The sequence below is a fragment of the Notolabrus celidotus genome, chromosome 8 (assembly GCF_009762535.1).
Source record: "Notolabrus celidotus isolate fNotCel1 chromosome 8, fNotCel1.pri, whole genome shotgun sequence".
Lineage (NCBI taxonomy): Eukaryota > Metazoa > Chordata > Actinopteri > Labriformes > Labridae > Notolabrus > Notolabrus celidotus.
Window position 1 is genome coordinate 23919705 of NC_048279.1, and position 288358 is coordinate 24208062.

The 288358-nt window shown below is 40.2% G+C and overlaps 13 protein-coding genes and 1 long non-coding RNA gene across 22 annotated transcripts in view; 6 read left to right on the plus strand and 8 right to left on the minus strand.

The window, feature by feature from the left end:
* Positions 1-4522: 4522 nt before the first annotated feature.
* On the minus strand, positions 4523-27909 carry xpnpep2 (X-prolyl aminopeptidase (aminopeptidase P) 2, membrane-bound). Its single transcript, XM_034690770.1, has 22 exons — positions 27847-27909; positions 24135-24186; positions 23439-23500; positions 22958-23068; positions 22685-22748; positions 21862-21966; positions 18900-18986; positions 18590-18733; positions 17144-17245; positions 16112-16193; positions 15732-15933; positions 13041-13130; positions 12179-12288; positions 11100-11177; positions 9346-9417; positions 9203-9263; positions 8913-8982; positions 8597-8701; positions 7907-7966; positions 7691-7767; positions 7481-7570; positions 4523-5398 (listed from the first exon to the last, which is right to left on the minus strand). The coding sequence occupies exons 2-22, from the start codon at positions 24184-24186 to the stop codon at positions 5198-5200; spliced, it is 2025 nt and encodes a 674-aa protein (XP_034546661.1). The 5' UTR covers positions 27847-27909; the 3' UTR covers positions 4523-5197.
* A 12355-nt stretch (positions 27910-40264) lies between these two features.
* On the minus strand, positions 40265-129759 carry LOC117817961. The gene is made up of 4 exons (XR_004632272.1): positions 129622-129759; positions 129446-129499; positions 121844-121928; positions 40265-40913 (listed from the first exon to the last, which is right to left on the minus strand). It is a non-coding gene; the product is annotated as an uncharacterized LOC117817961 (long non-coding RNA).
* apln (apelin) lies at positions 90207-113023 on the plus strand. Its single transcript, XM_034690771.1, has 3 exons — positions 90207-90360; positions 105077-105249; positions 108683-113023. Exons 1-2 carry the CDS (start codon positions 90294-90296, stop codon positions 105241-105243), a joined length of 234 nt encoding a protein of 77 aa, XP_034546662.1. The 5' UTR covers positions 90207-90293; the 3' UTR covers positions 105244-105249; positions 108683-113023.
* Positions 129760-139458: 9699 nt separating the features above from the next.
* vimr2 (vimentin-related 2) lies at positions 139459-160646 on the minus strand. The gene is made up of 10 exons (XM_034689782.1): positions 160529-160646; positions 160185-160329; positions 159879-160037; positions 159578-159697; positions 156029-156124; positions 151714-151845; positions 149464-149595; positions 144551-144661; positions 144319-144443; positions 139459-140421 (listed from the first exon to the last, which is right to left on the minus strand). Exons 1-10 carry the CDS (start codon positions 160630-160632, stop codon positions 140379-140381), a joined length of 1167 nt encoding a protein of 388 aa, XP_034545673.1. The 5' UTR covers positions 160633-160646; the 3' UTR covers positions 139459-140378.
* A 270-nt stretch (positions 160647-160916) lies between these two features.
* On the minus strand, positions 160917-183355 carry ocrl (OCRL inositol polyphosphate-5-phosphatase). Its single transcript, XM_034689781.1, has 23 exons — positions 182911-183355; positions 180952-181031; positions 178048-178139; positions 176874-176912; positions 176359-176472; positions 174489-174656; positions 174107-174353; positions 173677-173850; positions 173486-173587; positions 173287-173401; positions 173030-173146; positions 172684-172865; positions 172335-172446; positions 171029-171138; positions 170649-170784; positions 170388-170498; positions 170051-170216; positions 168854-169089; positions 165086-165205; positions 164859-164943; positions 164442-164569; positions 164206-164317; positions 160917-162959 (listed from the first exon to the last, which is right to left on the minus strand). Exons 1-23 carry the CDS (start codon positions 182950-182952, stop codon positions 162835-162837), a joined length of 2913 nt encoding a protein of 970 aa, XP_034545672.1. The 5' UTR covers positions 182953-183355; the 3' UTR covers positions 160917-162834.
* Positions 183356-186094: 2739 nt separating this feature from the next.
* si:ch73-335m24.2 (protein eva-1 homolog C) lies at positions 186095-190909 on the minus strand. The gene is made up of 7 exons (XM_034690398.1): positions 190801-190909; positions 189553-189758; positions 189333-189456; positions 188025-188177; positions 187673-187816; positions 187512-187586; positions 186095-187119 (listed from the first exon to the last, which is right to left on the minus strand). The coding sequence occupies exons 1-7, from the start codon at positions 190907-190909 to the stop codon at positions 186734-186736; spliced, it is 1197 nt and encodes a 398-aa protein (XP_034546289.1). The 3' UTR covers positions 186095-186733.
* A 7874-nt stretch (positions 190910-198783) lies between these two features.
* clic2 (chloride intracellular channel 2) lies at positions 198784-204615 on the plus strand. Its single transcript, XM_034689834.1, is given in 8 exon segments — positions 198784-199107; positions 200369-200392; positions 200394-200479; positions 201037-201098; positions 201101-201161; positions 201256-201356; positions 202497-202678; positions 203325-204615. Coding segments are annotated over 8 exon segments (732 nt in total). The 5' UTR covers positions 198784-199053; the 3' UTR covers positions 203487-204615.
* On the minus strand, positions 204127-207990 carry urp1 (urotensin-related peptide 1). Of its 2 annotated transcripts, XM_034689835.1 has the most exons (7): positions 207774-207990; positions 206787-206879; positions 206576-206647; positions 206253-206381; positions 206112-206152; positions 205549-205654; positions 204127-204347 (listed from the first exon to the last, which is right to left on the minus strand). In XM_034689835.1, exons 2-7 carry the CDS (start codon positions 206830-206832, stop codon positions 204316-204318), a joined length of 426 nt encoding a protein of 141 aa, XP_034545726.1. In that variant the 5' UTR covers positions 206833-206879; positions 207774-207990; the 3' UTR covers positions 204127-204315. The 2 variants fall into 2 exon arrangements, with proteins under 2 accessions (XP_034545726.1, XP_034545727.1); XM_034689836.1 differs by lacking the exon at positions 206787-206879 and having other exon boundaries at positions 207544-207990.
* Positions 207991-216575: 8585 nt separating this feature from the next.
* c1galt1c1 (C1GALT1-specific chaperone 1) lies at positions 216576-220024 on the plus strand. Its single transcript, XM_034689833.1, has 2 exons — positions 216576-216735; positions 218049-220024. The coding sequence occupies exon 2, from the start codon at positions 218063-218065 to the stop codon at positions 219014-219016; it is 954 nt and encodes a 317-aa protein (XP_034545724.1). The 5' UTR covers positions 216576-216735; positions 218049-218062; the 3' UTR covers positions 219017-220024.
* A 590-nt stretch (positions 220025-220614) lies between these two features.
* Positions 220615-223220, minus strand: mcts1 (MCTS1 re-initiation and release factor). The gene is made up of 6 exons (XM_034689837.1): positions 223014-223220; positions 221946-222098; positions 221763-221860; positions 221221-221354; positions 220998-221065; positions 220615-220899 (listed from the first exon to the last, which is right to left on the minus strand). Exons 1-6 carry the CDS (start codon positions 223022-223024, stop codon positions 220818-220820), a joined length of 546 nt encoding a protein of 181 aa, XP_034545728.1. The 5' UTR covers positions 223025-223220; the 3' UTR covers positions 220615-220817.
* Positions 223221-226827: 3607 nt separating this feature from the next.
* On the plus strand, positions 226828-242942 carry cul4b (cullin 4B). Of its 2 annotated transcripts, XM_034689839.1 has the most exons (21): positions 226828-227097; positions 227378-227824; positions 229979-230094; positions 230209-230312; positions 230434-230503; positions 231416-231489; positions 231571-231733; positions 231946-232035; positions 234698-234780; positions 235144-235211; positions 235364-235482; positions 235580-235772; positions 235874-235978; positions 236069-236179; positions 236964-237049; positions 237832-237939; positions 238050-238163; positions 238256-238361; positions 238482-238654; positions 238740-238892; positions 241732-242942. In XM_034689839.1, exons 2-21 carry the CDS (start codon positions 227653-227655, stop codon positions 241825-241827), a joined length of 2304 nt encoding a protein of 767 aa, XP_034545730.1. In that variant the 5' UTR covers positions 226828-227097; positions 227378-227652; the 3' UTR covers positions 241828-242942. The 2 variants fall into 2 exon arrangements, with proteins under 2 accessions (XP_034545730.1, XP_034545729.1); XM_034689838.1 differs by having other exon boundaries at positions 226842-227824.
* Positions 242943-243756: 814 nt separating this feature from the next.
* On the plus strand, positions 243757-258205 carry lamp2 (lysosomal-associated membrane protein 2). 2 transcript variants are annotated; one of them, XM_034690967.1, is made up of 9 exons: positions 243757-244001; positions 247126-247241; positions 247849-248056; positions 248147-248308; positions 248406-248797; positions 248911-249030; positions 250179-250233; positions 250334-250504; positions 255190-258205. In XM_034690967.1, exons 1-9 carry the CDS (start codon positions 243956-243958, stop codon positions 255330-255332), a joined length of 1413 nt encoding a protein of 470 aa, XP_034546858.1. In that variant the 5' UTR covers positions 243757-243955; the 3' UTR covers positions 255333-258205. The 2 variants fall into 2 exon arrangements, with proteins under 2 accessions (XP_034546858.1, XP_034546859.1); XM_034690968.1 differs by having other exon boundaries at positions 243767-244001; positions 251958-258198.
* A 2715-nt stretch (positions 258206-260920) lies between these two features.
* On the minus strand, positions 260921-266807 carry atp1b4 (ATPase Na+/K+ transporting subunit beta 4). Of its 2 annotated transcripts, XM_034690969.1 has the most exons (9): positions 266088-266807; positions 265803-265871; positions 264949-265165; positions 263340-263468; positions 263122-263226; positions 262606-262805; positions 262239-262295; positions 262026-262118; positions 260921-261939 (listed from the first exon to the last, which is right to left on the minus strand). In XM_034690969.1, the coding sequence occupies exons 2-9, from the start codon at positions 265866-265868 to the stop codon at positions 261778-261780; spliced, it is 1029 nt and encodes a 342-aa protein (XP_034546860.1). In that variant the 5' UTR covers positions 265869-265871; positions 266088-266807; the 3' UTR covers positions 260921-261777. The 2 variants fall into 2 exon arrangements, with proteins under 2 accessions (XP_034546860.1, XP_034546861.1); XM_034690970.1 differs by lacking the exon at positions 266088-266807 and having other exon boundaries at positions 265803-265980.
* A 4790-nt stretch (positions 266808-271597) lies between these two features.
* The window catches only part of tmem255a (transmembrane protein 255A), a 16797-nt gene continuing 36 nt past the window's right edge, over positions 271598-288358 (plus strand). The window contains exons 1-10 of one of the 5 annotated variants that reach the window (XM_034690776.1): positions 271598-272000; positions 275526-275668; positions 276395-276457; positions 280645-280734; positions 283062-283127; positions 283244-283332; positions 283505-283576; positions 283892-284060; positions 285643-285789; positions 286209-288358. The exon at positions 286209-288358 is cut by the window's right edge and continues 36 nt beyond it. In XM_034690776.1, the coding sequence (XP_034546667.1) occupies positions 271940-272000; positions 275526-275668; positions 276395-276457; positions 280645-280734; positions 283062-283127; positions 283244-283332; positions 283505-283576; positions 283892-284060; positions 285643-285789; positions 286209-286352 (1044 nt within the window). In that variant the 5' untranslated portion in view covers positions 271598-271939 and the 3' untranslated portion in view covers positions 286353-288358. The remainder of the gene's footprint in view (positions 272001-275525; positions 275669-276394; positions 276458-280644; positions 280735-283061; positions 283128-283243; positions 283333-283504; positions 283577-283891; positions 284061-285642; positions 285790-286208) is intronic. The other 4 variants (XM_034690777.1, XM_034690778.1, XM_034690780.1 and 1 more) reach the window with 4 other exon arrangements.

Sequence of the window (288358 nt, forward strand, 5' to 3'; positions counted from 1 at the left end):
CCATGTAGCAGGTTTTGAGTTGTCAACTGGCTCTGTGTATTTGCAAAGTTCAGTGCAATCCATTTTAGTGGATTGTTTAAACTAATTGTTTAGCTGTAGTTTTCAGATGATTGCTAAGTTCAATACAGCGGAAGTGTGGAACTGAAAGAAATCTAAAATTGACACAGATAGAAGCTCGGTCACAACTTTGTGGCTGCAGAGGCTGGCTGGAGCTATCAGAGGCCTTAATAGCATCACAAACATTCAACTTTAAGGGAAATTTATACAACGATAGAACTGATTTATGAGACAAATCAGCAAACACATGCTGACACTGTAGACAATAAAGACAGAAAGAACCAGAGTGAGTCACAGAGCTGTGCGTGTCTTTGACTGCAGGACGAGTCTAACACTGGCACTGAGGGAAGTACAACACAAAGTCAAGTTTAGCTTGTTATTTCAGTGGAGAAGCAAACCACATGATGAGAGGAGGATGCTCTATTTTAGTTTCCTGTCACACAAGTGAAGGCTGGCATCAACAAACTACGCTGTTTGCACATCTTGAAACAGAAGTAACACCTGATATGTAGGGCAGATGAAGAGACTTATTCAGAACTTAGTGCTATGACAGAGGCAATACTACACTGTAAAACATGTAGTGTGACAAAAAGTGATGCTTTTACAATGTTGCTTTAGTGGAAAAAAAAACTGAAAGGGTCAAAGGTAAAAAAAAAAATGCAATTATAATTTTAATTGCTTTGTTATAATAGATAAAAAATTAATGTTTTTGTGCAGGAAACTATTTGGTGTTAAACCTATTTACTGTTGAACAATTGCATCTACAAAAAATAGAAGAGTAATCCTTTTAGAAATGTAAAATCTTTATCAGCAAAGTGGTTAGATCTACAGCTACTATTCAAATATAAATGTGTGAAAAGTTTTTTGATACCAAACTGACCCCGATATGACGCCCCCTTCGAAATATGAAAGTATGTGATCTTCTGTAGTGTCTGTAGACAGGGCCACTGATCTGTTAAACTAGTGTACCTCTCATGGCTGAAGCCAGCCATCAGTCACAGCTACAGTGCCTAAGGGATAAATAAAGAAGAGACAGTGATCATCTAAAACAAAGTAACCCAAAACGAGGAAAAGCTATTCAACAGCTGCAGCAGACCCAGATAGCAGTCAGTTTTGGGCCGATTCTGGCTGCCTTCCGCCAGTCGGCTGACAGCCGGACAGGTTATCTATATGCGCCAGAATTGTCCCAGATATGGAAGCCTTATGCTAATTAGAGTTATGATGCCAACATTAAGATGTGAAATGAAATGAGGTGTCAGAAGATCTTAAAATCAAGGTGTGTTAAAATTGGAATATTTAGGGAAATCTAGCGCTCAGATTCTAGATTGAAATGTTTCCTTGCCCTCCACTTTTGTCTGTGAAGCGATGGTGGCCCTCGAGGACAAAAAGCTCCTGTCACGCAAAAAATAATCCTCCATTTGTCAGGTTTATACCATTAAAACCGTCTATCTCTATGAATTATTTTGTGCACAACAACATCTTTATCTTCCAATCGGTTCATTTCACACGGCCACTAAATACATGTTTTTCTCTCGTTTGTCTGTTCTGTGCAATGGTAGAAGCATAGCAGTGAAATGGTGGCCTCTAAGGCTCAAACTGAGTTAACAAAAAGAGAATTTTTTTTTATACCAAGGTGAGTGTACACTTATTTAAACATACTTATCAATAGTATATTCTAATTTGATCAAGTCTGTTCTGCTAAATTCTTCTAAATATTACATACCGGACCTTTAAAAATGCTAACAGCCAGTGAAAACCTTAGCATTATCCCTAAAGCAACCACCTCCAAGATATTGATGAGAGAGTGTCACTTTGTTTCTGAAATACTAATGGAGGGTATGATATGGTGGCCCCAAAGGACCACTGCAGAAACATTTCACTACCACAAAAAAACATTGACAGCGTAAGGCCCTAGAGGATGAACCTTTAGTCGCTCTGAAGAACAGATTTTAAAGGAACCCTGTGGAATTTTAGACCACTAGCTGTGTAGAGAGCAGTGTTTTGATGAGTGGACCCCATGGGTTTTGTTTTCACTTATACATGTGCTGACTGAGCATTTCACATCATCCCAGCTGTTTAATTGCTGACAGCTGGTGGAGTTAACAGGCACAGAAATGCCAGCAGATGCAGTGAAGAAGAGGAAGACGTTTTAACTTTTTACTAGCAAGAACAGATTCAAACTATACAGACTTGAATTTGCTGTTTAAAAAAATCTGCTCTTTAAATCCTTTATGTGAATGGAAACACATTGATAGATAATGACCTACATAATGTATGTAGGTCAGTAACACTTCATATAAAGATTACACATTTATTTTCAAGAAACACTCCTCAGGGTACCTTTAAGTGGGATGATTCTCATGTTATTCACGTTGGAAAAAGGACACTGACCAACAAAGATGACAACATGTGAAATGTTGAAATTGATCAGTAAGTACACAGCTTTAGACACAGCAGCAGCAGAGTCTTTCATGAGAACAATGATCTCACACTTGTTCCTCTTTTTCAGCGCCTCTAACCCCTACGCATAACGGATATGGATAAATTAGCCTTTTCTGAAGCAGCCCCTTTCTGAAATGTGTCTACACGTGCCTTCAGTGATGCACGTGTCTGATGAGAGTGTGCAGAGGCAGGGTGTGGGGCAACATTCACACCTTCAAGATGCACTGACGGAATAGTTACCGGGCAACCAGCCTTGTCTAGGCATTAGTTCTCCATGTGTTGTAGAACTGAAGTGTAAAAAGTATTGTTTATTGTTTTATTTCACAACCACAATGGAAAATGTATCAGCTTAGATTTGGCATGATGATCTACACCACCATACAACAAATATGAGGCTGCCCTCAGCCACCTACTAGCTTAGCAGCTTATTTAATGTTGTGGGTGTCGAATTGTATTCTTGGACCAATCATATTTAAAAAATATACTCATCTCAGCCTTGACTAACTACTCAGACTTTTAGACTACAGCTGGAAGTTTTAGTGTCTTCATCAAACTTTGCTTCTTACACATTAAGTCCAGGTTTTATTTACACAATGTTGTAATCAGTGGTGGACAAAGTACACAGCTTCATTACTTAAGTCAAAGTACAGATCCTCCAGGTCAAATATTATTCCAATACAAGTGAAAGTTGCTCTGTCAAATTATTACTTGAGTTAAAGTACTGAAGTATTTGCTTTTGCAAATACATAAGTATTCAAAGTACTTTTAAAAAATCTCAAAACATTGTATTTTCACAAAGCATGATGGCAGTCAAGACTACATAGAAGTACATTCTGTTACATTATGTTTATTTAGAAAACATTACTTGAAATCTCTAAAAACTAAACCATGGAATAAAAACAGCAACTAAGTTACTCCAAGCACAGACAACTTAGTTTGAAATGTTCATCTGGAATGAAACAAATGTTACGTAGCTCAACACGCTTTCTCAGGTTGGACATTGAATTTTTGTATGTTTGTGCAGAGTGGGAAACAGGGAGAACATTTCAAACGACACGTATCATTCTTCATTTCAAAAAACCTCTAACACAGGCTGAAGATATGGCCATGAGTGCTCAGGTGGAGAATTATAGACATCATTACCACCTCTACAGGAACTGCCTGATCTGAGTGAAATTTGCTCTGTGTCTCAGAAAAGAGAAGGAAATTCATGAGCTGACGTCAAAGCTAAAGTAGCGAGTAACTAGAGCACTGATAGAAATGTAGTGGAGTCAAAAGTACAATAATTATCTTCTGAATGCAGTGGAGTAAAAGTAATAAGTATCCCCCAAAAATAATACTCAAGTAAAGTACAGATACTTAAAAAATGTACTTAAGTACAATACTCAAGTAAATTTACTTTGTCACTGTCCACCACTGGTTGTAATTAATATCACATGAGTCTGTGTGTCCTCTGATGTAAGCTAGCTTTGCCTACTCCAGCTAGCACATGATATCCGGTTGATGTAAGACTGAAGATGTCAGTTAACTGCATATCTTGTTATAAAATCACTTTAAGTCTAAGCTTATTTTAGTGTTGCAAGTACATTTACAAAGAGTATGGTCTGGACCTGCTGTCTTTGTGTCCTGAGATAACAATTGTAATGAATTGGCATTAAGAAGATGTCCTACACTGTCCTATGAATTCCTCTACAGCTATACTATAGTGAGCGTTTATAGAAGGAGGGCCTTCTGAGTATAAACTAAACATCTACTGGGGGCCTTAGGGACACATCTGTCCACCAAAACAATTTACCATCTGGTGTATTGATTGATTGTTACATAAAATCAATTTTGATCAAAGCAAGATCAGTAGGTGGTTCTATGTCTGTCAGGTAAACAGTAGGCGTAAAGAGTAAATGATATCTGATGGCGATGGTGTGATCTGTAATCACACATTTTTAAGATATTCATATATTTCTCAATAGTTAGATTTTTTCTCTCTCTCTGAATGTCTAATTTCTTTCTTTCTTTTTTTGATTTTAAAATAGATTTCATATTTTCATATAAATGTTTGTTCAATGCAATATGTCTTTTAATGCTGTTATTAATTTGTTTTTAACTCTGTAAAGCACTATGAATTGATGTATCTATTAATGGTGCTATAAGTAAACTTGCCTTGCAGACTGTTGTAGACTATTTACACCAATGAGACATTTTTGCCTGACAAAAATTGTGCACCAGGGAACCTTGGGGACACTTTTCAATGCATAGAAATCTGACACCTGCTTGGCACCTAAGGGATACTTTTTCCCTTGAAAATTTTAAAGGTCCTGCTTATGTCAGCAGAAAATTTAACAACCATTGGTCAGCCTAGGAGCTGCTCACATCATGTTAAAATGATCAGCTTCATGACTCCTGCACAACTTTGTTTTAAAGAGTTTTACTTTAATAAAATAGAAATTATATCAGCAGGTTATACAAATATCCAATATAACCAAGAAGCGTAAACATCAAAATTCACACAAACAATCATTTGTAACTTTTTACACAACATCAGCCATTTCCCCTCAAAATTAAATCATTAAATAAATCAACAAATACACCCATTCATCTGAAAAAGCCTAAACTGCAGTGCATCTCTCAACCTGGTGTAGCTGCTCGTCAGAGACTGCATAGGGTAAACATTAGTGTGCAAGTGGTAGCAGAGAGCTGAAGTTCAGTTGATGTTGTGGAGCAGAGTGACGGCCAGAGCTATGAGAGTCAGAGAGGAGGAGCAGACAGAGGCAGAGGATCCAGATGCAGAGAAGGGCTCTGTGTTTTTGAGCATCCACTCCTTTTCCTCCTTCAGTTTCTGTTTGTCCAGCTCAGGCCCCACTATCTTACGGATGCTCTCGTAGTAATTATTCAGCCAAAGAAGCTGGAGAAAGACAAAAACACTTTTAGGAGCAGAAGGAGAAAAAACACCAAAAGAAGCTGAAGATATAAAATAATGTTTTATCTTTGTGGTCAAAGATCAAATACGGTGTTCCTCAGGGATTATTTCTTGGGCCACTTTCTCTGGTTATCATTGCTAATCCCACAACAGCAGGAACAGAGATATTGTTACTTTTTTCAGTAAAAGTTCAGCTAAAGAAACATAAAAACCTCATCATAAGTCAAACGCTTTTATACAAAGTCATACTCACACAATGTACTTCAGCATTATTAGCTGATTACACTTAACCACAGTCGTACTAATTAGAGCAAAAGCAGTCCACAGAGGTTTACAACAGGAGCTTAGTCTGTTTTCCATCACTCTGTCAATTAATCATAAATGTCTCAATATCTTAATTTTTTTCTTGAATTGTGCTGTATGAGAATGTAGAGGAGTCTTTTGGGACCTCAGTAAAAGCATTTTCAATAATTTATTCATGGAGCACCAAGGGACCTCCGCCCCAGTCAACAGTCCCTAAATGTTAAATATGACGGCATTCTGAAGAGTAATTTAGCAGAACTAAAATAATTAACCTCACAGAGAAAAATGGCTCCAACGGCTGATAAATTATTACAAATGACATAATGTAAATAAGAAATGAGCATTTTGTTGCAGCTAGTTGATGTGTAAGCTGATTTTAATTATACAGTGCATGCCAGTAAATGAGTCAATGGTATTGTCCCCGACAAAAAAAGGCTCATAAGAAAACTGATGAGACGAGCAAAAATTATATTTGATCATTTAAAGTATTTGGGTTCCAAACAGTTATTTAATGAGATGTTAGAGAATACATGTCTCTCTGGTTGAAAAGCTCAAGATATTACAAACATTACACAGGCCCTTAAAACTAAACACAAGCCAGAAAGACCAGAAATCAGTGGTTGGATATTTTAATACATAATATTTAAAATGTTAAATCTCGGGGCGCTGGTGGCCTAGCGGACTAAGCGCCCCACATACAGAGGCCACAGTCCTCGTCGCAGGGTTGCCGGTTCAATTCTTGGCCGGTCGACCATTTCCTGCATGTCTTCCCCCACTCTCTACTCCCCACATTTCCTGTCTCTCTTCATCTGTCCTATCAAATAAAGGTAAAGAGGCCAAAAAATATAACTTAAAAAAAACCCCCCAAAAAATTTAAATCTCAATCTGAAAAGTATCCAGTCATTCCACATGTGAAGGAAAATGTGTTGAACTAAACTACACACTCTGATAACACTGATTGTCACTGATTGTCTGGTTCTGCCTGAGGTTTCTGCCAGTTAAAAGGAAGTTTTTCCTTGCCACTGTAACTAGCTAAATATTGCATTGTGCAATGCTCATGATGGATTAAGGTGGGGTAAGGCTGAGTCTTATTTTGTCTTAAAGTTGGGTCTCTGTTAATAATTTAACCTACAGTACGGTGTAGACCTCCTATGTTTGTAAAAGCGTCTTGAGATAACGTTTGTTGTGATTTGGCGCTATGCAAACAAAGACTGATTGATTGATTGCGATTGGCTGATCTGGTTGTTATGTTAACTTTTCCCCCTCATGCCTGTTGTAACGTTGTGTTGTGTCTAACCCACAGACAAACTGGAGATGAACTGAGCCGGAGGTTATACAACCAAAGAAACATTTGGTGTGTCCTTCTCTGTGAAGTTATTTTCACTTTTAATTTAATGGAAAAAAACAGTATGAGTTCACACGTGGTTTTGTTTTCTTGAAGACTGTTCTGATCTCTGAACGGCAGAGATGCTTGCATCAGAAGTGTTAAAGGGGATTTTACAAAGACACTTAACACCGAGAATAAGAGACTCAGCCGAGGTCACACTTGATTAAACTCTACCGTGTTTTAAAATTTGAACGGGAAACTTTTTATATCTGTGAGGAAGTAAACTCTCATCAGAGTATGTTACTGAGTATTTGGTTAACATGTTGGGTAAGGACTTTTTAACACCTTCTATTTCCAAGAATACGACAAATGTTTGAGAACTGCTCAGTGTAAAGCATTCTTAAGGATATTGGCTGCAGTACAATCCAAACTGTTACCTGCTCTGAGCTGAGGAGAGAGGTGTCAATCAGCTTTCTGTCATATGGGACATATGACACAGTGTCAAAGGTCAGGTAGTTGTGACCATACTGAAGGAAGAAAAAGCACAAAAACAGTGAGATTGTTTTAAGCATGCATTAAAAGCAGGAAATCACTGAGATGTTTGTATAATATAAATACAGCTGTTTTGAGCAGCAGTCTGTACCTACCTTTGTTTGTACAGGCACGATTACAGCGACATCTTCAATCCGGATCCCAAAGTCATTCTCCTTATAGTACCCAGGTTCTTAAAGAGAGTCATCATCAGTTCGGTGATTTTTAGCCATGAAATGAATCTTTCCTTTAATGTATTCCTTAAAAAATCTGATTGTTTTTATATCTGAAGTTTGTGTCCAATGTTTGTAAGGAAAAAAAAAGTATCTTACCTATAGATGTGAACATGCCTGATCTGAAGGGAATGTTGTTGCCCTGAAAACCAACCGGCCCTGGAAAAAAAAGAAAAACATTTTACTTCATTCTGCAGCAGAACACCTACACTTTCTGTTTTATCTGACATTCACCAACCATTTTTACACATCCATAGCCAGGCGTGTAAAAACAAAACAAAACTTACTGTATTAAGTTTGTAAGATTACTATGCTCTGTTGATTTCTTCAGGCCTATAATGTTATCATACGTTTTGAGTTATCACCTTTAAGCAGTCAAAATCTGTTGTGAAGAAACTAACCTTTTACTTCATTAATTATTTTATCTAGTTATTATTGTTTGCAACTTAATACACATTTTCAGTATCAAACAGTGCTCTCAGCATCTCTTGTTAATGTGTATTTGTTCATGTTTTGAAGTTGTTCCAATGCAAAATAAAAATATGCATGTGCAAAGTAACAGACACATTACAAAGTGCATCATTCCCACTTGGTGTTATATCAACTTTCCTATCATACTTTGATGTCAACTGCTTCTTGTGCATCATGAAATGAATACTGTCTTAAAGTTGGGATGTGTTCAGGTTGAATCAGGATCAAAGATGTGTTTTAGTGATGAGGATGTAAGTATAGAGACCAAAAAGTTTCATTCTGAGTTGTCAACTTTGGGCACTAAAAAGAGGAACATACACTCATGAACTCCAAAGTAGTTCCCAACACCATGACCCGTGCCATGGCCGTAGTTCAGGCCCACCTCCCACAGTGCTCTGCGGCCCAGCATCTCCATATTTACACCTGTTGATTATAAAAACACACAACACAAAGAGTGCTTGGATCAAAGATGCTGCTACTGTGAAACGTTTGTAATTCGTGTGCTCAGAGAGTCCTCACAACACATCGATAAGTAGGAAATGGGGCTCTCTAGTGGTAAAAGTCTGAACTTCAGGGTTGAGGTACTTCAACACACATTTTACTGTTAACATGTGTGACTGTATTTTATTCACACCTCTTGTTCCTGAAGGGAATATGGTTCGAGATATCTCAATGTTTCCCATGAGCACTCGAGTGAAGGCGTCCTGTAAAGAGCAGAGTTTTTGGTTTTATGTTGGGTGAAGCAAAATTAATTTAGAGGCTAATATGAGTCAGAAAAACTCTAATGGGATCCAACTTTCTGCAAGATAGGACGGTAAAGTAATCTATTGTACTCTTGATGATTAGTCATGTCTTATTTTTAGACAGAGCATGCAGAAAAACCCTTAAACATGCACACATTCAATGTAACATGATAAGTGTTACCTTTTGCATAGCTGTCGGGGTTCCCCAGTGAACTGTTCGTGTGATGTCAGTGGTCCCATCTCTGATGGTAGTGAGAGACAGGATGACTCATTTCAAACTAAAGCGCTGTGATGTGAAACCAAGCAGAGTGTGTTTTTACTCACAGATACTGGCCGCCAGAGTCGACCAGGTACATCTCATCAACTGTCAACTTCCGGGTTGTTTCTTTTGCAGGGCTAAACACAGAAAACAGGAAGTGACCACAACTGTTATTTACTCTCTGATGTCTGTTTACTTCACTGCTGACCAATTCACAAAGCACACATCTGAGCTGGAGCATAGGATCTTTATATGGGCTGTAAACAAACACATGTTAAGTCCAGCCAAATTAACTCACTCAGTTCTGATTAAACTTCATCATCACCTGGTAAATCTCTATCTGTTGTCTGTGGTGATATGTTGTCCAGCTTGTAGCATGTGCTTAACATTAACCAGTAATGATTACAAACACAAAGGAAGAGCAGCTATAGCAAAGGAGTCTACAACAGCTGGAGGGATACAGATCCTATGATGGAAAGAACATCAGAAGCATCTAAATGAAACATATCTGATGCTCCAGATAAAAAAAGAGAGACTCTGTGTCCAGAGAAAGGTTACAGTGAAAAAAGGACATTACATGGTTGCAAATAAAAACAGTGATAATCATGGGAGTACTTCGTGGGACTTTCCAACATTTTTACCGTGTGTGTCATGAGCACTTGTGTTTTTGTATTTATGCTCATTGCCAGAAGGGGGAGACTGAAGAAGCTTAATGCCAGTTTAGTAAAGAGCACATGACAAATGAGTGGTGAGCTAGAGAGAGGATAAAGACACCTGATTTGAATAACAGTTAAGTGCAGTTACATGGAAAGGACTCTCACACTTCAAGCTCACTGGACGTTACCTCAACCTGTCTGTGGGCCTCAGACCATATTTCACCCATTTAATTGATGCTGAAAATATAATGAAATCACTCTCAGATAAAAAAAATAGAATTAAAAAAGAGTCATTTCAGCCCAGAGGAGTGATAATGAAAAGGGAAAAGTGTATTGGTTTGGGGACTATCATTACTATGGATTTTTTAAATTCAAATTGATAAGGAGTGGCCTTGTTCTTCATAACAACAGAACATGTTAATGCTTGGTGAAGAATGGAGGTTCATGGCACAGAGGAAGAAGCTGCAATTGTCTTTAAACAGCAATAAAATCTTGTTTGTGGGATCAATTCACTCCAATTCTCTTTAAACTTTCTAAATATAAAAGAATTGGAATGATGACAGCATCTGACTAACCTTTTTTTTTTCGTTTTCAGCAACTATATTTTTTCTTTTCTGTGCACATCAATATAATCACTGTCAGCAATCATCTCTCTCACACTGGATTTATTTGTACCACTGAACACACCAAGGCTATGTTTTTAGCAACATCCCACAACAGACCTGCCATAAAACTAGATCTTCAGAATGATGCTGGTACAGTGTCATAAGATGATTTTAACCTCTTCCACTCATAACCCTAAATGCCTTTTTTGCTCTGTATAACTTGGGTTGCATGTGTACGATCTCATGGGAGACCATAAAAGAGGTTTCTGGCAGGAAGTAAATGTCTGCTGTTGCTAGTTTTAGCCTGGTATTCTCAGGAGAAACATTGTGACAGAGATATCAGTCTAGGAGAACAAAAGACGGGCGGGAAAAGGAGAGTAAGAAATAAGAGATAGTGAGCTCTCTGAAAAACAACTCTCTATAAACGATCAGGAGTGATGTTTGTTATTTATTTGAAAAGAGAGCTGTTATCCTATAAGAACGCTATGTGCTCAGACAAACAGAACAACAGGAATAAGCCTGCATGATAGGATTTACAAAGAAGAGGAATAATCTTACCTGTAATGAGCCAGGGCAGCATTAGGTCCGCTTGCAGAGATCGTCTCAAAGCTTGGCCCTCTGTTATCCTTCTGTTTGCTGTAATGATGTTTCTATTAACTGTGAAAGCAACTTTGAATGGAGTCTGTTTATAATACAGTTTTTCTCAGTCGATTTGGTACATTTCTCAGATCAGAATTGAAATTCTCAAAACTACTTGTTCAATCTTCACATCATTGCGTCACTTGTGCACATCAAAAAAGCAGTTTCTCATTTTTTCTAACAGGTTGCAAATGCTTTGGTAGATCCATGAAAATGATTATGAACAATTCTCTGCTGTTTCCTACATTATCAAGTGCTTATGTCATGTTGATCCAAATGTATTATAATGGGTCTCTGTTGAATAGTCTCACCCTCCACAACATTTAGATATTAGTTCATCGCATAAGTCTTCACAAATGGTTGAACATGTTGTCAGAATATGTCAGTCATATTTCTGTACATTTCCATCAGACTTTTTTTCTAAATCTGTCCTGAATTGGTAAATTGCTCCCAGGTGAATCTTGACTTTCTCTAACGAAGGGAAATGTGTGAAGCATTAGATCAACAAACGATCAACCAGTTTTTACAACACAATGTTACAATGTCTGACAATGGAAGGACAAGGAATTGGACTGGGTAAACAGCCAGAGAGAAGAAGAAGCGGCAGAGGACATATGTGCGTTCCTGATGCGATAAGAGCCACAATACACTAAGGTGTAACTTACAATTTACAATAACTGTCATCAAATCTTTAGCCATAGTTTACATCAGAACGTCCCTCCAGATTACACTGTTATATTGACAACATGACAAAGCAATTTGACTGTCTTATCCGTACACAATGAAAAGGATTTGTCATTCTGATGGCACTGACATGTTCATTGACACAGGTATTTACTTTTTTACTTTTTACTGTTTTTCAAATGTCGAGGATGATTTGAGAAATGTACCATAGCGACTGAGAAAAACTGTAATTTCTTTTCTAAACTGGAGTCATTTTCTGGCTCATTGGCACAGACTTTCGCTCCATCAAATACTGCATCTCATTGAGCTCTCACCTGCGACACAGATTGACGTATTCTGCAGCTGTCAGCTCGGTCTCCTTCCCCTGTGGCACAGCCTTCTCCAGCCACATCAGCAGCTGGATGACTGCAACTGCATCCCTCACCTGCACACAGAACCACAAAGACACACTGACCCGGAGAGTCTCTGCATTGATCACCCAACAACACGAGAACTGCGGGGGCTGGTATCTTACATTGTAATATAGTGATGCTGCTCAGATGTGTGTAAACAGTGTAATAAATGTAACAGCGTGTGTTCACTGAGGTGTTCAAACTCTCATTGAAAACAATTCATAAATGCCCCCCACCCCAGTCTGACAGTGAGGACTGATGAATGAATTCCTGGAATCACATCAATAGTTTGATGATTAATAGATAGATAGATAGATAGATAGATAGATAGATAGATAGATAGATAGATAGATAGATAGATTGATTGATTGATTGATTGATTGATTGATTGATTGATTGATAGGTAGGTAGGTAGGTAGGTAGATAGATAGATAGATAGATAGATAGATAGATAGATAGATAGATAGATAGATAGATAGATAGATAGATAGATAGATAGATAGATTGATTGATTGATTGATTGATTGATTGATTGATAGATAGATAGATAGATAGATAGATAGATAGATAGATAGATAGATAGATAGATAGATAGATAGATAGATAGATTGATTGATTGATTGATTGATTGATTGATTGATTGATTGATTGATTGATTGATAGATTGACTGATTGATTGATCTTTATTGTCCTTAGCAAGGAAATGTGTTGTCACAGTCTGTACAAGAATAAATACATAAAACAATAATAATAGACATTATTCGTGTGCATGTCATGTACATACGTGAGCGTCCCTCAAGATACGCTGCTCAGTTTCATCTTTCACAGCTTTAGTCGTCAGCACAGGAGAGTAGGAGCTTGTCATTAGTTTTTCCTAAATGATGCAAATGCAGTGATAGTTAATACAATATAAGCTTTTTCAATCCAAGTATTCCTTGAGGGAGCACTGTCCTCTACTTTACCCCGAACAAAAAGGCAAGCCTTTTCCAATATCAAAACATTTTCTGTGAGTGCATGTGCTTCCAAACTCCACAAAGATTATTGACATACTGAGGAATATAGCTCCTGTGCAGTGCGGTGATGGTCCAATATAAAAATAGCCTTGTTTTAGAATCACTGAAACCTGTATAAGTTGAAATGTTCAGCACTTTTTCTCAAGCTACCTACACAAGCAAACCATCAAATGCGTTTTACATGATGGACAGCATGGCCCCGCAATTCAAAATGAGTCATCTGAACTTTTTTTTTTTCAGGAAGGGTGAAAAAATTTATATGAATATCAGAAAAGTACAACATTCAATATTTGTCACAGGTATCAGTAACTAAAGGGTCACAAAACAACACCAAACACAGAGACACAGGAACATTATATGAGGAGAAGAGTCTGTTTAAAAATCTGAGTCCTTCACTATGAGCTACCACTCTCACATTACACGAACCTCTTTGATCCATTGCTTATATAAAAATATTGATTATTGGAGCTGTGAAAACTTGGATTAAGCCCACAACATGTCCAAAATATTAAGCGCACCCAACTAGTCATGACTCACTGGCAACACAGTATGGCTGTGCTGTGCTGTGCTGTTCAGTGTAACTACAGCACAGCCATACTGACAGATTATCGCACTGTACGTGAGGAGAGCAAAATGAAGTCCCTGAAGTCCCATTAGAGCATATTTTTTATCTTCTGTTCACAAGGTAATTTTCTTGTGGGACCAAGATAACAACATGTCTGTGTAGTGGTTGTGTACCTCTCTCCTTTGTAATTTGTAATTGTAGTTTATTTATTATAGGATAGTCCCTTAAGATGCAGCATCTCGTTTTCAAGGGGGTCCCAACAAAACACAAATCAAATTAATACACACAAAACAGCAAATCACAAAAAACACAAATACACAAACACAGACAGCTCTCCCTCACCATTAATCACTCCTGGACCCACCCAGCAACCCCCCATTAAATAAAACCTTGACAATAGACGGCATCAACAAAGAAAAAGGTGTAAATAAAGCACATTAACATACGTCAAAAACAGGAACAGCTGTTATTCCAATCAGATGGGGCTTTGCATTTGAATGACCTGTGACTAATATCTTTATGGATTCTGGGGACAATGAAGAAGGGATGTTGCGTATGTCTGAGGGAATATGAAGATGAATATTGAACCAGGAACTCTTTTGGGTCCAACATGTTGTTTATTCTGACTGTAACAGAAACACATTAGGTCTCCAACAGCTACATTAGTCAGAATAAAAAGCTCCAGAACATGCAACAATAGAGGAAGGATACGCTTAACTAACTGTGGGTTAGTGAGCTACACCATGAAGATTGATGATGAAGCTGTGATCTAGCTACCAATCATAATGTGGTGAGCTGGAATTCCAAATCCATATTATCACATCAGTATTTATTATTAAATTCAGAGGTTCTCTCAAACACATTACATGGATGGACATGACTTTCATTGAGGTAAACTGACTTATTCCACTGTATTTGGCAGAGCTTATTACATATCAACTGGTTCAAAATTCAGCCGCCCGTATCATCACATGCAACGCCTTCATCCATCACATCACACCCATCCTACAACAGCTTCACTGGCTCCCCATCACAGACTGGATCAACTACAAAATACTTCTCCTCACCTTCAAATCCATACACAACCTTGCCCCTCCATATCTCTTTGACCTCCTCCATACTGCCACACCTGTCCGCACCATCAGATCCTCCTCCTCCATCCATCTCACTGTCCCCCCTGCTCGCCTTGTTACCATGGGGAGCAGAGCCTTGAGTAACTCTGCTCCCCAGCTCTGGAACTCTCTCCCACCTGACCTCCGTAATACTGACTCACTCCCACATCTTAAATCCAAACTCAAAACTCATCTGTTTAAACTGGCTTACTCCATCTGACCACAACTCCACTGTCCATTCTCTTAAAACTTTTTAAATTGTATTTTATTTACTGTTTGTTATTTAAACTCTGTTCGTTTTAATGTTGTAAGGTGACCTTGAGTGTCAATAAAGGCGCCTATAAATAAAATGCATTATTATTATTATTATTATTATTATTATCAACACAACATGGGGCGCACTCCTAAAATCTTCCAAACAGAGAACCCTGCCGTATGTTACTGACAAAATACCAGTCCTGGTGTAAAGCTTATACGCATACTTTATAATCAGTATTCACTCAATTAACTGCAGGCAAACACTAGCATTTAATGACAAGTGATGGCAAGTGGGATTTTAACCACTGCTACATTCAGACAAGTTGATATCTTGTGCTGACATGATCATTTTCTTGTGCTCACATAATAATTTTCTCGTGCACACAAGAAAATAACGTGTTCCCGCAAGATAATTGTCACCTAAAGGGACTTCAGGGGCATGTAGAGTGTTGCACTGTGAATGTAAAAATAGTCTGGGACAAAATGATACAGTGCTGTCAACTTAGCTAAATAAAATACCTTCATACCTCTGGTGTAATGAGCTCATACAGTGCATAGTTTGTGTACTCTGTGCCGATCCACACTTTGACATCAGGCTGGGCCACATAGTCCTTCAGAACATCTCTGACAGTGTCGTACTGTTTCAGCTGCACACAGAGCGGCCCTTCACAGGAAGCGTTCAGGTACTTCCTCAGTTCCTCGGAAACTCTGTCCGTGTGTAGAAAGAGCCTGAAGTTGATGTGGTGAAAGGGAAAGTACAAGATATGGGTCACCGAGGAATAGTTGGAGTGCTGTATTTGCTTATATCTCAGTGTTGTCTGTTTCAGCTGCTATGAAAGGGACAAAGAAATAACATTTGAAAGGGCTCTGTATACTAAAACATGTAATCCTTGAAAAATGGACTCACCATATCTGATCCATTGTGAGCAGTGTGTAGGAGTAGAAGAAGGGGTTGTATGGGATGTCGTTGCCACGCAGATTAAACAGCCCTGCAAATCAAAAACATAAACAACCCCTGACAGTAAGCATCATCGTGTACTTTTTTTCACATCATCTGCTTTGTACACCAGTGCCAAGAAATCTGTTAACATCTCAAGCATGTGACTTGTTCTGTGTCCCTGTCATTAAAAAGAAGCCCAATAATTTAGAAATCAGAAGTCTGGCGATGCCTGCAGCTCAGGAGTCCTTAATTTAGAAGAAAGCTACTTTTGAATACAGTATGAGAATCTGTGAAGGGCAAAACTGAAAACCTTGGATACAAAACACAAAATCAAATCAGTTAAAAGAATTGAACTCTGACAATAGCAAAGAATGATGTGTTTCAGAGGATAGAAAGTGTTTCCATAAAATATATTACATCAAAACAAGAATACACTTGCGTAATATTGCGTAAATTCTCATCTTATGCAAAGTTCAGATTTCTGTATTTTGGTCACACTCCTTTAAATCAAACTCAAACTCTTCCTCAGGCAAAATTTATCCTGAAAGCTTGAGATTTTGTTTTGCATAAATGCATTTTGAAGAGTAGTCAGTGCAAACATCTGAGGCACTACAAAATGTTTCATGGTTCAGGCTCTCTTTCCCACTACTTGTGGTAATTAAAGAATTTTAGAAAATGTTGTATCTCTTTCTATTTTTTCACCATCTTTGAGGTAAGTAAGTAAACTTTATTTAGTATAGCACCTTTCACAGAGCATATTCTCAAAGTGCTTCACAGAGTTTCAATATCAACAAGACAAATACAATGTGCAATAAATAAGACAATAATGCAAGCAGACAAAATAACAACAAATTGCATAAGATGTCCAAAAGCCATAACAAATAAGTGTGTCTTAAGGTCTCAGTGGAGACAGCACAGCGCACTTGGGGCAGAAGATTGTTTCACTTCAACACTGCCATTACCATGAATAACTTTATGGACAAAGTGTGTGTTACTTACAGGCTGTTTCGTCTAAAGCTGAAAGCAGAAGAGCTGTCGGTTCATATGGATTGTCCTTCATTTGATTCCTTATGTCCTCCACTTTCACTTGCCAGGACCTTTCTGCAAATACAAACACATTTGACTTTATATTGCATTTTGATCATAAGGTGGCTGATACATGGGAGATGAAAAAACACAACAACTTAGCTCCTTGTAAAGATAGAGCGGAAATGTGAGCTGTCACCAATGTATGCATCCAGCAGACATGGAACAATGTAAAAAATTAATTCTGAAAATGGGCTTGATAAAACATATTTCCAGAGAGTCAAGATTTTTATTAATGATCCACAAATAACTGAGTGAAAATAAGCCTTCGTAACTTAAAAAATATCCTGGTTCAAAAGGAGCATTTCCAAATAATTTTGGTGGCAGCATTTTGATTCACATTGCCTGGTGTCACAAACATCAATGGTGCACAATGCAAGTGACAATCAGGGAAGTGCTGAAGCCGACTTAGCAGAAGTATTAAACTCAAAAGTGTGTCAGAAACAAAACTCTGCTATCCATATCACCACATTATAAAGTGAACATCATTTACTGATATGCCCCTGTCTGCATGGCATTCAAGCATTGAGCCCCAGCTCAATGCTTGAATGCCATGCAGACTGCATTTTAGTTTAGCTAGTGTCCTATTATTACTGAACAAAACTTCCCCTGCTGACACACAACAATAGCAGTCGAAAAAAATAGTCCTTCTCTGAATTTCAGTGACTGAAATTAAACAACTTTTATCAAACCCAACAACCACTGCCTTCTATTATGTTCAACACACCGTGCTTATGTCGGGTGTAATTGACAGAATTGCTGCCATTATGATGTTTCTCTGAGCACCTGTTATCAGAAATGTTGAAAAAAACTCAAGTAACAGTACTTCAAGTTAAGATGTGAACTCATTTACAGTACCTTATAAATGCTAACTATTATGTGTATTTGACCTCTTATTATATAGTCCTTACACATCAGGTAATACAAAGTGTATAGTACTCAGTGGATTAGGTTTTCAGTGGTTGTAAAAAAACTGTACAAGACGGCCTTTTTCAGAGTGTAATGATATGTATACTGACACACAGAAACACTCACTCAGACCATGAGATTTATGATACGCTCCATTATTTCCATTAGTCTATTTTAGGGCCCATAAAGACTAATAATACAGCCCATGATCGTCCAGACAGCTTCCTCTTCTGGAGACTTTTCCATCTTCTAAACATGATCTGTATTTGATCTGTCATAAAAACATATACAGGCTGTTTATGGCTGTGTTTGTGGAGCTGCCTATCACCCTGTGTTTGCAGGTATTTATCAGCACACTGATAAAGAGTTAAAGGGCACTTAACAGGCAGACCAGCAGACTGCATGGTGTGTGTGTACAGTAGAGACATAAACAAATTTAAAGAAACCTACGTATGACTCTGTCAGGCAGGCGCGTGATGTCGTCAGGAGGGATGGACGGCCTACTCGTCCACACTTTGTCCACCAGATTGGCAGGAATGGACTTTAGGCTGCGATTGCTTGAGTCCAGATTCATGTTGTAGTTCTCCTGCGTCTCTAATGGAGGGAATTGCGGATGATTACACACACAGAAGCAGATCAATCTCATGCAAACAGTCTGTGTGGCGTCTGGAGACTCCATCAATAATTTTCCATCTAATTGAGCAAGTGTTTTATTGATGTTAACCCAGACTGACAGACGGGATAGAGAGGAGAGACTTACGGAGGGAGAAGAGGAAGGGGTCAAAGCCGATCTCGCCTCCTGATGGAACCTCAGAGATGAGCCACTCCGCTATACTCATGATGGACACTGGAGAACATCACACATGACAGACTAAAGTGAAGTTATTATTGACCTCAGAGCATCTGACAGAATAAATCCACCTGCTTAACTCTGAGTTATCTGTTTATAACACTACAATATTCAAAATGTTTGTTTCTTGACAATAAAATTAGTTTAAAATTAAATGAGACAAACAGATTCAAAGCAAAATGTGGAATTAGAAGATCCACTTTAATATAGTAAAACTGCTTCACCAAATGTAACTTTGAATGTAACAAAAATAACCACTGGTCAACTTGATCAAAATGTGAGTTTAAAGGGGCAGTTAGCAACATTTTATACTTCCAGGTGATAAAATTACAATGATATTAAACACTAAAGCTGTCAAAGATCACACTCTGGTCTCTATGATAGTTTACTTTGAACCTTTGTATGAGTGACCCAAGTTTCAAGTGAGTGTTTTTATTTTCAACCCCTCAAAATATTGTATAACTAAGCAATAGAAGCGGAATCTATTGAGTAGTCAGATATGTCATGTAATCACAGTTATGTTACAGTCTAATGCGCTGAAAGAGTAACCACTATTATTCGTGTACTGCTCCTGATATTCTAATCTGCTACCATGTCTCTGGCACTTTGTATGGAACACATATAATCCCATCTTCGACACTAACCTTTAAAGACTACTCGCAGATATTCACTCCAATATAGTTTTAATCTTTAAGAGCTGGTTGATAATTATCTAAAACAATAGGGCACTGCTTCTTTTTTTAGTTATGTTTTGGGCATATTTTATCTTTATGGATTGAACAGCTGAAGAGAGACAGGAAATGTGGGGAGTGGAGAGTGGGGCAGGACATGCAGCAAATAGTTTTGGCCAGGAGTCAAACCAATGACCGCTGCGACAAAGCCTCTGTTCATGGGACACACACCTACCCCCCTAGGCAAACTTCTTTTTAAGATAGGAGGCCATGAGTATACTTTCACAGAATGCTGTTCTTCCCTCTGAAATAAACCTAATTTGCATAACTTTATATGAGAGTCAATTTCGGAACCCATCAGCAGTCATTTTCTGTTATCTTCTGACCATGTTAGCAGATATATACCTCTGGCAACAGATGCCAACTGCTCAGTAATTGTGTTGCAAGCCAGCGGCTACGAAAAACAACTTCCAGCCAAGACTTTCTTTCCCGTGCTGCCTTCAGGTCTACAACGTAAATGCTGTCATTTCTTGGTTCATTAAATCCTCCAGGATAACAACCATTCATCTGTTTCAAGTTTATGACAGGCCACACATATGATTCACTCTTGCTTACTTTAGAGGTAGACCCCAGAGAGAGGCCTGTTTTCTTAGGAATTACTAAACATTTATGGGTCTTAAGTTTGCCGAAATAATGACGTCATGATTAAATAAGAACTTTGTCAGATCTGTGTTATAAATACTTGTTCTATGAACAGAGATGGGATCCAACGTTTCTGATGCATTTCAGGGAGTCGTGAATGCAGCTGATCGGCTTTTGCGACACAGTGTCAACCACATTTGTGTCTCGATGAAATGTTTTAACTTGGACAGATTGTTAGCTGCATAAAGATATCTGTTTATAGAGATAAAATAATCCTTTTCAGATTGAATGTCATCAAAGCTGTGTGAGCCATCTGCTTTGGCTCTCCACAGAGGTTTTTCTGCATACACAAATGCCTGCTGAAACATGATTGGTCAATGTTACTTATAGACGTACTCCAAACAAAAACCAGAACACAAGCAGTCAATCTTCTTGTTGATGGTCTTTTTGGCTTTTTGAGGTCTCTAAGAGACATCAATATTAATCTCAGTCTGTGTCATAACCAGCTTAAATCTCCTCACAGGGGCCTTAACACAGAAAATACAGAAAATAAAATCCAAACTAATTAGACAAACACAAAAATGTAAAAATGGAGTGTTTGGAAACCACTGTTAGTGAAATGAAACTCAATTAAGAGGAAAAAGCTCTCATGAACATTTCTGCACTCAGCAAGCTAACCTTGCTCTCCCTCATAAACTTGCAGCATCTGTCATCTTGCAATATCCTGCCGTTTAATCAGCACCTTGACATGATGCACCTGTCAGCTGGAGGAATAACTTGGCAGAGAAAACATGCCAACAAACACCTGTTTTACATGAGCCAAACTTCAGAAAAAACAGCCTGTGGTGTGCATAGAAAGAGTCTTGAATTTGAAGTAGATATACTGCTGTTGCCTCTATATTTTGTTATTTGTTATAGATACAGTTTTAAGCTACATACTACATATACTGATGTAATTTTATATATACATAGATATACAGTTAAAACAAGTAGAAGTTTAAAAGCTGATGAATTTGCCTCATTCCGCGACAGCAACAACTATGTTGTGACACCCAGCGTCTGTTTAATCTTTATTTTCTGTGTTTGCAGCAGGTTTCTTTTTGCATTGTTGAGTCGTACTTCAAGTTAAAGTGGGTTGAATTTTCTTTGACCTGCTGCAACCTTGACTGATGCAGCAATGAAAGATACCATGTTTTTTAATTTCATGCTTTGCAAACCAGCTTCCAAAGTGGGAGATTAGCATCAGCTAAGTGCTGCAAAAATGTGAAAGAAGCTGCCAAATTTCAGACAATCTTATTGTGCTTCTGGAGGATTTTTCACATTTTTCAATGTTGATTCAACATCCTGTCAGCGTCATGTGTTCAGTGTTTTCAAAAACACAGCATGGAGTGTTTTTACTTCTGTTGTTTGAGGACTATTTTTATCATGTAAATCCTGTAATTGTGGGTGCAGCATGTCAGGATATTTTTGCAATATGACCATCAAATCCACAAACATTTCCCTGGCATCTGTTTGTCCTGTGTTGTCAAAACATGTAGTCCCTATGTTATCCCCCCTACCATCTTTTTCCAGCTCCCAGTTGCAGTCCAGCTGTCTCTCAGCTTGGACCCAGTATCGGCTGTCTGTCCATAGAGCTGCCTTGGTCGGGGTAACTATGGCAGTTCCTAGGTAAAAGCAGGAGAGCAGCTGTGTTAGAGAGAAGGTAACAGTGTTTTACAAATGTCTATAAATGTCAGATCTGACTCAGAACAAAGCATGATGGGATGGATAATCTTGTGAAATATGTGTATGTGGAGAGAAACAGGAAGGTTGAGAAACACTGAGGACAAAGTGGTGACTATAATCAGGACTGACATTATCGTTCTACTGTTGCATCCTCACATAAGATTCTTATGAAGCCGCAGCTGAATCTAAATTTTGCATGGCTGATTTAAAAGGTGGCCCCAAACTGTGGCTCTCTGCATGGTGTAAATTGAGTCTGGTGTGAACAGCACTTCACTGAGTTATCATTCATTTACCTCCCTGTTTTTCAGGAATATAGGAACAGGAATATTATGAATTAATCTATTTATCGTAATTGGATAAATAATCGACATCCTCATTTACTGGTGAAGTCACCCGACAGAGGATAACGCTGATGGATGATAGGGTGCAATGATGCAGCGGGTGGAAGCAATGAAACTAAGTGAGCGAGGAGGAGAAGGCTGTATAGTGAGGATGTGGGATGAAAGTAAAAGGAGCTGCATGATCGCGGCACTCAGATGTAGGGAGTTGAGTCATGGGGAGGAGGAAGAGGAGGAGGAGGATGAGGAGGAAGATGATGAGGAGGAGAAGGAGGAGGGGGGAGTGTGAAGGAGATGAGGAGGAAGAAAAGGATTGTACCTGCGGAGCCTGTAAAGCCGGTCATGAAGGCCATCCTGGCATCACGCGGTGCGATATACTCACTCTGAGGGAGAAAAGAGAGGGTAAGCATCCCTTCCTGGCTCTTATACAGCCCCCCCCCCCCCCCCCCCCCCCCCCCCCCCACACACACACACACACACACACACACACACACACACACACACACACACAGACACGCACGCACGCACACACACACAAATCACACACGGTTTAAACCCAGAAGAAATAAAGTATAATGGACAGCAGATGTACCAGGTGGGCATCGGTGCCAGGGATAATGTAGGCAGAGATATTCAGGGGACGCATTCGCTCTCGTAACTCCTGCAGCTGGAGAGTAGTATTTACTGCTGTGGTGGGGAGGTACTGAAACACAAACACACACACACACACACACACACACACACACACACACACACACAAACGCACACCGAATACAGAAAAAAAGGAGAGAGAGAGAGAGACAGAGTGTTAAAAGTCTTGAGATTTAATTAAAACCTGAAGAACTGCTTATTCATCCCTTTCTTTATCTCCCTCTGTAATCATTAACCGCAGAGCATGGGCGGTAATCATTAACTGTAATTGTATATAACTTATGCGGCTTGTGTAAGTTTAGGATATTACCCCGTGAAGTCTTTGAGGTCAGCGATATGACTTCACCTTTTCTAAAATAAAAAATGAACCCTGTTGACGACCGTTAACATCAAAGCTCTTATAGTCTCATGTTTCCACTCACCGGTGGGGACAAGGAGCAGTTCCTCTCAGATTTCTCGTATACAACAGCAGCAACAGTGTCTCCTGAAATTAGAAGCACTCAGTGAAACACAGATATTGGAAAGTGACACCAGAGCTGAGGTATGCAAGCACATGTACAGATTAAAAGAAGAGACACTCTTTTGTTAGGAACATAACATGTGAATCACGTTTTGGATACTGACTCTGTGAGGATCAATGCAAATTACAGCTCAGGATTGTTAAGGGCAAACACGTCTGGCCAATCATAGTAAAGGGCAGCAGATAAGTTTAAAGAGAAAACAAGGTAGCAGTGCAAAAAGGAAATCAATGACTTTAAACACAGCTCCTCAAACAAGAGTAACACAATCAGTGAATACATTGCAAATGCTCAGGATGAATTGGAAGAAAATGAAGCATAAGAAAGAGATCAGCTGTCTGCTGTCTTGAGAAGAAAAAATTATGCAAAGAAAATACAAAAAAAGATGCAGAAAGAGCAGCTGGTAATTTCTCAAGAGTCCATCAAACTGACTGCAGCTATTCAAACACATCACCTGATTTTATATTTAGAACACTTCACAGCTGCTGTCATCGTAATCAAAAAGAAAGATCCATTAAGATCACAGCTCAATAAAGTCCTCTCATAGATCACACAGACTTCACTGAGTAGACAGATACAGGATAAAGAGGAACTTCTTACCTGTTAGAGCTGCTGCCACAGACAGAGCCAAGAGCCAGACACAGGACTGCATCTTGGCATGGAAAGATCCAAACACAGAGTGGCTACAAATCAGGTGCTCTGATGTGTGTGTGTGCAGCAAATGTAAGAAAGTGTGTGTGTGGGTGTCTAGTGAGAAATTGCGTGTGGGTGTCTGCTCGTAAATGCATGACTGTCCTCCCTCTCTCTCCTTCCCTCTCTCTCTCTCTCTCTCTCTCTCTCTCTCTCTCTCTTTTCTCCTCTGCCACTGCTCACTATCTCCTCTCCCTGCAGACCTTTGATAGGAATCATGTGCAGAGGCTTTCAGAGGAACTTTCGGTTCTAAGGAGCGTTTGTTATTTGCTTCTTGCCCTTAAACACAATGAGCCAAATCACAATGATAACTCATCATCCTGTGCATCTCACATTTGTTCAGTGTTTCTTTTTAAACTGTGTCAAGATGCAGCTTGAGAACTGAGGGTTAGGGTTTCCCACAAAGACGCAGGGTTATCTAGCATTTGTGAATTTAAATAAAAAGTCAGGTTTTATCTTCACTTGCACTAAGATGTAAATCCTGCATGAAAGCAGCAGTGTTATACTGAACACCAAGGATAGGTCTGTTTCTATACACTGAATGTACTAATGTAGATTTTTAGATTTTTGAATATTTATACTTGTGCACATGAATGTACTTTGAGTGTCTGCAGATCAACTGGTTGTGGGTAACCCTTGCAATCCTGCAAGTATCTCCATAATAAAGGTCTGTGCCTTCAGTATTTTTAAATCCCTGTATTCGAGCCAAATGAATAATCCCACTTTGCTAAAAGAAGGAGGAGAGAGGAGGGAAGAGAGTGCATAACCAGGAGATTTATTATAGCAGTGATGTATTAATAATTGTTGAGCTCTTGTCAGTGTGAAAGCCATGCAGTAAAAATTCAGTTTTTAAATCTGTTAGGCTTTAATGTCGAACATAACATACATCAGAGAAGCTCACGTTTAAGACATCATTACAGCTAACCACAAAAATACAAAAGATATTGAGTCTTATATCTGGCTCTACTTCTTGAGTGATTCCCTAAAACATTTGTAAAAAAAAGTGCAAAAGTTGCATTGTTTTACAGCGATAGTGTGCATGAGCATTTCTTGGCAATCTGTGGTGACTTCCTGAAGTCTTGCCATCACATTGAGGTTGCTGATATTCCAGGAGGTCACGTTGAACCGACGCATCGCAGGCCATCTGTTTCCTTTTGCTTCCAGTCTTTTTGCTAAGCTGCACTACCACAGAGAGCTGGCTGTACCTTCATATCTATCATACTGACGAAGGAGTAATAATTAATATAAATCAAAGTCAGTTGAATAGTGGGCTGATTCATTTCATTGTCTTTATCATTATTTGTCTTTCATTTGCATTCTTTGTTAGGACACATGAATAAGGACCCAGACACAGAGCATAGAGTCAGAGGTGCTGGAGTTGTAATGAGGTTTATTGCAGAGACAGGGGGATGGAGATCGATGGATGAATACCAGAGGTATGCAAAGGGCAGGGGAACATGGCTGACTGTCACGCACAGCCGGCTGCCTCGTGAACATAATTGCACACAGACTTGACTATGCAGTACGAGTCTTGCTGGAGGATACCCCTAGAGGGCACACCAGAGAGCTCAGGTTGTATGTAACTCAGGTTTGCAGGATGTAAACAAGAGACGTGGAAGAACTTTCAGAGGTCACTGTTATGTTAACTCTGGGTGACAAATTCCTGAACAAGCTCAGAGGACTGTTGACTGTTGGACAGATCACACCGTCTGCACCGATCCCACTCACGTTTTTCCAACATTTTCCTCAATGCTCGTGCGTAACAGTCACATACTTGTGTCCATTTAGTTTTGCAGGGTCCTAAGTCGACCCTTAAATCAAACTTATCTCACTCCAGCTATTTTGACAGTGTCAAAGACACATCCTACAGATGTGGATAATTGTGGAATTTGTCTGTCAGGTCGTCTTCTTCTGCCATTGTTGTCCCTGCTGCTGTGTTGACTGTCACATCCTCTCTACCTCTACACCGCCCCTACCTTACATATGCTTCCTACATCTTGCATCCACGTCACATCAATTTTTGTGGATGCACCAATCAGATGCAAGGAACACGTGGCAGCCATCACGCCCACATATATGCAGGTATCTAAAAGCTAAGTACATCTCCATTCTGAGGCACAAACAAAAACAGGATGAGAAATCACGGCCAAACAACATGGAGCAACATACTTCTTTAGAACCACCATCAATGAAAAAAAAGGGCTGAGACATGGTTTACACCAGTAGTTGAACAAAGATCTGACAATGGATGGATGGAGAGCTGAGGTAGATATAGTGTTGAGTTGAAAATAAGATGAAGTCATTGGGGATGCCATGACCACACAAACAGACACATTTTGTATTTCCTCTAAGTGGTCCGGTTTGGTTTTGTACAGTTTATTTTGATTTGATACTGTTAACCCTGATCTTACTTGTGTTTCAACAGCCTACTGTACCCATGGGAGCTTCACACAGGAAGCATCTTGGCTGGGTGTCGGCTCCGGAATGGCTTGATTATCATTTTGGCGTGCATGTTAAAGGATCAGACTGTTCACCCTGCTGGAGCGAGCAGCAAGTCTCACATGCTCACGCACCGAAAAATCTAGAGAACAGAAGGCTCGCCTATTTTTTCCACCAGCTGCTTGTGGATCACGGCCAAAGTACACCGTAAAATTACAAGCTGAGTGCTATATTGGCTCCATATCAGCTATATTTTTGTCAGCTGATTGAAATATTTAGTATGAAAGCACATCCGGAATGTTTTCCAAAGTAAATGCCAAATCTGTTTCCTGCGGAGAGAGTCCTCTTGTTATCACACAATGCCCATGTTTTGAAGTTGTGGCCAGGAAATTTAATTGGTAGTATAAGTAACTAGAATAGTGCTTTATTTAAGCTTACGGTGAACTTTAGTTTAAAACAATTTGGTCATGAAATACATGGCTGCAGGCAAGCCATGTTAATTATTAAATAATATTAGCTTACAGGACATTTTTCATCTTGTGCAATCTCCCTCTCCCTTTGCATCCATCTCTGTGCCCCTCTCTCTGCTCAGCTGGTGTCTCTGTTAAGAACCAGTTTTCTCAACAAGATTGTTTCCTGAAAAGATGCTGGATACCTGTAGAGCATCTGAAAGTATTCTTTGATACCAAATTAATAAAATGGAATCATACTCTGACAGATCATCAGGTTAGGAAATATATAATCCAGTACGATCTGTCCTCCCGCATCCTCTCACTCAATCAACAAACTGCTGTGAGTCTAGCTTCACCTTTAAGAGTCAGATAGGTACGCTTGGTGCCCCGACAGAAGAGTGCCAAAAAAGTAGAATGGTACTGATCAGTTATTTTGGTACCTTGGTGGCTAAACACAGACAGACAAGGGAAAGAGGGACAGAGAGATAAAGGGGAGCAGTTTATGAAACCTTCCGTTACGCTACTTTTAAAGATAAAGTCTTATTTTAATTTGTATTGTTATTATTATAATCATCATTATCATCAATTTAACTGTTATATCTTTAGTATGATCATTGGGTCAATAAGTGAAAATGCTAACTCTGAACTACCTCTCTGAGCGCACTGTTGTTGCTGGTTCATTAAGATTTATACCCATATATGCAGCTTGTAATAATTGGAATTGCACCTACCTGAAGTGAGTGAATCTTTATAAGGAAACACCTTGCTGCTGCTCTGGGATCCACCAGCTTTGATCATGACTTCAAAACCTGGCAGAGCTTCAGACTACAGCACAGTGGAGCTGCAAAAAGACATGAGTGATATAGTGATCACAGAGCTGTCCTCTTTCATTAGGTATGAATTGTAATATCTTAGTAAGTCATAAGGGGGTTTAATATTCAAGAACATCAAAGGAAAGTATAAAAAGGGAAAGGTTTCAGACTTCATCAGGGGTCTCTTGAGCTAAACCTTTTTAATTGAAAACCAGAAGTTACCGTTCCTGTGGTTATCTTTTGATTAGATCTATGGAGAAAATAACATCTCACCAGCAAGAACCACCACATCAACGGGTTAGCCATTTTACAGTTGCTTAATTAATACTGGAAATGATGATGTAAACCTAATTTGGGAAGCAGTGCAGGATGCAAAGGTGAAAAAGTAGGAAAAGTTTAGTTTCGGATTTATGGGAATGCCTGGAAAATGCTGGCAGCTCTTGACCATAGATTGTATAAAATATGGATGTAGTATCCGTGACGTCACCCATCTGTTTCTGAAGCGCTGTTTTGAGCATAGACTGTAAAAAATATGGACGTAGGATCCGTGACGTCACCCATCTGTTTCTGAAGAGCTGTTTTGAGACCAATCGGCTGCGGTAGCCATATTGCTTCTGTCGAGCCAGTGTGACATAAAGAGGCGGGCTTTGAGCCTCCTAGCCAACAGCTGCAGTGTTCCTGCAGGCAGCTGTGCCTCTCATTGGAAGACTAGTAATCTCAATATCTTCTAAATTACCGAATTAGAAAAAAATTCACCCCCCTCACAGTGAGAGGACATCGAGAAATTAGCTATTCAGACTACACTCATCTTTTGTACCAGGCTGTAAACATGTTTATTAATGCTGCAAAGATCGTCTTTTCCCCATTCATGTGTATGTGACTTCCGGTACTTCCGGAGCCAGCCTCAAGCGGATCCTCGATGAACTGCAGCTTCTAACACTTCCGCATTGGATTCATATTTTTAGACTGGAGGTTGCCGCTTGGTTTTGAGGCCAATCGTCAGCGGGAAGCATATTGCTGCTGTCGAGCGAGTGTGACGTAAAAAGGCGGGCTTTGAGCCTCCTAGCCAACAGCTACAGTGTTCCCGCAGTCAGCTGTGCCTCTGATTGGTAGAAGAAGACTGGTAATCTCAATATCTTCAAAATTGCCGTGTTAGAAAAAAAATCACCCCCCTCACAGTGTGTGCCGATCGAGAAATGAGCTACCCAGACTACACTCGTCTTTTGTACCAGGCTGTAAACATGTTTATTTCTGCTGTAAAGATCAGCTTTTTCCCATTCATGTGTATGTGACTTTCGGTACTTCCGGAGCCAGCCTCAAACAGATCCTCGATGAACTGAAGTTTTTCATTACTGTTGCTTATTCATAACCCTGAATTCATTTGTGCTTTTATTTTAATAAGATAATACTGCATGCATAATTCTGACATGAATCAATTCATGTGTGCCCTGAAAACAGAGCCTGCTTTGTTTCTGCTCACAACAGTATTTTTAGAAATGAAGTGACCCAGATATTAAGCAGGAAATGTTATTATCACATTAAGACAAGAGCCACTCTGCAAATGTCTGATTCTCTCTTATCAGTCTGAAAGCTGCAGAGTGAAAAATCATATATTTGAGATATGTGGAGCTTGTCAAATCAAATTAGACATGGCTCATGTAGAGGAAATCCTACCATCGTAACAGAAGTACAAAGAATTGACCCTTCATATTCAGATAACATATTAGGAAGAAATTTTGACATGCTGTTGACTACATATCAGATTTTGACACAAATGTGTGAATGACTGTATTTAGAAAATGTCTAATTGGCTTTGAACAGCTGCCTCGAAAATAGTCTTTCAAAGATGGGGAAAAGAAGATGAAAAGGGAAGGTCTGAGCAGCTTCTTTTTTGAGTGATGTTTTTGTCAGCACCTGCTGCCAGTTTGTAGCTTGATAAATGGTTTCTCCAGGACGGTGAAGAGCAGCTGCCTCACTGAATGATAGACTGAGCTGCTTACGTGAGAAAGAGGAGATGACGTGTTGACAGATTTGCATTGGGCTCATATCAATATGTTTGTCCAGTTTGTTCCTGTTCTCTTTAATCCAACACTGGCCATCACAGACAAAATTAGGACAGTGAAACACTCAATTTTATTATGTGGTATCTGCTAGGTGCTCACTACAAACCAGAGATAGGAGACTTTATATCTCCTTCACTTTTTACTCATCAGCCTGCCATGAACAGAGAGTAGATAGTCCAAGGGCAGGGTGGGAGATGGTTCATGGGATAAACATCAGCTTCAGGGCATATCTTATCCATACATGTTCCACCTAAAGGAGCAGTGCGTGAATTTAATGATAACAAGCAGTGAGGTTGCAGATTGCAACTAACTGATAACCACCCCCATCACCCTCCTCTTTTAAATGTTCTCTTTTAAGAAAACCTACAGTGACCATGAAACCTCAAAGACATTATCCCTGTGTAAATGGCTTACTCCAAAGGTAAGTAAACAATGACTCTAATTTCCAGTTTATTGTACTCCAATAAAACATTTTAATGAACATTTGGTTCAATATTTGCAAATACGTAACTGAGATGTAAACACACCAGTCCTTTAACAAGGCTGTTATCGCTTTGTATCACATAAAACAAAAACCTGAATATGAGCCTGTGATGTTTACAGGATTTAAGTAGGTTTTGACTGAAAGGCGGGAATACTGTTAGCAAGGAAGCTTAATGCCAGCTGCAACTCTACCACTTTGCCAATTGCTAGGTCAACCAATTGTTAGGTTGAGGCAACATTTCCAATACTCAACTTCTGTCGATAGGCTTCATAACTATTCATTAGAAACCAATGAGTGACGTCATAGAGACTACGTACATGTTTTTCTATAATTTCAACAATAGTCCTGCCTCTAACAAGGCCAAAGCCCAATCATAGTTTAGAATTTTGGGATGGCATCTGGGGTGACCTATCAGATTTCCATGGGGGGGGGGGGGGGGGGGGGGGGCTTCAAAAGCAAACAATAACATCTGGATTAGGATCCATTATTTCTATATTGTATTTCTAACGTCTGAAATTAATGCTGTGGGGTAGGTGTCAGATTAAGTAATGCACTGCATGCTACTGAATCATCTTTTATTCACATGTTTCACAGCACAGACTCCTGTCAAGTGATGTGTTTGACCATTTGAAGGAAAATTTTATTTTTTTGTTAAAAAACTTTACTGAAACATGCACGGGAAGAGCTCAGCAAAGAGATGTGATATGCTGCTTTTTCCAAAGGGGTTGCCAAAATCTACATAAAACAAAAGTTCCTCACCGGGGATTTAATAACCTTTCTGATCTTTGAACTGCAGGCCTTTATTTCTTTCCATGGATGTTTTTTTTTGGGAAAATGCTTTTATCAGTGTAGCCAGAGACCAATGGGAAAAAAAAGAAAACTTTTAGGCTATTTCTTGCAATTCGGGGGCAAAACTAAACCAAACTAATTACAAAACTTTCTTTCAGGAGGCGGAGAAGAGGTGAGGAACCTCACCCAGACACCTTTTCTTTGTTTGCAGCAGCCCAGGTCATATTGCATCACCTCTGCAATCTTTACACAGTCATAAATTGTGAGTCAACAGACTGTGAGGCACACAGGATCATTTCATGTAAAAGGATCTTAACAAACATGAATTGATGTTCCTTTAAATGTGGAACAGTTATCCTTCGCCACTACTTGATTATGAATGAATGATGACATAATCATCCTGCAGAGTATTGCTGAGACCTCCTGCACCTAGATCAAAACCATTTAAATCAAACTATCTACAAATAAAAATCTAATTAAAACATTAGGAGAGAAATTGAGAGTGGTAGACATGGTGTAAAAATTCTGAGTGTGAATAAACTTCAAACTAAAACAGGAGCAATGCAGAGCAGTGTAACTTCTTACTTAAATATGGGTGATATACTGAGTGTGTTAAACAGGGTATGCCATAAATAAAGGCTTGTCAGTTTTGTAAGCTGGTTTTAAATAACAGCCTGGTTCCCCCTACAGGCCTGGTAAATTATTGTGTTGGCCTGTGTTTAAATTTTCTGTGTTCACTGGCACTTTCACCTGGCTTCCCTCCCATTCTTACCCACACTTTAACACTTCAGCTAAAACAGAGCTATAATAAGCCTCAGCTATTGCATTACAATTACTCCCAATGGTCAGTTATTAGTAAACAGCACCAGCACCAGCACATATGCTTCAAATGATTGAACTGAAAAGTTACAGTTAAGTATTTGTGCTGAAGACTGAGAAGTGTAAGAAAAGTCTTACATACTTAGGTTTCAGTAAATTCTAGTGTTTTGCAACCACACACAGCTTAACAATGAGCTCAGTAAAAGTCTCAGTCGTTTCGACCTTGGATCAAAACGTGCATAACAGAGGGAACAGAGACACCATACACAGCTGTTAATGTTTGGCCACCATCTGTTATTGTGCATTGAAATGGCGAACTCTGTGTGGGTCAATTAAACCAAGTAATGGTCATAAAGCCTGTTTAGTCTGCATAATTCCTTGGAGTTTGAGGAAGTGAGGGACAACTTTATGAGTTCAAGGGATTAAGCAATTCAAACTCAAAGGTTGATGGGAAATGTTTGCTGGGGAGTGAAGAAGTCTCAATTGAATTTTACTTAAGGGGGTGAAGTATATGAGAATCTCAAGACAGGGTGACTTATTTATTTTTGTGTGGTTAAATTTTCACCTGACCTTGCAACATTTGTCCAATAAACTTCCTGCGCACATTGCTTAGGCATCCATAAAAATTATTTCTGAATCTGAAGTATTGCTTTGTTATGTCTCATTTTACAATAGATATTGTTAAAACTTCTACTGACATTTTTCTGCAGCATTAACCAACTTCTCTGACCACCAAAAGACCAGTAGGTGGAGGTAGAGCTCTACCTTTTCTTTTAATTTATTTGCCTTTTTTTCCCCATCAACAGAAAAAAAAATCATGTTAAAGGAAATGTGAAGCAAATGTGTGTCTGCTTGATTAGAGAATACCTCTGAAAGGAAATCACACAGGCACCCAGACAGGTGAAGATGTCAAAGGATTAACCATTATCAAACTAAACAGAATGGATTCAAAAAGCTGCTTAAGGTAAAAGAAAAACACAGTAAGTTCAACTTTGTAACTTCGTAGCTTTGTTACTGTTGTATTCCACCCTACATATTACATTGTAATCAGTAGATGGTATAAATGCCATTTGGTAACTGTTTCAGGTTAAAGATGGGGAGAACTTTGTCACACATTATGGGAGAAACTTGTCAACCTGTTGTGCTCACTTAAATCAATTAAATCCCCATTAGTTGCCTGGGATTTGGGACACTCTGAGGTGACTTATTTCCCAGTCGTTCACATGGAAATTTAGATTTTAACCTATTGACTAGTCTAAGGTAAGAAAACTCTAAAAAAAAAAAACAGACAAATTGAGCACAATTTCTTTGACATGGCTAATCACGGCATCACAGTCTGCAGGTAAACAATGTCAAATTGGTTTGATGAGTGTGGCTAACATTAGCAGAGCTCGCACCACCAGCCTTTGGCTCTTTGCAGGTTTACAAATGTCTCTGCTGGTTATACATTGCCCTGCTCGTGTGGTTATGTGCCAGTTTAACCAGACACAGCCTACTTCAACTTTATCTCCACTTTCCAGATCAACATACTGCCAAAACACGCTACGAGAAGCCATGATTGTTGACACCCAAGGAGAGCATTTTAGCATCATGCCAAGCCAGTAGCTCTGGCTAGTGGTGGCCTGGTGCGCTACAGCTTAGACACAACATATAACCTACATTTTGACCCCACAATTATAAATATATCGATAATTCATTTAACTAATGGGTCATTTTGGTGCCGGCTAGCACATCCCTACTTATCATATCGTGAAATAAGATTAATATCTGGTCTTGTAAAGTCAATAAGGCTTATACTAACTGTGATGAAATATTCCAACTAATGAGACAACTGCACCAAGCTTTTTGTGCTCTAATTACCTGCGCTATAAGGAGAAGGTATACACTAAAGGGCCCAATAAACACGTCAATCCACAAGTCAGCATAGAAATAGATAGATATTACACAGCAAAGGAAAAAGGTATTTGTTTTGAATTTCTCAGGTCAAACACAACAGTTATCTACTGGTTTTGGATGATGCCTCCACAAAGATAAATAAATAAATAAATAAATAAATAAATAAATAAATAAATAAATAGATAAATAAATAAATAAATAGATAAAGGTAAGGCAATCAAGACATGATAAGGCAGTGACTACTCAGCCAATACAAATTGAAGTAATTAACGTTTAAGTAGTGAGCATTTATTGACTTGTCCCTATAAATTAAAAGCAAATCAGTAACTTCTCGTGAAAAGCTTTTTTTGTGGTTCTGGGATATCTGTGGACAAATTATTGCTTACTGATTTATTACCACTCTTAAAGTCTGTTTTGGAACAATGAATCTGTCAACTTTACCGTCTCTGAATCAGTTATTCCATTGTTGCAATTACCTGATTGTTCTTGATATCTTCCTTGACTCGTGATTTTGTGAACATTATTGTAGTGTTACATTTATATTTTATTTTCAACGTACAGGAAAGGCTCAAAATTTCATCAGAGTTAGCGAGTGGTGTTGATTTAAAAAGAAAATATGATATACAAGGAGCTGAAACAGGACTTTTTTATTAAACATGCCCACAAGGGGTCGCTAGTGTCTAACATAATCCACTCTGATTCTCTCCTCAGTCTCACTGAACACCCTGTTCTTTAGTAACCTCGCTCCTTCATAGGTGCTCTCATTCACAGTCTACATCACCTGGACACAAAGTCGTGTGAGTGAGTGTGTTTGCTTACATGTGAGTCATGCTTTTGTCAAGGGAGTCGCTGCCTCTGTCATCCATCGGCCATGCTGTTTCCTGGTGATGAGGCTCAAAGTTATGGACCAGTATTAATAAATGGTAGCCCTGGCAACAGTGTTCAGTGTGTGAGTCAGAGGAGCTCAGGCAGAGGGGAAGGCAGGGCAAAGCGACCGAAGACGGATGCTCCCTGAAAAGCTAACCTCGGATGTGGACCTGTGTCACATCTGAGCAGAGCGAGGGGAAGAGGAATTATAATCACATCAACATCAAGTAAATGCATCAATGAGTGCTTACAGTGGAGGAGTGATTTTGGGGACATAGCAGTGAGGAACTCAGATTCTTTTTTTCTTGCTTTGTAAGTCAACAAATACAAAATCCACAGAGCTGTTAACTGGAGCAATTACATGAAATGATAGTGCAAAACATGTAGGATTCGAGTACAGTAAACAGCTAAGAGAATAAAGCATGGGTGGTTCCCCCTGCTGCTCTGGGATTGTTAGGATGCACATTTTCATGCTTCTCTGAGGAGAGGATGATATTTTTAAAGTGACCATAATAGTTGTTGTGGATTTGTTGGGTGTTTATGTGGATATAAATCAACTAAACTGCTGCAGACTTTGGACTCCAGCCTCCAGAGCCCAACCAGTCTTTCTAATGCGGTCTACAGAAGGCAAGAGGTTGTACAAAGTAAAATATAATGAGGGGACTTCAACTTAATTGCGAAAGATAAAGGTTAGTAATATCCATAATAACAAAACAGTGAATATTTTGCAGTCCTGTCTGGTTCTGCAGCAGTATTTGAGGGTTTTGTGCCTTCAGTCACGTATACACAGTGCAGTCCTGTATGCTGCCGTCAGTCTCTGTATAAAGTAAACAACAACTGACCGTGTTGGGGTCACTTACTTCCAATCTGCGAGCTGCCTTTGTTTGCTGTGCTACTGCAGAGGCCCAGAGAAGCTGATTACAAATCTCTCCACTTCCCCAGATTACAGCTTGGTAACACAGAGAGGCTTTCTGCAGACAGATTTTATAACTTCATATTTAATGAAAAAAAGCTATGCGTCGTCAATGTGATACTTCTGTGATTCTCTGTGTTACACAGCACTTAAGGAGCTGTTTGGACTAGAGACGGGGAAACAAATAGGATAAGAGATGGTTCTTCGCAGAATCATATAAGCTTTTAAAAGCTTTATCATTGCTCATTGATCAATTTAAATACATTTTAAAGATGCATTACAATCAGCTGACTCTTAAGACATTATTTATTCAAAGTTTATGTAAAATTTGGTGTACAAGACACTTTCATACATTTTAGGTGATCTAAAAATTAAGTGTGTACACCGGGGAGACCAATAAACTAGTATAACCAGCAGAGAGAGCAGTTCTACCCAGAAGATGGCGCTCATAGAAACAAGCAGCCGCTACACTGCACAAAGCCTGCTGGGATAGCGAGGCTGACCACTCTTGTGATTCTACTTTTTAAAAACATTTCTTCATCTTTACTTCATAATCACACATTTAAAGAGCTGTGTGGAGCTCAGGGTTTATTGACTCCTTAATTTTAAACAACAGCAGCCTATTTGCCCAGCTGTGCGTAAACTCAAACGTAGCCTAGTTTGAACGTAATTTCTCATTTAGGATGAAGTTTACACTGTACTAACGTTTTGGGTGTTACACCAGCTGAGATAGTTCCAACATCAGCCTAAGTTACAACGTAATTCTTACACTTAGCTCCTAGTAGGTGTAAAGTCCTCCGTGGAGTATATCGGCTGCGTCGTTTTGAAAGGTGGGATGATTTGAAGGATGAGGAGATACAGAGTGTTCTCCCAGCTATATTACGTCTGCAATGCGATATCCAAGAGAGAGATTACATCCTTTGGAAAAATATGATGACCAAGATTTGGGCTCCTGAGTATTAACATATGTTGTAGTGGATAATTTTACCACTCGAAGTCACTGTTATTATAGACACTGCAGATTAATGATTTAGGCTATAGTTATCACTTTACTTCAGTTTGATTCAGCTGTGGGACAGTTCCGAAAAGATTAGGCACAAAATATAACACATATAATCCCAAATCCAAAATTGGTGCTTTCCTCTGATTGGCTGCTGGAAGTGTCAACATCATATCTGCGACAATGTTTTGGTTAGTTTGGACGTTACAGCCTACTAGTTAAGATGAACCTTACGTTTCTGTGGTGCAACCAAACAATGACACAACTTACAAACTAACTAGTTTCAACGCATGGTTTAGTGATGACTTTACACTCTAATTTAGGACACAACTTGCGTACTGCTGGTGCAACAGGCTGCAAGTGATCACTGGAGGGGGTGTAAGTCTCAGCAAAATGGTCCTCAAACTATCAACACTACCATAGGCAGAGCTCAAGTACTGTACCAGTAGCTAGCAAGATGGCGAAACAGATGGTACGGGAAAGGACAAAATAGCTGAAAAAATGCAACGTTAATCTCCACCTATGAGGACAGTTTAAACCTTCCCCCTGAAACAGTGCAACATTTATTCCAGATAAAACAGTTACTATTCTTTACTTAAGCTACTGCATCCAAATCAAAAAGGCTGATTCCCTTATCATTTTACATATGAATATTTTTCCATCTCAAACAGCTATTTTGAGTGATATTTGCCATTGTCACTGCATCTTCTATAGCAAAGGGTGGCACTGCAGTGCAAAAAAAAACACAACAAATAAGAAACCGAGAAATCATAAAACACAACAACATAGGGGAGAAGACAACAAATCACAAAACATGTTTTGAAATGAACAGATGGAAGCAACGTTTCCTTCTGGTTAAAAAAAGACAGATCTGTTCGTTTGTCTGATTCATGTCGCCTGCAGGTATCTATCTACCTTTTCAGTTAGAAGTTAATGATGTTGTGTTTTCTTACCGGTTTTGTATTTCACACATCAGGGCCATATCTAGTTAAAACACAGATATGTGCATACATGCTGTGTTAGCAGAAAAAAAGTATCCCTTTCTTCACCATGCTGTTAAGAATCCCAACATCTTGAAGAAATTAGGGACGTTTCAGCACCAGCCATTTGAAATAGGTCTTCCAGTTTTCACTTAACGACACAATACATAATTTGACGTGCTTTGGCAGGGTGGAATATCTCCTCCTCTCATTGAGATGACAAAGTGCTCTTAAATAGAGCTGGGAGTCCAAGTGAAACCAGATTGTTCACAGAGATAGAGGAAGCAGCAGATAACAGGCGGTAAATCAGATGCAGAGGGGAGACAAAGGTTCACAGCCAGAGATTCACAGAGAGAACAGGAGTAACACCTTTCAGCGGTAGCAGAAACCATGAGTTATAGAATCTGTAAAAAGATGCTCAGTCTAATGTTGTGCTGACATTTTCATTGCACTGCATATATATGTGTATATATATATTTATGTATACACATATATATGTATATGAAAACTGACAAATCAAAGACATTTCACTGCATGTTAACTGTTCAGACAGTGGATTGTCAAAATTGGCATGCACAGTGAGCCGTATTTCAGCATAGTCTATAACCACTAGTTACAATGGACAACAGTTCAGTTAACGGTAGCATCCATCGAATGCTAGTGTTAGCAGGCGGAACCGTTGAATGGAATAAAAAAATGTTCAATGCTTTTTCACCACCTTCTGTTGTATGAACTGAAGCCAAATACCTTTTGTTATAGGTTCCTACATATTGCACTGGTGATGACTTTTCACATGGAGTCTGTACGGTAAGGATTGGCTCTCAAAGCTCCAGTGATGATGTCACGTTACTTACACTAGCCAAAACAATCATTTAACTTACCATTGATTTATTTACAAAAAATGTATGTGACATGTTCTTTTAATTTGAAAGTTTTCTCAATGTCAAATCTGTTAACATGGAGGAGAAAGGATTGATGACCTACATTGCAACCAGTCAGTAGGGGGAGCCCTACATGTTTTGGCTTCATTTTTGGGGATCAGTTATGACATCCATCTTCTCTTACAGTTTTTATTTGAGACCTTGCAGTTGGTACCTAAAGAGTCATCAGAGTGGGCAAACTAACATTTGGACTTAAATATGGCACTTAAGATGTAGATAAGAGATCACTAAACGTTTTACAAAACATCTGAGAGGAACATCAATGTCTGTAACATTGTTGTTTCACAATTCATCCATTAGTTGTCTAGGCATGATACTGGGAACAATGAAACAAAAAGGGTATGGTGTTGCTAAATCAAAAGCCAAGTAATTAAATTATATTGTCAAATGTTGACATATTCTAACAGAGTAGGTAAAAAGTTTGACCTGTAAGAGGCACTAGAATCAAACACTGGGGATATGAAAAAACCTTGGAGTTCTCCTTTAGCAACCATGAGTGCCTGTTAAGAAATATCATGGCATCCCCTCAAATAGTTATCAAGATATTTAGCCTGGAACAAAAATAGTGAACTAGCCAACAGAGAGCTCAATGCTGCATCCCCGGAGCTATGCAGCTGGCATGGCTTATAAATTGGAAATTCACTGTTGCAACAAAATGCATCACGTGGAGTCTCTTATATCTCCAGCTATAGAAGACCAATGAAATCACACACCACGAAGATCGGCATAGATGATATAACATGAGCTGGAAAACTTTAAAGCAGGAATGTGGATAGAATGACAGCAGATTTTGGCCAGTAGCTGATGATGGAGTCCTGGGTGTGATTGCCTGTCGATTCAGCTGCAGATGAATGAGCTGGCTAGCTTTGATGCTGCAGCAGGTCACATGCCTGCTGTCCCTGCGAATGTGTATGCATGTGTGAGGTAATGGGGAGTGAGATAGTGAGAAATACTGGGATTACTGGAAGGTCGGGGGCTGTCAGATGAGATGGATGCAAGACTTCTTTGGCGCTCAAATCACACACACTCAGAGGTGCAGGGGTAGGAGTCCCGAGGCACCACTGCTTTGCTTTCGTTCTCAGACATAGGTGTAAATGCACACGCAGACTTGCTTAGGATAAAACAGATGTGTGTGTAGAAGCATGCTCACCAATACACACCAACATCAGCCACATAGCCGGCTTAAAAAATGCACACATCCTATCGGGCTGTGCTCCGATCAGCAGGATTAATGAAGAGGTATCGCATTTTACAGTGAAGCAGCGTGTGGGGCTCTGGGGAACAAATGGACGGAGTCTGCAAATCCTCAAGTCTGTCTTCAATAATGTAATCGACTTTTAGGTTATGAGATAGCATGGTTAGGGCAATCTGTAGAACTTAGTGGCACGCTTGAGTTATGTTCCTTAACAAGACCATCACATGCAATCTGCTACTTTCTACAGACCAAAGACCCTCATGAATACCTTCTGTGTAAATACTGTACAGTTGAGAAGAAACATGGTGGTGTAATATGTCAGAGGATATTAGGGGAAGGAATCCATGATCCCTTTCAAGGTTTTGTGAAAGAATTAATACCTTCAAAGAGTTTCATTTGGTGAAACAGCTTTAAATTAGTGAGGCCTGATATAACCTTGAAAAAAATGCAACAATCCTAGGATAACCCCAAAACTGCATCCCTTTCACAGCCCAACTTCAGTGATGAAATATCAAAAGACCACCACAAACATCATTCAGCTCAAGGCTGTGGTGAAACTGATTGAAGATGAGGATGGAAACAGAATATTTCAGATTTTTTTGACAGTAATCATGCCCACATTCACCAACTCATTTGGGGAAATGAGATCAGCTTTGGTTTGAGGTCGGTGAACACTTACCAGCTCACTCAAACTTTTAGCCGCCTCTGTACCAAAGTTTGACTGAAGTTGTTCTTTTGGTGCTTGAATCCACTTTTTCTCTTAACAAGCCAGAGACTCTCTCCAGGCTGCTCTCATTTAGGAAGCTTAAAAAATGCTTGCTGATCCGAGCGCAGCTGGTGAGGTGGTGGCATGTTTGGCAGAGTGCAGGACGATATCAGTGTGTGCTTGGTGTTAGGTGACAGAGTCTTGTTCCAATCCTCCGGGGCTCTGGACCCTCACCAGAGAGACTTGTTACGCCTCCATTTGTTTATCAGAGTGTCAAATTCCAAACCGCTGAGGGAATAACCCGACCTGCTGCAGGCGAGAGGAGGATGATATCTGTGGAGGGTACAGTAGATGAGTGTTAGGGTAGCGGATTTCAAATGATAAAGGCCTGATAAAAGCTGGAGTGAGTGTATGACATGTTAAGAGTCAGCTGGGCAAGTCTGACTAATCCTTCGTTATCTTAGCTCGAGATGAAAGCAGAAAAGGTTTGGGGAGTGTATGTAAACAGGCAGAGTTTTGTGTATTTGTTTGGGAGCATGTGACTTGTGTAGTCTGGGGTTTTTTGGTGTGTCTAATAACAAAAAGGTCACATTATGGAGGCCCAATCAGTGACTCAGATTCAAAGTGTTAAAGATATAAATCTTGACGATAATACCACCTGATGGTCCAGAATATCATCAGTGATTTCAATACTTGGATAATTTAGTCTATTAGCAAATGCGACAGACTATTAAAAACAGTTAGTGGTAATTAGGAACATTAACAGCAAAGAAGCAAAGCCAAACGGGTAGGGGCTTGCTGCTTTTGGTTCTTGTTTTATATCAAACACAGTTCAGGAGGTCTGTTTTTAAAGCATCCCACAGTTTCAGTCCTTAACTTATGCCTGCCTGCCACCACATACAGATTTTTTGTTGTTGATGTGTTGGCAACATCCCTGCTCCTGGAGCTTGACCACATGTCTTAATGCAATATTTGCTGCTAAATGTATTGCCTGTACTTATTATTTGTAAGCCATGTCTATGTTAATGGATGGCCCTTTGCTATTCTATGACTAATTTTTGTCAATAATTGCCTGGTTTATTGTAAAATTATATAAACTGAAAAGTATATAGAAGATTAATTCATAAAACTCTGCAGTCTTGCTGAATTGGCTCTATTGAGACCGTGCTTGACTGTGCATTTTGTGAATTAGGAAGCTTTACTGTACAGTTTTGTGTTGGGTATTATCAGCAGCAAGGTTACATACAATGACAATGTTCATATGTTGATGATCAGCATGTGTAATGTTAATTATTCAACATCTTGTCATGATACATGGACGTAGTCTCTGTGGCGTCACCCATTGGTTTCTGAGGCAGAATTTTGAAGCCTATCGCCAGCAGTTGCCATATTGGAAATTCTGGCAATAGGCAAATTCTCCCTCCATACAGTGTGTGTGGATCAAGCGGCAACCTCCGGTCTCAAACTATGAAGCCCATGCGGAAGTGTTATAAACTGCAGTTCATCAAGAATCAGCTTGAGGCTGGCTGCAGAGGCACCAGAAACCACAAGACGATCTTTGCAGCATTAATAAACATGTTTACAGCCTGGTTCAAAAAACGGTTTGGCCCTATGTAGCTAATTTCTCTATCGGCACACATTGTATGGGGGGTGAATTTTATTCTAACGCCGCCGTTCAGAAGATATTAAGATTAAGAGTTTTTGCCCAAATAAGGACATGGCTGACTTGACTCCCAGTTGGGAACACATAGCTGTTGACTAGGAGGCTCAAACTCTGCCCCTTTACGTCACACTATGCCTGGTTGTGTTCCCCATTTCCAATACTGCTGTCGCCATCGATTTGCTTCAAACCAGCGCACAGGAACAGACGGGTGATGTCACGGACACTATACATTCATATTTTATACAGTCTATGATGTGGATAGAGAAATTAGATATTCACACCGAAATCATTTTTTGTAAACATGTTTATTTTTGCTGAGAATACTTTTGTTTCTGGATCCAGCCTCAAGAGGACGCTTGAGGAACTGAAGTTTTTGTTACTTCCGTATCGGCTTCACGTTTCATGACTGGCGGTTGCTGCTTGGTTACATTATGTCAAGCTGAGGGAAATGGGGGTGTCATTATTCAGAAGTAGTAAAGTATTAATGAAACATTTTATTTAGTTTAGTCAGACTAATCTCATTTATGGGCTGACCAATAGTGATGGCAGTGAATGTATGTGCTATAATTAATGCTGAGCCATCGAAGAGTTGCAGACACATTTTACGATTGTAATAGAGCAAAAGTAGGGGCATTTTAAATGTTGCTAAAAATTTTACATGCAATCCCCTTATGGTTCCTTTGAGATACTTAAGTCTGCAAAACAAGGAGTGACATGTTTCTTCCTTAAATGTTCTCTGTGAAACATTCAGCGTTGGTAAAAACAGGGAATAATGGCTATTCTTACAGAGGTTAAATCATTTATGGTTAGAGTTAAAGAAAATGTCAGTAAGGCTGTAAACATGTTATTTGGCCAAGTTTCAATCTAAGTATTTCACTCAACAGTATGAAAAACATTCCAAGGTATGATTCAGTGATAAATTAGTAAGTGCAGAAAGGAAGTACATTTATACCTAAAGGAAGTCCTTGAAAATGCCATTGTTTTATGTGGCTATTAAGGTGGAGGTGGAAAATAACGACTTTTTACAGTTGAAAACAGTTGATGTGCAGGAGGCCGCTCAGTGGCTCCAGAAATAGCTAAAGCCTAAACCAGTGTGGTTTCCAAACAATGCACAGCACACTGGACTCCATCAGACTTCCCCTGGCTGATATTCTGAGTCTGTTTAATGACCTCCGGTGGCCAGTAAAGAGCAGTGAAGTCAGGCAGGAGCTGCACGGTCCACAGGAAGATATTGACTTAAGGGACCAAAAGAAAACACCCAAACAAGCAGGCGACCGAGCCAGTAAACAGGAAAATACACAAAGGAAGGCACCTGGCTCGAGTGCTCGGTGCCTTCAGGGACACGGGACACACTCCGGCCCATGCTGTGTTGTTTCCTATTGACACACAGTGCTTCCTTATTTTCGGATATCCTGTGTGTGTGTATGTGTATGTGAGTCAGTGAATCTGTCATTGTGTCAGCTTGTTTGTTTTAAGATCTATAATTGGTATCATTAATTGCACTGTAGAATTTGCTCTATTTCAATTAGGTAGGATGTTACTGTATGTGGAGGAATGTTGTTGTGCTCACTGGTCTCAATGAATGGCCGATTGATCATACACAGAGGGGTACTCCTTAAGCCCTCACAGGCTTTATGTGACTCAATTCCTGCAGCTTGACTAGAAGTGGATATTCTTCTTTCTTCTAATCCTTAATCATGGATCAGTTTTAAGTAAATTAGGCACAGCAGGTAGAAGGCACATGAGGGAAAAACTAATGAGAAATCGTTGAAACATTTGTAGACTTTCAAGTTAATGAGCCGTGATCCTGTTTAGAGCAGCTACAATATTTTTATAGCAACAATGGATCAAATAACTGTACAATGATTAGAGAACCCGTCACAGTTTTGAATTGTTACCAGAGCACATTGAGGCAGTCAGAGAGTCCTTTCTTATTCTGGTGTTTTAATTAGTTGATGTTATGATCTGTACTCTTTAAGATACTCTGGTTGTACACTTTTAACATCTCAAACATTTTTCACTTCATCTTCAACCACTTTTGACTCCTTAAGTTTATGACTTCTCCAACAGCTGCATCCTGCCTGGTTGACTTGTTTTTAGCATCTCGGCTAACCTGGCCAGGTTTTCTTTTGGCTCTACTTACCTTGCTATCTGACTACGTAAACTGTAAATGACAGTCAAGAGGAAAGGATCTCCATTCTACTCCATGTCTGAGGGGGAAAGATGCTCATCAACTCACTTGTGACATTTGGCCCACCACCACCAAATGCCGCCAACATATCAACAATACCTGCTATAGCTCAGACATAACAGATGGATTCTGCTCCACTCCATGCAGTCTACTGGCTCCATCTGGGTTCCAGGCCTTCAGTCTATCTCACTTACACCTAACTACCAATGGTGCCTCAGATGGGACGCTTTTTGTTTTCATCAATGTCATTTTTGCTCCTGCATGCAGATGTTTGAGACCTAACACAGAGTATGTGAAGAGCTAGCAACTAAAAGCATCACTCTGCTTGTGTATTGCCCTTGTCTTTGTCATGGAGAAAAGGCTTGTTGATGAACATTTGTGATCACAGTTTTGGTAATCAAATCAACATTGTGTTTTTCCATCAGATAGATTTGTAGATCTTTGACTGAATAATTGAATATTTTGGCGGTGTCATTAAATTTATGTTTCAAGGACCACAATTGTACTGACATTGCCTTCCTGAGAGCTGCACTGCTAGCATGGGTGTTACAAAAGATCATTTGTTGCAGGATTAAAATGTGTTGTGTACACAAGTTAATGCAAAGCATTATATACAAAGTCTGCATAGCCGTACAGAAAACAAGGGGGCCTCATGTTTCCCATATGCTGCTGAAACAATGACAGTATATGAAGAGCTGACTACTTAAAGCATTGCCCTGCTCGTGTCCGCGGATTCAGGAGCTCATAATAAGCTTGTGAAAGGATTAGTGCGGTGCCTAACTTGACCTCATGACCTTTCAGAATAAGGCTTCAGCACTACTGCGAACAGACAGCAACTGAAGAAAGGGCCGCCACCTCTCTCATGCAGGGGGCTTTTGTCTTGTCCTCACAAATTCCTCTTCCTCCTTCCCCTTGTAAATTGCTCCACTAAAGCAGGGTCTGACCCCCGTTACAAAGAGAGGACTGCACAACAAACTCAGCCAGTCAAGTTGGCCCATTATGTGCACTGGTTGGGGGTTTAGCTGTGCACCAGCAAATAGTGAAACAGAGTTAGGCTGCTGTCACAGGGAGCTTTAAGCCCATGAGACACTTTTTTGTTGCAGATGTGGAAAATTTTGGGAGTGGGGGAAGTCTTGATGAGAAGAAACACTGTAAAGCCTTTTTTCTTTTTTATATTGTTCAAATGTAAAATCTCATTATAACCCATCATTGAAGCTGTCACAAAAAAATATAATGAGGGAACCTGGAGACAACTTAGTGGAGGAGCTAAAAAACTTCAGAGGGTAAAGTCGTAATAATAGTGATGAGTCATTGTTTTTGAATGGAAAAACAACCTCCTGTTATTCTTTATGAATAAAATGGAGACAGAAAAAGAACAAAAGGTTCATTTTTGGGATCTTTAATATGAATGTATATGCTATAAATCATTCTGACATCAAAGAGTCTGATACTGAATGGCATATACTGCACACTATTTAAAACTGCAATCAAAAAGAACACTTAAAGTTGGCTCAACTTGTCACTTCAGTCTGAGAAACAAAACAGTTTATGTGAAATTCAGCTGGAGGCGCTGATTTTAAAGCCTCTCTTGGAAGGAGAATAAAAACAAACCTCTGGGCGATAAGACCCCCGTTGCTGCGACCCTGTCATGTGCACGACTTTAATGGGTGTCAGCAGTGACCAACGGAAAAATGGAGGCGCTGCAGTCAGCACGCTGACCTCAAACCACCTATCATCCAGTCGCTCAAACACCTTCCTTCCCCGGCTCTGATGACAAATGCTATTTATAGCGCATTTCAGCTGTGTTATTACAGAGCAATACCTTTCAATGTACCCTTATCTACAAATCAAAGTGATTAAAACAGCCCCCATCGAGGCCTTATCACTGCGAACAAATGTTATTTTGGCCTTTAAAAACTGTCGACCCTTGACAGCCTGACAGTGGATAGCACATCATTAAATATATCAGAGGAAAGGAAAGAGCAGAGAAAACATTGTTGTCATGATGTATTTCATTGAAGGTGAGGTGAAAACTAACCACACATAGAGGTGCAATGAGTCACTGTTGTACAGGCAGTGATTGTTCTGTATTTTCAGAGTCAATGTGCTTTTGATTAAACACTCCTGTTTTTGTATGGTGGCCATAAGCAGTGCAGTTGACCAAATCCATCCAACACCTGGCTGGACAGGTGGTACATTTAGAACTATTTCACATATTAAGAAAGTGATAAGTACTGTTCTGTTAACTATTTTTGTGACTGATGCATTCTAGTTCGGGATATTATATTACTGGTCGACCGATATCATTTCAAAACGTCCAATGCTAATGAAGAATTTCCAATCCGGTGTCGATAATTACAGGCAGATGGGCGATGGATGATGTATAATGCCAATATCAGGTAGTGCTGTTGTTATTGTTTTTCCATTCCATTTGATAAATGCAATAATTTAAAGCTGGGGTTGGTAGTCAGATTTAGATGCACTTTTTGTTATACTGGTTAAAATGATCTTTATGTCCTGATGGCAATCAATACATAATGTGTTCTTAAAAAAGAGTGAAAAAAGACGCTATCTACACCCGGAGTAAACCTTTGGAAAACACCAACCAATCCCTGCCTTTAGGGTCCAATTTATGAAACCAATCAAATCCCGTCCTGCCATTCTGCCCGCCTCCTGCGCGTACATTCCTCCGGCGTGCACTCTCCGTCCCCTGCCTCTGCTTCCCTTACCTCTATTTACTGCCCCTCTTGCTTGACCTTGGACCTGTCCCCTCTGACCCAATGAAGTGCTTTGCTCAGGACTGTAGTCTGGATCAGAGTCAAAAAAGCTCTCAACAAGGGGGCTCTGACAAGCAAAATAATTAATGAAATTTAGTAAGTCCTACAGAAAATGTAGATGTATTATAGCTTTTCTCCTGATATTGTGTCACTGGTACAACTGGATAATGCTAGCATGACAGTTGTGAGTGCAAAGAATAGCCATGTTTGTTTGTGTTTTTAACTTTCACTATGGTAATGTTTTTGGTGTTTTCTTACCGCTGAGTGAGACATGAGTTGACGTAGTGCAAAATACAATCGATGTGCTGAGGACTGTTTTTGAATCAGTCACGATCAAATGGCGAAGCAGCTGTGCTAGTGCAGGTGAGCGGATGCGTCATTTTGGAGGAGCTCCGAGGGGAAGGGGGGGAGGGGTTAGACGGAGTCCTGAGGAAATGCTACATTCAAATTCATGCTAGTTTTCCGTGACTACCAACCCTAGCTTTAATGATAACAACATCCATTATTTCATGCACATTTGGATCTAAAATACATGGTTAACTAAGCCGCTAGCATGTTCCAGATGTTCTTTTTCATTAATAATGATACAGAAAGATACATTGTGTTATGCTATAGATCTCAGAACATGACTGATATTTATGTCAGAAGCAATACTAAACTGCACCATTCTATACATCATAACCAAATCTATAGCAAACACCAGCTATTACCCGTTTAAGATTTTATATCTAGGATGGGAAAATCGTGTTATCTTTAAGGGGCATTAAGCTTGCTCAACAGCAGCTACACTGACGAGGCTGTCTGCAGTGTCTGCAGACACTTTTTGTTTATTGTTTTTAATCGTCCCCTGAATCGGTGTGATTAATTGGCTAAACCAATTCAGTCTATCTTCAATAGTTACGCTATAATTAGGCCCATTGCTTACTTCACACTGAGAATTTTCCCCTCAAACTAAGCACTTAATGTTTTGCTGGTTTCATACAAAAGCTTTGGATATATAAGTCAAATTCTCGGGGGTTGTTTTAGTGTACAAAATAGCACATCAGTGTGGAATTGAGACACAATAGTTTACAGCTGCACTAGTGACTCTGTGAGGCTGTGAAGAGTGGCACTTTTAGCCTAATGCTAGCGTGCAAAATTTTCATAAAAAGCAAATACTAACACTGATATTTAACATTGTGATGATTATCATGTTTTCAGTTTAAAGAGCTAGCATGCTCTTTTTTTTTCTAACTGACACCTAACACTAAGTTCAACTGAGGAAGATGCAAACATCAATGGTTTATCCAGTTACAACGTCTCTAAGTTGAGTATAAAAACTGAGTGATGTTGACTTGGTGATGGGGCTACGTATAGAGACATAGAAAGAGGAGGAATCAGCAAAGTTACTCAAATTCAACCTGAGGGAAATTTGAATGTCTGATCAAAGTTTAAGAACATTTAATGTAGTAGTTGATACATTTCACTCAGTGTGAATATCTGGCTTCTATAAAAAGCCAGATACTCACTAAAACCAGTTATATTCAGCCTCTGAGGGTGGTTACCATAGGAACAGAAAGTCATGACAGTCCAATAAAAGTCAGAAAGACAGGCAGACCGACTGACATTAAGTCCTTAGAGGTCTTACACTTGCAAAACTAATAAAAGTGAGAATAACTGAAGTGTGATATCAAATTCATGTAGTTTATACAGCTGGTCTGCACTGGTTTCAAACTTTACTCCATCTAATTAAATAGGTTTGAACTGAATGTGTGAACTTGGATGAGTTAATCCAGATCAATTTGCAAAAACCAAACAAATTTTAGTTTTCCCATAAAAACAGTCTCTTTAGCTTCTTGAGTGTGTCTACACTTGAGTATTTGAGTTTTATCCATACATCTTCTTGAGAAAAAATACAGAGGTAAAAACCACTTTTGCTGGACTAAATAGTCAAACCAGGTGACCACCACAGACAGAGAGGAGCAGCTCTCTGTGGATCCATAACCTTAGTCCTTGATTCATTATCTCAACCTGGAGTCTCTAACAGAGAAACAAAAATAAGCAGGACTTCTTGGCAAAACAAAAGCATGGTGCTCATAAATCTCCCGGAGGCCCCTCAGAGATCCTCCAGGCCATCACTGCAGCGCAGCAGTGTGCAACCCTCTGGGTTTGGGGGTCATAGAGGAAAGGGAAAGGCATGACACACTGTAGCAGCAGGGGAGCCTGAACTCCTGCTGAGCAACTGCAACCCATCATGCAGAATTTCCTGATTGTATGTCTAACCTTTCAACGATTTTGGCGACGGCCTGCAGTGCGTAACATGGGGAGGGGATGTTTACCATGTTACAGACGGTGAAGTTCAAAGAAAAGGAAGATATGTTCTCACAGAAAGTGATACTGGTTTATTTTGAATAACTCGTACTTTTAAAAGACAATTTTGTCTGCTGTCTGAGGACACTGTTTTCAGAAAACAGCTCTGTCCTGAGCGTTGTAGAGTTGTCAAAGGCAGGGGTTATGTGTCTGCATGGACTCGTAACAGAAACCGGTTCAAACACAGAAACACACAGGTGTCTGTGGAGCTGTTACAGCCATTTATACCAACTGCAGATTTTACACATGGCTGTGGGGGCCTGCAGTTAAAGAGGAAGTGAGTGCTGTATATGTGTCACATTAAATAACTCCTTTGACAGATTTAAGGGCTGATGGCTCTTGATTTGATGCTCCACATCTCTTCAAAGGTCTTTATTCTGAGCCTGTTCCACTGAGACAAAGTCGATCAGTAACAGTGATGATCAGATGTACAGGAGAAGCTTTCACGGAGATAAAGTGCCAGCTGTGATTTAAGGCTAAAGAGAGATACCATAAAATATCAAAGTTAAATACAGTTGGGCATCATTGTCACTGATATTCAAAGCTACACAGACAGGGCCGAAGCTGAACAGCTCTGTTTGTGCACATTAGAACCAGACAGTTACAACCAATGCATGCAAACAGTTGTTGATGTGTTAAGTTGTGGTCTTATGGGGGATTGTGCACAATGTGCACGTGTTTTTGTGTGCATGTTGACAAATTTAACCAGCACATTATTTCTTGTATTCAATAAACTTCCCTACTCAATCACTCCTCTGGGATAACTCTCCTTGACCTTCTCCTCTAGAGCCCTGTCAAAAACAAGGGCAACAACAACACAATGGAGGTTTAAGTATATTAAGTCTACAGGTGCTCAATATCAGTGATGAAGAGCCTGTTTGCACTAAACAATAGCTGCATTCTTGGCTGTCCTGGTGGACATTGAAGCGATGTCCAGGTTGACATTCTTCACCGTTTCCTCGACGCATGCTGCGCTACCTTAAGAGCCTTCAGCAGCCCGCATATTTTCCAGGCTGTACATCCTCAGCAGCGATGGAGCAGAGATTCCAGCAGCTTATAGGCAGCAGGTGTGAGGGCAAGGCGGACTTTCCAAGGATGTTAAGTCAATGGAAGACTCATTAATGTCCTTCCCCTACCTCTGCAAACAAAGGGAGAGGAATGCAGGAGGATGCCTGTCGACATGCCGCAGATGGGGGAGATACGCTCGTCTGAATAGGATCCTGATCACTGGTCAAAGATAGCTTAAACACTGGGGGCTTGCTGGGACTTTTTCAGCTGGTCCCTTACACAAATAAAACCTGAAAACTGCAGCCCCTGTACAGGGCTTTAGGGATTCAGTGTTTATCCCAAACAGACAATACAATAAATTAAAGCCATCCGGTCGTGACTGTTTTCAATTTGCCTACGTGATGAAAAATGTTAATCGGCGAGAGGGATTAGAGGAAGGATGTATGTGTTTATAAATTGTTTAAACTTCAAGAGAACAAAGAGAGGACTTCAAAAAAGGGAACATATAACTACTTTCTGAGTCTGTCAACTAACTCTGACCATATTTTAACAATCTCCATGGAGATTGTTGGAGATGGGCTAGAGAGCTGAAATTGCACATAATTGCACTATCTCAGCATGAGTGAATTTTCAGAGGGATTAAAGAGAAGAGAACAAACAAGGAAGCTCTTAAAGAGCAACAAGACAAAGAAAGTAAAGCAATTGTGGTTGACCAAACAAGTAAAATCATTTCTTGTATGGTTTTATTTCTCTTTGTGATTTACTGCCTTTATGCTGAACCAATGTCTTTGCTTTTAGTGGATGGGAATCTTACAGCGTCACAAGTCTTCAACATAGGACTTTGTCAGGACTCATGGCTTAGACTGGTTCTTAATATTTTAGGCAGATGGTATGGTAAATGTCTGACCTTTAAACCAAGACCACAACCTTTTTAATAGTTCACCAAACCAGAGCTAAAATGAAACTGGATATCAGACTGAAATCTGGCAAGGACTCTAAAGTCAGCCCTCAGCCTAATTCCAGATACCAAAGATGAACATTGGTGATGTATTACATAGCTGAAGTGACATGCTGGATCAAAAGAGAGGGCTGCTTTCACCAGGTATCAAAAGTTTTAAAGTAAAAGCATACTCATGTACAGAAGTTTGTAATTTGAGTCACATGGGAATTACTTTCAGTACCAAAGGTTAAATTAGTGACAAAGTTGAGGTGAATCGTTAGCTCCATAGATCATGACTTCAGAATCTGAGATTGTAGTTTGTTCTCTGTATGTTATATTTTGTTATTTACCAGGGCAACAACAGTTATGGTAGTCATGTTAACATTTGCGCTTACCTAAATTTAAGCGAATTCAGTATCTACATCAACTTACTTAGAGTAAAACAGGCCCACTGCCAAGCAAGTGTTCGTCAAAAGTTGGAGTTATAAGTTGTGTGCAAGAGGCAACCTTTGGCATTTAAAATTAAAGCTCATGCTGCAGTGCAAAAAACTGCAGTTCCTCAAGTATCCACTTGTATCAAGTATCCCCATTAACAACTGTGGTGTCAATTTTCACAGCAAAATTAAACCTGTTTACAGCCTGGTACAAAAAAAGGTTATGGTCTGACTTATTTCTTTACTCATGCACACTTCACATGGAGTGTATTTTTTATTTTTTGAAATCATCTGTTTTGATTATATTAAAACCAAGGGTTATGCATAGTTTTGCTGAACTAGAGGCATGGTTGATTTGACTGACAGGCTGGGAGCATTGTAGCTGCGGGTCTGGGGGCTTAACGCCACACTCAGCCTCACCTCTTTGTCTGTGACTACGCTGACTGAAAGTTAGGTTGAGTCAGCATTTCCAAGGCAGCAACCGTTGGGCTTCATAACACCTCTTCAGAATAAACAAACATGTGACATAACATGAGAACATTGAACATGTGAGTTCAATGTTCAATACATCAGACATGTTTAGTACAGGGGACATGAGTGATGTCGACCATAACACTCCTCCAAAGCTCGGTTCATATTCCTTATGTCTGTCTGTTTTTAAAGTAACTGTAGAGACAGTTATGATAGTGCTAGAAAAGCCAACATAATCACATCTGAAACCAATATTGATGTGCAAACTTAGAGATTTGATAAAATGTGGTCGGATAAGTAACAAAGTAAGACTCAAAAGTTGAGCAACATATTCACAGTATGAGAACAACCCACAAACCTGAACTTGATAATTAGGCATTTTTTTGTAACACATAAAATAATCTACTTGCTTTCAAAGTAACTTCTGTCTTCTGGAGCTACATGAGCAGGCTACTCATGGAGCTTTTCAAACATCACAATAAACACTGCTAATAATGAGCCGCTCATTAAAGAGGTGCAGTCTTTACAGTGAGTATTTCTGCAGCCTCTGTTTAAGAACAAACATGAACCTTTAGACCCGTCACCATGGCCACTGGAGTGGCCTCAGCTGGCTTGTCAAGGTGTTTTAATGGGGCTTGTTGATGGATGACTCCATTACTGTACTACAGCATGCTGTGTCACCTCCAGCTGCATACAGCAGCTCCCTCACCTGATCCTGGAATGGTGTCTTCTTGTTTGTGATGGAAATGTTTTTAAAGCAATAAACAAAAACAAATATATACTGCAGATATAATTTCCTCCAAGTGTACACACAGGAGATGAGGAAAGTATTGTTGACCACACATGACAAGGACTACATCCTACATGGTGCTGTGAGGACCCAGGACTAAAGAAGGTCAGGAAGCTTTTTTTTGTTGGACTCGTCGTTAGGGAGTACAAAAAGGAGAGTGGAATTGTCTGAAGCAAAGACGCCACAACAAACAAGGTATGGCCCAGATCGAGGAGCTCCCCCACTGTCCTCCTGCACGCTATCTGAACCACATTAGTCAAGCTTGAAAAGCCTCCCCCTGCTCCCTACACACCCCTGAAGATGGACGAGCACCAGGGAAGCAGATGAAATGCAGGTAAAGAAGAATAAAAGGAAACAGATTGAAAGTAGCAACTTTTCTTCTCTCTTGGAGACTTTTTGTCTGCAGCCACATGGGCTCGATCGCTAATAAATCCCAGGTGTTGGTGTCTGTGAGGTGTTAAATCAGAGGGGTCCTGCCCTCTGTGGCCTGGGGGCAGCACCACGCTGTACAGGGGTGGAAAACCCCAGAGACCTGACCGCTCTGCCACGTAAGATCAGTTGTTGCATTTATTCTGTGTTGGGAGACTCATTTGTTTTTCTACAATATAAGTTTCACAAGTGCACAAGGTTGCTGGTTTTTGTAGTTCTTTGAATCAAGTGAATCTTGTATGTGAGCATGTGCGCTTCAGGGCATTCACTCCCAGATTGATACAGCTCCACGGCCAAGCTTCAGAGGTCTTCTGAAAAGGGCTGATAAAAAATTTACTGCTTTACAATACATTTTTCACCGACAAAAAAGTGGACCATGCTAGTTGGTCATGTCTAGAAATGGAGAAGACGTCAAGACAATTTTGACAAACCACAAAAACAACACATTGATGGTGAATCAAATATCGCCTGCTGCCGTACATGAACTTTAATCTTACCTTCATTGATTAAAGAACCAAAATAGAATGTGACCGGAGGGAGTGAATATCTTTCAACTTGCTGATTAGAACTGTAGTGAAGCAGGATATTTAGCTTGAAAAAATGTGGTCTTGAGACTTCTAAATTATCCCCTGTTCGACTCTGTGACATACAATAACACACTTTAATTTCAGCCCTTTGGGCAAATCCAACAATGCAAACATGTAAATTAAGATGAGACGCCAATTTCCTTTTCCAATTACGCCTTCCATTGAGTTTTTTTTCCCAGCTTGATACATTTGCCAAAAAGCTGCAGCTGCAATCCAAACGTAAATCAAAGAGAAATAAATTAAATTTCTCTTGGCAGGCTGCACACATTTGCTACAAACTGTTTGAATACCATGTCAAAGGAATGTGTCGCTTATATTTACAGTGTTTTAAAAGCTGATGTGAAATAAGGAAGTGGTAGCGCAGCAGTTTCAGGCGTGTGTAGGGTATCTGTTTCATGCAGGAACGTGAGAAACCGAGCCCGACTAAACCCAGCTGAACCCCACTGATCTGCCGGGCACCTGTTTTCTGCAAACGCCAGCAAGCTTTTGCACCTCACAATAACACCCTCCACTCGCAGTGTGTCCTTCCCCTCCCCCCAGCGCTTCAAAACCTTCTCTTCAGAAGGATTCGGACTCCTCTTATCACAATTCCTCTGTCTTGGATTATTCCCGTTCTGCGCAGTTACTGGTGGGTGCCAGCAGGCCACGACTGCCGACACAAATGGGAGTCCAGGCCTGTGATGGCTTCCATATGTCACATCATTCATCTGAGACGCTTTTTTTTAAGTGTTTTTCTTTCCATCACTCATCTCTTTCTCTGTTTTGCTCTTTAAAACGGGCTTGGGCAGGGAAGGAGAGGTGAGTGCCGTAGAGGTTGGAAAGGGTCAAACATGATGCCCATTAATATGTTTCAGGGCAAAGCGAGGATTCAGGCCCAGCTTGATGTCTACCTAGTGCTGAATGATTGTTGTGAGGTTAAAGACTACGAGGTTAAAAGCAGCACATTTTACTGCCAAAATGTCGACAGGAGATAATTTGTACGTTTTGGAGTGCCCTCAGTGTCCGTCGGGGACTTTGAATTGGACCCATGGTGAGATTTCCCACCATAACTCCTTCTTCCATTAACTGTCACAGGCTCAGAGCTCTTAAAGCCACCCTGGGGATGCTGTGACACGACTCTGTGTTGTTGTATGGTAAATATGAACCGATCGGAAGCTGGAAAGCTCACTTGACATCACTACACTGGGAGGTTTCCCTCGTCTTGACTGACACATGAGACGGCTAATATTCCCTGCCTGATTATAATCCCTGTAGTAGACCTCATTAGCCAGGCATCCGCATTGAACCCTGCCTGAGTCGGGTCCAGGAGCTCAGCTGTCAGTCAACACTTTTTTCTTCAAACAAAGAGCATCAGGGAGAAATAATCCAGCTCTCTCCCTCTCCTGAGCTTATGAGCAGACTGTTTGGGGATTTGTGCTGACTTATGCATGCAAGCATGAGCGCAGTTATGACTCGTCACCGTGGTGTCTAAATGTTTTGGGACAAAATTGAACAAAACAGCTTAACATGCAAAAGAAAAAAGAGAAACTTCAAGAGGTCTCTGGAGCAGAAAATCCTGTTTTACTCCCAGTGAGGTTATAATTCTCAGGTTCTTTATCATTCCACTTTGACACCTAGAATATTCTCAGATCTCTGCAGGAACGCTCCAAACCAAACCTCTATATGGATTTGTCTCTAAACCTCTCCCCTGAGCCTTCACACAAAGTGATTCATTGTATATAAAGCGCACATGTTAATGCAAGTTAACACTTCTACGTTCAGGTTCACATCCTCTAAGAATGCAATAAAGCCTCCACTTTCCATACTAAAAGAATTAGCTGAATTCCTTGAGGTTCAGTTTCTGGACAAAGGTTGGATTGAGGTTCCCCCTGTGTATTTGGGCCTTCTCTCTGTTGATGGACCTCTCCATTCATCCCGAGCAAACACATCAGCTTTTAAAGCAACATGGTTTTAAAACTCTACAACATGCAGTGAAGTAACAACCTATAAAATGACACTGGCTACAGGCAGTCTACCGCTCCAAAACACAGGGCTGCCAAGGTGATTTACGGTGCGCTCAGTTTTCTGGAGGGTGACAGCAGAGACAGAGAGGAAGAGTGATTCCGGCCCTTTGTGAGCTCTCTTCTCATAAAAGGTTGAGTGATGAGACCCCACCGCTCTCATAACATTCCTTTGTTGTTTGGGTAACATACCCAAACAGAAAATGATATGCCATTTATTGCATTTGCCGTGACACCAAACACTGACGCCGCTCACCGTCCGGGAGAAGTGGCTTTTCATGGGAAATTCACACGGACAGAGAGCTTTAAGCTGAAATGCACAGAGAAAACAAACAGTTGTACTTCCACTAATTCAATAATCTCTCTTTTCTGCATTCTCTGTGTACATTCAGTAACTTTATAGCTCAGAAATGTGGAGAAATCTGTGACTGTGCCAATCCTTGTACTCTGAGAGAGTGCCACAGACATGAAAAACAGACAGACGATAGACAGATGGGCAGTCTGAGTGTAAGAGAGCTTTTTTTGTGTATCTGCGTGTAGCCTGATCCGAACCCGTTCCACCCCAGCCACACTGCTATGTTAATACGAAATGCTGCAATGCCAATAGTGCGGCATGGTGGGCTGCTCCTTACTCCTTCACGCCTGTGCATTCAACGTAGCACTGCTGGACCGCCGCCTGGGAAACAGATGGCAGGGAATAACACTGTCACCCACCCTGAACACTGACATCCTGGGCCAGGCCTCTGCCGCGCACTTTGCTATCTATCCATTTGTATCAGCTCTGAAATCCCCCCCCCTATCCTCGCAGAGGAACCCCCAGATTAGCAGGTCTACATGAGTGAAACTGACTGAACAGCTGAGCCTCATTAGCCAAACATACGCTTACATATTACAATGGGCCACTTTGATAGAGGTGCTTTAAGTGGCCCAGGCGGATCTGGGCCACTGTTCTGGGTCTAGGAGTGCAGATGACCAGTGGGCCCCCAACATGAGCTCCTAAAGAGCTAGAGTAAGAGGACAGGTCTCCTGATTCACTGTCTGGATTAAACAATTAGTTAACTGACTCGTTAAGAGGGGTCAAGTGGTCCGTGGATTAAAACCAATTGGAAATGGTGAATTACTTTAGATTAGAAAAAGATTACAAAGGGAACATAATGTTCTAATACTGATTTAACACAATATAAGCTTCCTTACCCTCACGCACACTTAACATTTGATAAAGAAGCTACAACTTAGTGCTGAAGGTACAGTGTGCAATGTTAACCTTCGAGCTCCTGTGATGCATGATGAGTATGATCCTCCATTTCTCAAATTTTTAACAACAAAAACTCCTAATAAAACAAATTCCTATGTGCACAACAACTACCACTGTCTTTCCTCCTTTCATATTCCAACCTGTTTGTTCGATGAGGTTTACGGTCTGGCCCAAGGACACTTCATCATGTAGGCTGCCAAGGATTGTGCTTATGTACTTCCCACCTTTTAGTTGAAAAATGTCCTGCTCTGCCACAGATCCCCTCATATAAACTATCTTAGCCACATAACATTTAAATTACCAATTAAATCAAAACAGATGTTAAAATGTATAACAAGTCTTGTGTGGTTGACCCTTATTCATAGGCTAGTGTCAAGCATGACAATGACAAAAGTTGATTTGTTATTGTTCTGTTGGTCTGTTCTCCATAAGTATGTTTCAGCCAGTTACCCACAAGCAAATAAACAGTCATGGTTGACGCTGTGTTTGAATTTAAACGTATATTCAGTCATTGGTTACCAGGGATGTAACAACACACTCAATTTTTACAATGTTGGGTTCATGATACAATGTATTCACAATGTTTTTCAGGGTATAGGTAAGAGGTAATCATCACCCAACTCTTAGGTTAATGACGCATTTTGGCACCTTTCAGCTGATTGTTTTTAAACGTGTGAAAAATATTGATACAGCAATATATCGCGACACTTTGACCTCCGATATAATATTGATAATTCAACTCTTAAAGGTGACATATCATGCAAAATTGACTTTTTAATGGTTCTTTACCTGAAATATGTGTCCCTGGCATGTCTACAAACCCCCCAAGAATGAAAAAAATCCATTCTGCCCCTGTTTTGATTTCTACACCTTTCTGTAAATGTGTGTGAAACGAGCCGTTTCAGACTTCCGTGTTTTTGTTACGTAACAACAATATCCGGTCTGTCACGGAGTCAGAGCTCGGAGCTTGTTCAGCCCATAGACTGTATAAAATAATACTGAATCCCTCCCCCGTTTTTCATTACCTGCACAAATATGTGCCAACAAGGAGCTTAGGAGGGAGGCATGCTAGTTGTAGGCTTTCTTAATAAACGCAAAGGTCGGTTTTACTCCCCACGTCTGCAGATTTGAAGATATAGTGGATGATTTTTATTTGTCATGGATAAGTGCTAGCTTTAATTAGCATAGCCACATAGCTATATGTTCATAGCTGTAGCTGTAGCTGTGTACCAAGACACACGTCGACATACTGACAAATAAAACAACAAGAAACACTAAATCTGTGACCAATCCTTCATAAAAGGTCCCGCTGCCTTTCTGGCAGAGGTCGGGTTTACTCCCCACGTCTGCAGATTTGAAGATCTAGTGGATGATTTATCATGGATAAGTGCTAGCGCTAGTTAGCATAGCCACATAGCTACATGCTCGTAGCTGTGTACCAAGACACACGTCTACATACTGATAAATAAAACAACAAGAAACACTAAATCTATGACCAATCCTTCAGAAAGGTCCTGCTACAGGCGCCTCTCCGTCAGGATCAGATTCAGAGGGTTGAAGTAACGCGATCTCTGAGCAGCCGTGTATATTCAGCCAACATGTAAACATTAGATCAACGTGCTGGAGAGCCGAGGCACATCCACTTCCGGAGGGGGCGTGGTCAGAGGGAAAACAGAGTGTTCTGATGAGGAATGAAGAAAAGGACTTTTCAGGCATGCCAAAATCTGATTTCAAAGTGTTTTTTTGAGCATAAACTTTAAATACATGTTTTTGGGACCTCTTAGACCAATATATATTGATGAAAAAAGCATGATATGTCCCCTTTAAATATCGATTTTTTGTAAAAATAAAAATTCATATTTTAGCCGAGTTGGAACTTAAATACGATTTCTGTATTTCAAAAACAATAAAGTGGAACAATAAAGTTATTTTCAATCAAATAGTTTTGACTTAATTTGTCTTTTCAATTTTGAGTAATATTGTGTGATTTACATATACACCATCTCTTTTTTTTTTCTTAGTTAACTGTGTATCACAATATTGTGATATCGTGATACTATCATATCGTGACCCAAGTATCGTGATGCGTATCGTATTGTGAGGTTCTTGCTAATACTCACCCCGAATTGTTTTGGCCACAAGGTCCATTATTTTACTGTTTCGGCACATTGATAGCTCTCACCAGCATTATTTATGCACAATGGACTTTGCTTTTTGTGATAAAGCCCTGAGGACAACTACTGTAAACATGACCAATACATAGATTTACCAAATAGTGGATATGAATTGATCAGTCTTCAACAAACTAATGTTAAGTATACTCCATGTCTGCTAGATGATTAAGCAGCCAAATTTTTACAAACTACTTTGCCACATAAACTTTATTAGGTGAAAATTGTGTTTACTCATTTTTTCCTCGCACCTTAGCAGCCAAAAGTGAAAAACTGCAAGTTTAAAGAGAAAGACAGAAAATAAAACAAGATGGGGTTAGGGTTAGATGATTTAAAGTTGGGCTAAACACATTGCTGTACTTAAGTAGGACTTCTAATAAGGAAATAACAAATTTTAGACATATTTGTCACATTTTAAAGGCCTGTTTATTCTTGTTGTGTTTATGGTTGATGAAGTTGGTAGTCTTTCTTTCATGTGACTTTATAGTTCATTAATAAGTTCAGGAAAATAAAGGGTTAAATGATATCAGACATGCTAACAAACGCAACCATTAAACAAAAAGGAGAAAGAACACAGAATATTACAAAAGGACAATTTCTCAGTCCAATTCTTTTCAGAGGGAGTTAGGTGAACCTTTCCTGAAACTCGCTCATGTTTGAAGACATGTCAGCAGCGTGGATCCTTTTTAATATCAGCCTTCTAGCCCTCTCCTGCCCCCCACCAGCACTTCTAATCGGGTCAGCAGGAAGTGATTTGATCTCAGTGAAAAGCGAAGCATCTGAGAATCTACAAGATTGGGACATGGAGTGTGGCTGTTTGGCCTTGTGTGTTCACGCTGGTTCTGACACTGGGAGATGATGACAGCAGGTGTTTTAGCCTCCTAAACCTCTTGACGTCCTACAGAAGCACTTTCATCTGTCTGAGGCCAGGGATACAACACGTGAACACGAGGCGACCTGAAGGTGAAAGTGACAGGATGTTTTCCTGGAAGCCGGGTTTATGGGCAGGAAGGCTTCAAGCTAAAGAAAACATTCTCATCAAAGGATAATTCCATTTTATTAAAACTGGGGTTATATCATTAAGGCCATTATTTCTATTTGATACAATCGCACAGTTCACCAAAGTCATTCATAAGATTTAGGATCATCACAGAGAACGATATGAAAGTTGAAGAAAAGACAAAAGACTAGTTATATTTTGTTAAAAGTTACACAAACTGAGTTGAAGATTTTTTCCTGAACTGAATCATAGTTTTAAATGAGCAGCTCATTTAAATTATAGTAACACAAATAACTTATCACTTACCAGCACAGAAATGCAGCATTCGGTCAAAACTGGACATGGAATCCAGCTTGTACACTTTGATGAGTGTCTATAGATGACCACTTTCAAGAGATTTGTAATTCATTTCTAAATATTCTTTCACATCTGAATAGCTTGGAGAAGTTGTTCTAAAGCAGGGGTTGTTTTCCACCTTGTTTCGGATCATTTGGACAACACAGCAACCGCACTCTGATGTAGGACAAACAAGCAAGAAAAGGTGGTCTTGGCTTGCTTCCAATCAAACTTTGAGGCGGTTTGTTTGTTAGTAGCAACGCAACCAGAACAAATAGCTGCTTGGTTCATCACACTAGTAGTAATAGATGCAGTGATCACAACTGACAGTTAGCATTAATTAGTGATAGGTTTGTCTGTGAAGGTTCTCAGTCACCCAGATCATCATAGTTCAAGGCTCGATCTGAAAAGGCAACTGGACTTAGTAGAAATTCTTGAAGGTGTTTCACCGTTCCTCCGAAAAGCTTCTTCATTTCTGTTCAGTGTAACAATTCAGTGTTAGGCTTCCATTACTCACCTTCTCAATCCAATCATCAGCAGAAGAGTTGGTGAGCTACCAGTGTCCAACATCTGACAAATATGCTTGTCCATTAGGTAATGAGGTATAAAACCTCCTCACAGTTCCAAGTCAACCTACCACTCATTTATTTGTAGGTTAACTGGCTAATGTTAGCTAGCATCCAGTGCGACCAGCACACATGGCATTCGTGTATCCAGACCGTGGGAAAGGAGACTGTGACGTGACAAGGTAAGAATAGCCCTGTGATGGCGTGTGTTTTACAATATTGCAGAGTGAACACTAAATGACCTGTGGTAAAAAAATACAACAAACTATCATTTTCTCATCTGAATCAGAACAAAGCTAACAAGCACTCTAAGTCTCAACAATTTGCTGGACTCATTACAGATTAACACGTGACTGTCACAGCTGGGATTATAATACCCCAGCTGTGATAACACAGAATTAATCCCTCTATAAACCTGTTAGAAGTATATTATTTCGCTAGTTTGCCCCATTTGCAAAAAAGACAAAACACTGTCCTCATTGTTTCCAATGGACCCAGTTTCTATCAAATAAACAGGCTATAAAATGTAATCACACTGAGGTGTATTGTTCAGACACAACTCAAGTCAGATCGCTGGCCTTTCACATTAACATTCAACTGTATCACATGGTCTTCACTGCCGGATGGGATTTGATCAAGTGTAAAAGAGATTAGCCTGTTGACATGCAAGCTCTGAGGCTGAGACAATGTAGTCCACCAATATTGTTCAAGCCAAAAATTAGAGTTGAAACCTCCATAAATAACATCCTGTGGATTGATTAACCAACTACTACTGCTATGACCCGGGCTCATATATTTTGAGAATAGTTCCTGTTGTGCTGTGCAGCATTGTCTGCTCCCATGCAGAGTGTGGGTGTTTTTGTACGAGTGTGTGTGTGCATGCCAGTGAATCAGGTGCTGATGTAGGTGCTGCCTGTGATTGGTCAGTTCAAACAGAACTGCTGCTTCTGGACTGGAAGTGGACAGACATCACTGGTTTAAAACTTCAGCTGCTGCAGCCTACTCTACCCCTCTCCTGCCACTTCCACGGCCTGCTTTTGTGACAAAAAGTTAGAAATGACCTTTACATTTTGGTGGATTGTTTGATTGCTTGTAAATATATTGTAATTAAAAGCACTGTAAATATAGAACATATTTACCAGCATCTTACCAGAGTGACTAGCCTTTTTTGGTTGTCCCCCCCTGGTTATGTTGGTTTGGAGCTCAGGTTAGCTTTTTGTCATTTGTTGAAGTTTTTTCTTTTTTAATAGGGAAAATTGGAGTGTATGTAGAAAATGTACATTTTTTCTTTGTTTCTGCAATGTATTCATCTCCAAAGTTCATTCAAACTGCTGCTGTACTCTGATTTGACCTGTACTGCTGGCTTTCTGGGAGTGGGAAGAGTGGAGGTCACACATCGTGTTGTGTCTAGGTTTCCCCAAGGTGGAGGAAATAACACTACACTTTGCAGGAATGCTTTCTATCACTTTTATTTTTTGTGATGTCTTTTTTTTGGAGCCCTGAGCAGCAAAAATCAAAATGCTTTTCATCCGTTTCATGTAGTTGATAGCAAAAGACATCCATCCATTATCCATAATGCACAGCCTGTTTGGGGAGTGAGGGCTGGAGCAATGCCCTGAAAAGACAAGCTGAAAATCACCACTCAAGGCCGAGTCCTGGACAACCTTACTACAACACTGGATCACAGATAGATACTTGAGAATGCCGTCAAAATCCCTACTTATGAAATTAGGTATTTCCTTATCACGGTAAAACAAACACATTGTGCTTTTGATAATACTCAAACCTATTTTTTTGTATTTTTCTCAGTCCCCATCACTCGCCAAGACAGTTTCAATTCATCAGTTAAAGTTCAGAAGAGTATTTGTGGCAGCACTCAAAGTTGTAAAAAGCAAAAAACCTCTTAAATTAGTTTCGATGTGTATATCTACACCTCTGAACCAGAGGAGGTAAAAGGAGCTAACATGTTTTCTCATGCGGGTGGCACATATTCATGGCTGTCGCTTTCACTTCTCAGTTGGTGTTTGAACCTTTTCAGACTCACCAAGAGTGCAAAATGTCAGAATACCTCAATGACATTTTTCATGTTCCATTTTCCTCTGGACCTTGACTGGAGTCCCTTCAGCGTCTCATATTGCTCACCTCCATGGTTTCTTTATGAAGTATCATGCCACCATTGACGCCGACTTCACCTGAAAACCATCTCAACTTAGACCACCAAAAGTGACTCAAAAAATGGGTTTCCCTGTACAAAAGCATCAGGTAGTATGAAGTCAAGAGTGATTTTTATTTAAAAAAAAGGCTTGTCTGCTTCTGTGGCAGGAAACCAGTGTCCCCTTTTTTTCCACAGGTGGGTCCACATCTGGAAGCTACAGCTGCAGGAGAGCTTGGATCCGGAAGAGCAGATGGATGGACGTTCTGCGGCTGGTGGAAGTCCTTATTACCCATCCACATCCTTCTGGAGGAGCCTGACTATTGAAGCCATTAATCCTCTGCTGCTTCAGGGGTCATATGTCACCTCCAGTCCATCTCCTCCTTGGCTGACACGCCATCTCACACTTACACACACACACACACACACACACACACACACACACACACACACACGCACACACACGCAATGTCTAGAAAGCCCACAGAGACAGGTTTGTTGTGATGGGTCTGGGTTAGCCATGCATGAGGAGCCAATTGGATGTTTTCATCACAAGGAGAGATGCGCTGACAACCAACAGAGTGGTAACCTCAACAGACCAGTCAGACTCATCCACTATGTCTGCAATGTCTCCTCAAATCAGGCATTTAATATGATACTAACATGGAGATTTCCCCTTTCTGATTGCCTTTGGCATATTCACAACGCATCAGGACATTTTTTTCAAAGTTGCAGACAGCTAGGAAAATATCTCAGTCTTTGTCTTCCCATAAAAATCAAAGGGACTCTTCCAGATGACTGGTTTCCCCCTGAAGAAGAAAAAACAGGGGGATTGTACTCCACTCTGAAGCAGAGAGGGTAAAAATCAGTTTGAACCTTTTAAAAAGAGTGAAACATACTCGAGACAAAAAGATTTATCAAAGTGTCAACAAATCCCGTGGGAGTGAAAAACTGCAGCTCCTGTTTGGTGCAAAGTGCAAAGTTGGGAAAAGATAAGCAAGCAAAAATCGAGTCAGAACAGGAGACAAGTATGGCATCCTTCCTACAAAAAGCTCACACTATCATGTAACCTAACCTGGTGATTAATCAGACACACATGTCACTGATGCACAGAAAGGCTGATAATTCTTCGGACATAATGGGCTTTGCAGTACATTTATATCAACACAGAAAATATAGCAGTTATGGGGTCTTACTGTTGGTGTCTATTCATTTTATTTTATTTAAGCAGTAGTCATCTTGGTCTACATGTTGATAATCAACTACTTACAACAACTTGAAGACAAAACTCTCTCTTTCTCAAACAGTGATTAGCCGACCATAGCGCTTCAGCTTTAACTACAGTAAACAATGTAGGTCAATCAAACTATAGTTGTCGAAGTCAGTGATATTATTTACTTTGGATGAAAATGATACTAGACCAAAAATGTGCTAGATTAATTAAATAGCATGTTTGTCTGCTTTAAGCCCCTCCATGGGTTGCCACCTTAACGTGGTGGAGGGGTTTGAGTGCCTTAATGATCCTAGGAGCTATGTTGTTGGGGGCAATTGCCCCTGGTAGGGTCTCCCAAGGCAAACAAGTCCTAGGTGAGGGGACAGACAAAGTGCGGCCCCAACACACCTGATGAGAAAAAAGAACACGACCAAGTGTACCCTGTCCGGAGGGTCACCGGAGCCTCACCCTGGAGCCAGGCCTGGGGTTGGGGCCCGCAGGCGAGCGCCTGGTGGCCGGGCCTCCAGCCATGGGGCCCGGTTGGGCCCAGCTCGAATGGGTTACATGGATCCATCCTCCCGTGGACTCACCATCCGCACAGGGACTCACAGGGGTCCGGTGCTATGTGGATTGGGTGGCGGCCCAAGGCGGGGGCCTTGGCGGTCCGATCCTCGGTTACAGAAACTGGCTTTTGGGACATGGAACTTCACCTCTCTGGTGGGGAAGGAGCCTGAGTTGGTGCGGGAGGTTGAGAGATACCGGCTAGATATAGTGGGGCTCACCTCTACGCACCGCTCGGGTTCCGGAAACAACCTTCTCGAGAGGGGTTGGACCCTCTTCTTTGCTGGAGTTGCGCCGGGTGAGAGGCGGAGGGCGGATGTGGGCTTGCTCATAGCTCCCCAGCTCTCTGCCTGTGTGTTGGAGTTTTCCCCGGTGGACGAAAGGGTTGTTTCCCTGCACCTTCAGGTCGGGGAACGGGTCCTGACTGTTGTTTGTGCTTATGCACCGAACGGCAGTTCAGAGTACCCACCCTTTTTGGAGTCTTTGGGACGGGTGCTGGAAGGCTCCTGACTGGGGACTCCATTGTCCTGCTGGGGGACTTCAATGCTCACGTGGGCAATTACAGCGTGACCTGGGGGGGGGGCGTGATTGGGAGGAACGGCCTGCCTGATCTGAACTTGAGCGGTGTTCGGTTGTTGGATTTCTGTGCGAGTCACGGCTTGTCCATAACGAACACCATGTTCAAACATTAGGGTGTTCATAAGTGCACGTGGCACCAGGACACCCTAGGTCGCAGATCGCTGATCGACTTTGTAGTCGTATCGGCTGATCTGCGGCCGTATGTTCTGGACACTCGGGTGAATAGAGGAGCAGAGCTGTCAACTGATCACCACCTGGTGGTGAGTTGGATCAGGTTGCGGGGGAGGATGCCGGACAGACCTGGCAGACCTAAACGGACAGTAAGGGTCTGCTGGGAACGTCTAGTGGAGGACCCTGTCAGGCTGGTTTTCAACTCCCTACTCCGGCACAGCTTTGACCGCGTTCCGGGGGTGGCGGGGGACATGGAGTCGGAATGGGCCAGGTTCAACGTTGCCATTGCCGAGGCGGCTGTCCGGAGCTGCGGTCGCAAGGCTGCTGGTGCTGGTCGTGGCGGTAATCCCCGAACCTGCTGGTGGACACCGGAGGTGAAGGATGCCGTCAAGCTGAAGGAGTCCTACAGGTCTTGGCTGGCTTGTGGGACTCCCGAGGCAGCTGACAGGTACCGGCAGACCAGGCGATCTGCGGCCCGGGCGGTCGCCGAGGCAAAAACTCGGGCGTGGGAGAGGTTTGGTGTGGCCATGGTGGAAGACTTTCAGTCGGCCTCGAAGAGGTTCTGGCAAACTGTCCGACGGCTTAGGAAGGGGAAGCGGCCCTTTGTTTGCACTGTTTACAGTGTGGATGGGGAGCTGCTGACCTCGACTGAGAGTATAGTCGGGCGGTGGAAGGAATACTTCAAGGATCACCTCAATTCCACCAACATGCATTCCGAGGAGGAACCGGAGCCGGGGGATTTGATGCTGGGCTCGTTCATCACTGGGGCCGAGGTCGCGGAGGCAGTCAAACAGCTCCGAAGCGGCAGGGCCCCGGGGATGGTGAGATCCGCCACAAGTTCCTCAAGGCTCTGGATGTTGTAGGGCTGTGCTGGTTGACACGCCTCTGCAACGTTGCATGGACATCGGGGACGGTGCCTCTGGAGTGGCAGACTGGTGTGGTGGTCCCCCTTTTCAAGAAGGGGGACCAGAGGGTGTGTTCCAACTATAGGGGGATCACACTCAGCCTCCCTGGAAAAGTCTACTCTAGAGTGCTGGAGAGGAGAGTCCAGCTGTTGGTTGAACCTTGGATACAGGAGGAACAATGCGGTTTTCGTCCTGGCCGTTGAACACTGGACCAGCTCTATACCCTTGGGAGGGTGCTGGAGGGGGCATGGGAGTTTGCCCAACCAGTCCACATGTGCTTTGTGGACCTGGAGAAGGCTTATGACCGTGTCCCCTGAGGTATCCTTTAGGGGGTGCTCTGGGAATATGGGGTGCATGGCCTGTTGCTACGGGCCATTCAGTCTCTGTATTGTCGGAGCCAGAGTTTGGTTCGCATTGCCGGCAGTAAGTCGAATTCGTCCCCGGTGGGGGTTGGACTCCGCCAGGGCTGCCCTTTGTCACCGGTTCTGTTCATAACTTTTATGGACAGAATTTCTAGGCGCAGCCAAGTGGCGGAGGGTGTACGGTTCGGTGGCCTTGGGATTCCGTCTCTGCTCTTTGCAGATGATGTGGTCCTATTGGCTTCATCGAGCAGTGACCTCCAGCTTGCACTGGGGCGGTTTGCAGCTGAGTGTGAAGCGGCGGGGTTGGGGATCAGCCCCTCCATGTCTGAGGCCATGGTGCTCAGTCGGAAAAGGGTGGCTTGCGCTCTCTGGGTCGGGGGGGAGTCTTTGCCCCAGGCGGAGGAGTTTAAGTATCTCGGGGTCTTGTTCACGAGTGAGGGAAAAAGGGAGCATGAGATTGACAGACGGATCGGGGCGGCGGCTGCAGTGATGCGGGTGCTGTACCGGTCTGTCGTGGTGAAGAGAGAGCTGAGCCAGAAGGAAAAGCTCTCACCGGTCAATCTACGTTCCAACCCTCACCTATGGTCACAAGCTGTGGGTAGTGACCGAAAGAACAAGATCACGAATACAAGCAGCTGAAATTAGCTTTCTCCGCAGGGTGGCTGGGCTCAGCCTTAGAGATAGGGTCAGGAGCTTGGACATCCGTGAGAGGCTCAAAGTAGAGCCGCTGCTCCTCCGAATCGAGAGGAGCCAGATGAGGTGGTTCGGGCATCTGGTCAGGATGCCTCCCTGACGTCTCCCTGGGGAGGTGTTTCAGCCATGTCTGACTGGGAGGAGGCCACGGGGAAGGCCCAGGACACGCTGGCGAGACTATGTGTCTCAGCTGGCCTGGGAGGGCCTCGGTATCCTCCCAGAAGAGCTGGTGGAAGTGGCCGGGGAGAGGAGTGTCTGGGCTTCCCTGCTGAGACTGCTGCCCCCGCAACCCGGACCTGGATAAGCGGAATAAGATGGATGGATCTTCTTTAACAAAAGCTTAAAACATTAGCATGGCTAAGTAGCTTGCTAGCATACAGCAGTAGCCTAATCCAGGAGTTCCCAAACTTTACCATGCCAAGGCCCCCCAGTAGCATTAGCCTCTGGCAGGGGACCCCCTTTGCAAACCCACAGACAATGCTTCAAAATATGTAAAGAAACATCAACTTTTAGAATGTATTTTCTTACTTTTATTCACTTTTCAATAATTATTACATTTGTTTAGCATAGGAAATTATCAACAAACGTTTTGTTAAAAAAAAAAATATATATATATATAATTCGATTCTATTTTTTTCCCTTCCCTCCAATTTTCTGAGGCCCCCTGGTGGCCCCCAGGGGGCGCTAGGGGTTCACATCCTGGTTTGCTTCCAGGATGTGAACATTTCAGTAGAAGACAGCAGGTTTTTGGATGAACTACTTATGGCTAAAAAAAAACCTCTCTAAATGAGCTAATTCAATATTAAAAATCAGACCCTGGATGCTGTATTACAAGCTAATGCTTGTAGCTTTGACATGCCCTCAATGACCTTATAGTAAGCCCATACTAAAGCAATGTCAGCCAACATCCGACTAATAAGTCGATTTGCCTTTATCAATAAGTCCTTTATATTGTGATGTGGGACAGGAAAACAAAGCCCTCTGATTCAAACATACGAACAACCATGTGTGGTTTAAGATAAGAAGCCAAGCTTATACATAGGCTAATGGGCAACAAACTAAAATACAAGAACAATGCTTTTACTTTAATTCAATTACTTCCTCATGGATCCTAATCTCATGCTGACTTTTGTTCCTTTTTTCTAACGCAAGACCTTGAAAAGTCAGCTCATATGGGCATTTGTTACTGTTACAATCTGACAGCAATTTTCCAAATTTAAGCTAGCTGTTAACTTCAGTTGTAGGTTTTCTGTAGCTCGTAGTGTATCCAGTATGTGTCAGCTCTGTTACTTCCCCGGTTGCAATAGCACTTAATCTGTGAGAAAGATACTGTGCAGCTCTCTCTCTCTCCCTCTCTGGACCAATTTTTGAGGATTAAATCAGCAACCAGTGTCATTGTAAAAAAAATAGATAAACTGTGCCTACATGGAAAGCCAAACAGGAAAAAGTTGAGAATGAGAGAATGACAAGCACTTTACCGCAGCAGCAATGTCATACTTCATGTTTATATAACACAAAAAATAATAGCACAAATATATCAAAAAGGCTATCCCCACAAAAGTCCCCCCAAAATATATACATTGACGATTCCATTCTTAAGGGGAAAGTGTATTTTCAATTCTGTCATTGCTGTGGAACAACAATGGACCACAGGGTTTTTTGATGTCGCTCAAAACCCTGTGGTCCATTGTTAACCAGTCATTGTACAGGGACCATCAGTCTTACAGCAGAAACAATCCGTCTCTGGGGGTTTTGAAAGCCCAAGACACAGCAAAGTAGTGATGAGTGAACCAGCTGTCCTTTCTGCCTCCTAAGCCCCATGTGGAAGTGCACACATGCACGACTACCTCTCATCTGCCTTCCTGCTTCCCAGATCTCCCCTTGTTTAACGTGAGTCTGTTTATAGGGAACAGAGTAATCTTACTTCAATGTCAAACGCTGCACATCCACTCTTATCCACCTCCCCATCCCCAGAGTCCAAGCTCCTGTCTTGGGAAACACGATATCAAGTCATAACAGAGAGAACAGAGGTAAGTTATGGGCTGAAAGTGGACTGGGATTCCTTGGAAGTGTTCAGAGACACAAGAAAAGATGACAGTCCTCTGTTTTCTCTCACAACAGGCAGCTGCTCTTGGCCTCTAAACCTGCACGTAAGTGGTATGGTTTGCAGGAGTTGAATCTTTTTTTTTTCTCCACAGTTTTCAAAACACAAACAGGGTTTATTGCGTCACTATAACACTATGAGTCATACATGCTACAAAACAAGTGTTTCAAAGAGGAAAAGTATTATCTCACCAACTCCACAGTTTTGGCACAGCAGCAAACCATGCAGTCATCTGCACGTACTCAATGAACGAGATCTTACTCTGACCTCCTGACGGCAGCAGAAGTCATTTTAATCTTCTTAAAATTGTTCTTTTTGGTAAAATTAGAGCGAGACTAGTGGCCTTCTTGAACTTACTGGCTAGACAGCTGATATTGCATCATCCCACGAGGCTTGGATTAAAAGTCCTCCACTTTTCAGTGAAGAGGAAAGATTTAACAACACCGGATGGGTCTATCATAAGACTTTTCAAAGTATGGCAACACTTTTTTGTATGAATAGAGACATTTTTATTAAAGAGTGGATGCCAGTGAAGTTGTCTTTTGACTATTTTTTAAAACTTTTTTGCTACTTTGGTTTGTAGCACTCATAGTATACACTCTAATTCCTGAAATTACTGGAGTGACCACACTTTAAAGTAGGCAAACAACTTTCATATAGACTTAAAAATATGTTTTGATAATTTTAGTTTTGATCAGTGCAAGTATAAAATACCAAATGAATATATAAGTCTATTCTAAAGCTCCTGTGAAGGATTTTAAAGTTGTGTTGATTTGACGCCCCTGTGGACCATTCATCTTTTGCTTATCTTTTCCTCTACATGTGTAAGTTGTGCTTTCTGACAAAAAATTCATCCCTTTTTAATTTAAATTTCTACCGTGCAACTTTGGCAGCATCCTGCTACTCCCCATCTCTGACTCCTAACACACAGGTATGTTAAATAAATATAAAGAAATGATAAATCTTCTTCTCAATGGGCCCACGTGATTTTTCAGGACATAAAGATGCAGCAGAAATAATTGAAGTCTGCTAAAACTCCTCACAGGACCTTTAAACAATGACTTCTTGGCAAAAGTTTGACTCTAATTCCACTCACAAATCCTATTCATGTGCTCTAAAATCATCTATTTTCTTAGATATTATCCCCTCTCCCCTCCCTCTTCATGTGGTGTGGTTGTAGTTTAAGATTCTGTTCAGGAAGTTGAGTCCGAACATTAATGCAGGTCATAAATCAGCTGCTCACTGCTGGATTATCGAAGACCATTCTATGAAGCAGGCGTTTGGAGCGAGTCCAACCCTGTGAACAAAGAGCTGCCTATCTGTCCCTGGGCTCAGGCAATGCACTTGTTAAACCCTGCATGACATTTGTCTTTTTGGCTTCCTGTAGGCCGCTATCGCACTGCAACCAAAACTTTGGTCCTGCCTCTTAAATGCTTTTCTTCTGCTCCTTTCTCTCCTGCTCTCTCTCTTTATAGTTTGCTGGTCACAGTTTGAAGTCAGCCAGCTGGGACCTGGTCAGTAATTGGAGTCTCTGCAGTGACTGCCTACAGCATGGCACCAAATGATGCACTGGGGAGGCTGCCAAGGAAAACTCAATAAGCTCTTCACACTTAAGTGTAATCATCATTATTATTTTTCCACTGTAGTGAACAGTTCTCTGCTTATTGGTGACTATTAATAGGTAAAGGAAAAGCAAAAATAAACAAGCATTGTTTGCTTTGAAGCAGCTTTCTTTCATCTCATCTCTATTTTAAATGTCCTTCATTCATTTCCCACGATGCAGCTTTGTTGTTTCAAGTGGGTCAAGGTCTTTCCCATTCACAACATTGTCTTCTCTTAGTTTATCAGCCATTATTCAGAGCACATCAAAGAACTGAACACAATCATTTCAACACTACCATTTATTTCCATAGTTTGAACAAGAGAGTTAGGATTAAGATTAACCTGCTTTGTAGGGGGAAAATAGAGTATCTATTATGTTGGTGTAAATAAAGGATGTAATGTTGTACTGAAAACTGCAGGATTTGATGCATTGAGGAAAAGGTTGTGAGAATTCTACGCTGAATGGGATCGGTTTTCTGGTCTCGTGTTCTAATATGGCACGACTTGGGTCAGCTGTATAATGTTTGAAATAGTGAGGCTGTAGATAAATCAAGGTTTACTTTCTAGATGCCATTGTTCTCCTTGTTGCTTTGATGTGGTCCTCTGGTCAGATGATATTTTGAAGCACAAGAAAGTATTTCGGGGAGGCAATTGGCGCCACTGGATGGGTCAAGTGTAAATGAGCATAAAGGTGCATTAAATATGGATTTAGATGTTTTATGAGTTGACAGTACTATCTTTTCATTCAAGCAGGCAAAGCTGCTCACATGTGTTGTCAAGTGTAACATAAAAATGAAGTAATGTTCTTCACAACTAACATCTTTACTAACCGTGGATGTTCAGTTTAAAGTTCCTGTGTAAAAGAAATAGTCAGTGTTGAGCTTTCTTAGCAGATTACATTATTCCAAATTCTGCAAAGTTAATGAGTTAGTAATTTAAACTATCGGATGTTAACTCAGTAGGCTAATCAGTGTTCAACATACATCAGGACACAACATGTGAATTAGGTAACTAACCTCCATTTGTTGCTACTTCTTCATAAGAAATGTTGATGACTAGAGATGACGTAGAAAGAAAGAGCAATCACAAGATGATCAACGTCTGCAGCTAATACTACTTATAAATGGACCAATCTCCTCTTGTTGCTGAAGCCATGTGCCGTTTAATTTACAAGGGCATGGTTTAATACAGTGTAATGGATAAACCAAAATAAGATAGGGCGCTTACCATCTCCCAAATGTCTGGAAAATCAAAGGAGAGTGAAAGCTCTCTTTAGTTTTTCAAACAGCACAAAATCCTCTTCATCGAACAGTGCACATTGGTTAAAAATGACGTGTTTCATGGGTAGCAGTGTACATTTGATATGAAGTTAAGTCTCAAAGCTTTTAAGACTTATCTTGAACACGCTGACTGCATATTTGTCAGACATCCTCTGCTTTGACAGAGATATCGACTTAGCTGCACTTGAGTAATAAAAGGCATTAAACTGTGATGCCCCCAACCACTTTATAGATTATGTGCTTACTTCAGAGCCCACTGGGCACCAAAGTGAGAGCATAAACAAAGTGTTAATTGCAAAAAAATGGATTCACTGACAAGTCAGCGGTATGGCTGGACTGCTGTTACTTCACAAAAGGTCTAACCCCCTCTGGCTGACACAGAAAACAGTCTGCAGGTTTCATGCAAAGGAAAAAAGATGAAAGAGAATTGAGTCCAAACTGCTTTTCAAACATTTATATTGTTCAGCCTCTGGAGATCTGTCAAAACTCTGGAAAGTGAGCTCAGGCGTCCACTCTGCAGAGGAAACAGATCCCATCGGTGCAGGTATGGCTCTCAGGAGTGAGAGTATATGTTTCAACCTTAAGATGCTGCTCCTACAGCTCAACATATGACGCATGACAACCAGACCACACCATGAATCATGGCTGGTTGTGATCATTTCCTGATTAAGAGCGCTGAAAATTCAGGCGTCCCTCACACCTGGTAAAGCATGCTGAGAGTCCTGACACGCAGGCACTTGGGTGACACTGTGATGAATGAGGGAGTGATGAAACACAGAGGCTCTGTGACCCCCCCCCCCCCCCCCCCCCCAACAAGTAGTGCCGCTGCTCCTCTGGAGGATAGAACATATTACATTCACAGCCCCAGGCCTTTGAAAGAAGTCAACATGATGAAGCAAAACTGCAGAGAGTGCAGCACATTGTTCGATTAAGTCTCGCTTGCTTCACCGGTGCTGACAGTTTCATGTTCATTATTAAGCAAGAGAGGTTGAATTTGATATGGAAACCTCCTGCAAGGAGATGCATCTGAGCTGCTGAAATACAAGAAGCCTTTCCCGTCTGTGTCTGTGGTCTTTGGAGGAAAGGAAGCAGGTGATGTGATTGGCTGCTGAAGGGCCCATGTCGCGTAATTAAAAAGGAGGAGTGATGGCTCAGCTCATCCTCAGTGAATTATCGTTACTGGGCGTCTCACTATGCGGTGACTCAGCTCTCTGTGTCATCCTCGGGATAGTGGCTCAGGCTTCCTGACAGGACAGTTCCTGTGCCACCGCCCACCCTGCATCATCACAGAGACACCGTAGAGCACAACTTGTTATGAAACAGTCATGATGATGCAACACCGGGAGCAATGCTGGTTTAAAGGGTATAAACAAAACATTTGGCTGAGGAACGGCAGATATCTCCCCTTCAGCTGAAGATTTAGAGCTCTGTGATTGAATCCTAGCCTGCGCAGGAAGAGGTGGGCGATTTTTGAGATTTTTGAGGTGTAAAAAGAATGCTGCTTGTACAGCAAGTCAATAATTCACAGGCTATTTAGAGGCTGCAAAATGCTAAATGAGCTGAGGTGTGTTTAAACAAGAGGGTCAACACAGTCACATTAATGCAGTCCACTGCTGCAGCGCTGAACCGCAAAACCTGACATTAATCCTGAGGGTAATGTGGCCCTTCCTGTGCCTAATGAAATCTGAAGCTTTTAAATGGCTGCACTTAATGACACTCCCTGACAGTTTTTGAATTAAGCAGCCATGACTAGGGGGACTGGACTAAATAGCACACAGATGGCCGACACCAAACTTTTGTCCACCCACCCCCATCGTTGTTTGCCCTTGAGCTGTTGCATGCGATGCCTTACCTGCTTAAAAGGAACGGAGGCCTTTAAATAAGAAAACAAGAAGCTGCTGGGCAGTAGTAGATAAAAAGTTTAAATTTTAGGGATAACTTTAGTCTCATGGAAAGATTTATACTTAACCAAATCTTCAGAGTTTCAATATCAATCATTGAAAGAAAAACAGCTGACTGTATAAAGTCAAAGGCTGAATCAAGTTCTCTTACGTACATAGTAACAATAACTAATAGCTTATTCTGCAGGAGGAAGTTTTAAGTTGTACCAATCCATTTTTGTGAAATGCAGACTGCCATAAGTCCCATTTTTCAGTTTTTGGACACTCTGACTCACGGTCTGGTGGATTTCTGAAGATACATCACTATTGCTGGAGCTCAGTGAATGGTGCAGTCATTTTTCAAATGTTGCAATGCACTGCAAAGGATGTATGAGCAAGAGGGTCAAAGTTTAAGGAACAACTTTTGACGTGTATCATGTCCCAAAGACTGAATCACACATACAAAAAGCGCACATTATGAGTAGCTGCAATTTGTGTAGTAGTTAGAATAAATATATTTCCTTTGGAACGCAGAGATGATTTTTTTTCAGTCCCCTGTTTTCCTTTCTTCTTCGTGTAAGACTTCAATAAACTAGAAAATTGGATAACAATAGTGACACAACTGGTCAAAAATACCACATGTAACAATATGTTTAAACTCTGAGTGAATGAAATGGACCTCAGGAAAGAGGGATTCTATTTTATTTAGGGCTGTCTGCATTAACATGTTAATACTAATGCAATCAAGGTCCGAAATTGACATGTTGGTTTTTTTAATTGCTTGCTATTTTGTCCCTTTTAGCATACCATAGAAAAGCCACCACAGTGTCTTCCCGCTTCCCACTGCAGCTGTGATTGAAAATAATGACACCACTATACTTTGGAATGGCATAATCATTTAAAAAAAATCCTGGATGGCTCTGTTGAAGTCAAAAGTTCTTTGTGTCAAACGGAATTAAAAAATCATTTTGAGTTTGAGCAACCATCTACGATCTAAACATACACATGCAGATTACCAATCTCCACAGACCTGTGGATGAAACTCAAGTTAACTTTGCTTGCCTAATGGGTGACAACTGACTATAGGCCAGTCAACATTGTGGAAGACTCATCCTCAGCTTGACATGCTGTGACCAGTCATGTGCCTTACCATCGCTGGGAACAATCGTTACATTCATACAGAACCTGAATGAAATAGAGAAAGCAACCAAACTGGAACTCCTGAGGAATGCAAACACAGTTCCATTGAAATGCAATGGAATTTAAAACATGGAATTAAAATTAGATTCACAACTAAATAGCAACTAAATATTGAAATTCAGTGATTAATTGCAATCACAGAATGTATCATTTAACAGCCCTGATTTAATTTTCACATTTCTCAGCAAGTTTTAATGTGTCTCAGTGTTTGTGTAAAAAAAAAAAAAAAAAAAACTGACACTGTTATTGTATTTCAGAATATAGTGGATCTCCTGCTCTTTGGTTCATATTCTCCCCATTGCTGCCTGGATGTACCTTTAGCATATTCTCGACTTTATTTAAAGTGCTCAGCTAATAATGGAGTTAATGATGGAAGATAACACTCTTTATAATGGTATTCTGTATGTTAAAGATTTTAGTATGTTTGAAATACCAGTATTTGTCAACAAATTAATGTTTCCCATTGTCTTCAGTCATGATGCCAGGAAACCAGCCTTTTTCAAAAGACATAAAACCCAGCCAGACTTTACTGAGGACAGTCGAGCTTGTCACAGCTGGGCGCAGACATGAAATTTGAAACCACATAATTGCTGATTTGATTGCTCCGAATATGTGATGCTCGCAATCTTCACAAACCAAATAAATCAATTAATTCACACGCTGCCAAACTGCAGAGAGAGCGGTCTCTGTTGGACTTTTTCTGCAGCAGTGCCACGGTGAATAAACATCTGCAGAAAACAGCTCAGACCCGTTTCTTTCATGTGCAACAAACAAACCATTCCAGCAACCCACAGAGGCACAATGCAACTGCTGCCAAGGGAGGCAGAGTGTGAAAACCACTTTATATGGGTAGGGAAAGCGTCACAAAACAAGAAAATAGAGCTTATTTCACACACTTGAATGATACCGGATGGGGATATTTTTCCAGAAATTTAAAGATGATGCTTTTATCCCATTGCCTTCAAGGGTTTTCTTAATAATGATAATCCTCCATGATAAGAAATAACATAGAGATATGGAAACTTGCCAGGAGTTAAAAACCATATCCTCAAATTGTTCTCAGAGGTTTTCAAACAGCTGAAGCACCACTTTCATTGCACTATATGCTTTAAAGTGACACCAAACATTGAGCATACCAGCTTTATCTGCAGTGAAGAGCCTCCCACAGCGGAGAGCGGGCTCAGTGTCCAGATAATGAGCAACACTGAGGGGCCCGAACACTCATTTGATCACAAACACATCACAACAAGTGGGGCGAAATGCTTCAGCCGCGTGCTCTCATTTGGTATCTCTGTATCATTCAAAGCAGTTGGAGTGGTGAACAGAGAGGGGTATGTGATGCACGGAGCATCATGCGCTGTTTTCCCAGGGTAACCAATGTAAGCAGGGCTGTCAGGGAGCTCATGTGCTGGTGCTGAAATCCAGACATGCAAAAATACTGAAACACTTAACTACAGACAGTGCTCCAGAAGAAATGAGTTATAAAATGAGGGCAAGCATATTGATGGCGGCTAAATGATTTCAAGATTTTTTGCCAATGTTTGTTTTTCTAAAGAGAGTTGTGGCAACTGAAAATCTAAGTGTTTATAATACATGGCAAACATGAAAGTCAGTTCTGTTTTATTTGTGTGGCAGTTTCTTCTGAAGAGAGAACGATATTTAAAAGGAAACACACTGTTTGATATTTGAGTTAAAACATTTGGTACACAGGTGGTAGAACTAATGTTATATTGTAAATGCTGGTGTTGTGTGTGGTAGCTTGTCCTCAACTCTTGGGCTCTGGGTTTAATCCCTGCGCAAAAATATTTAAAGACATTCTGATGTGGGGGGAAGGTTTAATCTGCTCAAGTCCTGCACAAAGACTTTCCACAAATCTCAAATAAACTGTGGCTTACAAATTAAATGGAACCCAAAGTAAAATATTTGCTTTGAATATACAGAACATATGGAATAATGTATAAAACTGTTATCATCACTGTTATCATTTTCAAGTGTTTGACTCCATCTTAAATTATCAGCAAATATGAACATCAAAATTTAACCAGACATCTAATGCAAAGATCGAAAAAAAAAAAAAACATAACACTAATGTTGGAGGTTTAAATTTGTGCACTGTCACAGACTGTGCAAGGGCCTGTGTCCACAGATGGCAATACAAATACAACAGCAATACACCTCTAATGGGGTGTATTTTCTATGTAGAACCAATGGAGTTTAGCTTCTTCAGTGCTCAGTGTCCATAGTGCATAACTGCCCTTGAGGTCAGCTGTTTTTTTGTGGCCCCAATTGAAAATGGTTTAACTTTTTGAACACCCCTGCACTTATCTTGTTATTTTATGATTACAAACCGACTAAAATCAAGAAAGGGGGAAGGATTTCAGATACCAACTTTAGCAGGGGTCCATACGGAGGTGAACCCAAAGACTGTATAAAATATGGACGTAGTGTCCATGATGTCACCCATCTGTTCCTGAGCGCTGTTTTAAAGCCAATCGACGGTGGCAGCAATATTGGTAATGCGGAACTCAACCAGGCATAGTGTGACGTAAAGAGGCGGGGTTGTAGCCTCCTCGCCAACAGCTATGTGTTACTGTCCGGGAGTCAAGTCAGTCATGTCCTTATTTGGGCAAAAACTCTTATCTTCTGAACCGTTGCGTTAGAAAAAAATTCACTCCCCGTACAGTGTGTGCCGCTAGAGAAATTAGCTACATAGAGCCAAGCCGTTTTTTGAACTAGGCTATAAACATGTTTATTAATGCTGCAAATATCAGCTTTTTTGAATGGGCGTCTATGTGGTTTCCGGTGTTTCTGCAGCCAGCCTCAAACGGATTCTCAATAAATTGCAGTTTATAACACTTTCGCATGGGCTTCATATTTTGAGACCGGAGGTTGCCGCTTGGGTGAACGTAACAATACTTTCTTTTTCAAGGTTACAGTTTCCAGGTTGAAAGCTGCTGCTAATGCTACAACACTGTTTCCTTTACATTGTTTTAAAGTTGTCTTTGTAAAAGCAAATTTAAAGAATGCAGAACAATCTAAAAGCAGGCTTAATAATCACTACCAAGGGAAGCGGAAGTGCCAAAAGACAGCTTTCATAACCCAGTAACATTAAGTGTGGCTGAGAAGCGTTATGAAATTGAGGTTGTGGGTAATGCCAAGGCAAAAAAGGCTGTCAGTGGACACAGGCTCCAGTAATTACATTAATCGTAAGGATTATAGTGGAAACTAACTATTCCTTCTGTTCTTTCTTTATGAGATTAATTTCTAACATGCTTTTAATGCAAGCAATGATGGACAAAATCAAAAGAAAAAAACAATTTGTAATAATCTTAAATTAACAAGCCTTCATTTGAGAGGGAAGGGTAAAAAGTGTTAGCTTGAAAGCCACAAGAGGACCCTACCTGTTGAGTCAATCCATCATTATTGCTCACCTGAGTTTCTCCACTTGCATGTTTTGCATTGGCTGGAACATCTTTGCTAAACTAAATTACTTTGTTTTGCTTGACTTTATGCTGTAGTGGATACTGGTCATTTGTAGGCATAAGCAGCATTCGCCGAACCAAGCTTATATGTGGCAATGTTACACACTGTTGGCCCTGAAGAGGAGTTGAAAGGAAACAAGGCTCAGGAGCAAATACACATCAAAAGTATATTTGCTCACACATCAGCAATACAAGTTTTGTCAAGGTATTTACATGCATCAAGATCCATATCATACCTTTAACTCCAAATGAAATAGGATATATTTAACACAAAGAATCAAGGACTGTATTTTTCATATCTCACTACTGATATTGGAAATGCAGTAATCCACACAAACTTCTCTAAGGAAATCACTTCTCCCAGCAGGGCACAAACATGAAATTTGAAGTCAGACATGCTCCACACCCAACTCTCAAACATATATCAAACTCTCAACCTAGCATTGGACGTTAATTGTTAGCTAGAAGAACGTCAAGTTTGTAATTGCTAGGTGTATCTGCCGCTGAACCAGACTGCAGACACAAATGACTGTGATCACGATGCTGAGTAGGTGTATTTGGGTTCATCTGTCTTGCCAATAGTGAGCCTAGGAGGTTTAATAGTAATGTTAAATGTCCCTGACATCTGAAACCTGAAGCTGGCAAACAGATGCCATCAGACAGTACAGCCAGATCCATGACACACTGAATACCAGCCTGGTCATCAGAGTCAAACTCATAACTTGATGACATCAAAGAGCTGAATGACAAACTGATAAGTGGACTGCTTTTGTGCATGGGTTTATTGTACATCAAGATCTTTAAGCACAAAGCATGATTAAACAGCTTTAATGCTCTGTTTAAAAAGTATATTCCTTGTTCTTTTTAATGTCTACTTTTTCTTATCAACAATTTCTTTCAACTTTAGATTTCAGAAAAGAGAGCTTGTGATTGCTGTTTTACAAATGTCTGAACAGAATGAATTCAAAATGTTTGACTCCGCAGGGAGTCTGAAATGAGCTCCGAAACACCGAAAAAACATTTCTTCTCATAATTACTTTCCTTGCTCCCCTGAAGAGACTCAATCAAAGTCTGTTATTTGAAATCATTTGCAATTTATCTGGAGGCATTTGTGAACTAATTTTCAGATGTTTTCCCTTCCTTTTAGAATAAAGCATTAACAAGTGTCTTAGTGATTTGTTACAGTGGAAATGTGTTAATTGTATGTGGTGATGTGTTGACATCACAGCACTAAAAAGCTTGGCTCTGGTGTGAAAAACTCCATCCTCCAAGTGTTGATATGCTAGAGTGGTTGTGTGTGTGTGTGTACATGTGTTTTGGGGAGAGCTTTCGACTGAGGCCTTAGCCATTTGTTGGGCTCTGTCAGATCTCATGCCAGAAAAACAATGTGTGGCAGTCAGTGAAACCGAATAGCAGGAACTGTTCAATTGACCCCAAACACAAGCTTAAGAGTTAAAAGAGAAAGAGTTAAGAAAACGTTATCCCTCTTCTTTAATGGAACTCAAGTCTGTGTTAGATTAATGGCTGTGTGCATTCATAGATAAAAATGACGTGAAATACAATTCCCAACACCAAGTTGCTACGTAGCTGAGAGAGGTCAGGCGTTTCTTGTGAGGAGACGTGGCTCCTTCAGAGACGTCCATTCATCAAGTGCAGCCAACACGCCAAAAGTACAAAGGACAGCATATCCTCAACTGGCTCCTTTCCCCTTTTTGTTCGTCTTTTTTGTCTCTTTACTTCTTTTAAACTCCTTCCACAGTCGTATTTAACTTCTTTTAAATAGCCAAAGCACAAAGAAACGACTATATTTCTTTTTTTTCTGAATAGCAAGTTGCCTTTGTTGGCGGAGAGGCATAACTAACTCTTCCACTTTTCCAAGCTATGGTTCCATACCACCCATAAATATTGCTTCCTACTATTTGTCAACTAAGCAAACCGACTGGAGGAGAAAGAACTGAAGGAATATGAGCTTTCATTCAACTGTCAGGTGCTCTCCGTCTGCATTTCATTGAGGTGCATATAAAAGCCCGTTTAATGGGTCTCAAAGCTCATGTCGAGAAATGCCCTTCATCTACCCCAACTGAGGCAGGTGGGGACCGGGCTGGCTCACATAAAACAGAAACAAATTATGCTCAGGATACTTGAAGTTCCAAGTACACCATAAAACATAATGTGTCATTAATGAAGTTGCCTTTTCTTAACCTTTTTCTCTTTTGTTCATCGCTAAAGCAGCTGGGGATATAGTCACCAGATCTGCTAATACTTTGTAGTCTGTGCCACTATGAATAATTTACTTTGATTGCACGTATCGCAAAAAATAAAAAAGGGAAATTTTTGAAACGAAGGATTGTGGAGTTTTTTCTTCCCGGAAAGAGCAAAGAGAATTCATAATGGGGGAAGGTGACAACACATCAAAGAGAAATTTTACTGATAGAAAAGACAGTAAAAGAACAGTGACTTCAAAACATCTCCAGAGTTTCTCCACTTTGTTCTGTAACCTGCAGCTTTCAGTACTTGCTCACTTTATATGGAGGGAGTCAGTCGTAAAAGAAGTTGCTTTTCCATTTATTCAAAGTGGCATTTCAAAGCCTTGCAGCCTTAAGAAAGAGCACACCATTACCCTGTCTACAAGTATAAAAAAATCAATCACTGCAGGAACAAGAGGCATAGAGCTTCTTTATGTCCAAACATAATAACTATAATATATTAAACTGATCTACCAGTGATGCAGATAATTAAACGGGTCTATGCATTCGCCAGGTTCCCTCATCCTAATATGTAGTAATCATCTTCTAGGAGCATATGTGTGACATTATGATTAATTCTCTGACTTAATGATTGACATGTCAATCATCAGGGCTCCTTTACTACACAACTGATCCAAGGCTAACAGTCCAGTCTCCTCTCATGTGCATGTTTGCTGGCTTAATTACCAAAAGTCTGGATGTTTTCTAAAAGTTTAAGCCTGGTTGTACCTACATGAAGCATCTTCACCTTCACTTCTCAGGGAGGATAGGGTCCAACCCAAAACTGAAGGGTGCTTTCAGCATTAATAAATGCGTTTACAGCCTGGTTCAAAAAATGGCTTGGCTCTAAGTAGCTAATTTCTCTATCGGCACACACTGTACGGTGATGATTTTTTTTCTAACCCAACGGTTCAGAAGATATTAAGATTAATAGTTTTTGCCCAAATAAGGACATGACTGACTTGACTCCCGGACGGGAACACATAGCTGTTGGCTAGGAGGCTCAAACTCTGCTTCTTTACGTCACACTCTGCCTGATTGAGTTCCACATTTCCAATATGGCTGCTGCCGCCGATTGGCTTCAAAACACCGAACAGATGGGTGACGTCACGGATACTATGTCCATATTTTATACAGTCTATGTTTCAGACCTGTAGCTTGTTTGCTTTGTTCCCATTCAGACAATAAATAAAATGATATGTTGTTGTATTTTTGCTTTGTGTCTTTTTGTGTTTACACTGCACAATCATAAAGCAAGCCAAAGCATACGGCATTGCATGAGAGTCCTCGTGTCATTAAGTCAGCCTCTTTTTCCTACCGGGCAAATTAGCGTATTTTTCAAATGTTTGTCAAAACACCACCCACAAAAAAAAACTGAAGTATACAAACTTGTGAGTCATGAATGAGAGAGGCTTTCACTGCCTTGCCATGGCCGAGCAGTGTCATTGGAATGCCAAGAGACTCCGACAGCAGTATGTAGAGGTTTTTTGCGTAGACTAGTTCGGCAAAAGTGGAGGTTCCAATGATGAGAAGGATAACTTCCAATAGTTTAACGAGCAGGTTGGGATCCAGCTCTTCTGTTGATGTCACACTGGATGGAGACGGCAAGAGAGCATGATGAGTCAAGAGGCTATTTGTTCCAGTTGCTGGGTAAGTTTCGTTCTCACTGCAAACAAACCGTACCTAGGTTTGACTGGAAGCTAGCTGAGACAACCTCTTCTGGGCAATCTCATGTCACTTGTTTCGTTCTGCATCAAAGTGTGGTTGCTGTGTTCACATATCTCCATACAACCTGGGCCTAGGAGGGAAATGCCCTCTGTTATAGAGCAACTTATCGAAAGGATCCAGGTGTGTAAGCACCCTAGATGGCTATACTTCACCTTTTAATCGAATTTGATGAAGAACAGGTTTGTAGTTCTACGCAATTCAGCTAATAAACAGGTTTCAGAGGAAACTTAAACCCTTTGGCAGAAATATTTAAGGCCCAGCTCTTTACGTCAATCTACCAACAGCAGAGATTCCATTGGGACTGAACAACTTTATCACAAAAATATTATTTTTTGTTGCTTGTGGGACTGGATCTGACCCGTGAGTGTTATTCTATATTTTGGTAACAAAATTTTGGAACCAAATCTCATTAAAAGACTCAGTCCAACAATTAATCAATACCTCTAAATATCGTTTCCTATGAGGCAGAAGCAAAAAGTAAAGATCTTGACAGTTGTCCAAATACTTGAAAATGACACCAATCATCTACATCCCAGCCATCATAGTTTATTTAGAGACAATCCCACATAGATCAACTGATGCAGTCAATAGTGTACCAAATGTTTATTATTGCAGAAGTGAAAATGGGCTCCCATAAATGCACTACTTACTTAAATTTCAGTAATATTTGCTAAACACTACAGAGCGATGCTGCTTCATGAGTTAGCTGAGCATTTCGTCTTAAGTAAAAACAAATGATCTTACTGCTTAGAGCCACAGACAAGCTGGGGGAGTATGCTAACCTATACACTACTTGTTTAGGTCTACACCCAAGATTGTTGGGCATACCGTAAGTATAGCTTAATAGCTTGTGTTTGACTCAAGTTCAAATAGCTTGTCCCCAGCCTTACAAAGAGATCATATTTTTGTGCTTAATGGGCAAAACGGTGCAATATTGTAGTCCAACATGTAATCAGATCATTTCTTTCCAGGTAGCATTGGGAAACTTAATTTGGATTTATTACATTCTGGGAAATGTGTTGACATCTGAGCGTTAAATGGTAAGGTGGACTCATGAAAATATTCTTCCAAAGAAAAGGGCTTCAGGAGTTCAGATTCTTCTGTTACAGCTCAAAAATGTGGTATTATAACAACGGTGAACCTTCTATTCAAGGAGCACTTCTCCCTCCTTAAAACATCCCAAAACTTACACAAAGACAGGAGACATTGGTGCTTCTAGTAAAAGGTTCAGTGAGCTGCTTTCCGGCAGACGTTGATCTTCAGCTTCATCACTTCACAGTCAAGACTCAGGGCTTTGTGAGCTTTCAAAGACACCTTGTCTGTTTGCAGAGTTCGTCTTACCCCCTTGAAAACATTTCCTTATCTCTCATCTGTCAAGTCCCATTTCTCCGTCTCACTTTATGTCAGCAAGACCAAGCCACTGCACGCTCAGTCTCCAGCACTTAAAAAAGCCCACTGTCCATAAGAAACAAATCAGCCATTTCCAAACTGCGTGCCTCTGCTCAGACAGATTGGACTTAAGATAAGTGCAACAATATTAGAGGGGGAGATAGCAGTTATCCACTTTGGATGCAACACCTACGCCATTTAGCTTGTTTTGACTCTGTTTGATCCTCTGCTACAATAAAAGAAGGATGGATGATCATCATATCTTCTTCACACTGAGTTAAAATCACTACTGAAGAATAGTACACCCAGGGGACCAGAGGATTGGTATTTTGCAGTGCACAGAAGCTTATGAAAAGCTGGCATGCATCCACCAGCTCCTCTCTCTCTGCAGAAAAGTTAAAGGTGAGGAGTCAAACTTGAGAAAGTTTCCAAACACTGAGGAGACATTCAACACTCGCAGTGAAACATAAGAGCTCTGAGGGTGATGTCAGGGGCTGGGATGGTATCACCTGCCACCTGGAGAAAAAAAGCCTCAGTAGATTCTAATCTCTGATTGGAAGGCGGAGAGCTCAGACCAAATCAAAAGACTTCCCTTATTTGTTGTTGCACACAGTATCTTTGGAGAATCTGGGTTTGACAGGCTTATGAGGGTGTGGAGCATGTTTTGTGCACGCTATTTGAGTTTGATCCTGCTCCTTGCTGCAAACCAGAGTGACAAATGCTGGGTAAAACACCAATCTTACATGATTTGCAGTCTGATTCCGTGATGCGAATAGACTTTTTCCAAAATCATACGTCCTCCAGGTGCAACTTCACAGGATAAAAATCTGCCCTCTGTGCCTGCAAATCCACAGAGATGTAAGTCGCCTGACAGGGATATTATGATTAATAAAACTGCTGGTGAAAGAAAAGCTGCCTGGAAATAAAAAATAGCCTTTTATGTAAGCAGGTAGAGGGAATTTTCATCTAACAACGCATCTTTTCTCCAATCTGCAGGCTGCTGTGTTTCCAAAGAATGATAAACCATATTGCTCTGATTATAGGGACACTGTATGTGAGTCACGCAACTTTACAGCATGAAGTCCCTGAGGAGAATTCGTCTGGTGGATTCAGGAGAGGAGCAGCAGTGAAAACAATTTAGAAGCTCATGATGAAAAATGTCATAATTTCCATTTGTTGAACATGAATCTGTCAAAGTAGAAAGAAGAAGGGGAGAACGACGAGGAGTTGATTAGTATTTATACGAGTACTGTGTGTAAACAGCTCTTCTCTCTGAGCTGGTGGGACTCTGATGTCAAACGTTAGTGATTATTTAAGTCTGAGTTCAGAGCCTGTCCCACATTCGAGGAGATAAACCCAAGCTGGTGTTCAAATGAAGGAATAAACAGACCCCATGTCTGTCTTAATGTATCCCTGAAAAGGCAGGAACTTAATAACACACTTTGTTATCTGTAAGATAAAATGCATTTGCAGAAACAGTTTAAGGGAATTGTTAACTGCTGCATTTCAGGGAGGCAGCAGTTCTTTATGGTCTTTCAACGATTACCAGGAACTCTATTCAGGCTAGTATGAAATTGCAGAAAATGTGCGTGTGTGTGTGGCTGCTCTGAGGCAATTCAACAGAATGAGAACCGCAGACGGCTAGAAAATTGCCGCCCTATCTTCCAGAGGGCTTTGGCGAGCGTAGAACATTTCTCAGCTGAATTTGCAGAGCTGCTGATAATGTCACGATTAAAGGCAGATAAGTTAATCCACCCAGCCTCTGATTCTTGACATTTCATGATATGAAGCACAGGCCGCCTGAGGGCAGAATCGCATTTGTTTAAAGCCTCAGACGAGCAAAACACAGCTCGGATTCACAGGCTTTGAAACATCTTAATGAAGATGTCACACTTTCTACTCTCATTGCTGGGCTCTCCGGAGAAGCTAATTAGCAACCATGACCTGATCTCACATTGGCATTCTGCGTTCGCTCAAGCTGTTGACTGTGGCTCTTATCCTGACGAAGATTTGATTTGTTTACCATGTTAATAAAGGTGCGCTGTAGCTGATGGATGCACTGGAAACGGATGCAGACGCAGAAGTGTGGAGTTCACTTTGCACAATAACAACAACAACATGAGCCGCCCGCTGCTCATTCAATCATCAGAACAACAATGCAAGCAAACATCCGTGCACTTCATTAGCATTTCAGAAATCAGGAGCTCAATATAGAAGCAGATAATAAACAGGAAGCGGATTAATTGTGAATACAGTAAATAATGCAGCAAATCTGCACTGAGATCAGGGGATTCATTCAAGCATAGCTTAGAGGACACCTGTTGACAATTCCTGCTGTAATGGTCACTGTGATTTGAGGAGGAAACATTGCTCAGAGGAAATGCAAAGATACCTTTTCCATCATGTGTGTTACACTTATCTGAGGAATGTCTGTCTGTTTATTAAGAATATCAGGAAAAGTCGTCATCAGCGACAGAATCCAGACGTGCACCGCATTCCTTCATCAAACACTTCCTGTAAACAGCCAAGTGCTTCCTGCGTTGAGACACATGTGACTGTATTGCTGCCCTCTTGACTGTTGTTGCCCGTGTTAGGGTTGCCAGGTCTCGCTCCACATCCTCCACCGCCTTACACTCACCTCATGGCACTCAGTCCACTGATACGCTCAGATGAAACACCATCTGTTACATTTTCAATGCAGACTTCGCTTCAAGCTCAGACAATTAAAGCTAATAGAGTGCAAATGTTTGAGCCTGTGCTGCCAACTTTACAATGTCTCACACGTTCTTATCCATGTCCAAAGGACATTTTAATGACCGGTAAACTCTACAGTCATAAATTATCATGAGGAGCACCTGGATTCATTCTCAATATTGCCTCAGTTTCAGTTCTGATGCCCACATTAACGGTTAATTTAAAATAACTCTGCAGGCAGTTATCTCCACATTGCTTTAAAATTATTCCTGAATGTTGGACTAAATCGAATTTTGAATTACTCCTAACTACTAAGTGGGCTGGTAATGGCGCCATAATCCCCGCTATCTCCCATTATGTACAATTGGAAAGAATCGGTCATGCTTTCTGCGAGTGATCAGTAAGCACCTTTGAGAAAACGCTGTGAACAGATTCTTTTAAAGGCACTTGGGAGAATTATCTTTCGGCTAAAAAAAGGACAGGCTTGGATAAGCATCTTTAGCCGCGGGGGCTTGGCCACCCCTGAGGTGAGAGGATTGCTTCACATGAAGTGAAGGCTTCAAGTGCTGCGTGTAAAAATGGAAGCTGCTCTTGTTGTTGGATCTCAAGTGGGTGGCACAGACATGTTGCCCTCTGGGACCCGGGGCCTTTGGGAGACAATGGGCAGGCTGTGTGAAGCAGTATAGCTCTGGAGTCCAGGGTCACAGGGCCCCTCTTCTCAGGTCTGCACTGTTAAAGTGACTGTTTAGTGACAACACAGAGAAAAAGGGGTTGTGTGGAAGGCTGTGGAGAGGGGGGTTTGTATCTGGAGGTTGTGACCAAAGGCAGTCCATTCATCATGTGTCACTGCAGCCCTTTTGGGGATTGAGATCCTTGGGTCCACATTGAATCACGCCATATTACTAAAATTCTGTGATAACATCCAACTTTAGGATAACTTCAGGATTATTAAATCAATAGATTAAATTGTATACATTTCATGACTGTGTTGGATTTACTGGTTTTATTGAGGGATTACTGAACCAGACCTACAGACTCTTTGCACTGGAGTGGAGTATAACGTCGTAATAGGGTGGAGTTCAATATTTCCTCCTCATATTATGTATGCAAAGTTCAAACATACAAAATTTATGGTCCTGCTCCAACAACTTCTTCTCAAGTGGGGATGTAGAAACTTGTGGCATTGATGTTGTTCAATGGCTAAACACGATAAGAAAAATTGTTGTGCCTGCTTACTGTTCTCACAATTCACTGCGAGAAATGTAACCTTTCCTGTTTATTGTGCGATAAACAAATGAAATAAATAATTTGTCTTATTTTATAGCCTTGCAGGGTGGTGTTTTTTCATGCAGCTTTTGTTCATGGAAGAATATAATCTGTGTGCAACAAAATAAAACAAATGACCTCAGGGGCGTCGGAACAAATAGTTTGAGCGTTGTGATCGGGCAGAGCCTGATAAGTTTTTTCCTGCGGTTACTCCCGGAGTCACGGACTCAGACTTCAAACAGGAGGAATGATTCAAGCTATACCTTGAGCGAGACAGGGGCTGCCTGAGCCACAGTTGGGGAAGAATAGAGTGAGGAAGAAAGGTTTTGTACAGCTGGTGGAGATACAAAAGCAGGAAAGCATGAACCTCATCTCACACCTTCCCTTCTTTCATCTACTTCCCCTAATAAGCTGGTATTTTGATTCCTGGACTCCTGGCAGGCTGCCCTGTTTACGTTTCAAAGAGTTTTCAACAAGAGCATCTGTTTGGGTATTATCATAAACCTGCATGCACCCCCCCACCCCCCCACTACCCCCTTTTCCTCCCTCCTCCCTCTCTTTTCTACCTCTCTCTGCCTCCGTCCTCGGCCATGTGCACTTGCATGTTTCTGGAAAAGGGGTGGAGAAGGGGGGAGGGGGGGGGGGCTTTTCCGTGACCCACAGAGTCAATGATACATAAGCCACATGACCAACTGGACTCACACACACACAGGGACACACACGCAGACAGACAGGCAGACCTGCAAGCGGACTTCCAGCAGCACATTCACAGCTCCACTGAACTTGGCTCTCGCTGCTTTTTTCTCTGACAGAAGAAAAGAAGACACACACACACACACACACACACACACACACACACCTCCGTGGGAGAGCTTAGATAAAGACGTGCCTTCAGTCTTGGAGTGGCGCTGTCACACACTGATATACAAATACGCATTTAGACAAATACACAGGCACAGTCAGGGAGCCACCATACACACACACACACACACACACATTCCCACAAATTGACACACTCACTTCTAACACACACACGCACACACAGGGGAGCAAACAATCTCTCTCTCCTTCTTGCTCGCTCAGCTGCTCTCTCTCTCTTTCTCTCTCTCTCCCTCTCTCTCCCTCCCATCCACACACACACACACACATACACACACATACACACACACAAACACACACACACACAGCACTACAGTATATCAGCGAGTGACTAGCGGAGAGCCAGAGGGGAGTGCAGAAATGAATGTGAAGATCCTGACGCTGGTGATTGTGCTCTTGGTGTCTCTGCTGTGTTCTGCCAGTGCTGGTGAGTACAGGAGCGGCCAGCCTCGTCGCCGGTCCTCTCTCCCTCCTCTTTCCATTTCTCTCTCTGTTTGCCTGTTTGGCTCGTGCAGGCAGCTGTAGTTGATCAGTTACCCAGCATGGTTAGCCTTGTGTGGGCTCTAAAAGGCAGGAATATTAGCACCTGGCTGTATACAGTACTGCACTGCAGTGGTTATACTGTCTAGCTATTGTACTGGCTTTGCTATTATGCTGAACTTGAATGTGTTTCTAGGTTAGACTGATCATTTTCCTTACTGCCTCACCTTGATGTAAGCTTGTAAGACTTGGAGATGAAATATTAGCAGCGTTCTTTTTGTAGTGCTAGTGCTGAGTGATGGGTATGCTGGATGGATATGTGACTGTTGTGGCTGTTATGAAATGTAAGATATGCATGGCACATGTTCTGCAAGGTGGAGTGAATCTGATTAATTTATGGCTTCATGTATTCCATCTGACCTGAGAGCTATATGATTATAACATGAATGTGATTGTGCAGCAGGGCAACACAGCCCCTATATATGCATGCAAGCCTCCTGTGGTGATGATAATGAGGACTGTAATTGTTGTACGCATCGATGAGGGGAACACAGATCCCAGATGCAAGGATGGTCTCCTGTGGGGCTCAGTCTTGATGCCTTGTCACAGTAAATTTCCGTAAAGTGCTGCTGCGTCTCTGGAGCCATTGTTGGACTAGATATCAGATCCAGTTTGGACCTCAAATGTATAATACTTGGAACAAAAACAAAGACTTGGAACAATTATGAAGAGGCAAGGCATATTGTCTCTGGTGGCTCGTGGGAGTAGAGGGGTTCTGAGAAATGTGGCTTGGGGGTTTTAGTTTGGAGAGCAATGGGCAGTCTGCAGATGTGATGCAGGTAACACTGTGGTGTGAAAAAACAACAGTTAGGCCTGTGTAAATGTCTGGACCATTCTTTGGATTATCACCTACCCACCAACTACAAAAGCTTAGAAGACACAGACAGAAGCTGTGTTTAAGTGATACATGCTGAAGAGGCTAGCCTGGTTAACATAAAGACAATGTAAGATGTATCTTAGACAAGGATTTTGTAATGCTAATACACAACATCAAGGAAGATGGGGATAGAATCTGTGTGATGCTGTGAGGCTATATGTTGCTAGGTGCTGATCAGACTGTAGCTGTGAGATGCTGTGTAGACTTTCAGCTTGAAAGATGCTGTCCACTCTGTGTATCGATCCACAGCCACAGCACTCACAGTTCCCATGCTTCCCAGCAAATTCGCCTCAGCGACATGCTATTTTTGTCTATGGCTCTCAGCACATGAGTAAATGGGAAGCAATTATCTAGCATCATGGTCAGTGTCGTTTTTCACGCACTGCGTGTGGCTAAGCATGTTCCACGCCTGAGAGCCCACCGTGCTACACCAGCGACGGGGAACACAAGGCTGCCGTGCCTCTGGGCTTTTATGGAAGCTTATCCTTCTCAACGTTGTTCAAGTCACGCCGCTTATGCGCCTCTCTGTCCCCTGGCTGCTACTGTAGTATGAGCGCTCCATTGACAGAGAGGAAGGGAGGGAAAGGGAGTGAAAGGGAAGAGGAGATGCAAGTGTGTTGCGGCGTTGATGATGGGTGTGGGGAGGGATGCTAGCTGGAGTGTGTCTGCGTAGCCTCTGCTACAGTATGCGCTGTCGCGGGAAGGTGTCGGAAGAGGCTCTGCATGTAGGCAGTGGGTGTGAAGCCTTTCATCTTGAGACAAACGCTTTTCCAGTTCAGTGGGCTTCTTCTCTCTCGCTCAGGCATCTGTGTGTGTACATGTGTGTTTGAGAATGAAGAGAAGGATGCACAGAGAGTGAGACGGAGAGAGCATGTGCTTGTGCACTTGCAGGAAGCGATGAATATTAGACTGAATGTGACTGTATACAGTAGGGTGGGGAAGTGTGAGTGTTGATTGTATTTATGATGTATGGCTGCATTTGCATACTAGCAAGACCTCTTAGTGCAACAGGCAATTCACGTGAATGGCTGCTGATAATACTCGCTCAGTACACTAAAAGAGCTGCTGAGGCTTTCTCTGTGTAATATTAGCATCCTTTAGCAGCGCACTTCAATTACCCATCCTTGAAAAGCACTCTGGCTCAAGAGTGGGCTCCAGCTTTAGACATGTGGTATCCATAATTCATCCCAAGGCCGATCACTCTCCTTCCTCCCTGTGTAACTCTTCAGACTGGTATATAAACAGTCCTTATTCTCAAAACATTCTCGTGTCTGTCACAGACACTTAAGAGGACATCAAAGCTGCGTTTCTTTATTTTGCCACTGAAACATGCAGCCAATCCTCACCCGGGGATGTGCATGATGAAAACAAAAGTAGCTGGCTCATACACATACACTTACTTGGCCGCACGTACATGCAGGAGGTGTAATTGTGAGGCCTGCGTTGAACAGGTAAGGTGAGGTGTGTGTTAGCAGAGCACGAGGCCCGGATCGGAGACCTTATCTGGCAAAGAAATCGTCTGCTTGGGGAGGATTTTATGAGAGCTGTCAGCAGTGCTATTATTCCGTATTAAACTTTGATGTATTGTTGGGGCTGGCTGCTCTGTGGCACAATCATGCATACATACTGTAATGAGGCCCGACTCGCTCAGAAGCTCATCCAAGTGTTGCAACTCCAAGTACAGCCAAATAGAGGAGAGTTACAGCATATGTAGCTGCTTATTAAGACACCTAGGGGCATTAACTCCACCTAGCTGGGTTTGATTGTTTTGTTAAAAAACATCAAAAAGGTCTAAACCACCCATAACCAGGAAGCTTTAAATCATAATCCTGGGTTTTCTAATGTATGGAAGGTGTCTCTGCTTGTGGACGTGATTATGGTGGCTGTGGAGAGAACAAAAGTGGCTAAACTTTTCCAGATGTCCCAGCATAACATAATAACAGCAGGCAAACAGTCGTGTCAAAGGGGGAGCAGTAGAAAGGTTATTACGGGATTACGGAGGATTGCTGGGCCTTTTCCTTTTTCCTTTTTCTTTTTTCTTTAAGGCACAGGAGCTTGAGAGCACCAGCTGGGTTTATGTCACACACACACACCACAAAACACACAAACAGACAGGCGCGCACACACACACACACACGGGTCAGATGAAAACCTTTTCATGAAGAACCTGGATTTCCTCTTCATGCAGCATTACGAGGAAATAGAGCCAGCAGCCTACAGCAACAGTGTAGCTCTGCAGACAATAAACACACACACACACACACACACACACACACACACACACACACACACACACACACACACACACACACACACACACTGAAGAATCCAGAGTTGTGTTTGGGAATTAAGTAAAGAGGGATTTGTTGGCCCCCTGTTGGTGTGGCTCTTGTTAAGCTTGTTAAGCATAAATTGTAGCATTATAACTTCATTTAATGATCCACATAGACTTTTTAATGTTGCTTTGTTGTAGCTTTGCCATTGTATAATGAATGACTGTACCTTTAGACCTTCTTTTACTGATGTAGCTAACCCTTTGATAGTTACGGTCGTGTTGCGTCATATCAACAATATATTTGCTTTTGGGTTTTAATTACCAGAAGCTTGTGATAGCAGGATGAATGAAGCGTCATCAGGTGCTGGCTAAATGGCTGTGAGTGGCAACATTTCCAAACTAAATCCAATATGAGTGCTAATGGAATCAAGTTAGCTCTCGTAAGGGAGCACCGGACGGGTGTCAGTGTGCCAGACTTATAAGGCTGCAAAATGAGCTAATTTAGCTGTTGGTGGTGGTGTTGTTGTATTGCTTAAATCATAGTATATCTTATGTCCTGTTGGTCTCATTTCATGCTCTTTGATGCATTTTTTGCCTGGGTTTTTATGATGTGTTGGCTTGTTGTGTTGGTTGAGGTATCATGTCTGGGTTTTTTTTGGCTGATGTTTTTCTGGTTATTTGTTGTTTGGCTGTCTTTGGGCTTGGGCTCTGATGCTTTGTTCTCATGTATGCTCCTGCTTGTATGTCAAAGCACTTTTCAAAACCTTGTTTTTAAAGGTGCTACATATAAAGCTTTTGTTGAATGGCATGTCTGTGTAGTTTGTAGTAGGGGGAACCATAGTTGATGGTCCAGATGCATGTTCTTGCAGTTCAATGAGATTTGCATTGTCAGGTTTTCAAAAGGATGATTAGTCATGTTATTTTGGGGTTCTAAATTTGATTGGATGGTACTTTGGTCAACTTTTGCTGTTTTTCTGTGAGCTTTATGAACACATTTGGACTGGACTTGTAAAATTCAGACTTTTACATAAAGGTTATATTATCTTTGAAGAACATCTCAATTTAAATGTAACATTATTAAAACACATAATAAATATATATAAATGGCAGTAAAACATTTTGGCCATATTGCCAATCCTTACAGAATTCATCATCAGCGACTCAGTGTAGCGGTTACTTTCAATGCCGTTTCCTGTGATGAACCACTTCACATCTGTATAATATCACCCAACATTACCTCTTTGAATGGCACCCACAATTACTCTGAAGCGGGAGGGAGTTGCGGAAGAGATTTAGTGAAAAATCATAACTCATTTGGTAGGGATATAAGGCTAACCTTAGGGCTAACACTCCCTAGGGAGCTCGGCTGCTGGAAGACTTTGGCATATGTGACTGCTGGGCTGCTGTAATGTAATTCAGAACTCTTTGAATGAATAAATCTACTCACTTAGATCCTCCCATGAGAGCAAATGCAGTGAAGGGAGAGAAAAGGAAGCAAAGGGAGAGTAGAAGTCGGAGAGGACAGAAAAATGAAAGGGCGGACAGGAAGAGAGGCTATCTGGGAGCTGAAAGGTTGTGTAAGCTTTCCATGGTTTAAGAAGTCACAGCTGGTGATCTAGTCCTGCTTTATGAACTTCATGTGTGAAATAATGACATTTTCATGGCTTTTAAAGAAGTCTGTTTAACCAAATGTGCTAAATTACTTGTAAATTAAATTCTGACTCCATTCTGAATCTTTTTGTTGAAGATCAGAACCCCCCTTCAACTTTTGAGGGCATAACCTCAGGGTTTGGGGAGGGGGTCTTTGGCGGTTATAGAGTGGGGGTCCTGTGTTAACCAGACCTCATGTGATCACCAGACCCTATCCTCAGGCCCGGGGCGCTCCTTACAACTTAATTAGAGCCAGATATTTCCTAAACCTGCTCTGTTTTCCACCAGTGTCCAATATGAAAGTGATTTATGGCTCTCTTTTTGAACATTAAGTGTTACATTTATTGTGGCAGATCGGATTTCTGATCAAGATCTAAATGGACATTTTTATTAACAGGCTCTCAGACCGCAGAATAAGTACTGCAGCCTCTAAAAATGCAGGTGCTTTTATGACTTTCATGCCCAATTTGTAGCACGCAAGAATGAGAAAATATGACTTCTGTTTATTACTTAAGAGAGGTCATTTGTGGTGTAAGGCCATATTTCGGTGGCTATAATAATATGCAGGAGGAGTATAGTTTCCTGAGAATTAAATAAACATGGAGTAGAGAGTAGTCACTATTAACGCCAAGCCTCCATAGGCGCCATCATGGATCATAGATGTAATAAATGTGTGGCTGAGAGTGCTGCACATCTGGCTGATGTTAGGCTGCTCAGTCAGACGAGGGATTTCACTGTGAAGATGTCAGAATGGATTGGGGCTATCATGGATAGTGTGGAGGGACTTAGTAGATCTCAGGTTCATTTTCTGACACTCCCACTGGGATCTGCCTAAATCCCAAGCCTCAGGCAAAAGGATGCGTATGTCACTTTATTCTCACAGAAAAACAGGATGTTGCGGTGCACCTCATGTGGTGTAAAACTCTCATTCACCTCATGTTCTCGCCTTTAACGAAATGTATGAAATTGTGAAATCGCTTCCACTGGGGGCCTTCTGTGACAATACAGAAATCATTCATTTATGAAACCATGCATTATTCATCGCAATAGCTCTGTCTTTGATCACAAATGTTGTTTTCCCTCAGAGACGGTGTCACACATACAGGTCTGCACTTAAACGTGGATCAATTCAAGGATCTGCCGCTCACTGTATGTGTTGATCTCTGCCAGGTTGAGGGCAGGGCCCCTCACTGTTTCCCTCTGTCTCGCTTACTGACTGATCAGGAGAGGCTGGTCCGCTCTCAGGGCCCCTGAACATGAACAGATGTTTGTAGAAACGCAAGAGCAAAACAATATTTGGAATTCATAAACACGCATCCACATCAGGCAAATAGTTCATCTAAACAGCTGATGCAAACCTCATAAACACAGTAAACATTAGCTCACCTGCAGCACAGAGCAGCTAAACATGTCAGTAACAACCCTTAGGGTTTTTATTTCTTTACTAAATCAGTTGGTCAGAACTGCTTAAAATGTTTTATTGCTTAGCCTGTAGCTACACTCTGTTTAACCTGCACGCCATATGCTCAGTAAACATTTGTGGCAAGCACTTGTAGAATTTATTGTTATGTGTACAATCCATACTACAAGAAACACAGGCTAATTACGACAAATCATACTGTTATAAGAGAAAAGAAACCGTGATTAGCTCTTTGTATATGAGTTGTTATTATTGTTCATAATATTGAAACTTTTCATTTCCATGCTACAATTGCATTCGTGTTGTTAAGCATTTGAGCCTTCAGTTGGCAAGTGACTCACATTTGGGCAATAAAACATCTACTTAACTTTTAAATGTGGTTACTGAATTTCACTCTATTCATTCTCATAGTTTCGTATGAAGAAATTCAGAACTATGGGGACACAAATAACCGCAAATAAGGTGCCATATAGATTCATTAAGCATTATTTGATATGCATTTCAAAAAGGGGCTGCAGGTGATGACACCTCCTGCTATGTGTAGGAGCGTCAGAGCAATTGTTTTTACATCTTTTGTTGTGGTTGAGACCCAACACAGTCTGATGCAATGTTGCTGCTCTTTCCTTTAATAGCACTGTTTGTGCTACAGAAGAAGTGATGGTTCCCTTAGGCATTAAAAGCTGCAGTGAACCCTGCGCAGTGACGTTTCTTTCTCTCTCTCTCTTTCCGTCTCCCTCTTTCTCCCACACCTCAGATGGGAGGGAGCACGCAGGTTCACAGCAGGGGTGGGGTTGGGGGGGATGACACAGGAGAGGGAGGGGGCAGTATTTCACATCTGATTAGCGTGCCCATGGAAACGGATGGTTGGAGGATCCCTTTGCCCTTGACATGCAATCTCTAGAGATCAGGGCAATGGTTGGTAGCCTTACCTACCAAGTGTACCTGCCATGCGCAGAGATTTAGCCCGGTGCTGCTAGCGGAAACAGCCACACCAGCATCTCTCTCGGTCCTGCCCTCGGCTGTTTAGAGCGAAAAAAGAGCAGAAATGTCCCTTCAGAGTTATTTTATGTTTGTCTCACTGCTCATGCTCAGTAGGCTCGAACCTGCGGTAACCTTGTAGCCACAAATTCACCCCTTCAACTGGAGAGGGATTGTGAATTAAGTGACAGGCAGTCAAGTGGTGAGGGGAGTCAGTGGCTTCATTAGCTGCTGCCAGCCCTTTGAACTCACAGCGCTCTGATCATAGCAGAGAACGAAGTCTCACACCTCATCATTTCATACACTCTCTAATTCAGGAGCAGAGAAAGCACCAGGCGGCTGGCTGACTCAAAGGGACATCTGCAGAAAGCCAGAGACCAAAGGGGTGCTCAGTTTGTTTTTAATTTCTTCTGAGCCTTCAGTGAGAGAGGGGGGCTGTTTTTCGGACAAGGGGCTTTGTTTAAGAGCTGCAGTAATGGGCGCAACTTTTCATGCACTTTGGTTTCCTCACTGGAGTTTGTGTGGACAAAGACAGCCTTCAACGAAGCCACAAGCCTAGCATTATCACCCAAAAAAACAATGCTGCATATCAAACAGCCCCAGACAGAAATAAAAGATAGAGCTCATGACCAAAACAAACCCCCCCTGAGAGGAGCACTCAGAGGCCAAGAGCCCACAGAGGAGGTTAAAAACATCAGACACACTCTGATGGCTGAATTCAGCCTGTGCTGAGAAATTTGTAAATTGAGAACCTGCTCAATATCAGCTGACAATGTCATTCTTTTGAGCTAAACTGAGCGCCTTTCATGGTGGCTGCCATGGTAACGTGGTCTGAAAGTCGGCAAGCAATTGGTACCAGTTTCTGCCAAGGCCCAGACTTACTGGTAGGCATGCGATAAGCAGCATTTCCGACAATAAATGTTGGATTGTGTGAGCTGAACAACAAGGGACTGCCTCCTTGTTTCGGCACTGTTCCATATGTGCAGGATGAATGTGTGGGGAGGCTATCAGACAGCTAGCAAATCCCCTGAGTGATGCTGTAGCATTGCAGGGACTTATTCTAGGTTAAAAGAATGTTTGGCTCCTTTCTGCCACATTTAACATATCTCACTCTTAGGCTAAATATTCTTGATCCCCTAATGTGCTTATGCAGCAGGAAGCATCTCTCCCTGTGACATGTCTGTGTCTGGCTGTGTGGGTTAGCGTGTCTGTGGTAATGGCATGCTTTGGAGGGGTAGTTAGCCAAAGCTGCTTTAAGTGAATGAAGGAAAGAGGCACACGATGGAGACAGCAGGCCTGCTCCTACAACGTCATGGTTATAACCATGGCTACACACACCAGGGTATTTATTCTTCCTCTCTCTTACTTACACAAATATTTTTGTTTCCCTTACGGATTATACACACACGTATGAGCGAATCTGCCTCCAGTTGACATACAGAAATACTTTATTTTACTGAGCATGCAAAAACTAAATTGTAAGGGTTGTCTTAGGGGTAAGTTTTGCAGATTGATGTCAAATATCACAAATCAAATCAGAGTATCTTACTCAGGAAATGCTTTCATTACTAGGATTCATAATATAAAACTATGGCACATAATTATTGAGAATGGGCAAGCCTAATGTCTAGCTTGGCATCACCAGACCACTTCAACAATGCCACTGAGTCTATTTACGGGCAGTTACCAATACAGCACTTTAAATCCACCAAGCAAAGCAACTACATCTGTGAATGTACTGAAGTCTGCGTGGCTCGGTAGCTAGTACTAACATTCAAAAGATATTGCTTCTATTCCAACATAATTCACAGGTGTTTGACATAACCTGATTTAGTACTCAACACTAGTATACAGTATAGGGCAGTTTGTTCAATACTTATGTGACGGGGAATCTGGGAAAATTTTCATTGTGTATAAGCTGTAGAGCAGCCACTCGCCACAGGCTGCAGCTGTAGCCCCTGTTAATGGCTACTACCATACTGCATAGAGCTCTAATACCCGGATGTAAAAAAGCACGGATGACTTCTTGTAGTGCAGCAAGGTTTAACAGTTCTCTGATCACTTACTACTTGTACCTCATATAAGTCCTAGTCTAGATTGTCAAATAATAGCATAAGTGATAATATGGCAATGAATTAAAAATTACTGGTGATAAATATCAGTAGTAGCCATCTTGGTTGGGTATAAAAATCACTGAGGGCACTTGAACCAGTCCCATATTTAAATGGCTGTGATTAGGCTGACCTGAATGAGGCCCAGTGGAAATCTGCCTGAAAGTCTGGACTCATCTGTCAGAGCAAATATAGTATGAGCACGGATTTGTCTTTTCTGAGAGTGTTGATGCAAAGATTTCAGTGGAACCAACATGGTCACATAGGGTCACTCCTGTCATGACTTTTCAATGCCGAACAATTCCCATTGTCTCAGCTGTTTGTTCGCACGTCAAAATACTTTAATAGAAATTCCACTGGGTGAGATTTGGGACACAGTGGTGTCAGATAAGCGATGTAGGGACCGCAAAGAAACTGATGAGAGATGAAATTTTATGAGCCAACCAAGAAAATGGATCAATGACATTGTGCTCAATTGATTCATAATCAGTGTGACTGTGAGTGATGAGCAAGACGAGTAAACAAACAGACAAGATTCAAGAGGACAGCAAATCAATTTGCAGTGACACAGAGGAAATTAAACGCAGCACGGATTAAATTTGGGTGGCCATGCTTGACTGTGCCTGTTTAGATTTTATGTTACAGTTTGTAATCCATGAACACAGGCCTGTGCAAACTTGTTGCTATAGCTTAACTCACAGGCTGGTATAGCTTGATCCTTCATGTCCTAGTGGCATATCAACCATTATGCAGTGGCTGTATTTACAAGTGCAGACATTTGTTATGTGGTAATTTTGGCAGGCGATTCACACAAATCAGCTTTACAACCCTTAATAAGTAGCTCTGGCCCATTTGCAATGCTGTCTGTTCCTGCATTGACACAGAGCGCTGTGATATACAGTTTGCTCCTGCCAGCCATGAGGGCAGCTGATGAACTTGGCATTAAACCAGAGGACGGCCATTCCTCTTCTCTGACTGGATGGACAAGTGCTGGAAGATGTATTTCTCTCCAGGCTCCACTGATAGACTCTTGCAGAATCAACAGGGATAAGCTGTCAGTATCCCACTTTTGGCTGGGCCATAAAAAGATGGAGAGCCGGCCATTTAAAACACAACATAACAGATATCACCTTAGGAGGTGGTGGGGAAACTGGGGCAGGAAATTAGGGAGCAGCCAACAGATATTCATCATTAGTCCGTACACAGGAAAAGTGGTGAAACTGTCAAACACTCTGTTGTATGCCAGACCAATTCTACCTCTAATCTCCTACCCAAGGGCATGGCCTTTTTCAAACACCTTTAATAATTCTCATGGTACCAAAACCAAAGACTCTAGCTTTGTATGGACTCAGCAGTCATATACTAGTTGCTCTCCTTTCTCTGGTGTGAAGGACACAAGTCTTATTGTGGTAATTTTCATTGAAAAGACTGCCTGTGTTGTTCAAGCTAAAGTAAAATGGCCCTTATCCAGGAGCTCATAGGGAGGTACAACAGCTAGCTAGAAACGTTCAATGTGTGTATTCACAGTGCAAAAGTCTGAAAGGCAAAGGGTCACTCTTACTAAAACATCCTCTTTTTTCGCGTCAGTCAATCAAGCTCCAGGCTACACTGCACCATAATGTGTTAGAGTAAAAAGACAAATGCTTCAAGATCAACCCTTTTAATTCAGATATGACTCAGTTTGTCGAAAAGCAAGCTTTTTTAAGGAGTTTAATGCAACTTAAGCATACTCCAAAGCTTGACAAAAGTTAAAATATTCCCTCTTCCAAGCCCCCCAGGCTTTGTATGAACCATGTAATGTTATTTTTCTCTTCTTTTCTTTGGGGAGGCAATCAGTAATGCAGGCAGGAGCAACTGCAATAACCAGGCATTCCTGAAATTCTCCCTTTATTAAACTTTAATTAGGGAATTACCTAGAGGGGGAAGCAGTGTTGAGATTTGGTTGAAAACGGGCAAAACTGGGGCTCCAAGGTCGTCAGTAGTAGAGATAAGATACTTATTATTGTTCAACATATGTTTTCCTGCCATGTTACTGTTTTACCAACCGAACATAAACACGCGAACATCCCATGGGAAAAGATCAAATGGGATACTACAGAGACGGGATCCAATTTCAGAGCAGTGAGATAGCTGAGATATCTTTGTTTATGGAGATGAAATACACATTATCCAATAATAAACCTGCAACGGAAACAATCAAAAGGTCTTAGACTGATGCAACAGATCTGCAGTCAATGCATACACGGTCCACTACAGATGGGTGTACAAAGCTAGCTGTTGCTGTATGTCATACCTGTCACACAGAGATGCTTCTCTGCAGGCTGCAGAAGTTAATCTATACTGCCAGTGTTATCACTGGGGCCCGGCTTATTTTTAGCAGCTTTCATTACACTTTTCTATCCTGTAGCCAGATTGGATGGGTTGAGATTTGTCAGGAGAATCGTGAGATGTTCTCCCTTCAAACCCCAGTGCAGAGCAGTGGCTGACAGCTTGCAATGGCAGGGACATCTAAATTGTCTTATTATGGACCCGGGTTATGACAGCCTGAGCCACCCAGAGAGGAGCGCCAGATGAGTTGTGTGAGCTGGGGTACAATTACTTTACCATCATGTAATGCAGTGTGTGTTTTTTGTGCACCACCATGGATGTGGTTGCAGTGCCTTTTGAACTAGCCCATCGCTCAAAATCAGCAGCAGTTAGACATTGTGTAGCACTGTACTTATTGCAGTTGCTGCAAGACATTTAAGGTGTCAGTATGCTTTAATATAAGTGCTTGTCAAATGGTTGAGTTAGAGTTCAGTATCTGAAAGCCCCTTACCCACATCTTTCCAATGTTGGAAAAAGGAAGGGGGTTACTTCTGAGACTTTATGCAACCTTTTATCAGACAATGACGCTTTTAGGAAGACATCAGTCAAGGCTGCAGAGTTGGATAATACTCTTCTGAGCCCTTTCTTCATGTTGCATCCAATTCCCTTTGGCACTTTCCAGACTTAAATAATTAAAATAAAAAATAGTTTCGAGAAGATATTGACTTAAACATGTCAGGATTTTTATCCCATGTATGTGTTTAAGTGTGTTCTGCATCTAAACTGTTTTGGGGGGCGTTAAAGAAGCAGGGCCCCCCAAAAAATGTACTCAAACAGAGAGTGTATCAACATTAAACCCCCTGGATTTGACAGGAATGAGCCAAATGCCTCCAGAATGTGTCAACGTCCTTCATTCACTGTGTATCTGGAACAATAACAAAAGGATAATGCGCAGATTAGTCCTCCTAAGGGCAAAGATAGGCTTTAGATGCGGAAATATGCAACAGAGACTTTCCCTGCTGCGAATGAATTAGCCTACTGTTCGCCCACAAGTATACTGTGTAATGTGCTTGCGGAAGAAGATTAGTGTGGAAATGGAACTTGAGATGTCTGGCGTTTCAGGGATATACATTGAAAACATTCAACAAGCCGTCTAGCTCTGCCTTGCAGTTCTCCATTATTTAAACCTGGAGGCTAAAAACCTTCCTCTTTTTTTTTCTTATCTTTTCTATGGAAAGTTGTTCTTTTGAAAATGTCTTCAATATGCCACAGCTGAAGGTCAACAATTGCCTCCCTTCTAATGGCGTTTTGAATTCTGCTCTTGAAGAAAGCTGCCCTCTATTCAAGCAAATTGATCTTGCCTTTTAGAGCCAGCTGAGTGTTTTGAACGCAGTAGACAGGTTTGAGAGTTTTAACATTTCAATCAGGCGACATTCTCAGGGGCACAGCTGTGTCTTGTTCATATAACAGCCTTTGGTATCACCATTCTGCCACATCTAAATACACACAGTGATGAAAAGAATCTGAAGGAAGCAAGGCGGCTAGTATCATCATGGCTTTTGTAAGCTGCTCATCCGCTGTCCTCAATAAACCGTCTCTGCTTGCACAAACCGCTGCGGCCTGCTGGATGACTTAACTTAAGCAGTGTCCTAACATGAGCCCACTAAGCCAAAGAGGGTTTTTTAACCTGGAATTCTAAAAATGGTGCCAGCGTCTCTGAGGAGAGGGGACAGGAATGTCGTGACCTCTTGTGAGTGATGCTGATCAGCTTTTCGACAGGCCAATGGGTATTTGTAGCTTCTTTAAGTAATTTGTTTGGCTTAGAAGGAGGCTTAGAAATGATGAGATCACAGGATATAATATTAAGTTTAAACAGAGAGAGGTGTATTTGTCAATGATACAGACTAGGACGTTTAATATTTCGGCCATCAAAGCTAGTCATGTTATGATCATTGTTGTTTGAGTGCTTTGTGAGTTTTTCTGTACTTTGGATAAAAAGTGAGGATGTCTTAGACTCTCCTTCTTAATTGCTGATGTTTTGCATCATATTCAGCCTGTGTATTTTGAATGTTGTGAAAATCCATCACTAAATCCCCCTTTAATACCCTTTCAATCACATCTACACTGCAATTCTTCTTCATTTGAATTTAAAATACATCCCAATACATCTGTGACATATACTGAATTCTAACTGAGACATTACCTTTCCCCAAATAAAAAGTAATTCCCTGCTTTACTTAGACTTTATACGACTATATAACTGGCTGTAGTGTGAGAGATCACCCTTGTTAAATATGCCATTAAGAGTAAAAGTACAACTGCAAAAACCTTTTTAATAGAACCTCTGGATTTCCAAGAGGAGGTCTTTCGGTTACCAAAAGGTTGAAGGGTCATAGGCACACTTGAGGTGGACCAAGCCGTTTAGAAAAGAGGGGCTTAAGGGGATCATGCCACACTTATTGAGCAATGACTCGGAACATCTGGGTTCACTCTCAAACACACGTGCACACACACACACACACACACACACACACACACCTTAAACATTCACACACATTCTCTAAGAGACGCTATTCAACTCATCTCTAATCTTGCATCAAACACTGCGACAGGATGCACCTCCACGATGTCAGGCTGAGTTTGTAATCTTTAGGGAGAGTGACAGAGACATGAGACACGAGGGTTTGGCTTCCCTCTCCTCAGACGAGGCTCCGTCTATCTGCTGGTCCGTGGTTCCAGCATACTGAATTGATGAACTACAATACTGGGTGGGCTTATAGAGGCCCACACACAGACTTATCTATACATGTCTCCTGCTTCCTCATCATTTACCACTGTGATCCCTCTTTGGATCCTCCTGCACATTTCTGCACTGATAAACGTCGTCCAATGGTGATACTCAGGGTGTGAAAGGTGAAAACACAGTTAACTGAAGAGTCCAATTTTGGGGATCTGATTTGTCTCTCTTCTCCATGTGTCATCCAGGTCCCATGGCCTCCACGGAGCATGGCAGAGAGCTAGAAGATGCGCCTATAGTTAGAAAAATGGTCCAGCAAAACCCTGCAAGGGGGGGTCAGACCCACAGACCGGCCGGCTGGAAGAGGAGACGCCCACGGCCACGTCTTTCCCACAAGGGGCCCATGCCGTTCTAGAGCAAGGTGAGTTTCTGGGAGTCCTGAGCAAAAATGATGCTTGTAAGATTTTGTTTGGAAAAGCATGCCATCGAACCTGCCAAATAACCAGTCGGTACCAAACAGTGGAAGGCTTTACCTCTCTGTTTATATCTCGGCTTTGCTGTTGGACCAACTTTCTGTCAAATCAGAGCTATGTGAGTGAAAACATTCCCTAAATCAAATCATAACTGCTGACCAAAGAGGAAACAATTTAGAGGAGGATTTTCTCGGAGAAATACGATGTTGAGTCTGAAAAGACGTCGTCAGCAGAAGAAGTTTTGATGTTTTCGATGATGAAAGAAAACCCAAACTCTTGCAGGAAAACTGGAAACACTGCAAACATCCACAGCAGTTACACTCAGCTCAAACTTAGAGGATATTATTGTTGGCCTCATGAGAAGAACGTTTGTTGAGAGATTTCTGGTATTACAACAGAGGTTGGTTCAATGCTACGTCATTTCTTTTCTCATGTGGGAGACAGTCATACTTAGACACTCAACCTTTAAGTCCATTCACAGTGCAAACATCATTTCACCCCACCTGACTGAGGGAATTAAAACTCTTTTCCTAAAGATAACACTTTGTAGAGTTGGGTTACTTAGCAGCACTGCTTCTCTGTCAAAGGAATGTTTAGCCTGCCGTCAATTCAAACACGGCTTTCTGCAAATCTCTTTCATCCAAAATCAGAGATAATATTTTACTTATCACCTCGCAGTTTGATTTTCTACTCTGAACCAAAACCAACTGTGAATATGGCAGCAAAAACAGATCAAGCTTATTTGAAAAACTAAAAGTCACTATGACTAATTAAACGACATGATCAAATTTACACTTTATTCATACAAATGAAAGCTCTGGTTGCACTTTCCAATGTTAGCTGAGCTCTGTGAATGAGTGGAAATGGTACAATTACATCTCTGCGTTAAGAAGACTGAAACTCCTACACACTTCTCTCCCAGACTCTGTGAGAGACAGGGAAACTCAACAAGACACAATATCCCTGCAGGAGGTGACGACCATACAGCACTGACCTGCAAAGGGTCGCCGTAAATTAAAGCCACAGTGAGAAGAGGCTGCAGCCAGAGAGTGTCAAGGCATAGTTAATCAGTTTAAAGGAGAAGGATCAAAGCTGGAGAAGATTGGAAGCTCTTTCCTCCAAAGAAGTCAGATTTTTTTTTTACAAACCATGGCGAATTTTTCATCATTACTTTTTCAAAGGGTCAAATTTCTTTTGAGTTCAATCCCACTTTCAATACAGAACTCTAGAGGCTCAGCACAAAGGTGAAAACAATGAGTGAAGACCAAAGCCGAGAGAAGGCTACACTTGAAGGACGACATGAGTGCTCCGATTTTCCTCAGCCTGACAGTAGAGAGTGAGAATCCTCTCTACAAGTTGAGTGGTCAGGGTTGTTTAGTGCTCAGTGCCAGAATGACAGCCACCAGCCGGGGAACTTCAGGAAGTTGTGAGGCTTAGTAAAACTGAACGGCTCAGTGAGTTACAATGCCACCTTCGCAAACACCACTTAAACCAAACAGGCTGAAGATTTCCCTTTTTGTGTTTGTCATCCACTTCTAGCCCTTCTTATCAGTGCTGAGTTAAGAGTTCAACCTTGTGCAAGGGTTTCTTTATCTACCATTCCTCTTCACCCTAACCTGATCACAACAGGAATCAGACTGTTCAACAGCAGCTGTGTTTAGAGATAATGCAACTAACTTCTACTGAACAAATGATCCAAAGAGTTACAAGCTTGATCTTATCCAGTTTGTTTCACTGGCTGTATATAATGATAGATGACAGGTCTCCACCTTCCCCTGTTGTAAAAAAAATGTGGCCCAAATACTCCCTGCGATGGGTGCTGATATATCTTGCCAATTTGGAGCTAGAGGTTGTGCAGTGAGGACCGGCTCTAGGAGCATCTGTATTGGCATCCCAACCCTTCTGCTAACCAAATCAAAACACACATTTCAGGTCCATCAGTCCTCAACAAAACTAAATCCCTTGTTCCACCAATATCCCATCTGTTAACATAGAGATGGCAGGTTATGACTTGTGCTGAAGCCAGTCAGTCAGCTCCAATTGTCTTGGCTTCATTGTTGGGTGGTTATCAGGCCGTCTATCTTTTTATTCAGTCTATGGTTTGCTCATTTCCAAGACTGGATACTTCCATCCTGTAGCCCCCTAACAGTCTCTGCTCTTCCTCACGTGTCCTACATCCCCCTCGCTTTGAGCTGATGATGGGAAAAGCACCTCTGGAAGCAGCTGGAGATGCATTTTGTTTGATCAAAGCTAGAGTTCAATGGAGACATCCAGCTGAGGACTGGTGAGACTCGTAAGCAGACAGATTGTATGTGGATAAGTCATTACCGGCCTTAACTTAATTACTGCGCCGCTAAAGAAGAGATTAGGAACTATGATTTACTTGACAGGTTACATTCTTCAGATCCATGCCTTCCATTGTCAAAATCAGCTCATCTTTTACTTCCTGAGACACCTGAGGCAAAGTTTGACTTCTCATCATTACATATTCCAGATGGCAAGCGACTCTGGGAAGAAAGATGGGCGACGGGGTCATCTTTAGATCCGAGAGTGCTATTACATCTCTTAGATCTAAGCCATGCCAGTGACAGTCCAAAAGACAGACAGGATATTACAGATTTTAAGCCGCAGGCAATTTATGAAAACCCCTCGAGACCCTGAGTGTGAGAGAGCTCAGAGAATGTCTTCAAAACGCTTTTTCTTTTCATCAAAAACACTGAGAGCAGGCCTGCATCTCCTCTTGTGCAGCCACTGTGTTATGTGGTATGACATCAAGGGGCTGAGGTCATCCCGTAGACCTCAAGCAACAAAAAAGAAGGCAACAAACAACAACAATGCAACTGAGTGGAGAGAAGATATACCGTAAACCAGTTCTCACGGCATTACATGGTCACAAAAATATGTCAACTTGAAACAAAACCAGGCTCTTATCAGAGAAGGAACGGTGTTGTCATGCAGGATAGCTTACCGCTTTACTCATCCAATATCTTGGGGAACTATCACAAAGCAGAAAAAGATAAAAGGTGGAGAAGGATAAAAGATTTCCTCATTGTCGAGGAGTGCTCCAGAGCCCTGAGCAGGGCATAATGTTGTGATTGTGTTCCGCAGCAAGACATACGTTTGTTTTTCTTACTGCATGCTGCACTTTTCTAAGCAAAGAACATAAAATCTGGTTGGAACATCTCTTGGGTTACCTATTTTGTCACTGTTTTTCAAGTGCAAGAGAACACAGAGATGCTGTGTGACACAGAGACAGCTAGGCAGACGCTCCCTAAAGGGCATTGTTATTTAAGAGGAAACTGGAATGTCTGCAGGATTTTTAGGAAACAAGAACACACTCTAATGGTTGTTTTTCTGTGTTTCTGTTGTTTTGTCTTCCAGGCACTGCTTTGAGCGCCCTCCCCCAGGTTCTGATTTCTATGCTCTTCCTTTGCCTTGGGGGGCCTTGCGACAAAGGGGCCTAAGCTTGCCCAGCCTGAAGAGTGATGTCCATAGCACCTGCTGGTTCTTCAAGCAACTCTGTCCACAAAAAAAAAAAATCTGGACAAGCCGCTCACCCTCAGCTCTAGGAGGACATGGGGGCAGGAAAGGGGGGTGGGGGGGTAGGTTATGGAGCCTGAGCTATCAGACTCTATTTCTCTGTCTCTCTCTTTCTCTCTCTTTCACTCCCTCACTACTTATCTATCTCTGTCTTCTTCCCAAGTGTTTTTTTTATTATTTTTATTATTATTATTATTATTATTATTATTACCTATCATTTGCTTAATAGAGCCCAAACATAGCGATCTCCCTGAGAGTCTCACACACTTTGCATGACATGTGGTGGAGAGGGAGCCCGGTCAAAACAATCTGAGTCTCAAAGCATCTGTCGCTTCTCCACGGTGTGGTATTCCCATCTCTCAGATCCAAGGTTAATGCAGCCGCTGTTTTCATTGCTGTGTTGCTACTTAAGGGTTTATTAGCACGAGGAGACGCTGATTATACAGGGGGGCAGTATCAGGTTTAATAGATGACAATAGCAAATATTAAGTTCTCTCATAAAACTCTGGATGTCTGCTGCAAAAAGGAGCTAAAGGTTTAGAAGGAAGAGAAAAAGTGTCACATTTAAATGACATTTTAACCATTGCTTAATTATCATCATTAATGGTGCTTTGTACCTCATACTGACAGTATGTCCACATGCAAATAACGTTGGACAAGAAAGACAGCACAACATGTAGAAATAATCTATTTAAGTGACAGAATAATTCCTTCATTTAGGAGATTCTTTAATCCAAAGCTATCCTGGTGTTTCTGAACTCATTAACACCTTAGAGGGGGTTTACTGACGCGCTCAAGGTTACTGTAACATGTCCCACCTTGGATGAGTCCTTTGACCCCAAATCCCAATCCCAATCCTGTCCCCAATCCCCAGCCTTCTCACCACACTGCTGCCGTGTGCAGCTGCTCTACACGACTGTTAACTGGCAGGGGCGGTCTGCTCCACCGACGGGCCGCCTCGCCTTTTAATGAAGTGCCAAATAATAACCTTCTCCACAATGCTGCCAGGAACGAAGGAAACAAAGGTTAGGGAAAAACACATTACCTCTTGTTTGAAGTCTTGATACACTGACACATTATGCATTTTCAATTTCTGCAAACATAAATCCCACGACAGACAATGTTAGCGATGAGGAGGACAGGTAAATTAGACCAAAAAATTTAAAAAAGCTTCAAAGAAAAACGTCAGCTCAGATAATACGCCACCGTGATCAGCCTACCACTAGTGCTCTGGCTGTTTAGATATTCAGCATATGGCTGGTTTGACCCTTTGACCCACATCTTTCACTTATGAAATGCTATGCCTTTCCATCATACTGGAATATATTACTGTTTATGTTTATTTCTATGTTTAAGTCGTTTTATTTCTTTTTTCTCAGGGTGCTGTGATAGAGGCTTGTACTAGAGCAGTCTATTTTTTGCATTTATTTAACAAAACACAAACATACAATACATTTGAAGCTTATATGAGCATATTTTCGTATACTGTATCTTTTACTCTCCCTCTATGTATTCACCAATATAGCCACATTTCAGGATTCAGCCCTTTCTCATCATGTTCCCTTCCCTACATTATGTTGGGTACAGTTGCCTTTCTAGTCTGCCCTTCCACAGCACAGGTGGTCGTGGCTTTGATCATTACGCTCATTAAATCCTGGAGTTAATCTTTCTCAGATGGATCTACCCAAGGCTGGCCGGGGCCACTTAGTCTGAGCTCATTGTTAAATTGGCTTAGACTGAAACCACACCCTCCCCCTCCCTTTCCAATCCTCGACCCCCTGCTGATTCAGTGTGTAACCATGTAACATATTAGGACTTTAACCTGTAGAGCAGCCACCTTGAAATTGTTTGTTGTTTATTAGGTGTGCAGAGCAACTTCCTAGTTCAGATTTTAGGTGAAAATCGGTAAAAGACTCCTTTTTCAAGCTCGACCACATAACAACTGGCATGTTAACCCAGATTTCCAACACCTTTTCCCTCTCGCCATGTCTCATGCAAATATTACAATAGAATGCTGAGTCTTCTCACACCCAGCATGAGAAGCTTTTATTAAGAGTGCATCTAAAATCACATTGGTAATCCACCCAGCCAAGATCAGCTTGATTAAAAATGCATTAAATCCTGGGGCACTGTGAAGAGTAATAATTTCAGTTCCACCATTATTTTTTCATACCCTCTCAGACAGAGATGTAGATTTCATTAATGCTCCTTGGGAGTGAGACAGTTTGCTCAGGATGTCTCATGTATTATTGGGGAAGATAGTAGGAAGATATGAGCTGGGGATGGAAGTTCAAAGCCGCAGGAGTTGGGATGCTGGAAGTAGTCTGGGTCATGGCAAAGGGGTTCAAATCAATATTTCCCCATCTCAGAAGTTATTGTTACGGAGCCGAGCAACGTCTGTATCCGCACTGTTCTTCATGAATGTATCCTCACCATCTGCACCAGCCATGCTGCCCTTTCAGAGACCAGAGCAAACCAATGTTTATGTAAAGTACTCTTTTAATCTTGGTCTGGCTATCAGTTGAATCCAAAAATCAAAAGCCAAAAATCCCACTGATCCAAAGCCTCCAGTGTCAACAAAGTCCCAACAAATAGACGTGGCTTTGCTCCAAGACTTCTCTGTATGGGTTTGCAAGGCTGCACTTTTGCAATTCCATTATGCTGCTGGAAAAATACACCCTGAAAACAAGAGTCTCTTGATATGGAATGGTTTTCCAGTGTATTGTGACAATTTTTGTCTGATTCTTGTCTAGCTGGTTGTCCAAAGCTTACTTTTTGAATACAGTGTGAAAAGCTGTATCTTTTGTGGATGTAACAAAATAGAAAGTAGTCTGCAGCACAATATGTCGTGGACATGTGAAAGCTTTCAGGCGTTCTTTTCTTGTAGATGATAGCCCACAGTCCTCCCCTGCACATCAGGTTAATGGGCCTTGTGGTGTGGAAGGACAAGCACGTCCAGGCTCAAACTGAAATGGTAAACCAATACATTATGCTCGGGGAGCAAACCATTTTCCTTAATGGTCTTTTCCAGCAAGGCTTACACAAGAGAAACGATTCCTATCCTCTCAATGTTTCCTCTCCAGTTCCTCTTCTCTGTGACCATCACAAGGCCTGAGTAATGTTCCTATGCACTTGTTAGCATGTTTTCCTGGTAGAAAATGTTTGTTCTCAGAGCTCACCCTAATGTGTTTAGTTCTTTTTGTCCAACTGCATTTGGCTGGGAGTGTGTAAGGAGCAGGGATAAGCAGAGAGAGATTTGTGTTACTGATGGAGAAGCTAGCAGCAGGTTAAAAAATATTAGCTTACAGAGCTCTGTTTCCCACTAGCTGTGACACAACCCCAAAACAAAGGATGGCAAACACAAGGTTTTTATGTTGTTTTTTTTATCCTATTGTGATTCAGTTCTCTACCAGATCAAATTCCTTTAAATTTACACCAACCATTTCCCTCCTTGTGGAAATGGAAACACATTCCATGATTTTACCTTTTGAAGCCCCTGAAACTGTATCATGTTGGCCTTCGAGTGGGTGTCTGCAGGATCAAGTGGCTGATATTCAATCCAATGCATTCACACATTTCCACCGGCTGGGCAATCCAAAGGATAACTAGATTTTCTCTCCCATGGGAAATGACTAAGATCTGTCATTATCCAGGAGCCTCAATATGAGACTTCCTACACCCAGAATAGCACAGGCCCCTCCTGCCTCGATTGCGACACATTCTCCATCAATGTAACCGCCGTGTCCGAGATCACGAGAACAATCCGAGGAGAGATGCAGTCTGTAGGTTTTACACGCCATCGCAACAGTGTTACTAGGTCTGAAGCAGAAACCATTTAAAAGACGATGTATTACTCCTGAAACTTATATTCTGTTTATGGTGTGTGCTCATATTACTCACCAGGCCAAATGTACAGTCCCTGTCTCTGTTTTGATGTTGAACTGGGCAAAAATAAATGACATAAATAAATAAATGAATAAATAAAACAAGTGTATCAGAAATGGTTGAAATACTGTGTACATATTTGAACTTTTGGTTTCTAATTTATAAAAGATAAGCTTTAGCTCTTGGAGTACTTATTTTATTTTTCCTTTCATGCGTAGCTTTGTGTTTTTATTTTCTATTTCTGTAAAGTGTGTAAATATATCTTTATGATAATAAGTAATATTAAAATCTTATTTTAAGAAAAAAATCTGTGTCATGTCTTTTTTGGCAAATTAACTTGTGTGGTTGTTGGGTGTTGTTTTAGCTAGATAGCATGCTAGTATTTGCTAATCAACTGCATAAAACACAAGTCAGTTTGACTTGATGATGGTGTGAAATAGTTCCTTTAATACTTCAACAACATTATCAAAATCAAAACTAAAGTGAACAAGAATATTATTACCAAAATAGATGCCAATCTAACCAGTCATTGTTGAGAGACGTCACTGAAAAACCTAAACATTTAATTCTGTGTTGTTCCAATACATTTTTAAAAAGTACTTGAAGGAGAATCAGATGAACACATCCTCTGGGAAAAATTAACTTCTATGCTAACATTACTAACAATCAGTCCAGTGGTTGGTCAAAAATGTTGGTCCAAACCAAAGTAATGAATCAGTGAAAGTGGCAAAAGTTACACTATCATCTCTGGAGCTGTGACATTTAAGTTTAGTTTATATCATTACTAAAGAAAGTGAACAGTGCGGAAAGTTGAACCAAAAGTATAACTTTTTAACAGTACAATGTAAGGTTGGCATTCAGAGAAACTGCACTTTGCAGAAACATTTATCATCCTTTCTGTTCAGTTCAGAGAGGCCCTCTGAAATCAACACAAAGACTCGTATTTGTTCATTTGGGATGCCTCCAATCAGACAAAATCAGCCTCCTCATTACTCAACACAATTGCTCACCTACTGGAGACTTGCTTTGTTTTTTTTTCAATCTAATTTCATCAAGTCAGCTCTGATGTTTGTGTATTTTAAATTAAGGAGATGAATCTGGACTTAAACTCTGCAAAAGGTGGACAAAAACATGTTTACCTGACTGCCACGGCCATTAACCTTTACCATCAGCTGAATGGTGGGTAGAAATTCAGTGTGTACACGCCTTTGGAAATGTAAATCAACTCCTCATCCATTAAGGAACACTTCACCAGTGACAGGTAGCCTTTCCAGAGCTTATAGTGCATACTAAGCATGCTGCACATTAATGCATCCCAGCTGCTGAGCATGCATGGAGACTATGGATATGTCTAGATGGACTGATGTTCAGCGTGCATATATACATGTCATATCTTCACACAAAGGAGGCTCCTCCAGTGTTGAAGCTGCATAATCACAATGGAATTCGGTGGAAGTAAGCACACACAAGTCCACATTGGTAAATCAGATTTTTGGGGCGTTTACTGTTATAAATATCCTAAAGAATCCCAGAGCCTTAACCTTTTATTTGCACAGATTCCTGTGCTTTTATTTGGCAACATAATAAAGTACAACAGACAATTATAGGTTGGAAAACCTTCGGCATGCTGCTTTCTCATTATATTGTTTACTTAAGAAAGTCTCTGCAAAGCAATGTTGTTGAAATGCAGTGGGCCTAGCATGGGAGCCACTCTTTTTCCAAACCCCCACAGGGACCACTCAGGGAAGTGTCTGGTTAACGCACTGAGCTGACATGTCATGATAGACAAGGAGTGCACCCCTGAGCCCCAGCAGCCCCCAAAAGTCGCCCAAGGTTATATCATCAAGCCTGGGTCAGCTGTATAATTGGGCTCGGGGTCACCGGGAGGATATGGAGCGTGACAATGAGGCTATAGAGTTACAGTTTGTGGCCGGGCAGGGCGGTGAGTGTGGCGAAACAGTGAGGCCAGACGTCCCTTTAAAGAGTTCAAGGTCCATCTGTGAGAGTGACTCCAGCCCTGTTCACTGTCATTGCTGGTATGTGTGTCACTGCCCGGCAGCCACCAGTGCACTGCTGGGAGAGTGGGGGTGGATTTATTGGGTTTGTTGTGAGAGAGAAATAAAGCTTTCAGGATGACGAGTGAGATGGTTACTGTCAGCACACTTTCATTTATTGACATCGTCCCTTCAACTACAAAAAAACATTAGGATTTACAGATTAGAAGTATGAGCCGTTCTGTGCCTTCAGTTCTTATATATTTGTATGTATATATAAATACCACAGAAACAGACCGTATCAGGAACATCTGGACTGTTTTTGGCACAGAGGCCTTGAATCAACTCCTGCCACATCATAAAAAAAACTTTACTGCTGTTGGCACTCACACAATACCACCAACAAAGCCCACAGAACCACTGACAAACCCACAGTGGTGGATACTATCCAGCTCACTACTGTTGCTCCACCACCTGGACTCCACAAATTAAACAGGGCCTACTGGCTGTGATTGCAAATCAAGCACACATGTACGGGGCAGGTGTTGAAAAAGTTTTGATTATAATTCTATTATTTTTATCAATGTTTTTCTTGTTGTTATGTGGCAACAAGAAGATAATTCAAAAGGTGTGTATGCAGTGTTTGAGCCAAGAAAGTACTGTACAGGACATTCCTGTCTTTCACCACAGCTCTGCAACTGGTTACCATTACACAGTATATATTACAAGGTTGTTTTTCAAGCTTCATGTTACAATAACTTACAAGCTTTAAATGGAATACATTTTTAATGGTAACTCATTTGTGAGAAATCCCCTTAAAATGAATGCTTTTTTTTTCTTCTTTAACTGAGATTAGAACTTTAAATTAGGGTAATCTTAAGGTGCCCCTGCATGGAAAATAAATTGCTTGGTTCAAGGAGGTCCTCTGGCACGAGTTAAGCTAAAAAAAAAATGGAGGAAGAGGGGCGTGGTCATTGGTTAGTTGCAGTATACAATCTTATTGCTCAATGCAACTAAATATACACTTTCACACTGGTCTTTAGAAGTTCCCATTTTACATTACGATTAGGGGTGGGAATTGATAAGATTTTATCAATGTCGATGCCATTGTCGATTCTGCTGATCAATCCAATTCCTTATCAATTCTCCTGCAATTCCTTGGTATTTTTTTAGGGAAAAAAGTAGTTCCACACTGTCTTTCGCACCAAAAGGAACCATTTTATTTTTTCCAAAATTATGTCTGCAGAAGACTGAACATGAACATATTCATCTTGAACATACTGAACAATAGGTTGACCTCATTCTCAGCCGCGTGAGTCCGGACGTGGCCCCTGGAGCCTGGAGGATAATACTTTGAGTTTGGAGAGGAAAAACACTTTTCTACTGGGGGTCATCGCGGAGGTATTTTACCCGCTCTTGGTGCCTCATTTTCGGCCGCATGAGTCCGGACGTGGCCCTGGTTGGAGGAGTTCTGCATAGCAGAGTGTGTGAGGTAATGCAATATACCGTGACATGACGTGACGCTGTGCTGGGGAATGAATCATTAAGAAGAATCAATAACATTTGAGGTGTACAATTCCGATGGAATTGATCAATTAGTTGCAACACAATGCAACATGTTACCATATAATACCTCACCACACCATACCATCCACTTTATTGTCCATTTCACGGAATTTGTCTTGGATTGAAGTGCTGCGTACATGTAGCTGCCTCCACAAGATCATTAATAATACAAATCATTTTGATACAATTCCTTCAAAATGTCAGTTTTAAGCTCTCATGAGGAACTTTCTGATTGTGTCAATTTTGGCACCCCCTGTAGACAAAGTGAAGCCCCCTTCTTGATCTTGTCCTGCACATGTGTAAGAAGAGTTTTCTGATAAAAATCCTCATCCTACTTTCTTAAACAGTAAAATATATTATTCACTGTGGACACGTTGTTGAAAAAGAAAAAAGGGGTCATCTGGTCCTACACCTACCCCCTCACAGTGCTCAAAGATGTTAAAAACTACAATATAATAACAGTCAGTGTTGTTGATGGTCTTGTTTGCTCTTTAGAGTCAGAAAGAGGCATCAATGTTAATATCAGTCTGTTTCATAACCATCCCAAAACCCCACATGAGCATGAAGAAGCAAGGCTGTTGGTGTTCAGAGTTGTTGTCTTAACTCATAAGCATCCCTCTGTTGCTTTAGATTAACAATGACTGCATTGTAAATGTTTTTTTAATTTAACAGCAATGCATCAAAAGTTGTCTCATTGTGTCCCAATGCTAAAAAGTAAGCTCAATTTGATTTGACTGACCGTAAATAATTTACCATCACTGTCTGTCTAGCTGTAACTTCAAGCTGTTAGTTTTCCACTGCTTACAGCTTCAACTAACAAAGGTGAAAGATGACGCAAACAGATGTTTTATTCAGTAACAGACTTGTTAATCTGTTAATGGTTTAGAGATAAAATCCTCTTGCAACTTTTTAAAAATATCAGACAGGTACAGAGTGATCCTGCTCTCTGATGTTTGATGTATAACTTGAGAGGCTATAGAGAAAGGACATTTTGCATCTGAGGGAGGTCATTATAATAAGGAAGGTAAGAAGCAGGACCAGCAGTCTGTAATGCACCTCAGCTGTGTTAACAAGAGCAGTTCTGCAGAAGCAACGGATCACTAGAGTGGTAATAAAAATAAAGCAAGCACAAACACGGGAGAGGGGGGAAGCTGGTACGTGAAACTACGATGGAGGTGACGTATAAAAAAGGAGAAGTAGCGTTTTCACTTTGCTGTAATTTTTAACTGTCCTGAACACATCAATGAGAAAACATGACAACAGAGAATTTGCACCTTCCTCTGAACTTATGTCCCTTGTCAACGAGCCAAGACTTCCTTCAGGATTACTCCGTGCGCCGCACAGCTTAGCCACATTAGCTTTAGCTCACAGACCAGGAACAAAGCGAGCGCACCGGCCTGTAGGCTAATGTAATGAGGGTCATAACTTTCCCATCACTAAAACGTTACACATTGATGACGGATGGGCCTTGGATATAAACTGTTAACTTTCCTTGAGCTGTTCCTCAAGTGTCCTCTTTGGGGGCCAAGAGGACACTTCCTCTCCTATTACACTGAGAAATGTTGGCATGTCGCCCTGCTATTCTTTCTCAATGGTGGTTACACGAGCATGGAGGTGTTGTCCATGTGGAGGTGTGGCTTCACTTACTGAGTTTCATAAAGTTACACTCATATATGAGGTGGTAAACAAGAGACCTTTTACATTTTATGTATCCTATAAAGAAGATTATAAAGACCTCTTCAGGCATTGTTTGTGCTGTCATGTTAGGAGCTAAATCTTTTATTGGGCAATGACTCTGCAGGAATGTGTTCTATTGTTTGGATGCTTGTAACTTAAAAACTTCCTACATGTTATATTTTTAACAACATGGGATGTAAACAGCTTCAAACATAAATATAAAGCGAACAGTTGTCTTCGGGCGTATCTTTAATAGCCCCATGTTTAACCACATTACATACATGTGAAGCTAACATGCTCTGAGAGAGGAAATAAGTGGGCAGACCATAACAGGAGTCCACCAAACCAACATGTTTATCAGATGTGTGCAAGTCTCAGATTATCTGATAACAGGACCTGGGATTTGATGGGATACATTCATGGTCGTAGTAATACAGTCCAATCCTCTTCTCCCCTCACTCAAAGCGTTTAAAGAAACAATCTGCTACTGATCCGGGGATCCGTGCGGTGTTATTATCTTGTTAGGGCCATTTAAGAGGCCGTGTCTCTGAGGGCTGAGCTGACCGTGTCAGGAAGGCGTCACTTCGCCCCGTGGGCTGCCATGAAAACCACAAAGGCATTAACGGCCCAAACCTCTTTCCACACGGACACTCAAAGACACAAACACTCACACAAAGACAGACAACAACACGAGCCAGTTCACTGCCCTCAAGGTATTTCCCTGATCTGTCAGGAAGCTCAAAGTCTGCCGGGAGACAACGGATGTTTTTGTCTGAGGCTGCTGACACTATTAAGGAAGAAATTATTTAGCCAACCGTATTTGAATAAAAAAAGCTGTCAAGAAATCAGTGTTGAAAGAATTATGAAGAGGCCAAAATTAGACCAAGCAGTCAGAAAGACATGACAGGCAGTGAGCATTGTCTGTAGAGCCAGCTGCTACAAAGGGTATGATAATAAGTAGTTAATATGTAGTCTAGGTTAAAGGTCATGAAAGTAAATTTAAATAATGATAAAACTTATTTATTCTTGTACATAGGTGAGAAGGGTTTTTATTGTGTCTCTTGTGTTTGTAAAACCATTAAAAAAAAGTTAAATATTTGAAAAAAATGTTAAAATTTAAAAGCAACTATTAGGGTTTTTTCTTACTACAGACTAGAAAGAAAAATAAGTGCATTCAAAAATGTTTTTCTCTGCTGATAGGCATACCTGCAAATCACTGGTTGTCACAGGTCTTGTGATAGAAATATAAATTGCTCTTACATTAATTGCGTTCATTTGAACAAAACAGGCTTCACCTTTTAAAGGAATGTCTTAAAATGTATACTTGATCACACTGACATGTTGGCTCATTGTGCTGTACAATTATTTTTCCTGATGGATGACAGCATGGTGTGAACAAATGCTGTATTTATGGGGAATACTTTTACCAAGATGTAGGTTTTCCTGACACTTCTTTTTGTTTTCCAAGGTTTAAGAGTATTTTTGTTTCAGCCGTCTTCAAATTTGAATATTTAAAATAAACTAAACAGGGTCAATCGATCTGTTTTTGTTCAATTAAGTACGATATTACAAACCAACATGCATTTTTGGCAGTTGTATTTTTGGTCTCTCAATCCCTCACTAGGAAAGGATTTCACTCTCACTTTTTACAAGTGGTGTAACTCACAGTCTGTGACAAATAACTTTAATCAGAGTCTGATTTTGAATAATTGCTCAGTACTGATTATGCTAATGACACAGCATCAACTTCTGGTAGTTAAAACACAGAAGTTATTGTTAACTCAACCCTCAAACTTTAAGACAAACTTGTGTCCAGGTGGGTAAACAGGTCTCAGGTCTTTTTTTCTATGAATAAATATCTTATTGGTCAGAGTAAGGGGCTTCATAATGAAGGAATGTCTACCTGACTTTACAGGTTACTTCAGTGGCCCTCTTTTGGAATTAGGAAAAACAACTCAGACAATGACTCAGAACACTGAAGTCGTTGCACTGTTCATGGGTTTCTGTTTCACTTTAAACAGCAAAGAGAAAAACATAACTGATTGCATCAGGAGCTGGTACTGAGCCATTCAGAGATGAGACAATGATGTTGTGACACACACTGACCTATAATTGCCAACAGCAGAGTACAGGGGGGCAGTGATTGGATGGCTTTTAGGGCCCTGTGGCCCGAGAGGATGAGAGCCATCATGCAATTGCTCGGGATCAGCAAATCACTGTCAGATGCACATTGGCTAGACCTCTGTAAAGCAATGCTATTTTCCCATCAGAGGGCACAGAGACAACAACCAAAGCTAAAAGGGTACAGTGAAAGAAAAAAATCCTTTATGTGTGGTTTAACAAGTTTGCAGAAGTAATTAAACTGCATTGTGAGTTAGACATACGTTTTTTTCATCTTACTGGTAATCGGTACTGAGTGGATTGTTATCAAACATTCTATGAAAAAATACGCAGCTTGACAAACACTTGAGCTTCTACCATTAAGTGACATAAAAAACACTGTTTGTTTATATTTACATAGATACAACTAATAAATGCATTAGTGTGCACATAGGACTCTTTCAAGCATGCAATGCACCCCTGCAAATGTCCTGACACTATCAGGAGGGCCATAGGTTAATCTGCAGGTTTCTCTGCTGTTTACTGCAACCCTGATCTTTCTGTATTAAATGTACACTGTTGTTTTTGAATTGCAGAATCCTCCTTTAACACGTTGTTGTGATCTCCTTCTCCTGCATGCTCTATCCCTGCGCCTTCCCTAAACCTACATGAAACCAAGTATTTCAAGTCTTAGGAGAGCATTGGCCTCACAGTCTCCTGTTGTGTGAAGGTGTAAAGGGCAATTCTGTAAAATGTCAGGACTTTCTATGTAAAAGGGACCATATATGTGGACAGCAGTAAGGAAGGAAGCATTTTGGTTAATCTATTCATTTTGAATCTGCCAAAACAGATTAGATAAACTCCATTTAAACCACAAAAGCAGATTTTCTTAAATCACTGCCAAAATTGCCCAGTTAAACAAGCTTTTGAAGATGCTCCGGAAAAACTGCTCCTATTAGCCAGTCAGCCAGTTTCTGATGTCTTAATGCAGGTCAGCTCCCAGACCTGCAGCTGCACAGAGAAAGACAGACCAGGAGAAGATGGGTGGGGGGTTTGTGGAATAAAATCCAGAATCAGCAGCTCTCCCTCTGCCTTCTTCCTTATCTGCTCACACAGCCAGTGGAGAGGCACACAGACACAGCACTCTCAGTCACAGCCAAGCTTTCCTGGCATCTCTCCCCCCTCTAAGGAGAGATGAGTTTGTTCTCCCATCTACACCTCTGTGTGAAAATCCAACACACATCAAGCAGCAGCGGCAACGAGCACATTTAATTGGCCAGCTGTCTGAGTGGTCAGAGCTACTAATTACTACAGACAGTCTTTTTCTGACAGTCGCTCAAGCAATATAGAAGAACACATTGGAAGTGTGTAGAAGAGTGCAAGCATGAGTCATATGCAAATATCAGAGATATTGTCCTTGCCGCCACACCCCTACTGGAGCGAATCTGCTCTTTCTTATTTCTCCTTCAGGATGTTAATTGATTAAAAATTCAAGGTATGCTAATACAAAGCTCGTGAGTGAGCCTCAGCTTGCAGGCAATAGTTGCAGTCGAGTCCCCACAGTAAATCAAAGTGATGTCTTATCAACTAATTATCTCTTCTGAATTGTTTATCAAACACAAACCCTGCAGACTTTTATCCTCCTGCTACAGGCTTTCTGTGTAGCTCTCTGTGTGTGCTCAGGCTCTTTACACATGTGTGTCTGTAGGTGACATCTCTGGCTAACATTGCGTGTAAGTCTAATAAACACAGACATCAGCAATATACAAAGCACACTGACCATGGATGCCACAGGGAGACACAGTGGAGATGAGTCAGGAGGGCCAGAGGGTGGAGGAAATGATCAAGGGCTAGGCAGGTTGATGCTGAAAAAAGCAAACGTAGCACTTGTAAGAAAAGCACTTACAATACATGCTAGGAGTTGAATGCACTCTTTAGAACAGTGACTTCTAATTGAAGGTAATGCCACATAATGAGGTTGTGTCATTTCTTTTTACCGGGCCTGACTTTGACGCAACATTTTCTCCTAAAGAAGCTGGACAGAGAGATGAAGTTAAGACTGCTGACAACACACATCCGCAGGCAGAGATGTTGTGCATGCTTTATCAGTCCAGCACATATTTGCCTCCTTCTTGCATTTACAATGTGACGGACAAGGGCATCCTTTCTTCTGAAAGAGAACTCTAAAAGAAATTTCTGCATAATTTAACAAGACTTACATCCTACCTGTGACAGTGCTAAGAAAGTCATCTAACCAGTGGAAGAGTGGGAATGATCTGATAAATAAAAGCATTCTTTAGATATACTGTAGGCTGTTTTTCTTTTGTCTGTAAATAAAACAATATGTTTACGTAAGAGGATCAGGGCCAACGATGAGAAGTGTGATGTCACCACTTACTCAACTTTATTCTTAAAATGTATTGTACGCTTTTTATAGACATTACAACTTAATTCAAGATTTTTGAGTTGATTGTCAAAAATTTGACTAAAATCTCAACATTGTGACTTTTTTTCCTCAAAGTGCATAAAACAAATATTCCTTTTCTCAATATTCTGTTCTCATCCCTTGCACTAATACTTTATCTTAATATATGGACCAATACAACCAATAACAGTTACTTCATAAAGTATCTGAATATTAATACGTACTGTTCCTTTAAAATTGCACACAACTGTTTGGTATGTATGAGTGCGTGGTTGTATGTGGGTATTTGGGCGTGTGTGTGTATGAGTATGGTCAGGTTCATGTGTATGCTGGGTTATGTATATACATGTATGCGTGTATGAAGATGTTTGCACAGGGGGGTGAGGTTGTATGTGTGACTGGGCAAATTCCCTATTTTTTCGTGTGTAGTCAATGACGTATAAGGATTTTCAACAGGCCAATTTTAAATGACAAAAAATTAGAATATCTATTGCAGTTGTTCAAACATTAAGAGTGTTGGGTAAACAAAAAATTGTTATAACATTTTAAATCAAGTGATTTAAGTGTATTTACATCAAGATTAATTGGCCCTGGCCTTAATGTCATGTGGGGCAACTGTGATTTATCTTAAAAATAATTAATTTCCTTAATATGCTGAACATTATTACCACAAATCATGAGGTATATTAAGTGTTTAGGAATGAAGTATTCGCATTTCTTTTTTTGAGTTTTTGTAAAAAATGATCTCATATTTTTCCTCTATAATGTCAGACGCCACTTTAAATGCAGTTAACGCACTTATTTTTCCTGTAAACTGCAGAAAACTGATAAGGATTTTAAAAAATTTACCACTCACTTAAGCATACTGTATCACTTAATAATGTTTCAGCTACAGAATTAAGATATTTTATTTAGAATTGAATACAGTTATTGCTATTACTGGTCACACCACATGATGAGTGATCGCTCCAAATGACATGAAGACCTCATATCATTAAAACATTATTAAAAGAAAGCAATAAACAACACATTCTATACAAAAACAAATGTTTGAAACCAGAATTCATTAAAATGTCACCATTTTAATCAACACAGATATTTCATAAACATTGTATATGTATATATTTGTAAATATACATACAAAGTTTTATTTTATAGCTGTTTTTGGTTTCTTTGTTATAGAGTTGAATGACAATAAATTATTTTTTTTTATCTTGAATCTTACTCTTCCTGTTGACTCAATCAGAGTTTTGTCCCACAGAAAACTAGAACGTTTGGCATTTGCTAGCTAATGAGTAACTTAACATGTGACCCATGTGTATTTATATCTTCAAACATTGAAAATTCAAACCTATGAATTCACAAATATTATTCAAATTCAAAAATTAACTCTCTTCTTAAAGTTGTTTCCAGTAAACAGTATAGGTTTAGGTAGCAATAAATAGATTTCCTCTCCATTACATCCGCCGCTGTTGGTGATTAGTAAACAGATCCCTGAAATGACGCCAGAATATGTTCCTGCTTTTCCTGGAGAGTATCTGCCTTCCACAGGGTTAACATTACAGACCACACGGATCGAGCCACAGCCAGCCAATCACATGCCAGAAACACACAGCAGAGGAAGACACAGTGGTATCCAGAGTACACATGAACTGATAAGGACGAGACTGGATTTGAGAAGATATGAGTTGACATGGATCTCAAAAGGTCAGACGTGTGGGCGTTGGTACACATTAGCTAACACACAAACCTCAAAAAAGTAAACAAGTATAATTCAAGACTACACCATTAAAAGTCCAGACTCATCTTGTGGCTCTGAAGCACTGACCCCCACAGGGCTGTCCCTTCAACAGCTACTCCACTCATGTAAACATGACCTCTGTTAGACTAACAACAGCCTGAAAATTTTTTAGAAGTAATCCCATTCCGGGAGGGACTCGCCATAAAACCAGACCAGGCATTTCGAAAATCCTCAAGTATGTGTGTGCCAAGCACATGGCTTAGCAGAGATAGACAGGAAAAATTCAGTGGCACATTCTTGACTTAAAGATAAATCATTGGCCTGTGTCTCTGAGTGAATACCATGTGTTCCTGTCATCATAGGTTCAAAACCAGCTCACGACCTCCGCTAGACATCGTCTGCTTCCTTTACTAATTTCCTGTCATGTTCCACTGAGTACTATCTGGTGAAGCACAGGTTTCCTAAATGGATAATACTGATGTTAAAGCTCTCATTACATTACTCCTTCTGATGTTACTGACATACTTAAAAAGGAGCATAACAATACCTCTGAGGGACATTAATCCAGAAAAGAAAAACAAACTCTGTGCTTAATTTCTGTGTGTGAGTTGACTGCTTTAACATCAGTGTGCGTTATGCTAAACTTCTTGCACTGCAGTCATTTGAATAAATGCAAGACGCCCCAAGGATATAATCTGTAAAAACATGGCAGCTTAAAAGTTTTATTGTCACATTAATGCTGTCTTATTCAGCAAGTTATTGTCCTGTGGCACAGCAGTTAACTTTATAACTTTGCAATATGTCCAGATAATATGCCTGGTTACTCGACCACTCCAGAGCTCACATCACATCCATCCTTCAGCACCTCCACTGGCTCCCCATACAGCACTGAATCAACTTCAAGATCCTGCTCATCCCCTAAAAAGACCTCAATAACCTTGCCCCCTCATACCTGACCGACCTCCTCAAACGCCACTCCCCATCTCACTGCCTCAGGTCATCGGATGCCAATCTCCTTTCCCCATCACCAAAGACCAAGCACCGCACCTTGGGGGACAGAGCCTTTTCCATCTTTGCCCCAACTCATGAACACATGACCTCTACTCCCGTCCCACCTCTGTCTTTGTTCTGTTTTATTTATTTGCTTTATTTTTCACACTTTCTGCAAAGCAACTTTGAGTACTCAAAAAAGCACTGTATAAATCCAATCAATTATTATTATTATTATCATTATCATCATTATCATTATTATTATTAAATAGCTATGTAACTATGATGCTTTTGTTAAGCTGAGTGCATTCTGAGGAAAATGCAATTGGCCTCTTCTTAATCCCAGAAGAAAACAGACTCTGTGAGATGTGTGATTTGAAAGAAGTGGAAACAGAGTCCCATTTTCTTTTGTACTGTATAAATTATGATGACCTCAGAGAAAGGTTGTTTCAAGAAATTGCCTGTAAAAAGCCTGAAATATTGTAGTGGACTGATGTACAAAAACTAAATTGGTTGTTTAATTTTGACGTGTAATTTTGTATCAAAAGCCTGGAAAAGAAAGAACGATAGTCTTTTTAAGTAGTGTGCTTTTTAATTTGTATTACTTTATTTTTTTCTTATATAATTTTCTCCTTCAGTTTCCTTACAAGGAATGATCGTGCTGTGCGCTCTGACCCTGGACTGCACAAATTGATGGTGTCTTGTAAGCCCATGCAGGCTGGGCATATGATTGTATGCATGACACAATAATAAATTAATAACTTCAAACTTCTTAAAATTCACAGGCAATGTTTCCTGAAGTCAAACCCTAAGATGTTCATGTTCAACACAGAAGCCATGTTGAGGTTGTCTTAGATTGGAATGTGTAAGAAGCTTTGTTTCAAGTTGTGAGCACAAGATATATATAAGATGAACAGATACATACGAAATCATGTGTTTGAAGGTGTTTGCTCATATTTCAAAGTATTAGAGAAACTTATATAGACGTGAGAAGTAAGAAGAAATCAAAGTAATTAAGCTTATCCTGAGGAGAACAAAATGTCTTGACTAGTAATTTGAAGGCATCCCTCTCTAAAGCCTTTCTCACTTTGGACCACATCCTGCTTTCAAATTGCATTTAGCTTAAGGTTATAACATGGGAAGTCTGCTTATGAGGCAATATAGAAGCCAAACCATCAGGCTGCATAGGAACATAAACATTTCCCTCCGTCATATAATGAAATTACAAAAAACCTCCATATGGCTGTGATGTTAAGTCACCTCCAAGCTTTAAGACAATGTCCTCCTTTAAGGCCCACTGCAAACACCGATCAGTTAAAGACAGCACTGATATTGGATAGATCAATGAACAAACAAACCAACAATGTCATCCATGCTTGTAGTAAAGATGTTGTCGTCATGACCAAAAATTCATGAAGCACTGTATTTCCCTCTAAATGTATTTGTTGTTACAATGAAGTAGTGCGTAAAGGTTGTTTCTAGAACAAAAGGATGTCCGCCAATGTTTTCAGAGGGTCACGAGGGTGTAACTCAAAGACCAAAAACAATCTTTCTCAGCTAGCACCTGTCAAAATATATTTAGACACACTTTTGAAGCCGCTTTTAAAACTCCAGTCCAAACCACAGGACAGGACTAGTTACATAGTTTGTCTGCTGTGTTTTATTCAGTAGAGTTACTCGGTGGTCACAGCACACAAGAAGAAACTCACATTATACTGACCTCAGCCACTGGCAGCTCTCCACAGACCTTTCACCATGTGCCAACAGAACAGCTCAAAAGGCAACAAAAGGGACACCCAACAAACCTCTGGCTCTTTGACACAGTCAGCATCTCCTGAAACACACTGCAGCTCTGTGCTCAGCCTGGATATCTGACAGGTTATTATTCCATTAGATATGCTTCATTTACAGCCCAGACAGTATGTGAAAGCACAAGTAAACCACAGCTGAGGCTTACAGATACAGATTGGTGGCTTCTGGCTGTGGTTTGAACCAACCAAAGTTTGTTTTTCAGCCTTTCAGTGGTGACTTAGACCTTCTCCGAATGCCTTTTTATACAAACATTCAGATAACTCACTGTAGCGGGTTATACAAATATAATATAGTGCTGATCTGTCTTTGATTATGGGGCTTGTTTGCATAGAAGTTTTGTTAATGGTTCAAAAGTACTAGTACCTCAACTCTGCCCAATAAAAATTGAACTTTAACAGTGTTTGAAAGGTCATTGCTATGAAAAAATAATCTGCAGCACATTTCATTCAAACAGTTATGTTCATAAGAATAACTGCCTAAGAATCAGAGCTATTATCTGAAATATTTGTAAGGACTAGAGGTACTTGGTACATTTAAGTTCTACCCCTCAACTGTACTATTTATAAAGATAATGGTGTTTGGCCATTATTCATATTGTCATAAGCTGTTTTTAAAACAGTTTTTTGTAAATGAGGCCTCTGCATGCATTTCCATCACTCTGAGGTTCTTTCATTTTCAGCCTCAGCAAATCATTCCTCATACGATGAAATGTTTACAGACTCTGTCAGCATCAGGCAGATTGCTCTCCTGTGTAATGCATGGCATGAGGTGGGAATGTAAAACATGTTAAAGTGTGGATGGCTCTTGGATGCCATGTTTCAACAGATCCCTGAAATGTGTTTGGACATAACTTCAAGATGAGGGAACAGCAGAGTACCTAATGTAACATGATGTTGGACAGGAGAAATCTCTGTACAGTCTTAATTTAATGACAAAATGATGATATACAGATGAGAATATGTTACACATAAGTTCATTTTATGGGACCTGTTTCCATTAAGTCATCCAGCAGTAAGTTAGTCATGAAAAACTTTTTGTTGGCTAGGATGTGAAAAATGTCTTGGACCACTGTGCCATTTAAAGTGAGTCTGCAGACATTTTATGTAGTCTCTGCAATAGAGCTGTATTAATCCTATAACAATGTAATAATGATGTTCCTGTAACACTTCTTTTACAACCTCTGATGCCAATAAAATGTCTGGATGACTTGGTCCCAACATTATGGCTCTGTGACACACTGAAGGTGACATTACAGGGGTGTAAATAATACACCTTTCAGTGGCACTATATCAAAAGAATTACAAGTAGTTAATTTATACAGAGTCAAATAGTTCCTTAATATCCATCAAGTTCCCAGTTTTAATATTTTTGGAAGGTCCTAAAAAAGGTTTATGAAAATCATGATGTGTACCCAGTGGTGGACAGTAACAGAGTAAATTTACTTGAGTACTGTACTTCAGTACATTTTTTGAGTATCTGTACTTTACTTGAATATTATGTTTTGGGGATACTTATTACTTTTACTCCACTACATTCAGAGGACAATTATTGCACTTTTTACTCCACTACATTTCTATCAATGCTCTAGTTATTCACTACTTTAGCTTTGAAGTCAGCTCATGAATGTCCTTCTCTTTTCTGAAATCTGATCCCTAAGACAGTAAAATGTATATCGTGCGTCTCCACGGTTGAACCTGGAGCAAGCACAGAGCAAATTTCATTCAGATCAGGCAGTTCATTTGGAGGTGGTAATGATGGTTATAATTCTCCACCTGAGCATTCATAGCCATATCTTCAGCCTGTGTTAGAGGTTTTTGAAATGAAGAATGATACGTATCGTTTGAAATGTTCTCCCTGTTTCCCACTCTGTCCAGACATACAAACATTCACCTGAGAAAGCGTGTTGAGCTACGTAACATTTGTTTAATTCCAGATGAACATTTCAAACTAAGGTGTCTGTGCTTGGAGTAACTTAGTTCCTGTTTTTATTACATGGTATATCTTTTAGAGATTTCAAGTAATGGTTTCTAAATAAACATGATGTAACAGAATGTACTTCTATGTATTCTTGACTGCACTTATGTATTGTGAAAATACAAAGTTTTTAGATTTTAAGAACTTTGGATACTTAAGTATTTTTAAAAGCAAGTACTCCAGTACTATAACTCAAGTAATAATCTGACAGAGCAACTTTCACTTGTATTGGAGTACTATTTGACCAAGTGGATGTATACTTTGACTTAAGTAATGAAACTGTGTACTTTGTCCACCACTGTGTGTACCTGGCTTAATGTTAAGCACAATTGACATATGCCAGCTTACACCTGTCTTCTGGCTGTCTCTAACATTAGCCCGAGCACATAGCACCTTATAGAAGTTATAGAAGTTATTTTCAGGCCACAGAGCCAACTTACAGTCTATATGCAGCTTGTTCTGGAAGTGCTCTTCATCGTCATACTCCCGCAGGACTGGTATCACAAAGTCAAATCGCGTTAACATCCTCACTGTAGTAATTAGCACCAGCTGCTGCAGGCACTGTCCACATGTTGCTTTACAAAAACAAAACAAACGCGCTGTAATGTCAGCTTACCTGCACGAACTGTATTAACCTCCCGAATCGCTCCACTTGGACAAACTTCTAGCCAAAGTAATGTGAGAGTAAAGTTTACATTATCCCACTCATTCAGTCAAAGTTATGGCGATAGGAACCCAGCAAAAACACGCAACACAAAATACAATGGCGGAAGTCAGTGCGTCAAATGAAAGGTGATTTATTTATTTAAATAATAATTATAGCAAGCCAGATTTATGTCTCTGTTATGTATTTATTTTTTATATACATCAACATTTTTTAATACAAAATCAGTTTTGGTGTGAGTTCAGGGGAGGTTTGGCCTTTTTATTCAATAATTTATTTGTTTGTTTGTTTATTTGTTAGTTTGTTTTTGAGAGTGAGAGAGGAGGTTTATTACTTGTATGACCATTGTTTTAGCATCATTTTTTAAACTATTATTATATCTTATTTATTATTTTTTAATCTGGCATTTATTTATTTAATTGATTGATTTTTGTGACGGTTTGCAAACAAAAAAGAGACGGACCCAAAATGCAGATACAAAAAATAAAGAATTTAATAACAAAACTTACTGTTTGAACAAAACACGGGAGACACAGAAACACCCGAACACTAGGAAAATGGAACCACTGGAACAGAGAAACAAGAGGTACATGCAGGTGTGGTAGACAATGATCTGACAAGAGACAGGGGAAACAGAGGAACCAAATACACAGTAATTAACACAAGTGTGGAGCACAGGACACAGGTGAAACTAATGAGGGTAATCAAAAAGGAGGGAAATGACACAAGGGCAGAAAGTAGTGTTGTTTTCTGTCTGTTCTTTTGTGAAACACTTTGGGCTGCATGCTTGAATGTATGAAAGGTGCTATATAAATAAAAATGAGTTGAGTTGAGTTCAGACCCTCCTAGCCCTCTCTTTCCTCTGTTCCACAATAATGCCTTACACACAAGCTGCTCCTCTTCTATATAAAATGAGCTGCAGCCTTGTTTCATCCCTCACAGCCCTCCCTGAATGGGGAGGCAAGTGTTTAAGCTGTTTCCATGGTGAGGGGTGTCTTAAGTGAGGGAGCAGCAGAGGTGTCACACGATGCTACATCACCCTTTTTTATAGAAAGTCATTTAAAAGTCGAGGTCATGTCGAATGCTGAAATACCATCCTCTTAACAGGGTGGGCACCTTTATTTGAGAACAAGGACACATGCTGCAAATATAGACAGAAATTATTTTTACACAAGTTGCCATTTCACCCCAAAACAACGAGGGAGTTATTGATAGCTTCTGCACATGATGAAAAGTAAATATTCCCACACAAGAGAAAAACTTCTCACTGAAACCAATACAGTTGAACTTCAGTATTTTAAGTTTTGTGTATTATTGCTTGCATGTTAAGGTTTCCTTCTCTGCAAGGTATTGTATATCTTAAAACTTAATATTCACCAAGGAGTATTTTCTCATGACTAAAGCATAAACAGACCAACTTTGGCAAAAAGAAGGAAACTGGTCTGAATTTCCTTTGTTTCTAAAGTTAGCAGCGCCTGGAACATATCCATAAAAATTCACAAGGACGTTGTGTGGTCATACTTAAGGAGGCCATGAGTCTAATTAACAATTAACTAGGTTATTACTCTCTGTTAACTCAGTCATGCAGCTCTAACACATGTGCTGTAATGTATGCATGAGAGACCTACTTTGATTGCTGCAAATAAAATGCTTTTTTTTCTTCATGAGTGATTTTCTATATGCATCCTGGTTTATTGTTCATTACAAAGTATAACAACATATGTTTTAGATACCCTCATGAGAATAATTAAAAACACATATAATGTAGGTTATTATAGTAAGAAGCTCCAGGCTACTGGCAACAGTAGAATAAAATGTGCAGCTTTGACATGTGCATGTAGTTGACCACTCAGTGAGGTGTAGATCTGGCTCTGTGTCTGGCCCCTTCTACAAACATTTGTCTTCATCTTCAGGATGGCTGCTGGCTCCGGCTATGCAGTTGGCTCCTCACTGCTTGTTTGAAGATTAAATACATTTTGGGTCATGTTGTAAACTTCCTGTGTGGTTGCACCGTCAGGTCTGTGTTCCACGCCATTGCTCCCCAAAGGCCTTGCATGAACACCATTATTATCCCAGCAAATTAGTCCAGTTAACCCACCCCTGCTCTGGCTCGCTCTTTGTTAACCCCTCATTTTTCAATGTGTCTGGTCCATCGACCAAAAGGTTGTAGAAGCCGGTTATCCCCCCCACCTTCTACTCCTCCTCATCGTCCCCTTCCACCCCTGTCCCGGCTGATCTTAACCTCTGTGAATATTAAACAGCACAGACTGCAGGAATGCCTCAGCTAAATTGGCAGCAGATGTTGTTGAAGGGATTTGGTTGTGAGGTGTTTTGTCTGCAAACGGAGCTGTAAAACATCGCAGGCCTGACAGGCCCTCTGCTCAGCCTCTGCAGTGAAATGGCACAAGGGCAATGTAGTCCTGTCATCGCTCTACAGAGGCTTACTGGTGTCTTAATACTCAACCATCCATTTATTGATCACTTATGAAGAAAGGTTTCAGGAGAGCAAAGAAACTAAAAGAGTTAAAGAAAAAGAAATATAGGTTGTATTTGAGATGTCCTTTCTATTTTAAATCTTGTAATACACTACCGACATAAAACATTTGATTAGCAGTAACATGTAATCTTAGTTTCATCCATTTATTGTTGTACTTCCTTTGACACGGGAAGGTTTTTGTCAAATAAGACACAAAATACATTTCATGATGTGGAAATCATGTCAACATACAAGCCAATTACATTTTAATGTATGTTAAAATATAATTGTAGAGACCCACATGTGATCCAAGAGTGGAAAATGTTGGTTACTTGCCGGCCATGTCAGTTTGAGAGGAAGCAGACCTGAGATGTCTGGGTGTCTGGGAAAAAGATGAATGACTGGTGCACAAAGAAAATGATTTCGTAGTTTGTTCCAAATTCTAAACCAGCCATCGCTCCAGGCTACGAGTGCCGACATAAACTGTGACACATGTGATTTCTTATTCCCAGTGCAAATTATGAAAGTTTGGACTACGGGTGCTCTGGTTCCAGATCCTCAGAGGCACAGGAGTTTGTTATGGGTTTCAATGGATGGTAACAGGAAAAAAACAGGCTCATATGAATCTGAAATTTCATTAGGAAATCTAAGCAAAACACAACCCTCTTATGGGCTAAGCTATCCTACTGAGTATTTCTATAAAATAATCAATGAAATGATTATGTCATGAAAAGGGTTGTGTTTGTACTCACAAACCAGTCGAGGCATGATGGCTGTCTAACATGAGTCTGGTTCTGCCTGAGGTTTCTGCCTGTTAAAAGGAAGTTTTTCCTCACCACTGTAACCAGCTAAATACTGGATTAAGGTGGGGTCAGACTGAGTCTTACCCTGTCTTGAAGTTGGGTCTCTGTTCATAATTTGACATAGAGTGGCCTAGACTTCCTATGTCTGTAAAAGCGTCCTGAGATAACGTTTGTTGTGATTTGGCACTATACAAATAAAGATTGATTGATTGAAACCCATAAGATTATTATCTTTTTTTCGCTAGTTGTATGGACCTTTTTAGCAACCTAAGCACACTGTTTTTGCTGAATGGTCTGAAGAAATATCGAGTTTAATTCAACAACAACAAAAAAGTCTGATTGATGCACTGGACTCAGAACTATCAGGCATGTCATAAGAGAAGCAACTTCGTGAACATGGAAGAAATTTTAGGATATCAAGGGGAAGGTATTCTCAGGAGTCAAAAAACAAACATTTTGGGAAGTATCACTAAGATAAGGCCCATTTCTAGAGTCTATGTCCTGTGTCGGTCCAAAAATCAGAGATGTGTTATAATATCCACCTTATTACCTGACTTTGTTAAATACTTGATTCTGATTGGTCGAAACCAAGCGGCAACCTCCGGTCTCAAACTTTGAAGCCCATGCGGATGTGTTATAAACTGCAATTCATCGAGAATCTGCTTGAGGCTGGCTGCAGAAACACCAGAAACCACATAGACAGCAATTCATAAAAGACGATCTTTGCAGCATTAATAAACATGTTTACAGCCTGGTTCAGAAAACGGCTTGGCTCTACGTAGCTAATGTCTCTATCGGCACACACTGTAGGGTGGGTGAATTTTTCTCTAACTCGACAGTTCAGAAGATATTAAGATAACGAGTTTTTGCCCAAATAAGGACATGACTGACTTGACTCCCGATCAGGAACACACAGCTGTTGGCTAGGAGGCTCAAACTCCGCCTCTTTACATCCCACTCTGCCTGGTTGACTTCCGCATTTCCAATATGTCTCCCGCCGTCGATTGGCTTAAAAACAGCGCTCAGGAACAGATGGGTGACGTCACTGATACTATGTCCATTATTTATACAGTCTATGGTCAAAACAAAAAGGTGATTAATTCTCAACAGCAAAAGTGACACCAGAGACAACCTGATCACACATCATGTCAAGTCAATCTGTAGAAAAGAGTCCAATATATTTCACATCTGCCTGTTGACACTGTGGCAAAGACATTTGTTTGCGTCAGGATCTTGAACTGGACTCGCTTTAGGGTCTTGCTCACTATCAGGATTTTAGTTCCCAGAACCATCTGCTCTCTCTATATGTTATATCTTACTTAGTAAATCATCAATAAGATAAGCTATATTGTGCTAGAATGTTGTAGATAGTGGCCCATAATGCCAAACTGAGGCCTTTCTGCTATACTCTGCAAAAGCACTTCTGAGTTTTTAACTTTATGAGATCACTGGATAGTATATGATTCACATGCGTACTGATAGTGCATTCACACACACTCTCTATATCTCACAGTATGCCATCTATCAACAAAAACACTCGAGAAAATAATCAGTGTAAGTGCTACAGTGAGTGGGAGACATTCATGCAGCGAATGTTTGATATGATTTTTTTTCTTACTGATAAGAAACCCATGTATTACAACCAGGGCATGAGTCTGTCTATGGAGGGTGAGTGCACAGAGCAGCCCATTTACCAACAAGGTGAAGCTTAACATGAGAACTGCATTCAAGGGTGGCCAAGACCCTCACAGGCCATCTGCCAAAAATCCAATACAGCAAATGGCTGGACTCATGTAAGCCTTAAGCTGACAATAGAGTCACTCCGCTTAAAAGATGCTAACATCCTTTAATGGGTATGAAAGCCACTGCAGCTGAATACAAATCCAGGCTGTTTTCTGAGGTCCCTGCAGCCCAGACATTTATCCGCTTCCATCCAGCACACCCAGTGAAGTTGATTAATTGAACTCTTTGGGACAAAAGGAGAAACTTTTATCAACTTCGGCTGTGACTAACCCTCTGTGTGGACTTCAGGGAAATTAAGAAAAAAGCTGATTTGCTTTATCTCCAGATCACAATACAAGGAATGAGTGGTTGCCAAAACATAAAATATCAAAATTTCATATCTATTGAAGATCACATGGTCTCATGTTGGGGGGTTGTTTGCCACCTGCTTTGGAACAGGCAGTGGAGGAGTGTGGGGTAAATGTGGGGTCACAGCTGTCATCAGTCTCTCAGTTATAGAGGCCGAGTGGGACTGCAGATATGAAGACAGAAAGTACAGCGATGACATGATGGGGGACCCGGGGGTTACACAGTCACACTACCACCATCTTCATTCAGCAAAGCATGGCGTATAAACTCTACAGAGCTCTGTGTGTATATGTGTATATGTGTATATGTGTATATGTGTGTGTGTGTGTGTGTGTGTGTGTGTGTGTGTGTGTGTGTGTGTGTGTGTGTGTGTGTGTGTGTGTGTGTGTGTGTGTGTGTGTGTGTTTGTGTGTGTAAACAATCCTTTAAGGAGTTTTCTCACCGGCTCTGACTCATGCGATGCTCCCACAGTGGAAGCCTGTGCACGACCCCTATAAAAAGAGAGGGATGCCCACTTCCTGCTCCCCTCAGGCGTGCCAGTCCTGTCCCAAGGGAGAGGGGCCCCATAATTTATTATTTGTTCCCCTCTTGTTAAGGCAATACTTTCTCAATAGCTCTTCCCCCTTTGTATATTTTTACTGTTCTTATTTTCTTCCTTGATTCAACCCTGTCCTCTCTTATTTATTTGCTTTCTAAACACCAGCCTGGTTCACTGCGTCCAAGCTGCCACGAAGAGACTTTAAAAAATGACTTTTGTCCTCATTGAGGACAGTGTTTATTTTTCTGAGTGAACCTGAAGAGGAAAAGAGTATTTTGGGGGTACCTATTCATAGGTAACAGCTGAGCAGAGTCATACAGGATGACCTCGATCGGCATTACCTCAGGGTCCTAATCAGATACTCCTGCTGCAGATTGAAGATATGTGAACAAGCTCAGATATCATAATTTATCAGCCTGGTCCTGCCACTCTTAATGTAAAGACATTCCTGCACCATGTGAAGTTAATGAATTGTTATGTCCACAGCACATGTTGTGTGAAATGGTTCCTTTCAGCACGAGCTAACCATTGTCAAACATTCAGTCTCAAAAGTTTCCCAGAGGGTCCAAGCTCTTATTTATTGGCAGAAGTGACTTCTTTGTTTGTTGTTTTGCTGCTTTCTCAGCCCCACAGAAACTATTCAAGGCAAAAGAAAAAAGGTCTCAAAAGGCCAAGCGACTGGCTGACCAGTGATCCATGACTCAGCTTTGAAAATCTCCGCCTTCAAATCAAATTGTCCGGCTTCAAGGAGCAGAGGTGCCGCAGTGCTGCCCTGGGCCACTCAATGTCACTGACCGGCTTTGAGGGGTTAATGCACATTTTTCTCAGCTGTCAAGGACGTGTGATGAGGGCAAAGGAAAACAGGGGAGTACAAAGGTCACCACACTCACAAAGAGCATAGGTCTTTGAAAAAACTAATTATATTAAGATAGTGCTTGAATTATTACATTTCTAGATATCAGATTATGCTATTAAATAAGGTTTTTGATTTTGTAGAAACATCCTTGTACCAGAGAATTCAGGATTCTTGGCTGATTCTGTCATTATTTATCAAATCATTTCTAAAACTAGTTAGAGTTTTCAAAGAGAGTGTTTGGTTTTGTTAAAAAGGGAGAATTTGAAAGAATTAGGGCCTGTGTCCACTAACAGTGTTTTTGAGCTGTCAACGCTAGGGGTGGGAATCAAAAATCTGGATCTGACTTAGAACTGGTTCCAATTGATCAATTCCATCAGAATTGTACACCTCAAATGTTATCGATTCTTCTTAATGATTCACTTCCCAGCACAACGTCACTTCGCAAAACATTGCATTATGTCACACACTCACAAATACTTCAAATATGCTGAAGCATTTGTCAACTCTGCCTCAAAGCTAGGGGTTTGCGTCGGGCCAAAGTGGAGAAGGGTTCCATGTGAACATGTTTGCGTTGGAGAGGCGAAGCCGCTACTACCTTTCCTCTTTTGGAGTCAGGACACTTTCCCTCAGGCTCAAGGAGCTGCGTCCGGACTCAAGCGGCTGAAAATGAGGCACAGAGAGTGGGTAAAATACCTCCGCGATGACCCCTGAGGAAAAGCGTTTTTCCTCTCCAAATTCAAAGAGTTTTCCTCCAGGCTCCAGGGTCCATGTCCAGACTCACGTGGCCGAGAATGAGGTCAACCTATTGTTCAGTATGTTCAAGTTCAATATGTTCATGTTAAGTCTTGTGCAGTCATAAGTTTGGAAAAAATAAAATGGTTCCTTTTGGTCGGCAGAACTACTCCCCGCCCCCCCTCAAAAAAATACTCAGGAATCGTTAGGAGAATTGATAAGGAATTGGATTGCAGAATCCACAATGGCATTGACATTGATAAAATCTTATCAATTCCCACCCCTAGTCAACGCCCACAACCTCAATTTGAGAGTACTTCTCACAAGCACTTACATGAGCTAGCCCATGGGACTCACTCGTTCTTTAATAGTCACAAATAAAGGTCTATTACTATATTGCTCCGTATTTTCTTTAATTCAATGAAAAATTTAAAAAGAAAACAAAAAAAATCTGTAATAGAAATCCTGGTGTAGCATTAAAAGCAGGTCTGCACCTGGAAATACGACCCTAAAAAAATGAGTGTGGTTAGTTTCTCCTCTGTACAGACCCCGTCCATTGTCATTGACAAAGTTGATTTCATGAGTTCCTCCCCCCCCTTTTTTTTTGTTCTGTGATGGAGATGTGACCATGATGAGTGCAGAGATACTCAACATTTTTCAACTTGGAGGGCCTTGAATAAAGCAACATAAAAGCACATGATGCTAAAGGAGTTAATGGGCTTGAGATACTGAGAACTGAAAAAACTGAACTGCATTGGTTTTCTATAGATAATTAGTACTATCAGTGCAAAAAAATAATGCAATTAGTGGACACAGGCCCTTAATCTATCTTTTGAACTAGTTGTTCCCTTGATCATGGAGCTGTAATATGTGAATAAATACTTCCTTTTTACTTTCAGTAGTTTCCAGTGCAGTTTTTATAGCATCTTGTAGTGATGCTTTGTTTTCTTCAAAACATCTTTTTACAAAATCTCAACTACTCAATCATGTCTCAAAATTTTTCATGGGCTGCAAAAGATAAAACCCTGAAAATTTGGCGATTGTTTGACACTTGTAGATGACGGGTTTGAGTTTTAATAATTCAGCGACAGCAAGATTTATAAGACATTCATAATCAACTCCAGAAGAATTTGAATACATTTGGTGTTCCCTTTGCTTGATTTTTCCTACATACTTTGATTAATGACTTAGTATATTAAGAAGGTGAAACATCAGCATGCTAACAGAGTCATTTGTCTAAATAGCTCTGATCCAAAGTCTGGTTCTAGTGTGTTTTAAGTTACTTTTATACATGTATACATAAACCCTATGGAGCAGTAAAATTAATCCTCAAAATATGACTGCAGAGTGAGAATAAACTCCTTCTGGTGTACAAGACATCTTTACTGTTTTTAAATGTTTCTAATTAGAGCACATGAACATGTTTTGCTGGTTTTAGTGTGCTGGTTTGATATAAATGTTGATACTTTGTCACATGGAGGAACTGAATTTGACCTCCAGGACTCTGCTTGCACAGCTGTCTGAACACTGGCTCCTGTAAAGTCTCACATCTACAAGAGCAGGATAGATGATGAATTTCCTGAAAGTCTAAATATAACTATTCTGTTCTTGTCTTTTTCATGCATTTCCTGGATTTCAATACAATCAACCGGTTTCCCCCTCAAGCCCCAGCAGAAAAGATAAAAGAGGAAAAACACAACTGTTAGAGGAAGATAATTCTCTCAGATATCTTCATATTTACCACAAGGCAAAGACAGAGCAGTCCCATGACATCAGCAACACTGGGTGGTTTGCAGGCTTTTTATTTGAGATATATATTGAGTGCTGAGGGAAAATGACGTCTTACAGCTAGTCTTCTTTGAGGTCTTGATTTCACTCTTTTTCTGTAAGAAAACAGACACTGCAGCTTCCTCCTGAGCCGCCATGTTTCATGTCTGGACGTTTGAAAAAGTCTCTCCGGCCTCACAGCCCCCGCCCTTCCCCCAGATACTCAATTATTACACAGGCTAACTCCTCATCACCATGAGTGCAACGACTGTGGCTAATCTTATCTGATCTGTTATTAGCCGCATTTTTCATCTTTATGGCAGAGCTAACAAGCCTTTGAGATCGTTAATAGCTGGGAATGTTCAAATCTCACGTAATGCATGAAGATGAATGAAAAAGGATGACTGAACATAAATCACTCTGCTCTCTGCATAGTTTTACAGAGCGGAGAGAGTCCTAAGTCCATTGATTCACAAGCAGTTCTCATGAGAGCTTCACAAAAGAAATCACACAGTATGAGGTGATCTCTCAAGCAACTACTTTTATTCAATTTTGAAGCTCAAGCACATTGTGACGCTCGTGCAGCAGAAGCAGGGACCTGAAAAATGGTTTATCACAGACAGCTTCGAGTCATGTTGAAAATAAGGAAAAGATTACAGAGGAATGTGTTACCAAATCCTTGTAAAGTGGGATGTTGCTTTTCAAAGCAGAGATGATGAATCGCACAGACTTTTCTTAGGGAAAGACCCAGGTGCTCATTTTGTCAGAGCTGCGGTAAAACAACTTCATGAGCCATTTGAAAAGCAAACAGCAGAGTTGACTTTCAGCTATATGTAAAAAAACCAACATGTATGCACAACTGTAAAAGCAAAGAGAGAGCGGGGGGCTTTAAGTTACCGAAGAGAGAGCTGTCGATATGTTTGTTAACAGTGATAGGGTCAAAGGTTAAGAGCTGGTAATCAGACGGAGTTTGAGTGATGGACGAGGTGTGCCGCTCAGCTTCAGTGTGTGTCTGTCGGTGTTTCGGTGTTTGTGTAGGATTTGTTCAACAAAGAGGGGACACAACATTTATGGATCATATCAGAGAGCTGGTGAAGATAAAACCCACTTAAGGGAAACATCCCTGCCAGACACTGAATGGATACACACTCATCGCACATACACCCCCGGCCTCCTACTCGTTTAGACAGCTCCATCTTTCTTTCAGTCTCAGGGTCATCTGCCAGTGACCTGTTATCAACCGCTCCGGATTAGGGCCTCCAGACCGCATTAATCTGTCATGATAAGTTTACATCTGCTTAAGTTGCTGCATGGGTACCTCAAGCTTCATCCTACTGCTGGCTGAATGAGGGTTTTGCGTTTTTCTTTTGTATATTCTGTGCTCTCTGTGTGGTGGAGCATTCAGCAGCAGTTCAGCCGGGTCAGTCTGACTCTCTGAGCTTTGAGTCACAGGTCACACAGCCTGTCCTCCTCTTCCTCCACCAGACTCCTAAGTGAGAGAAACACATACAGCACACAGGATGCAGGTGAGCAATTTAAAGAACTCACAAGTAGCACTGATTGTTTTTGTAGTTCGATCAAGTTAAGCAATTTCATGAAGTTCACAGTTCATTCTTGGACTTAGAGGCAGAGCTTTTTTTAAGGATTATTTTTATGTTGTTTTCATGTCTTAGAAAAAAAGTACAACGGATAGAGTCAGAAACAGGGAGGAAAGAGTGGGGGGTTTGCAAGAACAAAGGGCTAGGGGTAAGAGTCTAACCAAAGACTGTGTTTCAAGTACTAAACCCTCGGTAAATGAGATGAGTGGTTTAACCACTGAGCTAAACTGATGCCCCTTTTGAGTCACATTTTCTGTATAACACATCAACTAGCAACAAATGCTCCAATAAAATCTTTCTATTGGCTGAGCAAGACCTTTGTCTTTTTTTTTTTTTTACTTATATTTGATTTGCTTTTCTTGATGAGGTTACATCAAAATAAACACATTAAACAAACGTTGGTGTCAGTTAACAAACATCAGTTTTGCCTCCTTTAAAGTAGTCCATTCTCTTCAGACTTTCTGATGGGTTATAAAGTCAGTCCATTTTTTCCATTTTCCTTGGCTGGCAGATTATTGAAGTCTTAAATTGTGTGTAAAGTTCTCCATATGGTGTAGTTTTTCCACAATGTCCAACCAGTTTCTCTGAGTGTGTGGGGGGTCTTTTGACGTCACTTCTGCTCAAATTCTTGCATCAAGATGCCAGAAAAAAACTATGTAAAAATTGATTGAAACCAATCATGTCGATTATTCCATGTATGCTGCTCTACTAGTTATTTGGGGTGATGAGGTGGTATAAAACCATCGATAGGAAATGGGGGGGGGGGGGGGGGGGGGGTTACTATTTCACTCTAGAGATCAGCGCAACTCACCTCTGTAACAGATCTGCTGGTTGGTGTGAAGTTGGGAACACTGTGATTGGCCAATAGCCTCAACACAAAGAATTGGGTGAATGTGCTGCTGTAGGCATTGAGTTTGGTATTTATCATCATGGATTTGCTATTTACACTTCAGCTGTGGGCCAGATTAAAATGTTAGGATATTGAAGACTCAGTAACAACTCCCTCTGACAATTATGGCAATTTCAGACATAAGGAAATCCAGAGAAAATTTGGTGACACAAATGTCAGCATATAAAGTAATCGGTCAACTTTGAGCAGAAGTCGCAGAGACTTGTCAAAATTGCAAGATTCTGAAAAAGGTTGCAGGGGTTGGTTTAATTTAGGTACAATGGTAAATGGACTTGTACTTATATAGCGCTTTTCTAGTCTTTCTGACCACTCAAAGCGCTTTTACACTACTCGTCACATTCACCCATTCATTCCCATTCACTCACTGATGGACTGCCGGAGCTGGGATCGAACCGCCAACCTTCCAATTGATAGACAACCAACTCTACCCACTGAGCCACAGCCGCCCCAACAACAATCATAACATCACAACTTTCAGCAGCTCTAACAAAAGTAAGTTTGGGCCAGAAAACCAAACAGCAAGTTGAAATGTGGTTAAAATAAAAAGTATTGATCATAGAAAGCGGACCCACAGAGCAGTCATTCAAGGCTGTAAGAGATTATTAGTTTGGATCAATCAAATCATACACTTAAATAAAAAGGATCCCGCCTTTTCTTGACCTACTTGTTGCCGTTTCCTACAGCAGTATGAGTGGACCACAGTGAGCAGCAGGATGAATTACAGTGTAATAATGTTCACATTAGCAGTAAGCGAATGCAGTGAGCATCTGCTGTAACTGCTCTGAGATGCTTTCACAGGCGATAAGCCACCCGGTAATGGCAGCTTGGGGTCATCGGGGTCTGTTGCGCAGACAGTTTTCCAGAGCACAGAGAGAATAAACAACCATTATTTTCATTTCTAATTCATGGTTTTAATTATGGGCAACAAAACATCCAGTAAATAAAAAAGGGAGGGAAAAGTTGGCTTGCACTGTGTCTTTGCTGCCTCTTAAATGTCTTTGGGACAGTCTGTTGGCTAATGTCAGGGAATTAAAACTGTGGAGAATCTGGGAATGTGTGTAAAGGGAGGGCAGACACTAACAAAGTGGTGTGGAGAAGAGCTGGCAGTGACCCAGCACACAGCACTGACAGTGTGAGGTCCTCCTCGCCCATTCTAATGAGGCATTGTGAGCTCAGGTCTGCAACAACCCCGGGGGGGTCACACACAGCCATACGGCCAAAAGAGGAGCCTGGAGGAAGTTTGAGGCAGCAAGATGACATGGCTGAAGTGCGTCACTCCACATACCAGGATGACAGATGGTTAAAACAACCGCAGAGGAAGTCGTGATGACAATGAAATGTCTTTAAGGTGACACGCAGGAAGCTGCATCATACTTCAGAGCTGTTTCCTTCGACCTCACTGAGCCTGTGATGTCAGTTCTTTGTTTGTATGAATATCTTGTCATGACCAGCACGGATGTCCTGGTGGCACAAGAAATGCTTGGGCAGCTTTAGACTTAACAGGATCTTGTGGAAATACTTGAGGTGCTTTTTCATGATGATGCTCATGGAGAAGCTTGTTGATGTTGAGGAAAACTGTGACAATGGAAACGTCATTTGCACGTTTCCACTAGTGCTTTGTGATTAATCGATAAAGAACGTGAAGAACGTCAAACTTGTACAGCATCAAGGTAATCTCAGCAAAATCTAATGAAATCATCTCTTGTTTTAAATGTGGCATTCCCCCTTACAGATCATTCTCCTTGATAAGGTTTGAATGTTTATAACTGGCGTGGGGGTCTATCTGCTTTCATTTGACAACCTACCGCAGGAATATAAATCTAGAACGTATGTCAGGGAGGGCTGGAGTTTTTTTTATTGCAATCAGAAACTGCAGTAGTTGACTTTCTGACTCGAACACCTTTAAAAAGTGGAAGACAAACTAATCAGAGAAGCCACCTGGCGCTGTGTTTTTGTTGGAATTAGAACCTGCATGTTTTCCAGCAGACACGGTTGTCCATCACCTGCCGAAGACTGTCAGTTCAAGTTGTCCTGCTGACTGACAATCTCCCCAACAGTTCAAGCGCTCCATCCAAAATGCCTCTTATCTTCTGTGGTATAAAATGCAGCATGCCGTACGTGACATAAAATGTATGCTTCATGTAAGAATAACAAGAGGGGGTTGAATGTATGTCTGACCACTGTGAAGGTTGTATTTATGTTAGCTCTTCATCAGGAAATGGATCAGAAGTAGTGCAGTATAGTCAGTCCCAGCACATTGTGTCTTTAGGTTAAAGTGTAACTGCAGAAAAGAAGGAACGTCGACTACATCTTGACAACCCAAAGTTACAAAAACAAATTAATTGAAAGACGTTATTGTGTTGCTTTCTTCAAAGTTTGTTACTTATCATAAACTAATGACTCCCAGAATGAATTGAAGGCGCTTTACAAGAAGGCAACACAGGATCTAAAAATGAAGAGTAAATTTGCAAAAACAGTTAACTCACTTTTAAAAAATGAAGAAGATATTTCAAATGACAGTAGTAATAGTTTTTCTGTTACTAGCTTTTGGTATTGTCAATCAAATGGGTTTGGGTGGCTTTGACTAAGTCATAATGACTTTACTAATTAGAGGTATCTTGAAAATGTAACTTTATTAGGAATCTATATAAAAAAGAAATGTGTTTTTTGAAAATGTATAAAAACGGAGTTATCTGTTTTTGCAAATTAACTCTTCAAATGTAAATTGAATCTCAATCACCTTTAAGAAGCTTTTTAACTTTTGAAAGCAGATCTAATCATCTTTTCTTGTCTTGAACTCTAAAGGTAAGAACCTAATACTTCACAAGATAGAATAAAAACCCTGTTTTATCAGATGTTTTGAACCAGACAGACTGACCTGTAGGCAGTGATCTCCATGTCTCTGGCCATCTTCTCACTCAGCAGCACCTTGTAGTCTTCACACTGCTCATTCATCTGCTCTTCGAAGTCAGCCTCCTGGTCTCGCATTTCATCTATAGTGCACTGAAAAACACACACACACCAACACACTCACAAACAGGGTGAGATGAAATGACAGAATTAGTCCAAACCACTGGTCTTTTGCATCATCAATCAGTCCACTCTAAGACCTCCAGCTCAGTGATCTGGTCCATGTACGCAGCCTCCTTCATCTCGACCTCATCCTCCAGCTCCTCGTTACACTTCTCGAGCTCAGCGAGCTCCTTTTGCAGCTCAGATATCTGCAGGTTAACAAAAACAAAGAGCAATAGTTACTAATTCATGCAAAAAAATATTTCTACCTCCTTGTCTGTGCTGTGATGTTCCCTTCAGGATTATTTTTGGCTCCAAAACAGCAAATCTGACGTACAAAGTTTGCTCTGTTGTGGCTAACTTGTCATTGTTTTGAACAGCAGCAACATTCGCTGCTCCCTGGCTGCTGAATTTATTGACTGGAATTATTTTGTCCATAATCATATTTATGTCAACATTGGTTCTTTGAAATACAGAACTGTCAACTTTTTGATGGACTGCCTTGAAATTGGTCTCTCGTAGATGAACTAACATAACTTATACTAGTTTTTTTTAATGTTTTACCATGCAGCACCATCAAATATTTATAGTCAAGTTAAATCGAATACTTGCAAAGCTAACGACATTCATCTTTAGCTTTGCTTTGCGATGCATTTGTGCCATTTGGCAAATATTGACAAGCTAAACCAAGTTCATGAACAAAGAAATATTTTTTGGCTACCTGCTTATCAACATGTTAGAATTGCCACAGTGAGCATGTTAGCATGTTCAGCTCAAAGCTCGTCTGTGACTAATTACAGTCTCACAGAGAAGCTGGCATGGCTGCAGGCTCTTAGTCTTGATTGCTAATAACCAACTATGTTGCTGAAAACAAGAAATAGAGGACAGAGTTTAGCAGAAAGTGTCTGCATGTTGGCAAGGAGGTGGACCTGAGGCAGGCTTTTAACCTCCTGGCAAACAGTTATAATTCACCAGCCTGTCAGACAAATCAGCCATGTCTGAAAGTATGAATCTTACACATAGCTCTTAGCTCAAATATGATCAAAACAGATCAGTTGAAAAATAAAATCCCTGTTCTGCCCAATAGTGTTTAAGAATGAGTACACGATTCAGTCAGACCAAAACAGTATTTTTAAACCAGGCAGCACATTTTTCTGACAGTGAGTCTTTTAATAGGGGTATTAGTGAAGATTCCTTGGCTTTTGGAGCCAGCTTCAAGTGGACACTTGAGGGACTGCAGTTCTTTGCACTCCAGCATTATTCATTTTCGAACACACACTCAAAGAAATAATTTGTTCGGTGAGTGTAATAAAATTGTGGAAAGAATTTCCACCTAATTAAAATGCTTTCATTTAGCGAGACACAATTTTGTTGAACAAACTAATTGTAAATATGTTGAGTGAACATAAAGTATTGACGTTACCATTACTTATTTGCAATGTTTGGGTCCAACTTAATTTTGAATGGTACAATAACACTGATTAATCATGCTGACTGAACAAAACTAAAGTAAGTTCAATCTATCCATTATCTTGACCGCTTATACCATTCAGGGTTGCGGGGAGCTGACTTTGGGTGGAAGGCAGACAATTATTCACGCACACACACTCCTACAGGCAAGTTAGAGAGACCAATTAACCTGGTGAGCATGTTTTTGGACTGTGCGCGGAAGCCAGAGTACCTGGAGAGAATCCACGCTTGCACAAGGAGAACATGCAAACTCCACACAGAAAGGCACTTGACTCGAACCCGGAACCTTCTGACTTTGAGGCAACAGCGCTGAGACAACCATGTTGTTTTTTTTGAGTGCAGGAGGTTACTGCTTGGTTTAAAGGCAACTGTATAACTCCAGGATGTAGAGCCACATTTGGATAATGGCCATTCCCAGAAAGGGCTGTAAATTTCAGAACACATAACCAATTGAGATCAAATCTACTCTTTCTTTAGTCTTTTATAAATAAGATAAGAGAGCTGGCCTAAAAAAGAGCTTAATTTTGAGAGAAGAATTTAAACATATTACTCCATTACTTAGCTTACTTATCACACTTCTGTTAATATCCTATTTAAGGCACTCTTTCTTGCATTAACCAAAATCCACTAAATATTGTACTTGACACTTAACATTTTTGTATTTCTAAATATATCGCACTCTTTTGTGTTACTGGCAGCAAACGTATCTTGTCTCATGATGCATTTACAGTAAAGACTAATCAGTCAGTCTTCATCCCACACAGAGAGAACAGGTTTCTTTACTTCAACCAAAAACTATCAAGGCTGTGGTGTCCTCCCGTGAGTAACTACAGCAATCACAGAAGTTCAACAATTAGCAGTCACAGCCAGATGGGGATCCAGGCGGCCATGTCGTCTTACAGCAAAATCATGTGAGCAGAGGAAGAACTGGTTACAACGCACAATCTGATGATTACTCCCCCAACCTGGTCGAGTCATTTACTCACACACTCCTCCGTTCTCCCTGGCGTGATGAGTGTGGTCTAACCATGCGTGTGTGTATGTGAGTAGTGCCCTACAACCCCATCAGTGCCTGCTCTATTATATACATCTCTGCGTCAGGGCTGATTTCACTGCAATCTGTTTGTTTGGCCGTGCTGTGTCTCGGTGAGAAACCAGACCCGAGGCGTCCATCACAGGCAGAGAGAGGAAACAGAGCAGATCAGGCCGAGCTGTCCGATCCGTCAGGCTGGTCTGAGCAGAGGATTGTGTGCTGCATGTTAGAGAGAAGTAGATGATGTTGGGAGAGCTGTGGTTACAGAGGCTCACTGTTTATTTAGAGAGCTGGAGGTAGGGCTGCGGTAATGAGAACCAAACCTCCATGTTTGTGACAGATGTGGTGGTTAGCTTTACTCCAACCACTGATGGGCGTTAAAGAGCAATGTAAATGTTTCCTGGAGTCACCTGGTGCTTTTGATATCCTGATTTCTCTTTTTTATTGATGCTTAACTTTGATGTGTATCTCATTCAAACCCCCTTTGCTTTACTAGCATTTTTCTGCTTCCTGAGATGAGAAACAACCGATGGAGTTTTATGTCAGTGGAAATTTTCTGTCAGTGCGTGTGCAAAGTTTTAAGACGTTTATGACACTGCAGGCGCTCTGAAAGACTTTACTTAATAACTGAGGACGCAGAGGGCAATAAATCCTGTCTGAGCTGAAGCAGAGCTCTTCACATCTCCTGCTGAAAGTGTCCGCAGAGTGAACACTCTGGTCAGCAGGATCTCCCACACTGTTGCTGTGCTGTCACTCATCTGCTCTGCACTCCCCTCGCCTGCTGTGGGAAACCATTCATATTTACCATTATGTCTGATTTAAGTGCTGATGGCTGACGCAGAGTTGGTTGTGGGTTGTAAGACTCCTCTTTACTTTGTCAGTTAAGAGGTGGGAGATGTGAATCAGTGGGATTTAAATGGTGTGTAACTGTCAGACTTTAAGAGTCATTTCACTTCAAAGACATACTTTTCTCCCCCTTACCAGTAGCACTGAAAAAACATAGATTTTGGTAAGATAGATATCAGCTTTTGAGATTTAAAATTCCAAGTAGTATTTTAATGATGCTAATAGTATAAAAAACTGAAATGTAACTGATTCAACCAATATTCCCTTCAAAGAAAAACATCCTTGTACCCCTGGATAACCCTCACATGATCATCATAGACATCATTTCTATGCAATAGTTTGACATTTTGTGAATAAATGTAATACCTTCTGTGCTAAGAAATCTATGAGGAACCCAATACAATGCTCTGTGCAGTAAGTATGAATCTACCAAAAGCTACCATACCAAAAAAAATGTTGTGTTGAAACTATTAAATTTTATTACGTCAAGTTGTTGCATGAAATACATTTATCTAAATCTAGATATATTTATTAAATTAAAAAATAATCAACTTAATAAATATATCTGGATTTAGAGAAATGTATTTCCTGCAACAACTTGACGTAATAAAATTTAGTCGATTCATCACCCCATTTTTTCAGTGCAAGCTATCTTAGCATAACAATTAGCCTGACAGGATGTACACCATCATCAGACATTCTCCCCCTTTTGTAGGCTGTGTATTAATATGGATGATGTGCTTCCATCTCCTCCCATTGAAGAAGTGAAGCCAAAATACTGCCTTAGTTGGCGCTGATGTATTGCTCTGGTGACGTGATTTGGAGTCAAAGCATGCAGCAGATCCCTCAGATCAGAAGAGAGAGGTAGAGCTGAAGCAGACACTCAATGACTCCTGTGTCACTATTAGTTTTTTTTTCCTCTACTTCGCTAATCTGGTAAGAACATTGCAGGGCTTGCATTTGACAACAGAGCTGTCAACCATGATGTCACATTCCTTGTTTTTAACAACTCATTAAACTTGAACTTATACAGAAAATGAAGACTAGCACATCATGACCCTTTGCTTTTACACTTTTCTACAGTGTGGATTCAAAATTGGAATAAAACATAATGTTGAGTTAAATTGAGGAATGCTGTTAGACTGATTTAGTATAAGGCTTAAGCCAGGTTTAAACTTCTGTGTAGGATCAACGACGTAGGTTGGCTTCCGGAATCACTGTCCTTCGGGCATGTATTTCATCTCCTCTGACATCTCCTCTCTATTCTGACTATCAGAGAGACCACACTGCCCTCATGCGTTTGGCGTTTGGCGTTTGGAGTATTGCTGGGCACATTGACGCACAAGTATGTATTGCTCATGTCCGCGTTGACCACTGCTGCGTAGGGTCAATACTAGTATAAACCAGGCTTTATTCAGGTTCTGTGCTTAACCTTGTTTCAAGTCTTTCTGTGTAGTTAAGCTAACCAGCAGCTGGCTAGACCACATATGAGTGGTATAGATCCTTTCATCAAGCTCTCACAAGTGACTGAATAAATTACAAACCTCTCCTTCAATCAGTGATCTTCAGCAGGTTGGACTTGTGCAAATGCAGTAGGGTATTGTTTGAAGATGTTTGCATGTTTATTTCATCAATATTCCTAGAATATGTGCGAGCACTCACCAGCGTTTTCATCTCACCACTGTCCTTTATCTTTGACAGGTCTCTGACTCCTGACACTCCAGCACCTCCTACTTCCAGTTGTTTTCCATCACCCCTGGGAACCACAGCGGAAGAGGCTGCACCACACTCGAACTGCAGGGACAGAAGATGACAAGTAAGTGCATCGAGAAAGTTTGAGGTGCCGAAAAACAATGTGACCTTTCAGTTAGAGTCTAGAGGACCTTGAAGGATGGTGCTTTCTTTTAGGCAGAGAAGAGCATTTTGACAGAGAGCAAAGAGCAATCAGAGCCCCTCATACTGGCTGAGGGTTAAAGCTGTCCTCGTGTTCCCCACAACTCTGATTAGGTGGAACAAATGCAGCTGAAACGAGCATCATGAGGGTGTACAGGTGTCTGGGAGTCAGCCAGCAATCACCATTACTTTTCAAACCCAGTGGCAATCATTTCAGCATCGAGACAATTGCGTGTCGTAATCGAGGCCAGCCAGGCACAGACAGGACGGTGTCCAGCTGGCCAGAGAAGAGACCAAACAGGAGGGAGGGAGAGAGGCTGAATAAAGGGGGTTTTCAGCTGCGAACATGAAACACACCTACGCATCTAAACAGACACATAAATATAGATATGCGCCAGATACCCTTCAGCTAAGCCTCCGAATGAAGGACACGCTCTCACACACACACCAGCGTCCACTCCATTGCCGCTGAGGAGCCTGGGAAGGCAGCCAGCAGTCTGATTACAGCCCTGACCTCTGAACCAGGCAGACATTCTCGCCCCAGAGGGGGTCAGACCCACCGGAGCTATAGTCTGACCCCAATGCAGAACCGCTTTGCTTTCACTAAACACACACACACACACACACACACACACACACACACACACACACACACACACACACACACACACACACACACACACACACACACACACACACACACACACACACACACACACACACACACACACACACACACACACACACACAAAGGTTGACAAAGATATTCTGTTCTGGTGCAGAACTGCTCCTCTGATTCTCAAGTTCTTCCCTGGTGTTGTGTTAAGAGGGAAAGAAAACAACAGGGAGTGTGGTTGTGTGATTTGTGAAAGTTGAGATTTACATCTGGATGTGACCGAGTGGTTTCAGAGGGAGGGAGACGCTGAAGTGATGAAAATAGCAGAGGTCAAGTGGTCAGCAGGCGGATGGAATCACAGCTGGAGACTTAAAGGTTTCTACTAGGGTAATTTTCTTTTTCTCAATAAAAGTACCTGACATGCTTTCAAAATCAAACTAAAGAATCAGGCACAAAATGTTCTTAAAATATCCATCCTAAAACTGTTGTTCTGCAGAAGAATGACCCCCCCTGTCACTTATATATCATCATAATGTAATGCTTAGATTCACAATACTTCTGTATTTATCTATGTGTGACTGTTTTAGCTGCTCAAGGTTTACCCAGTGTTCACAGTGAAGTAGCAAAGTCCAGCAGTCTTCAATCTAAAGGTCAGGGCCACTCAAAAGGGTCACGAGATAAATCTGAGGGGTCATGAGATGATTGATGGGAGAACAGACGAGAAGAAGTTCTGCTCTTTTATTTGGGTTTTTCTCTGAGCTTTGTTTTTTTGTGAATAATGGATTATTTCAACAGTGATGCTTCCATGTGAGTGTTGAGTTTGTTTGCTTCTGCCTATCAGATTTTGCGTAGTGGTAGCCTTTGTTGTAGCATTTTTCATCCTGTATTTTCTCACAGTTCAGGGTATTATGTGTCTTTTTAAAAGTCCATTTAGGGCCAAGCATTGCGAATGAGATTAAGCTATAATCGCTGTGATGTGGCATCTGTTTACATGCTTCTTTTGTCCTCTTCATTGAATAAATAGAGGATGATAAAAGGCTCAAACAAGACATCTCTCATGATGTGAAACACAAAGCAAAAATTTTATAAAATCTGATTTCATCCTTACAAAATCAATTTTCTATAGCAGCTTAGAACAAATGCACTATTTCCATCACTCGGTAGAATAAAATGGAAATTCTCAAGTGTAATCACCTTAAAATTGTGCCTAAGCACTGCCCTGTCATTGACTTACAGTCGGTCTTAGTCCATACATATGCATGTAAGTGTTCAGCTCAGTGAGGAGCCGGAGTTAGGATTGTTATTCTAAACATGTCTGCAGGTATGTTACTGTAAGGCATGTGGCACAGTAAGGCTTCCACTTCCTGACAGGTTTATGTGTTTTGTGCTGCAGCGTGTTGTACCTGGAGGCTCTCAGCCAGCTGGCAGTAGAACTCCTTTACATCCAAGGCCGGACCCATGTCAAGGCTGCCAAATTTAATAGCCGCCATGGCTCCTGTCGCCTCTTCAGCTGGATGCAGCAGACCCTCCACTTCCTGGCGTGACACACAAATAACACCCAGCGGTCAAATTTATTCATGTTGTTTACTGTGAGGTTAAATATAACTAATGACATTCATTCAGGTGTTGTTCTAATGTTACACATTGAGGTATTTGTACTAAATATTACTTATCAATTCTTCAGATACAGATTTAACATTCATTATGCATCATTACTGATAGAACAGAACAGAACACAGTTTGAAGCACATATAATCCAGCCTGACCAGGTTGTGGGAAATCTATAATACATATTAAGAGAGAGAGAGAGAGAGAGAGAGAGAGAGAGAGAGAGAGAGAGAGAGAGAGAGAGAGAGAGAGAGAGAGAGAGAGAGAGAGAGAGAGAGAGAGAGAGAGAGAGAATGTGGGGAGAGAGTGATATAAGTCATGCATCAAATCATGTCAGAACTGGGAATCAAACCTGTGCCACAAGGACTGCAGCCTCTGCACATAAGGTGCAAACTCTACCAACAGAGCTCAACCAACGCCCCCATAAGGATGATGTATTTTCAAACTAGGTTCTTAAAGGTTTTCAATGGTTTGGTATGAATAGTATTCTTATGTACATATCTGAATATGTTACTTCTGTTAAATTATGTGAATATCAACCACTAAATGTGTTTAAAGCTACTGTGAGGAACTCTGTTTTTGTTGATTTTGGCGCCGCCTATGGACAAAGTGATACCTCTAATCTCTGTGCTAATTGAGTTCATGTTTAAGTGGTGATATCTGTCAAAAAATCTCATCCTGTTTTTTTTTTACTCAACTTAATTGCTATGGAATAAGTACGAAAGACTGACCCTGCAGCATTCTGTCGATTGTCTGGTCTGACACCTGCCCCCTTGCAGCAGTTCACACATTACAAAATACAATAAAGCAATTGCCAATCTTGTGACTGATGCTTTGATTTGCTTTTGTAGGTCATAATAAAGGCACTGCTTTTAAACTCCTTACAGAGACTTTAAGTGTCACAGGTATAAGTACTCCTTATGCACACAAATGGCACTGCTTTATATACTGTGAGTGTTTTTCTACTGCAAGTCATTTTGTTTTACAGCCCATGCTTTAAATGTTTATGTGGAATCAAATTAACCTGTTGCTAAAGCTGTCAAATAAATGTAGTGTAGTAAAGAGTTTAATATTTGCCTCTGCAGAATTATTCCATAGCAGAAATGGAGAAAATAAAGTATCTCTAATGTATGTTACTGTTCAGTGAGTGCATGCTTTAGGTTATTTCACTTTCTAAAAGACTCTTACAGCACTTACATGTGTCAGAGACCTCAACATGTATTTCTTCACATTTCAATATGTAGCCCTTAAGTACAAGTAAAAAGAGAAATGAACTGTTGCAGAGCTGCAGTGGCAGTCCTAACATTTCCCTCCTGTTCCCTCCACCTAAATAACGACATAGCTGCCAGTCCGTCAGGGGAATATGGGCTATCTGGAAGTGCTGATAGTGGCAACAGTTAATAAAACAAAGGGAACTTCTGTTTTCATTTGGTATTCAGCCGCATTTCCCGGACTGTGAGTTATCGAGCGTGTCCCAGAGGGAGTGTGTTAAATGCCGGGCAGCACGGCTCTGCAGAGAAAAACACAGAGTGATGGAGCTGGTCCTGCTTCAGCTGCCTACAGCCTCCAGCTCTGATACTGTGGCGCGTCTGTCATCTCCTGGTGAGGTGGAGAATATTGTAGAAGGTAGAGTGAGTAGGGTGTGACGAGAGTCTTGCTAAGAGTTAAATGAGAAGGTTGACTCAAATCAATGTATTTTTTTTAATATAAAGGTATTTAAACACACACCTCCCAAAGATACCCAAAACTGCCGGACTGTTTATACACCCTAAACTGTCAATTACTTTGGAGCAGTTAGCCGTAACCCAAAACACAAGCCATGCCTGAGGAAGCCTGTGTGTTTGTGTACAGCTCTGACTTCTTTTAAAAACGTCTACATTCCTAATTATCTATTTCCTATTTCTGTTCTGCACTTGTATGCCTTTATATCATATTTAAAATTAAAGGCACCATGAGGAGTTTTTCACAAGCTGAGAAACAGACTGAAACCAACACTGATGCCTCTTTATGATCTTCAAAAGCAAACAAAACCATAAACAACAACACTGATACCTTCTCTGTTGTCATTTTCAATGCCTTAAACTGCTCAGAGAGGGTAGGTGTCAGACCACATGATTGACATTTGGCTTTAGAAACACCCTTTTTCGGCTGTTTTCATGGCAAATAATCACACTGAGTGATAAATCTGTTAAAAGACAGCAGGGTGAGGTTTTTGTTGAAAACACTACTTTTGCATGTACAGAACAAGAGATAAGAGGTATCACTTTGTCCACATTGGGCGCCAAAATTGATATAAATCAAAAGTTCCTCACAGCAGCTTTAACACACACACACAGCAAGCCTACAGCCAACAGATGGCTGTCTTAGCTTTGCGTAAGACTGGAGACAGAGAGCAGTTACCCTGGCTCTGTGCTATAGAAACAAAAATCCCCACTAGCAAGTTCAAAGTTCAGTTAGTAACATATCATATCTAATTGTCTCTAATAAGAAAACAATGTGCAAGAACAACAGATTAGTGGTAAACTGGTAGGCCCAATCCCAATCTCCACCCTAAAGCCTCAGCTTTCAACCCCCTTGGACTGCCAGGGGAACTGGCGCACTGACACACTGGGATCCTATCTCACCCGCTCCCCCCAACCCCCCCATCACTTACTTTAACTCTTCCTGTCCCACTGAAAGTTACTAACCATACACCTTTCTGGAGTCCCTGAACTCCCTTGTCTCGTAGGTTCCTCTGAGCTGCCATAGACGTCCTCCTGCTGCGGATGTTCTGGACTCCAGCTGATACAGACGTGCTGGACTCTAGCAGCAACAGCTTCTACTACTCGTCTCATCACTATCAACTCTGTCTCTTATTCTCCTCATCCCTCTTTCAAGACCCAACTTGGTTGAGGCATGATGGCTGTCTAACATGAGTCTGGTTCTGCCTGAGGTTACTGCCTGTTAAAATGACGTTTTTCCTCGCCACTGTAACTAGCTAAATATTGCGATGTGCAATGCTCATGATGGATTAAGGTGGGGTAAGACTGAGTCTTACCCTGTCTTGAAGTTGGGTCTCTGTTCATAATTTGACAGAGTGGTCTAGACCTCCTATTTACGATAACGTTTGTTGTGATTTAGCGCTATACAAATATTGATTGATTGATTGATTGATTGATTGATTGATTGATTGATTGATTGATTGATTGATTGATTGATTGATTGATTGATTGATTGATTGATTGATTGATTGATTGATTGATTGATAATGGCATCAGGCCTGCAGTGCATCAATATGTGAGTCTGTGAGGGTTTGAGATGGAATTAAACAGAGGAATGGGACACACTCTCATTAAATCATAGGTTGCCTGAAAAATAGAAGATGCACCTTTAATTATAAGAAAAAAAGAGGGATTATCTGACTCACACAGTCTGGAGTCCAGTCCCCAACTAAATTTAAAAGAGTATTCAATGTGTAAATGTAAACAAAGCGAGCATAGAGGTGAAAATACCATGCATAATTTGGGGTTGAAAACTTAAGCGCTTTACAATTTGGCATTGGGACAGCCCTCAGCATTCACACACTTACCAGGAACACGTCTTACAGTCTGTAAGCCCCTGAGTGTGGGGATTAAGATTGGGCAACAGTTTGTCATATAACACCATTTTCAGACTTAATTTCTGTGCAGATTAAACCAAAAAACTATCAAGGGAAGTAAAGGGAGCTTCAAAGGTGCTAGCTCTAAACTAGCTGCTGGCTGTAGCATTGCACTGAGGAGACAAACGTGAGAGTGGTGTTCTTATCTGATTCTGAAGGAAAGCTAATAGTTCTCTCCATAACATATGATACCGTACTATTCCTTTAAGAGTGAGGAATTAGGTCTTTTTCACTTCTCATTAGACTGCATGTCTTGTGTTTTAATCCTCTCAGCATATGTTTCTGTTGAGCGGGCTGTTTTTTGGCTCCTCAGCAAGGTGACCCGGGTCATCACAGCTGTGTTTGCCGCCACAGGCCTGGGCATTTCTCCAACACTCCTGTCTGACCTAAGTGCTACATTTTGAGCCATTTTCAGGGCTTTAAACTTTTTCCTGTTTCATCACACTGCAACCATACATCCCCCACGTTCTTACTGTCTTGTGCTGGGCCTCCATGTTAGCCAGCTGCTCTTCATAGATAGCCACTTGCTCCCTCAGAGCCAAAGCCACTGCTGTCACAGCATCCACCTCCTGCAAAGACAAATCAAGTTAACAGAGAACAAAGCTGAAAGTAACAAAGTTCAGGCTCATTTCTTTAGGTGCCTGAGAGGAACACTGCAGCCTGAGTAAATCACACAGCAGGTGGAAGAAAGGTAGAGCGAGTCTTGGTTTCCACACTGAACAACCATTTTAAAAAAGAACCATCAGCACCAGCACATCCACCTGTTTCACTGAACAGCAAGAATACACTGCAATGCAGAGAAAAGGGGAGGAGGAGGAAGATCAGAGGAGGCTAACTAGACACAAAAGCCTTGTCCACCAATCCATTTGGCAGCAGGGGGTCTCAGCTTATCTACTCTTTATAAAGAAACACATTAATTGGTAGTTGATGCAATTACTGTGGGTACATTTGGAAACATGCAGAGAGGGTTTGGTGGTGAAGTTTTGGATCCTTGCTGGGAGGATGGCAGCAGAGTTTTTGATGGATGACAGTAAGCAAAAGTAGTGTGATGCTGATCCTGCTGCTTCGGCCTGGGTTTGAAAATCTACCAGCAGATGAAAATCTTTTTTGGTGTTGTGTAAATAGTATGTGAAGTGTTAAATACAATTATTTAAATAATGACAGTTTGTGAGCAGGGACCTCAACATTGCGCTGTTATCTGGAGAAAAAGTAGCTAAAAAATAAGTTTGTGTAGCTGTTTTAACGTTAATAACCAAGCAGCAATCTCTGTTCAAAAGGAAGCCAATGCAGGAGAGCAAAAAAATGCAGTATCTTGAGTGTCCACTAGAGGCTGGTTGCAAAAGCCAAGGAATCCTCATTCGGTCCCATGTTAAAATGCAATAACAGCAGAAATAAGCATGTCTACATCCTGGTTTCCTGGCAACAGATTTGTTTCAGCAGCTCATTTCTTTACTCATCTGCGTTGTACTGGGGGTGACTTTTTTGTATGAGGCATCCATTGATGTAATCTAAAAGCTAAGATCCATGCCTAATTTTGCATAAATAAGGATTTGGCAAACCTCCTAACAGGTAGATGGGTTGCAGCTGTTTCCCAGGAGTCTGAAGGCTTGCCAGAACGTCATCTCTTTGCCAAGTTGATCACAAGGTAGGTTGAGTTAGAATTTCCAATATGACAGCTGCTAACCTTGGGCTCTAAAATGTCTATAGACTTTGTCTTTGTTTTATACTTTCTGTGGTTACAATGAAGGACATCTGTCACATAACATAACGTTATTTGATACTTTTTGAGAAACAGAGCTCATTGAATCTCACAATAACTTTTTTTTGTGACTTTGGGACAGCAGAAATCAATTCTGAACACAACACTACCAGGCCATTTCCTCCCATCAACACACTTTTCTGTACTTTGTTTACCTCTGAATAGTAACCCTTTAACTCAAAGGGACACCACATTTTTAAGAGTGTGTCATCTATAAAGATTTGAACAGTCCAGAACTCTGTGGGTGTGATTTGATCAGATTTAACACTCAGTGGACAAGCAACCAACCATCAGAACATTTTGAATCAACGTGACATCAGCTTTCTCTAACCAATGAATTGAGCACCGACAGAAATTTGAATTTGACGACTGACTGTGTCACAGCAGGTTGTCCCATTCTGTAAGCTCATTTAAATGTGGTCAACAGATGCGACCTACTTCTCCGGCCTGGGAAGGATACATTGGGTGTGTCCTTGGCTGTCCCTTGATTCTTTGCGCTAACTCAAACCAAATGGCAGACGAGTAATTCACAGTTAAATATCAGTGTTCGGCTTCAACTGAATGAAAGTTAGCAAAACAAATGCTATAAAAAAAAATAGGCTTTGAAACTTGATGCTACATTTACAATTGTGATGATAACAGTTCAGTTACGCGATGCTAGCAACAGTATAATTAGTTATCCTGCTAGCTAGGCTACAAAATGGCTGGTAACATCAACAGGGAATCCTCCTTAAACCATTTCATTTAAGTTCAGCCCAAGCTGTCTACACAAGCTATGACGGCTAGGTTCTTAAAGAATGCTACCCTGAATTAGGAATCACACTCTACAGGCCTGACTGTGTAAAGGCTTATTTGATACAACTGCTCTCCTTGATTTCCCATCTTTAAGAGCACCTCAGGGTTGCCAGGACTTACTAGACAAGAAACACACTGAGCACTTGGCCTCCTCATTCATCCACTTCCCTCTATTTGTATTTTACTGGTTGATTTTGTCAAACTCGTTTTTGTTATACTACTGTGGTTAACCATGGCCAAATAAGCCTTGTGTTGCAAAACATAGCTGCATCAAAGAGACACCAGCCCAATGGAAAAAATAACAGGGAGGGAAATTTGTGGGCTTTGAAAACTGAGAAGTATTAGCAGAAGACTTGACCCAAAAGCCAGCAGTTTACTTTAAAACAACCCAAACGTCATTTCTGTCAGTCTGCCATTATGTTGAGAGAACTGCAACTGCTGTGGGTTGAGCTGTCCTCTCCTTCTTCGCATCCCTGCTCTTCCTCTACCTCCCTGCAGATTTCCCACCAAGTCTTGTCTCCCTGCAGCTGCTTCCAATTCAGAACCAGAGAAGCGAGCCAGCAGGAACATTACAGAACCATATTACAGCCTGTGTTACATCTGTAAGGGAGAAATTAAAGCCCCCCCGCGCATCTGGCTGGCTCTGGCATGTGTGATGGAGCGGTGGGGGGGTGGCACAGTCGGGGGCTGGGGGGATAATGTATAGGAAAAGTTTGTGGCTCAGGTTGCAGCAGGCAAACAGCCCAGACTGTGAGACTGCTGGTGATCAACACCCATTCGGTGGTGGTGCTACAGAGGAGCAGCTGTGGCTAGTTTCAGCTGATTCACCAGGAGACAAAGGAGAGAAGGAGCAGGTGGAGGTTTGACAACACTGCCATCTAGTGCTGGACGCACATTGACACAGCTAAACAACAACAGTCTGATTATAGTTAGGACAGACAAGGATAATGTATTATTCCCAGTCACAAAGTGTGAAGTTTGAAAGGGGTTTAAAGAGTCAAAAGAAAAGTGCTACTCGTTGTTATGGGAAATGTAGGATGATGGGTTTTTAGAATCTTATTCTCACTAATGTCTAAAAATTCTCTCTCCTATCTTCATGACATTGTGAGAAGAAATCATTTAAGTTTATCTGTTCTAAAATATACCATTGAAAGAAAGAAATATAACTTCTTATAATCTTGAAACAATTCCAACTCTGGTTGGAGGTGGGAGGGACAGTTGAAGCATTTCTGATGGGATCGATAACTAAAAAAGTCAACAATCCAAAGAACATTTCTCTCAATGTTAATGATGATTTAGAAAGAAGAGTGAAATACCTATAAATATGTCATTGATAAATTCTATCATGTAACTTGTAGTTGTTTTGCTTGGGGACTCAGACTCTTGATCTGAGTGTTTACTCATCTTGGGTACTGCTCTAACTTCTTGTAACTCATCAGATGCTCTCTCTATATTTACAGCTTATTACCTCAGCTACATCTTGTCGTCCTTGCTGGATGAGGATCCTCTGCTGTGCCGCTTTCTCGTACTCCTTCATCAAATGTTCCTGTTCTTTCTGCAGCTCCTCTGTGTCACACAGAATCTCATCCTGCAGGGAGGAGAGACAGTGATGGATGTGGACAAGTATAAATCAGGCCTGCCTGTCGGTGTGCAAACCGAAGTAAAATTGATGATGAGTGCGATGGACCGTCTATGACAAAACCCAATTTTGAATAGTGACACACATGAAGGAACATGCAGCAGACACACCCAGCAGCAGTGACACCCACCCTCTCCCTGCGCAGTCTTTCCACCACCGCATCCAGACTGTAGTCAGGCACAGCCACCGTGGAGGTGATGCTGGAGGGGGCTTGCCGGCTGTTCAGCTTCTCCTCGAGATCAAGAATCTGACATTCAAGAGACTCATTCTCCTCCTCAAAACAATGCGCCTAGAGGGGGCAGCAAATTCAGATCCAATCAGATAGCTCGGTTCTGCGTATTTTAAGATACACAGCTTCATTCACCAACAACAAAGACATGACACAGCACAGGAATAACAAGGGTCCAATGTGTCTTTGAGAACAGATTATCCTTACCAATCTGATAAGTCTGACCAGGCGGTCATTGAGGGTAGCGATGATGGTGCGGTCCTGAATGAACCGGTTCAGGCCCTCCTTGTTGAGCTCCTTGGCAGCTACAAAGTCTAGCTTGTCACAGTCACACTTGTCACTAGCTGCAACTCTGAAGAGATGACAAAAACACACAAGACTGGACATTTAAAATTGCACTGTAGCTTTAAATCAAAACCTTAGGCCACGATTTAATTTTTAAAAACACTGAGCTAAGGAGAATCTTCTTGGAGTATTTGTAAGACTCAATCCAAACAAGAGCATCCTAAAATCAGTGTCACCCAAACACTAACCCAGAGACCCACACTGACCTGACTTTGGCCTGGTACTGCCCTGCACAACCCGCTCCTCCATTTCGGCTCCAGCTATTCTCCTCAAACAGCTTGCGGTAAGAAGACACTCTGAGCATGGCCATTGCTTTGAATGAGTTTAAACTGCACAACAGGCGAAAGGTGGCAGCAGGTCCATGGATGGGGTTTTATACTCACAGGGAATCAGAATGTAGCACTGAGGTGGAAGATCTCTCACAGGCCATGGAGTCGTCTAATTATAGTGTGAACATCAGCATGAGATGATTTCATATGTACCTGAAGAGTGAGCCAGAAACAAACAGTGTGCCATTCTTGTTTTTGTTGTAAATAAGAAGACAACAACAGGGCTTGCAGGCGTTTTTCCAAAGAGGAGGTGTTGAAAGCAGAACAGGTTTATACATGGTTTTATTTCTGTTAAATAAATTAAAAGCATCAGAAACAAAATCTGAAGGATGAAAACAGGTGCAAGTGTTTCTTTGCATACCTTTAAATGTACCGTAACATAATGAACTGAGTGTGACAAAACTGAAAACTTAAGTACAATGAGTCTGCACAAAGATGTCAGCTGGTACAGTGGTGTAAGACTGATTACAATCAAGTTATTTACTATATTGATTTTGTATTTGACATGATGATGCCGGTATTTCCAAAGACAGAGTGAGAAATTAACGGCTGTTGTAAAATGGTTCTCCCAATTCAGAATAACAACAAAGTGTTCCTACTACACAAGAATAGAGTCGCTTCAGCCCAGAATGTGTTTATATAAGTGCCATGATTGTCAGTGTTGTGACATTGTCTCCACATATGAGCTATTCTGGAGTTTCTTGCATCCTTTCATTACAGGAGATACTGAAGCAGAGAGAATTAATGCCATACTTTGTTCACATGGAAAGCCAATGTTAACATCTCCTGGGTAAAAGAAGAGGAAATAGTGTTCATTATACACTGCGCAGAAGTTCCTTATTTACACAGCCTTGTTATGCAACAGTGACTTCAGAAACAAATCCTTGGTGGCACTAATGAGAAAGGTGCACAAAGATGGGCTGCATCCTGCAGATTAATGAGCCATTAAGCCTTCCTAAAGCTGCATCCAGGAAACGCTGCATCACTTAAAACTAGAGTTTTATCATCTGCATTTAAAATGAGGAACAGAGTGGCTGTGTCTTGGCAGCACAGAGGCCTAAAATAACAAATAACAAGCTTAAGTTTGTGTCAGAAATGAAAAAAAAAGATGAGTAAACAAACACAGACATTAACAGTACCATCTTCATGACAAACAGCAGACACCATCACAGATTTTCACCACCATACCAACAGTCAAATATCCAGGAAACAGGGAAACAGACATTATTTACACCATTTAAGACATTAAGGAGAGCACAGAGGGCGACTCTTCACTCCATTCTGGTGGACCAGGAAGTTAGTGTGTTAACAGACTTGTTTTGTAACTCAAGAGGAAACTTGCAAAACAAGATATAAGGCTCATGGCGGAAGTTACACAAAACACAGCAAACCTTCACGACACGAGACTCTTCTAGGACAGGATGATAAAAAATCAAGTGATCAATGTTTCCAGTGAAAAAAGTAAAAACCAATGAGGTGCTGAAAATAAAGCCGACTGTTCAGATGAAAAATATAAATAACAGTTAAAATACAGAGGATATGGTAACAAAGAATCCACATTTCTTAACACTGACCCCTCAGTTAAAATGCTGCAGAATAGAGGATTGTCATATTTTATCCTAAGCTTAAACATTCTTAGTATATAGGTTTCCTTGATTATCCCACTTTAAACTATTCAATGGTTTAAACAGTATACTTTTATTCAGTCTACTTCTTTAAACGTTCCTTTCTTTTAGTGTAATAGAGTCTCCTGCCTGTTACCTAGGGGAACATAGTGTTTACACATTCACACCACTCACTGTCCAGGGCTTATTTTGGCATGAGCACCGACGACATGAAGGGTCAGAAGAGGACAGGAGGCCTTCAGGTCATCAGAAAGCGCAGAGGCATCAGTTCAAACCTCCCCAAAGTGCTTTCCAAGTCCAGCAAGTAGTTGAACTGTGAAACAACTGAAGATATGACACTCTGTAAAAGCATCATAGCTCTGATGAAAGTCTTAATCTAACATGAGTGTTTGTGAAGGTAGGGTGCAAAGGAAGCTGCACTGGTCTCCAAGTGATGATAGAAATACCAAGTGGATCATGTAACACAGCGTCCCACAGGTCCGGGATAGTTTTTCCCCATCAGGAAATCAGGCTGGGAAGTGAACGCTAAAACCTGACTCCAGTCTTCAGACACCTCAGTTAGTCCTCGTCTCCTGCCATGAGGAAACCCAGGATGAAGTCGATGGCTTTCTGTCGCTCGTGTTGTGACTGTCTTCCGACCAGGTTGGGAGGGGGTCGGATGAGGAGGCTGGCAAAGAGTGTCGCTGAAATACAAGATGAGGACGAGAAGGTTTAGAAAAACTAACAGAAGACGAATGACCCTTTTCCAACAGCCCGTCTTAGCCCTACTCTACTCGACTTGACTCGACTCTACTCGGTTTGTGTTGCGTTTCCAGGGGCGCGGTACCTCGTGTCAGATACAGTTTTTCGTACCTGCTCTGCTCTGGTTCCAAGCGAGCTGACCTGATACTAAAAGGTGACGTTGACGGACTGATGGCCACTGATTGGTCAGAGAATGTCGTCACAGACCGAGCAGCAAGTACACCAATGCCATGTCCTCCATTGTTTGTGATTGTGGTGTTTGTGTCGCGTTCAAAATGATGTGAACGCAGTTTCGCGCAGCTGTGTTATGACGACCCGCCCACCGTGAGTTGGAACCATCGGTACTCGGGCTGGTGGAAAAGAAACCCAAACCGAGTCGAGTTGAGCCGAGTCAAGTTGAGTCGAGTCGAGTAGGGCTGGAACTGTGTAGTGGAAAAGGGCTATAACAAAGTGCCACGTCCTGTGTTTTTAAAAACACTTGTGCCTTAAAAACAGTCATGTCAATTTAGCAGGCTTTTGATATATGGCATGATATTTAGAAGGAACTGACAAATTTTTTAAAACTTTTACAATAAATAGATACATTTTTGTGCTAAAATGTTTCCATAACTTTTGGCACAGCATTTCAGGGGATTCAGGGATTATCAAAGAAGTCTCAGTTCTAGATTATGTTGACTTCTCTGGCCCAAATATGTGTTTATTTTCTCTTAAAATGCACTATTTTTTAATTTTTTTTTAAAAGTTATATTTTTGGCCCTTTGCCTTTGTTTGATAGGACAGCTGAAGAGAGACAGTAAATGTGGGGAGTAGAGAGTGGGGAAAGACATGCAGGAAATGGTCGACCGGTCAGGAATCGAACCGGCGACCCCTGCGACGAGGACTGTAGCCTCTGTATGCAGGGCGCTTAGACCGCTTGGCCACCAGTGCCCCTAATGCACTATTTTTAATGAATTTCAATGAACTAAATACAATTATATATGTATAGAAGTTGTATCTTGAAGATACAACTGCTTCCATTGCCCTGATTATTCATCTCACTGGATAATAAAAGAACAACATACAGAGCTACATTCACAACACTCCTGTCAGATAGATTAAGACTGATATAGCAGGGTACGAAAGACCAGAACAGTTATTCAATGTGCTATGAAGCTATAAGTATTAAGACCGGATGTATCGATGTCATACCTATGAGACTGGCAGTTAGGTTGTTGTTGTGCGAGTGCTTGAGGAGTTCCTTCAGAAAGGCCATTAAGTAGCGGAACACATTGCGGTGAGCTCGGGGCAGCTGGGAGATCAACTGTCGGGAGTCAGACGAGGAAAAAGATGAGTTGAACACATTGTTTCATGCAGTATGAAGAAATCCTGAGGATATGTTAAACTAAAACAACCTTCTATAGCTTTTCTATACAACAAAGCTGTACCTGTTTGCAGAGGCGGCTGTCATGAGAGCAGTCGAGGCACCGCTGGTAGAGTTCGTAACAAACCACAGGCTCCGGCAACGCTTCCAAGAAGATCAGCAGAGCCTCAGCGACAGAGTGGTTACAGCCGACTGCATCAACAGTTAGGGAAGGTAAGAAGAAAGTGGGGTGTCCAGTGTGTGCCTGTTAGTGCTAATGACATGATCATTTCCGAACCCAGTCTCTGCTCTTACATCCGTCTCTTGTTGTTTTGTGAACATTCATAGCCGGCAAGTTCAATAAGATTTCTGACGTAATTTGTTATTTCTGTTACAATTACCATGATAAACACAACGTCAGTCATTTGAGATTTGACTGACCACAGGACGGGCTCTTGGTGTGGTCATGGTTTGCGGGACTAGTATCAATAAAAAAGGATACCGATGGTGTCTGGGATGCTGATGTCCAGACAGTCGATGATGTTCTGCAGCTCCTCCTGTAGGCCTGGAGTCTGGAACAAGTCCTCCTAGCAGACAGTACAGACACAGACAGAACATTGTAAACAGGCTCCAAAAGACTTCATAGCATGAATACAGATAGTTGCTGTGTCATGCATACATAAAAGCAGTTTAACAGTTTCATCACTCCTCAACAATTAATGTTCTCACCTGATCACAGGATTTGATGAAAAGGTGGTTGACCAGAATCCACACCTCCTTGGGGATCTTTAGAGGTACGTCCTCAGTGCCTGCACCATCCACCATCAGGAAGCTCACCTTTGACCTTTCCTGATGAGAGATAACACTGTTGTTATGTTTTACACCACAAATCAGAGAAAAAAGCGTTTTTCGACCGCAGGAACTTTACCCCTGAACTACATGCGTTTTGACCAGAGGAACCAGGGTCTAAATTGAGTTCAGGGGTAGTTAATATCCCCCTGAAAAGCCCCTGCTTTGGGGGTAGTACTTTTCAAAGGTCCTGGGACTTTCGGCTGAACGTAACAGTGTTTGTGGAGTTTACACAGTTGTTGAAACACAGAGGGAGCTCCTGGGAATGCACTCTAGTTTAGTTATTTATTAAGATTTCAAAATACTATTTAATATTTTTTTTTCTCCATACATCACTGGCCTGATTTGCACAATCTACCTGGGACTTCAGCCCAGTAGTCGAAACGGAGACAACAATGGGGGCACAGGAACCTTTTAGTTCAGGGTAAAGTAGTTCTGGGGACTAAAAGACCCCGGTACTCTTGGTCGAAATGCACTTAAAGACATTACATTGTTTCCTGTAACAATACACCAATACTTTATAAATATTACTGTTCTGTACTGTACGATTAACAGAGACTACCAGAACCACTGCACATGACATGTGAACCATTAGAGGTAGAGTACAGGCAGCAGCGAGGTCAGGATAATCCTCAAGGTCTGGAAACTTGAAAGAGAACCATTTAAGGCCTGGATACTACATTTATTTTTCTCAGCAAGGGAATCACGGAGACTCATAACACTTCCAAAAATATCCAAAGCTAGTAAAGCTTCAGATAAATGTCAGGGTATCTGGAGTAGGCTTTAAATAAGAGACAATGTGAAAAACAGAGATCATTTAAAATGAAGTTTCAGAGTATAACACTTGAAGGTATTTGGTTTAACTGATCAGTAATAGGTTATAAGAAAGAGGGGACTTGGTTTGGCTTCATTGGGCTGTTAAAGCTTAACCGAGCAGACCTTAATACTTCTTCTCATTAGCTTTAATCATGATAATGAGGGAGCTGTGCAGACGGGGCAACCTGCTGTGAAATGAGATTTAGTGTGATCGTGTTATTGGTTTGTTAGACTGGTTCACCCTGTCCTCAGTGGGCCAGGGGAGATTTATTGTGAGACTGTTCGGCACCCACAGATTACTTCTAAACTAGAAGGTTCTGGTATGTGGTCGTCTTTAATTTACAAACTGTTGCCTTTGTCAGCTTTCTGAAATGTAGAGCGTCAGTACATAATATTGCGTCTGAAAATGACTGCATGTTCAATAAACAGCCCAATACTTACAGAGGTAAGCTTATTTTCAAGATGAGAGGTGAGATCTAACTGCTGTCTGTACATGGAGTGTGGATCTAGAGCTAAGAGTTGGTTGGCTTAGCATACATTTAACTATTTAATATGTGCATAATAAAACATTTTTAACCATCAGGCCTACATTTACTTTGGTCTGACTTGTTTGTGTCATTTGATGTCAAGTCTATCAGCTCATCCGGTACCAAAATCATCTCTGACTTTCAGAGCTTTTGCCTTAAATTACTGATTACTTGGGGCACCAGTGGCCTGGTGGTCTAAGCCAGGGGTTCCGAAAGTGTGGGTCGGGACCCCCTGGGGGGTCACGAGACACAAATGGGGGGTCGTGAGATGTCTTCCAGAATGTTTTTTGTAAGTTATCTAAAAATATACATTATCATTGTTATTCATTTTAGTTTATTTACCTTGTTTCCTTATGATTATCTTCTTTTTTTTGTTTGTACTTTTAATGAAGATTATTCCTTTATTATGATTATTATGTTTGTATTTTGTTGTATTGATTTATTTTTTCTTCTCTTTGTTGGTTTTGTATTACTTACATATAACTTGTTAACTTGTGGTGAACTAAGAAATACTGAAAAAATGCAAAAAAAAAAGTTTAAGATATTCAAAATGTAAATTTTACACATTATAGTAAAAAAATATCGACAAAAATAGTAGCTAAACTTGAAATAAAACCTTTAGAATAGAAAAGGTAAGGAATTTTCTGCCTTTCTTTTTGCCAGATGACTCCTAAGTTTAGGTTTAGTGAACAGTTAATTATCAAAAGCATCAGTAGCAGTAGGTTAATTCATAACAGCACAGGAAACACATCCGCATGCTCATATAGGTAGGGTCATTTTCTGCAGACCAGCTAAATGAAGCAACATTAAATTACTTTGAGGGGCAGGGGGGTTGCAAGTCTTTTGCACCTATATTTTGGGGGACAGGGGCCGAGAAGTTTGTGAACCCCTGGTCTAAGCGGCCCACACAGAGGCTCTCTATTTCCCAATTTCCTGTACCTCTTCAGCTGACTTATCAATAAATGCGAAAATGAAGGCAGTCCTTTACCAAGGCTTATCATCACTTTGAAGCAGGACGCCTTCTGAAGTCTCTTTCAAACAGCTTGTTCAAGTTGAGAATGTAACTTCTCTGTCATGTCTCATTGTCTGTTTAAAGGTTGAGAGGCAGAAAAGTTGGGCGTGGTATTCAGCTGATGAGTTAAAAGTGAAGGTAGTAACAGAGTTGTATCAGAGATGAAACGGTGTCCGTGCCAAAGGTGGAGCAGGCGGTGCAGAACATCGCAGTTTGTGTATGTTATGAGGTTCCTGTAGTATTTAATTTCTGCATTTCAGACAAGATTTGAACAACTTTGAAATAAAAGAATATTTTTAGATATCTATGTGCACAGTGTATGGTTTTTTAGGGTCGACGTCACATAAACAGGATGTAGGATTCAAAAGCTCTCTGTTGTTGTCCTGACAAGACTGACTATCACGACTCAAACTAGTTTCCTCTTATGACATGAGCAATTGAGGAAGTGAGATCATAAAAGTGCCATAAAGCAGGTATCTGATCAAAGAGGTTTTGTAACCAACGTGATATCAACCCCAACTGTTTGAATAGCTGATCGGTATCAACGTTAATATTTTACCTTCTCCGTGAAGCTGTCCTCTCCCTGAGCAAGAAGTCAGCCCACAACCAGAGAGTGAAGAGTTGGAAATGAATGATCAAGGCAAGGTGAGGCGATGAAGGGAAACAAGAGAGGTGCAGGAAAAAGTTGGATTCAGAAACACAGAATTAGAAAAGTAAGAGAGATCATGGATTGTTCAAGCATGAATCACCGATCACCAAGTCAGCAGGAAAATGTAACAGATTGAGTAGAAGTAAAGGAGAAGAAAACAATAGCAGCTCTATTCTTCAAAGGCAAATCAGTCAAAAATAGAAATATAGATAGACAGAGATTAACATGCTCAGACCAGAGAAGTCTTCTTAAGTGAGGCACTAATACAGACCAAATTTGAGTAAATTTTTCCTCTTCTTAAGGAGGTATTTGCCTGGGTTTTTGCCACTTCCTCATTCCCTTGCCCCCTCTTGTCTAGAAATATACAGGTTGAGACATTTTAAGCTCTCCAAATATAGCCTCCCAGAATGACTGAGTTTACCCAGAGGGAGAGAACATGCTCTCACGCGTCCCCTCTCAGGTTTCAGGCAGTGAATAGCTTCAGCAAGAGGAAAAAATGTGGGCTACACTGTGCTCTGTTGAGGAACATTTATGTTTGTTTAACTATCACAGTTTCAACTACTCTGAGGGAAACATGCCTGCAGACTTAAACCTGCTCTGATTTACATTTCCCTTAGATGGCTGCTTGGCTAGATTTCCCTCACCAGGTCAATGAGCTTGGTGATGGGGATTTCTCTGATTGGCTTCTTCATGCGGCACAGAGTCTCCAGCGAGGTGCCGAAGCAGCTGGGCAGGTAGTTGCCAGAGATGGTAATGAAGTAGTCCTTGCCACGGTCTAGATGGAGCACCAAGATGTCCTCTATGGAGTCCTCTGCGGAGTTCAGCAGTGTGACCGAGTCTTTACTCACATACACGTCCAGATAGATTTCCAGGGTCTCGTCTGCTCGGGAAGATAAGAGGGAGAGGGCTTCACTGCAGAGTTTAAAGGGATATTCCAAGCTAAAGCATCTATTGTTTGTTTATCACCAATATTTATCACAGGGTCATAGACCTTCGATATGAGGCAATAAGCCAAAGGATGAATAAAAAAAGAATGATAGATCAATCATTTCTCTTTCAAGACATTTGTTTTTTAACAAAAATAATAACTATGAAACATTCACTGTATAAACCAGTGGTTCTGAAAGTGGGGTCCGCGAACCATAGCGTGGGGGTCCATGAAATAAATACATCATTCATACACACTTCACTCTGGTCACAACTGTTCCTGCTACTACTTAGCTTTGCTTACTACCTCGCAAGCATGGAGCCATTTCTGAATCAGTTCATATTGTCAAGTGATGCTAAACCCAAGCTAGCTAAATTAAGACAATATGATGACAGGTATATAGAGTTTGGTTTTATTGAGAACAGTGATGGGAGACCAAAATGCGTCATGTGTCTTCAGGTTCTAGCGAACGAAGCTATGAAGCCAGCCAAGCTAAAGCGACATCTGATCACCCAGGATATAAGGACAAAACTAAAGACTTTTTCCAGTGAAAGAGAGAGGAACACATCCACCAGAAAACATAGATGGTGAAGTGTTTTCTGTTTATCACTGTGGAACAGGTCTGAAGTATTTAGATTGCTAAGTTTTACAATACAAATAGTTCAAAATGCATCTAAGAGTGCAAATGGTAGCAAGCATGTGCTTAATCGATGTTACAATTATGAGGGGGGTCCCTGGCCCCAAAAAGTTTGAGAACCCCTGGTATAAACAATCACAAAAACATAACCACACCAAGCAGCCACTAGAACAAGAGGGCTTAAGGGTGTTAGTGCTACAAAGCTCGTACTGTAATCTGCAAGGGAGACCAAAAATAGGGAGCTATGAAGATTAAAAAAAACAAAAACAGACTTACTCGGTTCTAAGAATCCATCGCTGGGCTCGGCCCGGAGCCAAGGCTTGCAATACACCGAGTCGTTGAGTTTGGGGATGAAGGCGAAGTGACAGGGGACCTGCCCGTCATTTGATATCATGAAGCGCTCTCTTTGAAGCTGCCGGAATTTCACATTCTCAAATGCAAACTGTAGGATGAAGAGAGCGAGGCACATAATTCAAGGATTACTTTAATTCTAAAGGTTAAATTACCACAGGCTGTTTTACTAGATGATCAGTGAATCATTGGTGCTTTAGATTAATCCATTAGAAAGAAATACAAGACAGACTCTCACTAGGAAGAGTTCATGTGTGTTTACCTCTCTTCTGCTCAGAGACACAGATGGAAGGAAATCATTCTCCATTCTGTCCATCGCCCGAACGATCTCCTCAAACACTTTTTTGTGACGCTCCTCGTTTACCACCTTAACCTGTTTCAAACACAAGATCCAATGTATTCATTGTTATCAATAAAAAAAGTGTTTATCACAGCAAAGTCACAAACTATAGAAAAACACTGCATGTCAACCAAATCAGTGTGTTTCAGTTTTTTTTTTTAATTTGACAACAAAGCCTCTAACCCCGACGCTAAAGACGGAGCTGACGGGTTTGTGGTCACTCGTTTGCAGCTCCATGTGACTCCGGTATTTCAGCTGCTTGACATTGTTGCCCCTCCACAGGATTCTGTCACACCAAGCCGGGACACGGCACTTCCCACTGCAAGAAAAACAGTCACAGTTTCAGAGACAAAGTTAGAGGTCAGACGTCAGACACGTACAGTTCTGCTGACTCTGTTAGTGTAAGGATAACGCTGCGAACAGCTTCCTCACATGCAAAAAGTTAATCAGGATTTAAAGGAAATAAAACCAACAGAGGATTACGTTTTCAATAGAAATGAAATAACAGAGTGAGTTTATTTAATCATTCAAAACAAAAGATACAAGAGCAGGAAATGGATCACCTTGAGTCCCAGCGATCTGTTTTGGGGTCGTACTTATACGTGGGAATAAAGTTGATCTCTCCCTCCATGAAGTCTGTGAAGGCTCTTTTTGTCTGCCTTTGAATATTTAGCTGCAAAATGAAAAATTTTTAGTGATAACACAGGGAAAGAGACAGAATACAATCACTAACCGTTAAAAGAAAACAACCTGTGTGATTGTAATATTTGCAGGAAACCTCATACATACTTGCCAGTCCCCACTTATCAAGACTTTCAGTTATGTCACAGTCAAGTTTACATACGGACAGGAAAACAACAATAGTAACAAGCTTATTCTTAACAGGGAACAGCTTAGCAGTCTCATTAGAGCGCCAAATTTTCCTACTTAGCGTCAAAATGACCCATTTCACAACAGATTACTCAAGAAATACTTCTAGAACTGCTACAGATGGAACTGTTGCTAATTACAGACGGAGATTACAGAAGGAGCAAAAGAGCATTTCCTCTTTTACAATTATTTATGATCAACAACATTTTTTATCATCTGAGACTTTCATCCAAAATTAAATCTGTTGTATCTTTTAATGATTTTGAGCGCTTGATTAATTATTTTATCTCGACCTGTTTGGACTACTGTAATGACCTTTACACTGGCATTAACCAGGCCTCCCTTACTCACTTACAGGTAGTCCAAAACGTGGCTGCTGGCCTTTTAACAGGAACCCGCAAGCATGATCATATCAGCCCCATTCTCACATCCCTCCACTGGCTCCCTGTCCATTTTAGAACTAATTTGAAGATTTTAATGTTTGTTTTTAAGTCACTAAATGGTCTGGCACCTCAGTACATCTCTGACCTCATACACATGTATGCCCACTCCAGAGCACTGAGGTCTGCTGATCAGATGCATCTTGTCGTGCCAAAAAGACGACAAAAGAAAGGGGGTGACCAAGCTTTTTCAGTGGTAGCTCCTAAACTGTGGAATTAACTACCCACCCAAGTCAAAATGGCCCCCACCCTGGATACTTTTAAATCACGCCTTAAAACTCATTTTTACTCCCTCGCTTTTAATACAGCATGAGAGTTTGTGTTGGTCTCTGTTTGTCTTTTAATTTACTGTATTTTAAATTTTACTATTATTTATTTCTACTGTTTGTATTTGTTGTGCAGCACTTTGGTAACCGTGTTGTTTTTAAAATGTGCTATATAAATAAAATGGATTGGATTGAACATCATTTCTAAAAGTGTGTCAATACTTGTCCGTGCTTTTGAACCAATAGAACAATTTCAGTGTGGAGAATCACCATAATGGCGTGCAGTTTCTTACCTGATCAACCTCCTGCAGCTTCTTTAGCTCGTTCTTAGCAATGAGCTGTTTGACCTCACCAGCATCGTACATAAACAGACGGTAGTTTAAATCCCCGAGCCAGATAACCACACTGAAACACAGAAGGAAACAGAGAAAGTTGAAAACAACCACACAGCAAGAGTTTTATAATAATCCTCACAAGCACTAAAAGAGGACTGTCATCTGCAGCTTATGTTTGCAAAGCTGCTCTTGACAATGACGCTGATTAAGTGTAATTAACAAGAACTTTTAAAAGAAGAACAGGATTATTAGCATTGAACAAAACAGCACACCAATGTTTTCACTCTGGAGTAATAGAGGAACTCACTCATGCTTGACGATACTGAGAGGAGGGTAGTCCAGTAAGTGGAAGGTCATGCGGGCACAAATGTCTTTGTAGTCCTGGTTGCGGCGCTCAAAGTCTTCCACGTGTGCCGCTAGATGAGTGTTTACGATGCAGAAGCTGGTGTTGTGGAAAACGAACCTCACTGCCACGCCACCTTTGTTCCCCTGCAGGGAAATAAAGAATAAATGCAAAAGAGCAGGCAGTCAGAGTGGTGACTCTAAACTCCACCGCAACTTCAGTGACAAGAAAACAAACATTCATTCCAATGCTGTTTATTATAATGTGTGTATTTAGCTATTTATTGAGTCAAGTTTAAGTGTAAACAAACCATTTTCCCCATGATCCCTGTTCCCACATGTTCTGCTGCCACTTCTTTTAAGTGATTCTTCAGAGTCTTTTTAACAAAGACCACAAGCATCATCCCAACCAGTCGTATGATCCGAACCTGAGGACATAAGTAAATAAAAAATTATAAATGCATAGATATGATCTAACCCAACTTTCCAACATGCCTGCCTTTACACACATATTGCATTTATTACTCAGCACAGCTACTCTGCCTTTCTCTTTCTTCTTATTACTCACCCTTTTATACTTGGCTTTAGGGTGCAAGCTCCTCTCCACAGCCTCCACCCACACCTGCTCCTTAGATGAGTCCATGTAGAAGAAAGCTTCAGTGCTCAGGTCCAATTCTTGAAAACTAGAGAACAGAAACACAGTTGCTTTATTGATGTGATTTTATACAACTTGAAGGTCAGAGTATCGTGATTAAATTCTCACTGACCCAAGAGCATAGAGATCAGGAGGTTCTGTGTCACAGCAGAGCCATGGCTCCAGGCTGCTGTCAGGAGACTGGCCATTTACATTCCATGTACCCGTGAAAAACCTAAAGCAAAAAACAAAAAAGGAGCTTTATGCACCGTGCTTCAATAATGTGTGCAAATGCAGAAATGTACTGAATAAAAAAGGTCTTACTTGAAGGTCTGGATGTCCACATACTCGTTCTCTTTCTTCCCCAGGCGGTGTTTGATGAGGTATTCTCTTTGTCCGGCCTGGCTGGAAAACATGGCCTGTCTCATGCTGTTTGTGGTTGGGCTGTCACACCAAGACGAGGGCCTGTCTGTGCGGTCATAACCGAACCTGTAACTACTGGAAAGAAAATAATACATATTGTTCAAAGTAAGCAATATTTTGTATTAAGAAAACGTTTAAATATTTAATATGGAAGAGGGTTAGGGCCACCGGAAAAAAAAAAGTTCAAAAGTTCAATTTTTTTTTAAATCATTATTATTCTGAGAAAAGCGTCAGAATTCTGAGAAAAAAGTCAGAATTCTGACGTTTTTCTCAGGATTGTAGTTAAAATGAAAAATCTAAGTATGACACCGTGCATGACTGGTTTATTTACTCTGGTTTGGTGTTAGCAGTGAAGGAGTTGTCTTTGGCCTGTAAGGAGGCAGCTCTGTCTTTGGGGACAGGTGGAGGAGGAGGCAGAGGACTGGATGGAGCGTAGGACGCTTTGCGAGGAGGTAGAGGAGGGACAGGAGGAGGCTCCCTAGAGGCGACGATGCGATTCTGATGGTTCTTCTTTTCCTCCACTTTGAGAGCATTATTGAAGTTCTCCTCAAAGCCGAAGTCTGAGGCGAGTGATTGAACTGGATTTCAGAAACAGAGAGTTCAGACGTAGAGGATTCAATGTAACATCAAAAAACAACTAAGATGACAAAGATTTAATATGGTAGTATATCTGTTTTATAGTGGATATTTTTTAGTATGAAATGTTAACATACCATTATTGAGATTGGGAGGCAGTGCACTGGTAGATTTGGGTGCATTGACTCCAGAGTTGACAGAGTTAGCAGTCTTGTTAACTCTTTGTGGTGGGATTGGGACTGGACCTCTCAGGGCAGTGGGTGCAAGAGGCTCCATTGCTTTGGGTTTTTTGCGTTTTGATTCAACTGAACAAAAAAAAAAGCAACGTCAGAAGAAAGCCTATATCTAGCAATACTCAAACATCTTTTCAGGGATGATCTCAAACTTTAGAAAAGAATGAAGCAAGTATAGGTTCCTACTCAACATTAAAGCTAGTATGCATCACTTAATATCTGACTCAGATTTTGAGAATTCACACCCTGTTTCAACTGACCACACTGAATGTAACACGCACTGGGCCCTACTGGAAGTAGAGGAAATTAGCCTGGAGGTAATTTGTTAAAGTAGATATAAGGAGGCAGAGTATCTCTGAAGTACTGGTAGTTCTTCCTACATTGGAGAGTTAAAAGGATAGAAAATGTGAATAAAAGAAGTTGATATTTGTTCCAGTGAAGTTTGATGATGAGTTCTGAATCTAGAAATAATAACTAAATGTCCTTTTTTACATTCTACACAAACTCTTGGATTAAAGTAGCTCTCTCACTAATCTATAGTGGATTTTTTCCCCTGACCAATTGATATCCTTTATCACCGTATGATCATCACGTTGTCTTTCTTGTAAAATCCCATTAATCAGTTTTTAAGAGTTTTTAGAGGACATATTTAACTGTCCCTCTCTGAGCAACAGAGAAAGCAAAACAGATCTACAAATGTGTGCTCCTGTGAACAACTCTGAGGTTGGCTAAGTTGTTTGCTTTCCCACCATAAAGTGAGAGAAGAAGTTCCAGATTCATACGCCCCCTTTGTAAAGTTGTGCGAGTTAATTTTATCTCAGTGGCCTTAGTTTCAGGAAAAAAGTGAGGCAACGCAAGGCATGGAAAATTTCGAGTACCGTGTGAACATTTATTTTCCATAACAATGTCCCTTGAAAAAGTTTTAATAACCTAAAGGAATAACCTAAAGTTCTAATAACCTAAAGGAAAACACATCACACATCTGAGACACAAATTAAGCAGTACATATATGCTCCTGACTTTGAATGCTGTCAACTCTTACTCTGGTAATAAGTCGACGTTTATTCCAGCATGATACTAAAGCAGCTTTGTTTTTTGTCTTTTGGAAATTTATGGTTTTATAGGAGAGGGCAGGACGTTGGACAGAGTAGGAAACCAGAAGATAAGAATGGGACGTGACATGCAGGAAAGGGGGTGCAGGCTGGTGTCGAACCTGGGCCACCTGCTTGAGGACTATAGCCTCTGTACCTGCGAAGATCTAACCACTGGGCCAAACCAGGCTTGCCTTTTTAAGTTAGTAGATTTGATCTTGAATATGAAATCAGATAAACTATTACAATGCCTATAAATAAAAAGGTAAAGGCATCTTTTTCTTATTGCATTTCCTTGTTTCACTTTTCTTTAGAAGTACGTCCCACTTTTACTCTAATTTGACTTCTCATTGCACAGCAGTTTTTGCATTTACTGCTTTTAAAAATGTGTTGTTTTCAAGATTGACAGAGTTGAGCTATGGTCATTAATTTGAAGAACGTCAGTAATGCGGCTAAGATAAGATCGTAGTAAAAAGGAGAGCATAATGGCCCAAGCTTCAGTTCTTTCCGGCTGCTTTCACAGCAGAGGATACGATTTCAAAAATCCTCCTGTGTGTGTGTGGCAAGCATACACAGGAAATCAGCAAGCAGTGAAATCCACCCTCAGTGAATAAATGTTAAATGACTGAATAAATAATTCATCATCTAACTGATTAGACTGCTGACAAACAGCAGAGTCTTACCTTGTTGCTGAGCACTCTTCACCTGGGCCAAGAAAGTCTGAGTCCGCTCATCATCCTGGAGTTCCAGCAGCAGCTCTGGGGATTTCTCGCCTTTGATTCGTACCCGGACACAAGCTTCAGAGAGAGGAACAGCAAACATTCACACATACACACATTTAGAAATGTTGGACGTCTTAAACTTGGGAATCACATTAGAAATGCAGGCTGTCTGGAACACAAAGCAAAGTGATTTAATGATGAGACAATCCGGCATTCTTTCAGGGAGCCCTGGTAACTCATGACCAACGTCTGCTGCTAAATAAAGGACACAGACATTTGCCAAAAGACATGCTCTGAATATGTTACATATTGGATAGATGCTATGTTGTAATACATGCCTTGTTTAAGCCGTCTTGTGCTTCCACAATACTACAAATTTTATCCCAAAGGGTCAAAACAAAATATTTTCTCCTTATCTATTAGAAACAAGCAGACGGTGCATGCACTTTGACTGAAACGAGGGAAAGAGTACTTACGATCTGCTGAGAAGTTTATAAGAAGAGCCTCTTCAGCTTCTGAAACAAAAGAGAAAAAAGTTTGCACATGCAGTTCAAAGGTCTGTTGTGGGAGTCAACCAGTCCTGTTATAAATTAGTTCTATTGGCTCCTGTATCCTTTGTTGACTTTTAAATTTGGCAGCCAAATGCAAGGACTGCTTCCTGTAGTGTCAATATTTCCATCACTAAGCTATCATCTGAGTAAACAGGGACACTTGCATGAATAAGGATTATAAAGGGTGTGAGGTTCATAAAACATGGAATAGTTTGCAGTCATATTTTATTATGTTTTGCATCCCACAATGTTAAAACTGTATATTAAAAAGTGACATACCTCATTCTGAGAACTAAACTTCCACTTACATTTGAACTATTATATCTTGGAAAAATGACAGTAGAACTTACAGGCTTTACAGATAAGTATATGTTTAGGGTAATGCCAATTTCAAGTAAAAAAGCCATAACACAGAAATGGCTTACAACAGAGAAACCTTAGGTCAAGGATTGAGCTGAAGTAATGCAAAGAATTTATACCATGGAAAAACTGACTTATTTGAGTAGATTAGAAATGGATAAATTCAAAAAGGCTTTGGTTAAATGGATCGAGTACACAACAACAGCTAGATTACAATTTACAAGATACATGCAAACTACCATCCCCTTGGTTCACTGCTACAGATTTCAAAGTGTTATTGGTATTCATATGGTTTGTGTATGTTATATTGTCAGTATTATGAATGTTATTATCACTGTCATTATTATCACAATTCTTATTTTACTTTATTTACTTTAATTATTACATTTATTTACTTTTCTTCTGGTCCTGTATCTTGGCTTATGTCTGTTCCTTAAAGTGCAATTTTAAAGAAGGGCCAGTTGATTTATATGAGTTAAAAAAGAAAAGTGATTTTAGAATTGAGATATTTGGATCTATATTTTCATAAAAGGTAAATTCTCACTAGATGTGTTAACGTCCTATTATCAGGTTGTTGTTTTTGTGTATTTTTTATTTTTTTTTAATTTACTTTATACGTATTTTGTTTTACTAAAAAATAAAGAAATATTAATGTTTTAAGATGTATTGTAAAGTGTAATAATGACAAGATATCTCAATAAAAAGAGAACTACAAATAAAATAAAAAAAAGTGACATACCTCTTACAATTTCAAAATTGTCATTGATGGGTATGGACAGCTGAGCCACTGGACGTGACACTACAGCATCAGGAGTCGCCAAAACACCTAATCTGTATGAGACATGAGCACAGAGTCCCACTTCACTTACGCTTTGTGAGAAAGTTACATCATATCAACAAAGTCTGATACACTTTTTTTGCTTGTAAGAATCATTGACTTAAAATTAAAACCCTGTCTGGTGCAAAGCATCAGGTGTAATTATATCTAGGGGTGCACGATATTATCGGCACATTATCAGTATCGGCCAATAATGGCTTTAAAATAAACTATCGGATATCGGCCAACACGCTGATATCCACCGATATAATTAACTAATAAGATAATGGGCTGCTGCACACATGTTGGGCTCATGTTTTAAGTTAAATTTTAATTTAAGCAGCAGTCTGTAAGGTACATGTAGCTGACTGATTTAGGCACATTTACTGTCAAAGAGTAAACCATTTTATTTAATTTGGGTTTAATTGCTGTACAGTTGCACTTTTCACATGTTCCCTGTGAATAGAGGTTAGGTTTACCTACTGGGTCAAATGTGAAATTGGCCAGATTTGCCCTGGTTGTGGGTTTTGTTATGATTGTCTCAGGGAGAGCATCATCCAAGTTTTAAGTAGGATGTTTCTTTTTATATGAATTCTGTTTGAAAGCAATTGTCATAAATAAATATGCAGTTTTAAGTATTTTTCTTATTTTGCTAATTCCAATACAAAAGAGAATTGATGATCTCTGCAATTAGGTGTGCGGAAAAAAATATTGGTATCTGTAATCGGCTAAATGAGTTGTAAAGTATTGGCATATCGGATATCGGTAATAAAAATCCAATATCGTGCATCCCTAATTATATCAGTAGATAGTTAAATGTATTATTAGAATTACGTTCTGTGAATTTGGGATTAATAAAGTCTGACATGCACATGCACATGCACACATGCAGCAGTCTCCTGAAATTTGATTTTCAGGCCAAAAGCTTTGAGCAAGCAATGACAAACACAATAAATAAGGAGACATGTTGGACCTCAGTCAAGTTTTGCTGATGGCATTTCTCTGTAGCAAGTAAAGCTCATTAAGAGGAAGCTCTTGAATAGTCAATATAGGCAGCTTTATGAGTGAATGTAGGTGGGGTGATTTTCACCATCTAACAATGGATGACTAATACAGCCAGGGTCAAACAGGCACGGCCCACGTTTCCCCTTCACTGCACAGTCAGTCAGTTAGAGAGGAAAATGACTCAGCTATCCAGGACTCTTAGATCCCCTGAATCAGAAACAGAGCCCTTAATGTTGAAAGCTACATGACGATCAATGACTGAGAGTGTATCCTTCTCACGAGGGTGGACAACCTATGACAAACACTTAATGATACAGAAGTTCTGAGTAAAAACATGACTGATGAGGTTGATTACACTATGGAGGTTTTTACTTGACATGTTGCTTTAAAGGATTCTACTGTGAGCCTTTCAAGCCACATTGTGCTGCCTTGACCTTCAACTTTAGAAGAGTAGTTTTAACACTTTTATCACAATTGGTGAATGTGCATGAGCTGCAAACAATGCAAAAGCATGCATTGAAGGAAAATAATAATAAATGCAAAACAGGAAAAACTGGACTTTCTGATGGTCACAAGTGCATCCTTGCTCACAGTGACTCACACTGAGTAGAAGGTGTTTCCTTGAGAACATGACTGAAAAAGTTTCAATGTAAACCAGATCAATGACTGTCAGTTTTCAGTTTCTCATAAGAATTTACTGTCTGGCTGATTGACTGATCCAGGCTTGGCTGTGATTTATGCTACTATCTCCCATCAAGTCACTTTGACAGGCTTTCAGCTAAATTTGATTTTATCTGCACAGCACAAACTAACACCTGAAATCCATGACTGCAGCTTAGTGCGAGTGGTTTTAACGTAGTCAGCTGAGGACGGTGCTTGTGTGCCCATGTGAGTCTCATTACAGTCCAGGAGACTGGGTTGAGGAATTCTGGGTTAATGGGAAGTGAGCTGCCTGCTGATGCTGGTAGGAGCGATCTCCTACAACCTGCTACAAACACACACAACACTGATGGTTTGACACACCCACTCCTGTCAATCGCAACATCCCCTTTCTAAAAACCACTGAGGCTGCCAAGACCCGGGTTAAAATCCTGTTATGTAACACTGAACTACATCACTGGAGCACCACAGGCCTGAAGCTGAATTTCTGTCCTCTGAAGAGTCACTGATGCATTCAGAGATTAGTAGAGTTCAGTAAGGCCCCAAGACACTTGATACTGAACATTGTTTAAACTATTACATACAATTCTTGTTTCAGATGCAGTGCTACTAAATCAATAAAAAACACTTGACTTGACCTCTAAATGCAAATATTTAATTTTATTCTCCAATAGTCCTTGTTAGATTCAGCCCAAGAAAAAGAAATGTAATGCTTATGTAATACTGATCCCTAACTGGACCTTAATCTCAATAATAAAACTGTGCAATCTTAATCACCCTGTGTCTCATTAACTCAGTGTGACCCTTTTACAGACACATTATTTCATACACTAAATATGTCTTTACAAGTTATCTTGATACGAGTTACTTTGCATTTAGGAAAGCCTCATTTTGTCTATAAGTAGCTGTTTGTTAGGACCATGACAATTAAAAACAGCAGGACATTTAAAACAATTGTCAGATAAAGAGACCTGCCAAAAAAGGAGGCAAGACTATTCAGATATGCTACATTTAAGTATCTACCAAAGGTGCCAAAAGCATTGATTCTATAGAAAATGCAGTGAGCTAGTTGCTAAACTTTGTTTTTCAAAGTCACTTAGTTTACCTAATACCTGACAAAAACTACATAAACGTTAAATCATCAGGTACTCTAATACTTACATAAATTCACCACTGCGCTCTATAAGAGACAGTAGTCTGGACTCCTTCTTGCCAGCCCTCAGCTCCTCACTTCTCACAGTGTGAACATCACAATCAAGGAATTATTTTGTAAGAAGGGTGAGACATATGCGTGGACATCCCAAGCAATTAGTTATTATTATTATCATTATTATTATTGTTCACTAATTTCAACTGTCATTTGCCTTCAGTGTGGTCAGTGAGCATACCCCGAGGTGACAATCAGCGGTGAAGAAAAAGCAGTGAGAATTAAAAGTAAGAGGGTGAATTAAAGCTGCTGTTGGTAGTCACAGAGTAAACATCTGTTCAGAGAGAGGGACTTCGAATGTCAACACTATCCCTCCCAACCAGATGTCCTCTTAGCCCCCTAACACAGATTGGCGTGTGCAGTCCATAGACTGCAAAAATATGGACATAGTATCCGTGACGTCACCCATCTGTTTCTGAAGCGCTGTTTTGAGACCAATCGTCGGTTTGAGCCATATTGCTGCTGTCGAGCGATTGTGACGTAAAGAGGCGGGCTTTGAGCCTCCTCGCCAACAGCTACAGTGTTCCCGCCTGTCAATCAAGTCAGCTGTGCCTCTCATTGGAAGACTCGTAATCTCAATATCTTCCAAATTGCCGCGTTAATGAGCTATCCAGACTACACTTGTCTTTTGTACCAGGCTGTAAACATGTTTAAACATGCAGTTTTTAACACTTCCACATTGGACTCATATTTTTAGACCCGAGGTTGCCGCTTGCTACCAACACAGATCGGCGTGTGCAGTCATGATAGTGCCGGACCAAGTGGCAACCTTCAGTCTCAAACTATGAAGCCCATGCAGAAGTGTTATAATCTAGAATTCATCAAGAATCCGTTTGAGGCTGGCTGTAGAAACACCGGAAACCACATGCCACCCTAACCCATTCAAAAAAGACGATCTTTGCAGCATTAATAAACATGTTTACAGCCTGGTACAAAATACGGCTTGGCTCTAAGTAGCTAATTTCTCTATTGGTACGGCGGGTGATATTTTTTCTAACGCAACGGTTCAAAAGATATTAAGATGAAGAGTTTTTTTTTTTCCAAATAAGGACATGACTGACTTGACTCCAGGATGGGAACACATAGCTGTTGGCTAGGAGGCTCAAACTCCGCCTCTTTACGTCACACTATGCCTGGTTGAGTTCCGCATTTCCAATATGGCTGCCGCTGTCAATTGGCTTCCAAACAGCACTCAGGAACAGATGGGTGACGTCACGGATACTACGTCCATTATTTATACAGTCTATGCTCCCAACCAGATTTCCTCTTTGCCCCCCAACACAGATCGACGTGTGCAGTCATGATAGTGCTGGGCTCATGACCAATTGGAGGATGTAGTAGAGGCTGCCCCTTAACCAATCAGGACAGAGGATTGGAGATTTGCTTTGATTGGTTCGTCATAATGGGTACGATGGGAAGAATAACATTGCTTGATACAGAGGCATTGGAAAAACACAGAGATTTCACAATAATCTCAAATTACTCCTCTTACCAATGAGTACCAATGGGTATTATGACATTTTCTCCAAACCCAGCATAAAAAAGTAAAAAAAAAATTACACCATTACCTACCAACAGCAGCTTTAAAGTGATAAAAATGGAAATTCAATAGGCAGTGAGGAAAAGAAAGAAAGCATGTCAGTGGTTGTTAGTGAGAGCAGGTAAACCTCAAACATGGCTGATGTCATAGACCAAGCAGCTTTAATTAGCTATGTATTAATGGGAGTATTAGTAATAGTTAATAGGTTGGTTTCATTAGAAGTGAACTTTAGTTATAAAACAAGTCTGTTTGTAAAATGAATGAGTTCACCAGCTGACAGAGTGGTTAGAGTTCACCATTGTAAGATAACTCCGTGAAGTTAGCTGACTTTCTGAAAAAGCTAATGTTAGCCGACATGATTCAAAAAGGATATCGCCAAGCACTCCTCCTCGCATATTCCCAAAGAGGACTCCATTCTTACCGATGAAGAATAAACACAGATTTATCATTGGCTAGCCCCTTTGTGTTGTCTCAGTCCAGACCCGGACAGAGAAAGTTAGATCCCCGCCCGGTGTGTGGTGGCGCGGCGGCCTTCCGGGGTGACAGCTGTTCGTTAGCTTGTTAGCCAGATGTTGTTGTTATTATTCCTGAGTCTCAAATACAGCCGAAGGGTTAATATATCCCTGTCATAGCGCCATAGTGTCATAAACCTTGATATATCCCGCTCGTCTTCTGTGCCTGGACCGGGCTAGTCAGACTGCATGGCTGGCAGATTTGAGCTAATAAAGCTCCGGGACAGAGTTTGCAGCTATGTGGATTCCCAGAGACTCCCACCCACTCTCCAATCTCGATCCCTGCTTCGTTGATTCAGCTTCTTCGTCTTGATATTTAAGAGCGGTAGCCAAAAAGAATGAGACACACAACGCCACCTTCTGTTCAGGCGGAGATGCAATGCAATCTCTGCATCTCTGCCATATCAACAAAGTAGATCTGCAACATCATGTGATAAATTCATCATTGATTTCACGTTCAGGTCGTGTTTACACTGTCGTGTCATGCACAATTTATTGGAACTGCCTTGCTGCATTTCAAGCCAGTCGTGGTGGGTAACATCAGGGGCATCGTCAGGAATTCTGGCCCCCCTGAAAAGATATCAGGGTTGCCAACTCAATCAATCATCAATCAAGCTATATTTATATAGCACCTTTCATACAAATCAAATGCAACCCAAAGTGCTTTACAGCGATTGAAAAACAAGAAAGAATCAGAAATGAAACAATGGCAAGACATATTAGGGGTAATATTAAGATAGTAATAATAATAATAAGAAGAAGAAGAAGAAGAAGAAGAAGAAGAAGAAGAAGAAGAAGAATACAAACTTAAAATAAGAACAACATAAAATAAAATAGAGACCAATGCGCACCCAAAATAAAATATGTGTAATTAAAATAAGTTAAAGCATCAAAATTAAGAATAAAAATAGTTAAAATAAATAGATTTAAAAAGGAAAGGATAAGAGTTGAAAAATAAAACTAAGGCTAAAAATATCAATAAAACTGAGTAGATACATAAAAATTAAATAAATGAATGAATAAATACATAAAAATAGAATAAGATAACAGTTAAAATTACTAAAATAATAAAGCAACATTTAAATCATATTATAGTAAAAGGTAGGTGATAAAATTGTTAAACCCTATATAAAAGCCAGACTGAATAAATACACATTAGCCGGGACATCCTGTATATTGGGCTAAATTGGTTTGTTTCATACAGGACCTCAATTGTCCCTTATATTGACTATTAACTCTTGTAAATACAGCAGACTGCAGTCTACAGATCCTAGATCAAATAAAACCACAGTGGATCATGTGACAATCACACCTGCAAAAAGGTGTGGAGAGGATTTTCTCTCTGATGGCCATTAAATGGTCATACTCAAGAAACAGATGCAGCATAGAGCTGATCAAAAATGAACTTCAAATATCTGTAAACTATGACTTGTCATGACAGGACTTCTCTCTGGCTGTGCAAAAGGAGAAAAGACTGCTTGAGTCAGTCAAGAGAAGCAAAAGTACATTTGCTGAGTCATACTCTTCTTTTGCATTTAATTTTTCTTTTGCCTGGTTTTTAATGTAAAGAGCCAAATTGTGGTTTCTTTGAGGTTCATTCATATGAGGTTAGTACATAATGATACAGTAAGGATTAAAGTGAATATACATACTTTCTGCATTTCCAGTTGAATCAGAATATGAATATACGCTGAATTCACACATTATCCTCACACCACCATGGCACTGTGGCACCTGTCCCTTATTTAATAGTGAGAAAGTTGGCAACCCTACCCATCACCACAGCCAACCCTACAAAATATAACATTGCTGCTATAATACTGGTTAATTTGCATTAAACAAAAGTATATACTTAAAACTGTCCTGGTTAACTGACTCAAATATAGGCTACATATCAATATTGGGTTTTTTTTGTTGTTGTTTTTTTCAATTTCTCCAAATGTAACTTCACAATATTGACCTTCAGACTGTCCACCTCTGTAAACAAGATTATTTGAAGCCAAGTGACTAGTTGAATAACAACAAGGAGGCATTATTTGGTATAATCTAAACTCATGTAGTAAAATAAAACTCTAAAAACCTAGTTTACCTTCAATCAGATTCAGCCACACTCGATGCTATGAAAATATGACAATTCCCCATTTTAGGCATGACATGTGCATCTCAAGGAGCTGTGGAATTCTGAATATTTGTTTATTTATTCAGACAATTTTAGTTATCTTATTGCAGTTATAACAAAACAAAAGCGTAGTAGAGAACACATTTTATTTCAGCCCCCTCCCCATTTGGGCCCTAGGTAGTCAGTCCCACTTTTCCCCCCACTCCGACGCCCTTATGTAACATATTTTACCATGTGGCCTGTTGTAAAGTTTTACAGTTTTAAGGTAGTCTACTTTGAAGAACTACTGCTACTAAATTTAGTATTTTAATTTCCTACGACATTATAGTCTATAGTTCACTTGATTTAATATTTTCCTTTTCCTTGTTCCCTTAAAGTAAAACATTCTCTAAAAATGTAACTTTTTGCATATGAAGAATAATAAAACGTTGCAAAATTACTGAACTGTGTTAAATGAAATTGGCTAATTTACATCATGTGTTCTTTTCCCTTCTTTTTTTGAATAGTGTTTATTTCAGTCTGTGTGGATGACCAGAAGTTGACTTGGTTGAAGTTCAGCTCAGATCAATAAGGAGGGTCAACTGCTTGCTGAAGAGTCATCACTTCATCACTACCCGAAGTTCCACCAAACCCCCCACTGGTTACCTCCCAGTTATAAAGCCTTATTGGTAACATCGGAGCATTCTCCAGAGACACACGTAGCCTATAAGTCAAGAGCTTGTTTTGTCAAAGCCTGAAGATCAAAAACGTATTATCTCTTATATCTACAGGACACGGGGAGGCCCATTTTTAAAGCTCATAGACTCCATGCTGTGATCATCATTCAGGTTTACCCTGCATTGCATTCCTTGTAGTCAAATGAGTATTAGTTCTGCAGCCTTTCAAGTCATCAACAGAGACCCATCAACAGACCACAGTTCCTCTTTAATAAGCAGAATGACTTGCTTTACAGCTTACACATTTTTACACTAAAGAGTACCAACTCAAATATAGGCAGAACATTACTTGAATTAAGTAAAGCTGAATCTTTCCCCCCTCCTATTATCTTTTCATCATTATCACATTTCATAATAACTCAAATAAGAAATCACGCTTAGTTAATATAAATAATGATTTTAAAGAAAAGTGCATGTACTCTTTTTTTCTTGTGTTCAATTGTGGAATGATTAGTTTACTCATACTGCGCCTGTACAATGTAGATAACAAACATTCTTAGTAAAGCTCATCTTTTCTACATCAATCTACATCATTACATGCAAAATGGGTTACATATTTGAAGGATGATATTTTTAATAACAAAAGCTCAAAACATACCAATTTAGGGTTTTGAGGGAAGGGCTCTTACATGTGGAGTTCCTTTACTGCACAGTACTTTTTTTATCAAGGTAAGGAACCCTATACCTCTTTCACCACTGTTAGTCACTTGGCCATAAACAACAACGTTAGAAAGGGAGGCAAACTTAAATTATGTTGTAGATAAAATACATGCCTGAGTGCAGTTTCAGTCCACACCTTAAATTCAAAGCATACAAAGGATTTACTTTCACTCATACATGTGACTTCTCTCAGTTATTGTAGGTTTTAATTTTATGAATGGCATAAGGGCTGGAGTCCTGCTGTGGCCAGATGTCTCCATTGGGCAGATCTCTGTTCTGTTCTCCCTGACACTCAACCATCTCTACAGTCAGAGTGGAAGGGCTGAACATGTCTGCGGTGCGGTAGGACTGCGTGAGACGGCGGAAGGACGACGTGTCTGAGATGTCATCGTCGAAGAGGTCCTCCATATACTCCTTGTTCTGTCTACGAGACGCTTTCAGCTCCTCGTTCAGCTCGGTAACCAGATCTTTGACATCCTTCACCAGTGTTGAACGTACACCAAACAGGCAGAGGAGGAAAACTAGACCAGCACAGATGCCAGAGACGAAGTACAGAGCAACACGTTCTGGGAGACCTGCAAGTCAACATTATTGCTCAAACTAAAGTCAGACACAGCAAATTCACAGTTACAGGCAGCTGCACACAATAGTTATTAAAAGACCCCCTCTCAGTTTTTCTATGAGCTTAATCTAAGCAATCTTGATCTAAAACATGCTGAAGCATCTGCACATGATCCAATATACTAGTTAGACTTGTTCATGCTGTCCCAGCCCCAGGTCTTCAGGCATCAGTGCACATACCCAATATTTTTTCAATGATCTCCAGAGAGTTGGTTAAGAGTACGTTTTGAGGCCTGTAGGCGGGGCCAGTGTACCATCCACCTGCAGGTGAGAGTCCGGTGCTCAGATTCCACTCAAAGTCTGCTGCATGACTAAAACCTGTAAGTTTACTCAGTGTTTCTCTCACCGTGTGTGTAGTCCGTGATCATGAAAGGATCTGTTGACCCGCCTCGACCCACATCGTCCAGAAGATACCGAGGCACTGAAGAGAAAGTAGAAGATTTCTTTGCATGAAAGGTGAGGCTAACCACAAAACATACAAGCAGTGAGATCTGGTCTGTTACTTACCACAAGTGAAGGACACTCGCAGGTGTTTCCTAGTGCCAGAGAAGCAGGGGTCTCCAAAAGTTTGGGTGTCAGCCAGCACTGAGCAGTTGGATCTGCCATGACACCTGCGTGACACTTTCCTCAGAGCTGAAGGGGACAAACACTCTGGAAAAAAACATGTGTGTAATATCTGCAATCAGTTTATTTATGATCCAACATCTCAGCTCTGATTAGCAATATCATAACTATGATTAAGTATTGTTTTCGCAAAAGATGCACCACAGACCATTTCTAAGCTTAACTTGGCCTTCAAACATTATTACCCACCCTCCCTCGTACACCCTCTATGACACTTAACAGCCCTGTTTCAGACCCATGTCAGCATGTGATCCTGGCTCCTGAGGACAGTAAGGACTGCCGTGCAGCAGGTGTCCAAAGGTGGCTGAGTAGATGGCGAGGACAGTCTCATTTTTACACATCAGTCTCAGACGCTCATTTTCGCACACCAGCCTTGTGCGATGATGCTCTGAAATAAGTGGCAGAAATTGATACAGAGTATGTTGGTTATCATCCATTGACTGGCACTAATAGGAACATGTTGTGCTTATTTCTTGCATGTTTGAGCTCAAATATTAGATTTTGTGATCCTTTGAAATTTCCTTCATGCAAATGTTACTTATTATGACCAATGTCAAAAGTTTCTTACTGATGTGTATTTAAAAAATATTTTCTGCTAAGTCCCTCAGAAAATTATTTTGCTAAATGCAGTGGTGGAATATACTAAGTACAGCTGGGATAGCTTGAACCTCATGCATATTTTCTTCTCACACCACTTCATACTTGATTGAGATGACACAACGTGACAGGGGAAATTTTCTTCTTCAAAATGTGCTACATTTAGCTGACTGCAACACTGGGGATAAAAATATTTCATATAGAAGATATGAAAAGTGAACGAAATATGATTTTTTAAAGGCACTATGAGGAGTTTTTCACCAGCTGAGAAAGAGACTGAAACCAACACTGATGCCTCTTTATGATCTTCAAAAGCAAACAAAACTATAAACAACAACACTGATAACTTCTCTGTTGTCATTTTTAATGCCTTAAGCCACTCAGAGGGGGTAGGTGTCAGACCACATGATTGACATTTGGCTTAAGAAACATCCTTTTTCGGCTGTTTTCATGGCAAATAATCACATCAAGTGATAAATCTGGCTGTTGAAAGACAGCAGGGTGAGGTTTTTGTTGAAAACACTACTTTAGCATGTACAGAACAAGAGATGAGAGGTATCACTTTGTCCACAAGGGGACGTCAGAATCGATACAAAACAAAAGTTCCTCACAGCAGCTTTAAAGTTTTTTGGGTGGCTTTTAAGCCTTTATCCAGAGAGATAGGACAGTGGGTAGAGTGGGAAATTGGAAGAGAGAGTTAGAGACATGCTGCTTTGAGGACTTTAGCCTCTGTACATGGGGCATGTGATTTGAAGGATTTGAAACCACACAGTAGCAGTCAAACTAAGCAAACTCCACAGATGAAGACTGTGGAACATGTGAAAAGCTTTAGAAAAGCAGGATTGTTTTTGCTGAATCACTACTCTTAAGGAGAATGATATTTTGTGCAAACCATACATTTCATCTAAATAATTAAAAGATGATAAGCTAGTTCCTCAAAGCTTACCTGGTCTGCATTTGTAAGCGACTAGAAGGTACTTGCTGGTGAGTGGACAGGGGTCCTGCCCAAACACCGGACTGATCACTGGGATGTGACAGGACTGGTGATCCTGACACTCTGACACCACTTTCTGCATGAAAGAATAAAACAGGTTTTATTCTGATGTCCGAGTCATGAGAAGATCACAGGACACATAAACTGACAGAATCACACTGTGGCTTTTTACCTCGATAGCAACAGGTGAGGTGCATTCTGAATCGTCCTCCACGGTTGTGTTTGAGTTTGCAGAGGGACAGAGATACTGATGGGGAACACGTCGTCCATAGAAAGCTGATAGAACGGACACAGATGTCCTGGAGGGACACTCAATGATGAGTGTTTCTCCTTCACAAGCATGAGCCGTGTGGTTTTTCAGGATAGTGTGCAGATATTCTGAGAGAGACCACAAGATGGTGCTAAATACACTTTTATGTATCTAGTTGGAGATTCTTTTTTTATATTAGCATACTGAGGTGGAGAAAAAATGAATGGAGAAACTTAAAACAGGCAATTAGTAAATTATCAGCACTATGATGGAATATGTAAGGGTGTTTTAATTTATCACCTTCACCCAATATGAACCCTGTTTAAACTGTATAATTCAAACAAGTGCTCAGATTTGATCTGCCTCCAATAAGGCCAATCTTTTATATTCTAAGCAGAAATGATTGGTTGCTGCAGATTTTGTTACCAGGTAGGTCTTCATTTCAAAGCCCTTACAATCACATATTGTGCATAATTTGGAACTCAGTGGTGTGACTTATTAGAAGGTTTTTATAGTCATTGTTATTGTCCCTAGTCATTGACTGGGTGTTGTCTAAATCACTGGGTGTAGCTCTAAGACAGTATTTGGACAATGACCACATATACAAACACAAGAATACAGAAAATAGATGCTGAAGTCAAGTTTTTCCTCCCATGTATTTCCCCTGTGTGTACGAGTGTGTGTGTTTATGTGTGCTGTGCACCAAAGAGCCTGTTTGACTCTTCAGAGAGCAAATGAGAGGCAGTACCAAGCACTTGCTCACAATGAACTATTATTAGGCCCCTCAGAGGCTGCAGCCACACAAAAAATGGAAATTCTGCAGAGGTCAGATACAGGCTTATCTGAGGGGATCGCAATACAATTAAAGACTTAAGCGACATTCGGCTTTGTATTCACTTATAACATCATTTGTCATATTTTATTGCTTGGAGACAAACAATAACCCAACTGCAGTTTAAGTCCTGTTCTATCTAAGGTCTAAGATCAGGACTGTTATTCTGGTCTTTCAAAATGAGTGTCAGCAGCTGTCTGAGAAGCAGGATGTGAAGACAAAAAACTGGCAATGCCTAATATTCATAAGTGTCCTTTTGTCAGATGAAAAAGTAATTTGTCAGCATTTGGCTTTTCTCCTCACATAGCAATTATTGATGTGAAAAACAAAGTACTTACGAGAGAAATCAGGAGCAGAGTTTACAGTTTGAATCTTCAGAGCCAAAAGAAGAGTTAAGAAGAGGCAGAAACTCCAGGGCACTGTTAATGTGCTCATCCTGCGGGACATACCCCAGGGTTTTGTTGTGATGGGTTGTCGTGCTATTGACTCCCTGGGAGAGAGTGGTCACCGGGTCAATGATGGCATTGTGCTCACAAGAAACAGCCAGGCCCCTTTTTAAGAAAAATCCTAGTTTTGAATAGAGTTGATAGCAAAGCTCTGGTGTAGATTTGGCTGATATGGGATGATCTAATGTTTGTTTGCATGTTTACACATAAGATATGCATTTGAAAGTCTAGGGCTAACATAGTGTGTGGTCCAAGGTAAAGAAGGTGATTGAAATTATCTGAAAAAAAACACGCCCTCATACTTTGAGTCACGGTCTTTGCTCACACTTAACAGCCATTGTATGGAACAACAGCATCCTTATTCTGTAGCCACGCGCTGCAAAAACCTGTGATGTGACTCCTCCTAAATGTCTTTTCACAGTTTTTGGCCTGAATCAAAAGGGCAGTGTTGTTCCTTGTTGAAATTTTAAATAACAGTTTGGGGCAAGCATTCATTTAATTAATTAATTTTAGCTTGTTAAATTATAGGATAAATATCTATCTCATGTCCGTCATGTCTAAAGTATGAAGTTCAAAGGCTGCAGGAAGGAGGCGTTCAGCTTAGCTTGGCATGTTAGCAGTGAGACTGAAAACAGGGGAAAGGAGTTAGCATGGCTCTCTCAAACATGACATGTCAGACATGTCAGGGTAGGAAAAGTTTCTTTGTAAATATGTGTGAAGGAAAGGGAGTTCTTTTGTTTCAAAAGGGGTCATGCGTTTTTCTCAAAGTGTAAGAGGTTAAAGCTCTGAATGCAGGATAACGCAGATGAGCGGATTTATAGCCTATTGTTTGTCTCTACAGGCACTCTGGCACCACATTTGGCAACTTCACTATGATGACAAGGCCAAGAAAGTCACAGCACACTGCATTTGTTCCCTCGTAAAAAGTTGTAACCTAGTCTTAAACCAAAACGTTCTTCAGATACCCCTTTATGGTCGTGTGCAAGATCCATCATGTTTCAGAGGGGTCTTTTGAAAATGAATGTTTCACCAGCTTAAAGACAGCCTAGCTACAGTATATGTTTGACCATGCTACTTGTTATTATGCTAAGCTAGGCTAATCACTGCCTGCCTCAAATGGGATACTTGACTAAGGCACACAAAGTGTTATCAACCATTTTTGTAACTCTTTTCTTGCAAAGTAAGCAAATAATTGCATATTTGAAACATGTAAGTGTTGCTTTTGACCCCTCTCTCCATCCTCAGGCTGGGTACAGAGAAGACTATAGACTGTATAAAATATGGACGTAGTATCAGTGACGTCATCCATCTGTTCCTGAACGCTGTTTTTAGGCCAATCGGCAGCGGCAGCCATATTGGAAATGCAGAACTCAACCAGGTATAGTGTGATGTAAAGAGGCGGGGTTTGAGCCTCCATGCAAACAGTTATGTGTTCCCGTCCGGGAGTCAAGTCAGTCATGACCTTATTTGGGCAAAAACTCTTAATCTTAATATCTTCTGAACCGTTGCGTTAGAAAAAAATTCACCCCCCATACAGTGTGTGCTGATAGAGAAATTAGCTACGAAGAGCAAAGCTGTTTTTGAACCAGGCTGTAAACATGTTTATTATTGCTGCAAAGATCATCTTTTTTGAATGGGTGTGTATGTGGTTTCCGGTGTTTCTGCAGCCATCCTCAAGCGGATTCTCGATGAATTGCAGTTTATAACACTTCCACATGGGCTTCATAGGTTGAGCCCGGAGGTTGCCACTTGGTACAGACAGAAAAAGACCAGCAGTTGCTGCTCTCTCTCTCTCTGGGATTGCACCTCAGTCAAGATGCAACATCAATTGTTCTTCCATGCGCCAGCACTGTCATTTGATGCGTTTGATGGTCTGGAAGAATGAGAGGCTGCTTCTGCTTGGATTTGCAGTCTCTCATTAATCTTTTGTACTGCTTTAGCTAAAGCAACTCTTTAGGAACAAGCAAAAAAATGGAAATCAAAAAAGTGAGTGCATTGGGTGTAACTGACAGGGATACATTTTCTCAGTATTCTGGCTGACTCAGGAATTCAGCAACATGTGTTTGAGCCCAGATTTAAACTGGAAAAAAGCAGCTGAGTCAAGCAAAGGCTGCAGCTGCATTGCACCCTGATACATGTAGGCACTGCTAGCGTGGCCCTAGGGATGCACTTGACTGTCTTAGTGTGAGTATGACTTTATTTGGCATTATTGCTTTTAACACTGATTTGACATCCCCTGTCTGGCTGTGGAAGACATGGAGATCTCAGACCACCCCTGTGTTAGGTTTTCCATCATCTCTCATACTGTCCCCAAATCTAAATTACCTCCTTCCTCCTCCTTCTCCTATGCTATAAACCATTCCACGGCTATTCATTTCATTGACACTTACCAGGCCTCCTCCTTGTGCTCTGATTGAGGCCAGTCTATCTGCCCTGAGCACAGAGGAGTTTATCACTCACTTCAACTCAACTTGTTCTGCCATTTTGGTCTCCACTCCAAAGATAGAAAGAAAGAACTCAAACTCAACCCTGGCTTGATGATATAACTCACACTCTTAAACAAATGCGTAGAAGAGTAGAGAGATCTTGGAAAAACAGATGTTATTTGACTGGATGAGAAACTACCATGTTGATTACAGCTATCTGTTAAGAAAGTGAAGAAGAAGTTTGCTGATATTATCTTTAAAAATTCCCACTCTACGCATGGCAGTAGTGGAAACACTTATCACCACCCTTGCTTCCTTTTCCAGAGACTCTACGTAACATTGCCAAACTGAAACCGTTTCTCTCACTTAATCATTTCAAAACTATTTCCAGTGCCTTAATTGGACTAGTGTGACGTCCTCTGTCTGGTCATCAGTCAGTCATCCCTGTCTTGTTTGTAGATGATTCAAAATACTCAAGCTAACCAAGGAAGACAGAGAACATCTCCCCTGTTCTCGTCAAACTGGCTTCCAGTCAAGTTCAGGATTTTCCTTAAGGTTCTTTTGTTTGTTTTTAAAGCTTTCCACGCCCCCCCAGTACATATCCTAACTCCTCCACCCCCTTTCCCTCCCCAGAGATCTTCTGACCAGCTGCTTCTGGCTGTTCCTCGGTCAAGGCTAAAGGGAAAGGGTGACCGTGCCTTTGCTGTGGCCGCCCCAAAGCTACCTTTTTCTAAATAAATGCTCCCCCTCTGTAGCCATTTTTAAGTCTAGACTGAACACACACCTGTTTTCTCAGGCTTTTTGTGGTCCCTAAGTTGTGCATATTTCTCGATTCCTCTTATAACAGCACTTTGCTCAATGCTGGTTTTGAATGTGCTTTATAAATAAGTTTGTTTTAATGTGAAAGTCAAATAACAAAGCCACAAGAAGTTGTTGCAGAGTGAAGAGGCTAACTGGCAAAGTGATATTTTATTGACAGGATAACATCTCTGACATTTTGACCTCGTGTGTGTGTGTGCGTGTGTGTGCGTGTGTGTGTGTGTGTGTGTGTGTGGTGTGTGTGTGTGTGTGTGTGTGTGTGTGTGTGTGTGTGTGTGTGTGTGTGTGTGTGTGTGCTTTTGTGTTTGTTTGATGGTTAAAATCAAGACTCATTCTCGGCCTGGCTTGTCAACAGTGAGGGTCCTGTTTCTAGAGATAAGGCTCTTGTTTCCAGGAGGTCACTTCCAGCTGCTGTGTGTGCCCAGTGGAGATATGTGTATCTCTCTCCATGACATAGATCTTTCTTTTTTTTTTTGTCTTTGGAAAAGGAAGTGAGGGAGGTCATAAGTGTTTCCACTTCTGCTTCTTTTATTTCACAAGGATAATACTCTGGAAATCCCTCCTGCTGAACGCCCTCTCTCTGTGAAGTCAGAATCATTTGGTTTCAGTTTACTATAAATGCTGTGATTATAACCCTATTTCCCCTCACACATCCTGTCTTTACCAACCTGTTGCCATAACAACCAAACACTTACTCAAAGTGACTCAGGTTAATCCCACTACTGACAACATTATCAGTGTTGGCAGAGAGTTGTTGATGGTGAAACAAAATGAATGAGCGACTGAATAGTACTCTAGTTATTAATCACCAGAGATCCAATAAACACTCCCTCCATAGCAGTAGAGTGAGCATGATAAAGGAGACAGATCATTTATAAGGAGGGGGCCACGTTTTAATCATGCACCTGTAAGTAAAAGTAACACTCCCACCTCATACTCCAGTGAAATTCCATTCACCTCCCTTTAAGAGTCAATAAAGAGACTAATTATGAGTTGTGGGGAGTTTGTGTTGTTTTTAATATCCCAGGGTGACCTCCCTGACTTTTACAGACATCAATAAAAGGAAGAACAGTGCTCTTTCTCTATACCTTTCTCTGTCTTTGTTACTTTTCCTGTGATGGTCCAGTGTTATTCATCACTTTTCCTGGATTTGTTTGGGATTTCAGCATGATAGGTCTGTTTTAGCTGGACTGGAGCCACTTAAAACAGAGCACAACACAGAGCATATTGTCTTGGGCTTTTTTCTCTTGAATTACTTGAGAAGCGTTGCCTAATCCTGCTGGTGGTATCTCTTTGGGGAAGTCTGCACCATTGCAAGGGGATTTGGAAATTAATTTCCATTCCTCTATTATCGTAAGTGAAGCAATAGCTCAAAGAACATCAAAACAGAACTGAACCCTTAGAGGATGTCTGATGAAATATGTCTCTTACTTTCATTTTTCTTTTTGGACTTAAAAAAAAAATCAATTTCAGTGGGAAACATGCTTTCAGCATAAATATTGGTGCAGTCCACTTTCATACTTGATCAACACCTCCACTCATTCAATCCAAACTTCTATTCATCTTCCTGACTAACCTCTGTGCTTTTGGTCTATGTCCAAATTATTAATGATGATTAACCCAGCTTTAACTTTTCAGTTGGTACATTATAGTGGAAAACATTAATAATTAATAAAATATAAAGAATATCAAGTTTTTATCAAGTGTCTATATATATTATGTTGGTTCAAAGTAATGTTACCAATGTTAAACCAATCAATTACAAGTGGAAGTCCTTAACTTTTATAGAAACAAAGTACTTTTGTATGAGCAGTAAGAAGTCATCACTTTGTAGAGCTAGTCCTCTTATTGTTGTTTTTATAATTCGATAAGGTAACATTACTCATGCAATGACACCTTTTACGCACCTCAATGCTAAAGCTAATTTAGTCTTTTTCATAGTCAAGGTACAAATGATTGTCATTTACTCAGTGGTGGACAGTAACAAAGTACATTTACTTGAGTACTGTTGTTAAGTACATTTTTTGAGTATCTGAACTTTACTTGAGTATTATTTTTGGGGGGAACTTATTATTTCAACTCCACTACATTTGAAAGACAATTATCATACTTTTGACTCCACTACATTTCTATCATGCTCTAGTTACTCACTACTTTTAATTTAAAGTCAGCTGATTAATTTTTCTTTTCTTTACTGAAATCAGATCCAAAAGACTGTAAAGTGTTCATGTACTTGCGTTTGGTTTGTCTAAATGTTGTAGCCGTACTTTAGTTGTGCTTAAAGCAAATGCAGATCAAACATTATTCAGATCAGTCCTTTCATTTAGTCATGGTAATGATTGCCATGGCCCAGAAAGATGATGATTCTCTATCTGAGCACCATGGCCGTATTTTGAGCCCCCGTCTAAGGTTTTTTTTAAAAATAAAGAATTTAATCGTATTATTGTAAATCTCTGATCTGTTTACCACACAAAGTTCAGCCTACAAAAATCAAAATCTAACCTGAGAAAGCATGTTGAGGTCTGCAGCCAACAAACATTTTAAACTTGTCTGTGCTTGTAGTAATTTAGTTGCTGTTTATATTTCATGGTATACTTTAGATATGAATAATGTTTTCTAGATAAACACAACATACACAGAATGTACAATGCATTCTTGACCGCACTCATGCTTTGTGAATATACGTTTAGAGATATTTTCAGAAGTACTTTGAATACTTAAGTATTTTTAAAAGCAAGTACTCCAGTACTTTTAATTTAAGTAATAATTTGACAGAACAACTTTCACTCGTATTTGAGTAATGTTTGACCTGGAGGATCTATTATTTGACTTAAGTAATGAAGCCATGTAATTCGTCCACCACTGCATTTACTGGTGTTCACTTAAAGTCAAGCACAAAACACAAGTATCTATCCCTCTTTCAAGACCCAACTCGGTCGAGGCATGATGGCTGTCTAACATGAATCTGGTTCTGCCCGAGGTTTCTGCCTGTTAAAAGGAAGTTTTTCCTTGCCACTGTAACTAGCTAAATACTGCAATGTGCAATGCTCATGGTGGATTAAGGTGGGGTAAGACTGAGTCTTACCCTGTCTTGAAGTTGGGTCTCTGTTCATAATTTGACATAGAGTGGTCTAGATCTCCTATGTTTGTAAAAGCATCATAAGATAACATTTGTTGTGATTTGGTGCTATACAAATAAAGGTTGATTGATTGATTGATTGATTGATTGATTGATTGATTGATTGATTGATTGATTGATTGATTGATTGATTGATTGATTGATTGATTGATTGATTGATGAATGGAAGTACATTTTAAAAAAAGTCAGTAAACAGTAACATCAAGTAGCACACATAGATGTAAGGGCTGTTGTTTGTTAAATAAGAGTCTTAAGCCATTCAGCATTTTGTGAGGTTAGACTGAGGTTAGGGCTTTGAACTTAATGCTAGCATCAGCGCGCTAATATGAGCACATTGAAAATGCAAACATGTCAATTTCATGTCATCATCTCAGTTAACAACATGCTTATCCAGCACAAAACACAAAAAACAGCTGACACTGCATGGGAATGTCTTTACTCAAGTAAACACTGGATAGTGAAGAATATATCCAGTGTGGCTAAGTGATTTGTTGAGGTGCTCCAATCTACAAATGCATTCAGCAATTCAAATTTTGACATATGTTCAAAATGTGCTCCCAGTGATGAGATAGTGATCTTTATTTTGTCTTATCATCGACAGACGTGAGGAAGTAATGTAAGGTGTGATGGGCATGGGTAACAGTCAATGATATGTGTCAAGTTCTGATGTTGGTGATGACATGTATCAAATATTTACTACAAGGGATTTTAGTTGAGCAGAGCCCAGTGTTGCCCCAGCGTGTGCTTTTTCCTCCTTTATTATTTTCAGTCTCATAAAGAATCCCTCTACAACTTGACTCTGCTAACATACATAAATTAAAAAACTTTTTTTTTTGTATTTTGTTTTAATACAAAAAATCTGAATATTTAGCCATATAATCAAAAACTGCAGATTACATGCAAAGATTTGTGTAAATTAATCAGTGAGTACAGTTGTCAAAAATTGAATGGAACAAAGTAGGCTTCCCTCCAAACATACAATGAGGTATACAATATTTGAATACACCTATTACAAATGTACAGTACCATACTTTACTTCTTCATCCAGTTATTTACTTTTTTAAGAGTTTTTTTCTATTTCAACTTCATCATAGCAGCAAAAATAGTCCCATTAATATTCATCAAATCACAAGTGAATGACTTTAAAACTGTACATGTGTTTTAGTATTTAAAGCATGTCTGTCACACATTACACTGGCAACCAGACCTCAGACTTCATGCTTGGGTGTATCTGCTGTTAGTCACTTAATACACAGTGGGTGCTTTGCAATGTTCTGTGCAAAGTTTCTGTAATCAGTTATTCTTTTTTTTATGAAAGTGTTGGAATGTGAAGGGTTGAAATGAGTTGTCCGAATTTGTGAGTCACATGGGTTTATCAGTTCCTGTGTATTACAAACTGCAAAGGATCCTATTTTAAGCTCTCTCCTCATAGAGTTTGGCTCTGGGTATATAAGAGTGTGTACTCCGCCCTCCTCCCTGGATCCTCCCCTCTCTGCTGCCTTGTCAAGTGTGTTCAGAGCGATAGCCTTTAAGGAGTCCTCAGACAAAACACAACCAGCCTTGAGGTGTTAAACTTTCTTTTGGCATCCAGAACGACAGGAAAAAGCACTTGCTCCAAGATCTTTTTTTTTATATCATCAGCTATTTCTCCTTCAACATCTGAGGTGTTTTGGGGTTTTTAAGGACCACAATTTGAGCAGAATTTTTTAACAGGAGTAAAAAATTGGAACTTGTGGGGACATCATAACTTTTTGGGACATCATGGCACTTCGGCAGATGTCTGAGAAGGAGCCAAGCATCGAGTTGTTCATTAAGGTCAGTATTTCAAATTCAATTTTGTGAATGTCTTGAAGGGAAAGGGAATGTGTAATGTGTAAGGAACAGCAAATAATACCTGCATTCGCTGTTAAAAATTAAGGCAACCGAAGGGTCCCAAAAGGCTGGTCACTCAGCAAAGTAAGGGTAGAAATTGAGTTTTTGTTCTGTGTGAGCATCAATCAGAGGATGACTCTCCTTTTGTTTGAATGCCATCTGTAGATATCCTGTGCTACAGATCCTGGGAGTGTTGGTATCCCTGCTGAGGGTCACAGCACAAGTTTATCAGTGAACTCTGTCCACAGACACACACACTGCAGCTTATCAGGAGGAGTGAGGAGCACTCAGGGTGAAAGGCCCCAGCCTGAACAAGGGCACACCCACTCTACTTACGCACACATTCAGATATACTCATCCATATCAAGAAGTTATAAACAACTCATTTTTCACCCAAAGATCCAATGTCTAAACACTCAGAGACATCACAGTATTTTAATTTCCCCACAGTTACTCTCACACAAGTGTGTTTTTCTTAATAGCATCTGGTGTATTAAAAAGGTCAAGGGAAACTCAAAAAGAGACAAAACAAGTGCACACTGTCTCAAATAAAGTTAAATCACTTCCTTGGGGTTATATGACACTAGTATCTTTAGAAAGCTACTGCCCTAGCATAAAACTCGAAAGGGGAAAAAATCTTCACGAAACAGTGTCTTCATTTTAGTACTCAGACAAATAAGACGTAATGTTGTCAATATGCACTTCTTTTGGCACTTAGCCGTAAATTTTGTTACGCTTAGATCAAGCTAGCCCCCTTGTTTCCTGTCTTTATGCTAGGCTAAGCTAACAAGCTGTTGGCTCTGGGATAAATGTATTTTCTCTTATAAAAAAAACAGAAAGTGGTGTTAAACTTAATATCAGATTTTTTTTTATAAGAAAGTAAATAAGGATTGAATGCAAAGTATTTCTTTGAAAATAATATGTTAGCTATTTAGAGCTAATGTAAACACTTGGCTCTGTTGACATGTTGTGAGCCAGACAAGACGGGGAATTTAGCATCTATTTTCCATTACAACACAATGCCTGCTTTCCTCTCAGTGGAGGAAACGTTAAATATCCAAGATACGCCTTTCTGTTCAAAAATCCCCTGTTCATTATCAGTAGTGGGCAAGGGCATAAATTGTGGCCAAAATGGCTCAAAGACATCTTTTTACAGCTCATGAAGCATAAAGTAATTTAATTGTTCCTTTTTTTCTGTTTTCAGGCTGGACATGATGGTGAAAATGTAGGGAAACTGTCCTTTCTGTCACAGGCTTTTCATGGTTTTGTGGCTGAAAGGAGTCAAGTTTACTGTGACCACTGTCGACATGAGGAAGTAAGCAACCCCTCCTCTGGCTTAAAGCACTTCCTGAGCATCTGGTCGTGGGGACTTTCACACAGAAGAGCCCTATTAAGCAGCAAACAAGAGTGAAATTGAAAAGTTTCTCTGAGGTTCTTTAAAACTATTCCCACTTATCGATAGGTGTGTTTCTCACTCAGTCTAACAGGGTTGGGGCCAAAGTTGTACAAAGAGCTCTGTGTGACTTTTAAACAAACACCTTCTTTAATTTAGGCGTTGTGTGAAGGCGTTGTGTGAATTTCTCAGGGTCATTACTGGAGAGCAAATAAGATCAGGAAACTTTGAAGGGATCCAAATAATTGAGTGATTGAAAGCACACACATGAAACAACTGACCACTCCCATGCAGGGCTGTGTGTTTTTACAACTAAACCAACAGACAAAGTTTATTTCATTAATCCTCAGACAAATCTGAACCTGATAGACCCAGTAAAAAATGCTATCAGCTTTTTTGCCTTGATAACAATGTGATTGAATAAGCTGAATATACTTGCTAGAAACTCACATCTTTACATTCTTTTACATCTTCTCCAGGAAGCCAGCTGAGCTCAAAGACTTGGCCCCCGGAACAAACCCTCCTTTCCTCCTCTACAATGGCACCTTAAAACAGACTTCATCAAAATCGAGGAGTTTCTTGAACAAACACTTGCTCCTCCCAGGTACACTACATCATTTAACAAATATCAATGAAGTGTGATTTTGATAAACGCTCAGTGGACAGGTTTACTCCCAGGCTTCTCTTCTCTCCGACAGGTATCCTCACCTCAGCCCACTGAACAAAGAGTCCTTTGACGTGGGTGCTGACATTTTTGCAAAGTTCTCTGCTTTCATCAAGAACAGTCCCAATAACACCTGTAAGTTTGGGGAGGATCACCACACATGAAGTAGCTCACACCAAAGTCAATAACACAGTCAGATAAAGCAGGCACCTAGTATTGCGGGTCAAATTGACCCTTTTTAAGTAAAAAATTGTTAAAAGTATTTTTTTGGTATGAAACTTCTTCTGCTTGGCTTAATAGGTGAAACCAACATATAAAATGAAAATGGTTGATTTCACATATTGGCAACCCCCCTTGCATGTTTATAGATATACTGTTTGTGGGTCAATTTGACCAGACAGTCAAAGTGGAGGCTAAAAGGGGTCAGAGGTGTCAAATACTAGTTGTTTCTTTGCAACTGTGTGACATATTTCACCCCACTCACACACGCACACACACCCTTTTAACATGAATTTTCATTCAAAACAAGTGAGATATCCTCATTAAACCATGATCTGTTAGAATTAAATAACACCATTGCACTAAATATTGATTTAAGTGGTTAGTAATGGAGTTAAGAATGAGATTAAAAGAATGTTTATTGGGATTTTTTGGGGTTCTGACACTTTTGGATAATTAAATATGCCCCGCGTTAAATTGACCCAGGAACATTATTGCTGTTCCTGAGAAACGAACATAACTGGAGGGTTAATCAAAAACTGTGCTCAATTATTTCACCTGAGTGTTTCCATTTTCTGATACTTCATCGTTTAACTGCCTTACATTTCACTCAATCTATTTGAAAACTTAAATCAATAAGCATGTTAAGAATTTCCCAAGAAACTATATATTATACTGTTACATAATATGTTATATTGCTGATTGACACATTTTTAACTTATATTTGGTTTCCTTAGCCTTTTGTAATCGTTGGAATTAATTCTTCTGTTGTGGGTTTTGTACACTGTAAAATATGTATCTATAAGGTAACATGTAACTTAAGTGTGAAATATATTTTTTGGTTTAAAAGAATAGAATATTTCCTTCCAAAATGTTTTGGTATAAATATAAATTGTACCCTAAATTACAGATATACAATACACGTATCTCAAATCTATACTTTGGTATAGTGATAAGTGTTGCTAGCTGTCAGTAGCAGAAAAACGTACAGTTACATGACACTCCTGTAGATAACACACAAAACTAAACATATATCTGTATCTGACTCCCTGACAGTCCATGAGAAAAATCTGCTGAGGGAGTTTAAGCGCCTGGATAACTACCTAAACTCACCACTCCCCGAAGAAATTGACCACAACTCCAGAGAAACCATCTCCATCTCTAAAAGGAAGTTCCTCGATGGCGATCGCCTCACCTTGGCTGACTGCAACCTGCTGCCCAAACTGCACGTTATCAGGGTGAGACACCACATCTGATAAAGAATTGTAGTCTACTCTGGTATATATATGACTCAGTTGTTATTTATGGTCTGGCCTATACGATAAAATGTGAGCATGAGAAGCTTTTTTATGTAAAATATTAACCACTGTGAAAAGAAAGGATTGCTAATTCATACATAGAGGCTGTAATGAAAGTAGCAAAGTCCTTGTACTCAAGTACTCTACTTAAATTCAGCCGTGACATACCCAGTGCTTTGAATATTTGTGTATTTCCATTTAAGAGTGAAATTGTGTTGTTTTTGAACAAATACTTTAGTGAGAGCTGCAGAAATATTTTAGTTTTTCACACCAAAGTTTTCTTAACAAAATCATATGATAATCTTTTATAGTCCATGTAACATTTTAGATTAAAGCAGTGGTTTGTGAGTTTTATAGCTTGTGACTCACTGGGGGTTGTCCCAAGGGGGCTATAGAGAATTAATAACCATTATCAAGGAGTTTTGACCAATCAGAATCAAGTCTAACAGCCAGTGATGAGTCAGAAATCCAGGTAAAAAATACTAGTGCTTTATCAGGGAAAAGTGACTTATTTTACATATGATCTGTATTCTCTATTTTGTTTTCTATAAAAAGCTTACTTTTCATCTTTCATGCATTCATTAAGGTTGCTGCCAAGAAGTTCTGTGACTTTGAGATCCCCGCACAGTTCACAGGCGTGTGGCGATACCTTCAGAACGCTTCTGCCAGGGAGGAGTTCAAAGAGACGTGCCCGGCCGACATTGAGATTGAGAAGGCTTACTTCAGCGTTGCTAATCAGAGGAAATAAGCCTTTTGATTTTTTCTTTTCTTCCAATGTAACCATTCATGTAAAGATACTGACCTGTAGAGGGTGCTACAACCTGAGGCAAAAACCAGACACTGCTTATCTAAAAAAAACAAAAACCTTAACATACTGATGCAGTCAGACTTTAGTAATCATACTGAAGGAGTAGTTGTGATGATTTTATTTGTTTTATTCATGCTCACTTTCTGATTAATGGTGTCCTCATGCCACACTGAAAAGGCCAAATGTGCAATTGACTGTTTTTGTTTATGGTGTAAATATATATTTTTTAAACTTTAATGATCAAAACACTCTCATTGCAATATTCATGATTACAGCTGGGAACTAAAAACGAACACGGTCTATATTTATAAAAAATATGAAGCACATCTTTATATTCCACCATTTATATTTTCACAGCTTGATGTGAGATTGTCTCTCTGTCACACTAATAAAATCTATCAAAAAGATAGATTTTGATAGATTATTCTAAATGTGGTTTTTTTGTCTCTGTTTTTTTTCATTAGAGGAGAAAATGATGGAATAATTCAGAATTTGGTTTTCTTTCTCCAGGCTTATGCCAGTAAATCTAATAATCATCTCTAAACTGAACCAGTGCAATCAGAAACAAGTCACAGAAAAGGCATTTCTGATATTCAACTTTATTTTCAGGGACAAAAAGACAATTTTGCAGCTTCAAAAATATATTTTCTGTTGATCCAGTACAGATGGTGTATTTATTGTTTGGTGGTAAACAAAAGTGCCAATGGAGAACAATGGTGGTCCCAATTAGTCTGCACAGAAATCACACCATACCTCCTGCTGCTGGACTTCAGTTGGTGACGCAGTATTTCCAGAAACATGCTGTCAGAATCAGAGAGGAAAATCATATCAAACATCTGGCTTTGAGTTCTTTAACTTATTACACTAAACATTTGTTTTAATAATTACCTTATATTGTCATTAGGCATTCCCATGTCATAACTTTGAAACTGTTATTTTTTCTTTAAAATTCTGTTAAAAATGATCTATTGTATGTGTATTCTTCCAGGAGAATTAATCACTCATCTGTCACTACCACCAATGTTCTCCCTTTTCATCCCAATAAAGTGTTGTGTTTTTTTATTTCTTACATGTGGACTGAGAATATCAAATGTTCTACAAATTTAATGTAATTATTTTTAAATATCGCAGACGAGAACTGGCTTCACACTGTTTCTTAATTTCCAATATTTTAATTTAAACTTCTACTCTACAATTGTAATTTACAGATTTTTTTTGTAGAAAAAATACAATCATTGCACTTTTGTTAATCCTCATAAAAACTAAGATTCACTGCACCGTAAACAGGCCTTATTGTGTAACGGCAAGAATAGAAAATATTAGTGTTGGTTTTCAAATGTTGTGTATATTCTAAGTAGCATTTTAGAGGTTTTGTGCTCTACTTTTTGCCTTACTTAGCATTACAATTTAATTATTCACAGATGAGGATTCATTCATTTTTCTGAGGCTTTTACTACTCATGTGGAGGCTGGTGTATAAATAGATGATAAAATATTGTTTTATTCATATAAAACGTGTCCTCAGAGAAGAAGTTCAAATCATCAGTCAACACCTTGCAATAATAGATATTCCAAAATATCTCAAAATCTGCTTTAAACGATGAACATTTCATTAAATGTCTATTTGTTTAAAGATAAAAAAAATATAGAACCCCTTTTGTCCACCAAAGATTGGTCGTCATGTTTTAAATCTAATTCAAAGTATCAAAGTTATCCCAGAAATTGGCTGTAATATATTGATTATCACTTTTGTCTGTTGTTGCAATAAAAACAACAAAGATAAACTTCAAAGGCTTAGAGCACATGACCATTATAGTTTTACATGTTAGTTATTCAGCTAATAAAACTTTCTTGTCTCTGCCTGTTTCAGTAATCTGTCTGTTATGAATAGCACAAGCCGTAGCTCAAATATTTGATGACTTCCTTGCTTTAGTAAATATCAAATGAAATAAAACCCTAAAGGTGTGGCATGATGTTAAAATGACAATATAACAATCACTTACCTCTTTTGTTTGTTCTCGGCAGGTTCTGCTCCGATCTGAGAAAACCCTGAGAGCGGAGCTTGTCAGCTGCCTCCAGCTTAAAAACTGCTTCCCTGAGGTTCTCCACCTAAAGACATACAAATGATATGATAACAGCATGTGTGTAACAAAACAACCAGTTACACATATGTCATGTAGTCCCACTGCCAGCTGCTGGATGATAGAGGAGTTGATTTAAAATGTTTGCTTTTATAATTACTTAATAGTCTGATTCCAGAATGCACAAGAATGAGTGAGCACCTATGTGAATGTGCATCTGTATTCCACTTTCTATTCAACAAAATAATTCTGGTAGATGAAGTTCAATCTGAAATCTCCCGAACTCTTCAGTCTTTGAGCTAAAATATATGACCACAGTTAATTTCTTTAGATCTCAACTAAGAACTAATTTCTGCTTTGATTGATCTTTTTATGCTGCCATGATCGTCTCCCTTTAATTGTTTTTATTTTTGTCTTTTAAAAAGCTGTTTTCTTACTCTCTGAAGTATAAAATGGTACAATGGTAGGAGAAAAAACAGCCTTACCATGTTTGCAAACTTCTCTTGTGTTGCTAAATCTTTAGCGCCTTAAAGAGACACAAACATAGAAGGTGTAAAATTATAATTGATCATATATGTGATTTCTTTTCTTCAGATTCCATTGCATTTTTATTTTTATGTCTTTACCTTTAGTCCAGGAGTCTCTTGCTCCGTTGTGCTGCATCAGCAGAGGGAGCAGGTTGTTCACTTCTTTCTGCTCTTCTTCAGAAGGGTTTGCTCCATCCTCCACCTCTGAAACTAACTTCTGAATGAAATCTGTTGAAATAAAATCATTTATTCTCAGATCAACAACCTGGGAGGAACAAACATTGCGAATTATTTGAACAGTTAGATAGGTGAGGGAAAAATACCAGTATTCTTTTTGGTTGAATTTTCCAAAAGTTTTTTTTTTTTTGTAAATTCAAAAAACTAAGTATTTTAAGTGATAATTCAGGTTAAAAGGGTCTTACCTGCTTGTGGTTCCAGGCTGGTATCAGGATAAAGAGGTAGAGCATGTGTCCGTCTTGCAGAACAAATCACAGCTAGGAGGTAAAACAGAGCCACAGAAAGCATGGTGACTTTATCTTTGGATGGTCAGATCTGCACTGCAGGGTCAAGAACTTCCCTTATATACCCTTAGAGAATATCAATCACAATCTGATCAATACATTATCACCACACCCAGTCTGGCCTCTTGATGGTTTTGACGCGATGGATCAGGCGTCATGGACACGATTTAGGGCACCCTGTCAATTGAGCGGCAGCCTATCTGTGCTTGTTCAGAGACAACAAACAAATATTTACTCTGTGACAGTGATCAGTGGCCGTCCACTAGAGCTCTGATGGGGTTTTTTTTCTGTCTGACACCATTTCTGTGTGATGGGCTGTTCAAACATATCACTCATCTGAGATCACAGGTATACACATCCAGTGTGTAACCGCAGGTTCCTACGTCATTTTTTGTTCAGTTTCTGGAACTGTGAGTTATGCTGTCTGAAGGGGTAGGGAGGTCACGTTTAAACTTGAATGCTGTTGAGTTTGCTGCACAAACATGTTATTTCACTTTCACAGGTTTTCTTGTTTATTTTAAGTGTAGATTCCTTTTTAAGCAAGCAAGGAAAGTGCATTTAAAAGCACCTTTAACAGAAACCTGTGATTAAACCAGACTGCTACATAATACTTAGTGCTCAGGCACTAGAGTGACTTGGTAATAACAAAACATGAAACGTGATGACAGCATTAAGTAGAAGAGAATTTAAGTTTTGGATGATCACTTGCCTTCTCGGACAAGATAGGCATCCCTTTGTATTCCGAGCTTGATGCTCTTTGCATCTTGGACAAATCATGCAGGTATGTATCCCTGTTCCACCTTGCTTCTTCTTATTTAATCTAAGTGGACTTTGAGCATAATGGCTTTTTATGTTACTAAATTCTTTACATTTGAGTACACTGCACATATGAAGCTCAACTGGGGACGAGTTGAAAATCAACAAATGGCATCTGCAAATAAAAGCTTTAAAAACTAATCACTGGTATTAGCACTAAGAAAAATGTCTGCCAATATGTACTCCTGATGATGTAACATGGTACTAGACCATATCCCCATGGTGCTCATCTTCTCGTGACATCACACTTAAGGTGGAAAGCTTAAATTATATCATGTCTTACTGCTGTCTTCTAGGTCATAAACTGTGTAAGCCTTGATAATCTGACAATCTGTGGTCATGTTACAGCTCCCCGATTAATGAGCAACCACAAAGACAATAGACTGAAAGTCAGGAGAGAGATCCGGCAATAATTTAAGTTAAAAAACATATTTGACAGCCCGTCAGGGGTGGATCTACAGGGGTGGCAAGTTCCAGCCTAAAACACAGCCTTGCCACCCCTGTTGCCATCTCTTTTGACTCAGCTCCCAAAGAAGAGCCGGCTCTTTCGACTCCCTAACGGCTCTTAATTTAGGATCTTTTGTAGCCGTATATTCTACCTTAACTTTGCAAAAACTAATGATTTGTCTGTTGAAAACCGATTTACGTACGTTTCTTTTTTATTAGAAGCCTTAAAATTGCCTAGTTTTGTGCATTTATTCTGTTTCAATACCATTCTTATTTTTGCATAGTATGTAGGTTTTTATTGCACAATTAACAAAAAACTGCTATCATATCCACAGAACAGAACCAGAACCAAACTCAAGCAGACAGTACCAGAACCAAACTCAAGCAGACAGAACCAGAACCAAACTCAAGCAGACAGAACAAGAGCCAAACTCAAGCAGACAGAACCAGAACCAACTCAGGCGAACAGAACCAGAACTGAACCAGAATCGAACCCAAGCAAACAGAACCAGTACCAAGGTTAGGGTTAGGGTTAGGGTTACGATTAGGATAGGGGTCAAGTTTAGGGTTAGGGTTAGGGTTAGAACCTGAACCATACTCAAGCAAACAGAACCAGAACCAAACTCAAGTAAACCGAACCAGAACTGAACTAGAATCGAAACAGAACCAAAACCAAACTCAAGTAAACCGAACCAGAACTGAACCAGAATCGAACCCAAGCAAACAGAACAAGAACCAAACTCAAGCAAACAGAACCAGTACCAAGGTTAGGGTTAGGGTTAGGGTTAGAACCTGAACCATACTCAAGCAAACAGAACCAGAACCAAACTCAAGTAAACCGAACCAGAACTGAACTAGAATCGAAACAGAACCAAAACCAAACTCAAGTAAACTGAACCAGAACTGAACCAGAATCGAACCCAAGCAAACAGAACCAGAACCAAACCCAAGCAAACAGAACCAGTACCAAGGTGAGGGTTAGGGTTAGGGTTACGATTATGGTTATGAATAGGGTTAGGGTTAGGGTTATGATTAGGGTTAGGGTCAGGATTAGGGTTTGGATTAGGGTTAGGATTAGGGTTAGGTTTAGGTGAGGGGAAGCGAACCTGTTCCCCATAACGGGGGGCAGGAGGTGCACGGTCCTTCCCCCAAGGTGCCCCACCCCACCCGCCCCAAGTTGGCTGGGGCCGGTATGGTGGTGGTCTACGGTCATGGTCGTCAGTACGGTACTGGGGGCGACCACCCGTCTTCCCATACCGTACTTCCTGCCACTGACCATGAGCCGAGCTCATGGTGACGCTTTTATCGTTTTTAAACTATACATTTTTTTTGTCTTTTTTGTTATTTTTTAATATATTTATTTATTTATTTATTTATTTATTTATTTATTTATTTAGTGTTTTTCTGAACTTTTTATCAAAATATGAAATCCAAAATAAAATAATGCAATTAAATTAAATTGTAAGAGTTTTAAACAAAATTAAATTCCATAAAACTAAATTAATTTATGCCCACGCGCAACGTTTCAACCCCTTGGGTCTTCTTCAGGCCAGGGCATAAAGTGCTAAAATGCTTGCAGGCAAAAATGGAGCAGTTCTCCTATAAAAGGCCAGAGCAAAAGTGAGAAAGGCTCTCCCTTTCCTTTTAATTTATAGGCCTTTCTAAAAAGGCAAAATGTGCCACAAGTTTATTTTATGCATTTAACCAACTTGATTTAACCCAGTAATGTTAACCCCATAGTTGCCAACTGTTTTTAATTTCTATTACTTTAATGAATTAATGAAATAAATACATTAATTATTTATAAGCTATTTTTAAAGACTATTAATATATGGACATAACTCAAATTAATTTATATATTTGTTTATTATATTTAGAATTATTAGTTAATATCCAATTTAGTATTGGGGGTGGGGTTAGGGTTAGGGTTAGGGTTAGGAAAGGTTGGGATTAGGAAAGGTTAGGGTTAGGGTTAGAGAAGGTCGTAGAGAGTCATGGGTGGTACCGTTGGAAAGCCCATGGCTGAAAATGGTGGGGTAGAGCTTGGTCCCGAATCTGTGGGACTTCCGGTTCCGGAGATACAGGTTAGGGGGTTAGAGTTAGGGTTAGGGTTTAGGGTTAGGGGGGGTAAGGGTTAAGGTTAGGGTTAGGGAAGGTCGTAGAGAGTCATGGGTGGTACCGTTGGAAAGCCCATGGCTGAAAATGGTGGGGTAGAGCTCGGTCCCGAATCTGTGGGACTTCCAATTCCGGAGAGACGGGTTAGGGGGTTAGGTTTAGGGGTAGGATTAGGGTTTAGGGTTATGGGGGGGTTAGGGTTAGGTTTAGGGTTAGGGAAGGTCGTAGAGAGTCATGGGTGGTACCGTTGGAAAGCCCATGGCTGAAAATGGTGGGGTAGAGCTTGGTCCCGAATCTGTGGGAATTCGGGTTCCGGAGATAGGGGTTAGGGGGTTAGGGTTAGGGTTAGGGTTAGGGTTAGGGTTTAGGGTTATGGGGGGGTTAGGGTTAGGGTTAGGGTTAGGGTTAGGGAAGGTCGTAGAGAGTCATGGGTGGTACCGTTGGAAAGCCCATGGCTGATAATGGTGGGGTAGAGCTTGGTCCCGAATCTGTGGGAATTCTGGTTCCGGAGATACTGGTTAGGGGGTTAGGGTTAGGGTTAGGGTTAGGGTTTAGGGTTATGGGGGGGTTAGGGTTAGGGTTAGGGTTAGGGTTAGGGTTAGGGTTAGGGTTAGGGAAGGTTGTAGAGAGTCATGGGTGGTACCGTTGGAAAGCCCATGGCTGAAAATGGTGGGGTAGAGCTTGGTCCCGAATCTGTGGGACTTCCGGTTCCGGAGATACGGGTTAGGGGGTTAGGGTTAGGGTTAGGGCTTAGGGTTAGGGGGGTTTAGGGTTAGGGTTAGGGTTAGGGTTAGAGTTAGGGTTAGGGAAGGTCGTAGTGAGTCATGGGGGGTACCGTTGGAAAGCCCATGGCTGAAAATGGTGGGGTAGAGCTTGGTCCCGAATCTGTGTGACTTCCGGTTCTGGAGATACGGGTTATGGGGTTAGGGTTAGGGTTAGGGTTAGGGTTTAGGGTTAGGGTTAGGGTAAGGGTTAGGGTTAGGGTTAGGGTTAGGGTTAGGGTTAGGGAAGGTCGTAGAGAGTCATGGGTGGTACCGTTGGAAAGCCCATGGCTGAAAATGGTGGGGTAGATCTTGGTCCCGAATCTGTGGGAATTCCGGTTCCGGAGATACGGGTTAGGGGGTTAGGGTTAGGGTCAGGGTTAGGGTTTAGGGTTATGGGGGTTTAGGGTTAGGGTTAGGGTTAGGGTTAGTGAAGGTCGTAGAGAGTCATGGGTGGTACCGTTGGAAAGCCCATGGCTGAAAATGGTGGGGTAGAGCTTGGTCCCGAATCTGTGGGAATTCCGGTTCCGGAGATACGGGTTAGGGGGTTAGGGTTAAGGTCAGGGTTAGGGTTTAGGGTTATGGGGGTTTAGGGTTAGGGTTAGGGTTAGGGTTAGGGTTAGGGTTAGGGTTAGTGAAGGTCGTAGAGAGTCATGGGTGGTACCGTTGGAAAGCCCATGGCTGAAAATGGTGGGGTAGAGCTTGGTCCCGAATCTGTGGGACTTCTGGTTATGATTAGGGTTAGGGTTAGGGTTACGATTAGGGTTAGGGTTAGGGTTAGGGTTATGATTAGGGTTAGGGTTATGATTAGGGTTAGGGTCAGGATTAGGGTTAGGATTACGATAAGGGTGAGGGTTATGGTTAGGTTTAGGGTTATGATTAGGGTTTAGGGTTAGGATTAGGGTTTGGATTAGGGTCAGGATTAGGGTTAGGGTTAGGATTAGGGTTAGGATTAGGGTTAGGGTTACTGTTAGGGTTAGGGTTAGGGTTAGAATTAGGGTTAGGGTTAGGGTTAGGATTAGGGTTAGGGTTAGGGTTAGAACCTTAACCAAACTCAAGCAAACACAACCAGAATCAAACTCAAGCAAACAGAATCAGAACCAGAACCAAATTCAAGCAAATAGAACAAGAACAAAACTCAAGTAAACCGGACCAGAACCGAACCAGAACCTGATAAAAAACGAACCAGAACCTAACCAGAACAGAACCAAAACCGAACCAGAACTGAACCAAAACCGAACCAGAACCGAACCAGAACCGGAACCGACCCAAACCACAACCGAACCGAACAAGAACCGAACAAGAACCGAACAAGAACCGAACAAGAACGAGAACCGAACCAGAACCGAACCGACCCAGAACCGAACCGTCCCAGAACCAAACCAGAACCGAACCAGAACCGAACCAGAACCATGTCAATCAAACAGAATCAGAACCAAACTTAAGCAAACAGAACCAGAACGAAACTCAAGTAAGAGAAACAGAACCAAGTTTAAGGTTAGGATTAGGGTTAGGATTAGGGTTATGGTTAAGGTTACGATTAAGGTTAGGGTTAGGATTAGGGTTAGGGTTAGGATTAGGGTTAGGATTAGGGTGAGGGTTTCGATTAGGGTTAGGGTTAGGGTTAGGATTAGGGTTAGGGTTAGGGTTGAGATAAGGGTTAGGGTTAGGTTTAGAACCTGAACCAAACTCAAGCAAACAGAAACAGAACCAGAACCAAACTCAAGCAAACAGAACCAAAACCAAATTCAAGTAAACCGAACCAGAACCGAACCAAAACCGAACCAGAACCGAACCAGAACCAAACCAAACCAAACCAAACCAGAACCAAATCAGAACCAGAACCAGAACCTAGTCAAGCAGACAGAACCAGAACCAACTCAGGCAAACAGAACCAGAACCAAACTGAGGCAAACAAAACCAGAACCAGGTCAAGCAAACAGAACCAGAACCAAACCCAAGCAAACAGAACCAGAACTTAACTCAAGAAAACAGAATCAGAACCAAGTTTAAAGTTAGGTTTAGGGTTAGGGTTATGAATAGGGTTAGGGTTAGGGTTAGGGTTAGAATTAGTGTTAGGGTAAGGGCTAGGTTTAGGGTTAGGATGATGGTTAGGGTTACGATTAGGGTCAGGGTTAGGGTTAGGGTTAGGGTACCTCACCAATAGACCACAGAATTAGATGCTCCAGGACTGTGTCTGACACAATAGTTTGCAGCATAGGAGCACCACAGGGGCCAGTGCTCTTCCCCTTCCTCTTCACTCTGAATACCTCAGACTACAGCTACAACTCTGGGAGCTGTCCCCTCCAGAAGTTCTACGATGACACAGCCATCGTTGGGTGTGTGTCTGAGGGGGACGAGCTGGAGTACAGGGAGGTCATTATGGACTTTGTCGACTGGTGTGAGCTAAACCACCTTCAGCTCAACACCAGCAAGACCAAGGGTGTAGACCCTACAAATACCTGGGTGTTCACCTCAACAATAAACTGGACTGGTCACACAACACCGACGTCCTGTACAAGAAGGGCCAAAGTCGTCTGCACCTGCTGAGAAGACTGAGGTCCTTCAGAGTGTGCAGGACTCTGTTACGGACATTTTATGACACCGTGGTAGCGTCTGCTTTCTTCTATGTAGTGGTCTGCTGGGGAGCAGGGAGCACAGACAGGGACAGGAAAAGACTTAACAGACTGGTCAGGAGGGCCAGTTCTGTCCTGGGCTGTCCTCTGGACTCCATAGAGGAGGTGGGTGAGAGGAGAATGTTTGCCAAGCTGACATCCATCATGGACAATCCCTCTCACCCCCTGCATGAGACTATGGGGTCCCTGAGCAGCTCCTTCAGCAGCAGACTGAGACTCCCACCCTGCAGAACGGAGCGCTACCGCAGGTCCCATCTGCAATCAGACTGTTTAACAACAGCACTGCTGTGTCCTGTTAATCATCTGTTCTCATCTTTCAGTACACTACTGTACATGAAAGTTACTGTGTGACTTGGCACATTCACAAATAACTACTGTATCCATCTGAATCGCACTGTTCTTCATACTGTGTATATTTGTTTTTAAATAACCTGGTGCAATTTTTATCGTGCAATAAATGACCTTATCTATTTATCAGATAGAAGTGCACATAGTGTGTATACATCCATAATAGTTGCCATATTTTATTTTATTTTTACTTTATTTTATTTTATTTTATTTTACCCTTGTCATTGCTATTACTATTGTTATTATATTTTTTTAACTATGTTAGCACATTGTTGTATTCCCCTGTCCCGTGTTGCAAGCTGCTGTAACAAAAGAATTTCCCCCAACGGGAGAATCTCTATCTCTAACGATTAGGGTTAGGGTTAGGATTAGGGTCAGGATTAGGGTTAGGGTAAGGATTAGGTTTAGGGTTAGGGTTAGGGTTAGAACCTGAACCAAACTCATGCAAACAGATCAAGAACCAAACTTAAACAAACAGAACCAGAACCAGAACCAAGTCAAGCAAACAGAACCAGAACAAGAACCAACTCAAGCAAACAGAACCAGAACAAGAACCAAACTCAAGCAAACAGAACCAGAACCAAACCCAAGCAAACAGAACCAGAACCAAACTCAAGCAAACAGAACCAGAACCAAACCCAAGCAAACAGAACCAGAACCAAGCTCAAGCAAACAAAACCACAGTAGAGTAGTCTAGTACCACTAGACCCAGACCCTGTACCACTGTTCACACTTCTAACTCTGGAGTCTGGACGAGCGGGGGAGTCCCACTCTCTTGGAAACAGAGCCGGTAGGATGTTTTGTTAAGTTATTGAAATCAGCATGTAGTTTCGTTTTATTGAAATATTGAAATATGATACAGAAATGTCTTAAAAGAAAGAAAAAATAAAGATATGGTGATATATAATTTTAATTAGGCTATATCATATTTTTTTATATCATGGGGGTCGTCCCATTAAAGGTTTAAATTATTCATGTTGCTTTATTTGATGCATAGAAGGCTCAGAGGCTATGTAAATGTGTTATATTTATACTTAAAGCTAGACTATATGTTGGCTTACACACATGAACAGTGTTTATTTATGACACTTATCTCTTGTTCTGTACATGCAAAAGTAGTGTTTTCAACAAAAACCTTACCCTGCTGTCTTTTAACAGCCAGATTTATCACTTAATGTGATTATTTGCCATGAAAACAGCCGAAAAAGGATGTTTCTAAAGCCAAATGTCAATCATGTGGTCTGACACCTACCCCCTCTGAGTGGTTTAAGGCATTAAAAATGACAGCAGAGAAGGTATCAGTGTTGTTGTTTATGGTTTTGTTTGCTTTTGAAGATCATAAAGAGGCATCAGTGTTGGTTTCAGTCTGTTTCTCAGCTGGTGAAAAACTCCTCATAGTGCCTTTAAGATAATAAATGAAAACAAAAACAAAAACAAAAAAATAATAAATAATCATATACAATTTGAAACAATTAATTAGTTGGATAAAAATAAAAATAAATAATAAAATAAAAGTTAGAGTGGTTAGAAAGATAAAGTCACATAAAAGCAAGTCTGTAAAAATGATGTTTAAAAGTATGTTTCTTCATCCCCCTAAATGTTTCACACGTGGAAGTCGATTCTCAATACGTTTCAGGGGCAGCAAATTCTGGAGTATTTATTCCAATGTGGCAAAAAACAGTTTATCTTTAAAATGTTATAAAGGATGCTTGAAAAAGCTTTTAACCACTGGTCCTTAATTATACTCATCATGCTCAAACACATATTCATAAACAGGTGTCCATACACATCATATTCCTATTTTGTACTTTTGAATTCTGTTGATGTAATAACTGTATTTATATTAATTGTAAATTTTGAATATTCTTGTTATTCTATTTTTAGTATCAACTATTGTCTTTGTATGTGTCAATTTTGTATTTTTTACGGTGGCCCTGAAGTGCAAATCACAATTGCATATCAGAAAACACTACAGCAAATCAGAAAACACAACGGCAAATAAAAAACACAACGGCAAATCAAAAAACACAACGGCAAATCAGAAAACACAATGGCAAATCAAAAAACACAACAGCAAATCAGAAAACACAACGGCAAATCAAAAAACACAACGGCAAATCAGAAAACACAACGGCAAATCAGAAAACACAACGGCAAATCAAAAAACACAACGGCAAATCAGAAAACACAACGGCAAATCAAAAAACACAACGGCAAATCAGAAAACACAACAGCAAATCAGAAAACACAACGGCAAATCAAAAACACAACGGCAAATCAAAAAACACAACGGCAAATCAAAAAACACAACGGCAAATCAGAAAACACAACAGCAAAACAGAAAACACAACGGCAAAACAAACCGTTGTGTTTTCTGATTTGACGTTGTGATTTTCACTTCAGGGCCACCGTCATTTTTTAATTACTTTTGATATTAGAACACTATTTGGGTGGAGTCTTCATATAAGCTCTCTCAGTTTTCTGCCACTTCCTGCTCAGTATATTATTTATCTTTGTTTTGTTTTTTTCTGTGTTTTTTTAAATTGTGCAAATAAATAAACATAAACATAAACATGTTTGTGGAACTACAGTCATCTGGGCTTAAATCGAAATATAAAAAAACTAAAACTCAAATTAACAAATTAAATCGACTTTATCACAGAAAAAAATATAAAAGGTAAAATACATGGATGCATTTTCAGGTCAAGGCTTCCATAGAAATTATGACTTAATTCATCAAATGTGACATTCAGATGAAGCAGCTGTACGCCATCGAGTCACGTGACCGAGAAAGGCGGAAGTGACAAGTTAAACAGAAAGCTGAAGCATGCAGCTAGCTGGTTGATAATTAACTGACCTGATCTCACCAAACAGGAAAGGTGGGAGCTGAAAGACAAGCAGCGACGGGAGCAGCGACTGGCAAGGCAGCATTACTTCGGTACAGTAAATATTTTTGATTTTATGAAGGAATTTAACATGAGGAGACGAGCAGTTATCTTGGTTAGCAGATGAAGCAACATCGCCTGAACTCCTTGTTTTGATGTCAATAAGTTACTCACCGATTGTGCTAAATGTTCACAGCCAAATCAACTACATGTCAACCTGATTTCCTCGAAACTCTGCACTGTTTAATGTTTCAGTCAGCTCTGTTTCAAACAGCTGCATCGTGTTTCATTTGTGGCTGAATATTCGTCTACATAGAGGGGGCACTAACGAGAGGTGTTCAAATGCTTGTATGACCATTTGCATTCAAGGTTGGGCTACACATAAGACAAATAGGCTATGTTATTCTTATCGTTGAGTAAAGATAAGCATCTACTAAACGTCGACAGATGACTGGTGAATAAATGAACCCTAAAATAAGTGGTGAAAGTAAATACCTCTCACAGTCAGATGATTATAATGGTCTCTAAAAAATACAACTGGTTTTATATAACATTTTCTAGTTCATCATCTTCTTATGTGACTATATAAGATATTCCAAGACTGTGTTACTTTGTTTAATGCAAATGGATCTGAATCACTACAGTCACCAAGTTAAACTGTGATGAATGGTTATGGGCATCTCTCACATTTAAAGATCATAGTTAACTAGAGATAGTCCGCTGATGTTTTCCAGTTCTACAATACAATGTGTCATTGAGGATTTTTTTAGTTAAACAACGTTTATGTAAATAAGGGCTCCTTGTACATTGTCTGTGACATACGTAATTGGAGCTACAAGCTGCACAACCAGTTATGAGGCTTGAAAAAAGAGTATTATTGTCTTTGTTTCCCCTTACATGACACCTTGTGCCTGTTGAAGCACTTCAAGCCTCTTCTCTGAAGGTGGAATGGCTGTAAATACTGTATGCAAAAAGTCTGCTTTCAAATATGATGCTCTCCTTGTGAGTGCTTTTGAGTTTACATTTGATTTGAAGCTCTAGGTGAGTTGTTCCTGAGTAATTAAGAAAAGTACAACAAATGTATCTAAGTCCCCTGTAGCCTTGCTGCCTGCTGTGAGAACAGCCACTGGGTTCAGACACAGGTTTTGAGTCTGTTAAAGTTAAACCTAGCAATATTTTCAAGAGTAAACCGATCAGAATTGAAACTGATCCCACAGAATTTTGAACTGTTTGTTTTGTGTGACAATCAGTCGTTGAACAAATATTGGACATAAAGCCACGTACAAGAAAGTACAGCAGGAACTAGATATGTACCAAGTTCATTTCCTTATCAGTTATGTAAATGAATTTCCTCTCTCTTTTCCAGTTTTTGCTGCCAAAATGTTGTCTGAAGGCAGTTCTTTCATGAAGGGGGTGCTCCTCGGAGGCCTCTTCTGCTTGGTGCTGTCGCTCCTGAGTAGTTTCAGCCCCAGCACAGAGTCTGGTACAGAGGACCATCATCATCATCATGTCATGGCCCCGAGTAAAGACGAGCTCAAACGCCTCTCTGACAGTCGGATGAAGGAGTTGAGCAATCAAGTCCGGGTGTCTTGCATCATCATGGTCCAACCTAAGATCCTTGTTTACTGGGCTACAGCTGTAGACACCTGGAGTAAACACTGTGACAAGGCTGTGTTTTACACCTCTGAACAGTCAAAGGCACTCGAGGCGGTGGACCTGAATGAAAAAGACGACTGGGCAAGGTTACGTAAAGCTCTGAAGCATGCTTATGAGACTGCGGGAGACCTGCGCTGGTTCTTTGTGGCACAAGCCACCACGTTTGCAATCATCGAGAACCTCAAATACCTGGTGCTCGCAAAGGATCCAAACGAGCCCTTCTACCTGGGCAACGCTATGAAGTCAGGGGAGCTTGAGTATGTGGCCTACGATAGCGGCATTGTTCTGAGCTATGAAGCGCTGAAAAGGCTGGTGAAAATATTCCAGGATGAGGACAAATGTCCAGAGAGAGGACGCGCTCTGTGGAAGCTGAGTGAGGACAAGCAGCTGGCTGTGTGTCTCAAGTATACCGGTGTCTTTGCAGAGAACGGAGAAGATTCACACGGAAAGGGCTTGTTCAACGGCAAGAGCGTGGAGACTCTGATAAAAGACAGCATGAAGGACAACCCCAGTAATGTAGTGGAGGGCTGCTGCTCCGACCTGGCAGTCACATTCAACGGGATGTCTCCGAATCAAATGCAGGTCATGATGTTTGGAGTTTACAGACTTCGACCTTATGGCCACGACTTCGTTGACTCATTAGCTTTCCTCCCTCCTGAAGGTTCAGATAACGACTAGAGACTCATTCCTTCAGGCTGGATGTGGCATTTTAAAGATTTTGCTTCTATGATGGCAAACTCAATTTTGGGGCAATGGTTTTCGTATGCTGTTTGTAAAAGAAAAGTGGATCTTGGGTGGGAAACACTTTTATGTTTATTTGTACATTATTTGCACTTGGCACAATCAGCACCCCATTCCTTTGTGGTGGAGGTAAAGAGGGTCAATGGGTGTGCCTTTCTTATGAATGAAGCTAGGAAATATATCAGATTTGTGACATGAGGCAGGATGATCTGGAGGTTTTGGTTATTATAATGTTATATATCTTAAATGTTCGTCTTTTTGTGGTCTTAAAGCTACATTCATGTTATTAAGAAGAACTATTTTCTGAAAAACTATTGAACAAGTTTCTGAAACTATTTAAATTTAAATTTAAAAAGTGCTTGGACCTTTTAACCACCATATGAACAACTTCTTTTGATCTATGAGAGTACAGATGTATGATTCTTGCCATGCTGTGTTTGGTCATCTCAGCATATACAGAAGTGGCCCTCCCAGCTTAATAAAAAATATCATACCTAGTGTTTACTAAAATGTAAACTATTTGTCTTGAAAAAGTAATACAATTAAAAATAAAGTCTTTAAGTGTGATTGATCCACTGACATTTTAACTACACGGGTGTCAGAATGACCAGATCTCGATTGAAAATACGTTTGGATAATGAATAAAATTAATTTCTGATAAAACTTCAGTGTGGTTTGTGTTTTGAATGATAATGGGAACATTGTTTGAAGTTGAGAACTTTACATTAGAGCGCAGGTAATATTCCAGGTGCTGGTATTTTCCACTTTGTAAGGTTTACTTTGATTTATATTTACAAAAGGTAAATATTTGATTTTGTTAAAGAACTACTGTGAATGCATTTGCCTGCAGATGAACTGTGCCCACCTTTTTATATCCTACATTCACTGTACGTCCATGTTTTGCCTTTGAGTGATAATAAAATAAAATACTGTCATTTTCATTTATGCCCTGAAACTACTTTCAAAAAGTGAAAGCTATTAGCAGTTAAAATGATATAAATATTACTTCACCATAAATTACATGATTGGGAAGGAGAGCAAATAACTAACACAAACTTTTGTACTGTAGCGTAGTACACTTTAACATGACCTTAAACTGAACCTCTAAATTGAATATAATGGAACATCCATGTAAACAATGTGCAAGAATGGCACAATGGCATTGGTTACACGATGGCTGTTGTATCAGGGGGTGTAATTATTAGCTTAGCATCCCAAATACTTATTGTAGTTTCCTCATACCTGCAATTTCTCCCTTTTTAACAAAGCTACAGGCCTATTGTTAGGTTCTGCCCTCAGTACAAAGAAGCAGAATAACAGGTCCAACAGTAGGAAATATGTGTAACATGGCCACTCTATATAAACATGTAATCGCATTGCTTACTAGAAGTGCTACATTATCGCTTCTGTGCCTTAGGTGATTAATTCTACAAATGATTGTTGATCATTTGCTTCCAGTCCCAAATCACTGTAAAATAAATGATAATGGCATCTTCAATTGGATAAACAAAAACCAAAAAACACACCAACGGCGATTTGTTTTTATAGCACGACCATTCCTTTATTTGTACATTGTGGCGGTTGGCTCAAAGCCTCCAGGTGGTTACACAACTAAGTTAAGTGTAAACAGTAGACTGGCAGCTCAGGCCTCACCATCAAGAGCTCCACACTTTCCAAGTGAATAGGGGTGGGTGCAGTGGGGGAGGGGGGGGGGGGGGTGCTGTAGGCAATGATGTCATCATTTATACGTCTTCATGTGCCACAGTCCATCATTCAGATAGTGAACATTCTCAATACCGATTCCCTTGTTGACTTTTTCTCTGTTTTAAAAAGAAAGATTATGGTCAGGGAATTGTGAGAGCAGCTACAGAGCAGACATATCTTCGCTTCTGTCGAATGTAGACTAGAAAACACTTACATGCTTTCTGCAGACATCTTCATCACGCCAACACAAAGTGCATGTTGTTTGCCTTCCGCCATTATGGCCTGCATGCACTTGTTAAGGACAAACTGATAAGCATCAAGTTTAAGAGTGAGAGGAAGGAGACTCTTTATTGTCACGCTGTAAAAACTATATACTATATACCACAGAGCAATCCCAAAACTTCATTTTACAGTCACACCAGCTTATAAAAGGATACAACTACCGTGTCAGCTCCAGCTGGGTAGAGTTTAGCACCAGGTGACGTCAGCCCCGGGCACATGATGTTGGCTCCACTTAAGACAAATTTGATGGCCCCTTTGTCTACTTGCTGGTGTGGAAGAATGAAAGGATCTACAAAAAGAAAACAGAGTAAGTGTGGAAGTGTGATAACTATTGCGAGATGTTCGGTTCACCTGTTTTCTTTTGTTTGGAGGTAGAGAGAGGGGGTGAGCTGGGTCTCTGTACTATTTTCTTTTGTGCACTTTATCATGAGTTGATTATCCCTTTTCGTTAATAAAAGGTTAAACTTACTTTTTGTGCATTAGTGATTTTTGCTTTTAGCGCGTCCGACACTAACTAGGCCCAACCTCAGCCTCTCAGCGGCTTTTGGGTCTTCGTAGTCGCTACACCAACCTATACTAACTAACCAGGGAGAGCTCTACTGTTTTGGTTTAATTCAAGGAAACGTTTTGCTGATCATATTCACATTGTGTCTGAGTGAAACTGAACCACTGGGTAGATTGTGTTAGAAGAGCTCACATTTATGCAGCAGTCTGAGGGTTGGGTAGAATGGTCCTTCTCTCTGTCTGAAGAACAGCAGTTCTCCGTTCACTGTCAGGATTTCAATGTGTTCATGGCTGTGGGGAGAGGTGAGAAAAAACTGTAGAAGAAAACCAAGTACCACATTAAAACACTGTATGAGTGGAAATTATAAAGTCATACCATCTAACTATTTTGACAGGGTCCTTTTTGGGCATTATTTGGTTGAGCCATGACTCGATGTCAGGAAACTGCTCCAGAAGCTGATTTTTGATGCCTTTGATCACTGATGTCTTCAGCTGGATGCAGTTCGACACATTTTCTTTCTCATCAAATCTGAAAAAAGTGAACAAAAAAACATTATTTGCATAGAAATAAAAAATATACTATAAAACTAATATTTCTGCACTTTTGATTTTCAATTTGTATTACTGAATTACTGTTGGATTACATATATCTTTCACTTAAAGCTGCTGTGAGGAACTTTTGTTTTGTATCGATTCTGGCGTCCCCTTGTGGACAAAGTGATACCTCTCATCTCTTGTTCTGTACATGCTAAAGTAGTGTTTTCAACAAAAACCTCACCCTGCTGTCTTTCAACAGCCAGATTTATCACTTGATGTGATTATTTGCCATGAAAACAGCCGAAAAAGGATGTTTCTTAAGCCAAATGTCAATCATGTGGTCTGACACCTACCCCCTCTGAGTGGTTTAAGGCATTAAAAATGACAACAGAGAAGTTATCAGTGTTGTTGTTTATAGTTTTGTTTGCTTTTGAAGATCATAAAGAGGCATCAGTGTTGGTTTCAGTCTCTTTCTCAGCTGGTGAAAAACTCCTCATAGTGCCTTTAAATGAGGATCAATTCAGATGAGCTATTTAACTCAGTGCGAGTTTATTTGGCTGGTTTCAGTACACCTTGTTAAGGACGAGTGTCTTTGAGACAAGTAGTATGTCTTTGATCTCTGATAAATTAATATAATTATCCAAGATAAATTAATTCAGTTGCTATTTGTAGCTCCCAACTGTATGAATTGACAAAACTGCTGTAACTGGTTTGAGGACAGGATTGACCTTTTCAGGAACCAGAATTACTTGTCATCTAGCTGCAGGACAGGAACAGATAATCTGCTGTGGAGGCGGATTATTCAATAAGTATAATAAGACAAGAAGACGCGTTTGACTATCAGTGAACGTTAGCTCCTTAGCTGTGTTAAGCTAGCGATACCACAGGGAAGCAAAAAGCCACCTACTTCTTAAACATCCTTGCTGCTTTCCGTCACTCCTTACGCAATTGTAACAACACTCGTCCGCACTAAGCACGCAAAAACCGCTATTGTTAACACAAAAAATCAACAATAAACGACGCATATATCATGTTATGCTAATGCTAATATTCCACGCCTGTTCCGCACAGGAAGGCAAGCGATGTGAGGATTGCGTCATTTTACGACAACTGCATGGGGTTGACGGCAGGTCAGGGGGCATTCGCATGAGCAACCTGATTTCCACCCTCTCCTCTGATGTGATTCTTTCACTGAAACTCATTATTCTCAAACACAGAATTCACTATTTGGAATTAATTGTCAATCTTCCATTTTAACTTATAGGTCTATCAAATATTATTTAGTACTGTTTGAATTATGTCCAGTTTCAGAATCAGAATCAGAATCAGAATCAGAATCAGCTTTATTCGCCAAGTATGCTTGAACACACAAGGAATTTGACTTTGGTAAACTGTGCTCTCTTTGTACAAGGCATAAGAATAGGAATAAGAATAAGAACTACAATAAAAAATAAAATGAAAATATAATAACAATAACCTTAGCTATAAATACAAAGAAACACAAATAGCTTGACTAATATGTACAGGCTAAAATAATATGATAAAGTGCAGTGGTGAGTTGCAGAGGTAGTTTTACATTATAAAATAGAAGTTAAATAATACAGAAAATAGAAATATGGAATTCTGCTTGAGAATTGTTGCATTGTATATCTACATGTATATTTACAGAGAGTATTTATCTGACAGGTATGACACTGTTATGGTTTAGTGTTCATCAGAGTGACAGCCTGGGGGAAGAAACTGTTCTTATGGCGGGTTGTTTTGGCGCACAGTGATCTGTAGCGCCTGCCGGAGGGGAGGAGTTTGAAGAATTTGTGTCCAGGGTGTGAGGGGTCAGCGGTAATGCTCCCTGCCCGTTTCCTGGCCCGGGACCGGTACAAGTCCTGGATGGGGGGCAGGTCGACACCGATGATTTTCTCTGCAGTCCTTATAGTCCGCTGCAGTCTGTGTTTGTCTAGTTTGGTTGCAGAGCCAAACCAGACAGTGATGGAGGTACACAGAACAGACTGGATGATGGAGGTGTAGAACATGATCAGCAGCTCCTGGGGCAGGTTGAACTTCCTGAGCTGACGCAGGAAGTACATCCTCTGCTGGGCCTTTTTTCTGATTGTGTCTATGTGGGAGGTCCACCTCAGGTCCCGGGAAATAGTGGATCCCAGGAACCTGAAAGAGTCCACAGTAGACACAGTGCTGTTCAGGATGGTGAGGGGGGGGAGTGGGGGGGGGCTTCTCCTGAAGTCCACTGTCATCTCTACCGTCTTGAGCGGGTTCAGCTCCAGATGGTTCTGACTACACCAGAGGGCCAGCTGTTCCACCTCCTGTCTGTAAGCAGACTCGTCTCCGTCCTGGATGAGACCGATGACGGTGGTGTCGTCTGCAAACTTCAGGAGTTTCACCGAGGGGTCTCCTGAGGTGCAGTCATTGGTGTAGAGGGAGAAGAGCAGTGGGGAGAGAACACATCCCTGTGGGGCGCCAGTGCTGATGGTCCGGGTGCTGGATTTGATGCTCCCCAGCCTCACCTGCTGTCTCCTGTCCGTCAGGAAGTTGGTGATCCACTGACAGATGGAGGCCGGCACTGTGAGCTGGGTGAGTTTCTGGTGCAGGATGTCTGGTATGATGGTATTGAACGCAGAGCTGAAGTCCACAAACAGGATCCTAGCGTAGGTCCTGGGGGAGTCCAGGTGATGCAGGATGTAGTTCAGACCCATATTGACTGCATCCTCCACCGACCTGTTAGCCCGATAGGCAAACTGCAGGGGGTCCAGCAGGGGGCCTGTGATGTCTTTCAGGTGGCTCAACACTAGTCTCTCGAAGGACTTCATGACCACAGACGTCAGGGCGACGGGCCTGTAGTCATTGAGTCCTGTGATGGTGGGTTTCTTTGGGACTGGGATGATGGTGGAGCTTTTGAAGCATGAGGGCACTTCACACAGCTCCAGCGATGTGTTGAAGATCTTTGTGAAGATGGGGGCCAGCTGCTCAGCACAGACTCTCAGGCAGGAGGGGGACACGCCGTCTGGTCCTGGAGCCTTCTTGGTCTTTTGTCTCTGGAAGACGATAATAGAGCAGTTATATCCATCATTAATTTCCTAAAGAAGTCATTTATAATATATTGTCGCTATTCACAACATGTCAATTGTACGGAAGAGGATAAGGGCCACTGAAAAAAAAATTAAGGTCAACATTTTTTTTTAATTATTATTATTCTGAGAAAAATTCAGAATTCTGGGATTAAATTCAGAATGCTCACTTTAATCTCAGAATTCTCACTTTTTTTTTCAGAAAAAAAAAATTTAAGTAAAAAATGTTTTTTATTATTATTCTGTGAAAAGCGTCAGAATTCTGACCCTAATCTCAGAATTCTGACTTTAATCTCAGAATTTTGATTTATTTCTCAGAATTCTGACCCTAATCTCAGAATTTTGACTTTAATCTCAGAATTCTGACTTTTTTCACTTAATTCTGACTTTTTTCTCATAATAATAATAACAATAATAATAATAATAATAATAATACATTTTGACCTTAATTTGTTTTTGTTTTTCTGGTGGCCCTAATCCTCTTCTGTACAATTGTTATCATTATTGATTTCTTTCCATTTCTTTAAAAAAAAAAAATTTTTACAGACATTGTTTTACTTATAGTTTTACTTTTTTACAAGTAGTATTTTAATGAAAAACTCTGTGTTATGGATTCTCACTCCTGTGAAGGTGGTGAGAGACAGGAGGATGATGGCAGGCTATGATGGCAAAAATGTATTAAATTAATAAAATTGACTCCAAGAAAAATGAATAGACATTGCCTTAGACACAAATCATTACAAAAGCACAATAAAGTTGTACGTATTATTAATTTTAATTAATAAAAAAACTTTTAAACCCTGATTTTTTTCAGATCTTTTGAAAGCTTTGGCGCATTTGGATTTCATCAATACAATAATCTATTCAGATTGACTGAACAGCACATGCATTACTCAAGGGGTTGATAACCCCTTCTTTAAATAAAATTGCAGCGAAAACATCTTGTGCCTCCCTCATGGTTGCATTACTAAAAGCTTTCATTCCATATATTCAGACTTTCATTCCATATATTCAGACTTTCATTCAATATATTCAGACTTTCAATCCATATATATCAAGTTTCATTCAATATAGTCAGACTTTCAATCCATATATATTGAGTTTGATTCAATATATTCAGACTTTCAATACACATATATTGAGTTTCATTCAATATATTCAGGCTTTCATTCCATAAATATCAAGATTCATTCAATACATTCAGACTTTCATTCCACATATCGAGTTTCATTCAATATATTCAGACTTTCATTCAATATATTCAGACTTCATTCCATATATATCAAGTTTCATTCAATATATTCAGACTTTCAATCCCTATATATTGAGTCTCATTCAATATATTCAGACTTTCAATCCATATATATTGAGTTTCATTCAATATATTCAGACTTTCATTCCGTATATATCAAGTTAATTCAATATATTCAGACTGTCATTCAATATATTCAGACTTCATTGCATATATTCCGAGTTTCATTAAATACATTCAGACTTCATTCAATATTAATTTCCTGAACGGCTTGCCATACATATTCTATACGCATTAAATATATATATATATATATCTCATATCTTTAATAAAAATGAACACCTGTTTATGTGTTACCAGCGTTACCAGACATCGAACCTGTCCATGTCGTTGGCATGATGGCGCCATCTTGCGGCCAGTCCAGGAGTAACATTGTAGTCCGTATTAAAAAACATGCTTGAGCAAAAAGTAGTTTTGCACAAAGTACTTCCGGTGGGGTCACCGACTAGCTTTTATGAGCGAATATTTTCCCCTGTTTCCCAGCGGGTGTTGAACTATTCTGAGAGCCTGATTTGACCGTTTCCTTGTTTCTCCCGTGAACTCTTCTGTTTCCCGGTCGCTCGGCTTCACCGCTCCCCCTGAACCACCGGACAACGCGGGTAGACAAACGAGGCAAAAAGAGGAAGCAATAGCCAACCATCTTTCTTCTTCTGCCAGCAATAACAAGAAAGAGAGCAGGCTAGATTGGAGTATAGCTGTGTAGTTTGCAATTTATTGTCTGTTTTTTACTGGAGAAAGGACTTGGGTAAAACCTCCCCCTGTTAGCAGAACCAGATAAAAAGCTCCCGGACTAGTCTGAGCTCATCTCCCGGCAAGCCTGGAAGTTTAGGAACACAAGACTGGCTGTTCAGAATTCCCGTTTTTTCATGTTTCCAACAGGTCTATCTTCCCCTAATCCCCCACCACCGCCAACCCAGGAGGCAAGATCATCGACCACTGATGTCAAAAACGAAAGCGGTACCATCACATCTCCGAAGAAGAGGAAAATAAACGGATCAGAGAGGGAAGACACTACTGACACGATCTCCTCTTCGCCTCCAAAGACCCTGAATTCCTCCTCCTCGTCCTCCTCCTCCTGCTCTCCCACTCCGCTGCACATTCAGAAGAAGTTGAGGTTCGAGGATTCAGTGGATTTCATAGGACTGGATGTGAAAATGGCTGAGGAGGCTGCCGCCGCTTCGTGCTCCAATAACAAAAGCAAAGCCGTGTTCCTGTCCGGCGGCGTGGGACACCATGCAAACGGACTGACGAAAACCGCAGGATCCGGCACCTTCTCCAACAGTAAACCCGGTGCTGCCAAGAAACTAGTCATCAAGAACTTCAAAGGTAGCAGATAACATGATTTCAAGATCCCCAATCACTCACAGACAGCTATATTCAACTTAGACTCATCAGTTTACAAGACCTCAGGAGCTCATCCAAACTAGACTTTACATTAGATCTCATCTGCTAGTCTTCCCCCTCTGTTCAACATGTTTTATAATGCTCAGATACTATAAACATTGAACCTATTAGTCTGATTGGCACCTGTAAGAGCTGAACATGTGTGAAACAAAGATGGGATCACATCAAACTCACTGCATACTGTATGTAATTGACCAAAACAGACACAATAAGTCCCCAAAATGCAACAATGAGTCATTAATAAGACGAGGAAAAAGTGTATGCACCTGAGGTTTTAATATTTTTTTTAAGTAATGGCATCATTGTTTGTCAAATTAAGATTCTGCTGCCGCTGCAATGTAAAACAAAAACATTAGCAGTAAGCCATATAGAGTTTGCCTTGTGTAACTATACATTTTGTTTATTCTCATTTTATCAGCAGATAATTTTCCACTTTCATCCACATACTTTTTAGTCAACAAAAGTCAGAAGATTTGGGAAAAAATCATCACAAATTCATGGAGCTTAAAGTGACATCTTTCATTTACCTGTTTGGCACAACTAACAGTTAAAAACTTAGAGACTCTTAATTTATTCCACCAGGTTTATAACAAGACAAGGCAGAAGAATTGAAGTTGCTACCATAAATAACATGAAAAATTACTGTAATGAATTAACTCTTCCCAAAATAGTTAGCAATGACTTTGCTTGGATTTGAAATGACCAAATATTCTAGTAACTGCTGCAGCCTGAGTTTGATCTACGACATATAACCAATGTTATTACTTTGATATCTTAATAATGAAGTCCAACATTTTTAGACCTAACCCTAACCCTTTTAAAGTTGCTATTCATGTTCAGAAAAATAGCATACAAGGATACAAATCTACAGCAATACAAACAGGAATAAACTAAATATTTACTCGCATACATATGTTAATATAATTAATAGGTGAGGGAATCACATTGTAACTAGGAATAATATACAACAACAGCTACAATCAATCAATCAATCAATCAAGCTTTATTTATATAGCACCTTTCATACAAATCAAATGCAACCCAAAGTGCTTCACAGAGATTGAAAAACAAGAAAGAAGCAGAAGTAAAACAATGGCAAGACATATTAGGGGAAAATAATAAGAATACAAATAATAATAATACAAATTTAAATTTAAATATATTAAAATAAAACAGAGACTAATGCACATGAACAATAAAATATGTGTAATTAAAATAAGTTAAAGCGTCACAATTAAAAATAAAATAAAATAGAGACTGATTCACACCAACAGTAAAATATTTGTAATTGAAATAAGTTAAAGCATCACAATTAAAAATACAAATAGCTAAAATAGATTTAAAAAGGGTAAGGACAAGAGTTGAAAATAAAACTAAGGCTAAAAATATCAATACAATTGATTAGATAAATAAAATAAATAAATAAATAAATGAATGAATAAATCAATTAAAATATAATAAGATAACATTTAAAATTACTAAAATAATAAAGCAACATTCATGTCAATATTACAGTAAAAGGTAAGTAGTAAAATTGTTAACATTACCCATGATAAATTTAACATCAATATACAGCAATTCTGCCATAGCTGGTGCACTGTAAGACAGTCATGTAATGATACATTACTTCTCCTCATTAACTGAAGAATACAGAAAGGTACAGAGGAGTCAGGAAGGAGTCATTAAGTAGTGACATGGTGTGTCAGATTGAAAGGGACAGCTATTTAGAGAGCCTTATTATTGTAGAATTAAAATATCAGTATTTGGTGCCAGAGATATGACAGTTGTATCCCCCGAGTCAGGATAACAATATACTGTTGAATCATTATTTAGTCCCACCTAAAGTAATTAAACTCTCAGCAACATCATGTTGAAAACACCATTCAATAAACACATGCTCGATTTGTTTTGGTCCCTGTCACCTGGCTGAACTTTAAATAGAAACAAATACAGCTGTTTTAAAATAGCACTGGTGACACAGCACAGCCCAGTCAGCTGTGTGTCACTGAGAAGCCTGCGTCAGTGTACAGTGTCATCATCATCACAGTGTCTGTGTTGTGTTTTTGTGTTGCTCAGAAAAGCCCAAATTGCCGGAGAACTACACGCAGGAGACTTGGCAGAAGCTGAAGGAGGCGGTGGAGGCCATACAGAACAGCACTTCAATCAAGTACAATCTGGAGGAGCTCTACCAGGTATCCCCCTTTACACTCCTGCTGACCCCTCAGAGGAGGCTGACCATGTTCAGGACCCTTCTCATCAGATGAAAACAGTCTTTTTCTTGACATGTGTCTTTGTGTTCCCCTCAGGCTGTGGAGAACCTGTGCTCTCATAAGATATCTGCTAAGCTTTACAAACAGCTGAGAGCCGTGTGTGAAGACCACATCAAGGCACAGATCGATCAGTTCAGAGAATATCCTTTACACTATATTTTACCAGGTATTGATTGTGTGTTACTTGGTGTTGATTTTGCAGCCTTAATGCAGGAAAGCTCTTAGAATAAAAGCCCAAGTTTGCCTTAACTCTGTTCTCACGGATGCCCTGGACAGCGTGCTTTTCTTAAAGAAAATCGACAAGTGCTGGCAAGATCACTGCAGACAAATGGTAAGTTTAACGTCTTCAAACCTTACCTCACTTGAAAGCAAATATATTGGGATGTAATTTTCTTATCAGAGGGGTATTCAGCTGATTTAATGTTGCACCTCCTTAAGGTTACATGATCATGTCCTTTAAACCCTCCATGGTTTAAAGATACTGTCTTTAAGGTGCCTGGAATTAGTCTCTCCCTGCTTACTACCTTTCCCAAACTTTGCCATCTCTGATTAGACAGGACAGATTTTTAACAATGCAGTATATTGTTAGTTTTTGGGGGGAACAACCCCCAGATTCTGTTACAAAAGACCGTTAGAGTAAGGAATAATAATTGCAGAATCACTACCTCTTCTGTTAAAAGAATGCTGTCACATTAAGGGAAACTTAGAAGCGAATTCCTTCCTGCCATCATCCTTGCTCTGTTTGTGTATGATGCAGAATAACCCCATAAGCACATGAATGTTTGTACACTTGTTGAAAAGTCTAAATTTGAGCCTTTTTGCACTCAACAATCTGACACTGAGACAGCTCAGAGCCTTACTGGGAATGTGCTTCAAAGTTATCTCACTGTCAAGTGTCTCTTTTTCACCAGTGTACTAAAGCTGCAGAAAAATCCATGCACTTAAAAAATGCTGCTCTAAACAAACATGTCACTCACTGTGTGAAATTTGAGATTTTAGCTTAATCCATTAGCTGATATCTGTATAGTCATGTCTTAAAAATTTTAACCCCAAGTTTGCACACAAGGCTTCTGTTGGAAAGTATTGGAACCCGACCCTTCCGTTTTCTCACACCAAGAAGTATAACTGATCTTAAAGTGTGAAATCAGTGGTTTGCCCCTTTAATTATAATCCAACAAGGCTTCAAAAAGTAACATGTTTTTACAATTGCTTCTAACTGTATGCTTTTTTCTTTTCTTCACAGATCATGATTAGGAGTATATTTTTGTTTTTGGATCGCACCTATGTTTTACAAAACTCAATGCTGCCGTCAATTTGGTGAGTGATCTCTGATTTAGGTTCATCCATCATCTATGAGTCTGCCTCTATGTGTCTAATAGCAGCTGCTCTGGTCTGCAGGGACATGGGTCTGGAGCTGTTCAGGTTCTACATCATCAGCGACCTGAAGGTCCAGAGTAAAACCATTGACGGGATTCTGCTGCTCATCGAGAGGGAGCGAAACGGGGAGGCGATAGACCGCAGTCTACTCAGGAGCCTGCTGAGCATGCTCTCTGATCTGCAGGTAACAGACCATGGACCCTCTCATTATCGAGTGTCAGTTGGTTGTGTCTGTATGTGAAATCTGGTGTCACCTGGATCTGATCTTTTTCCTCCACCACAAGAAGGGTGGCTGTGTTTGTCTGAGATTATGAGCTGCACAGGGCTGTGATGAAGTGTCATTTTCCTGTTGAAAGATGGCTTTAATGAAACTTGTGCTCTCTTCGTCCCTGACAGATTTATCAAGACTCCTTTGAGCAACGATTTCTGGAGGAAACTAATCGACTGTACGCTGCCGAGGGACAAAGGCTGATGCAGGAGAGAGAGGTGATTTATGTGACCCTCATACTTCAGGCCCATTTTCTTGTTTGCTCTGGGTTTGTCTTGTTTCAGTGAGTAACTGGCTCGACACAGACAGTCCATTTACTCTGCACATATGTCGAGCATCTGCTCTGTTCATAGCAAAGATATTTATGAATCTGGCACATGAACTGCAGCATCAGTTAGCACAATGACACAGACTAGACTTTGAACAGCAATCGAAACAAGCAACCAATCCTTCAAACACCAACATGTCCTCCATCTGTAGCTGCAGGTCATCAAAATACAGCACAAGAAGAACAGGATTTCTTTAACTCTGTAATTACAAAAGCTTTTGCTCTATTCAGACCACTGATGCTGCAGCTTTCTTCACCTGCTGACACATTAGAGACATGTTGAATATTCTCACTCTTTATTGTCTCAGCCCAGGGTTAGATATCTTTCTTGTAGGTTGTCAACTAAACGCAGAGTATAATTTGTTGACATAGACCAGTACTAAGTAACTTTACATATAGAAGTTTCACTGTCTGAATATAATCTCAATCAGATGTCCCCAAACTTTGCCATGCCATGGACCTTTTTACTAGAAATAGTGTCTGATTAGGAACCTGTCTTTCAGGTTTTCTTAACCCTCCTGTTATGTTAGTTTCTTAGGGACAGCAATAATGTTCAAGGGTCAACTTGACCAGGGGTATATTTAATGATTCAAAAGTGTCAGAACCCCCAAAAAAATCGCAGTTTTTAAAACAAAAATCTCATTATTAACTCCATTACTAACCATTTAAATCAACATTTAGTGCATTGGTGTTCTTTAATTCTCACAGATCATAGTTCAATGAGGATAATTCACTTGTTTTTTATGAAAATTTATATTAAAAGTTTTTTTTATGTACAAAGTACAAAGTGATTGGGGTGAAATATGTCGCACAGTTTCAAATGAACATTTAGTATTTGACACTTCTGACCCCTTTTAGCCTCCACTTTGACTGCCGGTTCAAGTTGACCCACTAACAGTATCTATGTAACATTTTCATTTTATATGTTGTCCACGCTAATTAAGCCAAGCAGAATAATTTTCATACATTTAACATTTTTATTTTTATTTTGAACTTGAAAATGGGTCAATTTGACCCGCAACATAACAGGAGGGTTAAGTTCCCTGTACATTACGATGACAAATATCAGAAAGTAAACATCTTCTAAATAGATGTCCTATTTTTATTAACATTTAACAACCTTATTATTAATTTATTTAATTCAATGTCTTTTTCTGTTACAGTCTATTTTCTTCTCTGAGAACACATCTGAGCACAACAGTACTCACTGTAGTAAAGCCAAACTTAATGTTTGCTGGCTCACAGTGACCAGCTTTTGGTGCTCCACAGTTGTAGCTCTGTTGCAGCTGAGTCATGTTGCTTGGAGGTTGTTGTTTTTTTAACAGTTGTATCTTTCAATAGGATGTAGGTAGCTAGTTTCCAGTAGTACAGCCACTTTCAGATCTATCCGTGTCCCTGCGTGGCTGCTCCATTCTCATCGTCTAGGGTGGTGTGTGTTATGTTTTTTATTTTAAAGACTGGCACAGAGAAAGAACACAAAGATCTGGGTACATAGTGATTAATGACATCTAAAATGACATACTGTATATTGAAGTGTTTTTGTCACAAATAATATCATTAGTTGAATTTGACTGTGTTTCGACCTTGCTCCTTCCCCTTAAGTTTCACTGACCCCTCAACACCCCCTGGCAACTCCTAGGGTGTCAGGACCCCGCACTTTGAAAATACTGTCCAAGACTTTTCATCATAGACTCTATTTTATTTTTAACTACAGTAAATATATTGCTTAAAATCGGTCGAGGCAGATGGCTGTTTAACATGAGTCTGGTTCTGCTTGAGGTTTCTGCCTGTTTAAAGGACGTTTATCCTTGCTAAATGCTGCAAAGTGCTCTGCTCATGGGGGATTAAGATGAGATAAGACAGAGTCCTGCCTGGGAAATGAGACTGGATCTTATTCTGTCTTGATGTTGGGTCTTTGTTAAAAATATAACAGAGGGTATGGTCTAGACCTGCTCTGTCTGCAAAGTGTGTTGAGATAACTTTTGTTGTGATTTGGAGCTTCATAAATAATGTTCATACCTGAGTTAGAATCATCTTTTAAAGTTCCCTCTCTCTCCTTATATTTCCTGTTCAGGCCTTCACAGTCTAATTACAACAACAATGCTATAAATGCAATCTTTATAAAGATTAAAATGTTCATCTCAATTGGACAATATGTAGAATAATGTATTACATTCAGTTTTTCCCAAATCCTATCGGTAGAAGTCACTTAATTATCAAGTAGTTCAAAGGCACTACAAACTACGCTAATCAAATCACTAAAACAATGCAACCTCCTTCAGTTGGTTTTATTGATTCCTGTGAAGCTCATTGTAATCTGCACTTTGAAGACATAGGCAAGGCAAGGCAAGGCAGCTTTATTTGTATAGCGCATTTCATACACGAGGGCAACTCAATGTGCTTTACATTAAAACATACACTGTTAACATGTGTTTTAGCAGAGCAAACCTGCTCTCCTGGCAACCCGAGACTCAGTGTCTTGTGTTTTGGAAGTCTACATTAAAATACCCCAGCATGATATCTGCTTTTACATCTCTACTCTCTTTTTGCAGGTTCCAGAATATCTTCATCACGTCAACAAACGCTTGGAGGAGGAGGCTGACAGAGTGATCACGTATCTAGACCAGAGCACACAGTCAGTGTCGGACTCTTGTGTTTTTTGTTTGCAATTTGACATTAGAGGAAGATTTATGTCAGAGGCCCTCAATAGAAAAAAAAAATTCTCTTATCTTTTATATTCTCTGAAAAATGGCCAAAAAAATCAAAATTCTGCCAGGGTATGTAAACTGAGGAGCACAACTGTAGTTCATATTTTTGTTGTTATTTTGACTGAAAAGGACATTTTGTTTTGAATATTACAGTATTATTGCATATGGTCTGACCAACCTCATTAAATGGACCTTTGGCTCATTGAAAAAAATATTTGTGGCCCTTTAAGATTTGTATTTGAGTACCCCTGATTTATGTGTTTCGATTCTTTTCCTCTCCCCTTGCTCAGAAAACCACTCATTGCTACGGTGGAGAAGCAGTTGCTGGGTGAACATCTCACTGCTACTCTGCAAAAAGGTACACATCAGTCAATCCTCTCTATTGAAGCGTGCATGAGAGGCATCATAGGTAGACATTGCTTCCTATTTGAATGCCTCTCTGACCACGTAATGCACCTTGAGAGTGTGAAAGCAGCTGATGTCTGACTTTCTGTTGTTTGACACGTTCAGGGCTGACTCACCTGCTGGATGAAAACAGAATTCAGGATCTGTCTCTTCTCTATCAGCTCTTCAGTCGAGTGCGAGGTGGTGTTCAGGTCCTCCTGCAACACTGGATAGAGTACATAAAGGTATAGCTGGACATTAATACATGATGGAGGTGCTGCACACACAGAGGTTAATGTGCCTAATGTTGATAACTGTTTTGTCATTAAATTCAATATGTAGGCTTTTGGAAGCACAATCGTAATCAATCCAGAGAAAGACAAAACAATGGTGCAAGAGCTGCTGGACTTTAAGGACAAGGTAGATCACATCATCGACATCTGCTTCATGAAGAACGAGAAGTTTGTCAACGCCATGAAGGAGGCTTTTGAAACGTTCATAAATAAACGGCCAAATAAACCTGCAGAACTCATAGGTCCGTTTTTCTTTCATTTTATAGCTCTTGAAGATGTAAATAAGCATAACATCTCAAACTTTATGGAATCATTTGCACTAAAAATATTCTTCTGTGCACAGCAAAACACGTGGACTCAAAGCTAAGAGCAGGAAACAAAGAGGCGACAGATGAAGAGCTGGAGAAGATGCTAGATAAGATCATGATCATCTTTAGATTCATCTATGGTAATATTAACCGTCACATGCATGATTCAGTTGAAATGTTTCATCATTTTGGTTGTTTCTAATATGTTTCTAAATGTTTCGTCACCTTAGGAAAAGATGTTTTTGAAGCTTTCTACAAAAAAGACCTGGCCAAGAGGTTGCTGGTTGGAAAAAGTGCCTCAGTGGACGCTGAAAAATCAATGTTGTCAAAACTGAAACATGGTCAGTATTTATTTTATTTTATTTTATTTTATTTTATTTAACAAGGCGAAAACCACATTGAGATTAAAAAATCTTTTTTTTCAAGTGTTTCCTGGCCAAGATCATCATCAACACATTCCAGAAAAGTTACAGACAAAGAACACATAATTCTAAAACATTACAACACATCATGGGCTTCAGAACAAAAGTCATCAATCAAAGCATCTACAAACTGAAGAATCTTCCTCAAGAGCCTTCAGTCTGCTTTTAAACACATTTAAAGAGACAAGCTCACTCAAACCCAGGCTCTCCTGAAACAGGTTCCAGGCTGCAGGAACAGCGTATCTAAAACTCTTTTTACCCGTTTCAAGACGCGCTCTGGGGACTGAAAGCAAAAGCAAGTTTTGTGACTGGGTCACAGAGCGGAGACTGTAGCTTCCAGTATTTTTTAAATGAATAAAATCACACAAGTACGATGGAAGCAAGTTAAGAATCGCCTTATAAACAAGGACATGCCAATGATGTAGCCTATGGGTAGACAATGCAATCCAGCTAACTTGAGCATACAGGGAGCAGTAATGGGTTAGAGATTTAAAACCTGTAATGAACCTCAGAGCTCCATGAAAAATGGTGTCCAGAGAGTGAAGGCAATGAGTGGATGCATGCATATATAAAACAGTATAGTATTCAGTCATATTCAGTCATACACACAAACACACTCAATGCAAAATACACACAGACTGCGGACTCTTGATCTCGAATGCACCTTGACCTGTGACCTTTTTTTGTTTCTGTGATTCCTCAGAATGTGGAGCAGCATTCACCAGCAAACTGGAGGGGATGTTCAAAGACATGGAGCTCTCGAAAGACATTATGGTGCAGTTCAAGCAGGTGAGAATGATGGGTATGATAATATAGTCTATATGAATATTAGTTTATTACAGTCAACACTAACATTATTTCACCACCATGAGACACATGGAAAATCTGTATAAACCAAAAGTAATATACATGGAAGAAAAAGGAAAAATAGATAAATCAACTGATGATCTGCTGAACGAAAAGCTGTAGGCTGCAGCATAAGCCCCATCCCTTATTACTTATCAATAATAATAATAATAATAATAATAATAATAATGATAATAATTATGATCATTTTTTATTTGTAGAGCACTTTTCAAAACCAGGTTACAAAGTGCTTTACATGGGCAGCAAAATAAAACAGGCAGATTATAAAAACATACAAGTCAAGATAAAGAAACAAAACATATTTTAAAAGAAAAACTTCCCCTAAAAGAACTCTAAAGGAATACATTTAATTTTAAATATATTTATTAAGACGGTTAAAATAAAATAAAGTTAAATAAAAAACAGATAAAATCAGGGCTCTGCGATTAAGTGAGTTTTCCAGACTTTAAACCCTCCTGGAGATCATTTCAAATCACTGTGTGATGTTTCGGAAACAGATCACTTCTCAAATTACTGGATTTTGAAATCAGACAGGGCTTCATACTTCTTCATTTCACTCACACCTGATGTGCGGTCTGGTCTGAATACCAACAAACATATTGGGTTTCCTTTTGTGAAAACCTGGAAACTAAGAAGTTTGTATAGAAGCCAAAAATGTATCTCACATCCTTGTGTATCATGTTATTGTCTTTGTATGTCTGTAGTATATGCAGTGCCAAAACATTCCTGGCAACATTGAGCTGACTGTGAACATCCTCACCATGGGTTACTGGCCGACCTATGTCCCAATGGAAGTGCACCTGCCTGCTGAGGTTAGTGCTGAGCAAATATTGAAACTTTCACAACATGTTTGTTTTTATAGCCTGCAGTGTGATTAATATGTTGCGTGTTGCTCTGTAACGCTGATGTTATCCTTCTCCAGATGGTGCGGCTGCAAGAGATTTTCAAGACCTTCTACCTGGGCAAACACAGTGGCAGGAAGCTGCAGTGGCAGTCAACACTCGGCCATTGTGTCTTAAAAGCGGAGTTTAAAGAGGTACAGGCTGATTTCAAAGTGCACTGATGTTCTTGGCTCACTGAGTGAGTAAGCTTTGTGTTAATTGTTCTCTGTGATTTCTTCTTCAAAAGGGCAAGAAGGAGCTGCAGGTGTCACTCTTCCAAACACTTGTGCTACTGATGTTTAATGAAGGAGAGGAGTTCACTCTGGAGGAGATCAAACTGGCAACAGGAATAGGTCTGTATGATCACAATGAAGTGAAGCTGGCAGCTCTTTAAAGCAGGAATAAGCCTTGTTGAGCATTCATTATGCAGCCACACTGATGAAAACACCATTCCTGGTTCTGTTTGTTAACAGAGGACAGTGAACTGCGCCGGACTCTGCAGTCGTTGGCTTGCGGAAAAGCACGCGTCCTCACTAAAATCCCCAAAAGCAAAGATGTAGAGGACGGGGATAAGTTCTCCTGCAATGACGACTTCAAACACAAGCTCTTCAGGATCAAAATCAATCAGATTCAGATGAAAGAAACGGTAAAAGTTCCATCTTGTAAAGATTTCCTCTCTCCAGTTGCTAGAGGGTGATGGCAAATGATTTGAACAAAATGTTCCCTCTTAGGTGGAGGAGCAGGCAAGCACCACAGAAAGGGTGTTTCAGGATCGTCAGTATCAGATCGATGCTGCCATTGTGCGCATTATGAAGATGAGGAAGACTCTGAGCCATAATCTCTTGATGTCTGAAGTGTACAACCAGCTCAAATTTCCTGTCAAGGTGAGAAGCACAACACTGACATTAAACTATACTATGAACAGTGTTCATTTTGTTAACGGAATTATAACGATAAATGTTCGTCAACGACTCATTTTTTCATGATGAAAACTAGACTATGACGAGCTTAAGTGCATCACTGATAATAAAAACTCTGACGAATGTATGTTTTGTTTTTGTTAACAAGACGATGACGAGACGAAAACTTTAGTGGCGGACCGTCGGACATTCAAAATCCATGTTTTCCCTCGCTGTGCGTCTAATCTTTATAAATAAAAGTGATGCATAGGCCTACCTGTGACAGGCTGAGTTATTATCTGAGGGGCGCAGTGTTCGCTTGGTCACTACCTGCAGCAGGCGTGCTTTATGAACCAGCTCTCCTCACCTCCATGCATCTGTCTCATCTTCATTGAGGATTTTTACCCCCGGTGTGCGTTAGTGACAAAGACACAACTGTAAAAAGCTCTGCATCTACAGCTTGATTTGTTCCAGTTTGGTGAAACATCAGACACCTTCAGTAAGTTTTGATCAACTCCTAGTCAGAGTGCCGTGAACTGACTGTCTGTCCAGTGCGCCTGACACTGCAGGTACATTTAAGGACCGTCGTAAATGTGCAATACAGTCACGGTAGTCACATCAAGAATGTTTTCTTTTTGCTTTTTTAGCAGGGACAGGCTTCATTATTTAACTTAAGATATTACACAAGCAAAAGTGTTAAAGGAGTGAAATGCTGACGATTTAAACACTTGGTATAACCCTAATACCAATATCTGATCGACTACATGAATTATTTAAAGAGTGAAGATGTTTTGACAAAAATCAAAGACTAAAATGTTTTGAGTTTTCGTCAACTAAAACTAGACTAAAACTATAAAGGGCTAAAAAGACTAAAATGTGACTAAAACTAACAGGCATTTTCGTCTAAAGACTAAGACTAAGACTAAAATAGCCGCCATAATTTACACTGACTATGAATTCACTTTTTTATGAGATCATATTTTAGGTTGTTAGCATGATGAATAGAAATTTGAGTGTTAGGGTCAGCAGATATACAGAAAGATCTCCAGAAACGTATTCATGCTTTCATATCCTCCCGTCTCGATTACTGTTATTCCCTGTACACATTTCTTCGTCAAAAATCAATCCACTGTCTTCAAACAGTTCACAGCGCAGCAGCTCGTCTTTTAACAGGAACTAAAAAATGTGCCCACAACGCCCCCATTTTTACCTCATCTACACTGGCTGGCTGTTGATTTTAAGACTCTTTTATTGACTTTTAAAGCACTACATGGACTTGCCCCTCTCTATGTCTATTCAATTCAATTCAATTCAATTTGCTTTATTGGCATGAACAAAGACATGTTGTTGCCAAAGCACATACGATTTATACACATACATTACATATATATTCATTACATATCTTATAAGCATTAATGAACGATGGTGTCACCCATACAGCATATCTCAATGTCCTCACTTGATGCGGTATGCTCATAAAACCCTCACCTAAAATCAGATATTATGGGATGGTGCGTCCCTCAGGCTGTGACAGGCAGACACATATTTAGCAGCCAGAGGAGCTGCTGACCCTTCCCCCAAGATAACTGACAGTTTCTCTTCTGGGGTTAATGTTGGGAAGTTTGTTACTATTTTAGTAATTTCCCTGTAGTGGGAATCTCTTAGAAAAGAGAACTTGCTGAAGTAGAGGAGGAAGTGCATCTCCGTCTGTATGTCCACTGTAGAGCAGTGAGCACATAGACGCTCCTCTCTGGGCAGCCATGTCTGCCTGTGTCTCCCTGTCTCTACAGCTAGCTGGTGGTCACTCAGCCTGTATTTGGTCAGGATACGTCTTTGTTTTGTCTATATCTCTGAGCTTTTATCCAACTACAAACCTAGTCACAGTCTGAGATCCTCTGGCAGTGCTCTATTAGCTGTTCCAAGGACCTGACTGAAAACCAAAGGGGACAGGGTGTTTCCAGTCAAGGCTCCTACTCTCTGGAACAGCCTGCCAGAGGAGATCAGATTTGCAGAGTCAGTCCCTTGTTTTATGTCATTACTCAAGACCGACACACTTTGACAGGAAAGTTTTTATTGGGAGATTTTGTTTAATTTTAGCTCTGATTTTAAGGGTCTGTTTTATAAGTTTGTATGTTTTTAAGCTTTTATTTCATTTTATTTTTAATTGCTTCATTTTGCTTTGCACTTCATCTTGTTTTTATTGCCCACTGTAAAGCACTTTGTTACTTGTATTGAAAAGTGCTATATAAAGTATTTTTTTTTATTATTATTAATATTAATATTAATATTATTACAGAATTATTAGACTTACTGTAATTTTTATAGTTGTCATTCATAACAATGTCACAGACAGAAGGAAAACTGACTGACATGTTCTGGCTGAACAAAGAATTGAAATTAGACACAATTTTTAAAACTATAGAATTTAATGCTGTCAATGAGCAAATATTTTAGGTACAATATTTGTCAATTTCATTTCATGTTTCCCAATTTTTTCTTTCAACTGTAACAGAGAAGCCTGATATTTCTACAGTACATCTCAAAGGCTATTAAATGATTTTTACAGGCTGTTTTTGTTGTTGTCTTGTTGTAGCACCCACCTAAGCTAGTCTTTGTTAACCCAAAATACTTTTGAAAGAGTTCAGTTACTTGACCGGCTTGCTCAAGAAGAACCTTAGTTTTCAAAGTTACACCGGTGAAGCAGCACGACTAGCATGAATCAGCTTTTCACTGCAGTTGCGTCAAAGTTAAAGGTATAAAAATAACCAGAAATCTTGGCCTGTGCCCCCACATGTTAACCTGTGCTTCTCCTCTTCCCTTTCAGCCTGCTGACTTGAAGAAGAGGATAGAGTCTCTTATTGACAGAGACTATATGGAGCGTGACAAAGAGAATTCCAACCAGTACAACTATGTGGCTTAGAGAAAGAGAAAGTGACGGGGTAAAATAAGACGCCGGTGGTTCAGTCAGGCTGAGGTGATCAGTCTCTAAATCTTTTGCTCCAGTGGACGTTAACCTTTATCATCTTCAACACAGCGACCGACAAGTGAATGGATACTGCTCCACAGGATTTTTTTTTTGTCAGGGGTCTTGTGATCCTGTGGACTGCATGCCCATTGAAAAGAGAATATTGTCCATTTTTCTCAGCACAGCTGAGGGAGTTGGGTTGCCGTGGACAGACAGAGAAGACACACAGATGTTGTTGTGTTTGCTTTTTTTTTTAAAGGAGAGGAAAAATATTTATTTTCAAACTTAGGTTTTTCTTTGTCCATAGTTTGAATCAATATGCTCTTTGTTATCAAGCCTTTCTGTTTTCTTTTTCTTTTTTCACACAGTATCCCAAGCAAATGCTGACACACTTATCAAAGCTCTAAATGTACACACGTTGAAGAGAGAAAGGATCAAAAAAAGCTTAGCTGATGCTTGTTTCTTCAGTAAGTGTCAGGTGTTGGACTAGTGGAAAGAAATTCACAGTATAAAATTGACAATTTGGGAAATATCTGTGCTGGATGGATGGTTCTGCAGCAAGAATTTTTAAGGCCATGTAGCCATCTGATAAAGCTGTGATCCTGAACACATGAAGCGTTCAAACATTTTGTGCCAAAAAAGGAGCACTTCTTTGTTATAGGGCATATTGAGGCTGCTAAAACAGTTCAGTTGTACAAGTATATGCATTTAACTTTCTCATTTGTTCTGACTTTGTATTTTTTGTACATACTTCACAAAAGTAACATTTTAAATGATCTCATCCGACAGTCAACTGCTTTGTAGGTTTTTTGTTAACCCGTAGAAAGTATACTAAAAGCACAACGACATCAAAGCCAATTTCTCCATCTTCCCTGGTGTCATTAAAGTCATCACACATTTACACTATACATTTTTGTATGTCTCCCTGTGAGGCTTGCAGGCCTTAATGAAGAGTGCTGGGAACATGAGTGGACTTCCTAAACACAAGTGAAAATATGATTGAGTAGAGCCCTTGTTTGTATGAGTCTGTTAGATTTATCGCTTCAGATTAAAACAACTGTTTCAGTCGGGTTTTCTTTTATTTATCCTTGATTTCCAAACACTGTCCAGTTGATAGAACCACATTAGTAAGCTTTATTTTCTATGTATTTATTGCCTTTTCTGTGTTATAACATCATATAAAAAGAACACACAATAACAATGCAGCAGCTTGAAACCCAAAAAAATGTCACTCATTCATAGAGACACACAAAAACACCCAACTATCACAGATAAATAATAGAGTGGAATTTCTATTTAATATTCCCACATAACTAAATAGTTAGAAAACTATTTAGGTGATATGATACGTTCCATATCTGATTCAAAAATAGCTAAACAGAAACATGAAGGTCTTTGTTTTTCCTGAGTACGCTTTTTATTTGTCAGCATTCTTTGTCTGGTGCTGGTGAATATTCACCTTATGGTGGTTTGTACATACGGAAGAGGATTAGGGCCACTGAAAATAATCAAGGTCCAATTTTTTTTTAATTATTATATTCTGGGAAAAAAGTCAGAATTGTGAGATTAAAGTCAGAACTGTGAGAAAAAAGTCAGAATTGTGGGATTAAAGTCAGAGTTCTGAGATTAAAGCAGAATTGTGAGAAAAAAGTCAGAATTTTGAGAAAAAGTCAGAATTGTGATATTAAAGTCAGAATTGTGATATTAAAGTCAGAATTATGAGAATCAATTATTAAGAGAATTATTAATTCCTTAATCTCAGAATTCTGACTTTTTTCTCATAATAATATATATATATTTTAAATTGACCCTATTTTTTTATTTTTGTAAATCAGTAGCCCTAATCCTCTTCCGTATATACAGTACAGTAAGTAATCCTATAAAATGATGAGAGGTTTATGGCTGGATTTCATAGTCCACACCTCTTTCTGGTGTGAAACATTGGCCCCTGTCATATGACTTCCATTTCCTGGTACAGTCGGCGGCTGCACAGCTTCATCTCTCACACCGCTGGCTGAGCGCTCTTGTCGGGCTTCATTTCGTTGTCTCTCCGGTGGCTGACACCCCTCACTGCAGCGCGATCATGTACCGATATGCTGCCTTTGTGTTACTGCTCACGTTTGGCATTGGTATGTACTTCTCTACTTTAAAATTAATTGAAAAGAGTGAGAACAAATATAGTGATCCTTTGCTGCCAAGTGATTAAAGTTATGGGACACCCCGGGCCTGGTGCGTATGCGCGCAGGCTAAACGCAGCTCAAGAAGGTGTATTATAAAGATCCAGTATTTGTAAATGATCTTTTAACTGCTCAGATTCATTATTTGTGTGTAAACTACATGTACAGACCTGAAGATTAAACTCGGCTGCAGCAGTCTGGCTTAGTCGTGATGTTTTGAAACTAGCTTACTTGCTAATTGTTACCTACGTCAACAACATTAGACTGGGACTCCACTTCAGACGCACACAGCTCTAGAAACTTCATTTTTCAACGCAGTTTATCTTGTCATACCAACACATTAAAAAGCCATCATGCCCTGGAAATAAAAAGTATAATGCTTGCTTTGTAGTTATATATCCACGCTGTAATGCTTTGCCTTGAGAATGTTAGCTCACTTAGCATTTAGCAGACTGGTTGGATAACACTTGTTTTGATGCTAATGTGTGACTTGAGGATAAAGCCTCTGACTGGCTGTGTCATGTCTGCTGCTGAGTAACATGAGGGACTCGCACCAAGTTAAAATAGAAGAAATGATGCCTGGAATTTCATAGGAACGACATTAGATGTACTGTCATCATATATAGTCACTAGCTTATATAGTTAGCATTAGCTACATTTGGCACTTTACAGTAAGCTAGCACGTGACAGTCCAACTTAGACGGGATCTCGTTATACCGGGGGCGTCAAACTCATTTCGGTTCAGGGGCCACATACAGCCCAAGTGGATCAGAAGTGGGCCGGACCAGTAAAATCACAACATAACAACCCTATTAATAACAACAACTCCAAATTGTTCCCTTTGTTTTAGTGGAAAAAAAGTACATTCTGTAAATGTTCACATTTAATTAGCTCTCTTTTTACATAAACAGCTGTTGTGTTTTTCACCATGCTGAGTCTCATAGTGGGGCTGAATATTGTATTCTTTAAGCCTGAAACCTGCTCCGTACACACAGGTTTCCCATTCACCTGACACAGAGTGTAATGTTTACTGCAAAAGAACATAGATTATAATAATGAAAAAGGTAAAGTTGATTATTTTGGACCCCTCAGCTCCAGCATGAACAGTTTGCTTGCTGGACAGTGTTGTATGCAGGGGTGTAGTGCTAGTGTTAGTAGTTAGTGGATCATCTTATAGTGCTCTAAAAAGTCTTAATGAATTTCAACCGGATTATGCAAACAGCAAGTCATCTATTTTCTCACTTTGAGGTGCGCTCCGTCAGTAATATGATTTTATGCGACCCCAGAGGACAAATTTGAAATAGTAGTTACTTTTTTGAAAAATTGCTTTTAATGTCTTCACTGATGTCGTTCCGTGGGCCGGTTGTGGCCTGCGGGCTGCATGTTTGACCCCCCTGCATTATATGATCGTTTAACCTGCTAACCCAGCTGACACGTAATTATATAACTTTATTGCAAAGGCTGACAGACTGTTAAAAACATTATTGTTCCTGTTATAATCACAAACACCTTAATCATTATTACCTGGGCGGGCATTGTAGTCACAAACCTGTTTTGTTTGCCAGTTATGGCTCATGGCTATTTATACTATATTTAATATAATATATTAATATACACTACCAGTCAAAAGATTGGACACACCTTCTCATTCAATGGTTTTTATTTATTTTAATTATTTTCAACATTGTAGTTTAATACTGAAGACATCAAAACTATGAAATAATATAGTTTTGCCTTAATATGGATTACAACAGTAGTCAAATAGTGCGATCCATCGTGTACTAGCCCTACCTTTTGAACAACACAATTGATGGTCTCAAACACTTGAAGAAGGTAAGTAATTCTACAAATGAACTCTTGACAAGGCTCATGTTAATTAGAAACCATTCCAGGAGACCACTTCATGAAGCAGACTGAGAGAATACCAAGAGTGTGCAAAGCTGTCATGAAGGAAAAAAGGGGGCTACTTTACAGAATCTAAAATATAAAACATATTCTGTTTTGTTTAACACTTTTTTTGTTAATTAAATACTTCCATATATGTTCTTTCATAGTTTTGATGTATTTGGTATTAATCTACAGTGTTTCAAATAATTAAAACAAATACAAACCCTTGAATGAGAAGGTGTTTCCAAAATTTTGACTGGTGGTGTATATATATTTAATATTAGTCTAAATTTGGGCTATATATGTATAAACAGCAGTTTACAAATACATTTAATGTAACAATTGTTCTTCTAATTTAACCCACTTTTACATATTACATGGTGCTGAAATGTAATGATGTAAAATGATTGTATGATTATGGCCCAGGACCTAATGAGGTATCAGGTATTTCAGCTATATTTTCATAGCAAATATTTTTACTTTCTACATCCCAGACTTAGTAAATAGGAGTTACCCATAGTTTGTTCCACATTGATAGCTGTGATTTCAAAGTCAGCCTTTGTGAAAGAGCGCGAGAGATGTTCTCACCACATATTTTCACCTTCATGTCTAAAAATGGGTTTCAGTGAAAAATATGTTTTTGTTCTGATTAGCAAGAACTTCGACCGACATGAGCTGATAAACACAGAGTTCAGGTGACATCAGGTCAGGCGCTTTATATGTTTATGTTACTGTAACTGCTGAATTGTTGATGACAGTGCATACTGACAAAACCGTACAGTAAATGTGAATGAACCTTGAGACCTTGTCTGGTAAAGTCGTTTTTGCAAGTAGGACTGAAAATTTTGGACAAAGAATGTGTTATCTTTTTGTGGTTTTGTTGAATTAAGTAAGCTGAGGGGCTTAGGGCTTGTGTGGTTCTTGTGTACACAGGAAATTGCACAAAAACAGTGATGTGACAGTTTCAGTTTTTAAGACTCGGTTTGGGAAGAGGAAATCAAGCTCTAGTTATCACCCCATTTTTGCCATTTAGAGCACACATAAATGTTTACTTTGTTTTATTTTAGTACAGGGCAATGGTGTTAGTCCCATGTCAGCAGGTGTTACTGGCTTTGTAGCTTTTACAACAACATTTTAGTGAAGTAAGTAACCTATTTAATGAAACACAATGATGTCCTTTTCTTTTCAGTGTTCCAGCTGTCACATGGCGTTGAGGTGGTGGTAAAAGACAGCAAAGATGAGTTGTGCATATATGCCAATCTAGCGGTGAACTTCACAGTCTCATATGAAAAAACTGACACTAAGGTGAGTGCTGCTGATCCTTCGTTTTACTAACCACCAGATGTTGTACTTTGAGCAGCTCTGTATGGCATTTTTATTACATCAGGTCACACAGTATCCTTAGGTAATTACTTTTCAAATAGAAGAGCTCGTCAGCGTGACTGTCATACATCTCCTGTTGGAGTACATGTCATCAAGGAAAAGGAAACAAGGGGAGTCACTACAAAGGAAATAGTTAAATACATGCCACTCAGCATTTCAGTCATAGAGTTTTCTTGGAAAATATCCTGCAGTTGTCTTTTCACAAGTGTGATGTTTTAGTAAATACAGCTGACAGATTATTTCCAACTTGTGTTTAATATTCTTCTCAGTAAATAGGAATCGACCAGACTCTAAGGAATAATGATGTTTCTATATTTTCCAGGAAGGGAAAAGAAGTCCTAATAAACTAAGTTAGTTTGAAGAAGCTTAAGAATAACAAACTGCCTCATACGTGTTTAAGTCTATTTAAACAGGTGGATGTTTATTTCAAACTATGATTAGTCCCGGACAATCCGTAAAGCCTCATTTAAATGGTTTAGCGTCAAACTTGTGTAATCATGCTAAATAAGGCGACTCTGCTCTCTTTCAGAGTGCAACAGCTGAGTTTGAACTCCCCAGTAAAGTCACAACAGATGGAAGTGAGTGTAACTCCAAAAGTTCTTTGTTGAACATTAATTTTGGAGGACACGCCTGGAGTGTTAATTTCACCTTGAATGGAGAGAAGTACGAGGCAGACGTTATCACCTTTTCCTACAATCTCAGCGACAAGGTGACCTTTCCTGACGCTGCATTGAACGGTAACTTTTGCCCCTTATAGTTATAAATGGAATACAGTTATTGATGAGGGATTTTGTTCTGATGCTGATGTGTTTTCTGCTTCCTTGTAGACACCCTCACTGTCACCGTCAAGCCTGAGATTACAGATGTAGCAAAGGACACCTGCTACTCATGCAAGAGTACAGACACCTTTGTGTCTGATACAGTCAATCAGACTCTGTGGAACGTGCTCATGCAGGCTTTTGTCAGCAACAACAGCAAGAGCGAGGAGAGTAAGTTCAGCTGCAGCGTCACAACCCACCGTCCTGTACTATTTCTCTCCTGTCTGTATTAATCAACACTTTCCTCCCTCTTTTTCCCCTCACACAGTTACCTCCTGTGCTACTGACGTACCAGTCATCCCGACGACCGCCCCTACCACTCATGCCCCAACTACACATGCCCCTACTACTCATGCCCCTACTACTCCTGCCCCTACTACTCCTGCCCCTACTACTCATGCCCCTACCACTCATGCCCCTACCACTCATGCCCCTACCACTCATGCCCCGACCACTCATGCCCCGACCACTCATGCCCCGACTACAGCTCCTGTCACAAACGCTACAACCGCTGCCCCTCCACCTCCCACCACCACCCCAACCCCGACCCCCACTCTCCCCACACCCGCTCTTGGGAAGTACTCCATCAAGACGGGCGAGAACGGCACGGTCTGTCTGTTAGCTGACTTTGGGCTGCGGATCGGTCTGAAGCAGGGAGAGGTACCTTCATTACCACTGAACTGTAGTGCTATAATCTTGTTAAGCTAATTCTTTTCAACATTATCAACAGATATATATACCCTAATCATTGGATTCCCTTCTCTCCCCTCTAGAAATATCAAGAGATGAACTTTGACCCCAATAGAACCTCAGTTTCTGGAAAATGTGGAGTAAACAGCAGTGAACTGGTGGTGGCGTCTGATGCAATGACCATCATGCTTACTTTCACCAATGTAAGTCCTCAACTTAACACATTTGTTATTTTTTTTTTACTCTTGTTGTTCTCAACATTTGAATGATTCATTAAAACAGATATAAGGTTAAGATAACCTCTATGTTATGCTTATGATGATGTTATGCTTAAAGATATTCAGGATGCTGGCTTTGCTCAGTGGTTAATTCACATTTGATTCCAACCTGCAGTCCTTTGCCAAATGTCATTCCTCTCTCTCTCTCTCTCTCTCTCTCTCTCTCTCTCTCTCTCTCTCTCTCTCTCTCTCTCTCTCTCTCTCTCTCTCCCTCCCTCCCCAGTATCCACTGTCTTCTCTGAATATCACTTACTTTCAGTTTTCTATTTGAAATCTTCAATAGCACTCTTGAAGGAGAAGTTTGAAGATTTGGTGACACACAGTGGTCAGGCTGCATATTGCGATCAGCTGCTAGCAGCATTTCTTACCCTACACCTAAAAGCATGAATTAGGACCTTGAATACAGTGCTGATCCAAATTTTAAGACCAGTTGAAAAATTGCAAGAATTTACATTTATTGCTGTTGGATCTTAAAAAGGTTCTAAGTAGAGCTGCAAAAACAAGAAATGGGAGTGAGACAAAAAAAATGTGAGAAAGCAATTTATTGAAAAGAACAATTAAAGTGAAATAAACTTTTGATCTACTGATGAACAGCCTAAGACCACAGCTAGAAAAAAAAAAAGAAAACCACCCAGAACAGAAATGAAAGTTTCAAAAAAGGACCCAGTAATGAGTAGCTCCACCGTTCACGTTGATCACTTCAAAAATTTCGTTTCAGCATGCTTGATGCAAGTGTTTCCAGGAGTCTAGTGGGAACATTGCTCCAAGTGGTGAAGATGGCTTCATGGAGGGCATCCACTCTCTGGATTGTGCAATTTTTCAACTGGCCTTAAAATTTTGATCAGCACTGTATGAATAGGGGCCATCTTTAGAGCCAGTGTTTGTTTCGATCTACACTAATAGATATACGCTGTAAATAAGGGATATTCTTTACATTTCTGCCAAGAGATCTGATAATATGTGTTTTTTTCGACAGAATGACCTGTCTCTGATAAAACATCAACACAATGTCTAATCATGGATGTCCTGGATGCTGAGTCTGTGTTTTAAAACTGGTTATTTCTGTCTAACAGGACACAAAGAAGTTCCGCCTGCACGCTCTGAACATCACAGGAAAGACAAGCTCGGGTAATAAGAAGAATCAAATTTTCACATATAGGTTAAGCATGTAGAGGAAAGCCAGTTCTGTTTGTTTTTTTTTACTTTATATTTGTGTTTTCCTTCCCAGGTGTCGTCTTTTCTGAGGCAAACACCAACCTGAGTTTGTGGGAGGCAGCTGTCGGTGCCTCTTACATGTGCAACAAAGAGCAGAACTACACCATCACCAGCCTGCTCACTCTCTTCACCTTTGACCTTCGAGTGCAGCCAGTTGCGGTCAAGAAGGATGTTTTCAGTACAGGTAGGTTCTTCTTCCATGATTCTTTAAAAATTTAGACCGTTCTGACTAAACGGTTTGATATACTGGGATACAGCCTGGGAAAATGGTATACCTGGTGACTCTAAAGGTTGTGATGGGAAGTGTGATTTTTGTAGCTTTTGTGTTAATTTTTGTAAATTCTAGGGCTGAGTGGCATGAAATTAATTCATACAGTATCATTTGTAGATAGCTCTAATTTCCTCTTTTTGTCATTGGTACAGACAGTTAATGATACAGTATAAGATAAGATAAGATGTTACTTTATTGATCCCCGAGGGGGGAAATTCAGGTGTGACAGCAACCCAGACATAAGTACAATCAAGAGGAAGTTTCTAAAAGTAAAATAAATAAGTAAAACTAAAAAAAGATAAACAAGATAGAATACAATTTAGATATATACAATGTTACAATGGAATTTAGATTAAATAGCATAAATTACAGGCAGTATTAAAAATGTTTCAGTAGTGACAGGTTGACAGTAATAATAGCTGTAGTCCACTATATTTGATCATATTTTCAATACAGTGTTATCAAATTATTTAATTCAATGAAAACTAGTTAGAGATTGTATAAATAATTTTTTTGTGTACAAAAAATAGTGAAATTATTTCAGTCTATTTTTTGCGCAGTAAGATGATTTTTTTTATATTGCTTTTTAACTTTGCACCTTTTAGAAAACAGTATCAGGTCATCTTTTTTTGGTTGATTCTCAGGACAAAGCCAAAACTTAATTTTTGGTGAGAATAATCTCAACATGAAAAATGATTAAACTAAGACTAAATCAAAGTCACTAAAAACACATACAGTAAAGCACCACAGAAAGGCCCTGTAATGATTTTATGTTACATAAGTTGTTTTTTCAGATTTAGCTGACGTTTGATATCCATCAGGTGACTTTAACTGTTTTTTATTACTGTGATGAGGGAACTTAACAGATATGAGTCATAGCAAAGACCTTTTTACGGTACAAAATAATAAAACCCAAGTTCCCCCACTCAGCATCAGTTACAACCTGTGCTGTTAAACTTTAAATTAGGACACTTACAAAGGGAGTGTGCATGATTTTATGCAATTGTATTTGGCATTTGTCAATGCATTATTTGGCTTACACTTCCCTTAAAATTAAGAAAAAAAATCAGCTGTAGAATCTGAATGATTAGTTGAAACAACTCAAAGTCAATCAGTCAGATTGCCAAAAGTGAAACCATTATTCCAACACCTCTCATACCACGATGGACATCTTTCAGAATGTTCACATTGATTTGACACAGCGTAGAAGTGTAGAAGAAAATGTTATGTTGTTTTGTGACAAAGTAGAGCTCAAGCAATCCAAAGTGCTGCACCTGCTGCTTGACTTGTGTCTCTCCGAAGACATTACGTGTTGTTTACGAGAAAATCTGTTCCACCCGTTGACTGACTCTCTTTTTATCTGCAGCCCATGAATGTTCATTGGATGACACCAGCATCTTAATCCCAATCATTGTTGGTGCTGCTCTGGCTGGCTTGATTCTCATTGTAGTGATCGCTTACGTGATTGGTCGAAGAAAGACATATGTTGGATATCAGACCCTTTAATTCCAGTGTGTGATCTATCCTGAAATATCAAGGGGTACCCAAGCCTGGTCCTTGGGTTTCATGTGCAATTGTGTAATTGGCAAAAAATTTGAAAATGCAGGAATCAATATTTCACTCCAAGATAACATGATATACTGTTTTGTAAAAACAACACATTTTTAGGATGTGTTATTATTAAAGTAATCGGCCACTCTGAGACATTGAAAGCAGAAAGTGTTTTGAGTTGCAGTTTAATGGTCTTTTTTTGCTCTTCATACAAAGACTAAATTCCAAGTTGAAATGGGCAGTTTTGTGTTTCTCTCAAGGACCAAACTTGTCTACCCCAAATGTTTGTGATTCTTTTTTGTTGTTTTATTGGATGTTTTTGTCCTTCCTTTTAGTTGTGGTTTTTGTAAAAGAGCAAGTGCAAGATCCACACAACATATTTTAAAAACCAAAGTATAAAATAACACTAAAGATGTAAAATTCACAAAAAATTGAGATAGACAGTAAAAAAAAAAAACAACTGGATGTTAATTTGACACATTTTTATCCCAAGTTAAGATCCTGCACTTGCTCTATAAACATTCCCCATTGTGTTTTTGTTTTTTCATTATTTAATTATTGAGCAAATTTTAGTTTTTACTAAAGGTTTGACTTCTCATCCCCATTCATATTTACTTTGAGACATGTGAGAGTGGTAATTTATCCTATATCTCTTTTACAAATCAAAGGAGGATTGTTAAGAAGCTTTCAGTCTTTGATCCCAGAAACGCATTATCTGCCGTGAAGGTCTTTTTCCATTCAAAGCTTGTTCAAGGAAAAGTGCTTCAGCCCATGTTTGGCCCTGTAGAGCAGGGAAATCATGGTCTGATTATATGACTCCAATCATATTAAGAATGTAAAAATCAAAGTGTTTCAGCATTAACAGACCCTTTTTCATGGAAACATTTTGATGTATGTCACGCACTAAAAGTCCTGGTGGAAGTAATGACCACAAAGAAGCTTTGAGGCCTTGACAAACTGACAAAGGTAGACATAATAACACTCATTAGTGTTATTATTCACACCTGTGCCTTTTCTGCGCACCATGTAAAAATGTCTGCTGCTTTAAAAGGTTATATTTGCACATGGTCCAGTTGGAGAATAAATCTGGAAACATGTCATTTCTTTCTCGTTTAATACATTTTTGGCATTATGTTTGGAAAAGGGAGAAATTTGGTGTGTAGATATTCACTCGGCAGAGGCGATTCTGAAACAAGGATACTTGCCTAAAAATGCACTAAGGCGCTATTTAGAATTTTTTGTTTTGCATCATGTTAAGACTGTTGTCGCATTATCTCACCTGTGTATAGTCAGCTTGGACTGCTGCATCAGTGGACTTAAAAACTCCTGAAAACTCAACTTCAAATGCTCAACTTCACTTTGTTCTGATGCATCTCTTCAGCATTCAGTGGTACTGGCTGGAGATGCTACAATCAAAAATTAATAACAAAATGGAATGTGAAAAAAAGATATTTTTTTTGTGATCAAATTTTTATTTTATTTTTTCTTTCCATAAAAACTAAAATAAAAAAATGGATAGACATATGGACACTAGAAAAATAGAGTACAGGTTAAAAATTCACATACCCATACAAAGGCTAATATACAAATACCATGAATACCCAATTAAATCAAAATAATAATCATAATGAAATAGATATGAATAAAAAGATAAATAAAAACAAGTTAAACCTACCCATTCCCTGGATCCAGAACTATAAACCTCAGTTACATGTGAAAAAAAGATATGAAAATTAAAGCTACATCCAGGAAAGACCAGGAACGGGGAAAGGTATGGGTTTTATTTAGACTGCCACTACCAACTGGTACTAGCACATAATGTAATGTTAGTAAGAGCTTGTAAAATGTTAGCAAATTGGCAGTATTCTACTCAAGGAAATCCTACCAGAAAGAGGCAATGTGTCCATCATGCAGGGCTTCACTCTCAAAGAATGCAACTATGTTATCATGCAGGTTTAGAGCTTTATAGATGTGGAATAATATGTTAAAGATGTGACTCTTTAGTTGGAAGAAGACAAACTGTAAGGTCATCTCAATTCTCAAACTAAAGAAGCCGAACTTGAGTTTTCCGGAGCTTTTTAAGTCAGGGGGATCAGTGCAGGTTAATGCTGTGTTTTAGACAACAGCTCACCCCTGAGCATTTGCTTCTGTAACTGAGGGCCAATGTGACAGGTGGCGATAATAACTGTGTATTACTGCCTCATTCTAGCGCAGTGCTGTGTACTGTTAGCTTTGTTTCAACTCTTCAGGACTGGAGCAAAGCAGGCAGTAAATGATGCTGAAACAGACTGCTTGATTTAGAAGTTGCTTTAAAAAAAACAGCTTTCCCAGGACGTTGTACGTGTGTATGAATAATGGCTGTAAATCAATTATGAGCTTTGACTTTGCTTGTGATTTTTGCTGCTTTTGAGTATTTCAGCTCTGTACAAACTCAGTTGCCTTAATTATAAAAGATGGTTTTGCAGCACTGGTTTAAATGTTTGCTTCCACAAGGTTAACTTCTGCTGTCAGTTAAATCATCTACCTGGTTTTTCAACAGCACATGAGTGCCTTCCTTTTATAAATCAGTTCTTCACATTCAGTAACGTACTAATACTGCTCTGATTCGAATGATTTGGCTCATCATTTAATTTCCCTTCCCTAGATGAGGATGATGCACATACATGTTCAGCAAAGGGAATTTGTGCTGCAGGACTGTCTTGTGAAAGATTGATTTATGTGTGTTTTGTGGATTCAAATGATTTCATCTCTTTTCCCTCATGCTGTTGAATAATGGAAAGTTGGATTTCAAACTGTGTGTCTGACTGAAGTGGAGCTTTTTAGTATTTTAAGATTCATGGAAATAAAATGCGTTTGCTGCCCTGGACACTTGAGTTAATTTTCATTCATTTTTTTAAAAAAGTGTTCCATGTTACTGTCCATACTTCACAATCTGGGGTTCTTTGTTTCAGGTGTTCATGTATTAACCACGGGTTCTTTATTTCATTTTGATCTTTCTGTTCAGCCTGTAAGACATTCACCTCTCTGCTCTCTTCACTCTCGTCTAGCTGAGGAATGCCAGATCGATGCGGAGAGCTTCCTTGTTCCCATAGCTGTCGGCATTGCCCTGCTTGTTCTCATTCTTATCGTTCTGCTGGCCTATTTCATCGGGAGAAAGAGAAACGCGGCCACCGGCTACGAGTCTTTCTAAATAAACCCGCCTGATTTCTAACTCTTAAGTTCTACACAAAGGATGGGTCGGTGTATTGCTGTCTGTTTGCTTCGCTGCCTTTGTCCAAAGTGTGAAAATGACTCACTTAATGTTGTACTGATCTTTCCATGTAGTGGTTCATGCTGTCGACATAATGGGAAACATGCTAATTAGTTTTATGGCAAAGAGTACGATGACAAGATTGATACCGCTTTCATGTCTGTGTTGGAAATATAAAGCTTCAGCAATTTGGCCTAGCTCCGCCTCGAAAGAGAGGGAAACATTTATCCTGGCTCTGTCTAAAAATCTGCTATCCAGCTCCTCTACAGCTCACTGAATACATTTCATTTTTTAAGCTTGTTTATACATAGGAAAATAGTAGTGTACACATGGTGTTTCTGGGACTACTTTTTTGGCCGGGTGCAGTGAGTTTATTCTTGACTCTATGCCCAGTAAACTGACAGTGACACCATGTTTCAAAAATTAATAGAGATGTACAATAGTAATACATTGTGTTTATAAAAGCGCTTAAAAGGTTTCTCAAAGACACTTTACACATAATAAATTATACAATAGATAAGCAAAGGAAAACAAAGTTAAAAAAGAACAATCAATTATATGTTAAAAGCCTTTCTAATTAGGTGGGTTTTGAGTCCAGATTTGAATGTGAGAGAGGGAGAGAGTCTGAGGTGTTGGGGGGAGAAAGTTCCAGAGGGTTGGGGAAGCGACAGAGAAGGCCCTGTCCCCCCAAGGTTCGGTGCTTCATTTTACTGGGAGAATATAGAAAATAAGTGGTACACAACCTGCATTTTCCTGGGTGCTTAACCAAGACACCAGGAAGAGAGTGAATTTAGCTAATCCTACTGTAATCGCACATTGGTTTTTCATCCGGATCAAACAAACAAGGTTAAGCTTATAAATAAGTTTTCTTAAAAGATTCTGATTTGGGGCGCTGGTGGCCTAACGGTCTGAGTGCCCCATATACAGAGGCCCCGGTTCGATTCCCGGCCAGTCGACCATTTGCTGCGTGTCTTCCCCAACTCTCTGCTCCCTACTTTTTTCTGTCTCTCTTCAGCTGTCCTATAAAATAAAGGCCAAAAAATATAACTTCTTATAAAAAAAATAAAAAGATTCTGATTTGCAGGGGGTTTTTTTTTCTTCCCCTTGGACAAAGCCAGGCTAGCTGCTTTTCTTTGTTTCTAGTCTTAATGCTAAGCTATGCTGACCTGCGCTGTAGCCTTTCATTGGTTTGACAGACAAGCAAATGGTGATATATTTAATTTGCTCTGCATTACGCAATTTCCCAGATTGTCTGACAACTTCTCTAACAATCTCACTTGCTCATTTTGCCTGATAGTGAAGTTCTCACCGAATAATGTTAAATAACCACTGGGATGATTCCCTCTTAGTGCCTTTGGGGGCATCTAATGACTCTTCCTGTAATCTACACTACATTGTCAAAGTTGATCGCACTTCTCTGTTGGTTTTTAAATCCTAACTTGCTGCTCTGCGTCTTTCTCTAACCCCTCTGTGGACTATTGTTATCCTTGGTCCCTCTTTTTTTGTGTGATTTCTGCTGACTTAACCTCTAACCCTCTTACTGTCTTCTTTCTGTCTCTGTCTGTCTGTCAGCTGAGGAATGCTTCCTGGACTCTGATTTAAGCTTTTTGGTGCCCATCGCAGTGGGTGTGGCGCTCAGCTTCCTAATCGTCCTTGTGCTTATCTCTTACCTGATTGGCCGGAGGAAGAGTCGCACTGGCTACCAGTCCGTATAATCCGACCTGGCTGCTTCTGCCTCTCGCACCCTTCCAACCCTATACAGCTCCTTAAAAACACCCTCTGAATCACTCCGCTGCCCGTCAGTGCATCCAAAAAGAAAACCCAAATTCCTGCTTTATTCTGTCTACCCAAAAATAACTGTTTTCTCGTACAGAGCTTCAGATTTATCCCAGCAACAACCCCCATCAGTTTCCTTTTGTTTTGCTTTATGCCAATGACTGAAACAAGTACCAAACATTTATGATCAATATTGCATCGTTTGATTGTAGATTGCATGTTTCTAAACTTAAATTCATGGCTGTGTTTAGCCACCCACCTCTTTCCCAGAGAGCTCCTCCTCGCTCCCCACCCCAGAGAGGCTTTTTCCTCTCGCTTTCTGTGCTGTACAATAGTATCCATGTAAATTTCTCTCTTGTATAGAATGAATGACATTGATTTTTGATGACGTGAATGTACGAGCAAGCTAATAGAAACACTTGTCATCATATCCCAGTCCAGACTTTACTGTTTTTTGATGTTTCTTTAACCATCACTTGACATAAAATAACAACTTAATGAAAGTATTGCACATGTAGTCATTTAATTGTAGCTTGATGAAAGGGACGCTAAGTTATCACGACACTTTACCAGCAATGGGACCAGTTTTTTGTTTGTTTGTTTTTTAATGTGTGAAGACTAAAAACTTACTTTCTGTAAGTGTAAACTTCAGTTAAAGATCAGTATTTGTTAAATAAATTGTGTTCCCTTTAAACTTATGTTAATTCAAAAGTTATAAAAATGTTGATGCTTGACACTTCATCTAAACCTCCATACATCAATTGGTCATTGACTTGATTAACTATAACAACAGCATAAGCAGCATGAGCAGTTAAATTACCAACACTATGAGCGGTAATCCTCAAGTCACATCATTTCATGTATATGATCCTGAGTTCTCAACATTTGGTCACTCCCCCTGACAGTTTTGTGCCTTTCTGTTGTGCACCTCTGAGTTGCTTGCTTGAAGCTTGTCTCCATCTGATGAAGAATGTGATAGAATGAGCTTGTTTGACAAGTGGGGAACAAATTCAATAAAGTTTCGTTCTTGTTTTGTATCACTGTCATTCTTTCAAAGCTTTTGATTTTTTACTGTCAAGCTGCAGAGCAGGAGCTTGTGAGTCTCTCGTGACAAAAACTGAATTCAAAGGTCAGCAGGTTGTAAATGACATTCCTACTGCAAAGTCATTGCTTTACCTTTCCGTTTGACTATGAGCAATTGTGTTTTTTTATGACCTGTGGTTGTACATAATGCTATACCCCAGCTATTGCTCTCATTACACAGAGGAAACACTGTGATGTGGGGCAAACTTTTCACTGGAACATTACAAAACTAACCTGTGTTTCAATGATGTCTGCTTGTGTTCAGGGTGTTTGGGCTCCAACAGCTCTGACTTCCAAAACCAGCAGTTGTTTCTTAACCCTCCTGTTATGTTTCTTTTCTCTGGAACAGCAATAATGTTCCTGGGTCAATTTGACCCGGGGCATATTCAATTATCCAAAAGTGTCAGAACCCCAAAAAATCCCAATACACATTTTTTTTAAATCTAATTTTTAACTCCATTACTAACCGTTTAAATCAAGATTTAGTCCATTGGTGTTCTTTAATTCTCACATATCATGGTTCAATGAAGATAACTCACTAAAATTAGTGTTAAAACTTTTTAATGCACTTTGGAAAGCCCTAAATATAAATACAATAGTTTTAACACTAAATAGATTTTTATTTTATTTTAAATTTTGATTTATTTTTATTTTTATGAAGTGATGTTGATAAATTAACACGACACCTCTTCTGTCAAATGCTGCTCAGATTTTTATGCTGTATTTAGCTGGTTTGGAAGGCATATATTACCTAAAACAGACTTTAAAAAGGGTCAATTTGACCCGTAACATAACAGGAGGGTTAACTAGTTTTTACATTCTTTAATAATTCAACCTGGCATGTTAGAAATAAGTAGAATACTTTTCTTTTGCCTTAACTGTCGTACATACCTGAACACTGTCATACATCATGGACTAAGGTGTTGTGCCCAAAAGCATTTCTGTCAGCTCACTTTTTTGATAAGATAGCAAAATCAAACCGGAGAAGATGTTTTTTTTAACCTAATTTTGCCTTTACTTGTGGATCAATTCTACAGGGGCCCTAAAGCATGTGATTTTGATAGATGTTTCAAGATACATCAAGGTTGGCTCCCTAAAACTTGAATTTGGCCAAGCTTCAACCAAGTCTTGAATTCCCTTTATATTTTCATATTACTCAGACCTGGGAGTTACCACATTCTTAAATCAAGTAGATGCAGCTTCATTCTTAATCTGATGAGGGGTGGCTGAGGCTCATTGGTAGAGTCGTTGCACAATCAGAAGGTTAGTGGTTCCATCTCAGGTCCCACTGTCCACATGCCAAAGTGTCCTTGGTCAGGAACATAGGTCAAGACTATAGATTGTATAAATAATGGACGTCGTAACGGTGATGTCACCCATCTGTTGCGGAGCGATGTTTTGAAGCCAATCTTTGGCGGGAGCCATATTGGTAATGCTGAAGTCAACCAAGCTTAGTGTGAGGTAAAGAGGCGAAGTTTGAGCCTCCTAGCCAACAGCTATGTGTTCCCGACTGTCAGTCAAGTCAGTCATCTCCTTATTTAGGCAAAACTCGTACTCTTAATAACTTCTGAACCGTTGCTTTAGAAAAATATTCACTCCCCGTACAGTGTGTGCCGATAGAGGAATTAGCTACGTAGACCCAAGCCGTTTTTTGAACCAGTCTGTAAACATGTTTATTAATGCTGCAAAGATCGTCTTTTTTGAATTGGTGTGTATGTGGTTTACGGTATTTCTGCAGCCAGCCTCAAGCCAATGCTCGATGAATTGCAGTTTATATCACTTCCACATAGGCTTCATATTTTGAGACTGGAGGTTGCCACTTGGTCAAGACACTTAACTCCACGTAACTCCAAACCTGCCCCTGGTGGCTGTGCCAGTGGTGTCTGAATAGGATTGATTAATACGTTAACTGTTTAAAAACAGTGTGTGAATGTAGCATGTAGTGTAAAAGCGCATTGAGTTGTCAGAAAACAGCATCAAGAGCTTTATAAATTACTTTCCATTTGCTATCAGATTGACCTATCCTAAATACCAGAAACTAAATATGTATGAAACACTTTTACATTTAGATGGGCTAACTGGTCTCAAACAACAAAACTTAACTCAGGTAGTTAAGGCTGTAATTTAAAATTATTGTCATAGGCCAATCATTTAAACCAAAACCTTAAGGTTTTTTTTCACCAAACAAATGATAAAGTCAATAAATTATATATAAAAAAACAACAAATTAAAACCAATATTCTGAAAGAAAGTAGCACTTGGACATCAATCAGCAGGATAAGAACTAACTTTGATGACGGAGAGCATGTTCAGGAAAAGTGTTTGATGGGTTTTTTAATCTTATAGTTTGAACAATGTCCTATCTGTTAGCATGATGGACTGCAGCCAGTCAGCAGAGGGAGCTTTAGATCTTTCGGCTTCACAGTCTCAGCTAATATACAATTTTATAGGTATATCTGGAACAAGAGGCAACCTCTGGTCAAGAACTTTTTTTTCTTTTTCTTTAAATGTATCCCAATTAAAAAGTTGAACTATTTCTAACTTGTTCACGACACTATGTTTAGAAATCTACAGAAAATTTCACTGAGATATTCTGAGTGCTTAAATGTGTAAACTAAGGTGAGAAAAGCTATCAGAGCCATGTGAAAGACAACTTACAGTAGACTTCATAACAGGACATTGTATTTATTACAAGAACTATAATTTGAATAAATACAACATTGATACCAGGTTTAGTGGCACAGTTCAGGCAGGATTAGTACTATAACAAAAAATTACTTTTTACTTTATAATAGTAAAGACCTTTTACAAACTATTTCACAGTATGGTATGTCCCTTTATTGATCAGTCACATGTAGTATTTCATTTTCAAAAGCAAATGTTTTTACAAAAGGAGAGAAGTGGCATATGTGATGCTTTATCATAAATGTATAACTCTGCTCTATTCAACAAAAAATAAAGTAATAGTGTATTTGCAATCATTTATTTGTTTACTGTGTAAGTACAGTACAAGTCCTGCTCTCAGAGTTTGCATGATAGTTCTTTGAATTCTCACAATATACATGTTTAAAAAATATAATGCAAAAACAATTAGTACGCTTATCACATGGGAAAAATTCACACCAAACATTATCTAATTTGATAAAAACAACATCTAATTGCCGTTTAATGTTTAAGTCATAATTGGATTTGCATAGCCAAAACTGCTAACTGTTGGGCAAAGTTTACTTTAGTTTGATTAATTTAACTATTTATTACAAATTATCAGGAATTGCAACTCACTCTATGCACCTGTCCTGTGCTCAGCACTGTGTGTTGTGTGTGCAGGTACCATTAGTTAAAGGTACAAAGATATATATCAGAAATACAAGAGTAAATATCTAATTCTTAAGGAATTTGTTTCACAGCAGAAGACATGGATACTTAAGTGAAGGTGAGGCCAGGGAAATTTCATAATTCACGAAAAATAATAGTACATTATTAACTTTTTTGTACATTTTTCTGCCTCATTGTAAGCACATCCTGCTCACGCTCCAACATCCAAGGAAAAGGTGACACTGCCCAGGTAGCGGTCAGTGGGTGAATCATTAATGATGCCCTTTCCATTCAGTTTGCACGTTATTTGGAAGTGAGTGTCGTACTGCAATCCTGCGAAACGCACAGCCACCACCGGTGCAGAGTAATTTACCTGAAACACAAGGGCAAAAAACATGTAACTTTTCAAACTTGAATAAGGGATTAATGTATCCATACAAGGTTGAAGCTCTCACTCACATGTCTGAGTTTCCCGTAGTAAGGATAGTACTTCAGCTCGAAAATGCTTTTGGGAAAAAACTGTACTTCTCCCAAAGCTTCTGCAGGTCCTTTCTGAAAGAGAAAATAAATTTTCCAATAAAGGATTTCCTGACAAATGCTGACGTGACATTTTCATATGCGTTGCTTATTGCTGAGATGGAATGACAAGCAAGAGTGTTTTAGTTACTTTACCTTAACACCACAGGTCACATTTATTGGTTTGCCCTGGCCAGGTAAGTAACCAAGAATCTATTTAGAGGGAAATAAAAGTGTCAATTCAGTCAAAACTTTGCTGACTCTTCTTGCTTTGAATGCTTTTATTTGTTGGATGTACAATTCTTGTTTTGCCTCAAGCTAAATTGCAACTGGAAGTTTTAATTGGTAATAATAAAAACTTAAATATATGCATTTATTAAACTTTCAAAACGGCCCCAAGATTACCCTGATTGAGAAAACTGAGCTTCAGTAATCCGATGAAACATTTTGCAGTTGCTGCTTTGTGATGTCTCTTTTGTCTTTTAGGGTGAAGTATTAATTTTAAGGTTTACACTCGTCTCACCCGGTTCATTCGGAGGAGGACGCATGGCCTTCCCTGAGAGTAGCCATAGTGGGGGTCCTGCAGCCCCGAGCAGTCCCCCAACCAGGACCTCTTAAACTGACACGCTTTCCGCTCTGAGCTCTCCTCCAGGTCATCCTGCATGAAGTATCTGTCCTGTGTGCAGCGCATATTCTTCCTCTCCTGAGCACCGTCATTATATGCTGAAAAACGGGTAAAGGGAAAGAGAGAGGGAGAAGCAGAGAGGGAGGGAGAGGGCATAAATAAACCCTTGCTACAGCAGTACCCTGCCAGACTCAGGCCTCTGATTAAGGAAGCTTGACAAAAGCTGGGCGTTAAAAAAAAAAGTACATTGAATGGCTGCACTCTGCCCACAAAGAGGCTTCCCTTCCCAGCATGCCCTGGATCCAAATGAAAAACGGGAACAAAGGTGGTGGAGATGAAGATTAACTCATTGCATGCTTACTTCAAACTCAACAACCTCATCAGAATCCCCAAAAGTCATCACCACTGACTCACATCTTAAATATTCATCCATAGCTCTTGCGTACTTCTTCCAGGATTTGCGATCGGAGGCATTGAAGGCGATCTCGTGGCCCTCTAGGTGTGGGGCCATCGTCATACCTGCCAGTGGAGACCCAAAGACAGTCAACTGTGCTGAGACTCAAGTACAAGGAAAAGACAAGAGAAGAGAAGAGGTTGGGGGTGACATGGTCTGAGTTTGGGGTTATATTTACCTGGTGGCATCACTCTGTCATTGAAGGTGGGATGATAGGGACTAATAGACCACATGAGGCAAAACAAACAGCCGCCAAACATGGCCGCCAGAAAGATATAAAGTGCAGCGTAGAAGAGGAGGATGAGGCCTAAAAGAGGAGAGAAGAAGGTTAGGAGGGGGAATATTTCCGATGCTGTAATTGGCTTATATAACACATTTCTGAATAAACAGGGCCTCTTATCTGACTGGAGAAAAACAATGAACCATAAAGACCCTTTTCCAGACTGTGTGGTCTGTCTAGACTTCAGCTACTGTTCTTGATCAGGACACTCACTAATTTGTCCACTCATAAAAAAAGCATGTCTAGACTTCGGAATAACTGCAACAGCTCTGGTATAAAATCCACTGTACTGAGCTAATGTGAGAGCCCCAAGAAGAAAGAAGCTAAGAGAAGTACCATTGTTGTGCAATTTTCAATTAAACAGTCCATTAGCAACTAATCAAGCCAAACGTGCCCTAAATTAAATGGCTTTTGCTGTGCGGGCAATTTCACAGGGGACTTGCTACAGCCAGCCTTGCGTCCCCGGAGCCACAAAGGCCTTTCTGTTTGAGCTCAGTGAGAATTCTCCCAGCTGTCCTTTCACTCAGGAACACAGTGAACCTCCGGTTGCCATCGTAGTGAAGGTCTTTTGCAGCCATAGAGGCCTGGCCAGCTCCAAGGAGCCCCAATCACCCCACTCCGGTATTGTGTCCTCTCTTGAACACTCGTCTCACAGGACACACAGCACAGACTTCAACTCAGGGCCCTTTCTTCATCGTACACACAAGGCCCCACTCCTTCTCTAAAAGTGTGCATACACTGGTTATGTAGCTGAAATGAGCTCAGTTAGCCCTGCCTTGGGTCCAGCGACTCAGCTTATGCAAGTAACACACACTTTGCTCAGATATTGTCTCTCTAAACTCAGTTGGATCATGTTTGCCATTGTGTACAGTGGAGTTAAAGGAGGGGAGCTCGTCCACGTCACACAGCAACTTCTCTGGAATACCAAAAGGCTGCTCCATCATCATTGACTCAACAAACTCGTCCAGGCTGTCGCTTTCTGCCAAAAAAGGTTTGCCTGCACCAAAGCTCACTTTGGCAGAGAGCTCTATGGATAAAAAAAGAGACATTTCTATGTGTTTCACTGCAACTGAGAGGCCATAAGCATGCTAAGTTCAGCGAGGAGGTCGCCAGAGGCTTTGGGAAAGAGGCACTTGAGAGCATGGTAAGATGAAGAGGAATGTGATTCCTGGCCAATGCGAGGCCCGGAACAGCGCGCTCCCGCTGGGGATGCGTCCCCAGGCAGTCTGTTTTTGTCGGGACACTCTGAATCGTCCATGCACCTATGTAAACATTGAGCATAAGGACACACACACACTCTTGAAAGACATTTCCCAGCCTTTAAACTATCAAACTTCTAATAACTTCTGTACTTTAAAGCTTCTTTTTTCATGATTAAACTGTATCACAGTCATTATTAAATTTGTAAAATTATTTTTTAAAATGCAGTAAAATAAAGATAGCATACAGCAGTAAGTTCCGACCCACACCCTAACATCAGAAAAACAGTTTTTCTTCATCAACTCACTCCAGCTCTTTCCAGAGCGACCCATGAATTCATTGGTCTCTGCATTCCACAGGTACGTCTTCAGGTCGTCTATTTTCTGGTGCAGTGACCTCTGGGGTATCGGCCTGCGCTTCCACCTCTCAAAGTTCAGGTCTTCCTGTTCCAGAGGCTGGTGCTCGGCCAACTCCTCCTGTTCTTCCTCCAGCTCTTGGCCATGTTTGAGCATCACTTTGTGAGGCTGGTGAAAAGAAGAAGAAGAGAAAAAAAAGCCCTCACCACACATATTCTCAACGACTAAGTTCTTCAGTCGACCCTATTTTTTTTCTTTCAAATTACTGCAGGAATAAAAATGGCATGCCTTCTGCTCCGAGTACGACCGATGCTACAAAGTGCCAGAGAGTGCTCTGCATATTAATGAACATCACACTGCTGGTCCTGTCGCCTGTTTCTGCAAATTATAAACCCGCTGGTGACCTTTGTGGCACTCGTTGGGAGAGCTGACCTCCTCTGAGTGGACCCTCCTGCTTGGAGCAGCAGCTGCAGACAGCAGAGCTGGAGGGTCACTCTGACAGCCAGATGTTACTCACTGACTCTCAGCATCCTCAGACTAGGACACACAGATCCCAGAGGAGCCACAGGACACAAGTCATGCGTGAGAAAATGGCCTTTGAAAGAATCTTATGTAAATTGTTTAAAATAATGTTTTGAATTTGAGTCTTTGGCAAATAAAAACACTAGATTATTGAGTAAATGATAACAATGATGTTTATTAAAATAACTTTAATTGCTTGTAAAAACAGAACTTTAATAACTTTCTGCTCCAGGGTTGAACTTAAGGAAAAGTTGCATGTTTTCTATCTACTTTCAGCACTTACAAGACTTGGTGGATGACTTTTGGGGAGCGTCTCATCAGCTCCTCCCTCTGTGGAACTGGGCTCCATGTTCTTCACAGACAGAAAAAGGTACTTGTTAAGCCAATCACATCTACCTCCGTGCAACTGAAACAAAAGCGACTAAACTTTGCATATATGCAAACTTTAAACTAAAATTAAAAAAAAAAAAAAAGAAAAAGAAACGTGTCTTAACTTTTAGGTAACTTTTTAAATCTAAAGTTCTACACAAGAAATAGTTCCTCATATTCGACGAAAGTTCTGACATACCTGAAGTTTTCTTTTCAATATAAGACGCGGATTAATACGTTGAGAACCCTCTTGACCTTCAGAGCGTCAAAAAAATGTTTGTCAAAAAGTTTTGGGGGGTTTCATTAGAAAGTTTTAGGCACGCGGGTGTGGAGAACCTCCTTCAACTAGGCGCGCATCATAGTGAATGAACGCAGGACAGAGCAAAACTGGGGGTGGGATGCAAAGTACTTTTTTTTATTTGGTCCCAAAGACGTTTTGGCAGCGGCCTGGAACACGGCACTGCATTCAGTACACGCACAACTTCAGCCATTGTCTGCTAAGCCGGGCTAAGACTGAAGCGTGAATACAATATTTATAGCTTTCCTTAACACAGGACACTGTCATCAATCATTGTCCAGATATACTGTACGTGCAGGATATACTTCCCCAGAATGCATGCATTTTTCTCCTTATTGTTTGATTATCATTGATTCATTTGATATGAAACATGTACATCATAAATGAGATATCTGTCATTGCGTGTTGTCCATCAAACTAATCCAGTCGCAGACTCTGGTTGGAGAAAACCAGAAGCTCCCCTCAGCTGAAGATCAAGTAGTCCTTCTCATCCCTGAACCTATCTGCACTCCGGTCACGTAACGCTCTGTTACCCCATGTAAACGTGGGCGAGGGGGGACTTTAGAGAGTTTAGTTCCCCCTCCTCTCCGTTTTACATGAAAAGAGAAATTGCGTCATGGAAAAAATCTCTTCTTTGAGATTTGCGCGGCAGAAACGTGCACGTGTTCTTCTGCATGTGTGTGCGCGTCAGTTTATGTGTGTACGTGTGCACCTAAAGGCCAACGACTTCTAACCATGTAAGAGCATTTGCAAAGAGCAACGACTAATCAGACAATGTGCATCTGTGAAAGAATGACCCTAATGATAATGTGCACGCATAAAAATAATCTGAAAACACAAACTGCCATTTAAAATGCCTTTTTATTCATCTGCCCTGAATGTTTCTTATTGAAGGTCTTGTCCTTACAAGAGGTTATAAATGCATTTGTGCAGGGAGAGCTTCTTGGCCAGCTAATATACTAGGGGGCACAAATGAGCTGCAAGGCCGTGCCCAATGAGCTGCAAGGCCGTGCCCAACCTCAGATCTATCACCCTCAGTGCATGTGCTTTTTTTCTTCTCTCCATTGATGCTGAACTATTACCTAATCACAAATGCAGTGGGTGCAAATTTGATTTAACACATCGGAGTTACACAGTTTTCAGTTATTAGACTTTTTCCACGAAGCAGGCTCTCTGACTTTTTAAAATTTGATCTTAATTCAGTATTTAATGTGGAAAATGTCCTTTGTGCCCGTGTTTATAGCTTTGGGCAGGGTTTTGACATAACCTACGAAGGCCCTGCGTTCAAGTCAATAACTGGGACTTGACCTTGAGAAAGTCTGCAAGAAATCTAGCCTATGCAAAATATATATGTTTATATTTATAATCTTGTCCCCACTTACTGTAATTTACTAAACACATCTGAAGTAGGTCGAGAGTTCAGTTAACATTTATCTGTTATGTTTTGATACTTCATCCATCTTCACAAATGTTTACGGTAGCCTGTGTAAAGGGTTTTAAAAAGGGTATAAAGAAATACATAGAAAGTCAAGTTAAAAAGGTGACGTTTATTAAAGGGGTTAAACATATACACAGCAATTAAAAATGCATAAATATGTTAAAAGTTCACTGAGACTATTTACAGTTTCTTGTAGGACTTGGATAATGGTAAGCAATGTGTTTGAAATTTTAAATGTGTTAAAAATAGACCCCATCATTTTTTTTTTAAGGGAATAAATATTATTTCAAAAAGCCATTCAAAGCACTGTCTGGCAAACAATTCGGAGACCCACGGGAGCATATGTTTGTAATTCCTCTGTTAAAGTTATTTTATAATCTAACTCTGCAACAATTATATCACATTACCTATGCAGCATCTCTATTCTTAGATTTTAAAAAAGGGTTTAAACTGAATATCTACAATAGCTTGCTGGTACTGGTAATTCTAAAACTACACCTATACCACCCAAAGGGTAACCCAGAATCCCACCCTTCCTCAGATGAACTGTACCCTGGAAGAGAAAAAGGAGTCAGTGGTGCATGCCTCCGGCTTTTCCCCTTTTTTCTCTTACATGGCCAACCAGTACGCTTACCCATTGATCTGCTTTTCTCGCCAAAAAAGGGTCCAGAAACAACTGATCGACAGACATATGCACAGAAATGGGAAGAAAGGATGCGTTCTGCATATGAAATTGCAGCAAAGACCAGTGAGTCAGAGGTGTTGTTCTTCAGCCAGGCGACAGAGGGCTTGTGAAAAATCTGTCACAAAGAGGAGGACCTGGCAAATTGTGAACTTACTGGGAGCAAGTTGTGCACTGTGTTGTGTAAAGAGTTGATAATGGACCAGTTTACAGAGTTCAACCTGAGAGAGGACCAAGGAAACTGCGTGTGCTACACAGGAACCTGCTCCTGCCAGCAAATGAACTTCCTCTAGAAGAAACACTTCCTGCACAAAGTCAGATGGAAAAGAAAAGTTAAAAAAGACTGTGACCTACACCCATGATGACATCTCAGAAAGCTCGGATGAGGGGGACACTTACCAGATCCCATGCAACAGGTCAGTTACAACTCAACAGAAAGAGCAACATCAAACAGTTCACCATCCTCAGACTGAGGATGCCAAATCCTGAGTTTCACCCTGCTGTCATAGAGGAAACAGATCTCCAGGACTTTTGAAAGACTTCAGCACACGTACATGGATGGAACTCTTCAGGGTGTTTAAGTATGGGAAAAGCAACATGACACACTACAATAGGACTTGGTAGAAGTAGAGGCACACCATGTGGAGCCAGAGACAGTGAAGAGATCCCAGTGTGCAGCCAGTCCAAGACAGGTGTTCACCTCAGGCAGACTGGTACAGCCTTCTTTCTTATAAGCAGTGGAACGCCAGGGTAAACGCACTACCAAACTTCACTACTCCAGATCACCTTATTGTTAACCCATATTACACACATCAATATCCTTACTACAGCTGCTTCAGCTAGGAAAATTGACTGTTACTAAAATCAAGTACATCTCTTTTCATATAATGTTGGGACACATTTTATGATGGAGGGGAGTCCTAAAGGACAAAAGATGCGTAGCATGTAAAGTTAAAAAAGTTTATTAAAGGGTTTAAAATTTAAAAAGAGGTTAAATGTTTTAAGTAATTGACCCTACTATATATATATTTTTTTCAGTGTGCTTTTTGTTGCCATGTAGAGTCAATACTTATACAAGCCACTAGAGGGCGCGTGGTCCTTGTGAGGAACATAATACCTGTTTAAGGTCTTTTCTTGTTTTTACAGACAGCTGCAATCTTTAAAGAGACCCTCATCTCTGACACCCCCAGGCCAGTTCGAGGGAGCAACACCCAGACACCTTTTTTGTAGTTTATTATCGTTTTAGTGAAATACGTCCATGAAGGCAACATGAGTCGTGAGTGTGCTGGCTTTATCCCCATCCACCTGAGAGCCCCTGAATGCAACACCCTGTTTCCGACAGACGATGGCGCTTGTGCTTCAGTTCGGCCTTGGCTCCTCTTACTATATGACAGTTTCGAAACACTACCTGTGCCAGATATGTAGACAGTCTTTAAAATTCACAAACCGAACAAAACAAGATTATTTTCGTCAGTCTGGAAGGTAAAACAGGTCGTGTCATTGCTTTGAGTTCTGCTTTCACAGTTCAAACCAAGTCAGATGAATCATGATGCTGGATGGCCTACTAGTGAGCCTTGACAGATTTATGTTACAGTTACTCTCTCCCTGTCCAGCTAATGCATCCTCTGCTGATTGTTCTTTTTTCTAATTGTAACACGACTAAGACTGACAAAACTACGGTAGCCCTGAAGGACAAAACAAATTTACAAAAGATAAAACACTTTTACAAAGTTCGAGACAAATTTACATTTTGTAAAACATTTTTACATAAAAAAAAAAAATGACATTAGCGAAATACTTTTACCAAGGCAAAAACAAATTACAAAATCCAAAAAATACTTTTACAAGCGGTGAGACAATTTTACAAACAATGGAGCACTTTTACCATTCCTGAAACAAATTTACATTCATTTTCAACAGAAAAGGGAATGTACCAAACACCGGAAGTGATCCGATGGGCCATTCGCAGTTTCACTGTACTCACCGTGTGTACTTAGACTTGCATGGCTTAATCTTTGAGACAAGCATATGCTAAGTGTTTTGCTACATTATAAAATGTAAAAATGTTTTCCAAATTGTTAATTTGTTTCCAACTTTGTAAAAGTGTTTCATCTTTTGTAAATTTGTTTTGTCCTTTAGGGCCACCTTACAAAACAGATGTACAAGGTATATTTGGTTACCAAGCTTACTGTCGTTCAATTTGTACATAATTTTGGTGTGAAACTGTGAAAAATTCAGTAAAATATTTTTTAAAATGGCATAATGGTGGCTTCCTTGGTTGTATTCTAAAATGGGACAGTTTAAAAAGCGAAAAGTATTGAAAAATGAATTTTATTCTTTGGATAATTTCATTTTTAAGTTATAATTTACTTACAGACTATTCAGCGGCTAGCACCTGTTCCATTGTATGGAAGCCCTAAAAGGACATGACTCAATACATTTTATTTCTCCCTTTTTTTCCCCCAAGATAACGATTTAATTTTCTTGTAATCTCAAGAAATCAAAGCTTGTTCTGTCGATATCTCTACTTATTTTTCTCTACCATGGAATCATTAATCTTATTTTTAACCAAAGATGAAGCTTGCTTTTTGTGTTTTTGATCTTCAACCTTTAAAATGAATGTATCGTAGCAAATTTTTCTAAACAATGTTTGAGAAAAAAAAAATCAGAGAAAAAAAGTCACTCTCTACCAAATGTACATATGTATAAAAGTGCCCCTTTTATTTCTAGTACAGAAGCCCTAAAAGAACATGGTTAAATAAAATTTTATTTTCTCTGTTTTCTCGAGGTCTCAACTTATTTTCTTGTCATCTTGGGGAAACTAAGCTTAACGAGAAAAATAAGTCAAGATCTCGAGAAAACAAGTGAAATTAACTTGTTATCTTAAGATTCAAGAGTCAAGAATCAAGAAAGCTTTATTGCCAAGTGAGCTCACACGCACAAGGAATTTGACATGGTGAATGGAACACCGGTACTTCACAACAAGACAGTAAGGACACAACAAGACAGTAAGGGCCATACATATATGAACCTAAACACAAATCCAAAAATTCTAAATAAAAATACTATCTGTAAAGAGAAAGGTAAAGAAGTACCTTTAAAGACATGAAATAAGTTAAAATACCTAAGCCAGAGTGCACATGTAGATGAATATAATGATAAGATATGTTATGGAAACAGAGAAAATAAATGTATTTATTAGTTTCCTTTTAGGGCTTCCGTACTATGGTAATGTTAAAGTGACGTTTATTTTAACTGGAGTGGAAACAGGTACACTTCTTAAAAACTGTGCATGAAGCCTGTTTAAGTTTGTGCGTGACATGCGCACATACAACCAGCAGCAGCAGCAGCACCAGCGACCCATTGTGCAACACCGACTCGCCGTGAGGGCAGATACCGACTGACACGTCAACAGCCGCGGGGATGTAAATGAGCCTTGTCGGGCTCAGCTGGGACGGAGGGTGGCAGTTGTCAGAGAATGCAACAGCAAGCGAGCACAGCGTCTGCGCTAGCTCACGATTGTGCACAGATAGGTCTTAAATATAAAGCGCAGATCACTGAGTCGTGACTGTTTACTATACTGCAAGAGGACTGCCAGAGGACTGCGTTAAACATCCTCCAGGACCAGCAAGCATGCCGCCGGCTCCTCAGAGCCTCCAATCCAGCGGACTGACCCTCTCTGAAACAAGCATTGGTATGTATGTGCAAGGTCAGCGTCTGCAGCAGGTTTTATCAATTAAATAATGTGCTGGTTTGCTATAACGCGGGAGTTCTCTCAATGAATGGAAGCTTATTTCAACTCATAGACAACATAACAATACACTGACACTTGCCATGTATCGTAGTGTCGTTTTTAAGCCGTCAGAAATCATTGTTCTGCTCTGTAAGGCAGACAAAAACACTCGTTGCATCACTGGATTTTTTTTTTGTCTGCTCCAGGCCGCAGCGCGTCACTGCAGGTGCGGCGACGTTGAGTAACCCCAGCAGCCTGTGTGTGTGTTGGGCGCTGATGGAGAACTGTCCGACCGATTTTGGCAGGATGCTTAGCTTCTTTCATCACAAATAGAGAAGGAAAAGCAGTTCTTATGTTAAAGTAAAATCCATGTCTGTTCTTGGGTAATATCTGAAGCCTCAAACAGGTATCCCAGTCCCCACTTGTGAAGGTGGTCGATTGGGGCTACAGAGTTTTGCTGTCATGGCTCCACTAGAAGGATCATCCATATAGTTTAAAATGTCTTATTCCAGTTAGACCATGTTTTCTTTTATAGAACCATCCATCCATCCATCCATCCATCCAAGTGGTCACTTCATGGTGATTGGGAGTCAAATAGGTTACCTTTAATGTGTTTCCCTGGTCTTAGGTAGAGCCACAGCAGTCTCAATGTTTTCCAAAGAAATTCACACCATTAACAAAACAGGCATGTCTGATTTTGAGCGGCACTTCCTTCTGTGCAAAAATCCTGCAGGGTGGAGTCATTTGGCATTTGGTAAAACAAAATCTATGATGCAGAAAGAGGAAACAATTCAGGGAACTTTATGAGTTTGAGATGGATGATGTAGTATGATGTAGAAAGAAAATATTGAGTAACTCTGCTCACAATCCATGAGGGAACTCAGTCCCTTCACAACAGATTTATCATTGAAATGTAACTCCCCCACGCTGCGGTCACACATATTTTTGGATGAATGATCTTAAGAGGCTTTGTCCTTCATTGTGCAGGCATCATGGGGATAACATTTGACTGATACCATATGCTGTCCCTGCCCAGTGCAGTGATGAGCACGGATATACTTCTTATTGATCTCTAGGTTAGAGCATCAGCATTTAGTTGCAGTGACGTCTGTGGCCACACACATTTATAAAAACAGAATGAAGAGGTGACAAAGATAGACTGTTTGTGTTTATAGTTCTGTTGTGAAAATGTGGAATAAACTGAACAGGAAGGCTTAAACACAACCCTCCTCTATCAGCTTGGTTCTGTAATCTTACTCCTGCTGAAACAAAGACATCAGGGAACATACTGAAGACTGCATCTACAATTACGGGCAGCTCCCTTCCGTCTCTCTTTTTAATGAATATTGTTAGAGATGATTCTCACCCAGCAGCTCTGAAGCTTTAAAGAGATGCCCTCTGGGAGAAGGCTCAGATACCTCTGGTTTAAGTAGTATAAAGACATGAAGACATGCAGTCTCTGAGACAGTTGGACTCCTCGATGGACAGCCTCTTTCCCTTGCGGTGTATTTTGTATTTAGTTAATGTTTGGGGATATTCCAAAGAGGATTTTGGGTATTTGAGTACTCAGTTTGTAGTCATTCGCTTGATCTGTTGTTTTGTGGTCTCACAGGCAGGTTAAAAACATGGCACGTAGAATCTATCCATGTACACACAGTAAAGCCCTCTTCACCCCCCATTTCAGCCTTTTTATAAACCTTTCATATTGTGTGATCAAAGATCACACTGAGCTGACTGAACACAATTGCAGAGAGAAGAAGAATAAAGAGATATTTTTGCATTAGCTGTCCTCAGATACGCAGCGCCAGACGTAAGCTGTCAAGAGGTCAAGGCTGAAAACAAGAGCGGACACTAGCTGAATGTGATGGGGGACCTTTATGCAGCATTGAGGGCACACAATATTACACTATATAGCCTTAAAAGTAAAACTACATGCCTTTTGCATACTGTGATTACCACAGAAACGGATCACACTGCTTTTGTGCAAGAGAACCAAATATTCAAACTTCTGCATGGAGCATTGTGTTCTTGATCATATGTAGGGTTGCAAAACTTCCGGAATTTTCAAAGTTGGTAACTTTCCATGGGAATCAACGGGAATTTATGGGAATAAACTAGAATAAACCAGGAATGTACTAAATTGAAGGTTGGCTCTTAGTAGGGAACTGAAATATAGTTGTGGAAAATATATTTTAGTGTAATCCTGACTAAAACAACCAGATTTAATGCAAGTACAGTTGAATATCTATGCTATTCCTCAATCACATGCACATAGCACACTGCTTACTGCAGGGCTATTGAGACCACGCCCCCTATATGCACTGTGCATTCCTCCATCACATGCACTGATGATTTCTGTTTTGGATGGATGTCTGCTTATAACAAAAGTAATATTTATGCTTCGATATGATACTTTTCAATTAAATTAACCTTAATTCCCAGGTAATTCCCATAAATTCCCATACATTTCTGTAAATTCCCATAATTCCCATGGAAAGTTTCCAATTTGGAATATTTCCAAAATTCTCCAGCTTAACTTCCCATGGAAATTTACCAGAAACTTTCGGAAATTGAATGGAAGTTTTCCACCCCTTTGCAACCCTAATCATAGTAAGTTTTCAGGTAATAATCTGTTTCTGGCTTTAAACATAAATAATAATGTTTTAGAGTTAACTAGATCTTTAAATTTCAACAAATATGAGCTGATAAACAAACTGTTAGTATGTTCTCTAACATTCACCTTAGTTATAAGTCTGATTGCTCTTGTCTGTAACACATACAAAGGGTTAATATTAGTCATGTAAGTGTCGCCCCATACGTCCGCAATAGCTAATATATGGAAGAACTAGTGAACAGTACAAAATACGAAGAGAAGCAGTATCCAAACTGTCCTTGGCCCTGCCTAAAACACCAACACATTTACACACTTTCCTCTTTATATAATCTATATGTGGTTTCCAAGTCAGTTTATCATCTACTATCACTCCCTCCAGAAGTAAAATATATGACCGGAAGTGTGACAACTGTATGAAAGTTTGGAAAACATCTTGGAGTGTAATTTATGGAGAGTTTCACATTGACTCAATCTGCTTCATCAGAACTGTGTGGGTGTGATTTGATCAAATTTTACTGACAGTGACCTTGCAGCATAAACAAACAGCCTCACTGTTATCATGCGTTTCAGTGACACATTCATTTTCCTAGCTGTTAAATTCATACACAGGAAAGTGCATTTTTAAGGCAATGTGTCTGTTGTTGTACTTCACTTCTTTTCATTCATATGTTGATGCCAAGATCAAGTTACTTCACCAGGGTTGATGTCTGAATGTTTGATGTGACAGAGAAACAGCCCAGTCACAAGTTTGTGTCACATCTCATTCCTGTCTTTGTTGGATTCTTGTTGGAACACATTAAAAATCACTTTACTAACCATGAGACTTGATGAGAGCCTCAGCAGTAAATGTTCACTCAGTTGTTCTCTTGTAGGTTCCTTTAAGAGGAGGAAGAGGAAATCCATAATAGTGACGGTGTTGCTGCTCATCGTATCAGTGCTCATCCTCATCTTCGGCCTGGCAGCGACGACCAGGACGCAGAACATCACCGTGGGCGGCTACTACCCAGGAGTCATTGTGAGTGCACACTCACACCTTGGAGCGGGCCTGTTCACTGTCACAGTTAATGAGTTCAGTGAGAATGTTTGAAGTGAGCTCTTTTTGCTCCTGGACTCTGATGATCCTCATTACTGAAGGTCTCTGAGGGGTGAATTTCCCCCACATTCATTATTCAGCATCACTGTCATTAGAGGCTGAGTGAGGCAAAGTGTCTCAGCCCATAAATGTGTTTTTCCTCTCTGTGATAGGCTTTTAGCAAGCAGTTTTTTTCTGCTGAAAAGAGAGCAGGAGAAACAAACAATATCTGAAGTTACATTTCTAAAGATAGTTTTTCCTTTTTTGTTGTGGTTTGAAATCAAAATCCTTTTAGATTCATTGAGTAAATACACGTTAAGGGGATTTTATGGAGATTTGCAAGAGAGAAAGCTAACACACTGCTCTTTAATCTTTAAAAGCTAAATAACAGCAGATATATGGAAATCTTTTTTCAAAGAATGTAAGGGAGATCTACTGAGAAAGGAAGTAAACACAAGATTAAGACAAGCTCATTAGTCTCACAAACACTCAGATTACAGTGAATAAACAAGTGTTTTGCTTATCTTTAAAAGTCAATATCGTGTCAAGATTGTGAAAATGCCTCCCCAGGGAATCACAGCAACACTTTACACTTGATTCATCCCGCTGTGCTATGCAATCAAAGCTTTATTAGATAAATGCCCTAAAAGCTGTTTTCTCTCTTTTCAGCTGGGCTTTGGCTCTTTTCTGGGAATTATCGGCGCTCATTTGATAGAGAACAAGAGGCAGATGGTAAGAGGATTTATATTACCTCAGTGTATTGAGATCACTTTCATTGCTTGGTGTCTCCTTGTCTCTACAGTCACACAGCGCAGTCATTAAGCTGCTCTATCAGTCCCAGTCCCCCTTACGAAAGCCAGCAGCTTGATTATGTTGTTAATTTGACAATGGACGCAGCAGACCTGGCCCTGATTTCAAGTCCCTCCTCTGCCCGAGGAGGTTTGTGTATCAGAGCTGGTCTCCTGGGCTTCAGGGGTGATGCAGACAGAAATAGAAGTGGAGTGTAAGTGGAGGAGGACAGATGTCCACACAGGAATGTGGGGAAGGAAACTGCAGATGAGAGTAGCAGGTGGGAAGTGCCAGGCAGAGACTGTCAGGGCTGAGTGAGGAATGAGTTTGAACCGCAACACCTTTCCCATCATGCAGCACAGCTTGGATGTCTGCAGACCCAGTCCCTGTGTATGTATGTGTGTGTGAAAAAGCCGAGCTATGACAGGTCAAACCACACTGTCCCTGATTTGTTGTACTCTATGAAATATAATGGCACAGTTAATGTGTTGATGTTATTTATGCTTTTAGAAGCCATTATTTCTTGTGTTATCACATTTTCTTCAGATTAGCTGATTGACAACAGATTTCCTCTGCCTTACAACAAGAACACTGACAGGTTTTCAATTGTATTCATTGTATCAGTAAATTAGACTGTTGTCTAGACTAGAAATATTTTAAGTCTGCCTCTGATGGGCAGATATCATTATTTTACAACATCTGAAAGTGTCCAGAATCCAGAAATCCTGGATTCAAGTAATAATTCTAAGCAGGACCCAGCAGCTAGATCCTCCATTTCCGATAGATTATAACCAGTATGGTATGAAGTATAAATAATGTCAAAGTATTCATTGTTGACATTGTTGACCCCCTGTTGCATACAGGGGTCTGTCCAGAGGGTGGTTTGCATTACAGTCATAGCACTTTTCTTTTTGCTAGTACTTTGAAATTTGAGTCCGTAAAAAATGAAGCTGAGGAGACTTATATGCTGCTACCCTGATCCCTTTTTGAACTTTCAAAATAAATATATAGGAACAGGAAAAAAAAGTGTTATTATTATCATTATTATTGTTATTATTGTTATTATTGTTATTATTATTATTATTATTATTATTATTATTATTATTATTGTTATTATTGTTATTATTATTATTATTATTATTATTATTATTATTATTATTATTATTATTGAGTGTGAGTAGTCAAAGAAGTTTGGAGTAGCTGAGAGTGAATAGGAAATAAGTGCTTTTAATTTGTGTGTTCAACATACTTCATACCAACCCTGCTTAGGTCATGGCCTCAGTTGGGTCAGTTCCAGTTCGTGCTGATGACCTGGTTATTCTATCAGGAAGAAAACATGTACAGAAAACTGACTACTGCCTCTGTGAATGTAGGTAAAAGACAGAGAGGTCATTCAGTCATGTTGAAAGTACTTAATCAATATTAGTGAAAGAATGATTTCTCATTCTGTTCATTGACTATATATATATATATATATATATATATATATATATATATATATATATATTATGGACAATGTGCTGTCAGACATGAAGCCAAAAGTTGTTCCATTTGTGCTGACATATTGCTCTAATGCGACCAAGACTGACGTCCTCTTCCTGCTAACCAAAACTATGCATATAACTTCCAAATTAAATGTAGAAACTTCAGGAATGTAGTAATCCTCAGGTGAGTACAGTCCACAGCAGAACAGATTCTTGTGTTGGTTTGAGGCAGACACTCATGGCTATGGAAAGATCAATGACTCTTGTGTTAATGTTCAGTATGTTTTTTTCCTCTGCTCATTTAACCAGGTACAGTTTGAACCATGTTTCCTCTGTTAATATTGCGGAGGCTGGGTTTATGATCTATACCCCAGCTTGCCAGCAGGGGGAGTTCTAAGTCTTTTGGCTTCACAGTCCGTGAACATTTAGGGTGTCTATTCTAATATATAGTCTTGGATTCTGACAGGAAGGGTAGCTAAGTCCCTTAAGTAAAACCTGGATATAGAAATAGACAATTACCTAAAAAGAAAGGTATTTGTCAGGTGAAAACTGAACACTTGTTCTTTAAATTTAATAGTTAAACGAGAGGTAGTCTAATCTGTCTGGTGATGTAAGTCAGTGTGTAGGAAATATCAAACTGACCACTACCACAACCAAGTTTTGCTGAAAATGGCATGCTCTCTTTAAATATAATAATGTATTATAAACTGATACTTCATTGTGCCAATTTGAGTCAGTGGTTGAAGTGTGTGCCCCATATCCACCTGCCAAAGCCCTTAACCCAACCGCATGTGGTGTGACTACCAGCCACGGCTCTTTGCCCCCCAAATGAAACAAAATGAGGACATTCTGTCTGGCAGTATTTCTCATTCTGTAAGGTATGAACGGACCTCTGCTTAATGCAGGTAAAAGAAAGAAAGCCATTATCTCACTTCAGGTTGTTCATTCTGTTTGACAAAAAATATATAACTTCTTATTTTAAATTTGCTGGTAAAGAAAGTTAAGGTCATTCTGTAGGGTTGGGTAGCTCATTCTACCAGGTAAGAAAAATTTGACTTCTCTTATACCATAAGTAGAAAAGGTGAGGTCACTTTGTCTGGTAGGGTAGCTCATATTTCATTCTGAAAAATGATTTCATCCTCCACAAATGTAGGTAAAATGAAGAAGGTCATTCTGTATGGCAGCTCAATCTGTAAGGTAGAAAATATCAACAAAACCGACTTGTATCTGAATTCTAATTCAAATAATGTGGAGCACAAAAGATAGGAAAGGTAGCTCATTCTCTTGGTAAAAATTGATATAATAGTGGACAGCTTCAAACCATAAACTGTATATTAAATGGACAGTGTCAATTTGGATCGGGGTGAACTATGAAATTAAAATACACATCCAAAAGTTTTCTCATATGTGGTTTCAGTCATTGTAGTTAGTTTTTATCATGCTGATATTTGTCCAAATGCTTATTTTTCTTAGAAGTTTAACCTAACACACTCTATCTCAAGAGTCATTGAACTTTCCAAAGCCATACGTTTCTGCTTTAAATCAACACATCAATCTGTTCTGCTGTGGACTGTCCCCACCTGAGGGCTCTTTAATGTTTTATATGTAGGTGTAATGCATGTTTTTATTCGCCCTGTGGGTGTGACGTCTGTCCCGCAATTCATACAGCCATGTTGCTTGTGACGCTGTCCATTTTGCACAGTCAATACTTCCAACTGGCATTCTTTTACAGTACAACTTGCATAACTCTTGTTTATTTTTGTCAAACATGCTGCTAATCAATAATTGTTTTCTCTCCAACATATTGAGAGCTTACTGTAAAAAGAAAACTAAGATACATTTTAGGAAACACTTTTAAGATCTGATTTATTGAATGTAACACTGACAGTGTGATTCTTCAGGGCTGTATAATCAGTTTTGACTGATAGTAGCCTTACAGCTTCAGCAAACAACCAAGCTGCAAACTCTGGTCTTAAAATATGAAGCCTATGTAGAAGTGTTAAAAACTGCAGTTCATTGGGTGTCAGCTTGAGGCTGGCTGCAGAAGCACCACAGTCACTTACACACCCATTAAAAAAAAGCCCATCTTTACAGAGAGTAGTGATACTATTTTAAAATGTTACAATCTGATTCCAGAAATAAGCTTTCAGGGCGGTTGAGAATGACATGTCCCATAATAAGCACCTCAAATTCCCATGTGCTGCTGAATGTATATTTGCATCATAGAAATCTTGGCGCAGGCCTGAACCCCTGTTTTCACTTGCTGCTGAATCTGTTACATCACCCACACTGCCTCCCCCCCCTGTGTGCTGGGATGGCTGCGGACTGGGTGGGGTGATGTGTAACTAAATACATGCTGCCTCTCAGGGGTGACAGGAGGGGAGTTTGCCAAGTGGCAGGGGGGAGTTAAAGGTTTCAGTACCTATAAAGAGCTGGGCAACATGCCAGTCATGAACACCACGGGAGCTAGGTGACAACCACAGCGCTCTGTCACTGTTGTCCTTTACTCAGCCCCCCCCTCTCACTCAGAGGTGTTTACACACAGAGAGGCAGGATGATGCACTTAAGAACTGAAAACAAAACCCAGCACAAAAGCATTGAGTTGATAGTCTCCATTAAGAATAATGAAACTGATTTCTCTCACAGCTGGTGGCATCTATTGTCTTCATCAGTTTTGGAGTGGTGGCAGCTTTCTGCTGTGCTATTGTTGATGGAGTCTTTGCTGCAAGGCACATTGTAAGTATTTCTACAGCTTCTAATAAATTATGAATATAGATAACACTTATGCACAGACTTATAACAAGGTTATTAATCAATGCCTGCCATTTAAAGCTTGTTAGACTCCACATTAGACACAGTATATATTTAACATATGCCCTCCTGCAAGGAACTGGCTCACATATGGCTGGCTGTTTCTGCGGCAGCTGCACCCTCTAAAGCGAGATAAATACATTTTGTGGTAAAAGGAGATTGTTCTCCATTAGGCGAGGAACACAAACAATAAGGAACCTCTAATGCACTCTTAAAACAATTATACTGCTGTAAGTTATGGCTGGGGAAAACTGAGATCAGTTTCTCATTTGGCTGTGGTGACAGTGAAACGGAAAATAGAACATTTCTCATCAAACAGTTTTTTGTTGTCTATAGCACAAAGAGACAGTGTTGAATAAAAGAGCATTAGAAAAGCAAAGTGATGCAGTGAATGGATTAAATCCTGTGATTATTCTGTTCATTTATTCATTTATCCACATGCTTTCCTTTTAATAGTGCTGACATATTTTGATGCAAAAGGAAACAATCATTTTTCTCACCATGACTTTACAATTTAGAGCAAAGTAAAACCCCAAACATGATTAATATATTTATTTTAACATGGCAGCATGGAACAGGGCAGCTCAGACATTTTACAAAAGGACACACTACTAGGAAATAAAAGACACACAAAACAGGCTATACATCTTACATATGTTACAGGTGGACCGAGAAGATGAAAACGTAAGTTAGTCGGTTAGGCACCGTTCATTCACATTTGCAGACAGGACAGTCCCATTACGGCAATATTCAGGGTAAGGTGCAGACATTGATCCTATGTGTCCTGGTTGACAGTGTCACTTCTGTTAAGGAATCTCACAGTTAATGTGTTAGCTAGGTTGGGATCAATCAATCAATCTTTATTTGTATAGCGCCAAATCACAACAAACGTTATCTCAAGACGCTTTTACAAACATAGGAGGTTTAGACCACTCCATGATCAATATACTGTAGATACAGACCCCAAACCTTGTTAAAGGTGTCAGTTATTGAAACTTCCTGGGCATACACTGCATGATAATTTTGTGCCATATTTTAAATAAATCCAAACAAAGGCATCCTTTTCCCAGGTAAAGTTTCCAGACCCCCAGCAGGTGTTTCTCAAGTGATAAACACGGCTCTGCTTCAGCTGAGAGTGCTTTATTTAACTGTTTATGTTCCAGGGAAGGTCATGGTCTCCCAAAGAATGAAACAGATTCGGTCAAGTAAGTTTAATATCAATCAATCAATCAGACTTTATTTATAAAGCGCTTTTCATACAATGACGTTGTAGCACAAAGTGCTGTACAAAAAATAATAAAAACACAATGAATTAAGAAAAAGATCCCGCCTGCAGCCCCGACCCCAAACCCACCCCACAATCCTACGGTTAAAAACACAATATGCAACAATAGTAATAAAACCAATAAAAATAAAACAAATAAATGAAAAATTAAATCTAAGTTGCTGAACGAACTGAGGAAAAGCTCTCATGATATCTTAATGAGGAAACACTGGAGGTAAAATAAGATGTTAAAACTCAATACAGGAAATTAAAATCACCAAAATAAAATACATTTCTAAGATAATAAAACACTAAAATATTAAACCATTAAAAGAACATAAGATGCTATACTTAAAATAAATAAATAAGTACATAAATAAATAAAGTAGAATAAAAGTGACTAAAATTTGAAATAGATAATATATAAATAAGACTATTAAGAATACAAATAAAACTCAGTTAAAAACAAGACTAAAAAGGTAAGTCTTGAGTTTCCTTTTAAAAATGTTGTAATACTGCGTTAGCTTATTCAAAGGTGTTTGAGAAGGTGCTGAGGTCTTCTTGGAGAGAAGAAAAACAAGGTTTCCGACTGTATAATGTATGAAAAAACAATGAATATAGACTGGTTGGATTAAAACAGTATTTAAGTGCACATCTTTCAGTGCATGCAAGCAGCAGGACTGAACATCATGCTGCAACAAACTAATCCTAAGCTGCCAAGTTGCTGGGTGGTTGGTGAAAGATTGTATTCAGGAGCATGTTAGCAATACCAGGTTAAAATATGTCACAGAGACCCTTTAAAGACTGATCCTTAACTTTGCAAGCCCACAATCTACCATAATTGACGTAATACATTCAGACTCTTCGGGGAAACACAAATAGTCGGTAAATAGAGGAGCGGTTTCCTTCTTTCTGTGGGGTTTTGAAAGACTGAGTTTGTTATGAATTTGCAGTAAAAAAACAAGTTAACATGTTTATTGCATTGCAGGACCTCAGGCCTCTATATGCTGGCCGCTGTGAGTACCACTCCAGTGAGACCTCATCTGAACGTGATGTAAGACACAACACATTTGAAATGAGTTTGCATGTGTGAGCTGAACCGCCCATTAGCACAGTGTGTCGGAAGTGTCACCCAAAGTAAAGAGTCTTTTAATCCATTTTGTCCTTCAGGTGCCATGTCACACATCATCACGGTCACCCTGCAACCTGCGGGTGAAGAGCAACACCTGCTACTGCTGCGATCTCTACAACTGTGGGAAGTGAGTACGCTGACGCACAGCTGACATTCCTACCTGCTTTTGCTGTGTTGCTTTAATTGTGTGGGATTCTTTAATGCTTACCTGTGTGCCATTTTTGTGAAAGATTGATTTGCTCTGCAACATTGATTGTATTAGAAGAAGAATGTTTCTTTTCTTTTAACCTTTGTTTCAGAGAACATCCTCTTATGGGACTTCAGAATAAAGATGTTTTGAAAAAGTTTAGGAAATCATCCATGATTTGGAAGTAGGTCCCTTTTCTAGAGCATTTTTGGCCATTATTGATTGACTTTTTTGATAAGTAATTTTGTTATTTCACCCAATGTGCATTTTTGTTCGTGCCATTTCCTCTGCATGCCATACATGTTTGAAGCACCTACCCATGTCCCTTTGTATCTCCCCATTTGAACCACAACCATCCATCTTTGACAGACATAAACTCATAAATCTGCATATATCATAATGTGCACTTCATTTTCTCATGCATACAAATACTCAGCAGCTTTAGTAGTGACGTTTGTGGCTTGACTGTAGGCTGTCTCCCTCTCTGTTCCACCCACTGGGCTAGCCGGGTAGAGGTGATTGGAGGCTACCACGAGTACACGGATGTGAGGAGCTGCCAGGACGTGGTGCACCTCTACCATCTGTTATGGTCCGCGACTATCCTCAACATCGTGGCCCTCTTCCTGGGCATCATTACTGCTGCAGTGCTGGGAGGCTTCAAAGACATGGTAGCTGAAGGAAATTCTGAAAAAGACAGCATGAGACAACTAAGCTTCAAGTCTGTTTAATGTGTCTGAAAACATTCGATGGCCTTTTGTCGTGGATTTTTCTGAATAAGCTGATAACAGTGATTTTCTTTGAACAGAGTTCACATTAACAATTTGAATATAAGACCTTATTTCTTAATTAAAATGTCTTAATATACTCTTTCAAAACATAAAAGAGGGAGCAGTGGAAGAAAGACTAAGTGGATCTTCTTTCCTGACTTTGCACTTTAATGACTAAAACGGTTGTCATATTTTTTTTATAAATAATTGATAGAAAGCCCAGCACACTTTCTTTGTTTTGGCTAGTAGCAGATCTTTTGTATAGGTAGCTGTCAGAAAACCTGGATACATTTGGATTCAAAATCAATCAAACTTTGCTCTCTATCCAGGTTTCTAAAGTGCTTCTGAATGCCAAGTTTTTCTTGCAAGAGACAGTTTACTGAAACACAAATATATGATGAAATCTTTGGAAACTGTGAGTAATAATAACTCTCAGTCAATTGTGCCTCTTAACTATTATGAGAGTTTTATTTATTTATTTTTAGGGGTTTTATGCCTGTATTCAGAGATGTGGCAAAGGGCCACAGGTTGGGATTGACCCTGGGTCACCCACTTCAAGGACTATAGCTCCTGTATAGGCGTTTTTCGACCACAGGAACTTTACCCTTGAACTAGTGACTTTACCCCTGATACTACGTATTTTGACCGGAGGAACCAGGATCTAAATTTAGTTCAGAGGTAGATAATCGTCCCCCCTGAAAAGCCCCAGGTTGGGAGTTGTACTTTTCAAAGGTCCTGGGACTTTCGGTTGAATGTAAAAGTGTTTGTGGAGTTTACACAGTTGTTGAAACACAGAGGGAGTTCGTGGGAATCGTACTAGTTTAATGTTTTATTAGGATTTCAAAATATTATTTAATACTTTTTTTTACGTTTACTTTTTTTTCATACGTCACTGGCCTGATTTGCACAATCTACCCGGGACTTCAGCCCACGGTTGAAACACAGACAACAATGGGGGCACAGGAACCTTTTAGTTGAGGGTAAGGTAGTTCTGGGGGCTAAAAGACCCCAGAACTCTTGGTCGAAATGCACCTAATGCATCTCTACAAGGGGTGTGCAAATTCACCACTAAGCCAATCAAGGTTCATACAGCATGATTTCCATGCTGTTTAAGTTGATGTATGCAACAATAATCAAATGGGCATTATTATCAAGAAGCTTATGTGTGAAGATTTTATAAAGTCTTAGGGCGCTGTTGTCCTAGCGGTCTAAGCGCTCGCCCCATGTACAGAGGCCATGGCTCTCTTCGCAGCAGTCGCTGGCTCGACTCCCGGCCTCGACCATTTGCTGCATGTCTTCCCCCACTCTCTTCTCTCCATGTCTCCTATCTCTTCAGCTTTCCTGTCAAACAAATACAAAAATACCTCCCAAAAATAACATCTAAAGTCTCAAACCTAACTTGCATTAAGCCACAAAAACCCTTTCATATTTCCCTTCTGTTTGTATTGATCGAACTGATCGATGTGCTTCATGTCCTTGCCAGACTCCCTCTGCTGCCTCAGAGAGCTCATCAGAACCAGAGGCCATCACAGCTCCTGTCCTGTCTGAGCCTCCTCCACCCACCACCACCCTCAACTCATACTACAACACTGCCCCCTGCCTGCCGCCGTACACTGCCTACGACGTGCAGGTACGGAGTCACTTCAAACATGCAGCACTGGATGATATGAAGAGATGTGGCTGTTTTAGTAGGACGTTTTTTGGCAGGTGTCGTTTAAAGATGTGTCTTTTGAAAAAGGAAATGTTTGCAAAGTTTAACTGAAAACATGGCATGTTTTTTTTGTTAAATGTAGGCTTAATGTTTAAATACCATTTAATTTAGGGTGTTCAATCTCTGCAGCAAAATGAGGTCTGTGAAGATAGCTCCGTGATGTATGAGAGCTCTTCCTCTTCAGTGTCTTTGTCTTTTTGTGTTTCCTTGCACTACAACCAGTTGCACCTCTGGGAAAAACAACGCAATTGATTGAGTATTCAGTAGCAGTCTGCAGATATTCTGTCACAGAACTCATCCACTTGTTATTCTAACAGAAGCTTTGATCTGTCCTGCAGGGCTCCTACCTGTTCCCTGACTCGTCAGGTCTGTCAGATGACTCCCAGTCTGGAGCCAGTCACCTGTGGCCAACTATGGTCCCTCCGCGCTACTCACCTCCACACAACCATCCTGATGAAAAACCCCCACCGTACAGCCCCTAACACAGCTCATAGCACAGAGGGCACATCAAACATTAAGGAGATGTTAGATTGCTCTTCCTCACTGTCGCTGAGGACAGAGTGAGGAAGTGGAGGAGGAGGATGGACACAGAGCACACCAACTTTGAGTTCAGCCCAGCACAAAGAAGTGTTTGAGCACTAGTTACATTCATACCTGCACATCAGTTGCGTGTGTGTGATGTGTAAATACACATAAAGAGAGAGTGATACAGCAGCCTCACAGCCAGGACTGTTAACACATCTATCTGCCTTAACGCAAAATGGACTTCCAGTGCTGCAGCTCTCTGTCAGCTGGACTTATTCTGCACCAGGTCAAAAACTCCCCTGCAGCTCCTGCTTTTTGTTACACTTCATACTGTACATTTTGCCCTCTGCAGGTAATAACGTCCTCACTGTTTCTCCTTGAGGATCTGGACTCATTAGCAGAGCTACGATCCTTTTACAGAGTTAGATGAATGCTTTCTGAATCTGAATCAGCTAGAAAATGAAACACTGTAGAGGTGTAGGCTCAAGAAGTTGTTCCTTTAGCGGTAAATCATGTCACTGTGCATTATTACAAGGCAAAGTTAGCGATAACAGAGATACTATATTATCATAATGTATGTACAGCAGTATGATATACAGATGCTTTTTCAACAGTTAAGCCTAAGGTATACAACACATCATGGTACCTATTCTTCAGTTTTTGATCAGTGTATGGTGAACTTTGCAGATAAAATAAGTTATCCAGCCTTAGAAGCTAAGTCAGGACTGTTAGCTGCAACTCCACAAACACTATTTATTGTATTTCACTACGAGCTGCAATGCAGGTCAACACATTCTGTCTCTCTCTTTGTGAGCAGAGGTAATGTCACATCCAGGAGCTGAATGTGTTTTAATTAGTATACTGATTGTGAAGTCAGTGCTGGATTCACTGACATCAAGTTTAAAAAAATATCAACTGGGGAAGAAAAGTGCAAATAAAAGAGATCCCCCTCAGCTTTTATCACTGCTTTTTATAATTTAAACGACACGTTCTCATGGGCTGATCGTCAGCTCCTTTTTATTTTGCCATTAAAACATGGTTTGTGTAATTAAAATGTTTTTTTGCATCTTTGAAATCCAGCGGCCAGTGTGGTTCTGTGAATGAAGTTTGTTCAACACTGTGGTCCAGGCTGAAATATCTCACCAAGTAGGAAGGTAAAGATTGAATTTTTCAGACACATTTTCAATCCCAGGGGATGGATTCTGCTGATTGTATTTATCCTTAAACTTTAATTTAATGGCACTACAAGAATTCATTTTTATGCAGAATTGAAATTGAATTAATTTCAAGAAAGAAGATGTTTATTTCATTCTCCAAGATATCACTTTCTTTTTAAAATCACAAGTTTAAAAAAAGTTGTTTAATGATCAAGAAAATGCTTAAGTTTGATTGTACTTTTAAAACTAAAACAAAATCTGTTTTTATTTCATATTTAACGTCATCATTCCAACCTGTGACAGGACCACCTCGGGTTGTCATTACAAAGCTTTTAATTTCAGGTTTGCATCTGTACTCACATGTGATGAAATAATGATTAAGACTTTTGATTTAGGTACCCTGAAAGTACTATCTTTGTCTTCTTAAAATGCTGTGTTTAAGCCTGACGATATGGATGTGATCCCGTAAAAAACTAACAAAATAACATTGGCGCCATCTTCTGGCCAAACTCTTGAACTCCAAAAGCTTTGCACTGCATGCCATGAGCAAGAGTTACACCTACTCAACTAGGCCCCAGCTATGTATTATGTCCTCATTAAACATCAGCATGTCATTAAAGTCATGTCAGTGAGTTACCATTATTGGTATCTAGCTCAAAGGACCCCAAACTGAGGCTAGCATGGTTGTAGATTAGTCTTGTTTAACCCCGACAACATCAGAGATGCATGAATTTAAGGGAAAGTGGTTCATGGGAATGATCAACGGAAATATGTGCTGTTACATTAAAAGTTTGTGAAAAAAAAAA

What these genes read in the sequence shown, in the direction of transcription:
- cul4b (XM_034689838.1), top strand. Translation starts at nt 227,365, where the DNA reads ATGTTTCCAACAGGTCTATCTTCCCCTAATCCCCCACCACCGCCAACC. An exon ending in AGTCATCAAGAACTTCAAAG is followed by an intron (nt 227,825 to 229,978) that starts GTAGCAGATAAC and finishes TGTGTTGCTCAG; the next exon opens with AAAAGCCCAAATTGCCGGAG. An exon ending in AGCTCAAATTTCCTGTCAAG is followed by an intron (nt 238,893 to 241,731) that starts GTGAGAAGCACA and finishes CTTCCCTTTCAG; the next exon opens with CCTGCTGACTTGAAGAAGAG.
- apln (XM_034690771.1), top strand. Translation starts at nt 90,294, where the DNA reads ATGAATGTGAAGATCCTGACGCTGGTGATTGTGCTCTTGGTGTCTCTG. An exon ending in GCTGTGTTCTGCCAGTGCTG is followed by an intron (nt 90,361 to 105,076) that starts GTGAGTACAGGA and finishes TGTGTCATCCAG; the next exon opens with GTCCCATGGCCTCCACGGAG.
- lamp2 (XM_034690967.1), top strand. Translation starts at nt 243,956, where the DNA reads ATGTACCGATATGCTGCCTTTGTGTTACTGCTCACGTTTGGCATTG. An exon ending in ATGAAAAAACTGACACTAAG is followed by an intron (nt 247,242 to 247,848) that starts GTGAGTGCTGCT and finishes GCTCTCTTTCAG; the next exon opens with AGTGCAACAGCTGAGTTTGA. An exon ending in CAACAGCAAGAGCGAGGAGA is followed by an intron (nt 248,309 to 248,405) that starts GTAAGTTCAGCT and finishes CCCCTCACACAG; the next exon opens with TTACCTCCTGTGCTACTGAC.
- atp1b4 (XM_034690969.1), bottom strand. Translation starts at nt 265,868, where the DNA reads ATGGAGCCCAGTTCCACAGAGGGAGGAGCTGATGAGACGCTCCCCAAA. An exon ending in ATGTGACCTGTGGTGTTAAG is followed by an intron (nt 262,119 to 262,238) that starts GTAAAGTAACTA and finishes TTTCTCTTTCAG; the next exon opens with AAAGGACCTGCAGAAGCTTT. An exon ending in ACTACGGGAAACTCAGACAT is followed by an intron (nt 261,940 to 262,025) that starts GTGAGTGAGAGC and finishes CTTGTGTTTCAG; the next exon opens with GTAAATTACTCTGCACCGGT.
- c1galt1c1 (XM_034689833.1), top strand. Translation starts at nt 218,063, where the DNA reads ATGTTGTCTGAAGGCAGTTCTTTCATGAAGGGGGTGCTCCTCGGAGGC.
- si:ch73-335m24.2 (XM_034690398.1), bottom strand. Translation starts at nt 190,909, where the DNA reads ATGTCCCGCAGGATGAGCACATTAACAGTGCCCTGGAGTTTCTGCCTC. An exon ending in CTCTGCTCCTGATTTCTCTC is followed by an intron (nt 189,759 to 190,800) that starts GTAAGTACTTTG and finishes GGTCTCTCTCAG; the next exon opens with AATATCTGCACACTATCCTG. An exon ending in CGCTTACAAATGCAGACCAG is followed by an intron (nt 188,178 to 189,332) that starts GTAAGCTTTGAG and finishes CACTTATTTCAG; the next exon opens with AGCATCATCGCACAAGGCTG.
- mcts1 (XM_034689837.1), bottom strand. An exon ending in CCTGTCAAAATAGTTAGATG is followed by an intron (nt 221,861 to 221,945) that starts GTATGACTTTAT and finishes CTCTCCCCACAG; the next exon opens with CCATGAACACATTGAAATCC. An exon ending in CTGGAGCTGACACGGTAGTT is followed by an intron (nt 221,066 to 221,220) that starts GTATCCTTTTAT and finishes AAGTGCATGCAG; the next exon opens with GCCATAATGGCGGAAGGCAA.
- xpnpep2 (XM_034690770.1), bottom strand. Translation starts at nt 24,186, where the DNA reads ATGCAGTCCTGTGTCTGGCTCTTGGCTCTGTCTGTGGCAGCAGCTCTA. An exon ending in CTGGCACCGATGCCCACCTG is followed by an intron (nt 22,749 to 22,957) that starts GTACATCTGCTG and finishes TTTCTCCCTCAG; the next exon opens with AGTGAGTATATCGCACCGCG. An exon ending in CTCTCCTCAGCTCAGAGCAG is followed by an intron (nt 5,399 to 7,480) that starts GTAACAGTTTGG and finishes GTCTTTCTCCAG; the next exon opens with CTTCTTTGGCTGAATAATTA.
- urp1 (XM_034689835.1), bottom strand. Translation starts at nt 206,832, where the DNA reads ATGACGCCTGATCCATCGCGTCAAAACCATCAAGAGGCCAGACTGG. An exon ending in CAGCCTGGAACCACAAGCAG is followed by an intron (nt 206,382 to 206,575) that starts GTAAGACCCTTT and finishes TTATTTCAACAG; the next exon opens with ATTTCATTCAGAAGTTAGTT. An exon ending in GCCGAGAACAAACAAAAGAG is followed by an intron (nt 204,348 to 205,548) that starts GTAAGTGATTGT and finishes TGATTCTGACAG; the next exon opens with CATGTTTCTGGAAATACTGC.
- ocrl (XM_034689781.1), bottom strand. Translation starts at nt 182,952, where the DNA reads ATGGAGTCCTCTTTGGGAATATGCGAGGAGGAGTGCTTGGCG. An exon ending in CCTGATCTCTATGCTCTTGG is followed by an intron (nt 173,402 to 173,485) that starts GTCAGTGAGAAT and finishes TCTGTTCTCTAG; the next exon opens with TTTTCAAGAATTGGACCTGA. An exon ending in ACAGATCGCTGGGACTCAAG is followed by an intron (nt 170,785 to 171,028) that starts GTGATCCATTTC and finishes TTTTTCTTGCAG; the next exon opens with TGGGAAGTGCCGTGTCCCGG.
- vimr2 (XM_034689782.1), bottom strand. Translation starts at nt 160,632, where the DNA reads ATGGCCATGCTCAGAGTGTCTTCTTACCGCAAGCTGTTTGAGGAGAAT. An exon ending in AAAGACTGCGCAGGGAGAGG is followed by an intron (nt 159,698 to 159,878) that starts GTGGGTGTCACT and finishes TCCTCCCTGCAG; the next exon opens with GATGAGATTCTGTGTGACAC. An exon ending in ATGGAGATCACTGCCTACAG is followed by an intron (nt 140,422 to 144,318) that starts GTCAGTCTGTCT and finishes TCTCTCACTTAG; the next exon opens with GAGTCTGGTGGAGGAAGAGG.